At 35.8% G+C, this 228,300-nt stretch overlaps 3 protein-coding genes and 22 non-coding genes across 27 annotated transcripts in view; 3 read left to right on the forward strand and 22 right to left on the reverse strand.

Moving 5' to 3' along the window:
• The first annotated feature begins 28,351 nt into the window (after positions 1-28,351).
• On the forward strand, positions 28,352-141,282 carry LOC142355543 (uncharacterized). Of its 3 annotated transcripts, XM_075407682.1 has the most exons (12): positions 28,352-28,665; positions 118,759-118,871; positions 120,251-120,459; positions 130,364-130,520; positions 132,541-132,678; positions 133,004-133,171; positions 134,017-134,157; positions 136,237-136,414; positions 136,970-137,054; positions 137,870-138,034; positions 139,618-139,727; positions 140,542-140,789. In XM_075407682.1, exons 1-12 carry the CDS (start codon positions 28,419-28,421, stop codon positions 140,643-140,645), a joined length of 1,815 nt encoding a protein of 604 aa, XP_075263797.1. In that variant the 5' UTR covers positions 28,352-28,418; the 3' UTR covers positions 140,646-140,789. The 3 variants fall into 3 exon arrangements, with proteins under 3 accessions (XP_075263797.1, XP_075263787.1, XP_075263793.1); XM_075407672.1 differs by lacking the exon at positions 136,970-137,054 and having other exon boundaries at positions 140,542-141,282; XM_075407678.1 differs by lacking the exon at positions 136,970-137,054 and having other exon boundaries at positions 28,352-28,527; positions 140,542-141,282.
• Positions 35,269-35,342, reverse strand: Trnai-aau (transfer RNA isoleucine (anticodon AAU)). The gene has a single exon. It is a non-coding gene; the product is annotated as a tRNA-Ile (tRNA).
• Positions 36,642-36,717, reverse strand: Trnah-aug (transfer RNA histidin (anticodon AUG)). The gene has a single exon. It is a non-coding gene; the product is annotated as a tRNA-His (tRNA).
• Positions 41,463-41,536, reverse strand: Trnai-aau (transfer RNA isoleucine (anticodon AAU)). The gene has a single exon. It is a non-coding gene; the product is annotated as a tRNA-Ile (tRNA).
• On the reverse strand, positions 42,149-42,222 carry Trnai-aau (transfer RNA isoleucine (anticodon AAU)). The gene has a single exon. It is a non-coding gene; the product is annotated as a tRNA-Ile (tRNA).
• Positions 53,505-53,578, reverse strand: Trnai-aau (transfer RNA isoleucine (anticodon AAU)). The gene has a single exon. It is a non-coding gene; the product is annotated as a tRNA-Ile (tRNA).
• On the reverse strand, positions 70,056-70,129 carry Trnai-aau (transfer RNA isoleucine (anticodon AAU)). Its single transcript has one exon. It is a non-coding gene; the product is annotated as a tRNA-Ile (tRNA).
• Trnai-aau (transfer RNA isoleucine (anticodon AAU)) lies at positions 70,762-70,835 on the reverse strand. Its single transcript has one exon. It is a non-coding gene; the product is annotated as a tRNA-Ile (tRNA).
• On the reverse strand, positions 71,468-71,541 carry Trnai-aau (transfer RNA isoleucine (anticodon AAU)). The gene has a single exon. It is a non-coding gene; the product is annotated as a tRNA-Ile (tRNA).
• On the reverse strand, positions 72,879-72,952 carry Trnai-aau (transfer RNA isoleucine (anticodon AAU)). Its single transcript has one exon. It is a non-coding gene; the product is annotated as a tRNA-Ile (tRNA).
• Trnai-aau (transfer RNA isoleucine (anticodon AAU)) lies at positions 73,568-73,641 on the reverse strand. The gene has a single exon. It is a non-coding gene; the product is annotated as a tRNA-Ile (tRNA).
• Positions 73,809-73,882, reverse strand: Trnai-aau (transfer RNA isoleucine (anticodon AAU)). The gene has a single exon. It is a non-coding gene; the product is annotated as a tRNA-Ile (tRNA).
• Trnai-aau (transfer RNA isoleucine (anticodon AAU)) lies at positions 74,515-74,588 on the reverse strand. Its single transcript has one exon. It is a non-coding gene; the product is annotated as a tRNA-Ile (tRNA).
• Trnai-aau (transfer RNA isoleucine (anticodon AAU)) lies at positions 75,220-75,293 on the reverse strand. Its single transcript has one exon. It is a non-coding gene; the product is annotated as a tRNA-Ile (tRNA).
• Trnai-aau (transfer RNA isoleucine (anticodon AAU)) lies at positions 76,164-76,237 on the reverse strand. Its single transcript has one exon. It is a non-coding gene; the product is annotated as a tRNA-Ile (tRNA).
• Positions 77,101-77,174, reverse strand: Trnai-aau (transfer RNA isoleucine (anticodon AAU)). Its single transcript has one exon. It is a non-coding gene; the product is annotated as a tRNA-Ile (tRNA).
• Trnai-aau (transfer RNA isoleucine (anticodon AAU)) lies at positions 77,802-77,875 on the reverse strand. The gene has a single exon. It is a non-coding gene; the product is annotated as a tRNA-Ile (tRNA).
• Positions 79,210-79,283, reverse strand: Trnai-aau (transfer RNA isoleucine (anticodon AAU)). Its single transcript has one exon. It is a non-coding gene; the product is annotated as a tRNA-Ile (tRNA).
• On the reverse strand, positions 80,609-80,682 carry Trnai-aau (transfer RNA isoleucine (anticodon AAU)). Its single transcript has one exon. It is a non-coding gene; the product is annotated as a tRNA-Ile (tRNA).
• Trnai-aau (transfer RNA isoleucine (anticodon AAU)) lies at positions 81,545-81,618 on the reverse strand. The gene has a single exon. It is a non-coding gene; the product is annotated as a tRNA-Ile (tRNA).
• Trnai-aau (transfer RNA isoleucine (anticodon AAU)) lies at positions 102,355-102,428 on the reverse strand. The gene has a single exon. It is a non-coding gene; the product is annotated as a tRNA-Ile (tRNA).
• On the reverse strand, positions 103,636-103,709 carry Trnai-aau (transfer RNA isoleucine (anticodon AAU)). The gene has a single exon. It is a non-coding gene; the product is annotated as a tRNA-Ile (tRNA).
• On the reverse strand, positions 112,673-112,746 carry Trnai-aau (transfer RNA isoleucine (anticodon AAU)). Its single transcript has one exon. It is a non-coding gene; the product is annotated as a tRNA-Ile (tRNA).
• A 57,890-nt stretch (positions 141,283-199,172) lies between the features above and the next one.
• On the forward strand, positions 199,173-206,481 carry LOC142335047 (ADP-dependent glucokinase-like). The gene is made up of 4 exons (XM_075383375.1): positions 199,173-199,683; positions 199,749-199,868; positions 202,828-202,999; positions 205,471-206,481. Exons 1-4 carry the CDS (start codon positions 199,299-199,301, stop codon positions 206,324-206,326), a joined length of 1,533 nt encoding a protein of 510 aa, XP_075239490.1. The 5' UTR covers positions 199,173-199,298; the 3' UTR covers positions 206,327-206,481.
• A 7,325-nt stretch (positions 206,482-213,806) lies between these two features.
• LOC142335553 (uncharacterized) overlaps positions 213,807-228,300 on the forward strand; it is a 33,172-nt gene continuing 18,678 nt past the window's right edge. The window contains exons 1-8 of the mRNA XM_075384090.1: positions 213,807-213,947; positions 214,193-214,419; positions 215,786-216,033; positions 217,390-217,653; positions 220,523-220,576; positions 221,373-221,396; positions 222,250-222,317; positions 227,461-227,653. Coding sequence (XP_075240205.1) covers positions 213,807-213,947; positions 214,193-214,419; positions 215,786-216,033; positions 217,390-217,653; positions 220,523-220,576; positions 221,373-221,396; positions 222,250-222,317; positions 227,461-227,653 — 1,219 coding nt within the window. The remainder of the gene's footprint in view (positions 213,948-214,192; positions 214,420-215,785; positions 216,034-217,389; positions 217,654-220,522; positions 220,577-221,372; positions 221,397-222,249; positions 222,318-227,460; positions 227,654-228,300) is intronic.

Genomic DNA, 228,300 nt, shown 5'->3' on the forward strand with positions numbered 1-228,300 from the left:
AATACTTTTTTTGTAATCAATAAAGCATGCGTAAAACTTTCCACATTGTGTCATGTTCGTTTTGATTTATTACTTCTTTGAGATGGGAGGCTGCGTGCATTGTCAGGAGGGCACGTTGAAACCCGGATTAGCTTGGCGGTATTATTCTGAATTTTCTTACCAATTTTTTAAACGTTGACGAACAATTCCAGTGAAAATTTTGTAAAAACAACATAGCAAACTAATTCCTCTTTAAGAACTTGGTTCTGTTTGGTTGTATATATGGGTTTCCAGAAATTTGGAAGTGAACTCCTTGTAAAACAGACACTGAAAAAATGAAAAATATGGTTGTCCTTTACGACGAATTTTTTCGTGATGCACTCGTTTGTTATGCCATCTGGTCCTCCAGTTTTACTGCTTTTTTAGTTTTGAGAATTCTTTGTTGATTTCCATTTCTTTATGGGTAATTTAGGCCTGATTAACACTCCCAGATAAAGAAAAAATAATCGTGTTTCCCAAAACTTCGGAAACGTTTTTTCTTCTGGGATTGTTGTTTTAGCTTCACATAGTCCTTTGAAATACGCTTCCTTAGCCCTAATTGTGATTTGTGTTTCTATAGAAACCATCTTTCATGATTTTAGTATGTCCTAGATTTATTTTTTTGTCCAGATTCTGCTTTAAGATTACATAGTTTTCTTAACTGATTCGATACATTTTTCTCTCTAATTTACTGTTTTTGAAGATTGTCTTCATTCTAAGAAAACTTAATCCTTCCTAAAACCTGTTTCTGTATTCAGCTTTCAGTTGTTTGTGCAGCAAGTACAATTCTTTATTAAAGCACTTTTGTGATTTTTTTAGCAGAGGCGGCTGCTGATTCATAGATGGCCTTGGGGAAATGTGAGTACGAATTTCAGATTGAACTCAGTTTTGTAGGTTTTTGTTCTTCTTCTATCGCTTTTGACAGTTTACAGATATCTTTTTTGCTTATTTGGTTTTGTCAACGTTCTGCTGTTTCAAGTTTGCTTTCAAGGTCAAACTTCCATATCACCTGTTTGTATTTCGTTAAGAACGTGTCTCGTATTTTTCTTGGTGTGACTTGACTCAATAATCTGCTGCTTGCTAAGATTAAGTTGCTTAAGCTTTTACCGTTTACCGGAGATTCGTACGTTGATTCGTTTTTTTTCTATTCATGCAATTGATTTCCCAGTCATTCAGAAACTCACAAAGAGTCACCGTGAGTCTTGGGGTCGAGTCTACAATTGAAGTCACCTCCGAGTATTTTTTGTCCACTACCATGGCTTTACTGCATAATTTTGATTATTTCCTGATAAGTGAATTCCGAATACGTTTTATGTGCAAAATAGGCGGCGATATCTAGGTAGTTAATTTCTTCTATCGCTACGGCTATGTAATTTTCCTTCCGTTATAAAATTTTTGGTGTTTTCTGATTGCTTTTGACATATCACTTTATGGTCTGCCTATCGCTAGTGATTTTTTACAAAGTCAACAAGGATACTTTCGGCAAGATTCTCAAATGAAGAGAAGAAGATTGATTTAAACATCACACCACACCGAAAATTTGTCGGAAATTATTTAAAGTTATCAAAAGCAAACTTTAATTTTAATCCTTCAAGAGTTTATAGAATTTTTGTACAGGCGTCAAGTTTAAAAAATGACAAACCAGAATATGATTGGTTGATAAAAGAGTTCTTTCGCAAAATCTACTCACACATAGGTTTTCCTCCCACTAGTAACAACTTTTCCTTCAACACAAATTGTTGTGCAGCCCATTGGCATAGAATTTGGCAATTATTTTTGTGTTTCGGCGGGCGGTATTTTAATTTGTGTATATCTTTGTAGTAAACCATAGACTTTAAAGTATGACATAATCATAAAATAAATAATGAACGCACTATTCAAAATTTTCTCATTAAATGGGAGAACAAAAAGAGATGGTTACCAAGAGTAAACCTTATTTTAACAATATAAAGAAAGCATCATGTATAATGATGGGAATTATCACTGAAATTCATCTTGAAGGGAGACGTCAAAAAATGTTTGTTCTTGACGGGATTCGTCGAGATGGTAGATTTGTTATCTGTTAATTAACTATCAAGGACCCGTGCGGTAGAAAATACTTATGAGAAAACCGCAAAGATATTATAGAAAACGGTTAAAAATTATCTAAGATTAATCAACCACTGCTAGGACTGAACACAAAGACCTTATTCGAAAATCAAACCTCATATAATTGAGCTGCCTTTCTCTAAATCGCTTTACATTCTCTCATCTTTTGAAACTTCCTGTATTTCCAATCAATATTTCTAACTCCGTATCAAACCATTTGAATATTTTCGTCTCTGCAAATAAATCAAAGTAATCCCGAGGTTTAAAGTGCTTACGAAAAAACCCCAACCATTACCGTAACCGCAGAGTGCACGGATATTACACTGGTGACCAAGATTTTTGAAAAGTTAACATTTTGAAAATTTTAACAAATTTGCTGTTAGGAAGACGCAAATAAAATGCACTTTACCCCGAGTACTCGAGAATTGAATTAACCTCGAGATATATTCATAAAACACAAGATTTGGGATTACAAATCACCAGTTTTTACCAATTTCTACCAAATTTTGTGGGAGTTATTTGTAGGAGTCACGGCAGAATCAGTCGCAGGAAATCATTTTTCACAAGTGAGATTTTGCTCGCGTGGGGCTAACTTTTACTCCTTAGTGAAGAGAGAGAAAATTCCTTGTGTGGAAAGAGCACATCATACCAATTGAGTAGAAATAAAGAAGTTTCTCTAGTTGTTTGCGTTGATAATTGAAACTGATTGCCCCTGCGTTCATCTTGTTAGTCTAGGAAAAAATTTTTTATTTCGATCTTAGTTGCTAAATTGACTTGTAAATAAAGCGCGGCACAACCATCGGAAAAGAAGCAATATATTTGCGTTGTAAAATCAAATAATACAATTGCGTTGTTTTATACTCTCAAGGTTGTTTATTGACTTATTCTAAAACTTTCATTAATTAAAAAAATAAAAATAAACGAAAAAATTTGATCAGGTAACAATAAGCAGGAGAAAGTAAAATAAAATTAAAGCACCTAATATCATCCTTGTCGTAATTAGAAAAAAATAATTTATAAAAATCAACAAAACAGGACAAATTGGAAACCAGCTAGAATCATATTGAAATAATAAGAAGAAATTAGGTGGGACAGTCATCTTTAGGGCTGTAAATGAAAATTTCTTTAAAATTTAGGAAAAAACATAAGTAAACAGGGAAAACCATATTGAAACAAGCGTTAGGTTTTATAACAAAAAATATTTAAACAGTAAATAAACAGAGTGTTATTGGAAATCAAAGATCAAAAGAGAAAACACCTTCCAGTGAAAACCTACTTGGTAATTATTTTATAGGAACTATTTTTTTCAACAACTAAACAAAGTTTTAAAAGGGCACAAAACAAGGAGGGGAACAAAAAATGGCAACGGTCTCGACCTCTAGAATGCTATTACCAGAAGCTATTACCAGTTCAAACAACTTGGAAAGCTACGTTGCGCATTTTGAGCTATTAACGGAACTACAAAAGTGGAAAACAATTGAATGACATCCGGCCCGCGAAATTGTTGAACGACCGCATTACTTTGCCCTTAGGCTACAAAAATCTGCCATAGAGTTCTATCGTACTCTACCTCAAACTACAAAAGAACATTATAATTAATGCGGTAAAACATTTTGAGAAGACTATAGCAAAAAACCGGTCGTTTTCTGGGCACGACTAGCTTTCGGCGTACAGGAACCAGGAGAAAAACTGGGATATATGAAGAAGTTGGCATTGAAAGCTTACCCAACGGGTTGGCAGGAAAAAAGAGACCATCTGCTTTAGAGAAGATTCCTAGAAAGAATCAGCCATAGTCAAGTAAGGTTAGATCTCATAAAGCAAATCGGCGACAAAAATATGAAAATTGAAAGAGTTTTGGAACGAGCACTGCATCTGGAGGCCATAACAAGAATAGAAGAGGAAGAGCACACACCAACCGAAAGTTGCGGTTCATAGACGGGATGAAACGAAAGACTTAGTGGTGGCCGTGACCAAGCTTGTTAACCAATTGTCAGTAGTTGACAAACAGCGAGATATCCGTCGAAAACAATCTAGGGAGCGAAGTAGTTCCTGAGGACGGTGGGGTGACAACAGACGTGATAAAAGACAGCAACAGGATCGTGGTTTCAACAATCGGCGGCGGTTTGCAAGTCACCGAGACAGATCTTTCAGAAGAGATAAACCTATCAGGAGGAACGGCAGGCAAGGTTTCAAGTGCAGAGCCTGTGGTCAGGAAGAACACACTTCGAGGAATTGTCGAAATTTTTTCCTATGTGGACAGTTCCCAACAGTTGAAAAAAAACTGCCATTTCAAAGAAAAAACCACCGAGAACGCGATGTCATTAGAATTCTTTCGTCAAACACAATTAAATGTCTAAACGAAGAAATTATACTTCATGGGAACAGATGCGTTGGACTAATAGACAATGGAATTAGTATATCGCTTTTGAGCTGGTTCACATGCAAAAAACTAGGCAAACCGGGAATTGTGCAAACATACACAAAGCGACTGCTAACAGCCAATAGCTCAATTGTCAAAATCATAGGAAGAGTAACGCTGTTGGTACAGTTGCAACCAAGACTTTCGGAGGTTGAACACAAATCTGTTATCACGGCAGACGAATGTATAATTTGTCTGCTGGGAATTGATTTGCTGAAAACCCAGAAACTTGTATTGAACTTACACGAAGCGAAACTATATAGCAATCATTTTAAAATTTAAATACCGCTTACAACAGAGAAAACGCAAGGTGTTCAGTTTTTCGCAATTGCGGGACAAAACAACCATATACAGATTGAAAACAAAAATGTGAAGAAACTTAGATTAACTGATAAAAACGGAAAAGAAAATCCGCGAATGGAACGATTAGAGCAAGCAATTGTAGATTTTGAACAAAAGACTGGTTTTCTTTTAGCCGCCTGTATGATATCAATGAAAGATTGTTCTAGTTTGCTAATTGTCATAAATCTAACGGACGCACCAGTGACTGTGTATGAAACCACTAAAGTAAGAACTTATTTTGACAGCAAACAAAACTTAGTTGTGAATGGAATTTGCACACATCGAAAACAGCCAAAAACATTGGAAATTTTTCAAATGGGAAAACACGCAAATTTGGAAGGTTCTAATCTAAATAAATAGCAGAAAGAAAAAATACATGAATTGTTCATGAGACATCAACACGTTTTCTCCCGAAACCCGAATGACTTAGGATGTTGTGACAAAATTAAACACCAAATTAAACTCAACAAAGACGCACAGCTGTTCAGAAGAAGTTATTGTAGTATGATTTTTGATAAGAGAAAACCAAAAAAAATGGTTGAAGATCTAGAGGATGCTCAACTAATTGAACTCACCCATTTGTATTGGGTAGCACCATCAAAATTGGTGAAAAAGAAAGACTTCAGCTACAGATTAGTTGTAGATTACAGAGGTCTGAAAAAAAATTGAGAAAACCAGTTGGCCGCTACCAAGAATAATTGTTACTTTTTCAATATAGTTTTGACATCGGGATATTTTCAAATGGCTCTGGATGAAGAGCCGAGAACGTTACAGCTTTTCTAACTCCAATGGGACTTTACAAGTGGAAGAGACTACCCATGGATTTGGCTTCAGCGCCAGGAGTTTTCCAAAATTTAATGGAATTGATCATGGCGGGACTATGAAAAGGCTTTAGTATACCTGGATGATTTAATGATCTTCGGTAGATACTTTGATGAGCATCGGAACCGTCTAGATCTTGTGCTTGGACAATTTAATGACGCTGGATTGATATCAAAAGGCTCACATGTAGGTTTTTTTAGGAAAAAATATCCTGGGACACATTGTATCAAATCAAAGCGTAGAAGTGGATCCGGAAAAAGTAGCGGCAGTCAGTAAAATGAAATGCCCACGAACAATTAAAGAACTGAGAGCTATATTACGACTAGTTGATTTTTACAGAAAATTCATACAAGATTTTGAAAAAATTGCAGAGCCGCTTTATAAACTATTAAACAAAACAGAACGTTTTTCCTGGAGCAAAGAGTGTGAATCAGCAGTTGAACAACTAAAAAAAGCACCACAGAAAACACAAATTTTGGATTTTTTTGGATGACACGGATCCCTTTACGTTAACCCCCGACGCCTCTTTGTTTGGCATTGGCGCGGTTATTTCCCAAAGGCAACAATGGGGTAAAAGAGTTATTGCATACGCAAATAAAACAATCGGCAAAAGTCAATGAAACTTTTCTGCGACAATATGAGAAGTTTTTGCAATAGTTTATTTCACTCAACACTTCAGAAATTATCTTCTGGGACAAAAGTTTTTAATTGTTACAACCATAGGACCCTCACGTGGATATAGTTTTAATGAACCAGACGGATTATGCGCCAGATGGATAGAAAACCTCGGAAAGTTTGATTTTGAAAAGAAGATCCCACACGCAGATAGTTTGTTGAGAGTTCCTCAGACCGAAGACCAAGTTAAAGACAGCAATCATAAGAACCAGGTAAATACGGAAGACAAAATTATCTAGTCCATGGGAAATCTGTTGAACAACTAGTTGAACATCAGAAAAATGAAGCGGACCTAATTATACTAAGAAACTGGATTGAGAACGGGAAACGCAATCAAATAAAGAACATAAAAGGGCAGTGTGGAAACTTTGGACAGATACAGGACGAATTGAAAATGATCTAATTAAGATACAGAAACGTATTGACGAATTTAACATTTTAACACAAATAGTCATAAAGAGATCGCTTTTAAAAGAAAGTCTACGTTTCCCATAAGAAAATTACGGAAATTTTGGTAGAACCAAGACATTTGATCGGGTGCGAGAACGATTCTACTAGCCCGGGATGAGAAATGATGTTTACGAGTGGGTAAGTTCTTGCGAAGTATGCTTTCAAAAGCAGTCTCCACACCAGAAACACATACACAGCCTGACAACCAAGTCATCAATTTTGCAAGTCCTGAATATTATGGGACCTTTACCCGAGTCAAGTGGAAACAAATACATTCTGTTAATTGGAGATCAGTCTAAAATATGGTATGAAGCAATTCTCATGAGCAACCAAGAAGTTTCAACGGTAGCTAAGGCCCTTGTAAACGTATGGGTTTCAAGGTTTGTTTGTCAGGCAAATCTTCATAGCGACAAGGGCAGTAACTTTATGTCGAATGTCTTCAAGATAATATGTAAAGAGCTCCGAATTAACAGGACATCATCAACAGCTTATCATCATCAAGGGAACGCAATGAAAGAGCGCACCAGTTGCACAATCGAAGAGAGTCTTGCAAATTTTTTGGGCAAACATCACAACACCAGGTGCGAATACCTTCTGCTAGTAATGATGGCGTACAAATCATCAATTCACTCTTTTACCAAGTACAGCCCTTTTACCTTCCTTTTGGAAAACTATGCGCGCTGGCGATTGATTGCATGTATCAAACAATACAAACCAAAATCTAACTGACCTTGAGTGATTGGGTTAGTTGCTTGATTGATCAACTACAAACGTGCCATGAACTGGTACGGGAAAGTATGGATGTAGAGCAAGAAAGACAAAAAAACCTACTATGACCGTGGCAAATTTGGACCACAATATGAATTAGGTGATTTAGTAATGGTGTTCAACCCCACAATGAAAACTGGCCAGAGCAAGAAATTTAAATACTTTTACAGTGGACCGCAGGTAATACGTGAAAAATCAACAATCTAAACTTTTTTGTTGATGATGTGAAAACAAAAAAAACAACAAAAGGTCCACTACGATCGACTCAAACGTTTTAACAGTAGAATTGCTACCACTAATAAAAAAAATCTAAGAAGGCAAACAGTGAACTGAGAATATCACAAAATGACCCTATGGAGGACAACGATTTTATGGGAAATGAATTAGTCACTCAAATATTGATCGAAACAGGAAGAAGAGAAGTTAACCTTCAAGGGAAAAATAGTCAAATTAACTATAGTACTGAAACTCACAATGGGACAGTCAAGGAGGAATTGTTTGAAACACCAATGGGTGGGAGTACAAAACGATCAATAAATACTAACACAAACAAAAAAAACAGAAGCAAAAAGATATCTGCGACGAAAGTAGCCACACAGCAGAAGCGAGATAGCTTGGTGGCAACATCCGAAAAGTGTGAAGGCGAAGAATTTCCAAATAGAAGCACGGTTTCTACTTCGCAAAATGTTACCAATCGACGATATCAAACCAGAAGTGCGTCGGGAAAAACAACGGAAACTGAAAGACTGTTTTCTATTCAAAGAGAACGATTCAGATGAAAAATTTGATAATGATATATTAAAGTTTATCCGACAAAATGCAGAGGTCGTGGAACCCATATTGGAACCTGCAGCCGAACTGGAAACTTCTCTTATTGGTTAGAATAGTAGGTTTTCTACAATCCTTAGAGATTGTGGGGTATGATTTCGAGAAAAATTTGCAGACGTGAAAATTTGGGATGGCGGATCGGACGAAATGCGAAACTTTACATATAAATGAGGAGCATGTAAACAAAGGAGGTCTCATCTACGCCAAGAGTAGCATGATTTAAAACAATACTGCATGTAGACGGCTGCATATACAGTAAATGTGCTGAAAAAAATGGTTGGTATGACGAAGCAACTTACTTAGCGAAAAATCACAAATAATTCTAACGTTTTACTCAATGAAAGAATCAGTCTGCCAAAAGCTATGGCAGGAACACAAAGCGCGGTTGTCGGATCTTGGTGATTTTGAATTCAATTCTCCTAAGGACGTCCTTAATGAGATGAATGTTGTCCGAACCGACGCAGAGTTTTTTCAAAAGTTATCAAAAACATTCATGAAAGGCGGAGATGAAAAAGCGGTGAATTATCTCTATTCCGTGGATTGGATCAATCCAAAAGGTGAAACACAAAAAAGTGACATCACGATAAATTCTGAATTTTTCATGGGGACTTTGTTCATTGAAACTAGGGAAGCAAATGAAGGAGCATGGTTATATTTTGAAGACCCTCTGAAACAGGAGCAGACCTTGTTATATCAAGTAGACACATTTGAAAAAGGTTCGGTACAATATTTGTTCGACCACAACAAAAAATCAAATATCTTAACGATAGTTAAATTTTCAGACTCGATGGCAGCAAAAATAGTCCGCGCTTGAATTGAAAAGTACTGGATGAGCACATTAGACAGAAAAAGTAATTTAGTTGTTCAGTTGAAAAACAGAACAAAACAGATGGACAAAACTCAGCTTTTTGAAACAAACCACAGAAATCTGTTTGACACAAACGAAAAGATGACTGCCACGGAACACAATTATTCACCAACAGATATATCTGAGACAGATCTCAGGGACATAAAACTTGACCAACTTTTTGTGTGGGATTTTTGTTGCATGTTTGAAAATCTGAAACAAAAACAGTTATTAAATTGTCACATATAAAAAATGCACAGAGCTATAACTTTAACGACACCAATTAACGGAAACTCACATCAAATTTTCCTGAAGCAACAAAACGCTCGGGGTACACACGCAGAGGAATAATTTATGTCCATAGGTGTGCTAAAAATATTGTATATGTTGTCAAAAACGAGTTTTTACCAAGGAAGTAATATTTAGTGTGTCTTCTGACAACAGTTCAGAAGGAATTAGAAACATGGAACCTTTTTCTAGAGTACTTTAGAAAAATTTCACACTAATTAATTGCAACCCCAAGTAGCCGAACGCTCTCGAATTGCCGAATGGGTCATGGATAACAAATGGACAACAAATACTACTAATTGATAAACCCAGTGATATGCTTAAATACAGAGTTAACGTCAATTGGTAAACTTCCGCGCAAATGGAAGGGTTTTTCAATGACAAACATCTGGAACTCAGCCAGAGGACCCAAAGATTAAGGCATTTGTGAAAAACGAAAACAGGAAGAGAGGTTTTCCTGGGACAAGGTTTATATGAGCATGAGATTTTAGAGTATCTCAACACGGACTTGAAATACAATCACCAGTGGCATGAATTTCTGATTTCTGAGTACTTGGGTAGTAAAGTGAAACAATTCAAGTCTGATGACTATTTTTCTTGGATCTAAAATCATATTTTGCTGGATATGTGTGTTTTTTCAATCAATAGGCTACGCAGTGGCATCAATCCTGTAATTGCACAGCAACTCATTAACCCAAAGGGGGAACTAGGTTATTTTCATCATCTTAAACAACTTACTAAGGAGCAAAAATTGAAAAGAAAAAGGACAATTGAACAATGTGATGGTAATACAAACATTATTTTCAATCAATAAGCTACGCAGTGGCATCAATCCTATAATTGCACTGCAACTCATTAACCCAAAGGGGTAAAAGGTTATTTTTATTATCTAAAACAACGTACTAAGGACCAAAAATTGAAAAGAAAAAGGACAAATGAACAATGTGATGGTAATACAAACATTGTAGTTATCAAAGCAAAAAAAAACTAAATTTGTACTAGATGTGACAAAAATTGAGATTGACACATTAGATTAATTTAACCGTATTATATGTAGGAATGGCTGAACCAAAAATTGGCGCTTTTTGCTACTATCTACCCGAGTTGTTCAAGATCAGGTCGGTATTCAGGCATCAAGTGTATTGGATTATTGGAGATACCTCAAAGAAAAGATACGTGGTACCCTTGACACAGCTGCAACCGCTCAATATAGTGAATAGAGCCGAAATTAGTGTTCAAAATTTAAATGAGATGCATCAGAGAATCGGGGATCAGCGAAACAAAATTGACAACAGCGAAATGCTGGAAACTGCCGGGGTTTGCCTCGAAGAGGAGCTCTGGCAATTAAAACTTGCAAGTCAAAAGTTAAGTGATCAATTGATAGCCAAATTACTGCTTGAATACGCTGGGAATCAGCGGTAATCCTGCAGGAGGCAGGTTGGAGTTTTGAAGAAAGAGTTGGAGGAGGTTACGAATGAGACCGAAACAAAGACAAGAGAATGTATCACTCTGGTGGATGAGCGCGAGTGTTTAGCTCGGGAGATGGAGAATGCCGAGATAGATATCACAAAACTAAGGAGTAGGGTAAGAAGAGAGCAGACCTCAAAGAAAGTCATACAGAGGACCCTGGAGGCGATCAACGCGCAGAGCCCGTTCAGTCGACCTCCAAACTTTTATGAGCTTCTATTCTTGCCACAGAGGGCCACAACCAGTACTATCAAGAAACATTTCAAATGTTGACAATGCTCTCTCATCCTGACAAGGTTGGTCGGGAGGATCTTTTCAAAATTATTCTTCAGGCGAAAAAAATTATGGAATGTGAGGAGGCCCGTAATATTTATGACAAGTACGGGATTAAAAAGCAGACGAAATTATGAACCCAAAAATGGGCCTTTGAAACTCTTGCTTGTGAGTGAGTAGAACGCTCAAACTTGCTAGAAGAGAGGCATTGGAGTAAACTATAGAACTTACTGAATAACATGCATAAAATACATATTGAACGCACTATTCGAAATCTTCACAATAAATGGGAGAACAAAAGGAGATGATTACTAGGGGTAAAGCGTATTTTAACAATATAAAGAAAGCATCATAAATAATGATGGGAATTATCACTGAATTTAATCTTGATGGGAGACGTCAATAAATGTTTGTTCTTGACGGGATTTGTCAGGATGGTAAATTTGTTATCTGTTAGTTCGAAATCTTCACAATAAATGGGAGAACAAAAGGAGATGATTACTAGGGGTAAAGCGTATTTTAACAATATAAAGAAAGCATCATAAATAATGATGGGAATTATCACTGAATTTAATCTTGATGGGAGACGTCAATAAATGTTTGTTCTTGACGGGATTTGTCAGGATGGTAAATTTGTTATCTGTTAGTTAACTATCAGGGACCCGTGCGGTGGAAAATAGTTATGAGAACACCCCAAAGATATTAAAGAAAACGGGTAAAAATTACCTAAGGTTAATCAACCACTGCTAGGACCGAACACAAAGACCGTATTCGAAAATCAAACCTCATATAATTGAGCTGCCTTTCTCTAAATCGCTATACATTCTCTCATCTTTTGAAACTTCATGTATTTCCAATCAATATTTCTAACTCCGTATCAAACCATTTGAATATTTACATCTTCAGATATAAATCAATGTAATTCCGAGGTTTAAAGCGCTTAAAAAAAACCCCAACCCATACCGTAACCGTACACAGTGCACGAATATTACATCTTGAAACATCAAATTCTTTGATAACGTTGTGGTTGAGGTGTACTTGCTCACTCCGCACCAACTTTTCCAAAAAAATGGCTTCTATTTTTCGATTATGCTGTTTTATTTCGATTTCAAAAAAATCATCGAAGTACGTCTCTTGTCCGTAGGTTGAGGCAAAACTGTTGAATTGAAATGCTGTTGAGAGGAGCTGAAGTTGATTTTTTGTAGGTTTAGTGCTGGGTTTTTTGAATCTACTGACTGGTAAGCTTTATTTACTGAAGAAGAAGAGAAAGAAGATTGAATTAAGCATCAGATCACACTGACAAATTGTCCAAATTATTTACAGATTCAGAAATAAACATTAAGTTTAATTGTTTAAGAGTTTATAGAACTTTTGTAAGGGTGTCAATTTTAAAAAAAGGATTACAAAAAAGAATATGGTCGGTTGAAGAAAGAGTTCTTTCGCAAAATCTGCACAAACATAGTTTTTTGTCCCATTGGTAACAACCTTCTATACAATAAAATATTTTGTGCAGTCCATTGGCATAGAACTTGGCAATTACTTTCCTGTGTTTTCGCCAGCAGTCTTTTAGTCCTTGTATAACTTTGTAATAAACCATAGAATTTAATGTATGAAAGAACCATAAAATACATATTGAACGCACTATTCGAAATTTTCACAACAAATGGGAGAACAAAAAGAGATGGTTACTAAGAGTAAACCTTATTTTAATCATTTTGTTTAAAAGCGTTTTGGTTGAGGTGTACTTGTTCACTCCGCACCAACTTTTCCAAAGAACTGCTTCTATTTTCCGGTAATGTTGTTTTAATTCGATTTCAAAAACTTCATCGACGTACGTCTCTAATCCGTAAGTTGAGGCTGGAAAAAAAATTGAATTGAAGATTTGTTATGCTGAGTTGAAGTTGACTTTTTGTAGATTTAGTTTTGGGTTTTTGAAGCTACTGGATGATAGGCTTTGTTCATCGGATGCTTTAGATGATGACTGGGAGATAACATGCTTGAAAAAAATACACCTATCAAGATTGTGTCAGTCATTAATCAAGTAATAAATTAAAAATTAAACTATATTTTTGACCTTGAAACCCAAGGTCTTTAGTAAACCCTTTTTTTACATACGTGTGACACTCACACTGCCCCCCTCTCAAAAAGAATAGAGTGTGCCACGCACTCACATAAAATCAAACAAATTTTACAACTCTTGAAGCATGAACGTTTTAAAATACAAAAAGTTTGTACTTTTCATATAAAAACTTTAGGTATCAGTTTCCGTCTTTCATGACTTTCTCTGCCTCGTCCATCCCAAAATTGTTGTACGCTTCTCGCGCCCCATCGTTCATCAGTATTTGGTATGCTCGATTAATGGTCTTGAAAAACTCCTCATCTCCACCAGCATCAATGTGCGTCAACAAGCTCATTTTGTGGTAGTGCTTTTTGATCTGATCTTTTGAAGCAGAACTTTTTAGCAACAAAATTTCGTACAATGTCGCAGGCCGATTCAATACATTTTTATTCCGGATCTCGAATAAACACTTTTCTGTCGCCTTCGTTTTGGCTTTCTCGTTCTTCAAAAAATGCTGTTGTCTATCAATTATAGTGTCTTTCCTTCGGCACTCACTCGCCAAGTACTGGTTATAGTTTTCCAACTGCTGAAGCTCTGACCTCAATTGGTCATTCTCTCCTCCACTTTCTCCATGGCTTCGCTCTTTGTATCAGTATTGACTTTTAGATCGGCCAACTACTGCTTAAGTAAGCCGATTGACTGCTCTTATTCGGCATTTCTAGCTGCCGCCGCCTTTAGGTTATCTCTTAGCGCCTCACACTCGGCGCTCAGTCTTCGCAATGCTTCTCTTGTTGCCTCTTTGGCTTTGTCGCAATGTTTGTCTAGTTTTTGTCGCAGCTCGACAAGAACCTTTTGGAGTAAAGAGTTTGTACTCTTCAATTTCTCTAACTGCGCGCACTGGTTTTTGCAGTTCCACTTCAGTCTGCAGAGCTCGGGACCGAATATTGGCGGGTGCCAGAAGTTCTAGTGTAGACACCTTCCGAGTCCGTAACAGACAAGATTCCACTCGGTACACTCCCGGGGAAATCTCCGAAATAAATTTCCACAACTCTGGCATATAGTACACATATTCACCAATTTGTGGCGTCTCACTGCCTGCTATGTTTATTAGAAACCATTTTTGCTTCTAAAGTTTCGCAATATTTTCAGTCTTGATCACAAGACTTTTCCCTTATTTTTAATGGTCTTGACCTCAAGACAATTCTTTTTCATTTTTTTTGGTCTTGAACTCAAGACAAGTCATTTTCATTTTTTTTTTCGTCCTGAACTCAAGACAAGTCATTTTCACTCATTTTTTGGTCCTGAACTCAAAACAACTCATTTTCTTTTTTTGGGTCTTGAACTCAAGACAACTCATTTTCATTTTTTTTGGTCTTGAACTCAAGACAAGTCATTTTCATTTTTTTTCGTCCTGAACTCAAGAAAAGTCATTTTCATTCATTTTTTTTGTCCTGATTTCAAGACGAATCATTTTCATTTTTTTTGGGTCTTGAACTCAAGACAACTCATTTTCAATTTTTTTGGGTCTTGAACTCAAGACAACTAATTTTAATTTTTTTTTTGGTCTTGAACTCAAGACAAGTCATTTTCATTTTTTTTTCGTCCTGAACTCAAGACAAGTCATTTTCATTCATTTTTTTGGTCCTGAACTCAAGACAAATCATTTTAATTTTTTTTACACAACGGACTCTTTCAAGGACTCTTTCTCTTTAATCATTTTCTTTTGTTCTCGGCGCTCATTAATTAATTTGAGTAGTTGATTATACATACGTGTTCCCGTTACAGGGTCGAGATTCGGCAACAGTTGTTGCCAGGAGGCTGCAAAAATGACTAATCCTAAATAGATGAACAATTTAGGAAGATTTTTTACAACTTGGAATATGAGGTAGACTGTTAAGACTGACACAGCAATGTCTTTAGCTTTTAACCAAGCGTGAAAGCTTTCAGTTTTTAAGTTACGAAAAATTGTTATTTCATTTGTTAGAAAAAATTGTTTTTTGGAATGGAGCGTTCCAATGAATAAAACTTGCATGACTGTATATTCCATCCGAATCTCGGAATGCTTCCCGACTGATAATTCCTTTATCATTATGGCGAATTGTTCGTGCAATTTGACTCTGTTTTACGTCTGATATGGAGAAAAGGCTGCGATGCAGATTTTCATCACTTACCTTTAAGTTATTACTCATCGACCACTGATATATCTCACGATTGAATTTCTTCAGCGTTTCTCCATATTGTTGAAAACTGCCGTCTTCTAATTTCACAACATTTGGGTACAGCGGTTTGCATGCAGCGATTGTATAATTATGATACAAAATTTTTGTAATAGGGTCCATATATCTAATAGAAGAAAATTTCTGATCCTCTACTAACAAAGGAACTTCTTCTGTGCAAAAAGGAAGTTTAGTTATTGTTGCTACCATCTTTGCACATTTATGAATATATAACACAGATCCTGATCTTTCGACGTGAGTTCCTTTCTCGAAGAGCGTTACCGATGGACTAACAATGTTTTTTGATATTTCAATCATAGTTTGAGTTTTTAGTCGTTGAATCTCGCATTGGAGCGTTCTAATTTTCATTAAAAAATTTCTCTCTCCTTGAGAAGTTCGAAATTCAAGGTGTCAACAACGCTTGAAAGAAACATTTCCATAGTTATTTTAAGATTACCAGTTTTCAGTTCTGAACTTTCCTCGGAGTAAAAAACACCTGGAACTCCGGTTGTTTTCACCTGCTGTCCACACAAACTAATTGCTTTTTCCTCTAAGATTTCTAATGCAAAATCTTCATATTTGTTTCTGTGTAAAATTTTTCCGCTGATAAAAGTGGTCTTGTTGTTACCAAAAATTTTTACAGGGTCCTCCTTATTAAAGTGTTTGATCGTTTGACATGTTTGCTCACCTTGATTTTTAAAGAAATAGTTTAATAGGACGTCTTCAAAATATGTGGTTTTAATAAAAACAGTTTTCGAGAAACCAAGGGGATCCTTAAAGCTTGAGAGGTTTCTTTGTATAAACTTTCCCCAAATTGTTCCGATGTGAAGTTTTGCATTGATCATCACATTTTCAATAAGTTGTACTCATATAGGTGAAACCCACTCTACAGGCTCAGCATACATAGCACCTTCACAATTATTTTTTTTTCATGAAGCTCTGGCTATGCTCCTCGGCATAAGTAGTTTCACTTGCTTGTTGTAAAAACTTTTCCGTTACTGAATTGTTGACTTTAAAGGTTTTATCTCCAAAACCTGGTAAAGCAAAGTTTTTGTTTTGCCAAATGCTCCTACAGGTTCCTTCGTTCCAACCGACTCTTTCAAGAACTCTTTCTCTTTAATCATTTTCTTTTGTTCTCGGCGCTCATTAATTAATTTGAGTAGTTGATTATACATACATGTTCCCGTTACAGGGTCGAGATTCGGCAACAGTTGTTGCCAGGAGGTTCCAAAAATGACTAATCCTAAATAGATGATCAATTTAGGAAAATTTTTCACAACTTGGAATATGAGGTAGACTGTTAAGACTGACAGAGCAATGTCCTTAGCTTTTAACCAAACGTGAAAGCTTTCAGTTTTTAAGTTACGAAAAATTGTTATTTCATTTGTTAGAAAAAATTTTTTTTTGGAACTGAGCGTTCCAATGAATAAAATTTGCATGACTGTATTTTCCATCCTAATCTCGGAATGCTTCCCGACTGATAATTCTTTTACCATTATGGCGAATTGTTCGTGCAATTTGACTCTGTTTTACGTCTGATATGGAGAAAAGGCTGCGATGCAGATTTTCATCACTTACATTTAAGTTATTATTCATCGACCACTGATATATCTCACGATTGAATTTCTTCAGCGTTTCTCCATATTGTTGAAAACTGCCGTCTTCTGATTTCACAAAATTTGGGTACAGCGGTTTGCATGCAGCGATTGTATAATTATGATACAAAACTTTTGTAATAGGGTCCATATATCTAATAGAAGAAAAATTTTGACCCTCTACTAACACAGGAACTTCTTCTGTGCAAAAAGGAAGTTTAGTTATTGTTGCTACCATCTTTGCACATTTATGAATATATAACACAGATCCTGATCTTTCGACGTGAGTTCCTTTCTCGAAGAGCGTTACCGATGGACTAGCAATGTTTTTTGATACTTCAATCATAGTTTGAGTTTTTAGTCGTTGAATCTCGCATTGGAGCGTTCTAATTTTCATAAAAAAATTTCTCTCTCCTTGAGAAGTTCGAAATTCAAGGTGTCAACAACGCTTGAAAGAAAAATTTCCATGGTTATTTTAAGATTACCAGTTTTCAGTTCTGAACTTGCCTCGGAGTAAAAAACACCTGGAACTCCGGTTGTTTTCACCTGCTGTCTACACAAACTAATTGCTTTTTCCTCTAAGATTTCTAATGCAAAATCTTCATATTTGTTTCTGTGTAATATTTTTCCGCTGATAAAAGTGGTCTTGTTGTTACCAAAAAATTTTACAGGGTCCTCCTTATTAAAGTGTTTGATCGTTTGACATGTTTGCTCACCTTGATTTTCAAAGAAATAGTTTACAAAGACGTCTTCAAAATATGTGGTTTTGATAAAAACAGTTTTCGAGAAACCAAGGGGATCCTTAAAGCTTAAGAGGTTTCTTTGTATAAGCTTTCCCCAAATTGTTCCGATGTAAGGTTTTGCATTGATCATCACATTTTCAATAAGTTTTACTCATGTAGGTAAAACCCACTCTACAGGCTCAGCATACATAGCACCTTCACGATTATTTTTTTTTCATGAAGCTATGGCTATGCTCCTCGGCATAAGTAGTTTCACTTGCTCGTTGTAAAATCTTTTCCGTTATTGAATTGTTGACTTTAAAGGTTTTATCTCCAAAACCTGGTAAAGCAAAGTTTTGGTTTTGCCAAATGCTCCTACAAGTTCCTTCGTTTAATGGATATATGGATTTTAGGAGTCTTGAGTTTTTGGTAATAAAGACAACATCGTCATATACATTGCTCTTTTTAAGTGCAGACACAGTATATGCCGCTTCATACATGCGAAATCTTATTTTTATCTCGGGCTGAACCTCAGCATATATCAAACTACCTTCTTCTATTGTTTTCGATACTCGAATTTTGTTATCACAGTTTGTACTGTGATCCAAAGATTATTTTTTTGTTGATGCGATATTGTCAAAATCATAGCCGTATAATTTAATACAAAGTGAAGGAGAAGCGAAAATGGCTAGCAATGCCAGATACAAACATAGTGATATTCCATCACACGATGCTCCAGACGAACTCGTCTTTATTTTCGATTCCATTGTTTCTTTCTGGATTTTCCTGAAACAAAAACATCATCAGTTTCCTGGCTGCTAAAGTACTCCTCATCTTGCTCAGTAAAGTAACTTTTTAATCTCTCAGACACCGATTTTAATCGACTGCTAGAGCTTGTAGCCATTTTTGGTGCCTTGGGATTACTATTAATCTTTTTTTCAGTACTTCAGTGTACTCGGTAGCTTTTGATGAAGTTGCACCTCCTCCCTCGGGAACATTTTGTGCCTTCCTTTGCCCTTTAGAGGTTTCTTGCTCTGATTCTTTAGCTTCATTCTCAGACGTTTCATTTGTAACATTTAGTGAGTCGTTAGCATCCTCAGCTTAGGATTGATTGTCTGTGTTTAGATTGCTTTCACTGTCTGTTGATGATTCTATTTCAATTATATCGCCATCGTCTGAGCTGTTCAAATCGCTATTCTTCTGCTACTTACTGGTTGTTTTTCGTTTTGCCTGAAGCTCAGGCGTGAATGGTTTTTCTCGTGTTTTATATTTCTTCAGTCGGTAATAATGGACCTTGATAGCTTTCCTCGTCTTTTTATCTTCTACCATGAAATTCAAATCGTTTATAAGTTCAACGATTATGTATGGTCCTCTATAGAAAGAAGTAAATTTTCTCGTTTCTCCTTTTTTAATCGTTGGGTTGAAAACTAACACTTCTTTGCCAATTTTATAGCTCGACCCATACTTTCTGCGATCATAATACAACTTCTGGCGTTCTTGTTCGAAATCCATATACTCTCGCATCAACTGGTGCGTTTCCTGTAGTTTCTGTTTCATCGTGAAAACATAGTCACTTGGTGTTGCATATATTGTGGTCTGTGGTGTGCTGTAGATGCAGTCTATAGGTAGCGACAGTGGAAAACCCAGTACCACAAACGCTGGGCTGTATCTTGTTACACTATGAATTGATGATCGATATGCCATCATCGCTAAAGGTAGAAAATTAGTCCACACGTGTTGGTATTGTCCTAAATATTTAGAGAGGCATTCTTCTATTGTTCGATTTGTTTGTTCAATCATCGCGTTCCCTTGTGGGTGGTAGGATGTGGTTGATGTCCTCTGAATTCCTAGTTCACTGCAAAGACTACTAAACAATTTAGACATAAAGTTTGACCCTTGGTCACTGTGTAGATTGACTGGACAGCCAAATCTTGCTATCCATTGTTCAACAAACGCTTTGGCCACAGTTTTTGCCTCTTGATTGTGCAACGCTACGGCTTCGTACCACTTACTGAATTGATCACCGATAAGCAAAATGTACTTGTTTCCCTGAGACTCGGGAAGTGGACCCATGATATCAAGAGATACTTGCCAAAATGGATGACTAGGTTTCCATTTTTTGAGTGAATGCCGATGTTTCTGCTTAGTGCCTTTCCTTTTTAGGCAAACGTCACAGCTTTCTATCCAGTTTCTTACGTCCCTTCTCATGCACGGCCAATAAAAACTTTCGCACGCTCTTTTGTACGTTTTCTCTATACCAAAGTGTCCTGCACTAGTCGAATAATGCAACAGCTCAGGAACGTTGGACACTCTACCCCAGGTTACCAGCATTTGGTAAACAGTTTCAAAGCTAGGTTCTGTTTGGTGTTTTTGATACAAAATCCCTTCTATGAGAAAAAGACTTTTATACTAATCCCAGTATTTCCATAACTCCTTGGAAGCTCCGTTTCTCGTTTGCCGTGGTTCGGGTTTTTTTTTGTTTATGACCCATGAATTTACTTCTTTGAGTATATTGTCACTTTGCTGCGAATCTCGCAGTTTTACTCTCTGCAGATTGTGTAACTGCCAACCTCGACTACTATAGTCCGTATCGTCTTGATCTACGTCTAGCGCAATAGCGTTAACGAAAGCTGTTTGTTCCTCATCTTCTGTGTTTATGCGCGAAAGACAGTGTGGGATTTTCTTTCCTGCTCTATGCTTGATGTCAAAATTAAATTACCCAAGTTTCTCTATCCATCTTGTGACCATACCGTCTGGGTCTTTAAAACTCTAGATCCACACGAGAGCCCTGTGGTCCGTTATAATTGAAAAATGCTGACCAAGTAAATAGTTTTTAAAATAATGGGTAAAATGAACTATTGCGAATAATTCCCGCTTAGTTGCTGAGTAGTTTCGTTGACTTTTACTCAAAGTTTTGCTAGCATATGCAATAACTCTATCCTCAGTTCCTTGTTTTTGTGTAAGAATTGCTCCGATGCCTGTCAACGATGCATCGGTAGTTAAAGTATATTGATCCCTATCATTTGGATATCCTAAAACTGGGGCTTCTTAAAACTTTTTCTTCAACTCTGCTACCGCATTTGTGCACTCTGTACTCCATTCAAATTTATTTGATTTATTCAGTGACCTGTAAAGAGGTTCTGCTGTTTTTCCGAAACTCGGAATGAATTTTCGATAATAGCCCACATGGCCCAGAAAAGCCCTGACGTCTTTTAGGGATGATGGTTCTTTCATTTTTTCTACAGCTCTTACTTTCTCTGGGTCGACCTCGACACCACTCTCAGGTATAATATGTCCTAAAAAGCTGACGCGCTTTTGAAAGAAATTGCATTTTGATCCTTTAATCTTTATTTCATTCTCTGATAAACGTTGGAAAACCAGCCCTAACCGTTTAAGATGTTCTTTGAAATTTCTTCCGAAAACGACAACGTCGTCTAGATAAAATAAAGCTACTTCGTAAGAGAGACCAGCAAAAATTAATTCCATTAAGTTTTGAAAAGCTCCTGGTGCAGAAGCTAGTCCCATAGGGAGCCTCTTCTACTTATATAGGCCCAAAGGTGTAATAAAAGCTGTTACATTTTGACTCTCTTCTTCCAGCGCCATTTGAATGTATCCCGACAGAAGATCAATGTTTGAGAAGTACATGTTTCCCTCCAGTGAATCAATAACCTCATTAATTCGTGGTAAAGGCCAGCTTGTTTTCCTTTTTTTGTTTAGACCACTGTAGTCTACAACTAAGCCGTAGGTTCCGTCTTTTTTGGTACCAGTAATTATTGTGCTGCCCAATCAGAGTGTGTTGGTTCGACTAAGTCATCTCGTTCCAAGTCTTCGACAATTTTCTTCATGGCTTTTCTTTTCTCAAAGCTCATGATGCCGTATGTACGTCTGAATGGCACAGCATCCTTTTTTAATTTTATTTTATGATAAATTCGGTCGCAAAATCCCATATCATTTGAGTTTCGCGAAAATATCACTTCATATTTTGTGCAAAGTGACCTCACTTTTGTCATTTCCTCACAAGACAAGCTCATTGCACTTGAGTTCAAGTGTTTCTCGAAATCAAATTCGTCCCTACGCTTTTTATTATTGTTAGGGTTATTTTGTTGTACTCTTGAAATTTTTTCAATGTTTTCTGCACATGCGATTCTCGCATTTTTGTAAACTTTCTTTGATTCTAATGTAGGGTTCAGAGCTCGAACCCATACGACATCATCAACCATGTCATTCAGTGATCTCGCTATTAATAAGTGTGATTTGTCTTCAAACCCTTTCATGGTTTCGACTATAAATTCTGTTTGCTGTGTTATGTTACCTTCTTAATCGATAATTTTGCATTTAATGAAACCCTCGCAGCGACGAGGTAATTCGTGATCCTCAGCAGCGATTAAAAACAGATTCTTATTTCTTCGTTGGGATGGGGCCAATGGTAATGTTTTCCCAATCGCCCCGCAAAAAAGTTCGTTCTTTCTGAGATTTAAAATACAGTCAAAATTGTACAAAAATTCCATGCCTAATAAACAAGGCGTTATCTCAATTCTGGTCACTAGAAATTTAACTGTTATTTCATATGTAAATTTCTGAGGTTAAATTTGAATATCTGTTGACCCATTTTAGGCATTTTCCCGTTATTGGCAGCTATTATAAGGCACATTCTGATCTGGCTCGGTTTCCCCAGTTGCTTGTAGAGTGTGTCGCTTATAATATTAACACTACTTCCACTATCAATTAAGGCCATTATCAATTTGTCTTTTATCACTATTTTTGCAAACAACGCCTCCACTGGGCTGTTTCCGCCACGCAAGGTTTTTACGTAGCCGGCTGAAAATGAAGCACTGCCATTTCCAGCTAATTCTCGTTTAAATACGGACAATTTCGTTTGAAGTGAATTGGGCTCCCACATTCGAAACAATTTTGCATTCCCTAGATGCATGGTTTCGTTGACCGCAACGGCGACATTTTTCTTTCTCGAAACTCACCGCTGACTTCGACTGCTCGGCACGACTCTCGTGCGATCGATCTCGGCTTCTGTTCTCCCCTCCCGGTGTTAGCGAACGCGCTCCATTTTTGTAATTGTTTCGTCTATGCTCAGCGCTGCTTCTGTTATAGCTATTAGTACTTCTATTTCTATCTCCGTTCTCTCTTGAACTTTGCTCACTACCGCGCAGAAACTCTTTTGGCCGCGCTCTTTGCAATGAAAACTTTTGATTCTCTTGCCTATTGGGTTGATTAGTCTGCAGTGTTTGCACTAAATCGTTAATAGAATTAACCAATTGTGTGTTTTCATTCGACTGGATGGCAGAAACCCGCGGCTCATTATCCTCCTCCTCAATTCTCGTGACTGCTTCAATGTGTAGTGCTCTTTCTAAAGTTTTGTCTAAAGTCATATCCGTGTCACCCAAGTTCTTTCTCAGGTCGAGTCGCACCTGACTATTTTCTATGCCTTCGAGGAATCCCCTCAAAATGAGATGTTCTCTTATCTCATTAGACTCCTGAGGGTATGCTTTCAAGGCTAAAGTTTGCAAATCACCGAGAAAATCTGTTAATTTTTCACCAGGCTGCTGGACTCTCCTAGCTAGCCTGCCCCGGAACACTACTGGTTTCTCATTATAATGTTGTCTGAAAGCCTTTACGGTCTCGTCATAACTCTTTCTAGTGTCCTCCAAAAGTGTACGATAGAAATCAATAGCCGACTTTTGCAACCTTAACGCGAAATAATGCGGCCGTTCATCAATTTCGGTCTCGGCGCCGTTTACTGTTTCTTTTCTTTGCAACTTTTGAAGTTGTGGCAACAGCTCAAAGTGTGTAATATAAATTTCAAAATCATTTGGTCCAGTAAACGGTTCCGGTAACAGCGTTTTTGAGGAGTGCCGCGCCATCCTTATTTTATTTAAAAGCTGTTGTTATTCAAAATATTTCACTAATTCTGTTCGAAACTCGAAATATTTTTCCGACTTTCTAGTTAACAGCTTTTAAATATGATTGAAACTCTAATTCCTTCTACAATAAAGGCAACAAAAACTCGAGTTTTAATGCTTGAGTTTAAGTCAAATTAAGTCAAATTAAAATACTGATGTTTCTGAACGCTATTTTATTATAAAAAAAAAACATGTACGCCCTGATTTATGCTATTCGAATTTTTAGGTAGTACTCACTTGAAAGTTCCAAGATGGCTTTTGTTGTTGTCGAATCCCGACAGCAGTCCACAATTCCTCTGCGGGTCGTGATGTTAAGACGTCGAACTCGAGTTTTAAAATTGGTTTTCAAACAAAAAGAATAGATTTCTCTTGGAAAATAGTACAACGCTCAATATTATTGGGTGGTGGTTTTCTATTTACTTTTAATATCTGTCACCACTATAGCAGCCGCCCGTGCGCAATATGTATTAACTTTTGTAATTGAGCGTGAAACTTGTTTAAAATATAAGGATTGAAGTTTAATTAATAAGTAGATAAAAACAGAAGAGATTGGTTTCAAATAAATGAAGATCTAATTGAGTGAGTAACTCTGAAGGTAGGTTTTTTATTCAAGGAATGAGTTTCATCCTCAGTTTTGCCCGTACCCAATATCGGTTCTATCACCGTGTTAAATTAACCAAGTAATTACTGATATGTCACAATTGTTAGTATTGCTCGAAGCCCGAGCTTTGTCTATTTCAATCTGTCGACACCTATCAAGATTGTTTCAGTCATTAATCAAGTAATAAATTAAAATTTGAACTAAATCTTTGACCTTGAAATCCAAGGTTTTTAGTACACCCTTTTTTTACATACGTGTGACACTAACACTTTGTGTTTAGAATGTTCCCGTGGAGCCCCATTTTTATCATTTTTGTAAGCAGCAGGTTCCTATTCACGAAGTCGAAAGCTTTTTCGTAGTCAATGAAGCAGGCATTGTATTTGCCACTGCAGCTGATGTTATGCTTGATTGCTCTTTTCAAGTGCGAAACTGCGTCGATTGTTGACAGTTTGCGTCCGAAACCATTTTGTCTTTGTGGTTTAATTTGATTTCGCTCGACCCATGTTCGCAAACTCTGATAAATGATACCCGTGAACAACTTGTACATGCGACATTACAATGCTAATGCCTCTGCATGAACTTGGTTCTGTTTTGCTCCCTTTGCCTTTGTACAGTGGTTTAATATATGATCACTTCCAAATTCGGGGTACATTAGGCTCCGCAAAGCAGAGGTTAAATAAATGGAATAAGTATCTTTGCTTTTGCTGAAAACCTAATTTAATACTAGTGCTGGTTATTCCATCTGGTCCCGCTGCTTTACCAGCTTTTAACTTTGAAGCTTCCTCAGGAACTTTGAAGCTTTATATATTAGAAGAAGAAGAAGAAGAAGATTGAATTAAACATCAGATCACACTGACAAATTGTCCAAATTATTTACAGATTCAGAAATGAGCATTAAATTGAACTGTTTAAGAGTTTATAGAATTTCTGTAAAGGTGTTAAATTTAAAAAGTGACTACAATAAAGAATATGGTCTGTTGATAAAAGAGTTCTTTCGCAAAATCTGCACACACATAAGTTTTCCTCCCATTGATAACAACCTTTCATACAACAAAAATTATTGTGCAGTCCATTGGCATAGAACTTTGCAATTATTCTCCTGTGTTTTGGCGGGCAGTCCTTCAGTCCGTGTATATCATGAAACATCAATTTGTTTAAAAGCGTTGTGGTTGAGGTGTACTTGCTTACTCCGCACCAACTTTTCCAAAAAAGGGCTTCTGTTTTCCGGTAATGTTGTTTTATATCTATTTCAAAAAGTTCATCGATGTACGTCTCTAATCCGTAAGTTGAGGCTGGAAAAACAATTGAATTTAAGAGTTGTTGTGCTGAGTTGAAGTTGACTTTCTGCAGATTTAGTTTCTGGTTTATTGAAGCTACTGATTGATAGGCTTTGTTCATTAGATGGCTTAGATGGTGACTTGGAGATAACGTGCTCGAAAAAATTACACCTAGATAACAGAAGGTGTTAGCAAATTCAACTTCTTTTTTCGATATATAAAATTTGTCATCGACAGCTAAACGGCCACCTCTTCTAAATTTCATGCATTTTGTCTTGTTCACATTAATTTTCAAATAATTCCTGCTACAATACGTGTTCAGATTATTCAAACTTTTTTGTAGTTGGCCTTGGCTATGGCTCCCAAGTACTAAGTCATCAGCGTAAAATATAACATCTAGACCCTTGCATTTCAGCTCAAAATATAAATCAGCTATGAATAAACTAAACAAGAGTGGTGAGAGTTTGTCTCCTTGTGCTACTCCTGTTTTCTGTTCAATCTCGTTTGACAGGAATTCTCCATCAAGGATCTGCTGAAAGTTGCATTTTAGCACTGATTGTATTGTGTGTAGAATGTTCCCATGGAACCCCATTTTGATCAGTTTTGTAAGCAGCAGGTTCCTATTCACGAAGTCGAAAGCTTTTTCGTATTCAATGAAGCAGGCATTGTATTTGCCACTGCAGCTGATGTTATGCTTGATTGCTCTTTTCAAGTGCGAAACTGCGTCGATTGTTGACAGTTTGCGTCCGAAACCATTTTGTCTTTGTGGTTTAATTTGATTTCGCTCGACCCATGTTCGCAAACGCTGATAAATGATTCCCGTGAACAACTTGAACATGCAACATTACAATGCTAATGCCTCTGTAGGAACTTGGTTCTGCTTTGCTCCCTTTGCCTTTGTACAGTGGTTTAATATATGATAACTTCCAAATTCGGGGTACATTATGCTCCGCAAAGCAGAGGTTAATTTAGATGCTTTAAATAATGACTGGGTTTTCGAAATATTATAAGTCAAATTTTCGATTGAATACAGTTGCTGTTGGAATGAGCATGACAAAGATAAAAACGTTCAAGATAAAAACGTTAAATTGACTAGAACGGTCCAACGTCTCACATTGGCAGAGATGACGAAACTAAAACATCAGGAAAAATAACGAAACATTTACTAATTATGCGAGAACAAAGCCCTCGGGCGATTTGTTAACATTTGATGTGATGATTAAAATGGACCGTGTCTCCACAAGCACCAAGCCCACATGGAAATATTGAATCACTGCTCGACAGCTGGGGCTTCGCCCTGAGGAATGGGAGCAGGACTACGATTCGCTTCTGGGGGGGGGGGGGGGGACACTCCTGTCATTACGCCTGATGGAGCGTGCGAGAAATGAAGACCTCTATAGAAAGCTCAACACACAATTCTTCATACAATTCTTCGGGCACCCAGCTAGACTACCTCCAGAAACGCGCGTGCCCAGATCACTCCTACAAACCTCGACAAATGGAGTAGAACCACCGGCGGCAATCGAATAACCTGGAGAAACTTGAACTTCGAACTTGAACTTAGAAATATGAACTTCGAAGTTGTCATCACATAATTTCAGCTAAGCCAAATGGAGTAAATAAGATGCGAAAAGGAGATTTTGTGCAGAGTTGCCAAAGTTTTGAAACCCTTCAATTACTTTCAGCTTGTAGAAAGAAAACACGAGTCTTTCCCATTATAGCCCCCAGCTTAGTGGTCATACAACGTATATTAATTATATCATCTTACCCAGGATCCTGCTTCCTCAAGGCAGCGTGCGTGAACTAGACGAAGCGAAATTTTTTAGCTATCAGTTTTGAGAAATTTTGCGGTCGCGCGAAAAATATCACTTCCGTTTCTTCATAAAACGTCGTCTAGAATCAGACGAAGCCAGACCCAATTAAGTCATATTAAAGTCGAGGCTATCATTTGAAACAAAAAATTATATGGATCTTTTCCGTTTCGCCCCAGGACGTGCGTCCAGGAGTGCAAATAATATGTTTTGGGGACAAACGGAAAAGATCCGATTATATTAACACTAAGAGATGTTATAGTGTTGACTGAGCTTTGCGAACCTAATTGAAACTAAAATCATACCAGAGAGTAGCTTTTGAAAGTTTTTGAATGAATATTTTTTTATTTTGAAAACTGCGTTTCTCAAATGAAATTTCAGTTCCATTTGGCGACTAAAGAAAAAAATATTCTTAAAGAACAGTTTGCAGGTAAATGACTGTTTTTTCATTAAAACGCGCACGTTTATATTTTAATATACCGACATCTGCAGTGCCGGAAGTTCCTATGTGTATAACTGGAAGCTGACTTCCGTGAAGTTGTTTCGGTATGTTCAAACTTGGCAGTTAGTTAGGTGTTTTTAGCAAGATTACGTGACTCTAAAAGAGTCACTTCAAAATTCTGGCTCAACATTTTGAACCACTACGCGGTTCCTATAAACGCCAGAAGTTTTCAGTGGCTTCAAATAGAGTCACGTAACCTGTACTTAAAAGCTATCTAGCTGTTTCAATTAATTTTTTTCTTTTTTATGAGAACCAACATTCTATTTTTCCATCTTTAAAGGAAAGTTAGTTCTTCGGTCCCTATTTTAGTTCTTCTTTCTTCGGCGTATTGACGATCAATTCTACGAGGCCGCTGTTGTACTATGCTCAGTGTTATATTTATCATTGTATGTGTTTACTTCAGAAGTTTGTAAATGTGAAGTGCAAATTAGCTCAATGCCTGCTCAGAGAAACAACGGGACAAAAACAGATCACGTTTATTCAGATGACTCTTTTGATGAAGACTCATATCAATCTGACAATGAGGCGCGCAATGCGGGACGAGGTTCAGTTATTCAAAGTCGTTTAATTTCTGCTTCTACTAACATGTGCCCTAGTGTACAGTCAACCACTAACAGCCCTCATACTAACCCTACTAATTCAAGAAACCTTCAGTTCAAATCACAATTGCTCAGAAATAAAGGTATATTCCGCTCAACATACAATTAAACATTGAACATAGTATACAATTTTAACACTATAAATAGTCCAAATTGCAGTAAAAAACACTTGTTAATCATAACTGACGCAGTTATTTCAATAAGATCAGGACACTCCCTCCTTAAGTGGGTACTTGAATATGATAAATAGGTATAAAAGTGTCTTACTGCAGGCATTTGGTAGATATTGGGTTTGCAACGATGAGACTCAAAATTGTCCTCGTGTTTTTTGATGAAATTTGATATTTTTGTGTTACTGTTGAGTGAATTCAAGCTTGCAGGGGATGCCATTGCGTCATGTAGGTGAGTCTTATCAGCATCTTTTAATTTTCAGCACTTTGATCAGGTACCGAGCTTTATCTTTGGTATTTGCTGTACTTGAAGTTATCGAGTTTTTGATTATTTTTATTTCTAGCATAATCGAGTTTTTGGTTTTTAGCAGCTGCTTCCAAAACTAATATCTCCCACAGGGGCTAAAACTCTCGATATGTGTGTTATTAGCATGCTGCGCTAACCAACTAAGCTATTGAACCGGTGAGCATTTATTACTTTTTTAGCATTTCCTGCAGGTACAACTCTGCATCTTAAAAATTGCTGTATTTGAAATTCTCAGAGTTTTTCATCTTCTTAAGTTTCTGTTTTAATCAAGATTTTAGTTCTAGCAGTTGCTTGCAAAATTTATTGGTCCCAGAGAGGGTTGAGCACTCGACCCTCGTGGTAAAAACAATACGCGCTAACCGATTCAGCTTTCGTAATTATCTGATTTTAGTTTTTTCACCATTCTTTAAAAAAAAAACAACCCGCTCTTAACCGCAGCAGAGCAGTCGTAATAAAAGAGTTAAACAATTGTTACTATTGCCTTCAGTGTAGTTATTTAGTTAAGTGAATAAGTGTCATTTAATAACTTAATTCTTAGATCGACCAAATACTGTTGATGTCATCCGAAACTATGGTTTGGCAGGTTTGGAAAAATCTGATAGATTTCCAGCTAACAGACCCAAAAGATGTATAATGTTTATTAGTGGAAATTATAGAAATTAGTTAAAAAATTAGTTATTATTAGTTAAAAAATTTTAGAAATGCGTAGAATTTCAATTCTCACGGGAATGTTTTTTTCCTCCAAGCCATTTAGTTCTTTTTTAAGTGAATTGCAATCCTTTGACGCAGTGTTTATAATTGAACCTTCTAGCTTTTGATTTTGATATGTGAATTTAAAAAACATATCACGGCTTTCAATGTTCTGTTTGATGCACCAAGTGGGCAAGATTAGGTCATCTAGAGGATTAAACGCTGATAAAAGACAGTTTCGCAGTTTCAACTCATAGTTAGTTCTCTCCTACTTATTTAGCTATTCAACAGGAATAATAGAATACTTTATTTCTCGGTCGCTTGTTCGGTCCATCCTATTTCTAGAGTAGCATGCATGGATGGCTCAATTTAGTTGCTTCCTATGCGATATATGCTTACTTTGGTCAACTGATTGAATTAAGTGTGAGGAATAATGTAAGTGGCTCATAACAAATGCGTTCAGAACTGTTTTCATTATAAACGTTTGTATTCGATTATGGAGTGTATGAATTGTTTTAATGCCACACGCCATTTTCTCCAAAAAGATGTTTCAACTCGTCTGGAAAACTGATATTTTTGTCAATATGTACCCCTAGATAATTGGCACTTTTTGACTCACTAATATTTTTTCCCATTCTTAATTTATTCAGATACATTGAAATTTCTGTTACGACTGAACAGAATGAATTAAGTTTTGATGTATTCAATCGTAGTTTTAAAACTTAGAATTTTGTCATCAGCCATAGTCCATTGTTTTTCTATTACTCTTTTGCACTCTTGTTGTATAAGAGAAGAAGTTCGGAGTAATGTGTCATCTGCAAAACGTACAACCTCGCTGTTGTTATCATTTTTTACCTGCTACAATTTTAATTTTGTCTGAGTTTGCCTTATAATTTCAGTAGTATAATGGAGAACGTCTGTTGTGAAATATTTTTTCCTAAATTCGTGATGAAAGTGAGTATATTGTTTTATAGGTGCTATGTCAATTGCTCTTTGATTAAATTTTCAATAAATTTTGAAATGCACGGTGTTTTTGATAGAGGTCTTTTTTATCTGGTTCCTCGGGGTTTTTCTTCTTATAAATTGGTGTTGCATCAGCGGTTTTTAGGATCTCAGGAAAAATAGAGTAATTTATGCAAACATTAATAGTGAAACATCAATGTTTTTGTACTACAGACACTGCCACTCTTAAAGCCCAGTGGTATTGCTGAGAGTCCCTCTTGTTTAATTTTACTCCGCTTTTTAATGCACTGTAAGCATTCAAATTCTGATAGACATCTAACCGAATATGTTTTGGATGATGTCTCCGTGATATCTTCAATATATTCGCAAGGTCCGTGGTCGCGCGCCCTTGCGTACCATAGCCACATTGAGTCTGTGGGGTAGGGGCCCTGCGGGCTTAGTAATTTAATCTGACTCTTACCCCAATTCTCGGGGTGAGCGATTTCTTGGATTGCGCCCGTACGATTCCTTTGAAACTTTGGCTCCTTCCCTAATATGAGGATCCATGGCCACATGCAATTTTTGGGTCAATTGATTGTTTTCCTTCATGGGGTTTGGTCAAATGTTTCCACAAAAATTGTTTTTTTTATCTTTGTTCAATTGTGAAATTTTTGACGACTTTTGTCATAAGTTGTATGCCTAACTTTTAATTGTTGTTCAGTTGTCGGGATCAGTTTTTTGCGTTTCATATAAAATTTTTGAGAAAAGTGATAATTTTCAAACCATTTCGAAATTTTGAATTTTTTCTCTGCCTTCAGTGTACTTATTTATTTAAGTGAATAAGTGTTATTTAATAACTTAATTCTTAGCTCGACCAAATACTGTTGATGTCATCCTAAACCTTGGTTTGGTAAGTTTTTAAAAATTTGATAGATTTCCAGCTAACAGACCCAAAAGATGTATTATGCTTATTATTGGAAAAAATTTTAGAAATTCATAGAATGTTTTTATTTCTCTCGGGACTGTTTTTTACTCCAAGCCATCCTGTTCTTGTTTAAGTGAATTGCAATCCTTTGATGCAGTGTTTATAATCGAATGTTCTAGCTTCTGATTGTGATATATGAATTTAAAAAACCTATCACCGCTTTCAATGTACTGTTTGATGCACCAAGTGGGCATGGTTAGGTCATCCAGAGGAATAAACGCTGGTAAAGGACAGTTTCTCAGTTTCAACATATAGGTAGTTATCTTCAACTCTTTTAGATATTCAACAGGAATAATAGAATACTTTATTTCTCGGTCGCTTGTTCGGTCCATCCTATTTCTAGAGTAGCATGCATGGATGGCTCAATTTAGTTGCTTCCTATGCGATATATGCATACTTTGGTCAACTGATTGAATTAAGTGTGAGGAATAATGTAAATGGCTCATAACAAATGCGTTCAGAACTGTTTTCATTATAAACGTTTGTATTCGATTGTGGAGTGTATAAATTGTTTTAATGCCACACGCCATTTTCTCCAAAAAGATGTTTCAACTCGTCTGGAAAACTGATATTTTTGTCAATATGTACCCCTAGATAATTGGCACTTTTTGACTCACTAATATTTTTTCCCATTCTTAATTTATTCAGATACATTGAAATTTCTGTTACGACTGAACAGAATGAATTAAGTTTTGATGTATTCAATCGTAGTTTTAAAACTTAGAATTTTGTCATCAGCCATAGTCCATTGTTTTTCTATTACTCTTTTGCACTCTTGTTGTATAAGAGAAGAAGTTCGGAGTAATGTGTCATCTGCAAAACGTACAACCTCGCTGTTGTTATCATTTTTTACCTGCTACAATTTTAATTTTGTCTGAGTTTGCCTTATAATTTCAGTAGTATAATGGAGAACGTCTGTTGTGAAATATTTTTTCCTAAATTCGTGATGAAAGTGAGTATATTGTTTTATAGGTGCTATGTCAATTGCTCTTTGATTAAATTTTCAATAAATTTTGAAATGCACGGTGTTTTTGATAGAGGTCTTTTTTATCTGGTTCCTCGGGGTTTTTCTTCTTATAAATTGGTGTTGCATCAGCGGTTTTTAGGATCTCAGGAAAAATAGAGTAATTTATGCAAACATTAATAGTGAAACATCAATGTTTTTGTACTACAGACACTGCCACTCTTAAAGCCCAGTGGTATTGCTGAGAGTCCCTCTTGTTTAATTTTACTCCGCTTTTTAATGCACTGTAAGCATTCAAATTCTGATAGACATCTAACCGAATATGTTTTGGATGATGTCTCCGTGATATCTTCAATATATTCGCAAGGTCCGTGGTCGCGCGCCCTTGCGTACCATAGCCACATTGAGTCTGTGGGGTAGGGGCCCTGCGGGCTTAGTAATTTAATCTGACTCTTACCCCAATTCTCGGGGTGAGCGATTTCTTGGATTGCGCCCGTACGATTCCTTTGAAACTTTGGCTCCTTCCCTAATATGAGGATCCATGGCCACATGCAATTTTTGGGTCAATTGATTGTTTTCCTTCATGGGGTTTGGTCAAATGTTTCCACAAAAATTGTTTTTTTTTATCTTTGTTTAATTGTGAAATTTTTGACGACTTTTGTCATAAGTTGTATGCCTAACTTTTAATTGTTGTTCAGTTGTCGGGATCAGTTTTTTGCTTTTCATATAAAATTTTTGAGAAAAGTGATAATTTTGAAACCATTTCGAAATTTTGAATTTTTTCTCTGCCTTCAGTGTACTTATTTATTTAAGTGAATAAGTGTTATTTAATAACTTAATTCTTAGCTCGACCAAATACTGTTGATGTCATCCTAAACCTTGGTTTGGCAAGTTTTTAAAAATTTGATAGATTTCCAGCTAACAGACCCAAAAGATGTATGATGCTTATTATTGGAAAAAATTTTAGAAATTCATAGAATTTTTTTATTTCTCTCGGGACTGTTTTTTACTCCAAGCCATCCTGTTCTTGTTTAAGTGAATTGCAATCCTTTGATGCAGTGTTTATAATCGAATGTTCTAGCTTCTGATTGTGATATATGAATTTAAAAAACCTATCACCGCTTTCAATGTACTGTTTGATGCACCAAGTGGGCATGGTTAGGTCATCCAGAGGAATAAACGCTGGTAAAGGACAGTTTCTCAGTTTCAACATATAGGTAGTTATCTTCAACTCTTTTAGATATTCAACAGGAATAATAGAATACTTTATCTCTTGGTCGCTTGTTCAGTCCATCCTACTTCTAGAGTAGCATGCATGAATGGCTCAATTTAGTTGCTTCCTATGCGATATATGCATACTTTGGTCAACTGATTGAATTAAGTGTGAGCAATAACATAAATGGCTCATAACAAATGCGTTCAGAACTGTTTTCATTATAAACGTTTTTTTTTCGATTGCGGATTGTATGAATTGTTTTTTGCCACACGCCATTTTCTTCAAAAAGATGTTTCAACTCGCGTTATTAGCACGATGCTCTAATCGACTGAGCTATGGAACCGCTGGTTTTTTTGCTTTTTAGTTTCTAGTGTTTTGACTTTTAGCTAACTTCTTATTTAGTTTTTGCTGAATTTGAAGGTAACGAATTGTTCTTCATTGTTTTTGTTCCTGACAAGATCTAAATGGTAGTTTTTAGCAATTACCTGCAAAATCTTGTGGTCACAGCGAGGCTCAAACTCTCGACCCCCGCGTTATTATTACGATGCTCTAACCGACTGAGCTTTGGAACCCCTCCTTTTTGTACATTTGTAGTTTCTAGTGTTTTGGTTGGTACCTAGCTTTGTATTTAGTTTTTTGCTGTATTTAAAGTTGTTCAATGTTGTTCAATGTTTTCGTTCCTGACAAGATCCAAATGATAGTTTTTAGCAATCGCTTGCAAAATGTTGTGGTCCAAGAGAGGATCGAACTTTCTACCCTTGCGTTATTATCACGATGATCTAACCGACTTAGCTTTTGCACCGTTGGTTTTTGAAAATTTTTAGTTTCTAGTTTTTTGGCTGGTATATAGCTTTATACTTAGTAATTACTGTTTTTAAAAATAACAAATTCTTCCTTGTTTTCGTTTCTAGCAAGATCTAAATGGGAGTTTTTAGCAATTGTTTGCAAAACTTTGTGGTTACAGCGAGGATCGAATTCTCGACCCTCGCGTTACTACCACGGTGCTCTAACCGTCTGAGATAGGGAAACGCTGGTTATTGCACATTTCTAGTATCTAGTGTTTTGTGATACATATTTTTATAATTAGTTTTTACCGTATTTAATTGTAATGAGTGGTTCTTCAATGTTTTTGTTCCTGACAAGATCTAAAAGATAGTTTTTAGCAATTGCTTGAAAAATATTGTGCTCCCAGAGAGGCTAGAAGTCTCGAACCTCGCGTTGTTAGCGCGATGCTCTAACCGACTGAGCTATAGAACCGCTGGTGTTTTGCCATTTTTAGTTTCTAGTGTTTTGGCTGGTACCTAGCTTTTATTTAGTTTATGCTGTATTTAAAAGTAACGAATTGATGTTCATTGTTTTTGTTCCTGACAAGATCTAATTGGTAGTTTTTAGCAATTGCTTGCAAAATACAGTGGTCCCAGAGAGGCTCGAACTCTCGACCCTCGCGTTATTAGCACGATGCTCTAACCGACTGAGCTATAGAACCGTTGACTGTTTTGCCATTTTTAGTTTCTAGTGTTTCGGCTGGTATCTAGCTTTATATTTAGTTTTTGTGTATATAAAGGTAACGAATTGTTTTTCATTGTTTTTGTTCCTGACAAGATCTAATTTGTAGTTTTTAGCAATTGCTTGCAAAATATTGTGGTCACAGCGAGGCTCGAACTCTCGACCCTCGCGTTATTATCATGACACTCTAACCAACAGCTTTGGAACCGCTGCTTTTTGCCATTTTTAATTTCTATTGTTGTGGCTGGTAGCTAGCTTTTTTAAGTTTTGCTGTATTTAAAGGTAACGAATTGTTCTTCATTGTTTTTGTACCAGACAAGATCTAATTGATAGTTTTTAGCAATTGCTTGAGAAAAATTGTGGTCCCAGAGAGGCTCGAACTCTCGACCCTAGCGTTCTTATCACGCTGCTCTAACCGACTGAGCTATGGATTCCCTCGTTGTTGACCCTTTTTTGTTTCAAGTGTTTTGGTTGGTACATAGCTTCATATTTAGTTTTTACTGTATTTAAAGGTAACGAATTGTTCTTCATTGTTTTTGTTCCTGACAAGATTTAATTGATAGTTTTTAGCAATTGCTTGCAAAATCGTGTGGTCCTAGAGAGGATCGAACTTTCGACCCTCGCGTTATTATCACAATGCTCTAACCCACTGAGCTATGGATTCCCTCGTTATTGACCCTTTTTAGTTTCAAGTGTTTTGGTTGGTACATAGCTTCATATTTAGGTATTACTGTATTTAAAGGTAACGAATTGTTCTTCATTGTTCTTGTTCCTGACAAGATCTAAATGGTAGTTTTTAGCAATTGCTTGCAAAATCGTGTGGTCATAGAGAGGATCGAACTTTCGACCCTCGCGTTATTATCACAATGCTCGAAATCACTTAGCTATTTAACCGATGGTTATTGAAAATTTTTGGTTTCTAGTTTTTCGGCTGGTACCTAGCTTTATATTTAGTTTTTGTTGTATTTAAAGGTGAAGAATATTTCTTCAATGTTTTTGCTCCTGACGAGATCTAAATGATAGTTTTTAGCAATTGCTTGAAAAATTTTGTGGTCACAGGGAGGCTCGAACTCTCGACCCTCGCGTTATTAGCATGACACTCTAACCAACTGAGCTTTGGAACCGCTGCTTTTTTGCCATTTTTAATTTCTATTGTTGTGGCTGGTAGCTAGCTTTATTTTAAGTTTTGCTGTGTTTAAAGGTAACAAATTTTTCTCCGTTGTTTTTGTACCAGACAAGATCTAATTGATAGTTTTTAGCAATTGCTTTAGAAAAATTGTGGTCCCAGAGAGGCTCGAACTCTCGTCCCTAGCGTTCATAGCACGATGCTCTAACCGACTGAGCTATGGATTCCCTCGTTATTGACCCTTTTTAGTTTCAAGTGTTTTGGTTAGAACATAGCTTCATATTTAGTTTTTACTGTATTTAAAGGTAGCGAATTGTTCTTCATTGTTTTTGTTCCTGACAAGTTCTAAATGGTAATTTTTGGCAATTGCTTGCAAAATCGTGTGCTCCTAGAGAGGATAGAACTTTCGACCCTCGCGTTATTATCACAATGCTCTAACCGACTGAGCTATGGATTCCCTCGTTATTGACCCTTTTTAGTTTCAAGTGTTTTGGTTGGTACATTGCTTCATATTTAGTTTTTACTGTATTTAAAGGTAACGAATTGTTCTTCATTGTTTTTGTTCCTGACAAGATCTAATTGGTAGTTTTTAGCAATTGCTCGAAAAACTTTGTGGTCCCAGAGAGACTCGAACTCTCGACCCTTGCGTTATGATCATGATGCTCTAACCGACTCACCTATGCAACCGTTCGTTATCTTTGAGTAAATTTAGTTTCTAGTGTTTTGGCTGGTAGCTAGCTTTAATTTTAGTTTTGGCTGTATTTAAAAGTAACGAATTGTTCTTCATTGTTTTTGTTCGTGACAAGATCTAAATGGTAGTTTTTAGCAATTGCTTGCAAAATCTTGTGGTCCTAGAGAGGATAGAACTTTCGACCCTCGCGTTATTATCACGATGCTCTAACTCAATTAGCTATTCAACCGATGGTTTTTGAAAAGTTTTGGTTTCTAGTTTTTCGGCTGGTACCTAGCTTTATATTTAGTTTTTGTTGTTTTTAAAGGTGAAGAATATTTCTTCAATGTTTTTGCTCCTGACAAGATCTAAATGATAGTTTTTAGCAATTGCTTGAAAAATTTGTAGTCCCAGGGAGGCTCGAACTCTCTACCCTGGCGTTATTAGCACGAGGCTCTAACCGCGAGCTATGGAACCGTTGACTTTTTTGCCATTTTTAGTTTCTAGTGTTTGGGCTGGTATCTGGCTTTATATTTAGTTTTTGCTGTATTTAAATGTAACGAATTGTTCTTCATTGTTTTTGTTCCTGACAAGATCTAAATGGTAGTTTTTAGCAATTGCTTGCAAAATCTTGTGGTCCTAGAGAGGCTCGAACTTTCGACCCTCGCGTTATTATCACGATGCTCTAACTCACTTAGCTATTCAACCGATGGTTTTTGAAAATTTTTGGTTTCTAGTTTTTCGGCTGGTACCTAGCTTTATATATAGTTTTTGTTGTTTTTAAAGGTGAAAAATATTTCTTCGATGTTTTTGTTCCTGACATGATCGAAATGATAGTTTTTAGCAATTGCTTGAAAAATTTGTAGTCCCAGGGAGGCTCGAACTCTCTACCCTGGCGTTATTAGCACGAGGCTCTAACCGCGAGCTATGGAACCGTTGACTTTTTTGCCATTTTTAGTTTCTAGTGTTTGGGCTGGTATCTGGCTTTATATTTAGTTTTTGCTGTATTTAAATGTAACGAATTGTTCTTCATTGTTTTTGTTCCTGACAAGATCTAAATGGTAGTTTTTAGCAATTGCTTGCAAAATCTTGTGGTCCTAGAGAGGCTCGAACTTTCGACCCTCGCGTTATTATCACGATGCTCTAACTCACTTAGCTATTCAACCGATGGTTTTTGAAAATTTTTGGTTTCTAGTTTTTCGGCTGGTACCTAGCTTTATATATAGTTTTTGTTGTTTTTAAAGGTGAAAAATATTTCTTCGATGTTTTTGTTCCTGACATGATCGAAATGATAGTTTTTAGCAATTGCTTGAAAAATTTGTAGTCCCAGGGAGGCTCGAACTCTCTACCCTGGCGTTATTAGCACGAGGCTCTAACCGCGAGCTATGGAACCGTTGACTTTTTTGCCATTTTTAGTTTCTAGTGTTTGGGCTGGTATCTGGCTTTATATTTAGTTTTTGCTGTATTTAAATGTAACGAATTGTTCTTCATTGTTTTTGTTCCTGACAAGATCTAAATGGTAGTTTTTAGCAATTCCTTGCAAAATCATGTGGTCCTAGAGAGGATCGAACTTTCAACCCTCGCGTTATTATCACAATGCTCTAACTCACTTAGCTATTTAACCGATGGTTGTTGAAAATTTTTGGTTTCTAGTTTTTCGGCTGGCACCTAGCTTTATATTTAGTTTTTGTTGTATTTAAAGGTGAAGAATATTTCTTCAATGTTTTTGCTCCTGACAAGATCTAAATGATAGTTTTTAGCAATTGCTTGAATAATTTGTAGTCCCAGGGAGGCTCGAACTCTCTACCCTGGCGTTATTAGCACGAGGCTCTAACCGCGAGCTATGGAACCGTTGACTTTTTGCCATTTTTAGTTTCTAGTGTTTGGGCTGGTATCTGGCTCTATATTTAGTTTTTGCTGTATTTAAATGTAACGAATTGTTCTTCATTGTTTTTGTTCCTGACAAGATCTACATGGTAGTTTTTAGCAATTGCTTGCAAAATCTTGTGGTCCTAAAGAAGATCGAACTTTCGACCCTCGCGTTATTATCACGATGCTCTAACTCACTTAGCTATTCAACCGATGGTTTTTGAAAATTTTTGGTTTCTAGTTTTTCGGCTGGTACCTAGCTTTATATATAGTTTTTGTTGTTTTTAAAGGTGAAAAATATTTCTTCGATGTTTTTGTTCCTGACATGATCGAAATGATAGTTTTTAGCAATTGCTTGAAAAATTTGTAGTCCCAGGGAGGCTCGAACTCTCTACCCTGGCGTTATTAGCACGAGGCTCTAACCGCGAGCTATGGAACCGTTGACTTTTTTGCCATTTTTAGTTTCTAGTGTTTGGGCTGGTATCTGGCTTTATATTTAGTTTTTGCTGTATTTAAATGTAACGAATTGTTCTTCATTGTTTTTGTTCCTGACAAGATCTAAATGGTAGTTTTTAGCAATTCCTTGCAAAATCATGTGGTCCTAGAGAGGATCGAACTTTCAACCCTCGCGTTATTATCACAATGCTCTAACTCACTTAGCTATTTAACCGATGGTTGTTGAAAATTTTTGGTTTCTAGTTTTTCGGCTGGCACCTAGCTTTATATTTAGTTTTTGTTGTATTTAAAGGTGAAGAATATTTCTTCAATGTTTTTGCTCCTGACCAGATCTAAATGATAGTTTTTAGCAATTGCTTGAAAAATTTGTAGTCCCAGGAAGGCTCGAACTCTCTACCCTGGCGTTATTAGCACGAGGCTCTAACCGCGAGCTATGGAACCGTTGACTTTTTTTGCCATTTTTATTTTCTAGTGTTTGGGCTGGTATCTGGCTTTATATTTAGTTTTTGCTTTATTTAAATGTAACGAATTGTTCTTCATTGTTTTTGTTCCTGACAAGATCTACATGGTAGTTTTTAGCAATTGCTTGCAAAATCTTGTGGTCCTAAAGAAGATCGAACTTTCGACCCTCGCGTTATTATCACGATGCTCTAACTCACTTAGCTATTCAACCGATGGTTTTTGAAAAGTTTTGGTTTCTAGTTTTTCGGCTGGTACCTAGCTTTATATTTAGTTTTTGTTGTTTTTAAAGGTGAAAAATTTTTCTTCGATGTTTTTGTTCCTGACAAGATCTAAATGATAGTTTTTAGTTATTGCTTGAAAAATTTTGTGGTCCCAGGGAGGCTCGAACTCTCGACCCTCGCGCTATTAGCACGCTGCTCTAACCGACAGCCATTGAACCGCTGGTTTTTTTCGCCTTTTTTAGTTTCTAGTGTTTTGACTGGTACCTAGCTTTTTATTGAGTTTTCGCTGTATTTGAAGGTAACGAATTGTCCTTCAGTGTTTTTGTTCCTGACAAGATCTAAATGGTAGTTTTTAGCAATTGCTTGCGAAATCTTGTGGTCACAGCGAGCCTCAAACTCCCGACCCCCACGTGATTATCACGATGCTCTAACCGACTGAGCTTTGGAACCTCTCGTTATTGAACATTTGTAGTTTCTAGTGCTTTGGCTGGTTTCTAGCTTTATAGTTACTTTTTGCTGTATTTAAAGCTAACGAATTTTTCTCCATTGTTATTGTTCCTGACAAGATCTAAATGATAGTTTTTAGCAATTGCTTGCAAAATCTTGTGGTCCTAAAGAAGATCGAACTTTCGACCCTCGCGTTATTATCACGATGCTCTAACTCACTTAGCTATTCAACCGATGGTTTTTGAAAAGTTTTGGTTTCTAGTTTTTCGGCTGGTACCTAGCTTTATATTTAGTTTTTGTTGTTTTTAAAGGTGAAAAATTTTTCTTCGATGTTTTTGTTCCTGACAAGATCTAAATGATAGTTTTTAGTTATTGCTTGAAAAATTTTGTGGTCCCAGGGAGGCTCGAACTCTCGACCCTTGCGCTATTAGCACGCTGCTCTAACCGACAGCCATTAAACCGCTGGTTTTTTTCGCCTTTTTTAGTTTCTAGTGTTTTGACTGGTACCTAGCTTTTTATTGAGTTTTCGCTGTATTTGAAGGTAACGAATTGTCCTTCAGTGTTTTTGTTCCTGACAAGATCTAAATGGTAGTTTTTAGCAATTGCTTGCGAAATCTTGTGGTCACAGCGAGCTTCAAACTCTCGACCCCCGCGTGATTATCACGATGCTCTAACCGACTGAGCTTTGGAACCTCTCGTTATTGAACATTTGTAGTTTCTAGTGCTTTGGCTGGTTTCTAGCTTTATAGTTACTTTTTGCTGTATTTAAAGCTAACGAATTTTTCTCCATTGTTATTGTTCCTGACAAGATCTAAATGATAGTTTTTAGCAATTGCTTGAGAAATATTGTGGTCCCAGAGAGGCTCGAACTCTCGACCCTCGCGTTATTAGCACGAGGCTCTAAACAACTGAGATATGGAACCGTTGACTTTTTTGCCATTTTAAGTTTCTAGTGTTTCGGCTGGTATCTAGCTTTATTTTTAGTTTTTGCTGTATTTAAAGGTAACGAATTGTTCTTCATTGTGTTTGTTGGTGACAAGATCTAAATCGTAGTTTTTAGCAATTGCTTGCGAAATTTTGTGGTCCACAAAAGGATCGAACTTTCTATCCTTGCGTTATTATCACGATGCTCTAACCGACTTAGCTATTGGACCGTTGGTTTTTGATAATTTTTAGTTTCTAGTTTTTTGGCTGGTATATAGCTTTATATTTAGTAATAACTGTTTTTAAAAATAACAAATTCTTCCTTGTTTTCGTTTCTAGCAAGATCTAAATGGGAGTTTTTAGCCATTGTTTGCAAAATATTGTGGTCACAGCGCGGCTCGAACTCTCGACCCTCGCGTTATTACCACGGTGCTCTAAACGACTGAGCTAGGGAAGCCCTGGTTATTGAACATTTTTAGTATCTAGTGTTTTGTGATACGTAGTTTTATTTTTAGTTTTTACTGTATTTAAAGGTTACGAATTGTTCTTCAATGTTTTTGTTCCTGACACGATCTAAAAGATAGTTTTTAGCAATTGCTTGAAAAATATTATGCTCCCAGACAGCTTCGAACTTTCGACCCTCGCGTTATTAGCACGATACTCTAACCAACTGAGCTATGGAACCGCTGGTTTTTTGGCGTTTTTAATATTTTATCTTTTGGCTGGTACCTAGCTTTATTTTAAGTTTTGCTGTTTTCAACAAATTTTTCTCCATTTTTTTTTTCCTGGCAAGATCTAAATGATTGTTTTTAGCCATTGCTTTAAAAATATTTTGGTCCCAGAGAGGCTAGCACTCTCGGACCTCGCGTTATTAGCACGTGGTTCTAACCGACTCAGCTATCGAACCGTTGCTTTTGTTGCCCTTTTTGGTTTCTAGTGTTTCGGCTGGTATCCAGTTTTATATTTAGTTTCTGCTGTATTTAAAGTTAACGAATTGTTTTTCAATATTTTTGTTCCTGACAAGAATTAATTGGTAGTTGTTTTAGCAATTGCTTGCTAAATGTTGTGGTCCAAGAGAGGATCGAACTTTCGACCCTTGCGTTATTATCACGATGCTCTAACCAACGTAGCTATTGGACCGTTGGTTTTTGAAAGTTTTTAGTTTTCAGTTTTTTGGCTGGTACATAGCTTCTTATTTAGTTTTTGCTGTATTTAAAGGTAACGAATTGTTCTTCATTGTTTTTGTTCCTGACATCTAAATAGTAGTTTTTAGCAATTGCTTGCAAAATCTTGTGGTCCTAGAGAGGATCGAACTGTCGACTCTCGCGTTATTATCACAATGCGCTAAATCGTTTAGCTATTTAACCGATGGTTTTTGAAAAGTTTTGGTTTTTAGTTTTTCGGCTGGTACCTAGCTTTATTTTCAGTTTTTTTGTATTTAAAGGTGAAGAATATTTCTTCATTGTTTTTGTTCCTGAAAAGATCTAAATGGTAGTTTTTAACCAATTGCTTGCAATATCTTGTCGTCACAGCGAGGCTCAAACTCTTGACCCTCGCGATATTATTATTATGCTCTAACCGATTGAGCTATGGAACCCCTCGTTATTGAAAATTTTTAGTTTCTAGTGTTTTGGCTGGTACATAGCTTTATATTTAGTTTTTGCTGTCTTTAAAGATAAAGATTTGTTCTTCAATGTTTTTGTTCCTGACAAGATCTAAATGACAGTTTTTAGAAATTGTTTGAGAAATATTGTGGTCCCAGAGAGCGTCGAACTCTCGACCCTCGCGTTATTAGAACGAGGCTCTAACCGACTAAGCTATTGATTCGCTGCTTTTTTCGCCTTTTTTAGTCTCTAGTTTTTTGGCTGGTATCCAGCTTTTTATTAATTTTTGCTGTACTTAAAGGTAACGAATTGTTCTTCATTGTTTTTGTTCCTGAAAAGATCTAAATGGTAGTTTTTAACCAATTGCTTGCAATATCTTGTCGTCACAGCGAGGCTCAAACTCTTGACCCTCGCGATATTATTATTATGCTCTAACCGATTGAGCTATGGAACCCCTCGTTATTGAAAATTTTTAGTTTCTAGTGTTTTGGCTGGTACATAGCTTTATATTTAGTTTTTGCTGTCTTTAAAGATAAAGATTTGTTCTTCAATGTTTTTGTTCCTGACAAGATCTAAATGACAGTTTTTAGAAATTGTTTGAGAAATATTGTGGTCCCAGAGAGCGTCGAACTCTCGACCCTCGCGTTATTAGCACGAGGCTCTAACCGACTAAGCTATTGATTCGCTGCTTTTTTCGCCTTTTTTAGTCTCTAGTTTTTTGGCTGGTATCCAGCTTTTTATTAATTTTTGCTGTACTTAAAGGTAACGAATTGTTCTTCATTGTTTTTGTTCCTGAAAAGATCTAAATGGTAGCTTTTACCAACTGCTTGCAATATCTTCTGGTCTCAGCGAGGCTCAAACTCTTGTCCCTCGCGATATTATCACTCTGCTCTAACCGACTGAGCCATGGAACCCCTCGTTATTGAAAATTTTCAGTTTCTAGTGTTTTGGCTGGTACATAGCTTTATATTTAGTTTTTACTGTCTTTAAAGATAAAGAATGGTTCTTCACTGTTTTTTCCTGACAAGATCTAAATGATAGTTTTTAGCAATTGCTTGAAAAATTTTGTCCCAGAGAGGCTCGAACTCTCGACCCTCGCGTTATTTGCTCTATGCTCTAACCGACTGAGCTATTGAACCGCTGGATTTCTTGCCTTTTTTAGTTTTTCTTGTGTATTTGATTGGTACCTAGATTTTTATTAAGGTTTTTCTGTATTTAAAGGTAACGAATTGTTCTTTATTGTTTTTGTTCCTGACAAAATCTAAATGGTAGTTTCTAGCAATTGCTTGAGAAATATTGTGGTCCCAGAGAGGCTCGAAACCTCGACCCTCGGGTTTTTAGCACGAGGCTCTAACCAACTGAGCTATTGAATCGTTGCTGTTTTGCCATTTTTGGTTTCTAGTGTTTCGGCTGGTATCCAGTTTTATATTTAGTTTCTGCTGTATTTAAAGTTAACGAATTGTTTTTCAATATTTTTGTTCCTGACAAGAATTAATTGGTAGTTGTTTTAGCAATTGCTTGCTAAATGTTGTGGTCCAAGAGAGGATCGAACTTTCTACCCTTGCGTTATTATCACGCTGCTCTAACCGACTTAGCTATTGGACCATTGGATTTTTGAAAATTGTTAGTTTCTACTTTTTTGGCTGGTACTTAGCTTTATATTTAGGTTTTGCTGTATTTAAAGTTAACGAATTGTTGTTCTATGTTTTTGTTCGTGACAAGATCTAAATGATAGTTTTTAGCAATTGCTTTTAAAATCTTGTGGTCCAAGAGAGGATCGAACTTTCGACCCTTGCGTTATTATCACGATGCTCCAACCGACGTAGCTATTGGACCGTTGGTTTTTGAAAGTTTTTAGTTTTCAGTTTTTTGGCTGGTACATAGCTTTAGATTTAGTTTTTGCTGTATTTAAAGGTAACGAATTGTTCTTCATTTTTTTGTTCCTGACAAGATCTAAATAATAGTTTTTAGCAATTGCTTGAGAACTATTGTGGTCCCAGAGAGGCTCGAAACCTCGACCCTCGGGTTTTTAGCACGAGGCTCTAACCAACTGAGCTATTGAATCGTTGCTGTTTTGCCATTTTTAGTTTCTAGTGTTTCGGCTGGTATCCTGTTTTATATCTAGTTTCTGCTGTATTTAAAGTTAACGATTTGTTGTTGAATATTTTTGTTCCTGACAAGAATTAAATGGTAGTTTTTTTTAGCAATTGTTTGCTAAATCTTGTGGTCCAAGAGAGGCTCGAACTCTCGACGCTTGCGTTATTATCACGATGCTCAAACCGACTTAGCTATTCGACCGTTGGTTTTTGAAAGTTTTTGGTTTCTAGTTCTTTGGCTGGTACAATGCTTTATATTTAGTTTTTGCTGTATTTAAAGGTAACGAATTGTTCTTCATTTTTTTGTTTCTAACAAGATCTAAATGGTAGTTTTTAGCAATTGCTTGAGAAATATTGTGGTCCCAGAGAGGCTCGAAACCTTGACCCTCGCGTTTTTAGCACGAGGCTCTAACCAACTGAGCTATTGAATCGTTGCTGTTTAGCCATTTTTAGTTTCTAGTGTTTCGGCTGGTATCCCGTTTTATATTTAGTTTCTGCTGTATTTAAAGTTAACGAATTGTTGTTCAATATTTTTGTTCCTGACAAGAATTAAATGGTAGTTTTTTTAGCAATTGCTTGCTAAATCTTGTGGTCCAAGAGAGGCTCGAACTCTCGACGTTTGCGTTATTATCACGATGCTCAAACCGACTTAGCTATTCGACCGTTGGTTTTTGAAAATTTTTAGTTTCTAGTTCTTTGGCTGGTACATAGCTTTATATTTAGTATTTGCTGTATTTAAAGGTAACGAATTGTTCTTCATTTTTTTGTTCCTGACAAGATCTAAATGGTAGTTTTTAGCAATTGCTTGAGAAATATTGTGGTCCCAGAGGGGCTCGAAACCTCGACCCTCGCGTTTTTAGCACGAGGCTCTAACTAACTGAGCTATTGAATCGTTGCTGTTTTGCCATTTTTAGTTTCTAGTGTTTCAGCTGGTATCCAGTTTTATATTTAGTTTCTGCTGTATTTAAAGTTAACGAATTGTTGTTCAATATTTTTGTTCCTGACAAGAATTAAATGGTAGTTTTTTTAGCAATTGCTTGCTAAATCTTGTGGTCCAAGAGAGGCTCGAACTGTCGACGCTTGCGTTATTATCACGATGCTCAAACCGACTTAGCCATTCGACCGTTAGTTTTTGAAAATTTTTGGTTTCTAGTTCTTTGGCTGGTACATAGCTTTATATTTAGTATTTGCTGTATTTAAAGGTAACGAATTGTTTTCATTTTTTTGTTCCTGACAAGATCTAAATGGTAGTTTTTAGCAATTGCTTGAGAAATATTGTGGTCCCAGAGGGGCTCGAAACCTCGACCCTCGCGTTTTTAGCACGAGGCTCTAACCAACTGAGCTATTGAATCGTTGCTGTTTTGCCATTTTTAGTTTCTAGTTTTTCAGCTGGTATCCAGTTTTATATTTAGTTTCTGCTGTATTTAAAGTTAACGAATTGTTGTTCAATATTTTTGTTCCTGGCAAGAATTAAATGGTAGTTTTTTTTAGCAATTGCTTGCTAAATCTTGTGGTCCAAGAGAGGCTCGAACTCTCGACGTTTGCGTTATTATCACGATGCTCAAACCAACTTAGCTATTCGACCGTTGCTTTTTGAAAACTTTTAGTTTCTAGTTCTTTGGCTGGTACATAGCTTTATATTTAGTTTTTGCTGTATTTAAAGATAACGAATTGTTCTTCATTTTTTTTGTTCCTGACAAGATCTAAGTGGTAGTATTTAGCAATTGCTTGAGAAATATTGTGGTCCCAGAGAGGCTCGAAACCTCGACCCTCGGGTTTTTAGCACGAGGCTCTAACCAACTGAGCTATTGAATCGTTGCTGTTTTGCCATTTTTGGTTTCTAGTGTTTCGGCTGGTATCCAGTTTTATATTTAGTTTCTGCTGTATTTAAAGTTAACGAATTGTTTTTCAATATTTTTGTTCCTGACAAGAATTAATTGGTAGTTTTTTTAGCAATTTCTTGCTAAATCTTGTGGTCCAAGAGAGGCTCGAACTCTCGACGCTTGCGTTATTATCACGATGCTCAAACCGACTTAGCTATTCGACCGTTGGTTTTTGAAAATTTTTAGTTTGTAGTTCTTTGGCTGGTACATAGCTTTATATTTAGTTTTTGCTGTATTTAAAGGTAACGAATTGTTCTTCATTTTTTTTTGTTCCTGACAAGATCTAAGTGGTAGTATTTAGCAATTGCTTGAGAAATATTGTGGTCCCAGAGAGGCTCGAAACCTCGACCCTCGGGTTTTTAGCACGAGGCGCTAACCAACTGAGCTATTGAATCGTTGCTGTTTTGCCATTTTTAGTTTCTAGTGTTTCGGCTGGTATCCAGTTTTATATTTAGTTTCTGCTGTATTTAAAGTTAACGAATTGTTGTTCAATATTTTTGTTCCTGACAAGAATTAAATTGAAGTTTTTTAGCAATTGTTTGCTAAATCTTGTGGTCCAAGAGAGGATTGAACTTTCGACCCTTGCGTTATTATCACGATGCTCTAACCGACTTAGCTATTCGACCGTTGGTTTTTGAAAATTTTTAGTTTCTAGTTCTTTGGCTGGTACATAGCTTTATATTTAGTTTTTGCTGTATTTAAAGGTAACGAATTGTTCTTCATTTTTTTTTGTTCCTGACAAGATCTAAGTGGTAGTATTTAGCAATTGCTTGAGAAATATTGTGGTCCCAGAGAGGCTCGAAACCTCGACCCTCGGGTTTTTAGCACGAGGCGCTAACCAACTGAGCTATTGAATCGTTGCTGTTTTGCCATTTTTAGTTTCTAGTGTTTCGGCTGGTATCCAGTTTTATATTTAGTTTCTGCTGTATTTAAAGTTAACGAATTGTTGTTCAATATTTTTGTTCCTGACAAGAATTAAATTGAAGTTTTTTAGCAATTGTTTGCTAAATCTTGTGGTCCAAGAGAGGATTGAACTTTCGACCCTTGCGTTATTATCACGATGCTCTAACCGACTTAGCTATTCGACCGTTGGTTTTTGAAAATTTTTAGTTTCTAGTTCTTTGGCTGGTACATAGCTTTATATTTAGTTTTTGCTGTATATAAAGGTAACTAACTGTTCTTCATTGTTTTGGTTCCTGACAAGATCTAAATGGTAGTTTTTAGCAATTGCTTGAGAAATATTGTGGTCCCAGAGAGGCTCGAAACCTCGACCCTCGCGTTTTTAGCACGAGGCTCTAACCAACTGAGCTATTGAATTGTTGATGTTTTGCCATTTTTAGTTTTTAGTGTTTCGGCTGGTATCCAGTTTTATATTTAGTTTCTGCTGTATTTAAAGTTAATGAATTGTTGTTCAATATTTTTGTTCCTGACAAGAATTAAATGGTAGTTTTTTTAGCAATTGTTTGCTAAATCTTGTGGTCCAAGAGAGGCTCGAACTCTCGACGCGTGCGTTATTATCACGATGCTCAAATCGACTTAGTTATTCGAACGTTGGTTTTTGATAATGTTTAGTTTCTAGTTCTTTGGCTGGTACATAGCTTTATATTTAGTTTTTGCTGTATTTAAAGCTAACGAATTGTTCTTCATTTTTTTGTTTCTGACAAGATCTAAATGGTAGTTTTTAGCAATTGCTTGAGAAATATTGTGGTCCCAGAGAGGCTCGGAACCTCGACCCTCGCGTTTTTAGCACGAGGCTCTAACCAACTGAGCTATTGAATCGTTGCTGTTTTGCCATTTTTAGTTTCTAGTGTTTCGGCTGGTATCCAGTTTTATATTTAGTTTCTGCTGTATTTAAAGTTAACGAATTTTTGTTCAATATTTTTGTTCCTGACAAGAATTAAATTGTAGTTTTATTTAGCAATTGCTTGAGAAATATTGTGGTCCCAGAGATGCTCGAAACCTCGACCCTCGCGTTTTTAGCACGAGGCTCTAACCAACTGAGCTATTGAATCATTGCTGTTTTGCCATTTTTAGTTTCTAGTGTTTCGGCTGGTATCCAGTTTTATATTTAGTTTCTGCTGTTTTTAAAGTTAACGAATTGTTGTTCAATATTTTTGTTCCTGACAAGAATTAAATGGTAGTTTTTTTTAGCAATTTCTTGCTAAATCTTTTGGTCCAAGAGAGGCTCGAACTCTCGACGATTGCGTTATTATCACGATGCTCAAACCGACTTAGCTATTCGACCGTTGGTTTTTGAAAATTTTTAGTTTCTAGTTCTTTGGCTGGTACATAGCTTTATATTTAGTTTTTGCTGTATTTAATGGCAACGAAACGTTCTGCATTTTTTTGTTCCTGACAAGATCTAAGTGGTAGTTTTTAGCCATTGCTTGAGAAATATTGTGGTCCCAGAGAGGTTGGAAACCTCGACCCTCGCTTTTTTAGCACGAGGCTCTAACCAACTGAGCTATTGAATCGTTGCTGTTTTGCCATTTTTAGTTTCTAGTGTTTCGGCTGGTATCCAGTTTTATATTTAGTTTCTGCTGTATTTAAAGTTAACGAATTGTTGTTCAATATTTTTGTTCCTGACAAGAATTAAATGGTAGTTTTTTTTAGCAATTGCTTGCTAAATCTTGTGGTCCAAGAGAGTCTCGAACTCTCGACGCTTGCGTTATTATCACGATGCTCAAACCGACTTAGCTATTCAACCGTTGGTTTTTGAAAATTTTTAGTTTCTAGTTCTTTGGCTGGTACATAGCTTTATATTTAGTTTTTGCTGTATTTAAAGGTAACGAATTGTTCTTCATTTTTTTTGTTCCTGACAAGATCTAAGTGGTAGTATTTAGCAATTGCTTGAGAAATATTGTGGTCCCAGAGAGGCTCGAAACCTCGACCCTCGCGTTTTTAGCACGAGGCTCTAACGGACTGAGCTATTGAATCGTTGCTTTTTTGCAATTTTTAGTTTCTAGTGTTTTGGCTGGTATCTAGCTGTATATTTAGTTTCTGCTGTATTTAAAGTTAAGGAATTGTTGTCCAAAATTTTTGTTCCTGACAAGAGTTAAATGGTAGTTTTTTTTAGCAATTTCTTGCAAAAGCTTGTGGTCCAAGAGATGATCGAACTTTCGACCCTTGCGTTATTATCACGATGCTCAAACCGACTTAGCTATTCGACCGCTGGTTTTTGAAAATTTTTAGTTTCTAGTTCTTTGGCTGGTACATAGCTTTATATTTAGTTTTTGCTGTATTTAAAGGTAACGAATTGTTCTTCATTTTTTTTGTTCCTGACAAGATCTAAGTGGTAGTATTTAGCAATTGCTTGAGAAATATTGTGCTCCCAGAGAGGCTCGAAACCTCGACCCTCGCGTTTTTAGCACGAGGCTCTAAACGACTGAGCTATTGAATCGCTGCGTTTTTGCCGTTTTTAGTTTCTAGTGTTTCGGCTGGTATCGAGCTTTATATTTAGTTTTTGCTTTATTTAAAGTTAACGAATTGTTGTTCAATGTTTTTTTCCCTGACAAGAATTGAATGGTAATTTTTTTAGCATTTGCTTGCAAAATCTTGTGGTCCAAGAGAGGATCGATTTTTCGACCCTTGCGTTATTATCACAAGGCTCTAACCGACTTAGCTATTGGCCGTGTGTTTTTGAGAATTTTTCGTTTTTAGTTTTTTGGCTGGTACATAGCTTTATATTTAGTTTTTGCTGTATTTAAAGGTAACGAACGGTTCTTCATTGTTTTTGTTCCTGACAAGTTCTAAATGGTATTTTTTAGCAATTGCTTGAGAAATATTGTGGTCCCAGAGCGGCTCGAAATCTCGACCCTCGCGATTTTTGCACGATGCACTAACTGAATGAGCTATTGAATCGCTGCGTTTTTGCCATTTTTAGTCTCTAGTGTTTCGGCTGGTATCTAGCTTTATATTTAGTTTTTGCTTTATTTAAAGTTAACGAATTGTTGTTCAATATTTTTGTTCCTGACAAGAATTGAATGGTAATTTTTTTTAGCATTGCTTGCAAAATCTTATGGTCCAAGAGAGGATTGAACTTTCGACCCTTGCGTTATTATCACGATGCTCTAACCGACTTAGCTATTGGACCGTTGGTTTTTGAAAATTTTTAGTTTCTACTTTTTTGGCTGGTACATAGCTTTATATTTAGTAATTGCTGTATTTAAAAATGACAAATTCTTCCTTGTTTTTGTTTCTAGCAAGATCTAAATGGGAGTTTTTAGCAATTGTTTGCAAAATATTGTGGTCACAGCGAGGCGCGAACTCGCGACCCTCGCGTTATTATCACGATGGTCTAACCGACTGAGCTATGGATTCCCTCGTTACTGACCCTTTTTAGTTTCAAGTGTTTGGCTGGTGCATAGCTTTATATTTAGTTTTTACTGTCTTTAAAGATAAAGAATTCTCAATGTTTTTTCCTGACAAGATCTAAATGAAAGTTTTTAGCAATTGCTTGAGAAATTTTGTGGTCACAGAGAGGCTCGAACACTCGACCCTCGCGTTTTTAGCACGAGGCTCTAAACGACTGAGCTATTGAATCGCTGCGTTTTTGCCGTTTTTAGTTTCTAGTGTTTCGGCTGGTATCGAGCTTTATATTTAGTTTTCGCTTTATTTAAAGTTAACGAATTGTTGTTCAATATTTTTTTTCCCTGACAAGAATTAAATGGTAATTTTTTTAGCATTTGCTTGCAAAATCTTGTGGTCCAAGAGAGGATCGATTTTTCGACCCTTGCGTTATTATCACAAGGCTCTAACAGACTTAGCTATTGGCCGTGTGTTTTTGAGAATTTTTCGTTTTTAGTTTTTTGGCTGGTACATAGCTTTATATTTAGTTTTTGCTGTATTTAAAGGTAACGAACTGTTCTTCATTGTTTTTGTTCCTGACAAGTTCTAAATGGTATTTTTTAGCAATTGCTTGAGAAATATTGTGGTCCCAGAGCGGCTCGAAATCTCGACCCTCGCGATTTTTGCACGATGCACTAACTGAATGAGCTATTGAATCGCTGCGTTTTTGCCATTTTTAGTTTCTAGTGTTTCGGCTGGTATCTAGCTTTATATTTAGTTTTTGCTTTATTTAAAGTTAACGAATTGTTGTTCAATATTTTTGTTCCTGACAAGAATTGAATGGTAATTTTTTTAGCATTGCTTGCAAAATCTTGTGGTCCAAGAGAGGATTGAACTTTCGACCCTTGCGTTATTATCACGATGCTCTAACCGACTTAGCTATTGGACCGTTGGTTTTTGAAAATTTTTAGTTTCTACTTTTTTGGCTGGTACATAGCTTTATATTTAGTAATTGCTGTATTTAAAAATGACAAATTCTTCCTTGTTTTTGTTTCTAGCAAGATCTAAATGGGAGTTTTTAGCAATTGTTTGCAAAATATTGTGGTCACAGCGAGGCGCGAACTCGGGACCCTCGCGTTATTATCACGATGGTCTAACCGACTGAACTATGGATTCCCTCGTTACTGACCCTTTTTAGTTTCAAGTGTTTGGCTGGTGCATAGCTTTATATTTAGTTTTTACTGTCTTTAAAGATAAAGAATTCTCAATGTTTTTTCCTGACAAGATCTAAATGAAAGTTTTTAGCAATTGCTTGAGAAATTTTGTGGTCACAGAGAGGCTCGAACACTCGACCCTCTCGTTAGCACGAGGCTCTAACTGACTGAGCTATGCAACCGTTGGTTTTTTGTCTTTTTTGTTTTCTAGTGTTTCGGCTGGTATCTAGCTTTATTTTTAGTTTTTGCTGAATTTAAAGGTAACGAATTGTTCTTCATTTTTTTTGCTTCTGACAAGATCTAAATGGTAGTTTTTAGCAATTGCTTGCAAAATTTTGTGGTCCCAGAGAGGCTCGAACTCTCGCCCCTCTCGTTGTTAGAAGGATGTTCTAACCGACTCCGCTATTGAACCGTTGGGTACGTAACATTCTTAGTTTCTAGTTTTTGCTGTATTAAAAGGTAACAATTTTGTCTTCCTTGTTTTTGTTTCTGGCAAGATCTAATTTTCAGTTTTTAGCAATTGCTTGCAAAATAGGTTGGTCGCCGAGAGACTCAAAACCTCGTTTTTTTTTCTCACCCACTAAACTATAATTTCTTTGTTGTCTGTTGCAAATTTATATTCTTCTGGTAAAGAGCTTTATAATTAGTTTTTACTGTATTTAAAGGTAAAGGATTGTTCTTCAATGTTTTTTTTCCGGACAAGATCTAAATGGTAGTTTTTTGAAATTGATTGCAAAATCATGTGCTCAAAGCGAAGCTCGAACTCTTGACATAGCTTTGTATTTAGTGTTTACTGTATTTAAAGGTAACGAATTGTTCTTCAATGTTTTTGTTCCTGACAAGATCTAAATGATAGTTTTAAGCAATTGCTTGAAAAAGATTGTGGTCCCAGAGAGGCTTGAACTCTCGGCCCTGGAGTTATTAGCACGATGCTCTAACCAACTGAGCTATGGAACCGTTGGTTTACATTGCCTTTTTTAGTTTCTAGTGTTTTGGCTGATTCCTAGCTTTAAATTTAGTGTTTGCTTTATTTAAAGGTAAAGAATTGTTATTCAATGTTTTTGTTCCTGACAAGACCTAAATGCTAGTTCTTAGCAATTATTCGCAAAACTTTGTGGTCCCAGAGAGACTCGAACTATCGACCCTTGCGTTATTATCACGATGCTCTAACCGACGTATCTATTGGACCGTTGTTTTTGGAAAGTTTTTAGTTTTCAGTTTTTTGGCTGGTATAGAGCTTTTAATTTAGTAACTACTGTATTTAAAAATAACAAGTCCTTCCTTGTTTTCGTTTCTAGCAAGATCTAAGTGGGAGTTTTTAGCAATTGCTTGCGAAATATTGTGGTCCCAGAGAGGCTCGAACTTTCGACCCTCGCGTTATTATCACGATGCTCTAATCGACGTATCTATTGAACCGTTGTTTTTGGAAAGTTTTTAGTTTTCAGTTTTTTGGCTGGTATACAGCTTTTAATATAGTAATTAAATTACTGTATTTAAAAATAATAAGTTCTTCCTTGTTTTCGTTTCTAGCAAGATCTAAATGGTAGTTTTTAGCAATTGCTTGCGAAATATTGTGGTGCCAGAGAGGCTCGAAATCTCGACCCTCGCGTTTTAAGCACGAGGCTCTAACCGACTGAGCTATTGAATCGTTGCTTCTTTGACATTTTTAGTTTCTAGTGTTTCGGCTGGTATCCAGTTTTATATTTAGTTTGTGCTGGGTTTAAAGTTAACGAATTGTTGTTCAAATTTTTTGTTCCTGACAAGAATTAAATGGTGGTTTTCTAAGCAATTGCTTGCTAAATCGTGTCCAAGAAAGGATCGAACTTTTGGCCCTTGCGTTATTATCACGATGCTCTAACCGACTTAGCTATTCGACCGTTGGTTTTTGAAAATTTCTTAGTTTCTAGTTTTTTGGCTGGTACATAGCTTTATATTTAGTTTTTGCTGTGTTTAAAAGTAACGAATTGTTCTTCATTGTTTTTGTTCCCGACAAGATCTAAATGGTAGTTTCTAGCAATTGCTTGTGAAATATTGTGGTCCCAGAGCGGCTCGAATTCTCGACCCTCGCGTTTTTAACACGAGGCTCCAACCGACTGAGCTATTGAATTGCTGCGTGTTTGCCATTTTTAGTTTCTATTGTTTCGGCTGGTATCTAGCTTTATATTTAGTTTCTGCTGTATTTAAAGTTAACGAATTGTTCAATATTTCTGTTCCTGATGAGAATTGAATGGTAGTTTTTTTATTAATTGCTTGCAAAATTTTGTGGTCCAAGAGAGGATTGAACTTTCGACCCTTGCGTTGGTATCACGCTGCTCTAACCGACTTAGCTATTGGACCATTGGTTTTTGAAAGTTTTTAGTTTTCAGTTTTTGGCTGGTATATAGCTTTTAATTTAGTAATTACTGTATTCAAAAGTAACAAATTCTTCCTTGTTTTCGTTTCTAGCAAGATCTAAATGGGAGTTTTTAGCAATTGCTTGCGAAATATTGTGGTCCCAGAGAGGCTCGAAATCGCGACCCTCGCGTTTTAAGCACGAGGCTCTAACCTACTGAGCTATTGAATCGTTGCTTCTTTGAAATTTTTAGTTTCTAGTGTTTCGGCTGGTATCCAGTTTTATATTTAGTTTGTGCTGGATTTAAAGCTAACGAATTGTTGTTCAAAATTTCTGTTCCTGACAAGAATTAAAAGGTAGTTTTCTAAGCAATTGCTCGCTAAATCTTGTCCAAGAGCGGATCGAACTTTTGGCCCTTGCGTTATTATCACGATGCTCTAACCGACTTAGCTATTCGATCGTTGGTTTTTGAAAATTTTTTAGTTTCTAGTTTTTTGGCTGGTACATAGCTTTATATTTAGTTTTTGCTGTGTTTAAAGGTAACGAATTGTTCTTCATTGTTTTTGTTCCTGACAAGATCTTAATGGTAGTTTCTAGCAATTGCTTGAGAAATATTGTGGTCCCAAAGCGGCTCGAATTCTCTACCCTCGCGTTTTTAGCACGAGGCTCTAAACGACTGAGCTATTGAATCACTGCGTTTTTGCGGTTTTTAGTTTCTAGTGTTTCGGCTGGTATCTAGCTTTATATTTAGTTTCTGCTGTATTTAAAGTTAACGAATTGTTGTTCAATATTTCTGTTCATGATAAGAATTGAATGGTAGTTTTTTTAACAATTGCTTGCAAAATCTTGTGGTCCAAGAGAGGATTGCACTTTCGACCGTTGCGTTGTTATCACGCTGCTCTAACCGACTTAGCTATTGGACCATTGGTTTTTGAAAATATTTAGTTTTTACTTTTTTGTCTGGTACTTTGGTTTATATTTAGTTTTTGCTGTTTTCAAATGTAACGAATGGTTCTTCATTGTTTTTGTTCCTGACAAGATCTTAATGGTAGTTTCTAGCAATTGCTTGAGAAATATTGTGGTCCCAAAGCGGCTCGAATTCTCTACCCTCGCGTTTTTAGCACGAGGCTCTAAACGACTGAGCTATTGAATCACTGCGTTTTTGCGGTTTTTAGTTTCTAGTGTTTCGGCTGGTATCTAGCTTTATATTTAGTTTCTGCTGTATTTAAAGTTAACGAATTGTTGTTCAATATTTCTGTTCATGATAAGAATTGAATGGTAGTTTTTTTAACAATTGCTTGCAATATCTTGTGGTACATGAGAGGATCGAACTTTCGACCCTTGCGTTATTATCACGATGCTCTAACCGACGTAGCTATTGGACCGTTGGTTTTTGAAAGTTTTTAGTTTTCAGTTTTTTGGCTGGTATAAAGCTTTTAATTTAGTAATTACTGTATTTAAAAGTAACAAGTTTTTCCTTGTTTTCGTTTCTAGCAAGATCTAAATGGGAGTTTTTAGCAATTGCTTGCGAAATATTGTGGTCCCAGAGAGGCTCGAAATCTCAACCCTCGCGTTTTAAGCACGAGGCTCTAACCAACTACGCTATTGAATCGTTGCTTTTTTGCCATTTTTAATTTCTAGTGTTTCGGCTGGTATCCAGTTTTATATTTAGTTTCTGCTGTATTTAAAGTTAACGAATTGTTGTTCAATATTTTTGTTCCTGACAACAATTAAATGATAGTTTTTTAGCAATTGCTTGCTAAATCTTGTGGTCCAAGAGAGGCTCGAACTTTCGGCCCTTGCGTTATTATCACGATGCTCTAACCGACTTAGCTTTTCGACCGTTGGTTTTTGAAAATTTTTCAGTTTGTAGTTTTTTTTGGCTGGTACATAGCTTTATATTTAGTTTTTGCTGTATTTAAAGGTAACGAATTGTTCTTTATTTTTTTTGTTCCTGACAAAATTTAAATGGTAGTTTTTAGCAATTGCTTGAGAAATATTGTGGTCCCAGAGATGCTCGAAAGCTCGACCCTCGCGTTTTTAGCGCGAGGCTCTAACGGACTGAGCTATTGAATCGTTTTTTTCCCATGTTTAGTTTCTAGTGTTTCGGCTGGTTTTTAGCTTTGTATTTAGTGTCTGCTGTATTTAAAGTTAACGAATTGTTCAATATTTTTGTTCCTGACAAGAATTAAATGGTAGTTTTCTTAACAATTGCTTGCTAAATCTTGTGGTCCAAGAGAGGATCGAACTTTCGGCCCTTGCGTTATTATCACGATGCTCTAACCGACTTAGCTATTGGACCGTTGGTTTTTGAAAATTTTTAGTTTTTTAGCTGGTACATAGCTTTATATTTAGATTTTGCTGTATTTAAAGGTAAGGAACTGTTCTTCCTTGTTTTTGTTCCTGGCAAGATCTAAATGGTAGTTTTTAGCAATTGCTTGAGAAATATTGTGGTCCAAGAGCGGCTCGAACTCTCGACCCTTGCGTTATTATCACGATGCTCAAACCGACTTAGCTTTTCGACCGTTGATTTTTTGAAAGTTTTTAGTTTTCAGTTGTTTGGCTGGTATATAGATTTTAGTTTAGTAATTACTGTATTTAAAAATAACAAGTTCTTCCTTTTTTTTCGTTTCTAGCAAGATCTAAATGTGAGTTTTTAGCAATTGCTTGCGAAATATTGTGGTCCCAGAGAGCCTCGAAATCTCGACCCTCGCGTTTTAAGCACGAGGCTCTAACCAACTGAGCTATTGAATCGTTGCTGTTTTGCCATTTTTAGTTTTTAGTGTTTTGGCTGGTATCCAGTTTTATATTTAGTTTCTGCTGTATTTAAAGTTAACGAATTGTTGTTCAATATTTTTGTTCCTGACAAGAATTAAATGGTAGTTATTTTAGCAATTGTTTGCTAAATATTGTGGTCCAAGAGAGGCTCGAACTCTCGACGCTTGCGTTATTATCACGATGCTCAAACCGACTTAGCTATTCGACCGTTGGTTTTTGAAAATTTTTTAGTTTTTAGTTTTTTGGCTGGTACATAGCTTTATATTTAGTTTTTGCTGTATTTAAAGGTAACGAATTGTTCTTTATTTTTTTGTTCCTGACAAGATCTAAATGGTAGTTTTTAGCAATTACTTGAGAAATATTGTGGTCCCAGAGAGGCTCGAAAGCTCGACTCTCGCGTTTTTAGCGCGAGGCTCTAACGACTGAGCTATTGAATCGTTGCTTTTTTTCCATTTTTAGTTTCTAGTGTTTCGGCTGGTATCTAGCTTTATGTTTAGTTTCTGCTGTATTTAAAGTTAACGAATTATTGTTCAAGAATTAAATGGTAGTATTTTTTAGCAATTTCTTGCAAAATCTTGTGGTCCAAGAGAGGATTGAACTTTCGACCCTTGCGTTATTATCACGAGGCTCTAACCGACTTAGCTATTGGACCGTTTGTTTTTGAAAGTTTTTAGTTTTTAGTTTTTTGGCTGGTACATAGCTGTATATTTAGTTTTTGCTGTACTTAAAGGTAACGAACTGATCTTCATTGTTTTTTTCCTGACAAGATCTAAATGGTAGTTTCTAGCATTTGCTTGAGAAATATTGTGTTCCCAGAGCTGCTCGAATTCTCGACCCTCGCGTTGTTATCACGCTGCTCTAACCTACTTAGCTATTGGACCATTGGTTTTTGAAAATTTTCAGTTTCTACTTTTTTGGCTGGTACATAGCTTTATATTTAGTAATCGCTGTATTTAAAAATGACAAATTCTTCCTTGTTTTCGTTTCAAGCAAGATCTAAATGGGAGTTTTTAGCAATTGTTTGCAAAATATTTTGGTCACAGCGAGGCGCGAACTCTCGAACCTCGCATTATTATCACGATGCTCTAACCGACTGAGCTATGGATTCCCTCGTTATTGACCATTTTTAGTTTCAAGTGTTTTGGCTGGTACATAGCTTTGTATTTAGTTTTCACTGTATTTAAAGGTAACGAATTGTTCTTCATTGTTTTTGTTCCTGACCAGATCTAAATGACAGTTTTTAGCAATTGCTTGAGAAATATGGTGGTCACAGAGAGGCTAGAAATCTCGACCCTCGCGTTTTAAGCACGAGGCTCTAACCGACTGAGCTATTGAATCGTTGCTTTTTGCCATTTTTAGTTTCTAGTGTTTCGGCTGGTATCCAGTTTTGTATTTAGTTTTTGCTGTATTTAAGTTAATGAATTGTTGTTCAATATTTTTGTTCCTGACAAGAATTAAATGGTAGTTTTTTCAGCAACTGCTTGCTAAATCTTGTGGTCCAAGAGAGGATCGAACTTTTGACCCTTGCGTTATTATCACGATGCTCTAACCGACTTAGCTGTTGGACCGTTGGTTTTTGAAATTTTTTAGTTTTTAGTTTTTTGGCTGGTACATAGCTTTTTATTTAGTTTTTGCTGTATTTAAAGGTAACGAACTGTTCTTCATTGTTTTGGTTCCTGACAAGATCTAAATGACAGTTTTTAGCAATTGCTTGAGAAATATGGTTGTCACAGAGAGGCTAGAAATCTCGACCCTCTCGTTTTAAGCACGATGCTCTAACCGACTTAGCTGTTGGACCGTTGGTTTTTGAAATTTTTTAGTTTTTAGTTTTTTTGCTGGTACATAGCTTTTTATTTAGTTTTTGCTGTATTTAAAGGTAACGAACTGTTCTTCATTGTTTTGGTTCCTGACAAGATCTAAATGGTAGTTTTTAGCAATTGCTTGAGAAATATTGTGGTCCCAGAGCGGCTCGAAATCTCTACCCTCGCGTTTTTAGCACGAGGCTCTAACCGACTGCGCTATTGAATTGCTGCGTTTTTGCAATTTTTAGTTTCTAATGTTTCGGCTGGTATCTAGCTTTATATTTAGTTTCTGGTGTATTTAAAGTTAACGAATTGTTGTTCAATATTTTTGTTCCTGACAAGAATTGAATGGTAGTTTTTTCAGCAATTGGTTGAAAAATCTTGTGGTCAAAGAGAGGATCGAACTTTTGACCCTTGCGTTATTATCACGATGCTCGAACCGACTTAGCTTTGGTCCGTTGGTTTTTGAATTTTTTTAGTTTTTAGTTTTTTGGCTGGTACATAGCTTTTTATTTAGTTTTTGCTGTGTTTAAAGGTAACGAACTGTTCTTCATTGTTTTGGTTCCTGACAAGATCTAAATGGTAGTTTTTAGCAATTGCTTGAGAAATATTGTGGTCCCAGAGAGGCTCGAAAGCTCGACCCTCGGGTTTTTAGCACGAGGCTCTAACCGACTGCGCTATTGAATTGCTGCGTTTTTGCAATTTTTAGTTTCTAGTGTTTCGGCTGGTATCTAGCTTTATATTTAGTTTCTGGTGTATTTAAAGTTAACGAATTGTTGTTCAATATTTTTGTTCCTGACAAGAATTGAATGGTAGTTTTTTCAGCAATTGCTTGAAAAATCTTGTGGTCCAAGAGAGGATTGAACTTTCGACCCTTGCGTTATTATCACGAGGCTCTAACCGACTTAGCTATTGGACCGTTTGTTTTTGAAAGTTTTTAGTTTTTAGTTTTTTGGCTGGTACATAGCTGTATATTTAGTTTTTGCTGTACTTAAAGGTAACGAACTGATCTTCATTGTTTTTTTTCCTGACAAGATCTAAATGGTAGTTTCTAGCATTTGCTTGAGAAATATTGTGTTCCCAGAGCTGCTCGAATTCGACCCTCGCGTTGTTATCACGCTGCTCTAACCTACTTAGCTATTGGACCATTGGTTTTTGAAAATTTTCAGTTTCTACTTTTTTGGCTGGTACATAGCTTTATATTTAGTAATCGCTGTATTTAAAAATGACAAATTCTTCCTTGTTTTCGTTTCAAGCAAGATCTAAATGGGAGTTTTTAGCAATTGTTTGCAAAATATTTTGTTCACAGCGAGGCGCGAACTCTCGAACCTCGCATTATTATCACGATGCTCTAACCGACTGAGCTATGGATTCCCTCGTTATTGACCATTTTTAGTTTCAAGTGTTTTGGCTGGTACATAGCTTTGTATTTAGTTTTCACTGTATTTAAAGGTAACGAATTGTTCTTCATTGTTTTTGTTCCTGACCAGATCTAAATGACAGTTTTTAGCAATTGCTTGAGAAATATGGTGGTCACAGAGAGGCTAGAAATCTCGACCCTCGCGTTTTAAGCACGAGGCTCTAACCGACTGAGCTATTGAATCGTTGCTTTTTGCCATTTTTAGTTTCTAGTGTTTCGGCTGGTATCCAGTTTTGTATTTAGTTTTTGCTGTATTTAAGTTAATGAATTGTTGTTCAATATTTTTGTTCCTGACAAGAATTAAATGGTAGTTTTTTCAGCAACTGCTTGCTAAATCTTGTGGTCCAAGAGAGGATCGAACTTTTGACCCTTGCGTTATTATCACGATGCTCTAACCGACTTAGCTGTTGGACCGTTGGTTTTTGAATTTTTTTAGTTTTTAGTTTTTTGGCTGGTACATAGCTTTTTATTTAGTTTTTGCTGTATTTAAAGGTAACGAACTGTTCTTCATTGTTTTGGTTCCTGACAAGATCTAAATGACAGTTTTTAGCAATTGCTTGAGAAATATGGTGGTCACAGAGAGGCTCGAAATCTCTACCCTCGCGTTTTTAGCACGAGGCTCTAACCGACTGAGCTATTGAATCGTTGCTTTTTTGCCATTTTTAGTTTCTAGTGTTTCGGCTGGTATCCAGTTTTGTATTTAGTTTTTGCTGTATTTAAGTTAATGAATTGTTGTTCAATATTTTTGTTCCTGACAACAATTAAATGATAGTTTTTTAGCAATTGCTTGCTAAATCTTGTGGTCCAAGAGAGGCTCGAACTTTCGGCCCTTGCGTTATTATCACGATGCTCTAACCGACTTAGCTGTTGGGCCGTTGGTTTTTGAATTTTTTTAGTTTTTAGTTTTTTGGCTGGTACATAGCTTTTTATTTAGTTTTTGTTGTGTTTAAAGGTAACGAACTGTTCTTCATTGTTTTGGTTCCTGACAAGATCTAAATGGTAGTTTTTAGCAATTGCTTGAGAAATATTGTGGTCCCAGAGCGGCTCGAAATCTCGACCCTCGCGTTTTTAGCACGAGGCTCTAACCGACTGAGCTATTGAATCGTTGCTTTTTTGCCATTTTTAGTTTCTAGTGTTTCGGCTGGTATCCAGTTTTGTATTTAGTTTTTGCTGTATTTAAGTTAATGAATTGTTGTTCAATATTTTTGTTCCTGACAACAATTAAATGATAGTTTTTTAGCAATTGCTTGCTAAATCTTGTGGTCCAAGAGAGGCTCGAACTTTCGGCCCTTGCGTTATTATCACGATGCTCTAACCGACTTAGCTGTTGGGCCGTTGGTTTTTGAAATTTTTTAGTTTTTAGTTTTTTGGCTGGTACCTAGCTTTTTATTTAGTTTTTGCTGTATTTAAAGGTAACGAACTGTTCTTCATTGTTTTGGTTCCTGACAAGATCTAAATGGTAGTTTTTAGCAATTGCTTGAGAAATATTGTGGTCCCAGAGCGGCTCGAAATCTCTACCCTCGCGTTTTTAGCACGAGGCTCTAACCGACTGCGCTATTGAATTGCTGCGTTTTTGCCATTTTTAGTTTCTAGTGTTTCGGCTGGTATCTAGCTTTATATTTAGTTTCTGGTGTATTTAAAGTTAACGAATTGTTGTTCAATATTTTTGTTCCTGACAAGAATTGAATGGTAGTTTTTTCAGCAATTGCTTGAAAAATCTTGTGGTCTGAGAGAGGATCGAACTTTTGACCCTTGCGTTATTATCACGATGCTCGAACCGACTTAGCTGTTGGTCCGTTGGTTTTTGAAATTTTTTAGTTTTTAGTTTTTTGGCTGGTACATAGCTTTTTATTTAGTTTTTGCTGTGTTTAAAGGTAACGAACTGTTCTTCATTGTTTTGGTTCCTGACAAGATCTAAATGGTAGTTTTTAGCAATTGCTTGAGAAATATTGTGGTCCCAGAGCGGCTCGAAATCTCGACCCTCGCGTTTTTAGCACGAGGCTCGAACCGACTGCGCTATTGAATTGCTGCGTTTTTGCCATTTTTAGTTTCTAGTGTTTCGGCTGGTATCTAGCTTTATATTTAGTTTCTGCTGTATTTAAAGTTAACGAATTGTTGTTCAATATTTTTGTTCCTGACAAGAATTGAATGGTAGTTTTTTCAGCAATTGCTTGCAAAATCTTGTGGTTCAAGAGAGGATCGAACTTTCGACCCTTGCTTTATCACGATGCTCTAACCGACTTAGCTATTGGACCGTTGGTTTTTGAAAATTTTTAGTTTCTACTTTTTTGGCTGGTACATAGCTTTATATTTAGTTTTTGCTGTATTTAAAGGTAACGAACTGTTCTTCATTGTTTTGGTTCCTGACAAGATCTAAATGGTAGTTTTTAGCAATTGCTTGAGAAATATTGTGGTCCCAGAGCGGCTCGAAATCTTGACCCTCGCGTTTTTAGCACGAGGCTCTAACCGACTGCGCTATTGAATTGCTGCGTTTTTGCCATTTTTAGTTTCTAGTGTTTCGGCTGGTATCTAGCTTTATATTTAGTTTCTGCTGTATTTAAAGTTAACGAATTGTTGTTCAATATTTCTGTTCCTGATAAGAATTGAATGGTAGTTTTTTTAACAATTGCTTGCAAAATTTTGTGGTCCAAGAGAGGATTGAACTTTCGACCCTTGCGTTGTTATCACGCTGCTCTAACCGACTTAGCTATTGGACCATTGCTTTTTGAAAATTTTTAGTTTTTAGTTTTTTGGCTGGTACATAGCTTTTTATTTAGTTTTTGCTGTATTTAAAGGTAACTAACTGTTCTTCATTGTTTTGGTTCCTGACAAGATCTAAATGGTAGTTTTTAGCAATTGCTTGAGAAATATTGTGGTCCCAGAGTGGCTCGAAATCTCGACCCTCGCGTTTTTAGCACGAGGCTCTAACCGACTGCGCTCTTGAATTGCTGCGTTTTTGCCATTTTTAGTTTCTAGTGTTTCGGCTGGTATCTAGCTTTATATTTAGTTTCTGCTGTATTTAAAGTTAACGAATTGTTGTTCAATATTTCTGTTCCTGATAAGAATTGAATGGTAGTTTTTTTAACAATTGCTTGCAAAATTTTGTGGTCCAAGAGAGGATTGAACTTTCGACCCTTGCGTTGTTATCACGCTGCTCTAACCGACTTAGCTATTGGACCATTGGTTTTTGAAAGTTTTTAAGTTTTTAGTTTCTAGTTTTTTGGCTGGTATATAGCTTTTTATTTAGTTTTTGCTGTTTTTTAAGGTAACTAACTGTTCTTCATTGTTTTTGTTCCTGACAAGATCTAAATGGTAGTTTTTAGCAATTGCTTGAGAAATATTGTGGTCCTAGAGCGGCTCGAAATCTCGACCCTCGCGTTTTTAGCACGAGGCTCTAACCGACTGCGCTATTGAATTGCTGCGTTTTTGCCATTTTTAGTTTCTAGTGTTTCCGCTGGTATCTAGCTTTATATTTAGTTTCTGCTGTATTTAAAGTTAACGAATTGTTGTTCAATATTTTTGTTCCTGACAAGAATTGAATGGTAGTTTTTTCAGCAATTGCTTGCAAAATCTTGTGGTTCAAGAGAGGATCGAACTTTCGACCCTTGCGTTATCACGATGCTCTAACCGACTTAGCTATTGGACCGTTGGTTTTTGAAAATTTTTAGTTTCTACTTTTTTGGCTGGTACATAGCTTTATATTTAGTTTTTGCTGTATTTAAAGGTAACGATCTGTTCTTCATTGTTTTTGTTCCTGACAAGATCTAAATGGTAGTTTTTAGCAATTGCTTGAGAAATATTGTGGTCCCAGAGCGGCTCGAAATCTCGACCCTCGCGTTTTTAGAGCGAGGCTCTAACCGACTGCGCTTTTGAATTGCTGCGTTTTTTCCATTTTTAGTTTCTAGTGTTTTGGCTGGTACATAGCTTTATATTTAGTAATTGCTTTATTTAAAAATAACAAATTTTTTCTTGTTTTCGTTTTTAGCAAGTTTTAAATGGGATTTTTTAGCAATTGTTTGCAAAATATTGTGGTCAAAGCGAGGCTCGATCGCTCGACCCTCGCGTTATTATCACGATGCTCTTACCGACTGGGCTATGGACCCCCTCATTTTTTAACATTTTTAGTTTCAAGTGTTTTGGTTGGTACATAGCTTTATATTTAGTTTTTACTGTATTTAAAGTGAAAGAATTATTCTTCAGTGTTTTTGTTCCTGACAAGATCTAAATGGTAGTTTTTAGCAATTGCTTGAGAAATATTGTGGTCCCAGAGCGGCTCGAAATCTGGAGCCTCGCGTTTTTAGCACGAGGCTCTAACCGACTGAGCTATTGAATTGCTGCGATTTTGCCATTTTTAGTTTCTAGTGTTTCGGCTGGTATCTAGCTTTATATTTAGTTTCTGCTGTATTTAAAGTTAACGAATTGTTGTTTAATATTTTTGTTCCTGACAAGAATTGAATGGTAGTTTTTTTAGCAATTGCTTGCAAAAGCTTGTGGTCCAAGAGAGGATCGGACTTTCGACCCTTGCGTTATTATCACGATGCTCTAACCGACTTAGCTATTGGACCGTTGGTTTTTGAAAATGTTTAGTTTCTACTTTTTTGGCTGGTACATAGCTTTATATTTAGTAAATGCTGTATTTAAAAATGACAAATTCTTCCTTGTTTTCGTTTCTAGCAAGATCTAAATGGGAGTTTTTAGCAATTGTTTGCAAAATATTGTGGTCACATCGAGGCGCGAACTTTCGACCCTCGCGTTCTTAGCACGATGCTCTAACCGACTGAGCGATGGATTCCCTCGTTGTTGACCCTGTTAAGTTTCAAGTGTTTTGGTTGGTACATAGCTTCATATTTAGTTTTTACTGTATTTAAAGGAAACGAATTGTTCTTCATTGTTTTTGTTCCTGACAAGATCTAAATGACAGTTTTTAGCAATTGCTTGAGAAATATTGTGGTCAGAGAGGCTCGAGCACTCGACCCTCGCGATATCAGCACGATGTTCTAACCAACTGAGCTATGGATCCGTTGGTTTGCATTGCTTTTTTTAGTTTCTAGTGTTTTGGCTGGTACCTAGCTTTAAATTTAGTGTTTGCTTTTTTTAAAGGTAAAGAATTGTTCCTCAATGTTTTTGTTTCTGGCAAGACCTAAATGCTAGTTTGTAGCAATTATTCGCAAAACTTTGTGGTCACAGAGAGACTCGAACTATCGACCCTTGCGTTATTATAACGATGCTCTAACGGACTGACCTATGCAACCGTTTGTTATCTTTGATTAAGTTTAGTTTGCGTTTTGGCTGGTACCTTGCTTTATATTTAGTTTTTGCTGTATTTAAAGGTAACTAACTGTTCTTCATTGTTTTGGTTCCTGACAAGATCTAAATGGTAGTTTTTAGCAATTGCTTGAGAAATATTGTGGTCCCAGAGTGGCTCGAAATCTCGACCCTCGCGTTTTTAGCACGAGGCTCTAACCGACTGCGCTCTTGAATTGCTGCGTTTTTGCCATTTTTAGTTTCTAGTGTTTCGGCTGGTATCTAGCTTTATATTTAGTTTCTGCTGTATTTAAAGTTAACGAATTGTTGTTCAATATTTCTGTTCCTGATAAGAATTGAATGGTAGTTTTTTTAACAATTGCTTGCAAAATTTTGTGGTCCAAGAGAGGATTGAACTTTCGACCCTTGCGTTGTTATCACGCTGCTCTAACCGACTTAGCTATTGGACCATTGGTTTTTGAAAGTTTTTAAGTTTTTAGTTTCTAGTTTTTTGGCTGGTATATAGCTTTTTATTTAGTTTTTGCTGTTTTTTAAGGTAACTAACTGTTCTTCATTGTTTTTGTTCCTGACAAGATCTAAATGGTAGTTTTTAGCAATTGCTTGAGAAATATTGTGGTCCTAGAGCGGCTCGAAATCTCGACCCTCGCGTTTTTAGCACGAGGCTCTAACCGACTGCGCTATTGAATTGCTGCGTTTTTGCCATTTTTAGTTTCTAGTGTTTCCGCTGGTATCTAGCTTTATATTTAGTTTCTGCTGTATTTAAAGTTAACGAATTGTTGTTCAATATTTTTGTTCCTGACAAGAATTGAATGGTAGTTTTTTCAGCAATTGCTTGCAAAATCTTGTGGTTCAAGAGAGGATCGAACTTTCGACCCTTGCGTTATCACGATGCTCTAACCGACTTAGCTATTGGACCGTTGGTTTTTGAAAATTTTTAGTTTCTACTTTTTTGGCTGGTACATAGCTTTATATTTAGTTTTTGCTGTATTTAAGGTAACGATCTGTTCTTCATTGTTTTTGTTCCTGACAAGATCTAAATGGTAGTTTTTAGCAATTGCTTGAGAAATATTGTGGTCCCAGAGCGGCTCGAAATCTCGACCCTCGCGTTTTTAGAGCGAGGCTCTAACCGACTGCGCTTTTGAATTGCTGCGTTTTTTCCATTTTTAGTTTCTAGTGTTTTGGCTGGTACATAGCTTTATATTTAGTAATTGCTTTATTTAAAAATAACAAATTTTTTCTTGTTTTCGTTTTTAGCAAGTTTTAAATGGGATTTTTTAGCAATTGTTTGCAAAATATTGTGGTCAAAGCGAGGCTCGATCGCTCGACCCTCGCGTTATTATCACGATGCTCTTACCGACTGGGCTATGGACCCCCTCATTTTTTAACATTTTTAGTTTCAAGTGTTTTGGTTGGTACATAGCTTTATATTTAGTTTTTACTGTATTTAAAGTGAAAGAATTATTCTTCAGTGTTTTTGTTCCTGACAAGATCTAAATGGTAGTTTTTAGCAATTGCTTGAGAAATATTGTGGTCCCAGAGCGGCTCGAAATCTGGAGCCTCGCGTTTTTAGCACGAGGCTCTAACCGACTGAGCTATTGAATTGCTGCGATTTTGCCATTTTTAGTTTCTAGTGTTTCGGCTGGTATCTAGCTTTATATTTAGTTTCTGCTGTATTTAAAGTTAACGAATTGTTGTTTAATATTTTTGTTCCTGACAAGAATTGAATGGTAGTTTTTTTAGCAATTGCTTGCAAAAGCTTGTGGTCCAAGAGAGGATCGGACTTTCGACCCTTGCGTTATTATCACGATGCTCTAACCGACTTAGCTATTGGACCGTTGGTTTTTGAAAATGTTTAGTTTCTACTTTTTTGGCTGGTACATAGCTTTATATTTAGTAAATGCTGTATTTAAAAATGACAAATTCTTCCTTGTTTTCGTTTCTAGCAAGATCTAAATGGGAGTTTTTAGCAATTGTTTGCAAAATATTGTGGTCACATCGAGGCGCGAACTTTCGACCCTCGCGTTCTTAGCACGATGCTCTAACCGACTGAGCGATGGATTCCCTCGTTGTTGACCCTGTTAAGTTTCAAGTGTTTTGGTTGGTACATAGCTTCATATTTAGTTTTTACTGTATTTAAAGGAAACGAATTGTTCTTCATTGTTTTTGTTCCTGACAAGATCTAAATGACAGTTTTTAGCAATTGCTTGAGAAATATTGTGGTCAGAGAGGCTCGAGCACTCGACCCTCGCGATATCAGCACGATGTTCTAACCAACTGAGCTATGGATCCGTTGGTTTGCATTGCTTTTTTTAGTTTCTAGTGTTTTGGCTGGTACCTAGCTTTAAATTTAGTGTTTGCTTTTTTTAAAGGTAAAGAATTGTTCCTCAATGTTGTTTCTGGCAAGACCTAAATGCTAGTTTGTAGCAATTATTCGCAAAACTTTGTGGTCACAGAGAGACTCGAACTATCGACCCTTGCGTTATTATAACGATGCTCTAACGGACTGACCTATGCAACCGTTTGTTATCTTTGATTAAGTTTAGTTTGCGTTTTGGCTGGTACCTTGCTTTATATTTAGTTTTTGCTGTATTCAAAGTTAACGAATTGTTCTTCAAAGTTTTTGTTACTGACAATAATTAAATAGTAGTTTTTAGCAATTGCTGGAAATATATTGTGGTCCCAGAGAGGCTAGAACTCTCGAACCTCGCGTTGTTAGCACGATGCTCTAACCGACTGATCTATAGAACCCCTGGTGTTTTGCCATTTTTAGTTTCTAGTGTTTGGACTGGTACCTAGCTTTTATTTAGTTTATGCTCTATTTAAAAGTAGCGAATTGATCGTCATTGTTTTTGTTCCTGACAAGATCTAATTGGTAGTTTTTAGCAATTGCTTGCAAAATATTGTGGTCAAAGCGAGGCTCGAACTCTTGACCCCCGCTTAATTATCACGATGCTCTAACCCACTAAGCTATGGTACCGTTGTTTTTCGAACTTTTTTGGTTTCGAGTGCTTTGGCTGGCACATAGCTTTATATTTAGTGTTTGTTGTATTTAAAGGTAACAAAATTTTCTTCCTTGTTATTGTTTCTGGCAAGGTCTAAATAGTAGATTTTGGCAATTGTTTGCAAAATATAGTGGTTACAAAGAGGCTCGAACTCTCTGCCCTCGCCTTATTATCATGATGCTCTAACCGACTGACCTATGGAACCGTTAGTCATCTATGAATAATTTTAGGTTCTGGCGTTTTGGTGGTACCTAGTTTTATATTTAGTTGTTGCTGTATTTAAAAGTAACGAATTGTTCTTCATTATTTCTATTCCTGGCACAATCTCAATGGTAGTTTCTATCAATTGTTTGCAAAATACAGTGGTCCAAGAGAGGCTCAAACTCTCTACCCTCGCGTTATTAGCACGATGCTCTAACCGACTCAGCTATGGAACCGTTGGTTATCTCAGAAAATTTGTTTTTCTACTGTTCTATTGTTTGAGCTGGTACATAGTTTTATATTAAGTGTTTGCTGTATTTAAAAGTAACAAAATTTTCTTCCTTGTTTTTGTTTCTGGCAAGGTCTTAATAGTAGATTTTAGCAATTGTTTGCAAAATATAGTGGTTACAAAGAGGCTCGAACTCTCTACCCTCGCCTTATTATCATGATGCTCTAACCGACTGACCTATGGAACCGTTAGTCATCTATGAATAGTTTTAGGTTCTGGCGTTTTGGGTGGTACCTAGCTTTATATTTAGTTTTTGCTGTATTTAAAAGTAACGGATTGTTCTTCATTATTTCTATTCCTGGCAAGATCTCAATGGTAATTTTTAGCAATTTTTTGCAAAAAGTTTGGTCCCAGAGAGGCTCGAACTCTCGACCCTCGCGTTATTAGCACGATGCTCTAACCGACTGAGCTATGGAACCGTCGGTTTTCTTCGAACATTTTTTTTCTAGTGTTTTATTGTTTTGACTGGCACCTAGCTTTATGTTTAGTGTTTGCTGTAATTAAAAGCAACAAAAATTTTTCTTCTTTGATTTTGTTTCTGGCAAGGTCAAAATAGTAGATTTTAGCAATTGTTTGCAAGATAAAGTGGTCACAAAGAGGCTCGAACTCTCGATCCTCGCGATTTTATCACGATTTGCTAACCGACTGATCTATGGAACCGCTAGTTATTTATGAATAGTTTTAGTTTCTGGCATTTTGTGTGGTACCTAGCTTTATATTTAGTTTTTGCTGTATTTAAAAGTGACAAGTTTTTCTTCCTTGTTTTGGTTTCCGGCAAGGTCTAAATAGTAGATTTTAGCAATTGTTTTTAAATTAGAGTGGTTACAAAGAGGCTCGAACTCTCTACCCTCGCCTTATTATCATGATGCTCTAACCGACTGACCTATGGAACCGTTAGTCATCTATGAATAGTTTTAGGTTCTGGCGTTTTGGGTGGTACCTAGCTTTATATTTAGTTTTTGCTGTATTTAAAAGTAACGGATTGTTCTTCATTATTTCTATTCCTGGCAAGATCTCAATGGTAATTTTTAGCAATTTTTTGCAAAAAGTTTGGTCCCAGAGAGGCTCGAACTCTCGACCCTCGCGTTATTAGCACGATGCTCTAACCGACTGAGCTATGGAACCGTCGGTTTTCTTCGAACATTTTTTTTCTAGTGTTTTATTGTTTTGACTGGCACCTAGCTTTATGTTTAGTGTTTGCTGTAATTAAAAGCAACAAAAATTTTTCTTCTTTGATTTTGTTTCTGGCAAGGTCAAAATAGTAGATTTTAGCAATTGTTTGCAAGATAAAGTGGTCACAAAGAGGCTCGAACTCTCGATCCTCGCGATTTTATCACGATTTGCTAACCGACTGATCTATGGAACCGCTAGTTATTTATGAATAGTTTTAGTTTCTGGCATTTTGTGTGGTACCTAGCTTTATATTTAGTTTTTGCTGTATTTAAAAGTGACAAGTTTTTCTTCCTTGTTTTGGTTTCCGGCAAGGTCTAAATAGTAGATTTTAGCAATTGTTTTTAAATTAGAGTGGTTACAAAGAGGCTCGAACTCTCTACCCTCGCCTTATTATCATGATGCTCTAACCGACTGACCTATGGAACCGTTAGTCATCTATGAATAGTTTTAGGTTCTGGCGTTTTGGGTGGTACCTAGCTTTATATTTAGTTTTTGCTGTATTTAAAAGTAACGGATTGTTCTTCATTATTTCTATTCCTGGCAAGATCTCAATGGTAATTTTTAGCAATTTTTTGCAAAAAGTTTGGTCCCAGAGAGGCTCGAACTCTCGACCCTCGCGTTATTAGCATGATGCTCTTACCGACTGAGCTATGGAACCGTCGGTTTTGTTCGAACATTTTTTTTCTAGTGTTTTATTGTTTTGACTGGTACCTAGCTTTATGTTTAGTGTTTGCTGTAATTAAAAGCAACAAAAATTTTTCTTCTTTGATTTTGTTTCTGGCAAGGTCAAAATAGTAGATTTTAGCAATTGTTTGCAAGATAAAGTGGTCACAAAGAGGCTCGAACTCTCGATCCTCGCGGTTTTATCACGATTTGCTAACCGACTGATCTATGGAACCGCTAGTTATTTATGAATAGTTTTAGTTTCTGGCGTTTTGTGTGGTACCTAGCTTTATATTTAGTTTTTGCTGTATTTAAAAGTGACAAGTTTTTCTTCCTTGTTTTGGTTTCCGGCAAGGTCTAAATAGTAGATTTTAGCAATTGTTTTTAAATTAGAGTGGTCACAAAGAGGCTCGAACTCTCGACCCTCGCGTTTTTATCATGATGCTCTAACCGACTGACCTATGGAACCGTTAGTCATCTATGAATAATTTTAGGTTCTGGCGTTTTGGGTGGTACCTAGCTTTATATTTGGTTTTTGCTGTATTTAAAAGTATCAAAATTTTCTTCCTTCTTTTTGTTTCCGGCAAGGTCTAAATATTAGATTTTAGGAATTGTTTTTAAATTAGAGTGGTCATAAAGAGGCTCGAACTCTCGACCCTCGTGTTTTTATCACGATGTTCTAACCCACTGACCTATGGAACCGTTGGTCATCCATGAATTGTTTTAGGTTCTGGCGTTTTGGGTGTTACCTAGCTTTATATTTAGTTTTTGCTGTGTTTAAAAGTAACGAATTGTTCTTGATTATTTCTATTCCTGGCAAGATCTCAATGGTAGTTTTTAGCAATTGTTTGCAAAAAAAAGTGATCCCAGAGAGGTTCGAACTCTCGACCCTCGCGTTATTAGCCAGATGCTCTAAACGACTGAGCTATTGAACCGTTCGTTGTCTTCGAATATTTTTTTTCCAGTGTTCTATTGTTTTGGCTGGTACATAGCTTTATATTTAGTGTTTGCTGTATTTGAAAGTAACAAAATTTTCTTCCTTGTTTTTGTTTCTGGCAAGGTCTAAATAGTAGATTTTAGCAATTGTTTGCAAAATATAGTGTTTTCAAAGAGGCTCGAACTCTCTACCCTCGCCTTATTATCCTGATGCTCTAACCGACTGACCTATGGAACTGTTGGTCATCTATGAATATTTTTAGGTTCTGGCTTTTTGGGTGGTACCTAGCTTTATATTTAGTTTTTGCTGTATTTAAAAGTAACGAATTGTTCTTCATTATTTCTATTCCTGGCACAATCTCTCTGGTAGTTTTAGCAATTGTTTGCACAATACAGTGGTCCCAGAGAGGCTCAAACTCTCGACTCTCGCGTTATTAGCACGATGCTCTAACCGACTGAGCTATGGAAACGTTGGTTATCTCAGAGAACTTATTTTTCTACTGTTCTATTGATTGAGCTGGTACATAGCTTTACATTAAGTGTTTGCTGTATTTAAAAGTAACAAAATTTTCTTCTTTGTTTTTGTTTTTGGCAAGGTCTTAATAGTAGATTTTAGCAATTGTTTTCAAAATATAGTGGTTACAAAGAGGCTCCAACTCTCTACCTTCGCCTTGTTATCACGATGTTCTAACCGACTGATCTATGGAACCGTTGGTCATCTATGAATAATTTTAGGTTTTGGCGTTTTGTGTGGTACCTAGCTTTTGCTGTATTTAAAAGTGACAAATTCTTTGTCCTTGTTTTTGTTTCTGCCAAGTTCTAAATAGTAGATTTTGGCCATTGTTTGCAAATTATAGTGGTTACAAAGAGGCTCGAACTCTCTACCCTCGCCTTATTATGATGCTCTAACCGACTGACCTATGGAACCGTTAGTCATCTATGAATAGTTTTAGGTTCTGGCATTTTGGGTGGTACCCAGCTTTATATTTAGTTTTTGTTGTATTTAAAAGTAACGAATTGTTCTTCATTATTTCTATTCCTGGCAAGATCTCAACGGTAGTTTTTAGCAATTGTTTGCAAAAAAGTGGTCCCAGAGAGGCTTGAACTCTCGACCCTCGCGTTATTAGCACGATGCTCTAACCGACTGAGCTATGAAACCGTCGGTTATCTTCGAACATTTTTTTATTGTAGTGTTCTATTGTTTTGACTGGTACCTAGCTTTATATTTAGTTTTTGCTGTATTTAAAAGTAACGAATTGTTCTTCATTATTTCTATTCCTGGCACAATCTCAATGGTAGTCTTTAGCAATTGTTTGCAAAATACAGTGGTCCCAGAGAGGCTCAAACTCTCGACCCTCGCGTTATTAGCACGATGCTCTAACCGACTGAGCTTTGGAAACGTTGGTTATCTCAGTAAACTTAATTTTTCTAGTGTTCTATTGATTGAGCTGGTACATAGCTTTATATTAAGTGTTCGCTGTATTTACAAGTAACAAAATTTTATTCCTTGTTTTTGTTTCTGGCAAGGTCTTAATAGTAGATTTTAGCAGTTGTTTTCAAAATATAGTGGTTACAAAGAGGCTCCAACTCTCTACCTTCGCCTTGTTATCACGATGTTCTAACCGGCTTATCTATGGAACCGTTGGTCATCTATGAATAATTTTAGGTTTTGGCGTTTTGTGTGGTACCTAGCTTTATATCTAGTTTTTGCTGTATTTAAAAGTGACAATTTTTTCTTCCTTGTTTTTGTTTCTGCCAAGGTCTAAATAGTAGATTTTGGCCATTGTTTGCAAATTATAGTGGTTACAAAGAGGCTCGAACTCTCTACCCGCGACTTGTTATCATGATGCTCTAACCGACTGACCTATGTAACCGTTAGTCATCTATGAATAGTTTTAGGTTCTGGCGTTTTGGGTGGTACCTAGCTTTATATTTAGTTTTTGTTGTATTTAATAGTAACGAATTGTTCTTCATTATTTCTATTCCTGGCAAGATCTCAACGGTAGTTTTTAGCAATTGTCTGCAAAAAAAGTGGTCCCAGAGAGGCTCGAACTCTCGACCCTCGCGTTATTAGCACGATGCTCTAACCGACTGAGCTATGGAACCGTCGGTTATCTTCGAACATTTTTTTTTCTATTGTTCTATTGTTTTGGCTGGTACCTAGTTTTATATTTAGTGTTTGCTGTATTTAAAATCAACAAAATTTTCTTCCTTGCTTTTGTTTCTGGGAAGGTCTAAATAGTAGATTTTAGCAATTGTTTGCAAAATATAGTGGCCACAAAGAGGCTCGAACTCGCGACCCTCGCGTTTTTATCACGATTTTCTAACCGACTGATCTATGGAACCGCTAGTCATTTATAAATAGTTTTATGTTCTGGCGTTTTGTGTGGTACCTAGCTTTATATTTAGTTTTTGCTGTATTTGAAAGTGACAAATTTTTCTTCCTTGTTTTTGTTTCTGGCAAGGTCTAAATAGTAGATTTTGGCCATTGTTTGCAAAATATAGTGGTTACAAAGAGGCTCGAAATCTCTACCCTCGCCTTATTATCATGATGCTCTAACCGACTGACCTATGGAACCGTTAGTCATCAATGAATAGTTTTAGGTTCTGGCGTTTTGTGTGCTACCTAGCTTTATATTTAGTTCTTGCTGTATTTAAAAGTAACGAATTATTCTTCATTATTTCCATTCCTGGCAAGATCTCAATGGTAGTTTTTAGCAATTGTTTGCAAAAAAAGTGGTCCCAGAGAGGCTTGAACTCTCGACCCTCGCCTTATTAGCACGATGCTCTAACCGACTGAGCTATGGAACCGTCGGTTATCTTCGAACATTTTTTTTTCTAGTGTTCTATTGTTTTGGCTGGTCCCTAGTTTTATATTTTGTGTTTGCTGTATTTAAAATCAACAAAATTTTCTTCCTTGTTTTTGTTTCTGGGAAGGTCTAAATAGTAGATTTTAGCAATTGTTTGCAAAATATAGTGGTCACAAAGAGGCTGGAACTCGCGACCCTCGCGTTATTAGCACGATGCTCTAACCGACTGAGCTATGGAACCGTCGGTTATCTTCGAACATTTTTTTTCTAGTGTTCTATTGTTTTGGCTGGTACCTAGTTTTATATTTAGTGTTTGCTGTATTTAAAATCAACAAAATTTTCATCCTTGTTTTTGTTTCTGGGAAGGTCTAAATAGTAGATTTTAGCAATTGTTTGCAAAATATAGTGGTCACAAAGAGGCTCGAACTCGCGACCCTCGCGTTTTTATCACGATTTTCTAACCGACTGATCTATGGAACCGCTAGTCATTTATAAATAGTTTTAGGTTCTGGCGTTTTGTGTGGTACCTAGCTTTATATTTAGTTTTTGCTGTATTTGAAAGTGACAAATTTTTCTTCCTTGTTTTTGTTTCTGGCAAGGTCTAAATAGTAGATTTTGGCCATTGTTTGCAAAATATAGTTGTTACCAAGAGGCTCGAACTCTCTACCCTCGCCTTATTATCATGATGCTCTAACCGACTGACCTATGGAACCGTTAGTCATCAATGAATAATTTTAGGTTCTGGCGTTTTGTGTGCTACCTAGCTTTATATTTAGTTTTTGCTGTATTTAAAAGTGACGAATTATTCTTCATTATTTCCATTCCTGGCAAGATCTCAATGGTAGTTTTTAGCAATTGTTTGCAAAAAAAGTGGTCCCAGAGAGGCTTGAACTCTCGACCCTCGCGTTATTAGCACGATGCTCTAACCGACTGAGCTATGGAACCGTCGGTTATCTTCGAACATTTTTTTTTCTAGTGTTCTATTGTTTTGGCTGGTACCTAGTTTTATATTTAGTGTTTGCTGTAATTAAGATCAACAAAATTTTCTTCCTTGTTTTTGTTTCTGGGAAGGTCTAAATAGTAGATTTTAGCAATTGTTTGCAAAATATAGTGGTCACAAAGAGGCTCGAACTCGCGACCCTCGCGTTTTTATCACGATTTTCTAACCGACTGATCTATGGAACCGCTAGTCATTTATAAATAGTTTTAGGTTCTGGCGTTTTGTGTGGTACCTAGCTTTATATTTAGTTTTTGCTGTATTTGAAAGTGACAAATTTTTCTTCCTTGTTTGTGTTTCTGGCAAGGTCTAAATAGTAGATTTTGGCCATTGTTTGCAAAATATAGTTGTTACCAAAAGGCTCGAACTCTCTACCCTCGCCTTATTATCATGATGCTCTAACCGACTGACCTATGGAACCGTTAGTCATCTATGAATAGTTTTAGGTTCTGGCGTTTTGGGTGGTACCTAGCTTTATATTTAGTTTTTGCTGTATTTAAAAGTAACGGATTGTTCTTCATTATTTCTATTCCTGGCAAGATCTCAACGGTAGTTTTTAGCAATTGTTTGCAAAAAAAGTGGTCCCAGAGAGGCTCGAACTCTCTACCCGCGACTTGTTATCATGATGCTCTAACCGACTGACCTATGTAACCGTTAGTCATCTATGAATAGTTTTAGGTTCTGGCGTTTTGGGTGGTACCTAGCTTTATATTTAGTTTTTGTTGTATTTAATAGTAACGAATTGTTCTTCATTATTTCTATTCCTGGCAAGATCTCAACGGTAGTTTTTAGCAATTGTTTGCAAAAAAAGTGGTCCCAGAGAGGCTCGAACTCTCGACCCTCGCGTTATTAGCACGATGCTCTAACCGACTGAGCTATGGAACCGTCGGTTATCTTCGAACATTTTTTGTCTAGTGTTCTATTGTTTTGGCTGGTACCTAGTTTTATATTTAGTGTTTGCTGTAATTAAGATCAACAAAATTTTCTTCCTTGTTTTTGTTTCTGGGAAGGTCTAAATAGTAGATTTTAGCAATTGTTTGCAAAATATAGTGCTCACAAAGAGGCTTGAACTCGCGACCCTCGCGTTTTTATCACGATTTTCTAACCGACTGATCTATGGAACCGCTAGTCATTTATAAATGGTTTTAGGTTCTGGCGTTTTGTGTGGTACCTAGCTTTATATTTAGTTTTGCTGTATTTGAAAGTGACAAATTTTTCTTCCTTGTTTTTGTTTCTGGCAAGGTCTAAATAGTAGATTTTGGCCATTGTTTGCAAAATATAGTGGTTACAAAGAGGCTCGAACTCTCTACCCTCGACTTGTTATCATGATGCTCTAACCGACTGACCTATGTACCCGTTAGTCATCTATGAATAGTTTTAGGTTCTGGCGTTTTGGGTGGTACCTAGCTTTATATTTAGTTTTTGTTGTATTTAACAGCAGCGAATTGTTCTTCATTATTCTATTCCTGGCAAGATCTCAACGGTAGTTTTTAGCAATTGTTTGCAAAAAAGTGGTCCCAGAGAGGCTCGAACTCTCGACCCTCGCGTTATTAGCACGATGCTCTAACCGACTGAGCTATGGAACCGTCGGTTATCTTCGAACATTTTTTTTTCTAGTGTTCTATTGTTTTGGCTGGTACCTAGTTTTATATTTACTGTTTGCTGTATTTAAAATAACAAAATTTTCTTCCTTGTTTTTGTTTCTGGGAAGGTCTAAATAGTAGATTTTAGCAATTGTTTGCAAAATATACTGGTCACAAAGAGGCTCGAACTCGCGACCCTCGCGTTTTTATCACGATTTTCTAACCGACTGATCTATGTAACCGCTAGTCATTTATAAATAGTTTTAGGTTCTGGCGTTTTGTGTGGTACCTAGCTTTATACTTAGTTTTTGCTGTATTTGAAAGTGAAAAATTTTTCTTCCTTGTTTTTGTTTCTGGCAAGGTCTAAATAGTAGATTTTGGCCATTGTTTGCAAAATATAGTGGTTACAAAGAGGCTCGAACTCTCTACCCTCGCCTTATTATCATGATGCTCTAACCGACTGACCTATGGAACCGTTAGTCATCAATGAATAATTTTAGGTTCTGGCGTTTTGTGTGCTACCTAGCTTTATATTTAGTTTTTGCTGTATTTAAAAGTAACGAATTATTCTTCATTATTTCCATTCCTGGCAAGATCTCAATGGTAGTTTTTAGCAATTGTTTGCAAAAAATGTGGTCTCAGATAAGCTCGAACTCTCGACCCTTGCGTTATTAGCACGATGCTCTAACCGACTGAGCTATGGAACCGTCGGTTATCTTCGAACTTTTTTATTCTAGTGTTCTATTGTTTTGGCTGGTACCTAGTTTTATATTTAGTGTTTGCTGTATTTAAAATCAACAAAATTTTCTTCCTTGTTTTTGTTTCTGGGAAGGTCTAAATAGTAGATTTTAGCAATTGTTTGCAAAATATAGTGGTCACAAAGAGGCTCGAACTCGCGACCCTCGCGTTTTTATCACGATTTTCTAACCGACTGATCTATGGAACCCCTAGTCATTTATAAATAGTTTTAGGTTCTGGCGTTTTGTGTGGTACCTAGCATTATATTTAGTTTTTGCTGCATTTGAAAGTGACAAATTTTTCTTCCTTGTTTTTGTTTCTGGCAAGGTCTAAATAGTAGATTTTGGCCATTGTTTGCAAAATATAGTGGTTACAAAGAGGCTCGAAATTTCTACCCTCGCCTTATTATCATGATGCTCTAACCGACTGACCTATGGAACCGTTAGTCATCAATGAATAATTTTAGGTTCTGGCGTTTTGTGTGCTACCTAGCTTTATATTTAGTTTTTGCTGTATTTAAAAGTAACGAATTATTCTTCATTATTTCCATTCCTGGCAAGTTCTCAACGGTAGTTTTTAGCAATTGTTTGCAAAAAAAGTGGTCCCAGAGAGGCTCGAACTCTCGACCCTCGCGTTATTAGCACGATGCTCTAACCGACTGAGCTATGAAACCGTCGGTTATCTTCGAACATTTTTTTATTGTAGTGTTCTATTGTTTTGGCTGGTACCTAGTTTTATATTTAGTGTTTGCTGTATTTAAAATCAACAAAATTTTCTTCCTTGTTTTTGTTTCTGGGAAGGTCTAAATAGTAGATTTTAGCAATTGTTTGCAAAATATAGTGGTCACAAAGAGGCTCGAACTCGCGACCCTCGCGTTTTTATCACGGTTTTCTAACCGACTGATCTATGGAACCGCTAGTCATTTATAAATAGTTTTAGGTTCTGGCGTTTTGTGTGGTACCTAGCATTATATTTAGTTTTTGCTGTATTTGAAAGTGACAAATTTTTCTTCCTTGTTTTTGTTTCTGGCAAGGTCTAAATAGTAGATTTTGGCCATTGTTTGCAAAATATAGTGGTTACAAAGAGGCTCGAAATCTCTACCCTCGCCTTATTATCATGATGCTCTAACCGACTGACCTATGGAACCGTTAGTCATCAATGAATAATTTTAGGTTCTGGCGTTTTGTGTGCTACCTAGCTTTATATTTAGTTCTTGCTGTATTTAAAAGTAACGAATTATTCTTCATTGTTTTTGTTCCTGACAAGATCTAAATGGTAGTTTTTAGCAATTGCTTGCAAAATCTTGTGGTCCTAGAGAGGCTCGAACTTTCGACCCTCGCGTTATTATCACGATGCTCTAACCGACAGCCATTAAACCGCTGGTTTTTTTCGCCTTTTTTAGTTTCTAGTGTTTTGACTGGTACCTAGCTTTTTATTGAGTTTTCGCTGTATTTGAAGGTAACGAATTGTCCTTCAGTGTTTTTGTTCCTGACAAGATCTAAATGGTAGTTTTTAGCAATTGCTTGCAAAATCTTGTGGTCCTAGAGAGGCTCGAACTTTCGACCCTCGCGTTATTATCACGATGCTCTAACCGACAGCCATTAAACCGCTGGTTTTTTTCGCCTTTTTTAGTTTCTAGTGTTTTGACTGGTACCTAGCTTTTTATTGAGTTTTCGCTGTATTTGAAGGTAACGAATTGTCCTTCAGTGTTTTTGTTTCTGGCAAGGTCTAAATAGTAGATTTTGGCCATTGTTTGCAAAATATAGTTGTTACCAAGAGGCTCGAACTCTCTACCCTCGCCTTATTATCATGATGCTCTAACCGACTGACCTATTGAACCGTTAGTCATCAATGAATAATTTTAGGTTCTGGCGTTTTGTGTGCTACCTAGCTTTATATTTAGTTTTTGCTGTATTTAAAAGTAACGAATTGTTCTTCATTATTTCCATTCCTGGCAAGATCTCAATGGCAGTTTTTAGCAATTGTTTGCAAAAAAAGTGGTCCCAGAGAGGCTCGAACTCTCGACCCTCGCGTTATTAGCACGATGCTCTAACCGACTGAGCTATTGAACCGTCGGTTATCTTCGAACATTTTTTTTCTAGTGTTCTATTGTTTTGGCTGGTACCTAGTTTTATATTTAGTGTTTGCTGTATTTAAAATCAACAAAATTTTCTTCCTTGTTTTTGTTTCTGGGAAGGTCTAAATAGTAGATTTTGGCCATTGGTTGCAAAATATAGTGGTTACAAAGAGGCTCGAACTCTCTACCCTCGCCTTATTATCATGATGCTCTAACCGACTGACCTATTGAACCGTTAGTCATCAATGAATAATTTTAGGTTATGGCGTTTTGTGTGCTACCTAGCTTTATATTTAGTTTTTGCTGTATTTAAAAGTAACGAATTGTTCTTCATTATTTCCATTCCTGGCAAGATCGCAATGGTAGTTTTTAGCAATTGTTTGCAAAAAAAGTGGTCCCAGAGAGGCTCGAACTCTCGACCCTCGCGCTATTATCATGATGCTCTAACCGACTGACCTATGCAACCGTTAGTCATCTATGAATAGTTTTAGATTCTGGCGTTTTGGGTGGTACCTAGCTTTATATTTGGTTTTTGCTGTATTTAAAAGTATCAAAATTTTCTTCCTTCTTTTTGTTTCCGGCAAGGTCTAAATATTAGATTTTAGGAATTGTTTTTAAATTAGAGTGGTCACAAAGAGGCTCGAACTCTCGACCCTCGTGTTTTTATCACGATGTTCTAACCCACTGACCTATGGAACCGTTGGTCATCCATGAATTGTTTTAGGTTCTGGCGTTTTGGGTGGTACCTAGCTTTATATTTAGTTTTTTCTGTGTTTAAAAGTAACGAATTGTTCTTGATTATTTCTATTCCTGGCAAGATCTCAACGGTAGTTTTTAGCAATTGTTTGCAAAAAAAGTGGTCCCAGAGAGGCTCGAACTCTCGACCCTCGCGTTATTAGCACGATGCTCTAACCGACTGAGCTATGAAACCGTCGGTTATCTTCGAACTATTTTTTTTCTAGTGTTCTATTGTTTTGGCTGGTACCTAGTTTTATATTTAGTGTTTGCTGTATTTAAAATCAACAAAATTTTCTTCCTTGTTTTTGTTTCTGGGAAGGTCGAAATAGTAGATTTTAGCAATTGTTTGCAAAATATAGTGGTCACAAAGAGGCTCGAACTCGCGACCCTCGCGTTTTTATCACGATTTTCTAACCGACTGATCTATGGAACCGCTAGTCATTTATAAATAGTTTTAGGTTGTGGCGTTTTCTGTGGTACCTAGCTTTATATTTAGTTTTTGCTGTATTTAAAAGTGACAAATTTTTGTTCCTTGTTTTTGTTTCTGGCAAGGTCTAAATAGTAGATTTTGGCCATTGGTTGCAAAATTTAGTGGTTACAAAGAGGCTCGAACTCTCTACCCTCGCCTTATTATCATGATGCTCTAACCGACTGACCTATTGAACCGTTAGTCATCAATGAATAATTTTAGGTTCTGGCGTTTTGTGTGCTACCTAGCTTTGTATTTAGTTTTTGCTGTATTTAAAAGTAACGAATTGTTCTTCATTATTTCCATTCCTGGCAAGATCTCAATGGTAGTTTTTAGCAATTGTTTGCAAAAAAAGTGGTCCCAGAGAGGCTCGACTCTCGACCCTGGCGTTATTAGCACGATGCTCTAACCGACGGAGCTATGGAACCGTCGGTTATCTTCGAACATTTTTTTTAGTGTTCTATTGTTTTGGCTGGTACCTAGTTTTATATTTAGTGTTTGCTGTATTTAAAATCAACAAAACTAGGAGAAATACGTGGTAATTATATTATTTAAATAGTACTTAAAGGTAATCTGTAGCATATCCGAAAACCTTCCTAGCTACTTTTAGTTTGACTAGCAGGCCCGCAAAAGCATCGCAAAAAAATCAATTAAAAGAATAGGTTTAAAATTGAGATTTTTTCGTACCAGCTCGGGCTGTAAGCCATGCCCATCCTTCAACAGCCAGAGGTATTACGTTACGTTACCGATGTGTTTGGTTTAAAATATTACCCCAAGTAACACCATTTTTTTTTATTAAAGACTTAATTGGCTGAGATATCTTGCAAATTTAAGTACCGCTAAGACTTGTACAGATAACGAACTTCGACATGTTAGCAGAGCGCAACTCATATAAAACATTAATCTATTGTTTAAGGTGCGGTAAAACAGGCAAAGAGCGGATGAGAATTAAATCCTAATTTTTCGAAAAAAAATCGCATCTTTCGAGATCACATTTTATACTCCCAAATTACCTATAAATTCCAAGTCCAACACCCAAACACGAATAAACGATCATCTCCCCCATACTCAAAAGAGCTGCGGCACTTACAGCTGAAAGCCCCGAGTGGATGACATGTGCTGCAAGTGCCGACCAACTGGGAGCGCGAAAGCTGGAGATGAAAAGTCCAAACGTGTCCAAGTGAAGGACTTGGCCAATCTATCTCCATCATAATTGGAGGTGAACAATAACAATCTATTACAGTAGATGAGGTTGTCACATACGACGTAATCTTAAATTCGTGCTTAAAGAAAGTGAGAAAAGAAAGTGAGAAAAGAAAATGAGAGAAAGTGAGAAAAAGTGAGAAAAGAAAGTGGGAAAAGAAAGTGAAGAAAAAAGTGAGAAAAGAAAGTGAGAACAGAAAGTGAGAAAAAAACTGAGAAGAGGAAGTGAGAAAAGAAAGTGAGAAAAAAAAGTGAGAAAAGAAAGTGGGAAAAGAAATTGAGGAAAGTGAGAAAAGAAAATGAGAAAAGAAAAAGAGAAAATAAAGTGAGAAAAGAACGGGAGAAAAGAAAGTGAGAAAAGAAAAAGAGAAAAGAAAGTGAGAAAAGAAAGTGAGAAAACAAAGTGAGCAAAGAAAGTGGGAAAAAGAAAGTGAAAAAAAAATGAGAAAAGAAAGTGAGAAAAGAAGTTTGGAAAAGAAAGTCAGAAAAGAAAGTGAGAATAGAAAGAGAGATAAGAAAGTGAGATAAGAAAGTGAGATAAGAAAGTGAGATAAGAAAGTGAGATAAGAAAGTGAGATAAGAAATTGAGATAAGAAAGTGAGAAAAGAAAGTGAGAAAAGAAAGTGAGAAAAGATAGTGAAAAAAGAGTGAGAAAAGAAAGTGAGAAAAGAAAGTGAGAAAAGAAAGTGAGAAAAGAAAGTGAGAAAAGAAAGTGAGAAAAGAAAGCGAGAAAAGAAAGCGAGATAAGAAAGCGAGATAAGAAAGTGAGATAAGAAAGTGAGATAAGAAAGTGAGATAAGAAAGTGAGATAAGAAAGTGAGAAAAGAAAGTGAGAAACGAATGTGAGAAACGAAAGTGAGAAAAGAAAGTGAGAAAAGAAAGTGAGAAAAGAAAGTGAGAAAAGAAAGTGAGAAAAGAAAGTGAGAAAAGTAAGTGAGAAAAGAAAGTGAGAAAAGAAAGAGAGAAAAGAAAGTGAGAAAAGAAAGTGAGAAAAAGGGAGGAAAAAATGAGAAAAGAAAGCGAGAAAAGGAAGTGAGAAAGAAAGTGAGAAAAGAAAGTGAGACAAGAAAGTGAGAAATGAAAGTGAGAAAAGAAAGCTAGAAAAAAGGGAGGAAAAATGAGAAAAGAAAGCGAGAAAAGGAAGTGAGAAAGAAAGTGAGAAAAAAAGTGAGAAAATAAAGTGAGATATGAAAGTGAGAAAAAAAACGAGAAAAGAAATATAAAGAAAGTGAGAAAAGAAAAAGAGAAAAGAAAAAGAGAAAAGAAAAAGAGAAAAGAAAGTGGGAAAGAAAGTGAGACAAGAAAAGGAGAAAAGAAAGTGAGAAAAAGAAAGTGAGAAAAGAAAGTGATAAAAGAAAGTGAGAAAAGAAAGTGAGAAAAGGTGAGAAAATAAAGATAGAAAAAAGGGAGGAAAAAATGAGAAAAGAAAGCGAGAAAAGGAAGTGAGAAAGAAAGTGAGAAAAGAAAGTGAGACAAGAGAGTGGAAATGAAAGTGAGAAAAAAAGAAAAAAGAAAGTGAGAAAAGAAAGTGAGAAAAGAAAGTGATAAAAGAAAGTGAGAAAAGAAAGTGAGAAAAGGTGAGAAAATAAAGATAGAAAAAAGGGAGGAAAAAATGAGAAAAGAAAGCGAGAAAAGGAAGTGAGAAAGAAAGTGAGAAAAGAAAGTGAGACAAGAAAGTGAGAAATGAAAGTGAGAAAAGAAAGCTAAAAAAAGGGAGGAAAAATGAGAAAAGAAAGCGAGAAAAGGAAGTGAGAAAGAAAGTGAGAAAAAAAGTGAGAAAATAAAGTGAGATATGAAAGTGAGAAAAGAAAAAGAGAAAAGAAAAAGAGAAAAGAAAAAGAGAAAAGAAAAAGGGAAAGAAAGTGAGACAAGAAAAGGAGAAAAGAAAGTGAGAAAAAGAAAGTGAGAAAAGAAAGTGAGAAAAGAAAGTGAGAAAAGAAAGTGGGAAAAGAAAGTGAGAAAAGAAAGTGAGAAAAGAAAGTGAGAAAAGAAAGTGAAAAAAGAAAAGGAGAAAAGAAAACGAGAAAAGAAAACGAGAAAAGAAAACGAGAAAAGAAAGTGAGCAAAGAAAGTGAGAAAAGAAAGTGAGAAAAGAAAGTGAGAAAAGAAAGTTAGAAAAGAAAGTGAGAAAAGAAAGCTAGAAAAAAGGGAGGAAAAATGAGAAAAGAAAGCGAGAAAAGGAAGTGAGAAAGAAAGTGAGAAAAAAAGTGAGAAAATAAAGTGAGATATGAAAGTGAGAAAAAAAACGAGAAAAGAAAGTGAGAAAAGAAAAAGAGAAAAGAAAAAGAGAAAAGAAAGTGGGAAAGAAAGTGAGACAAGAAAAGGAGAAAAGAAAGTGAGAAAAGAAAGTGAGAAAAAGAAAGTGAGAAAAGAAAGTGAGAAAAGAAAGTGAGAAAAGAAAGTGAGAAAAGAAAGTGGGAAAAGAAAGTGAGAAAAGAAAGTGAGAAAAGAAATTGAGAAAAGAAAGTGAAAAACGAGAAAAGAAAGTGAGAAAAGAAATGAAGAAAAGAAAGTGAGAAAAGAAAGTGAGAAAAGAAAGTGAGAAAAGAAAGTGAGAAAAGAAAGTGAGAAAAGAAAGTGAGAAAAGAAAGTAAGAAAAGAAATTGAGAAAAGAAAGTGAAAAGAAAGTGAGAAAAGTATGTGAGAAAAGAAAATTAGAAAAGAAAGTGAGAAAAGAAAGTGAGAAAAGAAAGTGAGAAAAGAAAGTGAGACAAGAAAGTGAGAAAAAAAAGTGAGAAAAGAAAAAGAGAAAAGAAGGTGAGAAAAGAAAGTGAGCAAAGAAAGTGAGAAAAGAAAGTGAGAAAAGAAAGTGAGAAAAGAAAGTGAGAAAAGAAAGCTAGAAAAAAGGGAGGAAAAATGAGAAAAGAAAGCGAGAAAAGGAAGTGAGAAAGAAAGTGAGAAAAAAAGTGAGAAAATAAAGTGAGATATGAAAGTGAGAAAAAAAACGAGAAAAGAAAGTGAGAAAAGAAAAAGAGGAAAGAAAAAGAGAAAAGAAAAAGAGAAAAGAAAGTGGGAAAGAAAGTGAGACAAGAAAAGGAGAAAAGAAAGTGAGAAAAGAAAGTGAGAAAAAGAAAGTGAGAAAAGAAAGTGAGAAAAGAAAGTGAGAAAAGAAAGTGAGAAAAGAAAGTGGGAAAAGAAAGTGAGAAAAGAACGTGAGAAAAAAAATTGAGAAAAGAAAGTGAAAAAACGAGAAAAGAAAGTGAGAAAAGAAATAAAGAAAAGAAAGTGAGAAAAGAAAGTGAGAAAAGAAAGTGAGAAAAGAAAGTGAGAAAAAGAAAGTGAGAAAAGAAAGTGAGAAAAGAAAGTGAGAAAAGAAAGTGAGAAAAGAAAGTGGGAAAAGAAAGTGAGAAAAGAACGTGAGAAAAAAAATTGAGAAAAGAAAGTGAAAAAACGAGAAAAGAAAGTGAGAAAAGAAATAAAGAAAAGAAAGTGAGAAAAGAAAGTGAGAAAAGAAAGTGAGAAAAGAAAGTGAGAAAAGAAAGTGAGAAAAGAAAGTGAGAAAAGAAAGTGAGAAAAAAAAGTGAGAAAAGAAAAAGAGAAAAGAAGGTGAGAAAAGAAAGTGAGAAAAGAAAGTGAGAAAAGAAAGTGAGAAAAGAAAGAGAGAAAAGAAAAGGAGAAAAGAAAGTGAGAAAAAAGGGAGGAAAAAATGAGAAAAGAAAGTGAGAAAAGAAAATGAGAAAAGAAGGTGAGAAAAGAAAGTGAGAAAAGAAAGTGAGAAAAGAAAGTGAGAAAAGAAAGAGAGAAAAGAAAAGGAGAAAAGAAAGCTAGAAAAAAGGGAGGAAAAATGAGAAAAGAAAGCGAGAAAAGGAAGTGAGAAAGAAAGTGAGAAAAAAAGTGAGAAAATAAAGTGAGATATGAAAGTGAGAAAAAAAAACGAGAAAAGAAAGTGAGAAAAGAAAAAGAGGAAAGAAAAAGAGAAAAGAAAAAGAGAAAAGAAAGTGGGAAAGAAAGTGAGACAAGAAAAGGAGAAAAGAAAGTGAGAAAAGAAAGTGAGAAAAAGAAAGTGAGAAAAGAAAGTGAGAAAAGAAAATGAGAAAAGAAAGTGAGAAAAGAAAGTGGGAAAAGAAAGTGAGAAAAGAACGTGAGAAAAAAAATTGAGAAAAGAAAGTGAAAAAACGAGAAAAGAAAGTGAGAAAAGAAATAAAGAAAAGAAAGTGAGAAAAGAAAGTGAGAAAAGAAAGTGAGAAAAGAAAGTGAGAAAAGAAAGTGAGAAAAGAAAGTGAGAAAAGAAAGTGAGAAAAGAAATTGAGAAAAGAAAGTGAAAAGAAAGTGAGAAAAGTATGTGAGAAAAGAAAATGAGAAAAGAAAGTGAGAAAAGAAAGTGAGAAAAGAAAGTGAGAAAAGAAAGTGAGACAAGAAAGTGAGAAAAAAAAGTGAGAAAAGAAAAAGAGAAAAGAAGGTGAGAAAAGAAAGTGAGAAAAGAAAGTGAGAAAAGAAAGTGAGAAAAGAAAGAGAGAAAAGAAAAGGAGAAAAGAAAGTGAGAAAAAAGGGAGGAAAAAATGAGAAAAGAAAGTGAGAAAAGAAAATGAGAAAAGAAAGTGAGAAAAGAAAGTGAGAAAAGAAAGTGAGAAAAGAAAGTGAGAAAAGACAGTGAGAAAAGACAGTGAAAAAAGAAAGTGAGAAAAGAAAGTGAAGAAAGTGAGAAAAGAAAGTGAGAAAAGAAAGTGATAAAAGTGAGTGAGAAAAGAAAGTGAGAAAAGAAAGTGAGAAAAGAAAGTGGGAAAAGAAAGTGAGAAAAGAACGTGAGAAAAAAAATTGAGAAAAGAAAGTGAAAAAACGAGAAAAGAAAGTGAGAAAAGAAATAAAGAAAAGAAAGTGAGAAAAGAAAGTGAGAAAAGAAAGTGAGAAAAGAAAGTGAGAAAAGAAAGTGAGAAAAGAAAGTGAGAAAAGAAAGTGAGAAAAGAAATTGAGAAAAGAAAGTGAAAAGAAAGTGAGAAAAGTATGTGAGAAAAGAAAATGAGAAAAGAAAGTGAGAAAAGAAAATGAGAAAAGAAAGTGAGAAAAGAAAGTGAGACAAGAAAGTGAGAAAAAAAAGTGAGAAAAGAAAAAGAGAAAAGAAGGTGAGAAAAGAAAGTGAGAAAAGAAAGTGAGAAAAGAAAGTGAGAAAAGAAAGAGAGAAAAGAAAAGGAGAAAAGAAAGTGAGAAAAAAGGGAGGAAAAAATGAGAAAAGAAAGTGAGAAAAGAAAATGAGAAAAGAAAGTGAGAAAAGAAAGTGAGAAAAGAAAGTGAGAAAAGAAAGTGAGAAAAGACAGTGAGAAAAGACAGTGAAAAAAGAAAGTGAGAAAAGAAAGTGAAGAAAGTGAGAAAAGAAAGTGAGAAAAGAAAGTGATAAAAGTGAGTGAGAAAAGAAAGTGAGAAAAGAAAGTGAGAAAAGGGAGAAAAGAAAGATTGAAAAGAAGGTGAGAAAAGAAAGTGAGAAAAAAAAGTGAGAAAAGAAAGTGAGAAAAGAAAGAGAGAAAAGAAAGTAAGAAAAGAAAGTGAGAAAAGAAAGTGAGAAAAAAGGGAGGAAAAAATGAGAAACGAAAGTGAGGAAAGTGAAAAAAGACAGTGAGAAAAGACAGCGAAAAAAGAAAGTGAGAAAAGAAAGTGAAAAAAGAAAGTGAGAAAAGAAAGTGATAAAAGTGAGTGAGAAAAGGGAGAAAAAAGGGAGAAAAGAAAGATTGAAAAGAAAGTGAGAAAAGAAAGATTGAAAAAAAAGTGAGAAAAGAAACTGAGAAAAGAAAGTTAGAAAAAAACGAGAAAAAAAAAGTGAGAAAAGAAAGTGAGAAAAGAAAAAGAGAAAAAAAAGAGAAAAGAAAGTGAGAAAAGAAAGTGAGAAAAGAAAGTGAGAAAAGAAAGTGAGAAAAGAAAGTGAGAAAAAGAAAGTGAGAAAAGAAAGTGAGAAAAAAAGGAGGAAAAAATGAGAAAAGAAAATGAGAAACGAAAGTGAGAAAAGAGAGAAAAGGAAGTGAGGAAAGAGAGAAAAGAAAGTGAGAAAAGAAAGTGAGAAAGGAAAGTGAGAAAAGAAAGTAAAAAAATAAAGTAAGAAAAGAAAGTCAGAAAAGAAAGTCAGAAAAGAAAGTGAGAAAAGAAAATGAGAAAAGAAAGTGAGAATAGAAAGTGAGAAAAGAAAGAAAGAAAGTGAGTGAAGAAAGTGAGAAAAGAGAGAAAAGAAAGTGAGAAAAGAGAGAAAAGAAAGTGAGAAAAGAAAGTGAGAAAGGAAAGTGAGAAAAGAAAGTAAGAAAATAAAGTAAGAAAAGAAAGTCAGAAAAGAAAGTCAGAAAAGAAAATGAGAAAAGTGAGTTAGAAAAGAAAGTGAGAAAAGAAAGTGAGAATAGAAAGTGAGAAAAGAAAGAAAGAAAGTGAGAGAAGAAAGTGAGAAAAGAAAGTGAGAAAAGAAAGTGAGAAAAGAAAGTGAGAAAAGAAAGTGAGAATAGAAAGTGAGAAAAGTGAGAAAAAAAGTGAGAAAAGAAAGTGAGAAAAGAAAGTGAGAAAAGAAAGTGACAAAAGAAAGTGGGAAAAAAAGTGAGAAAAGAAAATGAGAAACGAAAGTGAGAAAAGAGAGAAAAGAAAGTGAGAAAAGATAGTGAGAAAAGAAAGTGAGAAAAGAAAGTGAGAAAAGAAAGTGAGAAAAGAAAGTGAGAAAAGAAAGTGAGAAAAGAAAATTAGAAAAATAAGTGTGAAAAGAAAGTGAGAAAAAAATGAGAAAAGAAAGTGAGAAAAGAAAGAGAGAAAAGAAAGAAATTGAGAGAAGAAAGTGAGAGAAGAAAGTGAGAAAAGAAAGTGAGAAAAGAAAGTGAGAAAAGAAAGTGAGAAAAGAAAGTGAGAAAAGTGAGAAGAGTGAGAAAAAAAGAGAAAAAAAAGAAAAAAAATGAGAAAAGAAAGTGAGAAAAAAAGTGAGAAAAGAAAATGAGAAACGAAAGTGAGAAAAGAGAGAAAAGAAAGTGAGAAAAGATAGTGAGAAAAGAAAGTGAGAAAAGAACGTGAGAAAAGAAAGTGAGAAAAGAAAGTGAGAAAAGAAAGTTAGAAAAATAAGTGTGAAAAGAAAGTGAGAAAAGAAAGTGAGAAAAGAAAGTGAGAAAAGAAGGTGAGAAAAGAAAGAGAGAAAAGAAAGAGAGAAAGTGAGAGAAGAAAGTGAGAAAAGAAAGTGAGAAAAGAAAGTGAGAAAAGAAAGTGAGAAAAGAAAGTGAGAAAAGAAAGTGAGAAAAGAAAGTGAGAAAAGAAAGTGAGAAAAGTGCGAAAAAAGTGAGAAAAAAACTGAGAAAGAAGAGAAAAAAAAGAGAAAAAAAATGAGAAAAGAAAGTGAGAAAAGAAAGTGAGAAAAGAAAGTGAGAAAAGAAAGTGAGAAAAGAATGTGAGAAAAGAAAGTGAGAAACGAAAGTGAGAAAAGAAAGTGAGAAAAGAAAGTGAGAAAAGAAAGTGAGAATAGAAAGTGAGAAAAGAAAGTGAGAAAAGAAAAAGAAAGTGAGAAAAGAAAGTGGGGAAAGCGAGCAAAAGAAGGTGTTTTTGATAGTTGCTCTCAATTTATCAATTCGGGGCACTTTCTGAAGGCCCTGCTCAACTTTTTGAGTTTCTTTCTGTCAGACTCTTGGCTTTTCGTTTTATAGACAGAATAATTTAATGCCGTCTGCAACCGCTCAACAGCAACCGTTGGCCATCTGGGATATGCAAAAAGGAATGATAATATGTAAAAAGAACAATCAGTATTGCATTAAAGCAATTCAATGTAACGGTTAACCTCAGTTAAATGTCAACAGTTCAAGGTTTCACACGCGTGCACGCAAACACACATACATACACACACACACGCGCGCGCGCGCGCGAACAGGTTCACACACAAACGTACAAGGATAAAAATCAGTGGTTGTACTCCAAGCCATGGTTAACGTCAGTTAAATTTTATCAGTTGAAGGTCACAAACACAAACACACACACACAAACACAGTCACATACACGTAAGCGGTCAAGTTAAAAGAACGTTCGAAAACAAATCGAACGTTTGAAGAGCAAGCAAACGTTCGAAAACGAATTGAACGTCCCAAAACCGAAAAGAGCAAAAATGGTCATTTGAATGCCTATGTGCACACACACACACGCACACACACACACACACACACACACACGCGCGCACACACATACGCATGCATGCTCACGGACACACGCACGCACACACATAAAACCAAGTCACAGAACACGCTGCATGTTTAAGGACCGTTATAACATGTGAAGATTGGCGCTTAAACATGGTGGTATAGGATACATGCATTACGCTAGGCTGCATGTTTAAGGGACGCTAAAACATGTGAAGATAGGCGCTTAAGCATGGTGGTATAGCATTCGAGTTAGAATTAATATATAGATATGTAGATTGAGACAAGTTGATAGTGACAGGAGAAAGGCATGGAGCACAAAAAATTGTGAAAAAAGGAAGGAATTGGAGAAAGTAGAAACGGATGCGACGTTAATGGACGAAAATCCCGATAAATACGCGGCTCATCTGTTTCTTAGCTCAACTCATTGCGCTTTTGCCTCTTAACTCACGGACCCCGGTTCGAATCTGACTGTTGCCATTCGCTTTTTGCCGAAAAGCATGTTTAGGGGCTGTTAAAACATGTAAAGATTAGGAGCTTAAACATGGTGCCTTTTATGTCGACACTGAATTAATATATAGATTTTCTTCCTTGTTTTTGTTTCTGGGAAGGTCTAATTAGTAGATTTTAGCAATTGTTTGCAAAATATAGTGGTCACAAAGAGGCTCGAACTCGCGACCCTCGCGTTTTTATCACGATTTTCTAACCGACTGATCTATGGAACCGCTAGTCATTTATGAATAGTTTTAGGTTCTGGCGTTTTGTGTGGTACCTAGATTTATATTAAGTTTTTGCTGTATTTAAATGTAACAAAATTTTCTTTCTAGTTTTTGTTTCCGGCAAGGTCTAAATAGTAGATTTTTGCAATTGCTTTTAAATTAGAGTGGTCACAAAGAGGCTCGAACTCTCGACCCTCGCGTTTTTATCACGATGCTCTAACCGACTGATCTATGGAACCGCTAGTCATTTATAAATAGTTTTAGGTTCTGGCGTTTTGTGTGGTACCTAGCTTTATATTTAGTTTTTGCTGTATTATAAAGTAACAAAATTTTCTTCCTTGTTTTTGTTTCTGGCAAGGTCTAAACAGTAGATTTTAGCAACTGTTTGCAAAATATAGTGGTTACAAAGAGGCTCGAACTCTCTACCCTCGCCTTGTTTTCATGATGCTCTAACCGACTGACCTAGGGAACCGTTGGTCATATATGAATAATTTTAGGTTTTGGCGTTTTGTGTGGTACCTAGCTTTATAATTAGTTTTCGCTGTATTTAAAAGTAACAAAATTTTCTTCCTTGTTCTTGTTTCTGGCAAGGTCTAAATAGTAGATTTTAGCAATTGTTTGCAAAATATAGTGGTCACAAAGAGGCTCGAACTCTCGACCCTCGCGTTTTTATCACGATGCTCTAACCGACTGACCTATGGAACCGTTGGTCATCTATGAAAAATTTTAGGTTATGGCGTTTTGTGTGGTACCTAGCTTTATATTTAGTTTTTGCTGTATTTAAAAGTAACGAATTGTTCTTCATTATTTCTATTCTCGGCAAGATCTCAGTGGTAGTTTTTAAAAATACAGTGCTCCCAGAGGTGCTCGAACTCTCGACCCTAGCGTTCTTAGCTCGATTCTCTAACCGACTGAGCTATGGAACCGTCGGCTATCTTTGATTATTTTTTTTCTACTGTTCTATTGTTTTGGCTGGTACATAGCTTTATATTTAGTGTTTGCTGCATTTAAAATTAACAAAATTTTCTCCCTTGTTTTTGTTTCTGGCAAAGTCTAAATAGTAGATTTTAGCAATTGTTTGCAAAATATTGTGGTTACAAAGAGGCTCGAACTCTACCCTCGCCTTATTATCACAATGTTCTAACCGTCTGACCTTTGGAACCGTTGGTCTTCTATGAAAAATTTTAGGTTCTGGCGATTTTGAGTGGTACCTAGCTTTATATTTAGTTTTTGCTGTATTTAAAGGTAACGAATTGTTCTTCATTATTTCTATTCCTGGCAAGATCTCAATGGTAGTTTTTAACAATTGTTTGCAAAAAACAGTGGTCACAGAGAGGCTCGAACGCTCGACCCTCGCGTTATTATCACGTTGCTCTAACCGACTGATCTATGGAACTGTTGGTTATCTATGATTAATTTTAGGTTCTGGCGTTTTGTGTGGTACCAGCTCTATATTTAGTGTTTGCTGTATTTGAAAGTAGCAAAAATTTCTTCCTTGTTTTTGTTTCTGTCAAGGTCTAAATAGTAGATTTTAGCAAATTTGCAAAATATTGTGATCACAGCGAGGCTCGACCCTCCCGTTATTATCACGGTGCTCTAACCGACTGCCCTATGGAACCGCTGTTCATCTATGAATAATTTTAGTTTCTGGCGTTTTGGATGGTCCCTATCTTTATATTTAGTTTTTGCTGTATTTAAAAGTGACGAATTGTTTTTCATTGTTTCTATTACTGGCAAGATCTAATTGGTATTTTTTAGCAATTGCTTGAAAAATATTTTGGTCCCAGAGAGGCTGGAACTCTCGACCCTCTCGTTATTAGCACGATGCTCTAACCGACTGAGCTATGTAACCGTTGGTTTGCTTTGCCGTTTTTAGTTTTTGCTGTTTTGGCTGGTACCTATCTTTAAATTTAGTTTTTGCTGTATTTACAGGTAACGAATTGTTCTTTTTTGTTTTTGTTCCTGACAAGATTTAAGTGCTAGGTTTTAGCAATTGCTCGCAATTGCGTTCACAGGGAGACTCGAACTCTCGACCCTCGCGTTATTGTCACGATGCTCTAACCGACTGACCTATGCAACTGTTCGTTATGTTTGAGTAAAATTATTTTCTAGTGTTTTGGCTGGTACCTATTTTCAAAATTAGTTTTTGCTGTATTTAAAGTTAATGATTTTTTGTTCAATGTTTTGGTTCCTGACAAATTTAATTGGTAGTTTTTTTAGCAGTTGCTTGCAAAATCTTGTGCTCCAAGAGAGGATCGAACGTTCGACCCTTGCCTTATTATCACGCTGCTCTAACCGACTTAGCTCTTGGACCATTGGTTTTTGAAAATGTTTAGTTTCTACTTTTTTGGCTGGTACATAGCTTTATATTTAGTAATTGCTGTATTTAAAAATGACAAATTCTTCCTTGTTTTCGTTTCTAGCAAGATCTAAATGGGAGTTTTTAGCAATTGTTTGCAAAATATTGTGGTCACATCGAGGCTCGATCGCTCAACCCTCGCGTATTTATCACGATGCTCTTACCGACTGGGCTTTCGACCCTCGCGTTATTTAACATTTATAGTTTCAAGTGTTTTGGCTGCTACATAGCTTTATTTCTATTTTTTTACTGTATTTAAAGTGAAAGAATTGTTCTTCAATGTTTTTGTTCCTGGCATGATCTAAATGCTAGTTTTTAGCAATTGCTCGCTAAACTTTGTGGTCCAGGAGAGACTCGAACTCTCGCCCCTTGCGTTATTTGCATGATGCTCTAACCGACTTAGCTATTGGACCGTTGCGTTTTAAAAATTTTAAATTCTAGTTTTTGGCTGGTACATAGCTTTATATTTAGTAGTTGCTGTAATTAAAAATAACAAGTTATTCCTTGTTTCCGTTTTTAGCAAGATCTAAATGGGCGTTTTTAGCAATTGTTTGCAAAATATTGTGGTCAGAGCGAGGCTCGAACTCTCGACCCTCGCGTTTTTATCACGATGCTCTCACCGACTGGGCTACGGAACCCCTCGTTATTTAACATTTTCAGGTTCAAGTGTTTTGGCTGGTACATCGCTTTATATTTAGTTTTTACTGTATTTAAAGGTAAAGAATTGTTCTTTAATGGTTTTGTTCCTGACAAGATCTAAATGATAGTCTTCAGCAATTGCTTGAGAAATATTGTGGTCTCAGAGAGGCTCGAACTCTCGACCCTCGCGTTATCACGTTGCTCTAACCGACTGACCTATGCAACCGTTTGTTATCTTTGAAAAATTTAGTTTCTAGTGTTTTGGCTGGTTTTTGCTGTATTTAAATTTAGATTTTGCTGTATTTAAAGTTAACGAATTGTTGTTCAATGTTCTTGTTCCTGACAAGAATTAAATGGTAGTTTTTTTAGAAATTGCTTGCAAAATCTTGTGGTCCAAGAGAGGACCGGATTTTCGACCCGTGCGTTATTATCACGATGCTCTAACCGACTTAGCTATTGGACCGTGGGGTTTTAAAAATTTTAGTTTCTAGTTTTTTGGCTGCTACATAGATTTGTATTCAGTAATTCCTGTAATTAAAAACAACAAATTATTCCTTGTTTTCGTTTTTAGCAAGATCTAAATGGGAGATTTTTAGCAATTGTTTTTTTAAAATTTTGTGGTCTCAGAGAGGCTCGATTTCTCGACCCTCGCGTTATTATCACGTTGCTCTAACCGACTGACCTATGCAACCGTTTGTTATCTTTGAGTAAATTTAGTTTCTAGTGTTTTGGCTGGTACCTAGCTTTAAGTTTAGTTTTTGCTGTATTTAAAGTTAACGAATTGTTGTTCAATGTTCTTGTTCCTGACAAGAATGAAATGGTAGTTTTTTTAGAAATTGCTCGCAAAATCTTGTGGTCCAAGACAGGACCGAATTTTCGACCCGTGCGTTATTATCACGATGCTCTAACCGACTGAGCTAATGGACCGTTGGGTTTTAAAAATTTTATTTTCTAGTTTTTTGACTGCTACATAGCTTTGTATTTAGTAACTCCTGTAATTAAAAATAACAAATTACGTTTGCGTTTTCGATTTTAGCAAGATCTAAATGGTAGATTTTAGCAATTGTTTGCAAAATATTGTGGTCACAGCGAGGCTCGAACGCTCGACCCTCGCCTTATTATCACGATGCTCTTACCGACTGGGCTATGGAACCCCTCGTTATTTAAAATTTTCAGGTTCAAGTGTTTTCGCTGGTACCTAGCTTTAAATTTAGTTTTTGCTGTATTTAAAGTTAACGAATTGTTGTTCAATGTTCTTTTTCCTGACAAGAATTAAATGGTAGTTTTTTTAGAAATTGCTTGCAAAATCTTGTGGTCCAAGAGAGGACCGGATTTTCGACCCGTGCGTTATTATCACGATGCTCTAACCGACTTAGCTATTGGACCGTGGGGTTTTAAAAATTTTAGTTTCTAGTTTTTTGGCTGCTACATAGATTTGTATTCAGTAATTCCTGTAATTAAAAACAACAAATTATTCCTTGTTTTCGTTTTTAGCAAGATCTAAATGGGAGATTTTTAGCAATTGTTTGCAAAATATTGTGGTCTCAGAGAGGCTCGATTTCTCGACCCTCGCGTTATTATCACGTTGCTCTAACCGACTGACCTATGCAACCGTTTGTTATCTTTGAGTAAATTTAGTTTCTAGTGTTTTGGCTGGTACCTAGCTTTAAGTTTAGTTTTTGCTGTATTTAAAATTAACGAATTGTTGTTCAATGTTCTTCTTCCTGACAAGAATGAAATGGTAGTTTTTTTAGAAATTGCTTGCAAAATCTTGTGGTCCAAGACAGGACCGAGTTTTCGACCCGTGCGTTATTATCACGATGCTCTAACCGACTTAGCTAATGGACCGTTGGGTTTTAAAAATTTTATTTTCTAGTTTTTTGACTGCTACATAGCTTTGTATTTAGTAACTCCTGTAATTAAAAATAACAAATTACGTTTGCGTTTTCGATTTTAGCAAGATCTAAATGGTAGATTTTAGCAATTGTTTGCAAAATATTGTGGTCACAGCGAGGCTCGAACGCTCGACCCTCGCCTTATTATCACGATGCTCTTACCGACTGGGCTATGGAACCCCTCGTTATTTAAAATTTTCAGGTTCAAGTGTTTCCGCTGGTACATAGCTTTATATCTAGTTTTTACTGTATTTAAAGGTAAAGAATTGTTCCTCAATGTTTTTGTTCCTGACAAGATCTAAGTGATAGTTTTTAGCAAATCCTTGAGAAATATTGTGGTCTCAGAGAGGCTCGAACTCTCGACCCTCGCGTTATTATCACGTTTCTCTAACCGACTGACCTATGCAACCGTTTGTTATCTTTGAGTAAATTTAGTTTCTAGTGTTTTGGCTGGTACCTAGCTTTGAATTTAGTTTTTGATGTATTTAAAGTTAACGAATTGTTTTTCAATGTTCTTGTTCCTGACAAGAATTAAAAGGTCATTTTTTTTTAGAAATTGCTTGCAGAGTCTTTTGGTCCAAGAGAGGACCGAATTTTCGACCCGTGCGTTATTATCACGATGCTCTAACCGACTTAGCTAATGGACCGTTGGGTTTTAAAAATTTTAGGTTCTAGTTTTTTGACTGCTACATAGCTTTGTATTTTGTAATTCCTGTAATTAAAAATAACAAATTATTCCTTGTTTTCGTTTTTAGCAAGATCTAAATGGGAGATTTTAGCAATTGTTTGCAAAGTATTGTGGTCACAGCGAGGCTCGAACGCTCGACCTTCGCGTTATTATCACGATGCTCTTACCGACTGACCTATGCAACCGTTTGTTATCTTTGAGTAAATTTAGTTTCTAGTGTTTTGGCTGGTACCTAGCTTTAAATTTAGTTTTTGCTGTATTTTAAGTTAACGAATTGTTTTTCAATGTTCTTGTTCCTGACAAGAATTAAATGGTAGTTTTTTTAGAAATTGCTTGCAGAATTTTTTGGTCAAAGAGAGGACCGAATTTTCGACCAGTGCGTTATTATCACGATGCTCTAACCGACTTAGCTAATGGACCGTTGGGTTTTAAAAATTTTAGGTTCTAGTTTTTTGACTGCTACATAGCTTTGTATTTAGTAATTCCTGTAATTAAAAATAACAAATTATTCCTTGTTTTCGTTTTTAGCAAGATCTAAATGGGAGATTTTAGCAATTGTTCGCAAAATATTGTGGTCACAGCGAGGCTCGAACGCTCGACCCTCGCGTTATTATCACGATGCTCTTACCGACTGACCTATGCAACCGTTTTTTATCTTTGAGTAAATTTAGTTTCTAGTGTTTTGGCTGGTACCTAGCTTTAAATTTAGTTTTTGCTGTATTTAAAGTTAACGAATTGTTTTTCAATGTTCTTGTTCCTGACAAGAATTAAATGGTAGTTTTTTTTAGAAATTGCTTGCAGAATCTTTTGGTCCAAGAGAGGACCGAATTTTTGACCCGTGCGTTATTATCACGATGCTCTAACCGACTTAGCTAATGGACCGTTGGGTTTTAAAAATTTTAGGTTCTAGTTTTTTGACTGCTTCATAGATTTGTATTTGGTAATTCCTGTAATTAAAAATAACAAATTATTCCCTGTTTTCGTTTTTAGCAAGATCTAAATGGGAGATTTTAGCAATTGTTTGCAAAATATTGTGGTCTCAGAGAGGCTCGAACTCTCGACCCTAGCGTTATTATCGCGTTGCTCTAACCGACTTAGCTATTGGACCATTGGTTTTTGACCATTTTTAGTTTCTAGTTTTTTGGCTGGTACTTAGCTTTATTTTTAGTTTTTGCTGTATTCAAAGGCAACGAATGGTTCTTCATTGTTTTTGTTCCTGGCAAGATCAAAATGATAATTTTCAGCAATTGCTTGAAAACTACTGTGCTACCAGAGAGCCTCGAACTCTCGACCCTCGCGTTATTATCACGATGCTCTAACCCACTGACCTATGCAACCGTTTGTTATCTTTGAGTAAATTTAGTTTCTAGTGTTTTGGCAGGTACCTAGCTTTAAATTTAAATTTTGCTGTATTTAAAGTTAACGAATTGTTGTTCAATGTTCTTGTTCCTGACAAGAATGAAATGGTAGGTTTTTTAGAAACTGATTGCAAAATCTTGTGGTCCAAGAGCGGACCGAATTTTAGACCCGTGCGTTATTATCACGATGCTCTAACTGACTTATCTAATGGACCGTTGAGTTTTAAAAATTTTAGTTTCTAGTTTTTTGGCTGCTACATAGCTTTGTATGTAGTAATTCCTGTAATTAAAAATAACAAATTATTCCTTGTTTTCGTTTTTAGCAAGATCTAAATGGGAGATTTTAGCAATTGTTTGCAAAATATTGTGTTATCAGAGAGGCTCGAACTCTCGACCCTCGCGTTATTGTCACGTTGCTCTAACCGACTGACCTATGCAACCGTTTGATATCTTTGAGTAATTTTAGTTTCTAGTGTCTTGGCTGGTACCTTACTTTAAATTTAGTTTTTGCTGTATTTAAAGTTAACGAATTGTTGTTCAATGTTCTTGTTCCTGACAAGAATTGAATGGTAGTCTTTTTTTAGAAATTGCTTGCAAAATCTTGTGGTGCAAGAGAGGACCGAATTTTCGACCCGTGCGTTATTATCACGATGCTCTAACCGACTTAGCTAATGGACCTTGGGGTTTTAAAAGTTTTAGTTTCTAGTTTTTTGGCTGCTACATAGATTTGTATTTAGTAATTCCTGTAATTAAAAATAACAAATTATTTCTTGTTTTCGTTTTTAGCAAGATCCAAATGGGAGATTTTAGCAATTGTTTGCAAAATATTGTGGTCACAGCGAGGCTCGAACGCTCGACCCTCGCGTTATTATCACGTTGCTCTAACCGACTGACCTATGGAACCGTTGCTCATCTATGAATAATTTTAGGTTCTGGCGTTTTGTGTGGTACCTGGCTTTATATTTAGTTTTTGCTGTTTTTAAAAGTAACGAATGGTTCTTCATTATTTCTATTCCTGGCAAGATCCCAATGGTAGTTTTTAGCAATTGTTTGCAAAATTTAATGGTCCCAGAGAGGCTCGAACTCTCGACCCTCGCGTTATTTTCACGTTGCTCTAACCGAATGACCTATGGAACCGTTGCTCATCTATGAATAATTTTAGGTTCTGGCGTTTTGAGTGGTACCTAGTTTTATATTTAGTTTTTGAGGTATTTAAAAGTAACGAATTGTTCTTCATTATTTCTATTCCTGGCAAGATCCCAATGGTAGATTTTAGCAATTGTTTGCAAAATATTGTGGTCACAGCGAGGCTCGAACGCTCGACCCTCGCGTTATTATCACGTTGCTCTAACCGACTGACCTATGGAACCGTTGCTCATCTATGAATAATTTTAGGTTCTGGCGTTTTGTGTGGTACCTGGCTTTATATTTAGTTTTTGCTGTTTTTAAAAGTAACGAATGGTTCTTCATTATTTCTATTCCTGGCAAGATCCCAATGGTAGTTTTTAGCAATTGTTTGCAAAATTTAGTGGTCTCAGAGAGGCTCGAACTCTCGACCCTCGCGTTATTATCACGATGCTCTAACCGACTTAGCTATTGGACCATTGGTTTTTGACCATTTTTAGTTTCTAGTTTTTTGGCTGGTACTTAGCTTTATTTTTAGTTTTTGCTGTATTCAAAGGTAACGAATGGTTCTTCATTGTTTTTGTTCCTGGCAAGATCAAAATGATAATTTTCAGCAATTGCTTGAAAACTACTGTGCTACCAGAGAGCCTCGAACTCTCGACCCTCGCGTTATTATCACGATGCTCTAACCCACTGACCTATGCAACCGTTTGTTATCTTTGAGTAAATTTAGTTTCTAGTGTTTTGGCAGGTACCTAGCTTTAAATTTAAATTTTGCTGTATTTAAAGTTAACGAATTGTTGTTCAATGTTCTTGTTCCTGACAAGAATGAAATGGTAGGTTTTTTAGAAACTGATTGCAAAGTCTTGTGGTCCAAGAGCGGACCGAATTTTAGACCCGTGCGTTATTATCACGATGCTCTAACTGACTTATCTAATGGACCGTTGAGTTTTAAAAATTTTAGTTTCTAGTTTTTTGGCTGCTACATAGCTTTGTATGTAGTAATTCCTGTAATTAAAAATAACAAATTGTTCCCTGTTTTCGTTTTTAGCAAGATCTAAATGAGAGATTTTTAGCAATTGTTTGCAAAATATTGTGGTCTCAGAGAGGCTCGAACTCTCGACCCTAGCGTTATTACCACGATGCTCTAACCCACTGACCTATGCAACCGTTTGCTATCTTTGAGTAAATTTAGTTTCTAGTGTTTTGGCAGGTACCTAGCTTTAAATTTAAATTTTGCTGTATTTAAAGTTAACGAATTGTTGTTCAATGTTCTTGTTCCTGACAAGAATGAAATGGTAGGTTTTTTAGAAACTGATTGCAAAATCTTGTGGTCCAAGAGCGGACCGAATTTTAGACCCGTGCGTTATTATCACGATGCTCTAACTGACTTATCTAATGGACCGTTGAGTTTTAAAAATTTTAGTTTCTAGTTTTTTGGCTGCTACATAGCTTTGTATGTAGTAATTCCTGTAATTAAAAATAACAAATTATTCCCTGTTTTCGTTTTTAGCAAGATCTAAATGAGAGATTTTTAGCAATTGTTTGCAAAATGTTGTGGTCTCAGAGAGGCTCGAACTCTCGACCCTAGCGTTATTATCGCGTTGCTCTAACCGACTTAGCTATTGGACCATTGGTTTTTGACCATTTGTAGTTTCTAGTTTTTTGGCTGGTACTTAGCTTTATTTTTAGTTTTTGCTGTATTCAAAGGTAACGAATGGTTCTTCATTGCTTTTGTTCCTGGCAAGATCAAAATGACAATTTTCAGCAATTGCTTGAAAACTACTGTGCTACCAGAGAGCCTCGAACTCTCGACCCTCGCGTTATTATCACGATGCTCTAACCCACTGACCTATGCAATCGTTTGTTATCTTTGAGTAAATTTAGTTTCTAGTGTTTTGGCAGGTACCTAGCTTTAATTTTAAATTTTGCTGTATTTAAAGTTAACGAATTGTTGTTCAATGTTCTTGTTCCTGACAAGAATGAAATGGTAGGTTTTTTAGAAACTGATTGCAAAATCTTGTGGTCCAAGAGCGGACCGAATTTTAGACCCGTGCGTTATTATCACGATGCTCTAACTGACTTATCTAATTAGTAACAAAATTTTCTTCCTTGTTTTTGTTTCTGGCAAGGTCTAAATAGTAGATTTTAGCAATTGTTTGCAAAATATAGTGGTCACAAAGAGGCTCGAACTCTCGACCCTCGCGTTTTTATCACGATGCTCTAACCGACTGCCCTATTGAACCGTTGGTCATCTATTAAAAATTTTAGGTTATGGCATTTTGTGTGGTACCTAGCTTTACATTTAGTTTTTGCTGTATTTAAAAGTAACGAATTGTTCTTCATTATCTCTATTCCTGGCAAGATCCCAATGGTAATTTTTAGCAAATTTTTGAAAAATACAGTGGTCCCACAGAGGTTCTAACTCTCGACCCTTGCGTTATTAGCACTATGCTCTAACCGACTGAGCTATGGAACCGTTGGTGTGCTTTGCCTTTTTAGTTTCTGCTGTTTTTGCTGGTACCTATCTTTAAATTTAGTTTTTGCTGTATTATGTTTTATTCTGGCAAGGTCTAAATAGTAGATTTTTTGCAATTGTTTGCAAAATAAAGTGGTCACAAAGAGCCGCGAACTCTCGCCCCTCGCGTTATTATCACGATGCCCCTAACGACTGAGCTATGGAACCGTTGATTTTTGATCATTTTTAGTTTGGTGTTTTGACTGGTACATAGCTTTATATTTAGTTTCGACTGGATTTAAAGGTAACGAATTGTTCTTCCTTGTTTTGTCTCTGGCAAGTCCTAAATAGTAGTTTTTAGCAATTGTTTGCAAATTACATTGGATACAGAGAGGCGCGCACTCTCGACCCTCGAGTTATTAGGACTATGCTCTAACCGACTTAGCTATTGGACCATTGGTTTTTGACCATTTGTAGTTTCTAGTTTTTTGGCTGGTACTTAGCTTTATTTTTAGTTTTTGCTGTATTCAAAGGTAACGAATGGTTCTTCATTGCTTTTGTTCCTGGCAAGATCAAAATGACAATTTTCAGCAATTGCTTGAAAACTACTGTGCTACCAGAGAGCCTCGAACTCTCGACCCTCGCGTTATTATCACGATGCTCTAACCCACTGACCTATGCAATCGTTTGTTATCTTTGAGTAAATTTAGTTTCTAGTGTTTTGGCAGGTACCTAGCTTTAATTTTAAATTTTGCTGTATTTAAAGTTAACGAATTGTTGTTCAATGTTCTTGTTCCTGACAAGAATGAAATGGTAGGTTTTTTAGAAACTGATTGCAAAATCTTGTGGTCCAAGAGCGGACCGAATTTTAGACCCGTGCGTTATTATCACGATGCTCTAACTGACTTATCTAATTAGTAACAAAATTTTCTTCCTTGTTTTTGTTTCTGGCAAGGTCTAAATAGTAGATTTTAGCAATTGTTTGCAAAATATAGTGGTCACAAAGAGGCTCGAACTCTCGACCCTCGCGTTTTTATCACGATGCTCTAACCGACTGCCCTATTGAACCGTTGGTCATCTATTAAAAATTTTAGGTTATGGCATTTTGTGTGGTACCTAGCTTTACATTTAGTTTTTGCTGTATTTAAAAGTAACGAATTGTTCTTCATTATCTCTATTCCTGGCAAGATCCCAATGGTAATTTTTAGCAAATTTTTGAAAAATACAGTGGTCCCACAGAGGTTCTAACTCTCGACCCTTGCGTTATTAGCACTATGCTCTAACCGACTGAGCTATGGAACCGTTGGTGTGCTTTGCCTTTTTAGTTTCTGCTGTTTTTGCTGGTACCTATCTTTAAATTTAGTTTTTGCTGTATTATGTTTTATTCTGGCAAGGTCTAAATAGTAGATTTTTTGCAATTGTTTGCAAAATAAAGTGGTCACAAAGAGCCGCGAACTCTCGCCCCTCGCGTTATTATCACGATGCCCCTAACGACTGAGCTATGGAACCGTTGATTTTTGATCATTTTTAGTTTGGTGTTTTGACTGGTACATAGCTTTATATTTAGTTTCGACTGGATTTAAAGGTAACGAATTGTTCTTCCTTGTTTTGTCTCTGGCAAGTCCTAAATAGTAGTTTTTAGCAATTGTTTGCAAATTACATTGGATACAGAGAGGCGCGCACTCTCGACCCTCGAGTTATTAGGACTATGCTCTAACCCACTAAGCTATGGTACCGTTGGTTATTGATTTTTTTTTTGGTTTTGAGTGTTTTGACTGGTACATAGCTTTATATTTAGTTTTTGCTGTATTTAAAGGGAACGAATTGTTTTCTAATGTTTTTGTTCTGGGCAAGATCAAAATGATAGTTTTTAGCAATTGCTTGAAAACTACTGTGCTCCCAGAGAGCCTCGATGTCTCGCCCCTTGCGTTTTTATCCTGCTGCTTTAACCGACTGAACTATGGAAGCGCTGCATTTTTGCCATTCTCAACATCTAGCGTTTTGGCTGGTACCTACCTTTATTTTTAGTTTTGCTGTATTTAAAGGTAACGAATTGTTCTGCAGTGTTTTTGTTCCTGACAAGTTTTAAATGCTGGTTTTTAGCAATTGCTCGCAAAACTTTGTGGTCCCAGAGAGAATTGAACTCTCGTCCCTCGCGTTATTATGACGATGCTCTAACCCACTAAGCTATGGTACTGTTAGTTATTGAATTTTTGAGTTCCAAGTAATTTGGCTGGTACCTAGCTTTATTTTTAGTTTTTACTGTATTTAAAGGTAAAGAATTGTTCTTCAATGTTTTTGTTCCTGACAAGATCTAAATGCTAGTTTTTAGCAATTGCTCGCAAAACTTTGTGGTCCCAGTGAGGCTCGAACTCTCGCCCCTCGCGTTATTAGGACGATTCTCTAACCCACTAAGCTTTTGCACCGTTGCTTATTTAAATTTTTAATTTCTAGTATTTTGTCTGGTAACTAGCTTTATATTTAGTTTTTACTGTATTTTAAGTTAACAAATTGTTCTTCAATGTTTTTGTTCATGACAAGGTTTAATTGGTAGTTGTTTTTAGCAATTGCTTGAAAAATATTATGTTCCCAGAAACGCTCGAACTCTCGACCCTCGCGTTATTTGCACGCTGCTTCAACCGGCTGAGCTATGTGACCGTTGGTTAGCTTTGAATGTTTTTTTCTATTGTTCTATTTTTTTGGCTGGTACATATAGCTTTATATTTAGTGTTTGCTGCATTTGAAAGTAACAAATTTTTTTCCTTGTTTTTGTTTCTAGCAAGGTCTAAATAGTAGATTTTTGCAATTGGTTGCAAAATATAGTGCTCACATAGAGGCGCGAACTCTCGACCCTCGCGTTATTATCACGCTGCTCTAACCGACTGAGCTATGGAACCGTTAGTTATTGATCATTTTTAGTTTAGTGTTTTTGCTTGGTACATAGCTTTATTTTTAGTTTTGACTGTTTTCAAAAGTAACGATTTGTTCTTCATTGTTTTTGCTCCTGGCAAGATCTTAATGGTAGTTTTTAGCAATTGCATGCAAAACATTGTGGTCACAGCGAGGCTGAAACTCTCGACCCTTTGCGTTATTATCTCGATTTTCTAACCGACTTACCGATGCAACCGTTGGTTTTCATTGAATTGATTCATCTCGATATCTCGCCCCTTGCGTTTTTATCCTGCTGCTTTAACCGACTGAGCTATCGAAGCGCTGCATTTTTGCCATTCTCAACATCTAGCGTTTTGGCTGGTACCTACCTTTATTTTTAGTTTTGCTGTATTTAAAGGTAACGAATTGTTCTGCAGTGTTTTTGTTCCTGACAAGATTTAAATGCTAGTTTTTAGCAATTGCTCGCAAAACTTTGTGGTCCCAGAGAGAATCGAACTCTCGTCCCTCGCGTTATTATGACGATGCTCTAACCCACTAAGCTATGGTACTGTTAGTTGTTGAATTTTTAGTTCCAAGTAATGTGGCTGGTACCTAGCTTTATATTTAGTTTTTACTGTATTTAAAGGTAAAGAATTGTTCTTCAATGTTTTTGTTCCTGACAAGATCTAAATGCTAGTTTTTAGCAATTGCTCGCAAAACTTTGTGGTCCCAGAGAGACTCGAACTCTCGCCCCTCGCGTCATTAGGACGATTCTCTAACCCACTAAGCTTTGGCACCGTTGCTTATTTAAATTTTTAGTTTCTAGTATTTTGTCGGGTAACTAGCTTTATATTTAGTTTTTGCTGTTTTTTAAGTTAACGAATTGTTGTTCAATGTTTTTGTTCATGACAAGGTTTAATTGGTAGTTGTTTTTAGCAATTGCTTGAAAAATATTATGTTCCCAGAAACGCTCGAACTCTCGACCCTCGCCTTATTAGAAGGCTGCTTCAACCGGCTGAGCTATATGACCGTTGGTTAGCTTTGAATGTTTTTTCTATTGTTCTATTTTTTTGGCTGTTACATATAGCTTTATATTTAGTGTTTGCTGCATTTGAAAGTAACAAATTTTTTTTCCTTGTTTTTGTTTCTAGCAAGGTCTAAATAGTAGATTTTCGCAATTGGTTGCAAAAAATAGTGGTCACAGAGAGGCGCGAACTCTCGCCCTCGCGTTATTAGGACGATGCTCTAACCCACTAAGCTATGGTACCGTTGTTTACTAAAATTTTTAGTTTCAAGTAATTTGGCTGGTACCTAGCTTTATATTTAGTTTTTAATGTATTTAAAGGTAAAGAATTGTTCTTCAATGTTTTTGTTCCTGACAAGATCTAAATGCTAGTTTAGTTCTTCATTGTTCTTCATTGTTTTTGCTTCTGGCAAGATCTGAATGGTAGTTTTTAGCAGTTGCTTGCAAAAAATTTTGGTCACATAGAGGCTCACATTTTGGTCAAAGAGAGGCTCGAACTCTCGACCCTTTGCGTTATTATCTCGATTTTCTAACCGACTGACCTATGCAACCGTTGGTTATCTTTGAATAATTTTAGTTTTTAGTGTTTTGGCTGTTACATAGCTTTATATTTAGTTTTTGCTGTTTTGAAAAGTAATAATTCATTTCCGTTGTTTTTGTTTCCGGCAAGATCTAAAGGGTAGTTTTTATCAATTGCATGCAAAATATTGCGGTCACAGGTCGGCTGGAAATCTCGATTCTTGCGTTATTAAAAATGATGCTCTAACCGACTGAACTATGGAACCGTTGGTTATTTAACCTATTTTGTTTCTAGTGTTTGGCTGTTACATAGCTTTCTCTTTAATTTTTGCTGTATTCAAAAATAACGATTTGTTCTTCATTGTTTTTGCTTCTGGCAAGATCTGAATGGTAGTTTTTAGCAGTTGCTTGCAAAACATTTTAGTCACAGAGAGGCTCGAACTCTCGACCCTTTGCGTTATTATCTCGATTTTCTAACCGACTGACCTATGCAACCGTTGGTTATCTTTGAATAATTTTATTTTCTAGTGTTTTGGCTGTTACATAGCTTTATATTTAACTTTTGCTGTTTTGAAAAATAATAATTCATTTCCGTTGTTTTTGTTTCCGGCAAGATCTAAATGGTAGTTTTCATCAATTGCTTGCGAAATATTGTGGTCACAGGTCGGCTGGGAATCTCGATTTTTGCGTTATTAAAAATGAGGCTCTAACCGACTCAACTATGGAACCGTTAGTTAGAGTATTTACCTTTTTTTGTTTTCTAGTGATTTAGCTGTTACATAGCTTTCTATTTAATTTTTGCTGTATTCATAAGTAACGATTTGTTCTTCATTGTTTTTGCTTCTGGCAAGATCTGAATGGTAGTTTTTAGCAGTTGCTTGCAAAACATTTTGGTCACAGAGAGGCTCACATTTTGGTCACAGAGAGGCTCGAACTCTCGACCCTTTGCTTTATTATCTCGATTTTCTAACCGACTGACCTATGCAACCGTTGCTTATCTTTGAATAATTTTAGTTTCTAGTATTTTTCCTGTTACATAGCTTTATATTTAGTTATTGCTGTTTTGAAAATTAATAATTCATTTCCGTTGTTTTTGCTTCCGGCAAGATCTAAATGGTAATTTTTATCAATTGCTTGCAAAACATTGTGGTCACAGATCGGCTGGAAATCTCGATTCTTGCGTTATTAAAAATGATGCTCTAACCGACTGAACTATGGTACCGTTGGTTATTTAACTTTTTTTCTCTAGTGTTTTGGCTGTTACATAGCTTTCTATTTAGTTTTTGCTGTATTCAAAAGTAACGATTTTTTCTTCATTGTTTTTGCTCCTGGCAAGATCTTAATTGTAGTTTTTAGCGATTGCTTGCAAAACATTTTGGTCACAGAGAGGCTCGAACTCTCGATCGTCACGTTATTATCACGCTGCTCTAACCGACTGACTTATGCCACCGTTGGTTATCCTAAAATAATTTTAGTTTGCGGTGTTGTGGTTGGTAAATCTATTTATATTTAGTTTTTGCTGTATTTAAAAGTTACAAATTTTTCTTCCTTGTTTTTGTTTCTGGCAAGATCTAAATAAAAGCTTTTAGCAATTGTTTGCAAAGTATAGTGGACACAATGAGGCTCGAATTCTCGACCTCTGCGTTATTATCACGATGCTCTAACCGACTGACCTATCGAACCGTTGGTTATCTATGATTAATTTTAGTTTCTAGTGTTTTGTTTGGTACATAGCTCTACATTTAGTTTCTGCTGTATTTAAAAGTAACTAACTTTTCTTCATTGTTTCTATTCTTGGCAAGATCCCAACGGTAATTTTTATTAATTGATTTTAAAATATAGTGGTCACAGAGAGAATCGAACTCTGGACCCTTTGCCTTATTATCTCGATTTTCTAACCGACTGACCTATGCAACCGTTGGTTATCTTTGAGTAATTTTAGTTTTTAGTGTTTTGGCTGTTACGTAGCTTTATATTTAGTTTTTGCTGTTTTGAAAATTAATAATTCATTTCCGTTGTTTTTTTTTCCGGCAAGATCTAAATGGTAGTTTTTATCAATTGCTTACAAAATATTGCGGTCACAGGTCGGCTGGAAATCTCGATTCTTGCGTTATTAAAAATGATGCTCTAACCGACTGAACTATGGAGCCGTTGGTGATTTAACTTTTTTTTGTTTCTAGTGTTTTGGCTGTTACATAGTTTTCTATTTAATTTTCGCTGTATTCAAAAGTAACGATTTGATCTTCATTGTTTTTGCTCCTGGCATGATCTTAATGGTAGTTTTTAGCAATTGCTTGCAAAACTTTTTGGTCACCGAGAGGCTCGAACTCTCGATCCTCGCGGTATTATCACGTTGCTCTAACCGACTGGCTTATGTCATGCCACCGTTAGTTATCTTTCAATAATTTTAGTTTGCAGTGTTGTGGTTGATGCATCTATTTATATTTAGTTTTTGCTGTATTTAAAAGTAACGAATTGTTCTTCATTATCTCTATTCCTGGCAAGATCTCAATGATAGTTTTTAGCAACTGTTTGCAAAAAAGTGGTCCCAGAGAGGCGCAAACTGATGACCCTCGCGTTATTAGCACGTTAGTCTAACCGACTGACCTATCGAACCGTTGGTCATCTATGTATAATTTTAGATTTTAGTTTTTTTGTGTGGTACATAGCTTTATATTTAGTTTCTGCTGTATTTAAAAGTAACTAACTGTTCTTCATTGTTTCTATTCCTGGCAAGATCCCAATGGTAGTTTTTAGCAATTGGTTGCAAAAAATAGTGGTCACAAAGAGGCTCGAATTCTCGACCCTTGCGTTTTTAGCACGATGCTCTAACCGACTGACCTATCGAACCGTTGGTCATCTATGAATAATTTTATATTCTAGTGTTTTGTGTGGTACATAATTTCTGCTGTATTTAAAAGTAACTATCTGTTCCTCATTGTTTCTATTCCTGGCAAGATCTAAATACTAGTTTTTAGCAATTGTGGTACATAATTTCTGCTGTATTTAAAAGTAACTAACTGTTCTTCATTGTTTCTATTCCTGGCAAGATCTAAATACTAGTTTTTAGCAATTATTTGCAATTTATAGTGGTCACAAAAAGGCTCGAATTCTCGACCCTTGCGTTTTTATCTCGATGCTCTAACCGACTGACCTATCGAACCGTTGGTCATCTATGAATAATTTTAGATTTTAGTTTTTTGTGTGGTACATAGCTTTATTTTCAGGTTTTGCTATATTTAGGAGTAACGAATTTTTCTTCATTGTTTCTATTCCTGGCAAGGTCCAAATGGTAGGTTTTAGCAATTGTTTGCAATTTTTAGTGCTCACAAAAAGGCTCAAATTCTCAACCCCTGCGTTTTTATCACGATGCTCTAACCGACTGACCTATCGAACCGTTGGTCATCTATGAATAATTTTATATTCTAGTGTTTTGTGTGGTACATAATTTCTGCTGTATTTAAAAGTAACTAACTGTTCTTCATTGTTTCTATTCCTGGCAAGATCTAAATACTAGTTTTTAGCAATTGTTTGCAATTTATAGTGGTCACAAAAAGGCTCGAATTCTCGACCCTTGCGTTTTTATCACGATGCTCTAACCGACTGACCTATCGAACCGTTGGTCATCTATGAATAATTTTATATTCTAATGTTTTGTGTGGTACATAATTTCTGCTGTATTTAAAAGTAACTAACTGTTCTTCATTGTTTCTATTCCTGGCAAGATCCCAATGGTAGTTTTTAGCAATTGGCTGCAAAATATAGTGCTCCCAGAGAGTCTCGAACTCTCGAGCCTTGAGTTATTAGCACGATGCTCTAACCGACAGAGCTATGGACCCGTTGGTTTTTGAACATTTTCAGTTTCTAGTGTTGGCTGGTACATAGCTTTTGATTTAGTTTTTGTGTATTTACAGGTAAGGAATTGTTTTTGTCCCTGACAAGATCTAAAAGGTAGTTTTTAGGATTTCCTTGCTAAAATTTGTTGTTCCAGAGATGCTCCAACTCTAGACCCTCGCGTTATTGGCCGATGCTCTAACCGACTTAGCTACGCAACCTTTGGTAAGCGTATAACGTTTTTAGTTTCTATTGTTTTGGCTGGTACATAGCTTTATCTTTAGTTTTTGCTGTATTCAATAGTAATAATTCATTTCCATTGTTTTTGTTTCCGGCAGGATCTATATGGTAGTTTTTATCAATTTTTTGCAAAATATTTTTGTCACAGGTCGGTGGGAATCTCGATTTTTGCGTTATTAAAAATGATGCTCTAACCGACTGAACTATGGAACCGTTGGTTATTTAACTTTTTTTGTTTCTAGTGTTTTAGCTGTTACATAGCTTTCTATTTAATTTTTGCTGTTTTCAAAAATAACGATTTGTTCTTCATTGTTTTTGCTCCTGGCAAGATCTTAATGGTAGTTATTAGCAATTGCTTGCAAAACATTTTGGTCAAAGAGGGGCCCGAACTCTCAATCCCCACGTTATTATCTTACTGCTCTAACCGACTGACTTATGGAACTGCTGGTTGTCTTTGAATAATTTTTTTGCATTGTTTTGGCTGGTATATCGATATCGATATATTTTTAGTTTTTGCTGTATTTAAAAGTCACAAATTTTTCTTCCTTCTTTTTGTTTCTGGCAAGGTCTAAATAGTAGTTTTTAGCAATTGTTTGCAAAATGTATTCGTCACAAAGAGAATCGAATTCTCGACCCTTGCGTTTTTATCACGATGCTCTAACCGACTGACCTATCGAACCGTTGGTCATCTATGAATAATTTTATATTCTAGTGTTTTGTGTGGTACATAATTTCTGCTGTATTTAAAAGTAACTAACTGTTCTTCATTGTTTCTATTCCTGACAAGATCCCAATGGTAGTTTTTAGCAATTGGCTGCAAAATATAGTGCTCCCAGAGAGTCTCGAACTCTCGAGCCTTGAGTTATTAGCACGATGCTCTAACCGACAGAGCTATGGACCCGTTGGTTTTTGAACATTTTCAGTTTCTAGTGTTGGCTGGTACATAGCTTTTGATTTAGTTTTTGTGTATTTACAGGTAAGGAATTGTTTTTGTTCCTGACAAGATCTAAAAGGTAGTTTTTAGGATTTCCTTGCTAAAATTTGTTGTTCCAGAGATGCTCCAACTCTAGACCCTCGCGTTATTGGCCGATGCTCTAACCGACTTAGCTACGCAACCTTTGGTAAGCGTATAACATTTTTAGTTTCTTCTATTGTTTTGGCTGGTACATAGCTTTATCTTTAGTTTTTGCTGTATTCAAAAGTAATAATTCATTTCCATTGTTTTTGTTTCCGGCAGGATCTATATGGTAGTTTTTATCAATTTTTTGCAAAATATTTTTGTCACAGGTCGGTGGGAATCTCGATTTTTGCGTTATTAAAAATGATGCTCTAACCGACTGAACTATGTAACCGTTGGTTATTTAACTTTTTTTGTTTCTAGTGTTTTAGCTGTTACATAGCTTTCTATTATGGTTATGGCGTTTTGTGTGCTACCTAGCTTTATATTTAGTTTTTGCTGTATTTAAAAGTAACGAATTGTTCTTCATTATTTCCATTCCTGGCAAGATCTCAATGATAGTTTTTAGCAACTGTTTGCAAAAAAGTGGTCCCAGAGAGGCGCAAACTGATGACCCTCGCGTTATTAGCACGTTAGTCTAACCGACTGACCTATCGCACCGTTGGTCATCTATGAATAATTTTAGGTTCTGGCGTTTTGTGTGCTACCTAGCTTTATATTTTGTTTTTGCTGTGTTTAAAATCAACGAATTGTTCTTTATTATTTCTATTCCTGGCAAGATCCGAATGCTATTTTTTAGCAATTGTTTGCAAAATACAGTGCTCCCAGAGAGGCTCTAACTCTCGACCTTTGCGTTATTAGCCTAATGCTCTAACCGACTGAGCTATGGAAGCGCCGCATTTTTTTCCATTTTTAATATCTAGCGTTTCGTTTGGTACATAGCTTTATATTTAGTTTTTTTCTGTATTTAAAAGTATCGAATTGTTCTTCATTGTTTCTATTCCTGGCAAGATCCCAATGGTAAATTTTAGCAATTGGTTGCAATTTATTGTGGTCACAGATAGGCTCGAACTCTCGACCCTTTGCGTTATTATCTCGATTTTCTAACCGACTGACATATAAAACCGTTGATTTTCTTTGAATAATTTAAGGTTCTAGTGTTTTGGCTGCTACACAGCTTTATATTTAGTTTTTGCTGCTTTTAAAATTAGCAAATTGTTCCTCCTTGTTTTTGTTTCTGGCAAGATCTAAATAATAGTTTTTTAGCAATTGTTTGCAAATTATGGAGGTCACGAAGAGGGCCGAAATCTCGACACCTTGCCATATTATCTCGATGCTCTAACCGACTGACCTATCGAACCGTTAGTAATCTATGAATAATTTTAGTTTCTGGGGTTTTGTTTGGTACATAGCTTTATATTTAGTTTTTTGCTGTATTTAAGAGTAACGAATTGTTCTTCATTGTGTCTATTCCAGGCAAGATCCCAATGGTAGTTCTTAGCAATTGGCTGCAAAATTTAGTGGTCCCAGAAAGTCTCGAACTCTCGACCCTCGAGTTATCAGCACGATGCTCTAACCGACAGAGCTATTCAACCGTTGGTTCTTGAACATTTTTAATTTCTAATGTTGGCTGGTACGTAGCTTTATATTTAGTTTTTGCTGCATTTAAAGGTAACGGATTGTTTTTGTTCCTGACAAGATCTAAAAGGTAGTTTTTAGCAATTCCTTGCTAAAAAGTGTTGTCCCAGGGAGGCTCGAGCTCTGGACCTTCGCGTTCTTGGCCGATGCTCTAACCAACTAAGCTACGCATCCGTTGGTAATTATATAACATTTTTAGTTTCTATTGTTTTGGCTGGTACATAGCTGTATCTCTTGTATTTGTTGTATTCAAAAGTAATAATTCATTTCCGTTGTTTTTGTTTCCGCCAAGATCTAAATGGTAGTTTTTATCAATTTTTTGCAAATTATTTTGGTCACAGGTCGGCTGGGAATCTCGATTTTTGCGTTATTCAAAATGAGAACAAGATGATCTAACCGACTGAACTATGGAACCGTTGGTTATTTAACTTTTTTTGTTTCTAGTGTTTTAGCTGTTACATAGCTTTCTATTTAATTTCTGCTCTATTCAAAAATAACGATTTGTTCTTCATTGTTTTTCCTCCTGGCAAGATCTTAATGGTAGTTTTTAGCAATTACTTGCAAAATTTTTTGGTCACAGAGGGGCTCGAACTCTCAATCCTCACGTTAATATCACACAGCTCTAACCGACTGACTTATGCAACTGTTGGTTGTCTTTTGCTATTTTCAGCTTCTAGTGTTTCGGCTGTCACCTAGCTTTATATTTAATTTTTGCTGTATTTCAAGGTAACGAATTGTTCTTTATTGTTTCTGTTCCTGGCAAGATCCAATTTCTTCAATTCGCACATCCATTTTATATTAAAATTTTTGATCAAATCGGACTTTCTGTTTATGGAGACGATGACAATCAATTTTCTACTACGAATGCAGTAACATTATGCACTATATGTTGATAAATATGAATGGGAGAATTTTCTGCGCCCCGAACAGAATCATGAGATCTGTCTTGTTGTTAATTTATAATTGTTTTTATCTCAAGCAAAATTAAGGATATAGTTTCTATCAACTGTTTCTGAAAATGTTTTGACTCTCCTTTTTGAGCCCTACGCGGTAATACAGTCATCTCTGTCGACTGCGCTCTTTTTTATTCACAAGATTGCTTAGTATTTATTATTTAGTTTTTTTGGGTTTTTTTGGTTCAGTCAATTTTGGCCGATCGATATATTCATCGTAGAGAAAGTTGAGTGGTATCATTAAAAAGTTCGTCCAGCGTAGAATTCGAAATCAAAAAGATTTTTTTGATTTTTTTTTTCGAGGAGTTATTGAGGTTTAAAGTTTTGTGTGAACATGTGGTATTTTTTTCTTTTTAGCATGATTTTGTTCAATTTAGCGTAAATTCTGCGTTACCAGTAGACCGATAAAAGGGCTAGTTCTGGTTTCGTCAGGAAATTTACCATAAAAAAACTCAAACTCAATTTGAGCGCTGTTTTTTTTAGAAAACTTTTCCTATTTATTTTTGTTTTTTAGTTACTCAGAGACTTGTCATTTTCAAATTGAGGTTGCATTAACGACAGACCTCATTTACCATCAAATGAGACCCAATGAACAAAAAATCCGTTTTCAAGGCATCGCTCATGAGTTTTTTGTCTTCGACTCTGAATTTTGGAAATTTTTAATGACATTTTGATTTTCTTTTTGAGATTTTACTAATTTTTGGGAGTCCTATTGCATAAAGTTCCCAAATAAAAGTTCCATCGGCTTTCTTATGTGCATTAGGTAAACCTATAAAGCGCTTTGAGTGGATAGCTAAGGGCTGTCAAAAATTTAGAAAATAATTTTTCGATTGACCGTTTTTAAACTAATTTTCATGGATAGTAATTCAGTCTGAGTAATTACAGAGCCCCCTTCTTTTTTACTGCAACAAAAATAATCTGGTAAGCGGTTTTGTCTGCTAACTATTGGTTCTATGACTTCGATAACACGAGTTTTCGTAGTTTAATAATTAATTAAATTTTTTCTTTTTGTAATTTTGTTTCCTTTTGAAATTTTATCTCATTATCGTCGTTTTGGCAGTTACCGTTGGCTTAAAAAAGATGTCCGAAGGATCATAGACAAAGTTCTCAGAGAAAAGATTATGGTTTAAATGCTTTCGACACTTTTTTCTCAAATTTCTGCGGCATTACTTTGGTTTTTGCCTGTGCTTTTCGTTGTTTTCATAATCATAGGACTTATTGTGATGTCCTATTGATGACATAGTGATGAAAAACATCCTTTGTTCCCATCCAGGCATATGGAAGTGTTTTTTTTACTTCTGTTGACAGCTCTCGATTTTAATGTCTAAATGCATCTGCAACTAAATTGAATCTAGCAATTTGTTTTATCTTCTATCTAGTGGTTTTATGACTTCGATGTGACAATCTTTTGTAATTTTTTAAAAATTTTTTGATATTTTTTTTGTAATTTTGGTTCACTTTGAAATTTTATCACCCTATCCTATTATTGAGAGTTCTCAGTGGCCTAGTGAAGGCGTTCAATTGGCCATAGATAAAATTTTTTGAGAAAATTTTATGGTTTAAATGGCTTCTTCACTTTCTTGCACTTTTCTACTGAATTTTTGGTTTTTGCCTGCTTTTGTTGTTTTCATAATCATAAGACCTATTGTGATGTCCTATTGATGACATAAAAATGACAAACATCCTTATCTCCTTGTTGAGGTCTAATTTCGCGTCTCTGTTGACCTCCGGTGAGAGGTATTGAGTTAAATGGCTGTTAAGACATTTAAAAAATCTTTTTTGGACACTAACCATCATCAAACCTATTTTCATGATTTGTAATTCTCAGTGATGAGCCGACCACCTTCCTTTTAAGTGCATTTAATATGATCTGGTAAGTTGTTTTATCTGCTAGCTAATGGTTTTATGACTTCGATGCCAGAGTTTTCGTAATTTCAGTAAAACTTCGATGCCACGAGTTTTCATCAATGAAAACTCGATGCCACGAATTTTCATAATTTTACTTAGATGCCACGAGTGTTCCTAATTTCAATTTCTAGAAAACGTCATTGTCTTAATATTGATAGTTTTCATTGGCTGATAGAACACGTCCAATGGATCATTGATAAATTTTTCGGAAAAACGCTTATGTTTTAAATGGCTTCGACACTTTCTTTTCACACTTTTCTTCTGAATTTTGGGTTTTCGCATGTATTTGTTGTTGTTTTCATAATCATAAGACTTATTGTGATGTTCTTCTGATTACTTATGATTGACAAAGATCCTTGCCCTCTCATTGAGGCATAACTTAGCTTATTCTTTGTCTTCCGTTGAAAGCTAATGAGTTTAACGTTGTTGATATAACAGGTTTTCTCAAAAATTTCGTGGTTTTATTATATTTGTTCATACTTTTTGAGTTTTTGAAGTCATATTGTTGAAAAAGAAGAAAACCATTGCTGCTTAACATTTATATCAGATTCGAATTTTTTTACCAAAAAGCTTTTTTATTGTCTTCGACACTTTTCTCGCTCAAATTTTTTTGAATTTGCTATTTTTTGCCTTTTTAACTCTTCTTGTAGTAGTAAAATGCTGACTGGTCTCATAGGCTTCTAATTGAGGATTGAATGAATGATGTTAATATTAGTGGTTACGATATTGTTCGTTCTCAAACTTGTTTTATACTTTTCAGTTTTTGTTCTGTTCGTCAGCTTGTAATTTGTTCACATCATTGAGAGAATCCATCCAATTTCCTGTAATTCAAAAAGTATTTTTCCATTGATGTCATGTCGTAACTCATGTTTTGTTTGTTGGATAACATCCGTTTTCATAAAATTTTGTGAGTGGTCAATATTTGTGTTTCTTTTTTTCTTCTTTTAGCACAATCGCTAAAAAATTTTTGTTTTTGCTTAATTTGGCGTTGTTTTTTTTCTCGTAATCTTTTTATTGGCAGATTTTGTGAGCGCTGTAATGAGGCATGGTATTATGCAATTCAATTAGTAGTTCAGTTTTGTAACGATTTTTTTAAAACTCAAACATCTTTTTTTAATTATCTCATCATTAGGCTGATAATTAGGTCAAAAATGTAGATGAGCTCGGGTCGGAACATCATGTGCAAACGCACATTAACGAGCATCCTTGTTTTTTAGCTGTTGATTATATAGCTTCCTCTTGATAGCAATAATTGTAAGTGGAAGACCAACATTGAATTGTTTAAAATGAGGGCTTCGAAAGCGAGTTGATTTTGTTAGCTGGGTCATTCTTCTTTATTGATCCTACTTCATATTTCATATTTGTTTTTGCAGGTTATGCATTACACTTTTGGAGTCGAGTCTTTTTTTTGACTGACATACAAAAACACATTATCATGTGTTTAAACTAATTTGAGTCATCTTAATCTCTCATTTACTTGCGAAGAATTAATTGTTCTACTTAAAAAAGAATAGAAATACGTAATTGGGTGATATTTGAGACAGAATATTGAAAGGTCAATTCACATCAATTTGCGAAACTAACACAGTGGAAACTACTAAACACTACCATCCTTTGCGCCTATCTCTTGAATTTTTCCGCTTTCATTTGCCTTTTGTCTAATTTGATTGCTCAATTCAATCGAAATTATCGAACCGTATCAGTCTATGATCGGCTGACGTTTTAACCGCCTCATAAGCAAAAAAAACTTGATCTTTTTTATCTTTTTTATGCATTTTTATAGCGCCGTGTTTGTGCAGCAATACAATTTCACATGTAGATTTAGTTCCTCATTGCATTTTATAGTCCATGAATCAGTGAATGAGGAATTGGGAATTCAATTACAGTGTAAAAGACAGTAATTGTTATCGTTGGTGTTTTCCCAGTGCAGTCCTTCGAAAAGTAACACCCCCCCCCCCCCCCCCCCCCCCTGTATCAAGGCATGTTTGTTTTGAGTTATGGTGGAGGGGCCAGGTTCTAGGTTGTCAGTAACCTAGGGGCCAGTGAAACGAAATTTAAACATCTTGCCAAAAAAGAAAGTTCTTGATTTTGACGACAAATCATATGATACCTGATTTGATTAATAGTCTCGGTAAAGGCTGGTAATATTAATATCCTGCCAAGAGATTTTGTCTTTTCTTTTGAAATAAATGCCAGTAAATAGCCAAGGTTGGCGATTGTATCAAGTTTTCTTACCAAGAATTTCCTGCCGGTTACACTAAGAGCGTGTCTCTACCAAATAACATGGACCATTTGGACCCTTTAACCTCTTTATTCCCTACAAGTGTCATTATAATTGCCCAATCTTTAGTAGTGTTAGATGTTGCAGATTTTTTGCTTTTTTTAATAGTGGTTCGTTTTTTTCAGGGAAGAAAAGGAAAAATTCGCAATTGAGTTTTCTGCCGTCTCAGTTCAAAGACGAGGCCTTGCAGCAGTGGTGTCATGAGCAGATTACGAAGCGAAAGAGCTTACAGAATAAGGTAAGCTGTTTCACACTCTCTCCGCTCAGGTTGCAGAAGGCTCACATAGCCGAAACTAATGACACTTTATCGAAGCAGTTTAATGGGCTGATTTTAGTTCTCAATTCTTTTTTTATATAGTTCTGATTGGTCAGCCAAAGTAGAATGTGAAAAGTGACGCTTTTGTTACTAAGTTGTTCCAAAAATTTGACGGCAAAACTAACTGCATTGAACCCTGAATCGCGTTTTGTGATGTTAGTTCATTTGGCCATGCATAGCCATCGTCTTGCTTCAGCAGCCCGTGGGACTTGTCATGGATCTCTATCAGTAACGAACAAAATATAAGATGTTTTAATTTCTGCTTCGGCAGTATGGACCTTCTGCTATGTGACACTCCACCTTTGACACGACTCAATGTCATTGAAGCTGTTGTTATTACGCGGCGAACACTAACCAGTTTGATCAGACAATTGAATTCATCAGACCAATATTGGGCTCCAATGCGCTTTTCTGATGTATTAAAGAAGGCGTTATAAAATGTGTGTAAGGAGATATTTGTACGCAGATTTGTCATACATCAAAAACAAAATGAAAAAGAAACCAAACATGACTGAAACATTCGACAGTGTTTGCTTATAAATATTTTGCTGCAATAATATGATTTTTTTGAATTGCAGAAATATTGTGGCATTCATACTGTAACTATGTTTTCGTTAGACATTTTCAGAAAAAGTTTTTTATGTGCATTGTAATAAACCAACTTGTGGTATATTAAGCTAACAAAGTTGCAACTTCATCCGAGTTTTGATGAAACGGCAGGAGGCCTTGACCCGGGTACTAGATACAGTGGGTTCGAGTCCTCTCCGCTTAAATTCTTGAGGACTAAATGGCCATAGCTAAAGCCACAGTTTGATTGTTAAACGTGGTAGCCCTTAAATAAGTTGCCGTGACCTTGCAGTTGGGTTGTTACAGAAGAAACAATTTTTCCTACTCCTTCCTAAATTATTTAGATTTTTTGTTTCGGCCTCCCGGTTTAGTGGGCAGATAATTTCAATGCTCCCCGGGCGCACGTGCTATGGTTTCCATAGTGACGTGTTATAATAATAATTGGATCTTTTCCGATTGTGCCCCTCCAGCTTAGTGGATGCATATTATTTGCACCCCCAGACGGACGTGCCATATTTTTACATAATGATTTACTATGTTATCATACGTGCTCTATGACCGAGGGTGCATAACATACTGAGGTGGTGAGCACAAACTGAAAAGATCCTAAAAATTGATTATTTTATATCTTTACAAAATTATACCTGGTATAACTATAAACCTATAACTATAAACAGGTTGGTAAAGTGGAAGAGAACCTTCTAATCCCAATATATAACTTAATTGTATTTAAGCTGGGAGAATCAACAAAGCGATGCGAAGAACTGTTAGAAGAGAATCGAGATTTGAGGAAACAAGTTCGACTAAGTGAGAAATCTCTGCAAAAGATAGAAAAAGATCAGAAGAATGTGCCATTTATGCTAAGAGAACATTCGGCTGATGTGCGACGGCTGAAGAGGAATGTGGATGAAGAACAGAAGAGCAAAGAAGATCTAGAGAGAAGGTAAATAGACGAAAGCTCACTGGGCCGATATTTATCCAAATTTGAAAGGTTCGAAAAAATTAAAAAAGAATGGTTTTTAATTGAATGTTTCAAAGTCAAACGTTTAAAAGGTACACTTTTTGAAGTCAAACATTTTAAGGTCAAACGTTTTAGAGGTATACTGTTTTAAAGTCAAAGGTTTAAGAGGTACACTTTTTGAAGTCAAACGTTTTAGAGATACACTGTTTTCGAGTCGACTTTTATAAGGTCAAACTTTTTGGAGGTATACTGTTTTAAAGTCAAAGGTTTAAGGGGTAAATTTTTTGAAGTCAAACGTTTTAGAGATTCACTGTTTTCGAGTCGACTTTTATAAGGTCAAACTTTTTGGAGGTATACTGTTTTAAAGTCAAAGGTTTAAGAAGTACACTTTTTGAAGTCAAACGTTTTAAGGTCAAACGTTTTAGAGGTACAGTGTTTTAAAGTCAAAGGTTTAAGAGGTACACTTTTTGAAGTCAAACGTTTTAGAGATACACTGTCTTCGAGTCGACTTTTATAAGGTCAAACGTTTTGTAGGTATACTGTTTTAAAGTCAAAGGTTTAAGAGGTAAATTTTTTGAAGTCAAACGTTTTAGAGATTCACTGTTTTCGAGTCGACTTTTATAAGGTCAAACTTTTTGGAGGTATACTGTTTTAAAGTCAAAGGTTTAAGAAGTACACTTTTGGAAGTCAAACGTTTTAAGGTCAAACGTTTTAGAGGTACAGTGTTTTAAAGTCAAAGGTTTAAGAGGTACACTTTTTGAAGTCAAACGTTTTAGAGATACACTGTCTTCGAGTCGACTTTTATAAGGTCAAACGTTTTGTAGGTATACTGTTTTAAAGTCAAAGGTTTAAGAGGTAAATTTTTTGAAGTCAAACGTTTTAGAGATACACTGTTTTCGAGTAGACTTTTATCAGGTCAAACTTTTTGTAGGTATACTGTTTTAAAGTCAAAGGTTTAAGGGGTACATTTTTTGAAGTCAAACGTTTTAGAGGTACACTGTTTCAAAGTCAAACATTTAAAAGGTACACTTTTTGAAGTCAAACATTTTAAGGTCAAACGTTTTAGAGGTATACTGTTTTAAAGTCAAAGGTTTAAGAGGTACACTTTTTGAAGTCAAACCTTTTAGAGATACACTGTTTTCGAGTCGACTTTTATAAGGTCAAACTTTTTGGAGGTATACTGTTTTAAAGTCAAAGGTTTAAGAAGTACACTTTTTGAAGTCAAACGTTTTAAGGTCAAACGTTTTAGAGGTACAGTGTTTTAAAGTCAAAGGTTTAAGAGGTACACTTTTTGAAGTCAAACGTTTTAGAGATACACTGTCTTCGAGTCGACTTTTATAAGGTCAAACGTTTTGTAGGTATACTGTTTTAAAGTCAAAGGTTTAAGAGGTAAATTTTTTGAAGTCAAACGTTTTAGAGATACACTGTTTTCGAGTAGACTTTTATCAGGTCAAACTTTTTGTAGGTATACTGTTTTAAAGTCAAAGGTTTAAGGGGTACATTTTTTGAAGTCAAACGTTTTAGAGGTACACTGTTTCAAAGTCAAACGTTTAAAAGGTACACTTTTTGAAGTCAAACATTTTAAGGTCAAACGTTTTAGAGGTATACTGTTTTAAAGTCAAAGGTTTAAGAGGTACACTTTTTGAAGTCAAACGTTTTAGAGATACACTGTTTTCGAGTCGACTTTTATAAGGTCAAACTTTTTGGAGGTATACTGTTTTAAAGTCAAAGGTTTAAGAAGTACACTTTTTGACGTCAAACGTTTTAAGGTCAAACGTTTTAGAGGTACAGTGTTTGAAAATCGAACGTTTTTCTCGGTCAAACATTTTTAAATCAAAACTCTTATAGGCACAACGCTTCAAAGTCAGACATTTCAAGGTCAAACAACTTAGTAGTACGCTGTTTTTTAGGCGATCGTTTTAAGGACAATTGATAAACGTTTTCGAATCGACTTTTTTAAGGTCAAAGCTACAAGGTCATCAAGGTCGAACGTTTTCAGATCAAAAGCTTTAGAAGTACAGTATTTAAAAGTAAAACGTTTTAAAGTCAGATGTTTTCAGATCAAACATTATAGATGGACTGTTTTTGAGTCGCAAGTTCTAAGTTCGAGTGCTTTAAGGTAAAAAGTTTTTGAGGTTCCCTGGTTTATAAAGTCCAATGTTTTAAGGTCAGTTGTTTCAGAGGGACACTGTTTTAACGTCAGGCGTTTCAAGTTCAAACGTTTTAAGACCAAACGTCTTTGAGTTGCGCTGTTTTAAAGACAATCGTTTTGAGGTCAATTGTTTCAGGTCAAACATTTAAAGGTATAATGTTTTGCGGTTGACTTTTTAAGGTCAAAAGTTTGAAATGTAAGCGTTTTAGAGGTACACTGTTTTAAAGTCAAACGTTCCAAAGTCAGAAGCTTGAAGGTCACACGTTTTAGAGGTCAAATGTTTCTTGGTCAAACGTTTTAGAGGTGTACTGTTTTAAAGTCCAACGTTTTTTAGGTCAAACGTTTTAGAAGTGCACTATTTTAAAGTCAAACGTTTGAATGCCCGTTGTTGGAAGCTTAGACATTATAGAGGTACACTGCTTTTAAAGTCAAAGTTCAAGTGTTTTAATGTCAAACGTTTATACGATGCTCTGCTTTCTCAAGTCGAATATTTTTAGGTGAAGTGTTCCAGAGGGACACTGTTTTTAATTCAAACGTTTCAAGTTCAATTGTTTTGAGATCAAAGGTTTTAGGGGTACACTTTTTGAAAGTAAAACGTTTTCTGGTCAAACGTTTTAGAAATACACTGTTTTAAAGTCAAACGTTTTATTGTCAGACTTTCGGAGGTCGAAAATTATAAAGGTACACTGTTTTAAATTCAAAGGTTCTAAGTTCAAGTGTTATAAGATGAGATGTTTTTGAGATATTCTGCTATTTAAATGGGAATATTTTCAGGTCAAACGTTTTAAATTCAAGTGTTCCAGAGGTACACTGTTTCAAAGTCAAACGTTCCGAGGTCTGAAGCTTGGAGGTCACAAGTTGTAGAGGTCAAATGTTTCATGGTCAGACGTTTTACTGGTGTACTGTTTTAAAGTCCGTTTTAATTTCAGACTTCCAAAGGTCGAAAATTATTGAGGTACACTGTTTTAAATTCAAAGGTTCTAAGTTCAAGTGTTATAAGATGAGACGTTTTTGAGATATTCTGCTATATAAATTGCAATAATTTTAGGTCAAACGTTTTAAGTTCAAGTGTTCCAGAGGTACACTGTTTTAAATTCAAAGGTTCTAAGTTCAAGTGTTTTAAGATGATACGTTTTTGAGATATTCTGCTAAATAATTTGGAATATTTTTAGGTCAAGCGTTTTAAGGTCAAGTGTTCCAGAGGGACACTATTTTAACGTCAAGCGTTTCAAGTTCAAACGTTTTAAGATCAAACGTTTTAGGGGTACACCTTTAGAAAGTGAAATGTTTAAAAGGTACAATTTTAACTTCAAACGTATTAGAAGTACAGTGTTTGAAAATCGCACGTTTTTGTGGTCAAATTTTGTAAAACCAAAAGTTTTAAGGTCAAACTTTATAGATGGACTGTTTTTGAGTCGCAGGTTCTGAGTTCGAGTGCTTTAAGGTCAAAAGTTTTTGAGGTACCCTGGTTTATAAAGTCCAATGTTTTAAGGTCAGTTGTTTCAGAGGGACACTGTTTTAACGTCAGGCGTTTCAAGTTCAAGCGTTTTAAGACCAAATGTCTTTGAGTTGCGCTGTTTTAAAGACAATTATTTTGAATTCAATTGTTTCAGGTCAAACATTTAAGAGGTACAATGTTTTGCAGTCGACTTTTTTAAGGTCAAACGTTTGAAGTTCAAGCGTTTTAGAGGTGCACTAATTTAAAGTCAAACGTTTTTAGGTCAAACGTTTTAGAAGTGCACTGTTTTAAAGTCAAACGTTTTAATGCCTGTTGTGGGAAGCTTAGACATTATAGAGGTACACTGCTTTTAAAGTCCAAGTTCAAGTGTTTTAAGGTCCAACGTTTTTGAGATGCTCTGCTTTATAAAATCGAATATTTTTAGGTCAAGTGCTTCAGAGGGACAATCTTTTAAATTCAAACGTTTCAAGTTCAAATATTTTGAGATCAAAGGTTTTAGGGGTACACTTTTTGAAAATAAAACGTTTTCTGGTCAAACGTTTTAGATGTACACTCTTTTAAAGTCAAAGGTTCTAAGTTCAAGGGTTATAGGATGAGACTTTTTTGAGATATTCTGCTATATAAATTGGAATATTTTTATGTCAACCATTTTAAGGTCAAGTGTTCTAGAGGGACACTGTTTTGAAGTCAAGCGTTTCAAGTTCAAACGTTTTAAGATCAAACGTTTTAGGGGTACACTTTTAGAAAGTGAAATGTTTAAAAGGTACACTTTTTGAAGTCAAACATTTTAACTTCAAACGTATTAGAAGTACAGTGTTTGAAAATCGCACGTTTTTTTGGTCAAATTTTGTAAAATCAAAAGTTTTAAGGTCAAACATTATAGATGGACTGTTTTTGAATCGCAGGTTCTGAGTTTGAGTGCTTTAAGGTCAAAAGTTTTTGAGGTACCTGCTTTACAAAGTCCAATGTTTTAAGGTCAATTGTTTCAGAGGGACACTGTTTTAACGTCAGGCGTTTCAAGTTCAAACGTTTTAAGACCAAACGTCTTTGAGTTGCGCTGTTTTAAAGACAATCGTTTTGAGGTCAATTGTTTCAGGTCAAACATTTAAAGGTATAATGTTTTGCGGTTGACTTTTTAAGGTCAAAAGTTTGAAATGTAAGCGTTTAAGAGGTACACTGTTTTAAAGTTAAACGTTCCAAGGGCAGAAGTTTGAAGGTCACACGTTCTAGAGGTCAGATGTTTCATGGTCAAACGTTTTAGAGGTGTACTGTTTTAAAGTCCAACGTTTTTATGTCAAAGGTTTTAGAAGTGCACTGTTTTAAAGCAAACGTTTTAATGCCTGTTGTGGGAAGCTTAGACATTATAGAGGTACACTGCTTTTAAAGTCAAAGTTCAAGTGTTTTAAGGTCAAACGTCTATACGATGCTCTGCTTTCTCAAGTCGAATATTTTTAGGTCAAGTGTTTCAGAGGGACACTGTTTTTAATTCAAACGTTTCAAGTTCAATTGTTTTGAGGTCAAAGGTTTTAGGGGTACACTTTTTGAAAGTAAAAAGTTTTCTGGTCAAACGTTTTAGAAATACACTGTTTTAAAGTCAAACGTTTTATTGTCAGACTTTCGAAGGTCAAAGTTTATAGAGGTACACTGTTTTAAATTCAAAGATTCTAAGTTCAAGTGTTATAAGATGAGACGTTTTTGAGATATTCTGCTATTTAAATGGGAATATTTTCAGGTCAAACGTTTTAAAGTCAAGTGTTCCAGAGGTACACTGCTTTTAAAGTCAAAGTTCAAGTGTTTTAAGGTCAAACGTCTATACGATGCTCTGCTTTCTCAAGTCGAATTTTTTTAGGTCAAGTGTTTCAGAGGGAGACTGTTTTAAATTCAAACGTTTCAAGTTCAATTGTTTCGAGATCAAAGGTTTTAGGTGTAAACTTTTTGAAAGTAAAACGTTTTCTGGTCGAATGTTTTAGAAGAACACTGTTTTAAAGTCAAACGTTTTGATGTCAGACTTTCGAAGGCCGAAAATTATAGAGGTACACTGTTTTAAATTCAAGATTCTGAGTTCAAGTGTTATGAGATGAGACGTTTTCAATATATTCTGCTTTATGAATTGGAATATTTTTATGTCAATTGTTTTAAGATCAAGCGTTTTAGAGGTACACTGTTTAAAAGTCGAACGTTTTAGGGTCAAACGTTTGAGAGGTGCACTGTTTTAATGTTGAATGTTTTCTGGTCAAACGTTTCATAAGAGCAATTTTTTAAAGTCAAACTTTTTAATGTCAGACTTTTGAAGGTCAAAAATTATAGAGGTAAACTGTTTTAAATTCAAGGTTCTAAGTTCAAATGTTATAAGATGAGACGTTTTTGAGATATTCTGCTATATAAATTGGAATATTTTTAGGTCAAACGTTTTACAGTCAAAGGATCCAGAGGGACATTGTTTTAAAGTCAAACGTTCCAAGGTCAGAAGCTTAAAGATCACACGTTTCAGAGGTCAAGTCTTTCATGGTCAAACTTTTTAGAGGTGTACTGTTTTAAAGTCCAACATTTTTAGGTCAAAAGTTTTAGAAGTGCACTGTTTTAAAGTCAACCGTTTTAATGCTCGTTTTTGGAAGCTTAGACATTATAGAAGTACACTGCTTTTAAAGTCAAAGTTCAAGTGTTTTAAGGCCAAACGTCTATACGATGCTCTGCTTTCTCAAGTCGAATATTTTTAGGTCAAGTGTTTCAGAGGGACCCTGTTTTTAATTCAAACGTTTCAAGTTCAACTGTTTTGAGATCAAAGGTTTTAGGGGTACAATTTTTCAAAGTAAAACGTTTTCTGGTCAAACGTTTTAGAAATACACTGTTTTAAAGTCAAACGTTTTATTGTCAGACTTTCGAAGGTCAAAGTTTATAGAGGTACACTGTTTTAAATTCAAAGATTCTAAGTTCAAGTGTTATAAGATGAGACGTTTTTGAGATATTCTGCTATTTAAATGGGAATATTTTCAGGTCAAACGTTTTAAAGTCAAGTGTTCCAGAGGTACACTGCTTTTAAAGTCAAAGTTCAAGTGTTTTAAGGTCAAACGTCTATACGATGCTCTGCTTTCTCAAGTCGAATTTTTTTAGGTCAAGTGTTTCAGAGGGAGACTGTTTTAAATTCAAACGTTTCAAGTTCAATTGTTTCGAGATCAAAGGTTTTAGGTGTAAACTTTTTGAAAGTAAAACGTTTTCTGGTCGAATGTTTTAGAAGAACACTGTTTTAAAGTCAAACGTTTTGATGTCAGACTTTCGAAGGCCGAAAATTATAGAGGTACACTGTTTTAAATTCAAGATTCTGAGTTCAAGTGTTATGAGATGAGACGTTTTCAATATATTCTGCTTTATGAATTGGAATATTTTTATGTCAATTGTTTTAAGATCAAGCGTTTTAGAGGTACACTGTTTAAAAGTCGAACGTTTTAGGGTCAAACGTTTGAGAGGTGCACTGTTTTAATGTTGAATGTTTTCTGGTCAAACGTTTCATAAGAGCAATTTTTTAAAGTCAAACTTTTTAATGTCAGACTTTTGAAGGTCAAAAATTATAGAGGTAAACTGTTTTAAATTCAAGGTTCTAAGTTCAAATGTTATAAGATGAGACGTTTTTGAGATATTCTGCTATATAAATTGGAATATTTTTAGGTCAAACGTTTTACAGTCAAAGGATCCAGAGGGACATTGTTTTAAAGTCAAACGTTCCAAGGTCAGAAGCTTAAAGATCACACGTTTCAGAGGTCAAGTCTTTCATGGTCAAACTTTTTAGAGGTGTACTGTTTTAAAGTCCAACATTTTTAGGTCAAAAGTTTTAGAAGTGCACTGTTTTAAAGTCAACCGTTTTAATGCTCGTTTTTGGAAGCTTAGACATTATAGAAGTACACTGCTTTTAAAGTCAAAGTTCAAGTGTTTTAAGGCCAAACGTCTATACGATGCTCTGCTTTCTCAAGTCGAATATTTTTAGGTCAAGTGTTTCAGAGGGACCCTGTTTTTAATTCAAACGTTTCAAGTTCAACTGTTTTGAGATCAAAGGTTTTAGGGGTACAATTTTTCAAAGTAAAACGTTTTCTGGTCAAACGTTTTAGAAATACACTGTTTTAAAGTCAAACGTTTTATTGTCAGACTTTCGAAGGTCGAAAATTATAAAGGTACACTGTTTTAAATTCAAAGGTTCTAAGTTCAAGTGTTATAAGATGAGACGTTTTTGAGATATTCTGCTATATAAATGGGAATATTTTTAGGTCAAACGTTTTAAAGTCAAGTGTTCCAGAGGGACACTGTTTTAAAGTCAAACGTTTCAAGTTCAAACGTTTCAGGATCAAAAGTTTTAGAAGTACACTTTTTTTTAAAATCAGACGTTTTAAAGTCGAACGTCTTAGAGTTACGCTATTGTAAAGGCTATCGTTTTAAGGTTGATTGTGTAAGTTGAAACCTTTTGGAGGCACACTGTTTTGGAGTCGACTTTTTGAAGTGCAAACGTTTTAAGATCAAGCGTTTTAGAGGTACACTGTTTTAAAGTCGAACGTTTTAGGGTCAAACGTTTGAGACGTGCACTGTTTTAATGTTGAATGTTTTCTGGTCAAACGTTTTATAAGAACAATTTTTTAAAGTCAAACCTTTTAATGTCAGACTTTCGAAGGTCGAAAATTATAAAGGTACACTGTTTTAAATTCGAAGGTTCTAAGTTCAAGTGTTATAAGATGAGACGTTTTTGAGATATTCTGGTATATAAATGGGAATATTTTTAGGTCAAACGTTTTAAAGTCAAGTGTTCCAGAGGGACACTGTTTTAAAGTCAAACGTTTCAAGTTCAAACGTTTTAGGATCAAAAGTTTTAGAAGTACAATTTTTTTAAAAATCAGACGTTTTAAAGTCGAACGTCTTAGAGTTACGCTGTTGTAAAGGCTATCGTTTTAAGGTTGATTGTGTAAGTTCAAACCTTTCTGAGGCACACTGTTTTGGAGTCGACTTTTTGAAGTGCAAACGTTTTAAGATCAAGCGTTTTAGAGGTACACTGTTTTTAAGTCGAACGTTTTAGGGTCAAATGTTTGAGAGGTGCACTGTTTTAATGTCGAATGTTTTCTGCTCAAACGTTTTAGAAGTACAATTCTTTAAAGTCAAGGGTTTTAAGATCAGACCTTCGAAGGTCAAACATTATAGAGAACACTGTTTTAAGGTCGAAGGTCATAGGTTCAAGTATTTAAAAGACAAACGTTTTTGAGAAACACTGCTTTTTAAAGTCGAATGTTTTAAGGTCAAATATTTTTTGGTCAGGTGTTTCAGTGGGACACTTTTTTAACGTGAAGCGTTTGAAGTTCAAACGTTTTAAGATCGAACGTTTTAAGGGTACACTTTTTGAAAGTGAAACGTTTTAAGGTCAAAAGTTTTAGAGGCACTTTGTTTCAAAGACAATCGTTTTAAGGTCAATTGTTCAGGGTCAGACGTTTTAGAGGTTCTCTGTTTTGGAGTCAAACGTGTCAAGGTCAAAATTTTTAACGTCGAACGTTTTAAAGTTACAGTATTTTGAAGTAAAACGCTTTCAGTCAAACGGTTTAAAGCCAAATCTTCGAAGGTCAAACGTGTTAGAGGTACATTGCTTTAAAGTCGAACGTTTTAATGAAAAACGTTTTTAGGTACACTGCTTTCTTAAGTCGAATGTTTAAAGGTCAAACGTTTTAAGGTCAAATGTTTTAAGGTCAAACGTTTTAAGGTCAAATGTTTTAAGGTCACACATTTCAAGGTCAATTGTTTTAAGGTCAAACAAATGGTTCAGAGGTATACTGTTTTAAATTCAAGCGTTTCAAGTTCAAATCTTTTAAAACCAAACGTTTTAGAGGTACACTTTTTGAAAGTGAAACGTTTCATGGTCAAACGTCTTAGAAGAACACTGTTGTAAATTCAAAAGTTTTCAGAGGTCAAGCGTTTTTTTTGTGAAACGAAAATGACGGAATACATTTTCTTAAATGCGTTATTATACTTACAGATCTTTGTGACTTAAATACTTTCGATTCCCGAAAAAGTTTAAAAAAAGTGAAGTCAGATCTTTAAATTTGAAGATCTTTTTATTATTAGGACGAAAACAACACATTTATTAATTTGATGCCTTGTTCTCATTTTGAAACCTGATATTAATAAGCGCTTGCATGATATATGGCTGCCCTACCCTTTATCGAGTGAAAGATACGCTATATTATATTTATGCTGTAGGTACTATATAAACATTACTCTTGTTTCAAATAAACATTCTGGTTAATTTTCAGGAACAAGAAGATGTCGGATGAGTTGCTGAGAATGCGAGATGAGAATCGAGAGCTGAAGAAGGTCATCAACGACAGAGATCTGCAGAAGAAACAACTGGACGTCAGGATGTTTGAAGAGTCGCAGTCTAAGTTGGCAGATGCTGAGAAACGCAATGAGGTGTGTCTTTGCTCAACCCCCCCCCCCCCCCCCAATTACTTACATCGTAATTAACGTGCTATGTGACAAAACAAAAGTTGTAATTGGGAGTCATAAACGGACGGTGTTGGGCATAAAATATGGTTGGGATGGCGAGCGGTGACCAAAGAGTTGGGACGGCAATGGGGAATAGAATAGTTAATTGGACAACATATCATATTCAAATACCAAATATCCAATTGGGACACAAAATGAGCACAATTGCTCTTCAAGTCTGTGCCCGCTTATGCAAAAAATAGTAACAAACTCAAAATATATATATATATATGTCATCTTGCTCAAACTCACTTAAAAATTTAAGTTATACAGAGTAAGAACATCATTATTATCTTCAATGTAAAGATCACTTTTTTGATTCGTGGATTAAGAAGGATTCATATTCTTTCCTGAAAAAATTGTTAGAATGATGTTTCGTTGGACATTATCATTTTTTCGCAGTTCTTTTTGGTTGGGTTTCCATAGACTTATAGACCGTAAGTTATGATCGATTTAGCAAAAGAACTATAAAACATCAGAAGATATTTCCTTGGATAAAAATTTTGTACCCGATACATTAGTCCACAAAATTCCTTAAATTTTTAACAGCCAAATCAGCGTGATCACGGAATGTTAAATTTTTATTAATGCAGATTCCGAAGTACTTACATGAAGTTCTGTAATCGGGAGCATTTTCCTTGAGGTTTGCTTTTTCTTTGAGGGTTTTGCATTATATATAGCTTCACATTTGTCATAATTAATTGTTCATTTGTTAGCATTGAACCAGTCAGAAACTTATGTAACGTCCATATGTTAGAGGCAAATTATTTTTACTTCTGGTATTTGTAACAATAGTATCATCTGCAAACATTAAGAAAGCGTTTTGCATACAAACTATTAAGAGATTATTGATATATAAAATGAACAAAAAGGGACAGATCCCTGTGGTATGCAACAATTTTTTTGATTTTGTGTTGTTTTTTTTTGTATGATGCACTTACAAACTGTGTGCGCCCATTTAAAGGCGAGGATAAAATAGATCCCAAGAAATGAAACAGATCATCTTGTTTATTTTGCTGTTAGTGGAATTTATGTGCTGGAACAATTGATGATGTTCAATTTTTCGTTTTCCTTTGTCTTTTGTGTCCAGACTCACCAATTTAACACTTTCAAAACCAAAAAAAAATTGCAAAAAGAAATCATTAATTTCATCAAGCTCGTTCGGGTTTCCTTGTCTCTCTTATCCTGTTCGCTATAAGTCAGTATACACATAACAATGAAGCAATTTTGAAGTGACTTTCGTAACGAGAGAAATTTATTGAAAATGATTTTGGTTAACATATCATAACTATGCTCATCAACATCTCAACGAATCATGTAATAGCCATGGATCTCATTTTTCAACCGAGGGACCTTTATTGCAATTTGCTTTTGTTCTGCCCACTCTCGCCATATAAGAAAAACTCATGAGTGTTAGAAATAAATTAGGCAATCAACTGCTCTCGAACGAAGTTTGAAGCAATTTTTGTAAACGTGTGTGTTTTTAACTTTTCCGCTTGATCATTTTTGCGCTTTTGTTCTAGAACATTCTTTGACGTCTTAAGTGTCTTTTTTCTGCTTTTCTTCTTCATTTTGAGTGATCTCTATTGCTCTCTCTCTCTCTCTCTCTCTCTCTCTCTCTCTCTCTCTCTCTCTCCGAATTAAAATTTGTTGCAAAAATATAAGCGACTGTAAAATAGGAAAGCACAAGGGCATGGTGGGTTTGTTGCTAAAATAAATAAAAATAACATAATGTCCGAAAGGTTAATGTCGATAGGTTAACGCCGCAGGTTACTGAGAGGTTAACGATGGAGGTTGGGGGAGCAAATCCTGGAGTTGGATTTTTTTCGCGCCTTTAAAGAAACATTTATCTAGGCTAGAGCCACTAAATTGAATTGCCCCGCCTGTCGTTTGAGAGCAATTTGTGCGATGTTAGTTAGTTTACATTTGTAACTATGTTTTTAAGGAGAACGAGAGAATGGTGGATTTGTTGCAAAAGAATCACAAGTCAGAATCTCATCGACTTAATCAGAAGATGAGAGGTCTTCAGTTAGAGAAAGACGATCTTGAAAAGGCAATACAAGATCTTGACCTCAAATTACAGGTATCTTTCCTACTTCTCTATTCATTCTGCGACCTGAAATTACCTACTGACGTCTTAATAATGCAATTATTGTTATTTAATATCTTAATAATTTAATAATACATTTATTATTATTCAATATCAAAATTTGATATCTTCATGTTTTGGTGTACATAATGAGCTTTAGATCAAACGAATTTAATTTCACCTCATTGAATTTTTGCCCTCATTTCTCAGACTTGATAATTGAAAAAACTTACAAATACTTGAAAGATATGCCTGCAACTATAAAAAATACTATTTTTAAGTCTTGTTTGTCCAAAACTGAAGAGCCCAATTTATTCAGGAAAAAGACAAAGAGTTAGCCATCCACTACATCTATGCCCAGAGACTGACTAAGCCCCCCTCTAGACTAGTGAACACTCCCCCCAAAGGGATACTTGTGAACAAACACACGATGACAGATGCTGACACGGTGCTGCAGAAATTGACAGATGAGAATCTATTATTACAGGTTTGACAACCTTCAATTGTGGGCCATAAAAAGTAGCATTAAGTTTTGATTGACCAAAATGGATTTGTCCTTTAAGACTGCTCAATCAAATTACTGCAAACGTGTTTCAGTTGAAGTGGCATAATTGCCTTTGAAATTCATAGTCTGCTTCTCATTTTTAATAATAATTCTCATACAATTTATCATATTTGACCGGACCTCTACAGATGACACAATACGAGATCTCTTTATGTATGCCAGTCTAACTTGATAAAGGTTATAACAAATTGAGAATCGAAGGGAAACATATATGCGAAAGACTTGTTGTGTGCTGTAAGTCTCAATTTGAAGTTTGGGGGCTGAAAGTGTGAACTAACAAAAGGATGAATATAAAGATACACGCTTACTAATTACCAGAGGAATTGAAGTGAGCTGTTGTTGAGAGGGAATGGCAAACTGAAATGAAGGAATATATGCTAGGCTAGCTTTTTTCTTCCGTCCAGTTTTCACTTTTTGTTAATGCATCGCAAAGAAAAAAATGAGAATAGCATTATTTTGTAGCGCCTAAAGGCTACTTTTATCTACAAATTTTCTCAGAAACAACAAATGTTACTCCAATTTGAACAAAGCGATCTCTTTAAAAATTGAAAAGAACTTTAAAATTTTTGAGAGGTTTTTATTAAATGATTATAGTATAATATATGCTGTAATAGTTCGTTTAAATATGTTTAAACAATTGTCGTTCAGTTTGAGATAACGCATTGCTAATAGCATAGTTTGTTGTCGATCAGTGATCTTATGATATTTTCAACTTAAAATTGACAAAACAGAGTTTTAACGATAGCTGATTTGAAAAAGTGTTACAGCAAGAAGTGAATCATTTGAGAAATCAACTGCACACTTATGGAGCCAGTGCAGAGTACCTGGATCAGGAGAGGGAAAAGTTGGAGAGAGACCAGAGAGAGAGGGCGGAGAAGGAGAGACAGTTCAAAGAGGAAATGGAACAGGTATTTAACAAAAAAAACCCTCCAAACACGCAGGTGCCTGATTTGAAATGCCAAATCTCTCCAGTGGCAGAACCTAAAATTTCAGATTTTTCTATCTACATTGCCAGATTTTAAAGCTGTCGGCATTTCATATAACTATCAAAGTGCGTGTTTCAAGCAAGGTTACGTGACTGTGCTAATGTAAATTCTAAATTGTGGCTTGACTTGTATATTAATCAGCTACGTTCTTCTCAATTATTGCCAGATTGTCTCCATATGCTACCAAGGAAACTTGTATCCATTCTGTATCGCCCCCCCCCACGTATTTTTTATGCCCGAAGTTACAAAGTATGTATCGTTATATAGCACGTTACTATGCCCAATAAGCTGGTGGGATTCAGAAATTTAAAGCTTTGCCAGTTCGATTCCAGAGCTGAAGTTCATCTCAAACGTTTTGTCAATTAACAATGCAAATCATTTTGTGTATCTTGTCAACATTCCAAAAAAATAAGGGATTATGTTTATTCTGTCTCCAGCTGACATTGAAACGCTTTTTTAAATGAAAGTTAGATTTGAAATCTAACAAGGAAACCTCGAAAATCTATAATTTTGTTTCATTCTAAACCCCCCCCCCCCCCCCACTCCACTTCTCCAAAGCAGATGAATGCATGGAAACGATCAGAATTATGGTTGAGAAAATTAAAGCCTACATTTGAACGTTTACCCTTCGCTCATCACCTCAAGTTCAACCTTTTAAAAAATGCTAAGAACAATGATGTGTTCTGATTAACATTGGAGATCATACGAATTTTTTTTTAATGACATGTATACAATGCTAATCCATTCCTGTTTATCTACCTGTTCTGTGATCAAATTCATTCACCTGCCTAGTTCATTGCAGAGAATCTATTCGTGTTAAATTTGTCGCCCAATGAGGGAGGAAGGCATTTCAACTTGTTATCTTTTGTCTCACCCAACGGGCTGGGAGATCAATGTCAAACTCACGTTCATAGCAAGTTACCAGGAAATTAGAAAAAAGAAAAAAAAACAAACAATAGAGGAGCTAAAGAAAGAGCATTGATGACTGCAATTCCAATCAAGATCTTTAATCAAGAATGAACTGTAAACTGGTGACTGTGATTCATCTATGATTTTTTTTTTGAAAAAAAGCCAAGTCCGTGAATTTAACTTTATTGTGTTGAGAGAAGGAGTTAGGCCAATTCGTTTTTCTCCGTTGAGCTATCTTGGAAATTCTTGTGCCACACAAGAACTTGCGGAATTTGTCTTGTTTCTTGTTGACTGAACACGCGCACCTGCTATAAAAAAAAATGATCAATGTAGTTAGTCGTCTCATAAAGATGGAACGCAAGCCACTGTTCAAAAACTCAAGACATGCAACTGAGCATAAATAGGCTGTCATCTACATGCTTTCAAATTTGAATTCTGAAATAATAATTAGAGTTGCAACTTAGTTGAACTAAATACCTTGAGTTGAACTGAGCCAGTATCTCTCAAGCCTGTTTCGCCTCCATTGTACCAACTGGTATTACACCTGCAATTTGGGCTTCCAAGTTCAATCACTCGTTCGGTGTCGCTCCTCCACTTCTCACCCCCCCCCCACCCCCCAGCCAACTTTACGCTAAACAAGTAGAGCTTCTATACTAAATAAACTGTGTCCAACTTATTTCATCATGTATTCACAACAGATTTTTTTAACGCTCTATGATAACTCCGTATTTTTATTTCAATTAATCAACGCTCTATGGTATCTCAATCAAGTGTATTTGTTCAATTCAGTTATTAATTGTTTTAATATATCTAAGTAAGATACTTGTTCGAGTTACAGTTATCAGGTGTTATTTTAAACAAAACGTTTTAATTGGCTGTGGGTACAATAAAAACGTTTCTTTTTATGCTCTAAGATTCAAATCAAATAACCAACTGTTTTCAACCGAACATCATCCAGAAAATAACAATCTTTACAAAGTAATTGGGATATATTTATACTTTCATAACACAAATTCTAACCAATCGGATTGTCTCATGAATGGATTAATGATACCCTCTATATCGTGAAAAGAAAATGTGTCTCTTGTTCAGGCCCGCAAGGAGGCAGAGGAAGAGTCAAAGAGACGCCGGGAGGAATTGGAAGCAGAGGTGGAAAAGGAGAGGAGGGAAAAGGAGGAAGCGGATGAGAATAGGAGACAGGAAGAGAGGGCACAGTTAGAAAAGGAGAGGGCGGAATGGGAGAGCACCCAACGGAAGAAGATTGAAGAAGGTTTCAAATATTTCTCACCCCTCATAAATATGTTTGTTCATTTTCCTTTCAAAAAATTGACAATATTAACATTTGGTACATGGTGGTAACCCAGAAAAACAGGATTTATTTTATGTGAAGAACAAGTGAATTAATTTTCATTCAATCGGAATTGAGTGACGAAAAAAGTTTCACATTTGTTTGTCTCTACTACACGAAAGCCGTTCTCAGAGCAATAATACGCATAAGTTTGTTCACACAAGGAAATTAAAATACTGTTTAAGTTAGGATAAAGGAACAAGTCCGGATTTTGTCTCATAAGGTGGGGTAGAGCAGTGTTTAAAGAAATAGAAGGCTGCCGCTGCATTAAAAGGACGTGTTACTGTTCTTTGTGATTTTATATAGCGGCTGCTCTGTGAACTTTCAAAATAAATACAGTTCCAACTCTCGATTGTATAAGTTTTACCCACAGCATATTGGGTATAACACTCATATTGGCATAAAATTAAGAATAAAATTTGATGCCTCAGTGGTCGGGTTTCCTCAGCTCAATCAACTTTGTGGTCGTGCTTTCAGAAGTGATTCGTGAAATGAAAACTCACTACCAGACTCGACTGCAACAAGTCGACGTTCAGATTCTAAATCAGCTCAAAGAGAAGAAGTAAACATAGACTTAAAAAAAACATAAAAAACTAACGAAACATACCCTAGTCCAAAACTAATGCCAAATTTGCGATTATTTACCCGAATTTTGTAAATATTTGCAAATCATCTCTTCGCACTGCCAAATTTGCAAAATTTGCAAATTAATATTTATAATCAGACCTTTAAATTCTCAAATGTTTGCAAAGATTTATCAAATTAATGCATCTTTTTACAACGTTTGCAAATTTGTTTATAAATAATTGCAAATTTTACATTAAGTTTAAACTAGGGATACCAAACAAAAGGCTTGTTTCATACTAACACATATCATTTTCTTTACCATGTAACCTTAAGTTCATCAAGATATCTAGCCGCATTCCGGTGTATTCCATTAGTTAACACTCAACTGTTTGAAATTAATCTAACACCAAAAGAATGACACTGAAAAATTTTATCAATTCTAGAAGCTCTCTACTGTTGGCAACTTTTTAACTTTGGAGGTTTTTGTTTAACAGCTAACGATACCCAGCTTTAATTTTTTGGAAATTTAGATTCAAATTTTATATCAAAATTTAATGAAAGTTATAACCAGTTTCAGCTCGTTAAATAAATTTACACCCAGCAGTAATTACTTTTGCTGTGATTACAATTATCCTAAATTTAAAGTTTGAGGCAACCGACTTCAATTTTTAAAAAAATTAATGATAAAAAATGTTTTTAAAACCGCTAACTTATTTGTTTAATAGTATTAACCAGTGAAGGCTGTTTGATAGCTTATTTGAGCCACTTTAACTAATTTGTATTGTGTGATTTGTATTATGTGTGATGTAGGAAAGAGGAGGCGGCAAGAGCGACGGGAGGCGGAGGAGGAACAAATTCCACCTCAACACAAAGCGGAGGAGGAGGATTGGTTCTTGCAGCTAATAGCAAAGAAAGGACCCCCTCCACCCACAACCACCACCACAACAACAAACACTCTTCTGTCACATGTAACAGGTAAACTTTTAACTAATAATTATAACACTAACCACTAATTATAGAGCGATACCAGATCTCTTTTGCGACTTCTACACAGAACTATATAAAGAATAGGTAGAAAGTTTCCAGCAGTTACAGCAGCAACAATTAAACTTTTACGAAATCAACAACTTTAATTGTGAATTAAATCATCAAATGAGAAATGCACTTGTTTACAGGATTAGTAATTTGATAATTAATTTCAAATCCAGACCATGCCCAGCGAAAAAACCTTGATATACGTTGCCAAGAGATGAAAGATCTTGAATCTAATGGCAAAACCTGCAATGCCTTATAAAGAATTTCTTGTCCTGATCTTGTTATGTTCCTAGCAAGTATATCAATTAATTTTCTTGGCCTCGATAAAATCTTGATTTTTGCAAGCGCATTTTGCACATGAAGTATTTGAACAAACTATATCATAACCTATTTGGGGTGACTTGGTTAAGTGCCCAATACCAAGAGCGACAAGGCAAGCGTCAGAATGCAGTGGTAGGGGGCTCGAAGCACTTCGGGAAACCATTTTTTATATAAATTCATGAAATGAAAATTCAAAATTTTGCAACTATAGCAAAAAAAGTTTGGTTAAGCATTTAGTTTTTAAGAATCTCCGGATAAACATATGAATATTTTGGCCCTTAAACTACTAGTAGCAATATGTTCGAAAATGTTGTACTTGTCTGTCTATTGGAACACGTTCATGTAATTTGATCATTTCGCTATTTAATTTTACAGGTTTTAACTGCTTTATTTCTTGATATCCGTGCCAAGATCTTGAAATTTATTACATATCTTGATGTTTTGAAAGGAAGTGCCATGGCAAAATATTTGATTGATATGAGTTCTCCTTTTATTATGTTTCTTATTAAGACTATCTAGTATTGTTTCACTGGGTGCCTTATTGCAAACAAAACTTGATATGCTTCCCTTAGTGCATGATAGCCAATTTTTTTCATTGAACGGCATAATTTTTCATTAATACCGTTATAATATTGTAATCTATGACTTTGTTTCCTCTTCTTGGATCATTATCTCATCATTCCGCCAAAGAAACTAAATATCCATTGTTTTGTATCCTTCTGACTATCTTTAGTACCTCTAGAAATAAATGCTTTTCTGTGAATTAAATGGAGCTTTTAATTGCTCTTGAACGAAGTTCATAGTTATTATTGTAAACGTTTTGGTCTTTTTAAGCACATTTTTTGCTTGACCATTTTGCGCCTTTCTTCCAGAATATTCATTCACTTCTCAAGTGACTTTTCCACGCTTTCGTTCTTCATTTTTGAGTGATCTCTATTGTTCTCACTCTGAAGTAAAGCTTGTTGCGAATATAAAATCGGCTGCAACAATGGAACAATAAGGGCATGATAGACGAGTTGGCAGTGATTGTGGTAAGGGATCGGGAGGTCAATGGTTCGAATCCGGCGTGGTCAAATGTTTTTCCACCCGGCTGTCGATCGAGAGCAATTCTTCAGACATAAGTCGGTTTGTTTTAATTTGAGCCTTACAGTTTTCAAAGGCAATCAAAAACCCGCAAAAATATTTCTTGATATGTTATTTAGGTGCCAGCGACGGGAAGCAGCAGCTGCGTCACTCACAGGAACAACTGCCAAAAACATCAGCTCTGGAACAAACAACCCAAAACAACCACAGCCACCGGAGACAATCCGAAGTATATATATTATAGGATCTTTTCTGCTAGCCCCCCTCCACCCCCATCCCTATATAGCCGTTAATTTAGCATCCCCCAAAATCTAAGTTTTCGAGAATTGTAAGAGCGATATTTGCATTTCATTGAAGCAAGAGTGTCTAGGTAGATTGAAGGCATTTTTAGAACAGTTTCTTTAAAACATTTAAAAATCAATTCTTTACTGTAGCCGATAACACCAAAAATAACATAATGCAAAAATTGTTATTGATGCTTACGTTATATGCAAAAAATTTTGGTTGAAATACGTAATACTTTCAAACCATAGCTGTGCTAGCTTTTAATAAATGCTTATTGTTCATATACCTTTATGTATAAACTTACGTAGCTTTAACAGTATCTTTGAGCATGTGTAAATGGGGATGGGGGTGCCAAACTAAGCGCGGGGGGGGGGGCGCTAGCAGAAAAGATCCATATTATAAGTTAAGCTAGGGTTATTAAAGTTAACATAATTATATTTCATAGGCTCTATTATCGGCAGGGTTATAAGTTGAAATGCAGTTTAAAAGACACACAAATAGGTAGGAACATTGCACCAACCTCACATGTTGAAATCCAATAGTTGGATTTTTTAGTTTTTATTTAAAGCTGTTGCCCGTTTTTTCATTTTGTTATGGTTTATAAAACCGCTGCTGTCTGAAAAAAAACCGAAAGTTTTGTTGACGTTTTTCTTGAAGAAAACTTTGTGTTGAATTAGACCAATTGTCTCTAAACGATTATTTGGGTTGAATTTTGATGACTTTTTTTCTTTAACGCTGGGTCTACCTTTTCCTTTGAGGTCAACCAGGGTCAGGAGGAGGCTCTGAGACTTCGTCAAAAAGAACTGGAAAGGGAGGAAGAGGAGAAGAAAGTGCAGCTGCTACAGCGATTGAAGAGCATTGAGAACCAAAACAGAACCATCTCACCTTTTGCAACATCATCAATTGGACCCAATAGACCCTCGAATCCCTTCAACAATCAGGAACACCCCTCTTTAGCAGGAGTAGGTGCATACTCCCGTCAGAACTCAAAAAGTGCTGTTTCTAATTACAAATTTTTATATTCCGATGATAGTAATGTACAAAGCACCTCAAAAAGCAATAGTGACACACAATCTCAAAGACCTGAATTTTCTCGAGACGACACAGAAGCCCAACTGAATCGGATCCTCGGCGGGGGATCTCGCGAACGTCGGAGGATGACAAAACAAGGAAACGTGAATAGCAATTTCGATTTCCAGAAAGACTTGATTTCATCGACTGGTCGGTCCAGTAACAATAAACACTACAGGAAAACTCCGGCCTCGTTCGATAGAGAACGAAGTGACAGGTCTCTGAAGTCTGTTCCCGATTTGACCTCTAAGCTAGGCAATGCTCGCACAACTGCTAGATATGATGACATTGAAGAACTGTTGTTGTGAACTGTTCTACTGCTGTGATTTTAGTTATGATATCTGAAGTACTAAGCTGCCTTGCCTCTTGGTTGATTTTCAGTTCTATCTTTCTACCTCAATTATCCTAGGAGTTCGATCTTGCGTTAAGATACTTTTTTGTTGTTTTGAAGGTCTTTTTTTGTCACTCGGCATTGCAAACTTTAAACTCTCTCGATTTTTCGAAAACTACTTCAATATATGATCTGTTTAATGGGAAACATACCGTTAATCGACAGTACAAGAGAACGGAAATGATAAAATGTCTTTAACTTCTGACATTAAGTAGAAAGTTAATAGAAAACGTATGCTCTAAACAAAGTGAACAAACATTACCGGTTTTTAAGCAAGATTGTTACATTTAGCCCCTCTACCTCTCTACTGACCATGGTCATGCCTTAGCACAGCTTGTTTCCTGATGACTTTAAAGGAGAATGTGTGCAATCGAGAGCCGATAAGCAATCACAATTATTGACATTACGGAGAATTTAATTCATTAAGTTGGATTTGTGCGTGTCAACATTGCACCTTAGTGCTTCGATTAAATGTTGCAGGAGGCTTCAGAAACTTCATCAAAAACATCGGCTTTTTTCAAATTTTTCAGTTCTCTGTTGCCTTTGTAATCAATGAATCTTATCGAAGTCTTTGAATCCCATTTTTAGAACAAGTTTTACAAAATATACGAAGACCCTTGCAACATTCGATGCAGTTTTCGTTATGTATCATAAAATTCGAATTAAAATTTAGTTTTCAAATTTTTAATATATATCTGCTATTTTATTTTACTAAATACTGCTTTGAATAATTCAAATTTTGGCACCACGCTCAGTAAGTTTTACTGGCATGGCAGTTTATATAGCAAATCGGTAGAATAAATAGAATGCATTGAAAAATGATTTGAGATGAATTAAGGAAACGATAAAAGCTGTGCCTGCCCTACTCGCGACAAGATTCTTGCGAGCAATGGTTATATTGCAAGATTCCTGTACATTCATTTCGGTCGAGCTCAGCTCTCATTGATTGTTATTGACGCGTTCTTTCATTTTGCTCAGAATTTTTCCGAGATACATTTGCGTGTGTTCTAAAAAGACATTCTGAAAGAAAGTTACATAAGTTATCTTTCTTTTTAGTACAGAACAACAATAGTTCTGACAGCTAACCATAATTTTTTTGTTCCGTTCAGCAATATAAATTGGAAGGAAGCACAATTTGAGATTTTCTCAAAAGACGTGTAACCGTAAAAAAACTTCGGGATCAAACAAAATATGTTTTATTAGTTCTAAAGATTTACCTCGCGTTGAAAATGATCAGGAAGAAAGAATTTCATTTTATGCTGATCGTGCTCGAATCTGTCCCACTTATATGCATATGTGCAAGATGAATGACTACATGCAAGATCATTGCGGGAAGATGTATCGTCTTGCAACATTCTGCAACAATCTTGCAAGATGTTGCAAAGTAACCATTCGGAGCCGACTGGGATGTCAAAAAAACCCGAAAATACATAGCTTTTCCGAATTTTTTGAGTTGTTTTGAAAACATTACCTGATACCAAAACCAGTGAAAATTATGAATTGAAAATATTTGTTTACAATCGCCTATACGGTTATGATGCTCACTTTGGCCCCATGTGAGTTAAAATTTGCAAAATTTTCTATTGTGATTTAATGTACATGAAATTTATCATTTGAAGCAGTATCAAAAAATTCTAGACAACTTATTTACGGTGTCAGGACAAAATACCCAATGCCAAAATACCCAATGTGACAAAATACCCAAAATATACCCAATATTTTATTCTAACGTTGAAACTATCAGAACGATTATTTAGCATAATATTTAATTAGTGCATTTGGCCATGCCTCGCGGGCCATGGCCATGCCTTAGCGGACCGTGGGACTTGATATGAAACTATCACAACCGAACATGGGATTACACTATCAACTTAATTGCGAGAAAACATGCTTGTAATTTTGAGTGCTAATTTGTAATCGGATTATTGAACGAAAAGATCAAAAGGAATAAATCGGGTATAATGGCATTGGGTATTTTGGCACATTGGGTATTTTGTCATGTAACCAAATATACGTCTGTAATAAATCCTTCTCAGAGCAATCACAGCGTAGCTAATTGTTTTCTATCTGCACAGGATAACCACGACTTTTTCTTCATTTATGATGGCCAAGTGCCGTTTGAATTTTCAATAATGCATAACATGGTAACAATCAGGCCAAGGTACGGGCAGCATTTTTTTGAAACACAATTTGTCAGTTTAATATCTTAAGCGTTTTTGTTGATTCTGCTGCCTAATTCAACATCACAACAGTTTTTTGTGTGGGGAGAAACTTCTGAAATTTTAGTTAGTTTTAAGGTTTTGTAGTTTTTATGAAGTTTTGAGCTGCAGTGCATTATAAGTGTCTCCGAATGGAAATTTCGTGCCTAAAAATTTGACCTTATGTATAAAGTAGCGGTGTCTCAGGAAAAATATATCTTATTACCTCGTCAATTGCTTTTCTCAACAGTAAACAATTCGGTTTTTTTGCGAATTTTTTTAGAAATCTTCCGCTAACTTTGACCAAAATTTTGATCCGTTTTTCGCCCATTTTAACTTAACTTATCATCCAACGTTTCTTCAATTGGGGAATATGTAATAGTTCTGAAAATCAGGAAACAATTTATATGACATCTGCCTATACTTGGTTAATTATTAATATAAATTTTTCAAAAACAAAAAAACATTGTTTTATTTTATATCGAACGTGAAAAGATTTATGAAAAGCAATGTTTTAGCAAAATTATGCTCTCTATTTTGATGCACCCTCGAGTGAAACACAACTGACTGGCGATGACTGACTTCGCATTGCTTTTTTTTGGGGGGGGGAGTTTACTTAGATTTTAATAAGAAATACACTCGCTTAGTTTGTTTCAATGCGTAATGAAAACAGTTAAAATTTACCAATATATGCTCCGTGCATAATATAACACCGCAAAGTATCCTCCTGAAGTGCTTTGACTTTTCGATTAATTAATCGAACTATTTGAAAAAGAAATGGTTCAAAATTGGAAGAAATGAGTTCAAAAAACTGAGTTGAGGAAAAAGGAAGAAATTTGAAAAAATGAGCTTATTATTAGAAAATGGTAACACTCCCCCACAAACCAATAAATTTCCGAAGCACTTGTTCAAACCACAAAAACATTCAATTCACCGCTCATTGTAATACTCATTCTGCGGATTAAGTCAATATTTAATGAAAGATCTGCAGGCCACGTTTATTGTCTTACCTACACATAGTGAAGATTTAAGGACGTGTGACTTGAATGGCACCGATTATAATCAGCGTCCACGCATGTGCATGTGGTGTACCATAGGTTGGCGATAGGAGAACAAACGTCTGCAATATCGGGAAACGATACCACTTAATCTAACATCACTGTAATAATAATAAATTGTTTATGGTTGGTACAGAACCATTATCATTAATTTCACAATGATTGCAAAAAAAGAACTCTATTGGGTAAATCATTAGCAATCCATCAACCAAGAGCACACTATTAGGTCTCACTGACCTGTTTTCAAATGCCTCTAGCGGAAAATAACTCACTATCAATACCTATTCACTAAGGGTAAAACAAATTGTTTATTTCTAAAAAATTGAAAGCAAAAGAGAGAAAAAAACAAATACCATAATCACTAGTGTTTTATTAACTAAAAATTGCTTCCGTTAGTTTTTCAATTTGCAGTATGAAGTTGTCTAAAAAGTTGTGTGCAAGTTTTCGTATTTCGTTTTCTGTAATGTTCTTTACTTTGTCTACAAACATTGGTTCGATTATTAAAACTAGGTTTAATAACCGTCTTTACCTTGTATATAAATGATGTTAGAAACTCCGTTTGTAGAAAATATTTCTAATTAATCGTTTTGTAAGTTTTTTCAGAATTTTTAGCATATTTTTAGAAGTTGAGCCATAGATGAGTACTCCATATTGCAAAATTGGCTTGATGTACGTTCTAAAATTTTGGATCATTTGACGAGATGTTAAGACTTTTCTGAGCCTGTAGAAAAGGCCACAAAACTTGAAAGGCGTTTTTCGATATACGATAAATGATGTTGGAAAATTAATTGACAATCAATAATCACACCTTAATATTTGTACTGCTTTACTGACTGAATCGTTTCTATACCCAAAGAAAATTCCTTTGCAAAATGAATATTCCGTCGACAATTAAAGTTTTTTGTTTTCTTAGCCTTCAGGACGTTTTTTGTTTTCTTTGCGTTGAGGACTAGCTTGTTTTCTTTTATCCAATCATTCGTGTCTTTTATTGCTAACTGAAAATTGTTCAGTAATTCTATGTCTCTACTTCCGGTTATAATTGCTGTGTCATCAGCATACAGTATTAGATCTGTTTCTTTCTGCATTGATTTGATGTCATTATTATAGATAAGGAACAGAATTGGTCCCAGTATAGACCCTTGGGGGACACCTGTTTCTACAAGTTGCAAAGAAGATTTCTTTGTTCCAATTTGAGTGTATTGCTTTTGGATCATCAGGAACGATTCAATAAGCTTACATGTTTCCCTACAAAAACCGTAACAATAACAATTTAGAAATAAAATTTTGTGATCAACACTGCCGAACGCCTTTTTAGGTTAAGAAATGTGCAGCAATACACATTGGTTCTGTTTGTACATAATTGACGAACTATATCCACCAATGTAGCAACGACGTGAACTGTGCTCCGTTTGTTGCGAAAACCGAACTATTTTTCCTTCAGAATGTAATAGCGATCAAGGAACTGTACCAACCTATTCTAGATCAATTTATCAAAAATCTTCTCGATTGTCGGTAGCAAGGAGATTGGCCTCTAGTATGTTGGCTCATGTTTGTCCCCCTCCTTGTGTAAAGGTACAACTTTTGGCAATCTTTAAAGCATCAGGAAAATAGCTTTTGATAATGCATCTATTGTTCCAAACAATTGTTACAAACAGGGAGGATAAGACATTTTCTTTAAAAATATGTAGTTTAGGCCATAGCAGTCTAAGCAGTACTTAGGTCGATTTTTATGCAGTTGCTCTTCTATTTCCTTCTTGGTAAGTTTGATGAAAAAGAAAGAGTTTTTGGACGTAATTTGATTTTATTGTTGGGTTCAATTTCAGACGAAAGTTTTTTTCCAGTACTCGTGAAAAAATTATTGAAGTTTTTAACGTGGATTTGGGTGAAAATATCTTGTTCTTGTTTTTGTGTTTTTCCCATTAATTCGTTGTTGGTGTTGAAAGATTGTCTCGTATTTTGCCTACTTTCTAAGCGTAATTCTTCTTGATAGAAAGTCCATCTTTTTTTCTGACCAAGTTCTTAACAAAAGTACATTGCTTTTTGTATGCAAGTTTATTTTGTTCTGAATTTATTTGATTCATTTTTCTTCTTAGTTGTTTCATTTTAGTAACTTCTTTTTTTATTTCATTGTCTATCCAGTTTTTTCTATTGCAAGGTTTCACTTTCTCCATGAGACAAAAATTGTCTTGCGTCATCATGAGATTGGGCCGCTTTGAGCACATTTTCATTCTCTAATGCTTTCCAATTTCTAGAAAGGGTATTTGGCTCTTTGCAGCTAGCTATATATTTTTTGTTAAAACTTCCTATTACAGTGTGATGATCTGAGACATCCAACTAGACCAATAATGTTTTCAAAGGAATGTTTGAGCGGCAAGATTAATGAGTTTATTTTAACGCTAGCGTCCTTTGTTTGTCTGTTGGTCATCAAGTTTTACTCATAAAAGGCGAATAGACAGGCCAAATCAATCCCTCGCACACATAAACAATAGCCTCAATTATATTTGGTGTCTGCGGATTTTGTAATATGAGGAAGAGAGGAAAAAATAAAAGATAAGTGTTTATTTCAAATCACAGAGTGTCACAGAGTGCCAGTTCAAAAAGCCAAGAGAAGGTAGAGGAAAATTAGTCAAACTAAAACACCCCAGTCTGGAATGCGAAAATCACAAAAAACAGGTTCAAGTTTCCCGCTGAAATCACAAGTTGAAATCGAAAACGCAAACATCGGACAATAATTTTAAAAGTGACTACGGTACAATATTAGATACGTTTAATTGTGATCAAAAGAGTTGTTTGATAGGGGTGGTGTTCTTAGAGTGTAAGGAAAAATTAATCTGTTAACAATGTTCAAACTAATAAATATCCAAACTATCAAAATTGCAAAATAGAGCCCTCGTTTTTGCGAACAGTGTGTTATATGAAGAAAAAATTTTAATCAATGGAAAAGGAGGCAATTCGAATCAGCTCTTCTCTCTTCCGATCAATTGCTAGTTGAAAGTGGTAAATGCAATTGAGCTGTTTCTATGAGTTTTTTTATTTATGATAAATACTTTGGAGCAATAACAGTTAAATCTTTCACAAAATCAAAATTTTTTATTTTGATTTAAGTATATGAAAATTATCTCTCGAAGCAGAATTTTCAGACATATTTATGTTTTTAAAAAAATCATGCTCCGAGCATTCACAGCTGTAAGTTTGATGTTTTCTTTCTTTAGAGGATGACCCACAATTTTCTCTTCATTTATGATGCCTGTTTGAATTCTCGTTCATTGTTTCAGAACTTGATAACTATGATATCAAGGTAGGATTACATTTTTTAAAACAAACACGTTGGTTTAATATCTTAAGCGTTTTTTGTTCAACTCGTTGCTTAGTTTTACAGTATCACAGTCTTTTTTCGTATGGGGAAAGTTTTTAATTTTGAGCTCTTTTTAATATGTGTTGTAGTTTTTGCGATCACTTGACCTGCTGTGCATCATAGGTAACTCCGAATGGAAATTTCCTATTTAAATTTTAGACCCTAAGCAAAAATTGTCAGTGTCTCTGGAAAAACATATCATATGTAATTCCTCAATCTCTGGCTATTTTCGCAACGAACAATTGCAGATGTTTGTAATTTTTTTGAGAATCATCCTGCCGATGACTGACAAGGCATTGTTTTTTGTGGAGTTAACTTAGATTTGAATAAGAAATACCAAACCCTTTTTTGAAAATTAATTTTTAAAATCTTAGTCACATTTAACCTCTTTGGAGATTATTTTTTTCTTATTTTTGTTAATCATTAATATCTGTAGTTAGTGGAAGCTACTTGCACTGAGCTTTTAATGGTATCCTTTTTCATAAAATTTATATTGTACTCGGGTCCAAACCTTTTAAACAATTTTTCGCACATTTTGATTACTTTAGGGTTAATTGACAGTATCATTTAGGGCGTGATCTTAGTCGATTCTGCTGATTTTCAACAGGTAGCAAAAACAAACTCTTATGGTGAGAATGACCATTTTGTAACACAAGAGAAAACATTTATCTGCAAGTTTCTGTTGTTTTACGTTGCCATGGCTGCTGCTTTAACTGTTATCTTAAATTTGTTCATAATTTAATTCAATCCCATATTAAATAGAAATTTCAGTCAGTAAGTATTTTTTGTTTCGTCAAAAAAACTGAATGGCAGGTATTTTTTGCTGTTAACATGTACCTGATTTTGATTTTAGTGCTTCTTGTGTTTAGTTTGTCATTCACTCAATGGTCATAGTTTTTGGATTCTCTTTATATATGGTAATGATGAAGTTTTTCAGGGTGTATCAAGACCAATATTCATCAGCGAACTACTCCAGTCTTTTTAATTTGTCATTAAAACTTTCTGATGTTTAATTTCAGAGGTATATGAACTACACAATCGTATTAACAAACTCATTGTGTTAACACCAACAGGAGTCAAAGAAAACGCGTAACATCATCACATCAACTTCATTGATCCCTCCATGGGGTTAGAGCTTCCAGTTGAAGAGTTACTAAGGACCCAGATAAAATGTTTACCTTCCTAGTTGACTCAATAACTGACACAGCCCATTTCTTTAGAGAAGTGCAGCAAGCAAAACCAAGGAAATACAATCCTTGGTTCACTGAAGGTGTTCGTAAAAGAGCTGTAATAGTCAGGAAGTCTTTGAAGAGGTGCTGACAAGCAGCAAGTTAAGTTAAGTCCAGATATTAAAACCCGCAAAATGACTACCCAGGTCAAATAAAATCTTAAAAAGAGATTTTTACACCGAGAAATTTGAAGAAAACATTTCTAACCAAAGATATTTTACTCATATCTCAGCGAAATCACGGGCCGCTGGAACAAGAAAGATAATATAATTTTGAAAGATGACAAGGGTGATATCATAACAGATGAAAAGTCCATTGTAGACTTGTTTAATAGCAAATTTTTTTCACTGGGAGTAGACATTTCCAAGTCCATGAAATGCACCCGATTCCAAAAAGTTCTCCATTAAAACAGGAATAATCATTTTATGTTCCTGTTCTTTGCTACTGTTTTTGGAGTGTCCGACGAGATAAAACTTTTGAATGAAAATAATGCAAAGGGCATAAATAAAATTTCAGGGAAGATTTTAAACTAATTTATTGTGCAGTCCTCCAACCTCTGTGACAGATGTGACCAATGTTTCAACGCAAATTTGAAAATTTCCACAACTCCTTAAAACTTCAATTGTTTACTCGCTATCTAAAAAGATAAAATCTTCGATTGCTAATTGCAGGTGGTCAATCTCAGTTTTACCCTGCCTGAGTAAAATCTTTGTTCATTGAGGAAAATATTTTGTTCTGGTTTTGTGTTTTTTCCATTAATTTGTTGGAGGTGTTGAAAAATTCTCTCGTATTTTGCCTATTTTCTACGTGTAATTTATCTTGATAGAAAGTCCATCTGTTTTTTTGACCAAGTTCTTAACAACAGTACTTTGCTATTTGTATGCAAGTTTATTTTGTTCGGAATTTATTTTAATCATTTTTCTCCTTGGTTGTTTCATTTTAGTAGCTGCTTTTTTCTATTGCTAGATTTCACTTTTTCCATGTGACAAAACTTGTCTAGCGTTATCATGAGACTATTGTGAAGCTCAGAGATCTGTTCATCAAAAGTTTTCTTGGGGCTGGAGAGATTTTTCAGTCCTTCTACAAAAAAATTGGGCCTGTTTGAGCACATTCTCATTCTTTAATGCTTTCCAGTTTCTCGAAAAAGTATTTGACTCTTTGCAGATAGCAATAAAATTTTTGTTAAAACTTGCTTTTACAGTGTGATGATCTGAGACATCCAACAAGTCCAATGTTATTTCCAATGGAATGTTGAAAAAAAGGCATCCAGGCATTATTTTGAGTAAGCAGTTTCCCTAGTTGGTGTTAAAAGTTTTTTCTAGGTTGTTTCCATTCATTAGGTTTCTCAAACGCTTTTGTTTAATTCCATTTTGAATTGAATTAACATTAAAATCATCAAAAATAATCTGGTGAATATCTGGTGGAACAATAAGTTCATCGAGGTATTGATCTAGTGTCTCGAAAGTCTCAAATTTTGTAGCGTTAGGTGGATTGTATACACATAAAATTAACAGTTTAGACTTTTTCAGTTGCACTGCAACACTAATGATCTGCAGATTGTTTCTTCTTAGTTTCTACATCACTCGGTAACAAAAGTTTTCTTTCACATAAAAACCCACGCCTCTTCTTCATTTTTTTCTCGAAGCTACTAAGAGGGGATGGTAACCATCCAAATTAAAAGTTTCACACGAATTTTGTTCAGAAAGCCTAGCTTCTGTAATGTAAACAAAGTCAGGTTTCAATTCCACGGTATTCAGGTAAACATTATACTCGTCAAAGTTTCGCGGCTTCGATTTCATGTTTTGCGGCAAGATTAATGAGTTTATTGTAACGCTAGCGTCCTTTGTTTGTCTGTTGATTATCAGTTTTTACTCATAAAAGGCGAATAGACAGGCCAAATCAATCCCTCGCTCACATATACAATAGCCTCAATTATATTTGGTTTTTGCGGCTCTTCATATATGAAGAAGAGAGGAAAAAATATAAGATAAGAGTTTATTTCAATTCACAGAGTGTCACAGAGTGTCAGTTCAAAAAACCAAGAGAAGATAGAGGAAAATTAGTCAATATCAAACACCCAAATCTGGAATGCGAAAATCACCAAAAGAAGTTCAGGTTTCTTGCTGAAATCACAGATTGAAGCCAAAAACGCAAACATAGGACAATATTTTAAAAGTAACTACGGTACAACATTAGATACGTATAATTGTGATCAAATGAGTTGTTTGATAGGGGTGGTGTTCTTAGAGTGTCGGAAAAAATTAATCTGTCAACAATACTCAAACTAAAAATATCCAAACTATCAATATTGCAAAACAGAGCCTTCGTTTTCGCGAACAGTGTGTTATTTGAAGAAAAAATTTTTAATCAATAGAAAAGGAGACAATTCGAATCAGCTCTTCTCTCTTCCGATCAATTGCTAGTTAAAAGTGGTAAATGCAATTGAGCTGTTTCTATGAATTTTTTTATTTATGATGCATACTTTGGACCAATAAAATTTAAATCTTTCGCAAAATCAAAATTTTTTATTTTGATTTAAGTATATGAAATTTTTCTCTCGAAGCAGAACATATTTAAAGTTTTTAAAAATTTATGCTCCGAGCATTCACAGCTGTAAGTTTGATGTTTTCTTTTTTCAGAGGATGACCCACATTTCTCTCTTCATTTATGATGCCCGTTTGAATTCTCGTTCAATGTTTCAGAACCTGATAACTATGATGTTAAGGTACGGTTACATTTTTTAAAACAAACATGTCGGTTCAATGTCTTATGCGTTTTTTGTTCAACTCGTTGCTTAGTTTTACAGTATCACAGTCTTTATTTGTATGGAGAAAGCTTTTGATTTTGAGCTTTTTTTAAAATGATTTGTAGTTTTTGCGATCTTTTGACCTGCTGTGCTTTATAGGTATCTCCGAATGGAGATTTCCTATTGAAATTTTAGACCCTAATCAGAAGCTGGCAGTGTCTCTGAAAAAAACATATCATAGGTAATTCCTCAGTCTCTGGCTATTTTTTCAATGAACAATTGCAGATATTTGTAATTTTTTTGAGAATCATACTGGTGATGACTGACAAGGCATTGTTTTTTGTGGAGTTAACTTAGATTTGAATAAGAAATACGAAACACTTTTATGAAAATTAATTTTTAAAATCTTAGTCACATTTAGGCTCTTTGGAGATTACTTTTTTCTTATTTTTGTTAATCATTAATATCTGTAGTTAGTGGAAGCTACTTGCACTGAGCTTTTAATGGTATCCTTTTTCATAAAATTTATATTTTACTCGGGTCCAAACCTTTTAGACAATTTTTCGCACAATTTGATTACTTTAGATTTAATTGACAGTAGCTTTTAGGGCGTGATTTTAGTCGATTCTGCTGATTTTCAACAGGTAGCAAAAAACAAACTCTTATGGTGAGAATGACCATTTTGTAACACAACAGAAAACATTTATCTTTATGCAAGTTTTTTTTGTTTAACGTTGCCATGGCTGCTGCTTTTACTGTTATCCAAAATTTGTTCATAATTTACTTTAATCCCATATTAATTAGCAATTTCAGTCGTTGAGTATTTTTTGTTTTGTCAAAAAAACTGAATGGCATGTATTTTTTGCTGTTAACATGTACCTGATTTTGTTTTTAGTGCTTCTTGTGTTTAGTTTGTCATTCACTCAATGGTCATATTTTTTGGATTCTCTAGATATATGGTAATGATGAAGGTTTTCAGGGTTTATTAAGACGAAAATTCATCAGCGAACTACTCCAGTCTTTTTAATTTGTCATAAAAACTTTCTGATGTTTAATTTCAGAGTTATATGAACTACACAATCGTATTAACAAACTCATTGTATTAACACCAACAGGAGTCAAAGAAAACGCGTAACATCATCACATCAACTTCATTGATCCCTCCATGGGGTTAGATTTTCCCGTTGAAGAGTTACTAAGGACCCAGACAAAATGTTAATCTTCCTAGTCGACTCAATAACTGACACAGTCCATTTATTTAGAGAAGTGCAGCAAGCAAAACCAAGGAAACACAATCCTTGGTTCACGGAAGGTGTTCGTAAAAGTGCTGTAATAGTCAGGAAGTCTTTGAAGAGGTGATGACAAGCACCAAGTTAAGTTAAGTCTAGATAATAAAACGCTCGAAATGACTACCAAAGTCAAATAAAATCTTTAAAAAAGATTTTTACACCAAGAAATTTGAAGAAAACTTTTCTAACCCAAAGATATTTCACTCATATCTCAGCGAAATCACGGGCCGCTGGAACAAGAAAGATAATATAATTTTGGAAGATGACAAGGGTGATATGATAACAGATGAAAAGTCCATTGTAGACTTGTTTAATAGCAAACTCATTTCACTGGGAGTAGACCTTTCCAAGTCCATGAAATGCACATGATTCCAAAAAGTTCTCCATTAAAACAGGAATAATCATTTTATGTTCCTGTTCTTTGCTACTGTTTTTGGAGTGTCCGACGAGATAAAACTTTTGATTGAAAATAATGCAAAGGGCATAAATAAAATTTCAGGGAAGATTTTAAATTAATTTATTGTGCAGTCCTCCAACCTCTGTGACAGATGTGACCAATGTTTCAATGCGAATTTGAAAATTTCCACAACTCCTTAAAACTTCAATTGTTTACTCGCTATCTGAAAAGATAAAATCTTCGATTGCTAATTATAGGTGGTCAATCTCAGTTTTACTCTGCCTGAGTAAAATCTTTGTTTGTTGAGGAAAATATCTTGTTCTGGTTTTTGTGTTTTTTCCATTAATTCGTTGGAGGTGTTGAAAAATTCTCTCGTATTTTGCCTACTTTCTATGTGTAATTTATCTTGATAGAAAGTCCATCTGTTTTTCTGACCAAGATCTTGACAACAGTACTTTGCTTTTTGTACGCAAGTTTATTTTGTTCGGAATTTATTTTATTCATTTTTCTCCTTGGTTGTTTCATTTTAGTAGCTGCTTTTTTTTCATTGTCTATCCAGTTTTTTCTATTGCTAGATTTCACTTTTTCGATGTGACAAAACTTGTCTAGCGTCATCATGAGACTATTGTGAAGCTCAGAGATCTGTTTATCAATAGTTTTCTTGGGGCTGGAGAAATTTTTCAGTTCTTTTACAAAAAAATTGGGCCTGTTTGAGCACATTCTCATTCTTTAATGCTTTCCAGTTTCTCGAAAAAGCATTTGACTCTTTTCAGCTAGCAATAAAATTTTTGTTAAAACTTGCTATTACAGTGTGATGATCTGAGAAATCCAACTAGTCCAATGTTGTTTCCAATGGAATGTTGGAAAAAAGGCATCCAGGCGTTATTTTGAGTAAGCAGTTTCCCTAGTTGGTGTTAAAAGTTTTATCTAGGTTGTTTCAATTCATTAGGTTTCTCAAACGCTTTTGTTTAATTCCATTTTGAATTGAATTAACATTAAAATCATCAAAAATAATCTGATGAATATCTGGTGGAACAATAAGTTCATCGAGGTATTGATCTAGTGTCTCAAAAGTCTCAAATTTTGTAGCGTTAGGTGGATTGTATACACATAAAATTAACAGTTTAGACGTTTTCAGTTGCACTGCAACACTAATGATCTGCAGATTGTTTCTTCTTAGTTTCTACTCCACTCGGTAACAAAATTTTTTTTTTCACATAAAAACCCACGCCTCTTCTTCATTTTTTTCTCGAAGCTACTAAGAGGGGATGGTAACCATCCAAATTAAAAGTTTCACACGAATTTTGTTCAGAAAGCCTAGCTTCTGTAATGTAAATAAAGTCAGGTTTCAATTCCACGGTATTCAGGTAAACATTATACTCGTCAAAGTTTCGCGGCTTTGATTTCATGTTTTGCGGCAAGATTAATGAGTTTATTGTAACGCTAGCGTCCTTTGTTTGTCTGTTGATTATCAGTTTTTACTCATAAAAGGCGAATAGACAGGCCAAATCAATCCCTCGCTCACATATACAATAGCCTCAATTTTATTTGGTTTTTGCGGCTCTTCATATATGAAGAAGAGGGGAAAAAATATAAGATAAGAGTTTATTTCAATTCACAGGGTGTCACAGAGTGTCAGTTCAAAAAACCAAGAGAAGATAGAGGAAAATTAGTCAATATCAAACACCCAAAACTGGAAAGCAAAAATCACAATAGAAGTTCAGGTTTCTTGCTGAAATCACAGATTGAAGCCAAAAACGCAAACATAGGACAATTTTTAAAAAGTAACTACGGTACAACATTAGATACGTATAATTGTGATCAAATGAGTTGTTTGATAGGGGTGGTGTTCTTAGAGTGTCGGAAAAAATTAATCTGTCAACAATACTCAAACTAAAAATATCCAAACTATCAATATTGCAAAACAGAGCCTTCGTTTTCGCGAACAATGTGTTATTTGCAGAAAAAATTTCAATCAATAGAAAAGGAGACAATTCGAATCAGCTCTTCTCTCTTCCGATCAATTGCTAGTTAAAAGTGGTAAATGCAATTGAGCTGTTTCTATGAATTTTTTTTATTTATGATGCATACTTTGGACCAGTAAAATTCAAATCTTTCGCAAAATCAAAATTTTTTATTTTGATTTAAGTATATGAAATTTTTCTCTCGAAGCAGAACATATTTAAGTTTTTTAAAAATTTATGCTCCGAGCATTCACAGCTGTAAGTTCGATGTTTTCTTTTTTCAGAGGATGATCCACATTTTTCTCTTCATTTATGATGCCTGTTTGAATTCTCGTTCAATGTTTCAGAACTTGATAACTATGATGTTAAGGTACGGTTACATTTTTTAAAACAAACGTTTCAGTTTAATATTTTTTGCCTTTTTTTCAACTCGTTGCTTAGTTTTACAGTATCACAGTCTTTATTCGTATGGAGAAAGCTTTTGATTTTGAGCTCTTTTTAAAATGAGTTGTAGTTTTTGCGATCTTTTGACCTGCTGTGCTTTATAGGTATCTCCGAATGGAGATTTCCTATTTAAATTTTAGACCCTAATAAGAAGCTGGAAGTTTCTCTGAAAAAACATATCATATGTAATTCCTCAGTCTCTGGCTATTTTTTCAACGAACAATTGCAGATATTTGTAATTTTTTTGAGAATCAAACTGGTGATGACTGACAAGGCATTGTTTTTTGTGGAGTTAACTTTGATTTGAATAAGAAATACCAAACACTTCTATGAAAATTAATTTTTAAAATCTTAGTCACATTTAGGCTCTTTGGAGATTACTTTTTTCTTATTTTTGTTAATCATTAATATCTGTAGTTAGTGGAAGCTACTTCCACTGAGCTTTTAATGGTATCCTTTTTCATAAAATTTATATTGTACTCGGGTCCAAACCTTTTAAACAATTTTTCGCACATTTTGATTACTTTAGGGTTAATTGACAGTATCATTTAGGGCATGATTTTAGTCGATTCTGCTGATTTTCAACAGATAGCAAAAAACAAACTCTTATGGTGAGAATGACCATTTTGTAACACAAGAGAAAACATTTATCTTTATGCAATTTTCTTTTGTTTTACGTTGCCATTGCTGCTGCTTTTACTGTTATCCAAAATTTGTTCATAATTTACTTCAATCCCATATTAATTAGCAATTTCAGTCGTTGAGTATTTTTTGTTTTGTCGAAAAAACTGAATGGCATGTATTTTTTGCTGTTAACATGTACCTGATTTTGTTTTTAGTGCTTCTTGTGTTTAGTTTGTCATTCACTCAATGGTTATATTTTTTGGATTCTCTAGATATATGGTAATGATGAAGTTTTTCAGGGTTTATTAAGACGAAAATTCTCCAGCGAACTACTCCAGTCTTTTTAATTTGTCATAAAAATTTTCTGATGTTTAATTTCAGAGTTATATGAACTACACAATCGTATTAACAAACTCATTGTATTAACACCAACAGGAGTCAAAGAAAACGCGTAACATCATCACATCACTTAATTGATCCCTCCATGGGGTTAGATTTTCCAGTTGAAGAATTACTAAGGACCCAGATAAAATGTTTACCTTCCTAGTCGACTCAATAACTGACACAGTCCGTTTATTTAGAGAAGTGCAGCAAGCAAAACCAAGAAAATACAATCCTTAGTTCACGGAGGGTGTTCGTAAAAGTGCTGTAATGGTCAGGAAGTCTTTGAAGAGGTGCTGACAAGCACCAAATTAAGTTAAGTCCAGATAAAAAACGCTCCAAATGACTACCAAAGTCAAATAAAATCATTAGAAAAGATTTTTACACCAATAAATTTGAAGACAACTTTTCTAACCCAAAGATATTTTACTCATATCTCAGCCAAATCACGGATCGCTCGAACAGGAAAGATAATATTTTTTTGAAGGATGACATGAAAGATATGATAACGGTTGAAAAGTCCATTGTATACTTGTTCAATAGCAAATACATTTCACTGGGAGCAGACTTTGCCAAGTCCATGAAATCCACCCGAATCGAAAAGGTTCTCCATTCAAACATGAATAATCATTTTATGTTCCTGTTCTTTGCTAATGTTTTCCAAGTATCCGACGAGATAAAACTTTTGAATGAAAATAATGCAAAGGGCATACATAAAATTTCAGCGAAGATTTTAAACTATGTCATGGTACAGTACTCCTACCTGTGATAGATGTGACCAATGTTTCAATGCGAAGTTATAAATTTCTACAATTCCTCAAAATTTCAATTGTTTAATCACTATCTAAAAAAGCAATAAATCTTCGATTGATAATTATAGGTGGTCAATCTCAGTTTTACCCTGCCTGAGTAAAATCTTTGAGTGAACTGTTCTGCAAAATTTTTCCGCAAAATGACACTTTATACCCTAAACGACTAGAATTTTGACATAACTACATCACTATAATGGCACATGCATAGTTAAAAGAAAAAATCAGGCATGATTAAGATGACTATTTTAGTTGCATGTTGATTGATCTCTGAAAAGCGTTTGATATCATCAACCATATTTTCCTATTACGGATTTTGGAAAGATGTGGAGTGTGTGGCTCCTGTCCTTGTTGAAATTATACTTCTCCGGAACGAAATAAGCAGACTTATTGGCTGGAACAATCTTGTCTTCTCAAGCAGCTAAACTGTGTTGTACCTCTACACTCTATCTTAGGAGCATTGCTGTTCATCACATATATAAGCGACTTATTTAATTTTAGGGGGAAGTTGATTCCTTCTTTGTTCGCTTATGACCCGATTTTTTTGTAGAGGCAGGATAAAGAAAGCAAGCATTTTTTTAACACAGAAGGCGGAGACATGATTTACAGGTTAGAACAAATTAAGCTATACCTGAATATTGAAAAATCCAACTGCTCCACTTTTTGGGCTCCAAAACATTGTTGTAACCCTTAATGGAAGTTTAATAGTTCCATCACCGTTAGTAGAATACATTGACATTGTTCTGAATGAGATATCGAGTTTAAGAGATTATATCAAAAAGGTTAGGAACGAAATGATAAAGGGCTCATCATTTGTAGTAAGACTTAGAAATATTGTAGAGAAAAATTTACTAAGGAGATACTGCAGGAGGAACATTCAACTCATCATTCAGTATGACATATTTGTTTATGGGTTTAACAGAGAACTGAATCCCAAGATTGATTAACTTCATGTCGCTCAGAGAATCCAACGAAGAACTCTTTACCAGTCATCAATATCCAAATATTTGCAAAATTTATACAGAGAAAATTATCAAATTCTCTTAAAGTATCTAGGAAAGAGTTTACGGTAATTTCTCTAAATGAGTTATTTCTGGGAAACAACAATGGTAACCTAGGTTAGAGACTAGATTTTTTCCTTAAAAGAAACCCAGTCCAGAAAAAATTGCTGACCTTCAAAGGAACTTTTCTACTCAATGAATTGAAAAATAATGGAGCCCTCCCAGTGGATTTCAATCTTTTCGGCGCCAGCGAGCACAAATAGTTTTTCTTTCGATTAGTCAAAATTGGATTATAAAGAAGTAATCAACTTAATATTTACGTGATTGGGTCTCTCATAAATTTTCTGGGTACTCCAAGCATAGGTTGACACCTAACGGGGGTCTTTTCTGATGGCTAAATAATGCTTGCTGCTTTTTTACAGTGTGTCACCATCAAAGAAAAATAATTTCCTCTTCATTGGTAGGATAATAATCTTTCCCACCAGTTGAGTAAAAACGCTGTTTACTGGGGCCTTCGGACATTATAAAAAAAATGCAGCTGAAGTAATTAAATTTCAATCAAGCCAATTAGTAAAAGAACCCATTTGAAGAGGAGAACATCAACCAAATCAAAGAAACCTAGAAAACAAAAAAAGGGACAAAAAGTTATTTTGGAGGCAGAGACCCAAGGAATTCATTTTAAGGCTCTATTGTTTTACTTTTGCCTCTTTTCGTTGCTCGTGAGACCTCCGGTTGGCACCTGTCTTCAATTAACGTAGAATGTTGTATATACGTAGAATGTTGTATAAGCAGGATAAGGAAAGCAAACACTTTTTTAACGCAGAAGGTGGAGACATGATTTACAGGCTAGAATGAATTAAGCTATACCTGAATATTGAAAAATCCAACTGCTCCAATTCTGGTCTCCAAAAACATTGTTGTAACCCTTAATGGAAGTTTAATAGTTCCATCACCGTCAGTAGAATACTTTGACATTGTTCTGAATGAGATATCGTTTTTAAGAGATTATATCAAAAAGGTTAGGAACGAAATGATAAAGAGCTCATCATTTGTAGTAAGACTTAGAAATATTGTAGAGAACCATTTACTATGGAGCTACTGCAGGACAAACATTCAACTCATCATTCAGTGTTACATATTTATTTATGGATTTAACAGAGAAGTGAATCCCAAGATTGATTAACTTCATGTCGCTCAGAGAATCCAACGAAGAATTCTTTACCAGTCATCAATATCCAAATATTTACAAAATTTATACAGAAAAAATTATCAAATTCTCTGAAAGTAGCTAGGAAAGAGTTTACGGTAAGTTCTCTAAATGAATTAATTCTGGGAAATAACCATGGTAAACTAGGTTAGACACTAGATTTTTTCCTTGTTAGAAACGCAGTCCAGAAAAATTGCTGACCTTCAAAGGAACTACTCTACTCAATGATTTGAAAAATAATGGAGCCATCCCAGTGGATTTCAAGCTTTTCGGCGCCAGCGTGCACAAAAAAATGTTTCGTTCGATTAGTCAAAATTAGATTATAAAAAAGTAATCAACTTAATATTCACGTGATATTCACGTAATATTCACTGTGTCTCTCATAAATTTTCTGTGTCGTCCAAGCATAGGTTGACACCTAACGAGGGTCTTCTTTGATGGTTTAAATAATGGTTGCTTATTGTTTACAGTGTGTAACCATCAAAGAAATTATTTTTCTCTTCATTGGTAGGATAATAATCTTTCCCACCAGTTGAGTAAAAACGCTGTTTACTGGGGCCTTCGGACATTATAAAAAAGAAAATGTAGCTGAAGTAATTAAGTTTTAAGCCAGTTACTAAAAGAACCTGTTTGAAGAGGAGAACATCAACCAAATCAAATGAAACCAGGAAAACAAAAAAGGGGTACAAAAAGTTAGTTCGGAGGCAGAGACTCAAGAAATTCATCTTAAGGCTCTACTGTTTTACTTTTGCCTCTCTTCGTTGCTCGAGAGACCCTCGGTTGGCACCTCTTGTCTTCAATATACGTAGAATGTTTGATGAATGGTGCCGGATAATTGAAAGAGATCTGAGCTCAAGGATGTTGGACTGATCAAGAATTCGATATCGTTCGAAAATCGGCTCTTCAGATTTTTTGCTGTGTTCATGTGTTCAAAACGTGTCTCGTCACTTTAAAAACAAAAATATCAAGTGATTGCAGTCATTGAAAAATATTAATTACAGCACACAATTTAATAAGGATTCAGAATGGTCAATAGAATTTCAAGCAAATGGTGAATTTTCAAAGATTCCCAATTGTTGAAGGAGTGAGGTTTAAATCTACTGTTTTTAGGATCATGCCACTGTAATATATTGCAACTTTCTAGGGGTTTTAGATTCAGATAACTCTTTTCAGACTTGCTAACAGAGATGGATTTAAAATGAGTCCCGGTACAACATAAACGATCAATATAAGATCATCTACGGACAATGATGCAAGAGAATGCGAGAGGGATCTAACGGCAATAAATTTGATCATTTGTAATAAATCAAAAAAAGAATGTAAATGCAATTCTTCCCAGTCCACCTTAATTTTGGTCAAAGTTTGAAAAAGATTACCCACGGTGGCCTCAGAAACATTTGACCTATTAAAACTATTTAATAAGTTTATGGCAACAATTAGGGTTAGGAGGCTATATCACAACATTTAGCCTGAGATGAGGGGAGCTAGAGAAGGAAAGACCCGTCAATTGAAACGAGAGGTGACTTCTCATATTGATAGTTTTACATGAATTGTTTTTTCAATGAAGGGGTTTCGCCAAAAGTCTATTGACGTCGAGCCAAGTAAGGATTTGCCTTTCCTTTCAAATCAACCAAAGGCAGTGACAAGCGGCAAAATAATTTTTAATGAGAGCGCTTCGATGTTGCATTGGATGTCAAGGGACTTGCTCCTATTAAAAATACATTAAAAGTACGTTTACAAAACATCTCCATACGTTCGAAAGTACAGTTTTACTGTGGCACGTGCCCTCCATAAATCCAAAACAGTATACACCCACATGGGACATAAAGACCTTACAAATTCCCCAAGTGAATCTGTTTGACGTTAATCTGTCACGATGTTGAGATCAAACATCATATTCAATCGTTGGAAGGGGAAAAATTTCGTCTTGAGTCAACGAGAACTGATGACAGATTTTGTGGTCCAGGTTCCAAAAAAATGTTTTGATATAGAATTTTTAATCCGCTAGCAGAATGTTGTTCCGAAAACACAAGCGAAGCCTACAAAAGCAAGAATCTGTTTGAAAGAACAATTTTGCATGACAAAGAATTGAAGTTGAGCAATTCAGTTTACAGAAAAATCATTTCGTATACATCATATTTATTGGTCTTTGTAGCCTTTACTCCACAATCAAGGGACTGTACATAAGATTTTCAATGCAACCAGTGATCCTGTGATACCTGTTCATAGTCATTTTATTTAATTGCAGTAAATCTTATATGGTGCTATAATGTAATTAGTATGTATTTTCCTTTATTCTTTTATTTTATTTGGACCATTTTCATGTCTGCCGCTTGTAACTTATTTCTTGTTCATATATTTTTTTATAATTTCCCGCTGCGTGATCAGATATGTCTGTTCATACCATGTTGACTTGTTGATAGCCACTTCAATTCATTATCTTGTCTTGTTAATTCAAATTAAGTTCTATTAACTTTTTTTGATTTCGCTCTGCAAATCAAGCTCTAAAATAAGTAAGCTTTTTGTCTGGCGAAATCCAACAATAATTTCAAAAGTGTGTCTACGCGCAGCGAAGTCTACATCGAAACAGTAAAATACGACATTGCACAATCAGCAAACAAATGTACTCCCCTGGGAATCGATGTTTTTCGGGATTAACCTACAACCCGCCCACCTCTCTGATCGAAAACTGGACTGGGGGGTACAAAACAAATTAGCCTTGCTAGCCTAAGAGAAAATATTCATGAATAAAATTCTTGGCCCTAAACCAGAAATGGTAGAACTTCACCTGAAGCCTATATACGAAGAAACGATCATTTGTTCTTAAGCTCGATCGGAACGGGAATTTAATTCGCGAAAGACCCATAAGAAGATGCCTTGGCGAAAAATTGCCAAAGACTTATTGAAGTAGGCATCATTTGTGGAGATAAAACGTGGCCATTTGCAGATCCAAAAAGCGGTCATATTGCTCTATCTTAGCATCGGTGTGGAGGGGCGCAAATTTCTTAACAGCAAGAATCCTCACATCCTGACAGTAGAGACTGTCACAACCGCAGGGTTTTGGAAGATTTTGCAGGACGCACTCATTAGAACCTAAAACATAACGTTAGATAGGCACAACTTTCTCATCACAAAACAACTCCGAAGAGAAACAGTTGCGCTTTCTCTTGGAGAATTAAAGGAACTATTGGAAAACTGTGAATTTGAAAATAAAGAAGAAAAACTAATCAGAGATGTTTTCATCGCTGATTTAATTGATCATTAAATTCGAAAAGAGCTAGCGTTTTTAATTATATCTGTGACCAGATTTTGTATATTTCTAAGAAGAATCTAAAAATTAACATCAATTTTATACTTATACAAAATTTAGTTCATTTACTTTTCCCTATTTATTTTTTTACCAATTTTCCCAAAACATTCCTATCTCACGTTTCTTATTTTTAGTTTTTTTGAGTTCTAACGTTATTTAGAACTCTAAGAAATCTTACTCTAAGCATTCCTTTTATAGCGGATTTTTAATCCGTTTTGCCTGCCCTTTTAATTCAGTCATATTCTTTTTGAAGTAAAATTTTAGCGTCTGTGTCCGCTCCCAATATGCATCATGTGCGTTAAGCCCCGCCTTAATCTTGCAAATCTATCTGAATTCGATGATCATGAGTTTCCCAGTCAATTATGGAACCGGAACAATTAACAAGATGTTGACCCAACATTGAATCTTTTTTCTTCTGTCCTGCTATTCCAGTGGTATGTTGCCGACTCATCTGCCCAATATGGAAAAATGCGCATCCATTGCAATCTAGTTCATATACCACGTAAGATACCAAAAAATTTTGTCTTTCACATCTACGAAAATAATCCGCTGCTTTTTGCGCATTCTGGGCTCCAAAAGAAATTTTGGAGCCTTTAATGAAAGTTTAATGGTTTCATCAGCGTCAACAAAATACCTTGGCATTGTTCTGGATGATACTTTGTATTTCAAAGATCATATCAAAAAGGTTATAATCAAATTGATAAAGCACTCATTAGTTGTAGTAAGACTTAGAAATATTGTAGAGAAAATTTTACTATGGAGATACTGCAGATTATACATTCAGCCCATCATTTAATATGGCATACTTATATATGGATCTACGTCAAGACGATCAGTGGACACTATTCATTTACCACAGAAGCGAATTCTTAGATTGATTAACTCTACATTGGAAAACTGTGAATTTGAAAATAAAGAAGAAAAATTAATCAGAGATGTTTTCATCGCTGATTTAATTGATCATTAAATTCGAAAAGAGCTAGCGTTTTTAATTATATCAGTGACCAGATTTTGTATATTTCTAAGAAGAACCTAAAAATTAACATCAATTTTATACTTATACAAAATTTAGTTCATTTACTTTTCCCTATTTATTTTTTTACCAATTTTCCCAAAACATTCCTATCTCACGTTTCTTATTTTTAGTTTTTTTTTAGTTCTAACATTATTTAGAACTCTAAACAAATCTTACTCTAAGCATTCCTTTTATAGCGGTTTTTTAATCCGTTTTGCCTGCCCTTTTAATTCAGTCATATTCTTTTTGAAGTAAAATTTTAGCGTCTGTGTCCGCTCCCAATATGCATCATGTGCGTTAAGCCCCGCCTTAATCTTGCAAATCTATCTGAATTCGATGATCATGAGTTTCCCAGTCAATTATGGAACCGGAACAATCAACAAGATGTTGACCCAACATTGAATCTTTTTTCTTCTGTCCTGCTATTCCAGTGGTATGTTGCCGACTCATCTGCCCAATATGGAAAAATGCGCATCCATTGCAATCTAGTTTATATACAACGTAAGATACCAAAAAATTTTGTCGTCTTTCACATCTACGAAAATAATCCGCTGCTTTTTGCGCATTCTGGGCTCCAAAAGAAATTTTGGAGCCTTTAATGAAAGTTTAATGGTTTCATCAGCGTCAACAAAATACCTTGGCATTGTTCTGGATGATAATTTGTATTTCAAAGATCATATCAAAAAGGTTATAATCAAATTGATAAAGCACTCATTAGTTGTAGTAAGACTTAGAAATATTGTAGAGAAATTTTTACTATGGAGATACTGCAGATTATACATTCAGCCCATCATTTAATATGGCATACTTATATATGGATCTACGTCAAGACGATCACTGGAAACTATTCATTTACCACAGAAGCGAATTCTTAGATTGATTAACTTTATGTTGCGCTGAGAATCAAACGAGGAACTCTTTACCAGTCATCGAATTCCAAAATTCCAAGTATGTACAAAAAGTATTTGGACGAGCTCATCAAATTCTCTGAAAATTGCGAGGACAAACCTTACGGTGATTTCCTTGAATGAATTACTCGTGGGATATAACAATGGTACCCGAGGTTCGAGTCTACGTTTTTTCCTTGTGTTAGCCATAAGAAACCCAGTCCAGACGAAAATGCTGGCTTTCAAAGCACTACTCTACTCAATAACTTGATAAGTATTGGAGCCCTCCCAGTGGATTTCAAGTTTTCATTGCCAGCGAGCACAAAAAAATTCTTCGTTCGATAAATCAAAAATAGATTAAAAAGATTTAATCAACTAAAAATTCAACCGTGATTGGGTCTCTCATAAATTCTCTGTGTCCTCCAAGCATAGGTTGACACCTAACGAGGGTCCTCTCTGGTGGTTTAAATAAAGGTTGCTTTTTTACAGTGTTTCAACATCAAAGAAATTAACCTCTTCTTCGATGGTAGGATATTAATCTTTCCCACCAGTTGAGTTAAAATGCTCTTTACTGGGGCCTTCGGACATTATAGTTTAGAAAATTTAGCTGAAGTAATAAAATTCGGAACCAGGTACTAAACGGACCTGTTTGAAGAGGAGAACATCAACCAAAACAAATGAAATCTAGAAAAAAGGGGGCCAAAAAAGTAGTTCGGACACAGAGACTCAAAGAATTCACCTTAAAGTTCTATTGCTTTATTTTGCCTCTCTTCGTTGCTCTTCGTTGGCACGTCTTGTCTTCAATATACGTAGAATGCTCGATGAATAGTGGAGGATATATAAAACAGATCTGAGCTCAAGGTTGTTGGACTGATGCAGAGTGTGATACTGTTCAAAAATTGGCTCTCGAGATTTTTCGCTCTGGTCGTGTGTCTAAAACGTGTGTCGTCACGTTAAAATTAAAAATGTCAGGTGATCGCTGTCTTTGAAAAATATCTGTTTTACAGTTTGCTCACAGTACCCAATTTAGAAAAGATTCAGAATGCTTACCCAGGTCGAGGTGGCCAGACCGAAGTGACCCCTGATCAGACGAGTTTTGACCGCACACATGTTCCCGGTGCGCTCGAATTACATGGTCCGGAAAAGGCTTCGAGCGCACTTTTGTCTGGACAATGGTCTGGAACTTGCCTGATCAGAGGCCACTTTGTTCTGGGACGGTCTGATCAGAGGTCACTTTGGTCTGGGACGGTCTGATCAGAGGCAGTTTCAAGCGCACACTAGTCTGATCAGAGGCCGATTCGAGCGCACACTAGTCTGACCAGAGACCAATTCGAGCGACATTTTTTTCAATTTTTTTTTGTTTTCTTACTGACTTTGGTTGTCTCGGGTAAGAGACAACAATAAAACAGCATTCTGATCGGAACTTCATCTGATGGGTTTGATCAGAACCAAGGGGTCCAGCTGATAACAAATGCCGGTACCCTCAAGAAAAGATTTTGAATCAAAGTAGATCAAGACGTTTTTATGCAGAGCTGTCTAAGTTCAATTTTTCAGTTAAAAGCATAAAAAATGGCATACTCAGTAATTTTTGATCATTTTTTGTTCGATTTAGTTTCATTAACAATACTTTCAGGATTGTTTTTTTTGTTAGTTGAATATAAGATTGATAAAATGATATATGAAATGAATGTATTATAACGATATTGAGAGATTTGTTCATGATCAAAATCATTCTCTGATCAGAGGTGATTTCGAGCGCACTTTAGTCTGGGACAATATTTCGAGCGCACTTTAGTCTGGACAATGGTCTGGAACTCGTCTGGACAATGGTCTGGAACTTGTCTGATCAGGGGTCACTTCAGTCTGGAACTCGTCTGGTCAGAGGCGGCTTCGAGCGCACTTCGAGCGCACAATGATCTTCGAGCGCATACTCGTCTGATCAGAGGTCACTTCGGTCTTGGACGGTCTGATCAGAGGTCCCACTTGTCTGGGACGGTCTGATCAGAGGTGATTTCGAGCGCGACCTCAACCTGGGTTAATAGAAGTCAAAACAAATTGTCAATTTTTAATGGTTCCCAATTTTTAAGGAGTGAGGTTTAAATCTACTGTTTTCAGGATCATGTCACTGTCTTAAATTGCAATTTTCTATGGATTTTGGATTCAGATAACTCTTTTAAGACTTGCTAACAGAGTTGGATTCAACATGAGTCCTGGTACAACATAAATGATCAAAGTAAGGTCATCTAAATACAATGATGCAGGAGAATGCGAGAGGGATCTAACGGCAATAAATTTGATCATTTGTAACAAATCAAAAAAACTATGTAAATACAATTTTTCCCAGTCCACTTTAACTTTTGTCAAAGGTTGAAAAATGTCACCCACGGTGGCCTCAAAAACAATTAACTTAATAAAAACTATTTATTAAGTTTATGGCAACAATTAGGGTTAGGAGGCTATATCACTACATTTAGCCAGAAATGAGGGGGGCTAGAAAAGGAAGAACCCGTCGATTGAAAGGAGAGGTGACTTCTCATTTTGATAGTTTTACTTGAATTGTTTTGTCATTGATGGGGTTTCGCCAAAAGTCTATTGACGTCGAGCCAAGTAAGGATTTGTCTTTCGTTTCAAATCAACCAAAGGCAGTGACAAGCGGCAAAATAAATTTTTGTGAGAGCACTTTGATGTTGCATTGGATGACAAGGCCTTTGCTCCTATTAAAAATACAATAATAGTACCTTTACAAACCATCCTCATACGCTTGAAGGTACAGTATTGCAGTGGCGCGTGCCCTCCATAATTCCAAAACAGTACACCCCCACATGGGACATATTGAGCTTAACAATTCCCCAGTGAATTTTTTTGACGTTAATCTGTTATGATGTTGAGATCAACACATCAAAGCCAACGGAATTTGGGAGTCCAGGTTTACTAAGCATTTTGCCTGACGACATCAAACATTAATTTTAGAAGTGTGTCTTCGCGCAGCGAAGTTTACAGCAAAACAGTAAAGTACGACATGGTGCAATCAGCAAACAAATCAACTCGCCTGGGAATCGGTGTCTTTTTGGGAGAATCATACACCCGGCCCACCTCTCCGATAGAAAAACTGGACTGGTGGGAACAAAATAAAATTAGTCTTGCCGGCCTAGGAGAAAATATTATTGAATACACTTCTCGGCCCTAAACCAAAAATGTTAGAATTGCCCCTGGAGCTTGCATACAAAGAAATGATCATCGGTTCTCTAGCACGATTGGGACGGGAATTTAATGCCCAAAACATACAACTGAAGATGAATTAGCAAAATAAATGCCACAGACTTATTGAAGTAGGCATAATGTGTGCAGACAAACGGTTGCCACTTGCAGGTCGAAAACCAATTGCTTTACCTTAGCATCGGTGTTGAGTGGTTCAGACTTGTTAACAGCAAGAATACTCACATCATGGCAGACACTCTCACAACCACAAAAATTGGGAGTATTGAGGAGGACGCATTCATTAGGCCCCGAAACATAACGTTCGATAGGCACGTCTTTCTCATCACAAAACAACTTTGAAGAAGTTGAGCTTTTTGGAGCAATTGAAGTACTAGTGGAAAACTGTGACTTGAGAAATAAAGAAGAAAAACTAATCAGTGATGTTTTCATCTCTATTTTAGTCGATCATGAAATTCGAAAAGAGCCAGCGTTTTTTCTTATATCTGTGATCAGCTTTTTGTATAATTCTAAGAAGAATCTAAAAATTAACATCAGGTTTACACTTATACAAAATTTAGTTTATTTACTATTCCATATTTAATTTTTATAATTTTTCCCAAAACTTTCCTATATCACGTTTTTTTGATTTTTGCATTGTTTTTGAGGTCTAGCGTTATTCAGAAGTTTAAGCAAAGGGTCCTCCAAGCATAGGTCGACACCTGACAAAGACCCTCTGTTATGGTTTAAATAAAAGTTTTTTTCTTGTTTACCTTGTGTCACCATCAAAGAAATCAACTTCTTCTTCGATGGTAGGATAATAATCTTTCCCACCAGTTGAGTTAAAACGCTGTTTACTGGGGCCTTCGGACATAATAGTTGAGAAAATTTAGCTGAAGTAATAAAATTCGGAACCAGGTACTAAACGGACCTGTTTGAAGAGGAGAACATCAACCAAAACAAATGAAATCTAGAAAAAAGGGGGCCAAAAAAGTAGTTCGGACACAGAGACTCAAAGAATTCACCTTAAAGTTCTATTGCTTTATTTTGCCTCTCTTCGTTGCTCTTCGTTGGCACCTCTTGTCTTCAATATACGTAGAATGCTCGATGAATAGTTGAGGATATTTAAAACAGATCTGAGCTCAAGGTTGTTGGATTGATGCAGAGTTCGATACTGTTCAAAAATTGGCTCTCGAGGTTTTTTGCTGTGGTCGTGTGTCCAAAACGTGTGTCGTCACGTTAAAATCAAAAATGTCAAGTGATCGCTGTCTTTGAAATTTATCTGTTACACAGTTTGCTCCCAGTACCCAATTTAGAAAAGATTCAGAATGCTTAATAGAAGTTCAAACAAATTGTCAATTTTTAAAAGTTCCCAATTTTTGAAGGAGTGAGGTTTAAATCTACTGTTTTTAGGATCATGCCACTGTCTTAAATTGCAGCAATTTTCTATGGATTTTGGATTCAGGTAACTCTTTTGAGACTTGCTAACAGAGTTGGATTCAACATGTGTCCTGGTACAACATAAATGATCAAAATAAGGTCATCTAAATACAATGATGCAGGAGAATGCGAGAGGGATCTAACAACAATAAATTCGATCATTTGTAACAAATCAAAAGAACGATGTAAATACGATTTTTCCCAGTCCACCTTAACTTTGGTCAAAGGTTGAAAAAGGTCACCCACGGTGGCCTCAAAAACACTTAACTTAATAAAAACTATTTATTAAGTTTATGGCAACAATTAGGGTTAGGAGGCTATATCACAACATTAAGCCAGAGATGAGGGGGTCTAGAGAAGTAAAAACCCGTCAATTGAAAGGAGAGGTGACTTCTCATATTGATATTTATACATGAATTGTTTTGTCAATGATGGGCTTCGCCAAAGTTCTATTAACGTCGAGCCAAGTAAGGATTTGCCTTTCCTTTCAAATGCAGTGACAAGCGACAAAATAAATTTTTGTGAGAGCACTTCGATGTTGCATTGGATGTCAAGGCACTTGCTCCTATTAAAATTACAATAACAGTACCTTTACAAACCATCCTCATACGCTTGAAGTAACAGTTTTGCAGTGGCGCGTGCCCTCCATAATTCCAAAACAGTACACCCCCACATGGGACATAATGAGCTCAACAATTCCCCAGTGAATATTTTTGACGTTAATCTGTTATGATGTTGAGATCAACACATCAATGCCAACGGAATTTGGGAGTCAAGGTTCCAAAGACTAATTTTTAATAAAAATTTTCAATTCGCTGGCAAAACGCTGCTCCGAAAACACAAGCGAAGCCTACAAAAGCATGAATCTGTTTGAAAGAACAAATTTGCATGACGAAGAATTGAAGTTGAGCAATTCAATTTACAGAAAAATCAACGCGTATACATGATTTTTATTGATCTTTTTAGCCTTTACTCCACAATCAAGGGACTGTACATAAGATTTTCAATGCAAACAGTGATCCTGTGATACCTGTTCATAGTCATTTTATATAAGTGCAGTAAATCTTATATGGTGCTATAATGTTATTAGTATGTATTTTCCTTCATTCTTTTATTTTATTTAGACCATTTTCATGTTTGCCGCTTGTAACTTTTTTCTTGTTCATATATTTTTTTATCATTTCCCGCTGCGTGATCAGACATGTCTGTTCATATCATTTGGACTTGTTGATAGCCACTTCATTTCATTATCTTGCCTCGTTAATTCAAATTCAGTTCTATTAACTTTTTTTGATTTCGCTCTGCAAGTCAAGCTCAAAAATAAGTAAGCTTTTTGTCTGGCGAAATCCAACATTAATTTCAAAAGTGTGTCTACGCGCAGCGAAGTCTACATCAAAACAGTAAAATACGACATTGCACAATCTGCAAACAAATGTATTCCCCTGGGAATCGTGTTCTCCATAATTCCAAAAAAGTACATCCCCACATGGGACCTAATGAGCTTAACAATTCCCCAGTGAATCTTTTTTGACGTTAATCTGTCATGATGTTGAGATCAAACATCATCTTCAGTGAACGCAATTTTGTAGTCCAGGTTCCAAATCTAATTTTTAATATAAAGTTTTCAATTTTCTAGCAAAACGCTGTTCTGAAAATACAAGCGAAGCCTATAAATATCATGAATCTGTTTGAAAGAACATATTTGCACATCGAATAAATGATGTTAAGCAATTCAGGTTACAGAAAACGCGTATACAGGATATTTAGTGACCGTAGTATCCTTTACTCCGCAATCTTGTGATCCGACCAAAAGCTACAAGACGATGATTGACAACGTTAAGAAACGAAAGAGAAAACGAACTCTTGTTTCAGCATCGAGCTACAAATAGCACCTTCTGAAACCAGATCTTTTCCCGCTACCCATGTACATTGAAAAGCACCATATCCTAATACTACTAGCTTTAATCCGCAACCAATTTTACCTAGACCTAGCTCATCAGTTTTATTGTGATATAATCAAACAATCTAATAGAAGCGACATTTTGATGCAGAAATTTAGTTGTAATTTGTTTTCTTCATTCTTTTATTTTTTTCAGACAGTTTTCATATTTCCCGCTAGTAGCTTTTTTTTTGTTCATTTATGTTTTATTTCCCTCTGTGTGGTCAGACATGTCTGCTCATATCATTTAATTTTGTTGATGACCACTTCAGCTCATGAACTTGTCTTATTAATTCAAATACAGTTGTCAGAATCTCTTTCGTTTTCAGTCCGCAAATCAAGCTCAAACATTAAAAAGCATTTTGCCTGGCGACATCAAACCTTAATTTTAAAAGTGTGTCTTCGCGCAGCGAAGTTTACAGAAAAACAGTTAGGTACGACATGGCGCAATCAGCAAACAAATGAACTCGCCTGGGAATCGGTGTCTTTTTGGGAGAATCATACACCCGGCCCACCTCTCCGATAGAAAAACTGGACTGGTGGGAACAAAATAAAATTAGTCTTGCCGGCCTAGGAGAAAATATTATTGAATACACTTCTCGGCACTAAACCAAAAATGTTAGAATTGCACCTGGAGGTTGCATACAAAGAAATGATCATCGGTTCTTTAGCACCCTTTGGACGGGAATTTAATGCCCAATACATACAACTGAAGATGAATTAGCAAAGTAAATGCCACAGACTTATTGAAGTAGGCATAATGTGTGCAGACAAACGGTGGCCACTTGCAGATCGAAAACCAATTGCTTTACCTTAGCATCAGTGTTGAGGAGTGCACACATGTTAATAGCAAGAATACTCCCATCATGACAGACACTCTCATAACCTTAAAAATTGGGAATATTCAGGAGGACGCATTAATTAGACCCCGAAACATGACGTTCGATAGGCACGTCTTTCTCATCAGAAATCAATTCCAAAGAGAAACAGTTGGGCCGTCCACGGAAAATTTGGCGAACTAGTGGAACATTGTGACCTTGAAAATATAGGCGAAAAACTTTTCATCACTAAATTAATCTATCATGAAAATCAAAAAGAGTTTTTGAAAGAAACAGTGGAACCGAGAAAAACTCCGGAACTGGCTATCAACACGGAAATCGGTATGCAAAATCAAAAGCAAATTCAAACTCACAACAAGACTCTCCTTCTGGCAAGTGTTAATGCAAAACAATACCCACCCAGTACTCGCTCTTCAAATTGTTCTCTCACAAACAATTTCCATAGACAAGACATTTGACCAACACCATTACACAGCTCCCAATGTGGGGCACAATGGCTTCCTGGACATTGAGACAGAAGCATTAACAAAGATAAAACTTGTAACAACTGTGATTTGTTAAACCATTTCGCCATGGTATGCAAATAATAAAAAATCCGTCATCACAGCAGGGATGAACCTCATCCCAAGGATTTCGTGAACTTCATACAATAGTCATCAGGATTGTATTGAATCAGACTACAACTGCGGAGAAGACAACCTGGTTGACAAAATAAACGATGTTTTTGAGAAAATCAAACATCTCAACATGTTAATTAAAATTGGAAACATATCAACTTCTCTACGGAATCCATAAGCAATATAGGTTAGCAAAAACAACAAACTGTGGACCTTTTCAAATGAACCAATTCACATCGAGGGTAAAATTTGAAAACCAGTAACAAGCAATGGCTGGCATATATCAGCTGCCTTTTTCACAGTCCTTGCTGATAGCCTCAAAACTGCTCATCGGTCGCAATCACTGTGACCATTTAGGACTTGCATTCAGACAATCCTCATCTCAAAAAAATAAACAAGTAAATGAAATGTCACCACATTACACGTTCAAAGAAAAGATAGCTCTACAATTTAGAAATCTGACATCTTGAATCGGAAGATCAAAAAACGATGTAGAAACATCAAAATTTCCCAAACAATCTCAAATAAGACACCGAAAAAAGAGACGTGTACCTGTTAATTTTCAACATAAAGTAAAATTGATCTTAGAACATTACGCGATGAACAACACATAACAAAAATTACAATTTATTCAGACAAAATTTTTATTTCACCAATCTTAGTCAATGTTAAAAAGGATCAATCTATGAAACTTGCTTTTGGTTCAAAAAAAATTAATCAAGCATTTCAGAAAAGTAAAAACCAAATGACCCTTGTAGATGCCTTAATCGAGTCTATCTTTTACTAAATTAGTGATCCCTCGTCGAAAAGCACTACATATTTTTCAACATTAGATTCCAAGTTTGCATATAATCAACTAAATCTAAACGCTGAAACTTCAAATAACTGCAATTTCAACATAAAGAGTGGCGATATAATTGGCACATACCCATTTAAAACTAGGGTCTCACAGATATGCCTGCGGAATTTCAAAAAAACAATGGATTACACATCAATAGGATTGACAAATAAGTATAGTTTTTTATTAACAACATTGATTGTTAGCCGAGGATTAGAAGAAAAACATAGAAAGTATGTGTTCAGTTGTCTTCGCAGACTTGATGAAGAAGACCTTAACATTCCCAAATGCCACTTTGCAAAACTAGAGAACAATTGGCTTGGATATCACATTTCACAAGCAGGAATTTTGCTAATCGAAAGTAAAACTTCCGCAATCTTATCTCTAGAAGCATTGAAAACCGTGAAGAAACTTTGTTCCTTTCTTGGGTCAGTACATTATATAAGTAAATATATTTCAAACCCTGTACAAATTAGTCGTCCATTACGCCCTTTATCACGAAAATCTACTACTGTTATTTGGACTGATACTCATGAAAATGGTTTTCCTGAAATCAAGAAGCGAGTCAAAAATGAAACTGAAAATTGTCTTCATAAACCTCAAATCGAAAAACGGGCCAAATTTAACGCTTCACGTACCAGGCATGGTGCTGCTATAGAACAACAAATAGTAGAAGGTTGCAAACCCATTGCATTTACATCTATATTTCTAATTTCTTGCGAAGAAAAACACAGCGTTGGGTAGATATATCATTACCCTATCAACTCACAATTGAGCACATGCCAGGCGCAAAAAAAGGGTCTCCTTGATTTTGTTGCTCAAAACGCAGAGAAAAAGCTAAAAAAAGTCTCTGTCTATGATGAGAAATTCAGCGACGCCAAACCAGAATTAATTTCCAGCTCGGAAAGTTCATTAAAACTAAACTCAAATCCATCCGCTCTTCATTTACACAATTTACTTAAAACACATGATCCCGTATCTTTAATCAATACACAAAGTGAACACAAATTCATTAAATACTATTGGCACATTTGATATTCGCTTACACCTACATTTCACTTGTCACATTTCGCTTAGCAAAATCAGTTAGAAAATACCATTTAGAATACAAATTGTTCCAAGTACACATACCCCGCGGCGCAAATACTAGTTCAAAATACACTCACTATGCGAATTCCACCTCATTTCATTCATACTTTTCTAATCAGGAATGCAAATAATACCGCAGAGCGAGGAACGTGATTATGTAAGACTAATTTTCTGCAAATAATAGACGCTGCTATCATAGTTGCACAAGTCAAAAAACAAGCAAAAAAATAACGTTTTTTGCCCAAACTTTTTCTCAAAACCAGTTGCATCATTTCAGCTTCAAAACAAACTTTGTTTGTAATCGGAATTTTTCTACAAATAAAAGAATTTCAATAAATAAAGTGACTATGCCATCAAGGAAACTCATAACTAGAGTGTTAGATTCGGTATTTCATCCCGCGCTGCGGACCCACCAGCTACACCCAATACCTGCTTCGCTGGTCGCATACTCCAATAGTAGCAATCCCTTCACAGATAGCCCACATATAACCACATTTGACAACATCATATGAAAAGTTTTCAAAAAAACTTTAAAAACCTCCCTCATCAGTAATGATGCTGCACTCAAAGAGGTACACAATTGCATCCCCAACAACAACGAGGAAAGATTCAAACGAATCAATCCGTACATACATGCATACTGGCGGGATCTCCATGTACGATCTGGATGTGTATGTATTGATGAAAAGATAGCAATTCCAATCGTCCTGTGAAAAACCTTACTGAAGACTTACATGCTGGTCACTCGGGTATGATATGTATGGCCACTCATTAATGGTGGCCATTCATGAATAGGGAATTGATAGTCGGAGCAACAGTGTGTAAACCCTGCACTGCAATTGTTAGGAATCTTAAATCAGTAATTCCCGCCAAGCAATTCCAACCCCATATACCTTACGCTGAACTGAACAAAGAAAAACAAATAGATTTCGGAGGACCTATCTATGACAAAAAAAGCAAAGAAATAAATTTTTTCGCCGCAAGAGATTGTTTTTCTAATTAACCCACTGCATGTATATTTGACAAAGCAAATGGCCCAAAAGTTTTTGGACATGTTTATAGAAAATTAGGGATTCCCCCGTTCTACTCGATTGTATCAAGCATGATGTCTTTTGGGATATCAAAATAAGCATTTTTGTAACAAGAATAACAAAGATATTTTTGAAGCTCCAGTTAATGGACATCGAGCAATTGTATTGGTAGAATGATTAAAACAGAAAATTATGAATATGCATGTATTAAAGAAGAAAAGTCGACTAACAACTCGTTGCACATTAAAAACTATTATGCATCAACTGAGAATATTTAAACAGAAAACAACAAACACCCGCCTTTTGATGCACGCTTTGGTAGAAAACCTAATACCCCAATGAGCGTAATCTGTACCACACCTAAGTTGTCCAATCTCGCAGACGGGATCATTATAAAATACAATTTAGATAAAAACCAGTTCCTTCCGAGACCATATTTTCCAAAAACAAACGAAAATATGGCTATCGAAGCGACATCAAGGTCGAAAAAGGAATGACGAAAGCTACGAAAAAGGCCAACGAAAGAGAGAAAAAAGTATAGATGGCGAATCCAGATTCCACAGCTCAACCCTCTGTCGTCCCAGCGCTCTCTCAGAGCGCACAATACAAATTAAATTGCGCCAAAATTTACACGGAAAGCGACGACGATCAAAGAAGAACCTCGAATATTTATACGAAGTGATTGCCCCAAGATTGTAGGCCCAACGACCTCGACCATCAAGGAACCGGGAAAGTCAACAGTGTCGGTACGCGATAGTGACATTGCAAAGTCTGGCACGCAACTTGAACAAAAAAGCCCACTGACAGTGTATGCTGACCGCCGCGGGCTTGGAACAAGCAAAAAACGGTTGAGGAAAAGATCAAAATCCAATTGAAAGAGTTTACCCGCAAAATCAAATGAGACGAGGTGAAGCACAAAAGCCGCGATATGGGCAGTAAAGTCTCGTCGTCAAAATCAAATATTGGCCGAGCGATGCGGTGTTGCATCCCTAAAGTACCCAACCTCTCGGCCATTAGGAACTAACTTTTAGAAATAAATATCCACCCGCCAGGCGAATTGATCATCCCCAAGACGAATGCACCGTCAACAGCGTTACAAAAGTTCTCTCTACTACAACTAACACAAATACGGATAAGAGATCTCGTGGCAGAATTAGACGAAGCTCAACCTTTTACGGTTTGAAGAAATATCCTAACACCCTTTGATCACCGCTCCACCAAAACGTCAACGAAGAGCTGATGATGTCGAAAATTTCATTTCAAATCTCCCAACTTTTTTTGCTGTTGGAACCGTTCAATCAACAGCCGAACAGGCTCTAGAACAGATGAAATTTTTTCTCAAAATTGTAATTTTATTTCTTCTCGCGATATTTGGCTGACTACAGAAGCCCGAACCTCGAAGACGACACAATTTTTAGGACCGTAACTGAATGCAATTTCCAATTAGATCTTACAAAACTCAAAAACTCAACATTCTCCTTTATTAGATATTACCAGCTATGATAACCAGTGCATATACTGTCATTACATTTTTAACCGGGGGCCAAGTATGAAAATTGTAAATATGTTACTTTTTTTTGAAAACTGTCCTTATTGTACAATTGTACAATTTTGCACGAGGTACGTGATGCCTTTCAACGTTATTTTGTTTTGATGCAGTAATTCTCATGCAATGCAATAAATTAGTTGTTTTTTACTTGTGCATCATTCTTTTATTTTATTCAAAACAATTTCATTTTCCAACTTTCAACTTATTTCTTGTTCATATTTATTTCATTACCAGCTGCGTCATCAGACATGTCTGTTCATCTCATTTTAGTTTGTTGATAACCACTTCAGTTCATGAAATTGTCTTATTAAATCAAATTCAGTTATCAGAAACTTTTTTGATTTTATTCCTCAAATCATGCTCAAAAATGAGTAAGCATTTTGCCTGGCGAGATCCAACACCAATTTTAAAAGTGTGTCTTCGCGACGCGAAGCTTACAGCAAAACGGTAAAGTACGACAGATCCTTGATGAAGTTTGTTAAAAAAGTTAGGAGATTTCGACTGAAAATCAATATCCAACTGTGTTGTCTCCCACTGTTGTTATTGAGCCGTTGGATAAAATAGTCTTGAAGGCAAAGTCCACAACAAGCCTCCCTCCCCAAAAAAAGAAACTTCCCAAAATAATTAAAAGTACCACAAATAATATGAACTTAAACCGATGTTCTTTGTTCAATACAGAGGCAAAATTATTCAAATTTTTTACTGGTAGACTGAAACAATCCTGAAATCCTGAAATCAGCTTTGGATAAAAATTTGAACTCACATATGGTAAATAATGAAATAAAGTTACATGTAATGGACCTAGTTCCATCAATGTCCGTCAAACCAGCCGACATGTCCACTGGAATTTTGGAGCTTCAAAAGAAGGATTCCCCATTGGGACAACACCTCGTTGAATGTTGTGGTAGGGCATATAATTTTGAATAGGAAATTTTGAATGCATGTAATGGGGTTGAAAAACTAATGACAATAGAAGCGACCTATCAAAAAGCTGAAACCGCAACTAAATACGCGCGACAAGTACCGTGACGGGAATTAACATTGAAGTATTAGTTCAACTGCAAAAAATTTGACTTTTCAAATTCAGAAATTGTTCTGGAACAGTTTAATTCGAAGTTTTGTCAGCCTCAACAAGTAAAGAATAACAACAGATTGAAAGGAAAATAAAAACTTTTTTCCAGGAATAGAGAACAAAATACCCTAGAATTTCAAAAAACTGCAAATTAAAGATCGAAATAAATTTGGCAAAACAAATGAAAATAAAAGTGTGAGTGTCTAACGTATATTAATGTACTAAAAACCTCGGGTTTTAAGATTAAAGATTTAGTTTAAAACCTGATTTTTTATCTGATTTATTTTATGGCTGACACAAGGTTTACAGAGCAAAACCCTTTGATTAGACAAAACCCGGGCTGCGAGCGAAATCAACGAAACTGACATATCTTTATTGACTTGGCTAATTTACCACGTTGATAGAGCTGATATTGGGTACCAACAAAAGCGAAGATTAATTTCGCTCATTTAAAACAAAACCTATCATCAGAGCTAACCACTCTATTAAATCTTAATTTATATAAACCAATTTTTCTATAGATTGGTCTACTTAATAATTCAACATTTAATTTTGCATTTTAAACAAGTACCACGCTCAATTAAACAAAGACATAGAAAATCACCACCCAATAATATCGAGCGTTATCCTGATTTCACAAATCTATTTTGTTTTGTTTGAAAATAAACTTTCGACACAAGTCTGACGTCTTAACATCACGACCTGAAAGCGGAACCTTGAACTGGTGTCGGGATTTGACAAGGAACACTGCCCTCCTCGAACTTTCAAGTGAGTACTCCCTAAATTTTCTGATAGTGTAAATCGGTTTGTATATGTTTTTTTGATAATAAAATAGCGTACAAAATCAAGCGCATTTGAATTTGACATAATTTGACTTAAAAACCACAATTGAACCTCGAGGCTTTAATTTTTTTCAAGAAAAAACTACAGTGTCAATTAGATTTAAGAGCTGCTGAGTTAGAGTGTCAAAGTAGCTCGGGTTTTGAACATAATTATTGAAATAATTTGAAAAACAGCAATTTTTAAAAGAAACACGGATGGCGCGGCACTCCTCAAAACCGCTGTTACCCGAATGTGTTACGGGTTCAAATGATTTTAAAAATTATGTTACACACCTTGATCTCTTGTCACAACTTCAGAAATGACAGAGAAAAGAAACAGTGAACAGCACCGAAACAGAAATTGATGAACGGCCGCATTATTTTGCGTTAAGACTACAGAATTCGGCTATTGATTTCTATCGTACACTTTCTTAGGACAATAGGAAGAGCTATGATTAGACCGTTAATGCTTTCAGACAAAATGACAAAGCTGTAGTTTTCCGTGGGGAGGCTAGCTAGGAGAGTCCAGCAGCCGTCTGAAAAATTAACAGATTTTCTCGGTGATTTGCAAACTTTAGCCTTGAAAGCGTACCCTCAAGAGTCTCTTGAGATAATAGAACATCTCATTTTGAGGGGATTCCTCGAAGGCATAAAAAAAGTGAGGTGCGACTCGACTCGCGGAAGAACTTTGGTGACGCGCATATGATTTTAGACAAAGCTTTGGAAAGAGCTTTGCATATTGAAGCAGTCACGAGAATTTAGGAGAAGTATAATGAGCCCCGGGTTTTTGCCATCCAGTTGAATGAAAACACTCAACTAGTTACTTTGATTAATAATTGAGTACGAAAAGGCTAACCAATCTAACAGGCAAGATAATCAAGAGTTTCCATCCTAAGAAGCGAGGCCAAAAAGGTTTCTACTCGGAAGTGAGCGAAGTTCAAGAGAAGTCGGAGATAGAAATAGAAACTACAATAGCTATAACAGAAGCAGCGCTGATAATAGACGAACAAATTACGACGGTAGAATTTGATCCCCAACACCAAGAGGCGAAAACAGAAGCCGCGATCGGTCGAACGAGAGTCGTGCCAAGCAATCAAAGACAGCGGTGAGATTTGAGAGAGAGAAATGACGCCGTTGGGGTCAGCGAAATCATGCATCTAAGAATCGCAAGAATTGTTTTGAATCTTGGAGTCCAAATAATTTCAAACGCAAATGTTCGTAATTAAAGGAGAACTAGCTGAAAGCGGCAGGGCTTCATTTTCAGCTAGGTACGTAAAAACTTGGTGTGGCGGCAACATCCAAGTGGAGGCCTGGTTTGCCAAAATGATGATAAAACACAAATTTATTTTGGCCTTAACTGATCGTGGAAGTAGTGTTAATCTTCTAAGCGACACACTTTACCACCAACTGGGAGAACCGAACCAGATCAGAGTGTGCAATAATAATAAAATAGCTGCGAACAATGGAAAAATGCTAGCAAAAAGGTCAACAGCCATTCAAGTCAACATTTTCAAAAATTCACATCTGAGATAACAGTTGAGTTTCTACTGACCAAAATTGAGATAACGCCTTGTTTATTGGGCATGGAATTCTTATATAGTTTTGACTGTATTATAAACCCCAGAAGAAATGAACTCTTTTGCAGGAAAATTGCGAAAAGATTACAATTGTCTGTCCCCATCACAAGGAAACAATAAGAATCTGTTTTACTTGATGCAGATGATCACAATTTATCTTGTTGTTGTGAAAGTTTTATTAAATGCAAAGTTGTCGATGAAGAAGGTGAAATACACAAATAGAAATTATAGTTGAGCCCATGAGAGAGTTTGAAGACAAATTACATTTAATAATAGCGAGATCGCTGAGTGACATGGTTGATGATGTCGTATGGGTTTGAGTTCTGAACCGTACATTAGAATGAAAGAAATTTACAAAAAAGCGAGAATCGCATGTTTGGAAAACATCGAAAAAATTTCAAGAATACAACAAAATAACCCTGACAATAATAATAATGTAGGGATGAATTTGATTTTGAGAAGCATGTGAACGCAAGTTCAATGACTTTGTCTTGTGAGGTGATGATAAAATTCAGGTCACTTTGCACAAAAAACAAAGTAAAATTATCGCAAAATTCATATAATATGGGATTTTGCGGTTTAAAAATTAAAAAGGATGCTGTGCCATTCAAATGTACATACGGCAGCATGAGCGTTGAGAAAAGAAAAGCCATGAAACAAACTGTTGAAGAGTTGGAAGGAGACAACTTAGTCGAACCAAAACATTCTGACTGGGCATCACCATCATTACTTGTACCAAAAATGGATGGAACCTATCGCTTGGTTGCAGTTTACCGTGGTCTGAACAATCAAATAGAGATAACATGCTGGCCTTTATCACGAATTAGTGAGATTATTATTTCACTGGAGGGAAACACGAACTTCCCGAACATAGATCTCTTGTCAGGATACTTTCAGATGAGGCCTGTGGAAGAGAGTCAGAATTTAATAGCTTTTATAACGCCTCTGGGCCTGTTCAAGTGAAAAAGACTTTCTATGGGAGTAGCCTCTTCACCGGGATCTTTTCAAAACCTAATGGAATTAATTTTTGCTGGCCTCTCTTACATTACAAAATGGCTCTAGTGCATCTAAAAGACGTCATCGTTTTCGGAAGAAACTTTGACGAACATCTGAAACGAATAAAAATGGTTTTCCGTCGTTTAGCGGACAATGGATTAAAGATTAAGGGATCAAAATGCATTTTTTTCAAAAACGTGGCAGCTTCTTGGAGCACATTTTATCTGAAGGCGGAGCTGATGTCGACCCAGATAAAATAAGAGCGGTAGAACGAATGAAAGAACCATCCTCCCTGAAGGATATCCAAACAATAGCGATCCGTATACATTAACTACGGATGCTTCGCTGACAGGAATTGGAGCAATTGTTACTCAAAAACAAGGAACGGAGGAGAGAGTTATTGCATATGCTTCCAAAACTCTGAGTAAAATTCAGCGAAATTGTTCAGCAACTAAGAAGGAATTATTTGTAATTGTTCATTTTACGCAACATTTTAAAAACTTTTTACTTGGTCAGCACTTTTGAATTATAACGGACCACCGATGTCTTGTTTGGATCTATAGTTTTAACGAATCAGACGGCATAGTTGCAAGATGGATAGAGAAATTTGGGCAATTTAATTTTGACATAATGCATAGAGCAGGCAAAAAATCCTACACGCTGACTGTGTCTCGAGCATAAATACGGAAAATGATGAACAAATAGTTTTTGTTAACGCTATTGCGATGGACGCAGAGCAAGACAATATTGATTATGGTACTAGTGGTTGGCAGTTAGACAAACAGCGAGATAGTCTAAATGCGAGATTCGCAGCAAAATGACAAATTACTCAAAAAAGTATACTCCTTGGTACTAGCCAAAAAAACGGAACCTCAGCAAATGAAAAATGGAGCTTCAAAGGAGTTATGGAAATGCTGGGTTCAGATTTTTGTCTCATAGAAGGGATTTTGTTTCGGAAACACCAAACAGAACCCCACTTGGAGACTGTTTACCAAATGCTTGTACCATGGGAGAGAGTGTCCAATGTGTTTGAGCTGTTGCATGACTCTCATAGCGCAGGTCACTTTGGGATTTTGAAATCAAACCTAAGGGCTTGTGAAAAGTTTTGTCGGCCGTGCATGAGAAGGGACGTACGAAACTACGTACGGACCTAAGAAATAATGGCAATAAGCAGCAACGTTGGCATTCACTCACAAAATGGAAACCTAGTCATCTGTTTTGGCATGTATCTCTTGATATCATGGGTCGACTTCCCACCCGAGCCTCAGGAAAACAGGTATATTTTGCTTATCAGTGATCAATTCAGTAAGTGGTACGAAATCGCGGCTTTACCCAATCAAGAGGAAAAAACCGTGTAAAGAGCGATTGTTGAACACTGGATAACGAGACTCGGCTGTCCTGTTAACCTACACAGTGACCAATTTCGGAATTTTTGTCAAAAATATTTCGTAGTCTTTGCAGTGAACTATGAAATCAGAGGACAAAAACAATGTCCTACCATCCACAAGGGAACGCGACAATTGAAAGAACAAATCGGACAATAGAAAAATGTCACTCCAAATACATAGGCCAATACCTTCACCTTGTATCAAGTTGTACGGTTATGATTTCGACAATATCGTGTCAACAAGGATCTGTTCTCTAGATCACAGTACAAACTGTGAAAACAGATTTCGAGTATCGGAAAAAAAAGAAAAATGTAGTTTGATATATGCTGAGGTTCAACCTGAGATAAAACTAAAATTTTGCATGTTTGAAGCGGCATATAAAGTGTCTGTAGTTTAAAAAAGCAACGTATATGACGATGTCCTTTTCATCACAGAAAACTCTAGACTATTAAAATCAACATACCGTTTAAGAAAATGATTTTGTAGGAGCATTTGGCATAACAAAAATTTTGCCATACCAGGTTTTGCATATAGAACCTTTAAAGTCAACACGTCGGTAACTCAAAAATTTTGTGACAGGCCAGCAAAACCACTTATGTTTTACAGCATAGTCAAAGCTTCATGGCAAAAAATGGGCGCTAAGGCATTATGTGTGAGGAGCCTATAGAGTGAGCTTCACCTACAGAAAAAATTTTGTTGAAAACGTGGTAAATAATTCAAAATTTTACTTAAGTACAATTTGGGAAAAGTTGCTACAAAGAATCGTATTAAATCTAAGGATCCCCTAGGTTTCTGGAAAACTGTTTTCACCAACACTATTTTTTTTGAAGAGCACTTAGTGAACTATTTTTTGAAAATGAAGGTGAGCAAAAAAAAGTCAAACGATAAAACACTTTAATAAGGAGGACCCTGCAAAACTCTTTGTGCCAGCAAGACCACGTTTATCAGCGGAAAATTTTTACATAAAAAGAAATATGAAGATTTTGTTTTCGAAATCTTAGAGGAAAAAGCAGTTAGCCTTTGTGGACAGCAGGTTAAAATAACCGGAGTCTCAGATGATTTTTAATCCGAGGAGTTTTCAGAACTGAAAACTGGTTATCCTAAAATAAACATGGAATTGTTTCCTTCAAGCGTTATTTACACCTTTATTTTCAAACTTTTCAAAAAGAGGGATTTTTTTAAAGAAAAGTAGAACGCTCTAATGCGACACACTCTACCACCAGCTAGGCGAGCCGAGCCAGATCATAGTGTGCAATGGAATATATTTGCTGCCAACAATGGAAAAATTCCAGCAAAAAGGTCAACAGCTATTCATGTCAAAAATTTCAAAAATTTACATGTGAGATAACAGCTGAGTTTCTAGTGACAAAAATTGAGATCAAGCCTAGTTTATTGGGCATGGAATTCTTATATAATTTTGATTGTATTATAAACCCCAGAAGAAATGAACTCTTATGCAGGAAAATTGGGAAATCATTACAATTGTCCCGATCACAACGAAACAACAAAAATCTGTTTTAATTGCTGCAGAGGATCATATGTTACCTTGTCGCTGCAAAGGTTTCATTAAATGCAAAGTTGTGGATGCAGAAGGTAAGATACACAACAAACAGAAAATATAGTCGAAACCATGAAAGAGTTAGAAGAGAAATCACTTTCAATAATAGCGAGATCGCTGAGTGTTATGGTTGATGATGTCGTATGGGTTCGAGTTCTGAACCCTACGTAAGAATAGAAGAAAGTTTACAAATAAGCAAGAAACGCATGTGCGGAAAACATTGAAAAACTTTCAAGAATACAAAAAAAAATCCTGACAATAATACAAAATGCAGAGATGAATTCGATTTTGAGAAGCATGAGAACGCAAGTTCAAGGACTTTTTCTTGTGAGGTAATGACAAAAATGAGGTCACTTCGCACAAAATTCGAAGTATTATTATCGCAAAATTCATATAGTTTGGGATTTTTCGCACAAATTTATCATAAAATAAAATTAAAAACTGATGCTGTGCCATTCAGACGTACATACTTCAGCATGAGAATTGAGGAAAATAAAAGCCATGAAACAAATTGTTGAAGACTTGGAACAAGACGACTTAGTCGAATCAACACATTGCGAGTGGGCAGCACCATAATTACTTGTATCAAAAAGAATTGAACCTATCGCTTGGTTGTGGACTATCGTGGTCTGAACTTACAAATAGAGAAAACATGCCGGCCTTTATCAGGAACTAATGAGGTTATTGATTCACTGGAGGGAAACATGTACTTCTCGAACATAGATCTCTTGTCGGGATACTTTCAGATGAGGCTCGAGGAAGAGAGTCAGAATTTAACAGCTTTTATAACGCCTCCAGGCCTGTATATGTAGAAAAGACTTTCTATGGGACTAGCGTCTGCACCGAGAGCTTTTCAAAACCTAATGGAATTAATTTTTGCTGGCCTCTCTTACATTACAAAATGGCTCTAGTGCATCTAAAAAACATCATCGTTTTTGGAAGAAACTTTGACGAAAATCTGAAACGATTAAAAATGAATTTCCGTCGTTTAGCGGACAATGGATTAAAGATTAAGGAATCAAAATGCAATTTTTTCAAAAACGTGGCAGCTTCTTGGAGCACATTATATCCGAAGGCGGAGCTGAAGTCGACCCAGGTAAAATAAGAGCGGTAGAAAGAATGAAAGAACCATCCTCCCTGAAGGACGTCAGGGCCTTGTTAGGCCTTGTGGGCTATAATCAAAAATTTATTCTGGATTTCGGAAAAACAGCAGAATCTCTTTACAACTTAAGTCGAACAAATTTGAACGGAGTACAGAGTGCAAAAGTGCGGTAACCGATTTGAAGAGGAAGCATTTGGAAGCCCCAGTTTAAGGATACTCAAACAATAGCGATCCGTATACATTAACTACGGATGCTTCGCTGACAGGAATTGGAGCAATTGTTACCCAAAAACAAGTAACGGAGGAGAGAATTATTGCATATGCTTCCAAAACTCTGAGTAAAATTCAGCGAAATTGTTCAGCAACTAAGAAGGAATTAATTGTAATCGTTCGTTTTACGCAACATTTTAAAAACTTTTTACTTGGTCAGCACTTTTGAATTATAACGGCCCACCGGTGTCTTGTCTGGATCTATAGTGGGGGAAGCCGTAGCTTTACCCAACCAAGAGGCAAAAACCGTGTCAAGAGCGTTTTTTGAACACTGGAGAGTGAGATTCGTCTGTCCAGTTAACCAACACAATTACCCAGAATAAAAAATTTTTGTCAAAATAATTTCGTAGTCTTTGCAGTGAACTACGAATTCAGAGGATAAAAGAAACGTCCTGCCATCCACAAAAGAACGCGACAATTGAAAGAACAAATCGGACAAAAGAAGAATGCCTCTCCAAATACATAGGCCAATACCTTCACCTTGTATCAAGTTATACGGTTATGATTTCGACAATATCGTGTCAACAAAGATCTGTTCTCTAGATCACAGTACAAACTGTGAAAACAGATTTCGAGTATCGGAAAAAAAAGAAAAATGTAGTTTGATATATGCTGAGGTTCAACCTGAGATAAAACTAAAATTTTGCATGTTTGAAGCGGCATATAAAGTGTCTGTAGTTTAAAAAAGCAACGTATATGACGATGTCCTTTTCATCACAGAAAACTCTAGACTATTAAAATCAACATACCGTTTAAGAAAATGATTTTGTAGGAGCATTTGGCATAACAAAAATTTTGCCATACCAGGTTTTTCATATAGAACCTTTAAAGTCAACACGTCGGTAACTGAAAAAATTTTGTGACAGGCCAGCGAAACCACTTATGTTGAACAGCATAGTCAAAGCTTCAATGCAAAAAAATGGGCGCTAAGGCACTATGTGTGAAGAGCCTATAGAGTGAGCTTCACCTACAGAAAAAATTTTGTTGAAAACGTGGTAATTAAATCAAAATTTTACATAAGTACAATTTGGGAAAAGTTGCTACAAAGAATCGTATTAAATCTAAGGATCCCCTAGGTTTCTCGAAAACTGTTTTCACCAACACTACTTTTTTTGAAGAGCACTTAGTGAACTATTTTTTGAAAATGAAGGTGAGCAAAAAAAAGTCAAACGATAAAACACTTTAATAAGGAGGACCCTGCAAAATTCTTTGGTGCCAGCAAGACGACGTTTATCAGCGGAAAAATTTTACATAGAAAGAAATATGAAAATTTTGTTTTCGAAATCTTAGAGGAAAAAGCAATTAGCCTTTGTGGACAGCAGGTTAAAATAATCGGAGTCTCAGGTGATTTTTACTCCGAGGAGTTTTGAGAATTGAAAACTGGTTTTCCTAAAATAAACATGGAATTCTTTCCTTCAAGCGTTATTGACACCTTTATTTTCAAACTTTTCAAAAAGAGGGATTTTTTTAAAGAGAAGTAGAACACTCTAATGCGACACACTCTACCACCAACTAGGAGAGCCGAGCCAGATCAGAGTGTGCAATAGAATATATTAGCTGCCAACAATGGAAAAATTCTTGCAGAAAGGTCAACAGTTATTCATGTCAACAATTTCAAAAAATTACATGTGATATAACAGCTGAGTTTCTAGTGAGATAAAGCCTAGTTTATTGGGCAGGGAATTCTTATATAATTTTGACTCTATTATAAACCCCAGAAGAAATGAACTCTTTTGCAGTAATGCAGTAAAATTGGGAAATCATTATAATTGTCCCGATCACAACGAAACTATAAGAATCTGTTTTAATTGCTGCAGAGGATCATATTTTACCTTGTCGCTGCAAAGGTTTCATTAAATGCAAAGTTGTGGATGCAGAAGGTAAGATACACAACAAACAGAAAATATAGTCGAAACCATGAAAGAGTTAGAAGAGAAATCACTTTCAATAATAGCGAGATCGCTGAGTGTTATGGTTGATGATGTCGTATGGGTTCGAGTTCTGAACCCTACGTAAGAATAGAAGAAAGTTTACAAATAAGCAATAATCGCATGTACGGAAAATATTGAAAAAATTTCAAGAGTACAAAAAAATAAACCTGACAATAATACCAAATGCAGAGATGAATTTGATTTTGAGAAGCATGTGAACGCAAGTTCAACGACTTTGTCCTGTGAGGTAATGACAAAAATGAAGTCTCTTTGCACAAAATTCGAAGTAATATTATCGCAAAAATCAAATAATATGGGATTTTGCGCTCAAATTTATCATAAAATAAAATTAAAAACTGATGCTGTGCCATTCAGACGTACATACTTCAGCATGAGAATTGAGGAAAATAAAAGCCATGAAACAAATTGTTGAAGACTTGGAACGAGACGATTTAGTCGAATCAACACATTCCGACTGGGCAGCACCATAATTACTTGTATCAAAAAGAATTGAACCTATCGCTTGGTTGTGGACTATCGTGGTCTGAACTTACAAATAGAGAAAACATGCCGGCCTTTATCAGGAACTAATGAGGTTATTGATTCACTGGAGAAAAACTTGTATTTCTCGAACATAGATCTCTTGTCAGGATACTTTCAGATGAGGCTCGAGGAAGAGAGTCAGAATTTAACAGCTTTTATAACGCCTCCAGGCCTGTATATGTAGAAAAGACTTTCTATGGGACTAGCGTCTGCACCGGGAGCTTTTCAAAACCTAATGGAATTAATTTTTGCTGGCCTCTCTTACATTACAAAATGGCTCTAGTGCATCTAAAAGACGTCATCGTTTTCGGAAGAAACTTTGACGAACATCTGAAACGATTAAAAATGGTTTTCCGTCGTTTAGCGGACAATGGATTAAAGATTAAGGGATCAAAATGCAATTTTTTCAAAAACGTGGCAGCTTCTTGGAGCACATTTTATCTGAAGGCGGAGCTGATGTCGACCCAGATAAAATAAGAGCGGTAGAACGAATGAAAGAACCATCCTCCCTGAAGGATATCCAAACAATGCGATCCGTATACATTAACTACGGATGCTTCGCTGACTGGAATTGGAGCAATTGTTACTCAAAAACAAGGAACGGAGGAGAGAGTTATTGCATATGCTTCCAGAACTCTGAGTAAAATTCAGCGAAATTGTTCAGCAACTAAGAAGGAATTATTTGTAATTGTTCATTTTACGCAACATTTTAAAAACTTTTTACTTGGTCAGCACTTTTGAATTATAACGGACCACCGATGTCTTGTTTGGACCTATAGTTTTAACGAATCAGACGGCATAGTTGCAAGATGGATAGAGAAATTTGGGCAATTTAATTTCGACATCATGCATAGAGCAGGCTAAAAATCCCACACGCTGACTGTGTCTCGAGCATAAACACGGAAAATGATGAACAAATAATTTTTGTTAACGCTATTGCGATGGACGCAGAGCAAGACAATATTGATTATGGTACTAGTGGTTGGCAGTTAGACAAACAGCGAGATAGTCTAAATGCGAGATTCGCAGCAAAATGAAAAACTACTCAAAGAAGTATACTCCTTGGTTCTAGACAAAAAAGACCGGAACCACAGCAAATGAAAAAAGGAGCTTCAGAGGAGTTATGGAAATACTGGGTTCAGTATACAAATTTTCGTCTCATAGAAGGGATTTTGTATAGGAAACACCAAACAGAACCCCACTTGGAGAATGTTTACCAAATGCTTGTACCATGGGAGAGAGTGTCCATTGTATTTGAGCTGTTGCATGACTCTGCTAGCGCAGGTCACTTTGGGATTGAGAAAACATACCTAAGGGCTTGTGAAAAGTTTTGTCGGCCGTGCATGAGAATGGACGTACGAAACTGGATAGAAAGCTGTGACGTGTGTCTAAGAAAGAAAAGCATTAAGCATCAACATTGGCATTCACTCACAAAATGGAAACCTAGTCATCCATTTTGGCAAGATATCATGGCTCGACTTCCAACCCGAACCTCAGGGAAACCAGTACATGTTTTTTATCGGAGACCAATTCAGTAAGTGGTAGCAAGCCGTAGCTTTACCCAACCAAGAGGCAAAAACCGTGTCAAGAGCGTTTTTTGAACACTGGATAGTGAGATTCGTCTGTCCAGTTAACTAACACAATGACCCAGAATCCAACTTTTTGTCAAAATTGTTTTGTAGTCTTTGCAGTGAACTATGAATTCAGAGGACATAAGCAATCTCTTATCACCCACAAGGGAACGCAATGATTGAAAGAACAAATCAAACAATAGAAGAAGGTCTCTCCGAATATATAGGCCAATAGCTTCACCTTGCATCAAGTTATACGGTTATAATTTTGACAATATCTTGTCAAAAAAGATCTGTTCTCTAGATCACAGTCTGAGTTGAGATAAAACTTAAATTTTTCATGTATGAAGCAGCATATACAGTGTCTGTACTTTAAAAAAGCTACGTATATGACGATGTAGTTCTTCCCACAGAATATTCAAGACTACTAAAATCAACATTTCCTTTAAGAAAAAGAATTTGTAAGAAAATTTGGGGGAATAAAAGTTTTGCCATATCAGGTTTCAGATATAGGACCTTTAAAGGCAACAAGTCGGTAACTTAAAATATTTATGACAGGCCATCGAACCCATTCATGTTGAACAGCATAGTCAAAGCCTCATGGCAAAAAATTGGGCGCAAAGGCGCTATGTATGCAGAGTCTGTAGAGTGGGCTTTAGATACAAACTTATTGGAAATGTGGTAATTAATGCATAAATTTACATCAGTACAGTTTAGGAAAAATTGCTACAAAGAAACGTAAAAAATTTTAGGGGACCCCTAAGTTTCTCGAAAACTGTTTTCATCAACACTACTTCTTTTGGAGACGTCATAGTAAACTAATATTTTGAAAATCAAGGTGAGCAACAAAATCAAACGATAAAACACTTCAATAAGGAGGACCCTGCAAAAATTTTTGGTAGGAACAAGACGACATTTATCAGCGACAAAATTTTACAAAAAAAACAAAAGTAAAGATTTTGCATTAGAAACCTTAGAGGAAAAAGCAATTAGCCTTTGTGGACAAGAGGTGAAAATAACCGGAGTCCCAGGTTTTTCTTACTCAGAGAAAAGTTCAGAACTGAAAACTGTTAATCTCAAAAAAAACCATGGTGTTGTTTCTTTCAAGCGTTATTGACATCTTTATTTTCAAACTTCTCAAAGAAAAAAAATTTTTATGGAAATTAGAACGCTCTAATGCGACACACTCTACCACCAACTAGGAGAAACGAGCCAGATCAGAGTGTGAAATGAAAAGATAATAGCTGCCAACAATGGAAAAATGCCTGCAAAAGAGACAACAGCTATTCAAGTCAACCATTTCTAAATTTTACATCTGAGATAACAGCTGAGATTTTAGCGACAAAAATTGAGATAACGCCTTGTTTATTGGGCATGGAATTCTCATATAATTTTAAATGTATTTTAGGCTTCAGAAGAATGGAACTCTTTTGCAGGAAAATTGCGAAAACATTACAATTGTCACGATCACAACGAAACAATAAGGAACTGTTTTAATTGCTATAGAGAATCACATTTTACCCTATCGCAGCGAGCAGGAAGTTACCTTGTCGCATGAACAGGAAATTTTTGTAGCAAAAAAATGAAAGTTTTTCTGAACTTGGAAACCGAAAAATTTATAAATTTGGTTAAAGGCGAAGGGCATTGCTGTGTCAGTCTTAACAGTCTACCTCATTTTCCAAATAAAAAAATCCTAAGTTGTTTATCTATTTAAGATTAGTTGTCAATGGAGCTTCGTGGCATCAACTATTGCGAAATTTTGACTCCGCAGCAGGAACACGTGTGTATAATCAATCAATGAAACTTATAAATGAACGCCGCGAACAAAAGCAAATGATTGAATAAAAAGAATCCTTGAGGGAGTCAGTTGTTTAAAAAACAGAAAAAAAATCTTCCTTGAGCTTAAGACCAAAAAATTAGTGAACGGCTCAAATTCGGGACCAAAAAATTTGCCTTGAGTTCAAGATCAAAAAAAAAGAAGAAAGAACAACGTCTCGAGTTCGAGACCGAAAAAGAAAGAAAAAAGAGAAAAACTCTTGAGTTCAAGATTGAAATTATCGAGAAACTTTGGAAACAAAAAACGTTTTTATTCAATATAGTGGGCAACGAGATTCCACTCCACAGATTGGTGGCTATCTGAACTACATGCCAGAATTGAGGAAAGCTATTTTCGAGATTTCCCCGGGAGAGTACCGATTGGAACATTGTCTGTGACGGACTTGGAAATTATCTACGCTAGAACTTCTGGCACCCGCCATTATTTGGTCGCGTGCTCTGCAGACTGAAGTGGAACAGCAAAACTAGTGCTCGTAGTTAGAGAACTTGAAGAGTACTAACTCTTCACTCTAGAAAGATCTTGTCGAGCTTCGACAGGAACTGGATAACCATTGCAAATAGACCAAAGAGGCAACAATAGAAATATCGGGCAAATGGAGCTCCAAGTGCGAGGCGTTAAGAGATATTTGAAAGGAAGAAGCAGTCAGAAAATCTGAACAGGAGAAATCCATTGAAATATTGAAGAAAGAGGTGGCCGATTTGAAGGTCAAAGCTGTTGGAAAGGGCAAATTCATCGAATAAATAGAGGAAATGAATGACCAAATGAGGTCAGAGCTTAAGCAGCTGGAACACCACAACCAGTATTTCTCCAAAAAATGCCGAAAAAAAATTCTGTCATTGATCGACAAAAGATTACTCTTAGATACGAAAAGGCCAAAACAAAGACCACGGAGAACTGTTTTTTCGAGTTTCAAAACAAAAACAAAAGGAACCATCCTGCTACGCTATATGAGATTTTGTTGGTAAAAAGTGCTGCTGCAGAAGACCAGATAAAAAACACTACCACAAAATGAGACTATTGACGCACCCGGATGCTGGTGGAGACGAAGAGTTCTTCAAGACCATCAACCAGGCATATCAAGTTCTGATAAATGATGGGGCGCGAGAAGTGTACAACATATTTGGACTTGACTTTTCAGAAAAATTATGAACAACGAAAACTGATGAATAATTTTCCCTCAGAAACTACAAACTTTTCTAATAGTAAAACGTTCATATAGCAAGATCTGTGAATAAAAATATTGTTTGATTTTGAATGAGTAGTGAAATCTATTCTTGTTAAGAGGGGGAAAGGTGAGTGTCACGCATATATTAAAAAGTGTAGTAAAAACCTTAAGTTTCACGGTTGAAAATTTAGTTTCAAACTCGATTTATTCTCTGATTTATGGCTGACAGAAAGTTAATGGGTATCAGAAAAGAAAGTAGACCTTTGATAAGACAAAGCTCGGTCTTCGAGCGAAATCAACGAAACTGATATATCTTTATTGAATTGGTTATTTTACCACGACGATGGAATTGATCTTGGGTACCGACCAAAAGCGAGGATTAAATTCGTTCATTGAAATCAAAACGTACCATCAGAGCTAACGACTCTATTAAATTCTAATTTATTCAAACCAACTTTTCTGTACATTGATTTACTTAATAAATTATCTATTTTTGCATTTTAAACAAGTACCACGATCAATTAGCCAAAGACAAAGGGTATTGCGCACGGGCGGCTACTATAAAATGAAGTTTTGATACATTGTAAATATTTTTTGTCAATTGCAAGACCTGACAATGAAATCAATATTCGAAAACTTACGTTTCTTTAAATCAATTTATATTTAAATAAAAATTCTAAGTTTGAAAACTAGGTTACAGAAAAGAGACAAGTTTCTGAAGTGCGAAACAACTTATAACCTTATAATCCTTTCATAATACTATCCTTATAACCTCCACAATTCAAATCTTTAGGAATCAAAACAACAACTCGCACAGCGGCGAACAATTTTTTAAAATCCACTTTTCTGAATCCAAGAAGTGCACATGGAGAATATATTGCAAATGAGGAAGGTGCAATGTAATTAACAAGCTCAGAAACTCTTAATTTGGACCATCAAGAGGATTAACTTCCGTGTGCTAACGAGATCAGATGCAGAAACTACTGCAACGTTGTGTCTGCTTGTCTTAGCATGCACGGATGGAGCTGGCCCATCAGCTTTTCAAATGCTGAAACAACTGCCATCAAAACTCTCTGCGCGAAAAAAGGAAAACTACGCTGACATCATGTCATAGCTGAGAGATAATTTAAAGGAAGAAGCGGTCAGAATTTCTGAACAGGAGAAATCCATTGACATATTGAAGAAAGAGGTGGCCGATTTGAAGGTCAAAGCTGTTGGAAAGGGCAAATTCATCGAATAAATAGAGGAAATGAATGACCAATTGAGGTCAGAGCTTAAGCAGCTGGAACACCACAACCAGTATTTCTCCAAAAAATGCCGAAAAAAAATTCTGTCATTGATCGACAAAAGATTACTCTTAGATACGAAAAGGCCAAAACAAAGACCACGGAGAAATGTTTTTTCGAGTTTCAAAACAAAAACAAAAGGAACCAGCCTGCTACGCTATATGAGACTTTGTTGGTAAAAAGTGCTGCTGCAGAAGACCAGATAAAAAACACTACCACAAAATGAGACTATTGACGCACCCGGATGCTGGTGGAGACGAAGAGTTCTTCAAGACCATCAACCAGGCATATCAAGTTCTGATAAATGATGGGGCGCGAGAAGTGTACAACATATTTGGACTTGATTTTTCAGAAAAATTATGAACAACGAAAACTGATGAATAATTTTCCCTCAGAAACTACAAACTTTTCTAATAGTAAAACGTTCATATAGCAAGATCTGAGAATAAAAATATTGTTTGATTTTGAATGAGTAGTGAAATCTATTCTTGTTAAGAGGGGGAAAGGTGAGTGTCACGCATATATTAAAAAGTGTAATAAAAACCTTAAGTTTCACGGTTGAAAATTTAGTTTCAACTCGATTTATTATCTGATTTATGGCTGACAGAAGGTAGATGGTTGTCTGAAAAGAAAGTAGACCTTTGATAAGACAAAGCTCGGTCTTCGAGCGAAATCAACAAAACTGATATATCTTTATTGACTTGGTTAATTTACCACGACGATGGAACTCATCTTGGGTACCGACAAAAGCGGGAATTAAATTCGTTCATTGAAAACAAAACCTACCATCAGAGCTAACGACTCTATTAAATTCTAATTTATTCAAACCAAATTTTCCCTACATTGATTTACTTAATAAATTATCTAACTTTGCATTTTAAACAAGTACCACGATCAATTAGCCAGAGACAAAGGGTATTGCGCACGGGCGGCTACTATAAAATAGAAGTTTTGATACATTGTAATTATTTTTTGTCGATTGTTAGACCTGACGATGAAATCAATTAGCCAGAGACAAAGGGTATTGCGCACGGGCGGCTACTATAAAATAGAAGTTTTGATACATTGTAATTATTTTTTGTCGATTGTTAGACCTGACGATGAAATCAATATTCGAAAACTTACGTTTCTTTAAATCAATTTATATATAAATAAAAATTCTCAGTTTGAAAACTAGGTTACAGAAAACAGACAAGCTTCTGAAGTGCGAAACAACTGCAATATCCTTATAACCTTCACGCTTCAAATCTTTAAGAATCAAAACAACAACTCGCACAGCGGCGAACAATTTTTTAAAAACCACTTTTCTGAATCCAAGAAGTGCACATGGAGGATATATTGCAAATGCGGAAGGTGCAATGTATTTACAGCTTTCAGCAAATCACTGATTTCCCCACTGCAGTCTCAGGTATCCTTGATCTCGTCTTAGTAAACCCAAAAACAGAAGTCATTTCCTGCAAGAAAATTAATCGGGACATTAGTTTGTTATCGAGTCATGATGCAATTACCCTTAAACTTAGAGTCCGAAACCTAAGCTCCTCATATCTAAGGGAAACAAAGTCAAAGATATCTTACAGCTTCTGTAAGGCTAGATTTGATGAAATGAATAAACAGATAACTGACTTACCTTTTCATGGATTCTGTTGGAGTAATATTAATGTTCTGCTTGAACAGTGGTACGATTGGATTCGACCCATAATATTTGAAAACGTTCCAAAAAGGACAATGCATCGATCTCAATTATCACCGTGGATTAAACCGCCTACGTCAAACGCCATTAAGCGCCTTGAAACAGCTAGAAGGAACAATGCAAACAATAAAAAGAAAATAGCAATGCTAGAGGGCATTGCTGAAACGATGATTGAAGAAGGTAAAGCAGATTTTGAATCAAATTTAGTAGCATCCCGATCCACTGAGAAACTTTTCAAATACTACAGAAACTTCAAGTCGACCGCGATTCCAAGCTACGTCTCCTTTAGAAACGAAATAGCTAATGATCCTGTTCGTCAATGCTCTCTTTTCTCACAATATTTTGCTTCAATTTTCAAAAATTCTTCCTGCTTCGTGCCAAACAATTCGCCTCCGTTGCTACCTTTATTCACAAATTTTGACATTTCCCAACAAACGATTGAAAGGATATGCGAAAATTTAGATTTTAGATGTTCACAAAGCAAAAGGTCCGGACGAAATTCCTGCAATTGTATACAAAAGATGTTCGAGGGCAGTCAGTAAAACCCTAAACCAAGTTTTCTACAAAATAAAACAAAATAGTGTTTTTCCAGGTAGCTTGAAAACTCAATAGTCGTTCCCACCTACAAAATGTTGTAAGTCTAATGTAGAGAATTATAGGCAGGTTTCTCTTCTTAAAATTGCATCTAAAATTTTTGAAGCTCAATATGGATTTCGAATAGGTCGCTCTTGCGTCGTTCAACACTCGGTTTACCTAGAATCTTTCTATAAATCAATTGATTCAAAAGAAAATATTGACATAATTTATACTGACTATGAGAAAGCGTTTGATAATGTCAATCACGGTATTCTCTTAACAAAACTATTCAATCTTGGTGTTCGCGGGAAAATTATCAAATTATTGCAATCTTATCTAATCGGAAGGACGCAAAGAGTTAGAATCAAGTCATTTTTCTGAAAGCGTTAAGGTTACAAGTGGAGTTCCACAAGGATCTCTTCTGGCATCTCTCTTCTTTGTAATCTACGTCAACGATTTACCAGAAACTTGCAGAGCTGTTGTTCCTCTCCTCTGTGCCGACGACGCTAAATTCATATCAGTTAACAAGTCCAGTCTTATCTGTCAAATGGATCTTACTAGAGTGATGAAATGGAGTGAACAACACAAACTTCCCTTAAACGTTGAAAAATGCTCTCATATCTCAATGTCTAATTCCATGCATCACTTCCGTTTCTCCGGAACCTTGATAGAAAAAGTACACATACAGAAAGATTTAGGAGTTTATGTAACAAAGGATCTCAAGTGGGACATCCACATAAAAAAGTCCGCGAGCAAAGCGCTCGGAGTTCTGTTCATGTTAAAAAGAAGCTCACCACGCCTAACTCCGTCAGTTAAATTAAACTTGTACAAATCTATGGTATTGCCCGTTTTGTTATACGGAAGTGTTTGTTGGTTTGCTAATGTAACAAACACAAAAGTACTCGAAAGTGTTCAGAAAAAGAGTTTGAAATGGATCAACAACACGAGCAATAACAATTATAAAGAACTACTTTGTTTTAGTCGTATCTTACCGCTTTCTTTATATCTACAATTACAGGATTTACTTTTTCTTTCAAAATCTCTTACGGGTCACTTCAACTTTAACATTGACCAATTTGTCTGCATGAGGAGCACCACACGCTCATTACGTAGTGACAACGATCTGATATTCGACCATTCCAAACCACGTCTTGAAATTTGCCAGCAAAGCTTCTTCTATAGAACTTGTGCTCTTGTGATTAGACTTCCACAGAGTTTACAATTTGGAAATGCAGCGGGTTTGAAAAGTCGACTGCTCAATTTTCTGTGGCACCATTTCGAAACGAGTTACAATGAACTAGTCAGCGATACGTGGAAAATTTAACAGCAACCATGGACAAAGAAAGGGGACACGGTCCCCGCGCCCGACGACATCGAAGGGCCAAATCCCTACTACTACTACTACTACTACTAACAAGCTCAGAAACTCATAATTTGGACCATCCAAGAGAATTAACTTCCGTGTGCTAACAAGATCAGATGCAGAAACTACTGCAACGTTGTGTCTGCTTGTCTTAGCTGAGGACAAAAATTGCTTCACTCCTAAGGAGCTTGCTCCACATTCGAGGTTCTAAAACAGCACAAGAGACACCAATGTTACACGGGTGTTCGTATTTACTGAATATATTTAATAAAATCATTTTTTCGGCAAATGGGACGCTTTTCTTAGAGACAGTGTTATTTCTCAATTGCCTTTCGTTGCTTGCACCTACAGAAAAAATGCGTTTTTTACTTGCAGTGGAGTTTAGGTTTGTAATCAGTGGATCTATAAACAGGGATTTGCGAAGTTCATTTCAATTAATTGGCTAGAAAAAAAGAGAAACTAGACGAAATTAAGATTAAGTTGGCAAAACATAAAAAATCAATTAATGCAATTATTGATAAATTACATTTGGCTTTCTTTTAATAATTTTTTGGCGTTTTAAAACAATTTTATGTCTTCAATTTTGCCCTGATTTACTCAAAAACTTACGCAAATGGTTAAATTATCTGAGGCATTCAATTTTTGTTGCAAAAAGTTTCAACTCCAAAGTATGGCAAAACACATATGATCTGTGACAGAAATTCAAATTTTGCGAGATTTGTTTGCTTAATTCTCAATTTTTTTTCAAATCCCTGCCTATAAGTGCAATGGTTGTCTGTTATGGCAACGTTATGCTTTTCAGATTCTGAATGGTACCGGTTTCAGAGTTCATTACGATTCTCGGATTGATTCGCTGATGGAGAACAAAGATATAAAATCGGTTAAGAAAAAAGATCTAAAATCGATTTTGTCGTTTCTGTTACTAATTCTATCCGTTATTTTTGCCCATTTCTATGGTATAGTTGATCTCGACTATTTCTCCACCCAGGAGTACAAATTGTTCAACGCTTTATCGCGTCTTGCTGGAGCAGTCCCCTCCAAAGATAATGGACATACAATTCTCGTTGGCTTCGATATAGCTTCGCAATTGTCGCTAAATTGCGTTTCACAAAATATCACGTTTGTGGACTCGAGAACTGTAAAGCAGGACGATGAGAAGTCACAGAGTGTTGCAGAAACACTGAAGTCCAAAGTTCGTGTTTACTTCGAACGCGATTCGTTTGGTGTCATTAGTGTTACAGGTTAAGTGAAAGCCTAGTAAACTGCATCTGAAATGGAAATATAGAATAACGATGTTCTCTTTTAGAATCTGAATTCAACGAAATTTACAATTATGTGAAAACGAAAGTTTTCACTCGGTCAGTTGGTGGTGTAGCAGCGGAATATGCACTCGCATGGCAAAGCTTCAAACCTGTTATCACTATTGGTAATTACAATTTGTATGTCTCCTTCGTCCCCTCCGCATACTTTGGGCATACATATCGTTTTGATTCAACACAAACGGGTTACAGGAAAACTTTTAGCTAATAACGGGGCTGAAGTCACTGGGATGCCGAACAGATTATATTAGTTGAGTATAATCTGCTTAGCAAAAATTTTACCATGGTTTGGTTTTTTCTTACTCCTCAATTTGTTTGAATTATATAGATTTGCGCACAAATTTTAATGATGGTTGAGCCCAGACACAATTGGTGGCTTTTTTTTCATTCAAGTTCTAACAATCAAGTTCAGCTATCTATAATGTCATCATACTAGTCAAGTGTTTAACATTTGATTTGAAACAAGGAGGCTCGGTAATATGCGTTCGCACATAATGTTCCGACAACGCTCATCCACATTTTTGGCATAATTGTCTACCATATGAGGAACAGATAGAAAACCCCCGAAAATTCAAGTATTTTTCAGAAAAAAACGGTGCATGAACAAAAAGATCGCCTCGTACCCAATTAAATCAGTAGAGTAAAAAATGCCGCATTAGATTAATGAGATCTGCCATTATTAAATTAGAAATTATATAGAAATAGAAAAAATATAAAAATAGAGTAGAGTTTTGAGACCTGTGAGTATCAGTTTTAGTGGGACAGTGACCCTGGGGGTGGGTTTGTGCCCATCAACGAAACTGAACTCAAAGTCCGGGGCCCGATTGTCAGGATCTCGGAAGAACTCGAGGAAATCTTTGTCTCTTGCGATACAAGCAGCGATAGCCCGCAGTGTGGTTGCATTGCCAACAAGTGATTCAGTGACTGTTGTTGCTCCGCTGACGGCTCTCTATTTGCCAGCTTGTCCGCAATCCAGACTCTGTAGAGGAGAAGGTGTGTCCATACATGCAGTTCGTAGCTCCTCCTTGTACGCACTGGAGATACTCGATCGGGACGAGAATAGGGCGAATTTTCCTGGCGTAAAGGGGGTGAAAAGCAATTACTTTTTTATAGGATCGAAGTTACTCAACGTCCTTTTGCAATAGCTAGGATCAATTATATAGCTATAATGGAGGTAGTACTGGGAAGTGATTTTCGCGTTGACGTTCTGAAGTCTCGAATTGATTTGCATTAGGGGTTAGTACGGTGGAAATATTGATGAGCAAACAGGTATTTGTGAATCGTTTGCAACATCGTTGTACTAATCACTTTGTGTGTCTGATTGTTTACATCCGTTTGTGTAGAGTGCGAAAATCCGAACTGCAAATCCGTACTTTTGATACACGATAGGGGGTCGTGTCTCGTGTAAACATGGTGTTCGGGTAATCGTTTTGGTGGTCTGCCAAATCGAAGAATTATTTCGAGGTGTACCAGAAGCATTCTGTGAAACGCGGGTTGATGGGAAAACAAGCACACTCGAGGGGAAGGTTTTTATCGCGTCACTCATCTATATTCGTTCTCGAGCTGACCAAGAGAACACGGGCTTGACGTGGGTTTGAGCGTGTGCTCTGCGGGGTGGATATATAATTAATCCGCCCTGGAACATGAATGCCGTGCTCGGTGTTGATGCCCAGTGGATTAGGGAATTGATGGAATTTGAAGCCTGGGCCGGGTGGTCTCTGGAATGTGCTCTGTGTTGGCATGAAAGGATTTGGCTTGACTTTTGACGATGAGGGCTCTGAGCCTCGTGGTGGGCTGGCTGTATATCTTGAGGCAGCGGGCGACTGTGGTGCTCTAGCTGGGGAAACCCGAACTGGATAGATCTCGTACGTGATCAGTCGAGGGCGTCTTCTGGGTGAAGGATCCGTACACGGGTAGTTATCCGTGGAGGTGGGTCTTTCATATGGAGGGGGTTGCGGGATGTGTTGTTGTGGCCTTGGGGGGCACCGAATCTCGATATCGGCATCCGAGTTGTTGATGGTTGTGATGCCGGTGTAGGCATCTGTGTTGGGGGATAGACGAGAGGTTGTGATGTGAGGCGAGGCACGCTTTCGTCCAGAGTAGGCCCAATTGGGGAACACTGTTTCCGGTGTCGAGCGGTTAGATTGTTCTGCCACGAATTCATCTGCCCCTGATGAACATTGTTATGGGGGTTGTGGTGGCTGCTGTCCTTGGAGCAGTAGCTCTTGAGACGAGCTCAGGGTCCCGGCTATTGCTGTCGGGAAGTTTGCGTCACTCCCGATAAACAGCGGTAGCTCTCCTGAAGAGGAAGAAGTTGCGGGTGAAGGCAGAGGTTTCACCCTTGCGTAAATGAGCACGATGTTTTGGTAGTATCATCAGCATACAAAACTACTTCGGAGTGCAAGCAGCCTTGAGGCATATCTTTAATATTTATTAGAATAAAAGTTGGCCCTGAGATGGAATCCTGTGGTACTCCGTAATTTATATCAATTGAATTTGACGTCGTATTATTTGTATAAACGTTTTGTGTGCGATCTGTCTGAGAGTTTTTTTAATTAATTCGCCAGCTTTTCGTCTGATTTTCTCGTGCTCAATTTAACCGCCACAGGGCAGCAAAGACATCAGCGAGTGAATATATGGGATAACTTCACTGGCTTCCTGCAAGAAAAATTGTTCCTCGAAACTACGTTTTCACCAATGAATCTATATTCAAAAACTTTTCATAATTTGTTTTGCAATGATTTAATTTTCCTACGGCATAAGTTTTCCTTGCTAAATTCAATCAAGTGGGAACTTGAGTTTTAAAAAACCAAAGCATTTTTGATGTCTTGTGTTGATTTGATGATGCCTCAACAATCTTAGCTTAGGATAAATTTTTATTTATTTTGTATAATTGTTCTGGCCAATTGACCGCAAATATGAATATATGACGCTCTTCAATGTCATCATAGGAACATAACATGAACATTAAAAATTAACCTTTCCCTTTAACATGAAATATAGTTTTTTTCAATTAATGGATTTTTTTCTCTAATTAGTTTTTTTTTATAAATTGAACAATTTTAGGTGGTAATTACCAAACTGAGCACAGTCAACTACTTAATGGGAAGAGAGAGATTACACACCTGAAAGAGTGCAATAAGGGGAGAGAGGCAGACTTGCAGATATCACTTGAATGGAGTCCCAGAGACGAAATGTTCACTATTCACAGATCAGAAATGCCCAGAAGAGGCAACAGGTTCGAACTTCTATTGTATCTACACATAAATTAAAATCTGTTTTTCTAGGGTTAAGTTTTACCAACCAAAATAGATATAAATAAGAAATTAATGATTGCTTTAGAACAAAGTTTCAAAAATTATTGAAGTCGTGTGTGTATTTTTACGACTCCAAGAGGATTATTGCTACTATGAAGGTTTTTAAGCTGAAGCATATCTTTTTATGACTTGAACTTCTTCCTTCTCGAGAGATATTGAAACAATTAGAGATATTCCATGAGAGATATTGAAACAATTAGAGATATTCCATGAGAGATATTGAAACCAAGTTTCAAAATTGTTCCGTGGATGAGTGGGGGGTGTGAATTATATTGTTGGCGAGAATTCGAAGACTGTAGTGACACCGAAAACAATGCACGAACGTCGAATGGGGCACTTTTATTATAGCTGCGAAGCTGTAAGCTGAGCGGAGCTATATTGCGGTGATCTTGGTTTTTTGTTTCGTCGTCTGACGCACTTTTTTCGTTTTACATTTGTTCACACAGCAAAGCTGAAAAAGTCAAATTTTGTGAATGACTTCTTCCTCTTAGTAAAGGCACTTGCGCGCGTGACGTCATTTCTCACTCGCTTTGCAAAAAGTTTTTGCGTGATAAGATTTTGATCATACGTGACTTACCTCACTCAATAAAATGACTTTTGCACTTTAAAACTTAAGTTTAATTTGAATTTGTTTAAGGTCAAAGGAACTCATATGTGCAGTAAAGGTCCCTAATCAGAGGCTTCTTTGGAATGAAGTTGAACAAGCTTTATTGATTTATCGCTGAATGTTTTTTGAGCGGCGTCGATTTTTTTTCAATTTAGATCTATATCTGTTTCTATCTCTATTATATGGCACGCAGGTCTATTCTTTCGCAGCTATTCCGGCAATCTGCCGGCTATGTTACTGTTTGTTGATCTTGCATCAAATTCGAAAAGCTGACCGTAAATTCAACGAATACTCACAAGTCTTACTATCCAACAGCAATCAATGCTAACGCTAGCGCAACGAGTTTGCTTTCAAAAATAACTCTTATATACTTGGCTCGCTGTTAGTAACATAACACACAACTATTGTTTCAGACTTGGGATGGGTGGGGTGGGGGGATGGCGTGGGTGGGGTAAGATGGGGGAATGGTTTGAGAGTAGTTGTGTAGGAGTAGATTCGACAGGAATGCGGAACTATTATAGAATCCAAATTTTTTACCTTGAATAATACCACAGGTTACAACCTATTCAACATACGAAATACACTGAATATTCTAAATGCTAATGCCTTTCGGCCGAACGGCATTAGAGTAACAACATTGTGTAATTCACATCCCATACTCGTCTTTTAGAACAATTTTGAAACTTTGTTTCAATATCTCTCATGGTGTGACAGTTGATATAAACGTACAAGTACCTGAAGTGCTTATCGTGTGAGATTTTAGCGCTTCTTTTTCATATTTTATCGATAGCTGGGATAGCGGTAGCTGAGTGTGATATTATTGGCCGTCTATTGCTTTTTTCGTCTATTGATTTTTTTAACCATACAACGTCACGCTGACAGCCTTTTTTCATTCCTTCATGCGGCTCTTTGACAGCATGGCGCACTTCACGCCATTTTGAGGGAGTTCTTCGTTCACTCTCGTGAATTTTTTTCACTTTTGACTTATCTCGCTCTCAAATTGACTTTTGCTCTGACACATTGACTTCTGCTTAATTTAATAGGAAGATTTAAATAAAAATACTCTGATTCAAGTTTTTCTGAGATCAGCTTTTGAGTACTGAACTCTCTAAACCAATCAAAAACATGACTTTTGGAAGAAAAATCGATTTTTCTCTTTCCTTAATGTTTGATTTGTATTTGTCGGTGAAACTATCTCAGCTATTTACTTTCTATATGTTGGCAAATTATTATATTGTATACATAATAATTTTTATGCTCCATTAAACCGATCAAATATAGAGAACTTCAGCCTTTGGGGTTTTGGTGTATGCATAATACCATCAAATGACATAAGTGAAGTTTTAATTGCTTTCGAACTAAGTTTGAAGCTATTATTGTAGCCGTGTGTGTGTAATAGAAAATGTTTGCTAGACCGTTTTTGTTCTAGAATGTTCTTTTTGAAAAACTGCAATTAACCGGAAAAGTCGCAGGGCATTCAGTTGATGAGTGTGTCTCTTAGAACCGTAGTATTCGCTTTTGGAAAGTTTAGAAGAACATCCACTCTCCCCCTCCCTCCCCCCCCCCCAACATCGCGAACTGCGTTGAGCTTCCTAAGATTAAGCTAACTACAAACCAAAGTCAAACCCTCGTCTGTTGTCGTTCGAGAGGAATTTGTCCGACTGTGGTTATATATTAGATGTATTTTTGAGATTTTAGTTCAATAGTTCTATACAAATAATTCTACAATCATTTCTGAAATTGACCAAAGTGACAAGTGAAATATATAAGCTGATATATTTTTAGAGTGCTAGTACTTCCCAAAGTGTCCGAACCTGACCAGAAATGCTGGGATGCTTTTTTCCAACACCTCAAAAGCAAGTCAGTGGACCTTGTTGTCATCGGTGGACTGTCATTTTTGCAGTACTTTGAAGAATCCGATCAGAAAAAGTTTTTACTAAAAATCGAGCAACACTTGCGTGCTGTCGAAGATACGACTCCGGTCCATCTCGAAATTGGCGATGCCAACTCTGAGGTTTTCCTGAAAAATCTGGCTGAACACGTATTTCCCCACGTCAATTCAATCGGGGTTGGAGAAAGAACAATCTTAGCTTTGTACAAAGCAGTTTTAGAGCCTGGATTTGATCTTAGCGCTGATTCTGGAATCGCTGTAGCTGGAGGCGTTGCCATTATCAATGATATCCTGTATGGAGTTTTATCCAAGTTTGGCGAAAGTCGAAGTCCTTACAGACTGAGTCGGATGTTCTTTCATAGCTACGCTTTCCATGTTACAGCCATCAGGAAGTTAAAATGGGAAACGATAGAAGCATCAATGGCTGCTGCGTCTTTACACGTGAGCAAAGGAGCTTGTAACGTGAAAACTAGTCTTGACCTTGTGAACAAACGGCTAGCAATGCCCAGTTACTTCACATTATCGAAGAGCGAATCAGAAATCGTTGCTGCCCTTGACGTGAACTTTCCTGTTACAAAATGGGCTAAAAAGGATGTTCAGTTTTATATCACACCTGTGTCAGTTTGTGATGATCCCACTTTAGTCCGAGATCACGGAGTGTCGGCTTCAGCTATGGCTCTGATATCGACACAGTTTGTAGAAGAAAAATTTACGAATGAAGAAAGTGATGTAAACTCAGATGATTTGTAGAGTTTTTGTATACATTTTGAGTTTTGTGTCATCAAAGTTTATGCATACAAAAAGTTTTGTACATTATTTAGGTATAGGTTTTAGATTCATTTTGTGTCTATTTATGATGTTCTATCAGTGATTTGAGATTAAAGTCCATTAAAGTTTTGAGCCAATTTTTTGAAGTTGGAAGGCAAGCTGAACTTTTATGCCTTAACCAAGTAATAGCAAGTAAGCATTAAAAGACGGCGGAAAATTATGATCGACAGATAGAAAATTAAATTGTCAACGGTAGAATTGGCGCCCTCGTAAAGAATTTAAATTTGTTCCCGTCAATATCTTTCTGTACAGCTTTGCTTAACAAATCAAAAAGTTACAGAACGGAAAAGCAGTAAAACGCGTTTGCGAATAGCGTCCGGACGCGTCAAATGCTCGTCTTTTTTGTTGAATCTCTATTTTATATTTTGCTCTCTCTGTTATGGTCTTAGTATGATCTAGAGTTCAATTTGCACGTGTCTTCGAATAATTTTGAAAATCAAAACTTCGAGAGAGTTGCGGAGAGAGGTTCATGTATTATTAATAGCCGCCCACATCTTCTCAGCCGGCTATTATAGCGCTACTATTTTTTTACAATTCAAAGAATTTGAATTGTATTGGGGCGCTGTCTTTTTTTTACGACTCGAAGAGGAGTATTGGAGAAGTCCTTTTTTTAAATCAATTTTATTGGAGTGAATTTTGAAGCGGGAAATGAAACACGTGAAAAAAATTGGAGTGATTTTGTTGCTGAACAATATGAAGAGTGGAGCGAAAAGAGAGTGGTTTTTTGTTCATATCGCTGTTTTCCAGAGAGCGAGAAATTGAGGTGTGAAAAAAATTCTGTAAGCGAGCGAAATTTTTTGTTCACGTGCGGCATTTTAAAGCAGTTTTTTTCTCATTTTTTGGTTAAGAAGTTTGGTTATGATTTGCTTTTAATTTTAGGCTGGGTTTGGTAGTGGTTTGAAGGTTTTTGAAAATTTATATGAACTTTATGCTAATTCGGATGTTTTTCATGTATTTTGCTGATTTTTGGGCTAATTTTCAACGATTTTTTTTATTATTGTTTTGTTTTACTGCCTCAAATGGTTATTAAAGATATCCCTATTAATTGAGCAATTTTTAGTTGACACGTGGTTACAGTTTTGTGAATATGAAGCATTTTTTTTGCTGAGAATTATGACGAAAAATGTCGAAAATTGGAACTAATTTGCTTAATTACAGTTTTTCGGTTTTTTCTGTTCTTTAGACAAGTTTCTTAACCTATTTTGACTTGCCTATTGTTATGCGCGTCAAATGCTCGTCTTTTTTGTTGAATCTCTTTTATATTTTGCTCTCTCTGTTATGGTTTTAGTATGATCTAGAGTTCAATTTGCATGTGTCTTCGAATAATTTTGAAAATCAAAACTTCGAGAGAGTTGCGGAGAGAGGTTCATGTATTATTAATAGCCGCCCACATCTTCTCAGCCGGCTATTATAGCGCTACTATTTTTTTTACAATTCAAAGAATTTGAATTGTATTGGGGCGCTGTCTTTTTTTTACGACTCGAAGAGGAGTATTGGAGAAGTCCTTTTTTTAAATCAATTTTATTGGAGTGAATTTTGAAGCGGGAAATGAAACACGTGAAAAAAATTGGAGTGATTTTGTTGCTGAACAATATGAAGAGTGGAGCGAAAAGAGAGTGGTTTTTTGTTCATATCGCTGTTTTCCAGAGAGCGAGAAATTGAGGTGTGAAAAAAATTCTGTAAGCGAGCGAAATTTTTTGTTCACGTGCGGCATTTTAAAGCAGTTTTTTTCTCATTTTTTGGTTAAGAAGTTTGGTTATGATTTGCTTTTAATTTTAGGCTGGGTTTGGTAGTGGTTTGAAGGTTTTTGAAAATTTATATGAACTTTATGCTAATTCGGATGTTTTTCATGCATTTTGCTGATTTTTGGGCTAATTTTCAACGATTTTTTTTATTATTGTTTTGTTTTACTGCCTCAAATGGTTATTAAAGATATCCCTATTAATTGAGCAATTTTTAGTTGACACGTGGTTACAGTTTTGTGAATATGAAGCATTTTTTTGCTGAGAATTATGACGAAAAATGTCGAAAATTGGAACTAATTTGCTTAATTACAGTTTTTCGGTTTTTTCTGTTCTTTAGACAAGTTTCTTAACCTATTTTGACTTGCCTATTGTTATGCGCGTCAAATGCTCGTCTTTTTTGTTGAATCTCTTTTATATTTTGCTCTCTCTGTTATGGTTTTAGTATGATCTAGAGTTCAATTTGCATGTGTCTTCGAATAATTTTGAAAATCAAATTTTCGAGAGAGTTGCGGAGAGAGGTTCATGTATTATTAATAGCCGCCCACATCTTCTCAGCCGGCTATTATAGCGCTACTATTTTTTTACAATTCAAAAAAATTGAATTGTATTGGGGCGCTGTCTTTTTCTTACGACTCGAAGAGGAGTATTGGAGAAGTCCTTTTTTTAAATCAATTTTATTGGAGTGAATTTTGAAGCGAGAAATGAAACACGTGAAAAAAATTGGAGTGATTTTGTTGCTGAACACTATGAAGAGTGGAGCGAAAAGAGAGTGGTTTTTTGTTCATATCGCTGTTTTCTAGAGAGCGAGAAATTGAGGTGTGAAAAAATTTTGTAAGCGAGCGAAATTTTTTGTTCACTTGCGGCATTTTAAAGCAGTTTTTTTCTCATTTTTTGGTTAAGAAGTTTGGTTATGATTTGCTTTTAATTTTAGGCTGGGTTTGGTAGTGGTTTGAAGGTTTTTGAAAATTTATATGAACTTTATGCTAATTCGGATGTTTTTCATGCATTTTGCTGATTTTTGGGCTAATTTTCAACGATTTTTTTTATTATTGTTTTGTTTTACTGCCTCAAATGGTTATTAAAGATATCCCTATTAATTGAGCAATTTTTAGTTGACACGTGGTTACAGTTTTGTGAATATGAAGCATTTTTTTGCTGAGAATTATGACGAAAAATGTCGAAAATTGGAACTAATTTGCTTAATTACAGTTTTTCGGTTTTTTCTGTTCTTTAGACAAGTTTCTTAACCTATTTTGACTTGCCTATTGTTATGCGCGTCAAATGCTCGTCTTTTTTGTTGAATCTCTTTTATATTTTGCTCTCTCTGTTATGGTTTTAGTATGATCTAGAGTTCAATTTGCATGTGTCTTCGAATAATTTTGAAAATCAAATTTTCGAGAGAGTTGCGGAGAGAGGTTCATGTATTATTAATAGCCGCCCACATCTTCTCAGCCGGCTATTATAGCGCTACTATTTTTTTACAATTCAAAAAAATTGAATTGTATTGGGGCGCTGTCTTTTTCTTACGACTCGAAGAGGAGTATTGGAGAAGTCCTTTTTTTAAATCAATTTTATTGGAGTGAATTTTGAAGCGAGAAATGAAACACGTGAAAAAAATTGGAGTGATTTTGTTGCTGAACAATATGAAGAGTGGAGCGAAAAGAGAGTGGTTTTTTTGTTCATATCGCTGTTTTCTAGAGAGCGAGAAATTGAGGTGTGAAAAAATTTTGTAAGCGAGCGAAATTTTTTGTTCACGTGCGGCATTTTAAAGCAGTTTTTTTTCTCATTTTTTGGTTAAGAGGTTTGGTTATGATTTGTTTTATATTTCAGGCTGGGTTTGGTAGTGATTTGAAGGTTTTTGAAAATTTATATGAACTTTATGCTAATTCGGATGTTTTTCATGCATTTTGCTGATTTTTGGGCTTATTTTTAACGATTTTTTTTACTATTGTTTTGTTTTACTGCCTCAAGTGGGTATTAAAGATATCCCTATTAATTGAGCAGTTTTTAGTTGACACGTGATTACAGTTTTGTGAATATGAAGCATTTTTTTGCTGAGAATTATGATATGACGAAAAATGTCGAAAATTGGAACTAATTTGCTTAATTTCAATTTTTTCGGTTTTTTCTGTTCTTTAGACAGATTTCTTAACCTATTTTGACTTGCCTATTGTTATGCGAGCATCTGGGTACCCTATTGGCTCAAAAGAATTTTATTTTAGATTTATATGCTTTTGTAATTTTAAAAATTAAGTTTTTCCAGTTTTTTAATCAAATTTGTTTGTCAAGGTTGTTTTAATCAAAGAGCTTATTTTTCATGATTTGGCTTCAAGTATTTTTAAAAAATCTCATAAGTGGTTTTAGTAGTTACTAGTTGTATTGATGATGTAATTGTGGCAGAGAAAGGTTTTTCGGGTATCAATTTATGACAGAATTTGATCAGATTTTTTATGTTTTAATAGATTTGATTTTTTTAATTTTTGTTTTCTGGTTTTTTCCAAGAGAATCGTAAATTATTGGACGCACGTTTTTTTTCTGATGAGGATTGGATGGCATCTAAGTGGATTTCCACATCGAGTCGTTTCCGGAATTCTTCCGGCTGTTTTTTAAGATCGGTTCACACATTTTCATGATTTTTGTAGTCAAATTGGAGTAGTGATTTTGTTCACGCCGAAACGGGAAATGGAGCGAAGCGAGTGGTTTTGCGGCGTGAATTTTATTTGCTCTAAATTTAAAGTATACTGAGAAAACGGTGTTTGAACAAAAATTCGCTTTCTTGCTAGTGGTTTTTTGTTCACATGCGGCAATTTCACTTTGATTTTACTGTTTTTTCGATTTTTTGGATCGGATTTTTTTCTAAATGGTTTTTCCAATTCATTCATAGTCCGTTTAAGGTCTAGTTTTCTTTAGTCAATGAAAGTTTTTTTTTGAATTATACGTCAGGACTTGTCCTGCTATGTTTTTTTTACTTCGTCGAACAAAAAAATGTTTCGCTTTACCTCATTTTGCCGCTTTTTCAACATTTTGAGTGAAATCTTTTTGACTTCTCTAGGCTATTTTCTCTCTTCTCTCATTCTGCTAAAAGTGATTTTGAACATCAGTTGCTCAGCAAAACAATTCAAAATGAACAGAGTCAGTATTAAAAATTGAAGTCAGAAATAGAAACGGGATAAACCCATAAAGCCCAATTTTAGATTCCCGCTATTTGAACGTCGTTCCTATAAGTATTAGTTACCTCTCTCTAATGCTTATTGGTATTGATAGTAGACCCTGTAGCCTCTCTCTAGGAATCAGAATTGTGTTCAGGTACGAAATGCCATCAAAATTAATCGGACTTAAAAAATGTTTTTACGAAAATCTTTTTTCTTTCAATATCTATTCTTTCAATCCCAGTCATGTTTATTGGAATCAAGGGAGGGTATTTTCCGGCAATCTGCTGGGTATGTTTCTGAGATTTAGCAAGATAAGTAGGTGTGAAGTAATTTTATGATCACTTGCGGCTTTTTGAAACCATTTTTTAAAGTCTTAACTCAACTGTGTCGGATACAGGTTTGTCTGGAGTAACTAAACTAGAATTAGTGCGTCCTGAAGCCTTTTTGATCATCTGACAAAAATATAAGACGTTTAGGCGCAATGTTAAACAATTTTTTTATTTTGCTGTCGGACGCTTTTTTAGCAGTTCTTACAATTTTTTATAGTATCTGTGGAGATTTCTCGTTGAACGTCGTTTTTTAGTAGCTTAAGTGATCTGTCGATTTGATAGATTTTAATTTTGAGTTGCCTATTATTTCTGAATTAAGTTTGACAATCGCTTTTGTTCACTATTGAATATAGCTGTTATATAGGTGTGGCTACTGGGGCTTGACAGTTCAAGGCTATACTTCGCAATTTTTACTGAAATAATGTATGTAAATTGGTAATTTCTCTCCAAATTTTTCTTTACCTTTTATCGTTGTTTAGCGTCTCTAATTAGAATTGGGCAGTCAATCTTTAGAAACTCCAAAAAATGTAATAATTTGAAATAGTGTGACCTCTTAGTGTGTTGTCACAATGTTTTGTTGATTTAACATTGTTCGAAATTTGTTTTAGTTTTGGGCTTTCTGGGAGATCGGAAACAGGAATGTCTTAAATTATCACAATTAAAAATGTTCAGTTCTTAAACATTGTTGTAGTTATAGAATTACACTAACGTTTTTGTAGATTTGGTAATATTCTTTTCAATTTGTAACAGTTAATTTCGAATATAGCTGCAAACTGATTTTTTTTTCAATTCAATTAAATATTTGAAAATGGTTCTAAGGATTTCATCATTTCGGTCTTGTAATGAATTTCATGTTCGCCGGCAATCAATTAATAAATTTGCACTTCAATTTGGTTTGTAAACAAACCATTTGAAAATAATTCTTGCTCTATTTGTTGTGTTTCGGTACAAATGACCAACCACTAATTTTTTGTCATTTGAGTTAGCTTCTAGTTAGCTGCAATGATATGAACTCCATGGTTTGTTCAACATTGTGTAATTGAATATAAAGTTCAATGCATCCAAAGTGCAGACGCATTTTTTTTATTTCAAGCTTATCAATTGTTAATCGATAAATTAGAAGTTTCAAAAAGCCCCTCCAATGATTGACCGAGGGCACTATTTTTGGCTCTGTTTTTTTAACTGTTTCTTGTATAACATTTTCCGGTGGGCGCAAATTGAATAACTTTACTTTAAAATTTAGCTGTACTTTTTTCCTTAAACTGTATTACTATCGAAAAGCCAGAGGCTTCAAAGTCTTTCCTTGAGGATTATCGCGGGTAATTTCTGTTCACTGAAAAAAATTCCTCAAGTTGTTCTCAGTTTTTTTGTCCGCATAAAAAGGAACTTTTGGAGCGTTGTTGGCCAAATCCAGAAGCACTTAGTTTTCTGAAAAAAATTTGATGTGATATTGAATTAAAGGCTTTTGTATTATCGGTTCAAATAGCAGTAGATTTTTCGAACGTTTCATAGTTAAACTCTAAGGCTTTAATTAAATTTAATGTAGTATCTGTGGACGATCTATGTCTTGAAGTTCAAGCTAATTATCATTTTTTTCACACGATCAAACTTTCAAAACAATTATCAAGTATGGATGTGTTGAAAACGAATTTATGATTTCTTAGAAATTTTGGAGTTTCAAAAGCGCAAGCATTGAAAGCTTCTGGGCATGGCAGGGCATTGTCTATTCAATAATTTTTGAATAGAAAGTTCCCAAAATTTGAGGATCAACAATCTTTGCGAAATCTGAAATCATCTTTGTATAGTAATTTAGCGGCCATCATCCGTCGTCAAAGGTTGAAACAGGTACCATGCGTTTTTGCTAATGTCTTAAGTCATTGATGATGAGAGAGGACATCAAATCTAAATGTTGGTTCAGATTCGGTAATTTCTTTACAAGAATTGTGACCTGTGATTGAATGTCTTTCGTTACGAAGTTGAACAACCTGATTAAATTCACTTGGAAGTCTTAACAATTCAATGAACAGAATTGTGCCAAATAAATTTCTTACATTCCTGTACTACTGAAACCTGTTTTCAGATTAGGACATGAAAAGTGGCCGACCATGTGCATTGTTATGTAACCTGCATATAGTAGTAGATTTCACTCCTAAGCCTCTCCCAGTGCAATACTAACATGTCGACCTCAAGTCAGAACAGCAGCAGCTGTGACAGCAGTAGTGGCACCAACAGCATCCACACAACCAACAGTCGCATAATATCAACTAGGAATCCCTCCTTTTTCCCCGTGACAGGAAAATTTACAGAAGTTTTGGTGGTAAAAAAGTGGAATTGGCAAACAAGACTGTATTTTTATGGGACATATGAGGAGACGTATGCCAGCGATTAAGAGCTCCAAACTTTCGTGTTCTTTTTTCAAAATTTATTTCCAAACATTAGAATTCATTACATAACGTTATTAGTTTGTGTAAATATCAATTTAGACGTTAATTTTGTACCGGGGAATAAGGAGTTTGTCGCGGAATTAGACTGAACTTCCCGTTCTCACTGAGACCCATTCAGAGCACAGCTGTTACTGCATCTGAGAACCACAGCGCAGGAGGAGGGGGTCGGGGCTCGGGTGAGAAGGGCGCTGGTGGTGGTAGCCTGAACAGTTCCCTTGAGGACCAGATGAATAACTCGACGGTGTCGAACACAAGTGCCATTTGCAACTCTACAGATAGTCAGACTACTCCTCATAATGGACCAATTTCCTCATTTTCTTCACATAACAAATGTAAGCGTATCAGGTCCAAAACTGTTTTTTTAACTGTTTCTTGTATAACATTTTCCGGTGGGCGCAAATTGAATAACTTTACTTTAAAATTTAGCTGTACTTTTTTCCTTAAACTGTATTACTATCGAAAAGCCAGAGGCTTCAAAGTCTTTCCTTGAGGATTATCGCGGGTAATTTCTGTTCACTGAAAAAAATTCCTCAAGTTGTTCTCAGTTTTTTTGTCCGCATAAAAAGGAACTTTTGGAGCGTTGTTGGCCAAATCCAGAAGCACTTAGTTTTCTGAAAAAAATTTGATGTGATATTGAATTAAAGGCTTTTGTATTATCGGTTCAAATAGCAGTAGATTTTTCGAACGTTTCATAGTTAAACTCTAAGGCTTTAATTAAATTTAATGTAGTATCTGTGGACGATCTATGTCTTGAAGTTCAAGCTAATTATCATTTTTTTCACACGATCAAACTTTCAAAACAATTATCAAGTATGGATGTGTTGAAAACGAATTTATGATTTCTTAGAAATTTTGGAGTTTCAAAAGCGCAAGCATTGAAAGCTTCTGGGCATGGCAGGGCATTGTCTATTCAATAATTTTTGAATAGAAAGTTCCGAAAATTTGAGGATCAACAATCTTTGCGAAATCTGAAATCATCTTTGTATAGTAATTTAGCGGCCATCATCCGTCGTCAAAGGTTGAAACAGGTACCATGCGTTTTTGCTAATGTCTTAAGTCATTGATGATGAGAGAGGACATCAAATCTAAATGTTGGTTCAGATTCGGTAATTTCTTTACAAGAATTGTGACCTGTGATTGAATGTCTTTCGTTACGAAGTTGAACAACCTGATTAAATTCACTTGGAAGTCTTAACAATTCAATGAACAGAATTGTGCCAAATAAATTTCTTACATTCCTGTACTACTGAAACCTGTTTTCAGATTAGGACATGAAAAGTGGCCGACCATGTGCATTGTTATGTAACCTGCATATAGTAGTAGATTTCACTCCTAAGCCTCTCCCAGTGCAATACTAACATGTCGACCTCAAGTCAGAACAGCAGCAGCTGTGACAGCAGTAGTGGCACCAACAGCATCCACACAACCAACAGTCGCATAATATCAACTAGGAATCCCTCCTTTTTCCCCGTGACAGGAAAATTTACAGAAGTTTTGGTGGTAAAAAAGTGGAATTGGCAAACAAGACTGTATTTTTATGGGACATATGAGGAGACGTATGCCAGCGATTAAGAGCTCCAAACTTTCGTGTTCTTTTTTCAAAATTTATTTCCAAACATTAGAATTCATTACATAACGTTATTAGTTTGTGTAAATATCAATTTAGACGTTAATTTTGTACCGGGGAATAAGGAGTTTGTCGCGGAATTAGACTGAACTTCCCGTTCTCACTGAGACCCATTCAGAGCACAGCTGTTACTGCATCTGAGAACCACAGCGCAGGAGGAGGGGGTCGGGGCTCGGGTGAGAAGGGCGCTGGTGGTGGTAGCCTGAACAGTTCCCTTGAGGACCAGATGAATAACTCGACGGTGTCGAACACAAGTGCCATTTGCAACTCTACAGATAGTCAGACTACTCATCATAATGGACCAATTTCCTCATTTTCTTCACATAACAAATGTAAGCGTATCAGGTCCAAAACTGTTTTTTTAACTGTTTCTTGTATAACATTTTCCGGTGGGCGCAAATTGAATAACTTTACTTTAAAATTTAGCTGTACTTTTTTCCTTAAACTGTATTACTATCGAAAAGCCAGAGGCTTCAAAGTCTTTCCTTGAGGATTATCGCGGGTAATTTCTGTTCACTGAAAAAAATTCCTCAAGTTGTTCTCAGTTTTTTTGTCCGCATAAAAAGGAACTTTTGGAGCGTTGTTGGCCAAATCCAGAAGCACTTAGTTTTCTGAAAAAAATTTGATGTGATATTGAATTAAAGGCTTTTGTATTATCGGTTCAAATAGCAGTAGATTTTTCGAACGTTTCATAGTTAAACTCTAAGGCTTTAATTAAATTTAATGTAGTATCTGTGGACGATCTATGTCTTGAAGTTCAAGCTAATTATCATTTTTTTCACACGATCAAACTTTCAAAACAATTATCAAGTATGGATGTGTTGAAAACGAATTTATGGTTTCTTAGAAATTTTGGAGTTTCAAAAGCGCAAGCACTGAAAGCTTCTGGGCATGGCAGGGCATTGTCTATTCAATAATTTTTGAATAGAAAGTTCCGAAAATTTGAGGATCAACAATCTTTGCGAAATCATCTTTGTATAGTAATTTAGCGGCCATCATCCGTCGTCAAAGGTTGAAACAGGTACCATGCGTTTTTGCTAATGTCTTAAGTCATTGATGATGAGAGAGGACATCAAATCTAAATGTTGGTTCAGATTCGGTAATTTCTTTACACGAATTGTGACCTGTGATTGAATGTCTTTCGTTACGAAGTTGAACAACCTGATTAAATTCACTTGGAAGTCTTAACAATTCAATGAACAGAATTGTGCCAAATAAATTTCTTACATTCCTGTACTACTAAAACCTGTTTTCAGATTAGGACATGAAAAGTGGCCGACCATGTGCATTGTTATGTAACCTGCATATAGTAGTAGATTTCACTCCTAAGCCTCTCCCAGTGCAATACTAACATGTCGACCTCAAGTCAGAACAGCAGCAGCTGTGACAGCAGTAGTGGCACCAACAGCATCCACACAACCAACAGTCGCATAATATCAACTAGGAATCCCTCCTTTTTCCCCGTGACAGGAAAATTTACAGAAGTTTTGGTGGTAAAAAAGTGGAATTGGCAAACAAGACTGTATTTTTATGGGACATATGAGGAGACGTATGCCAGCGATTAAGAGCTCCAAACTTTCGTGTTCTTTTTTCAAAATTTATTTCCAAACATTAGAATTCATTACATAACGTTATTAGTTTGTGTAAATATCAATTTAGACGTTAATTTTGTACCGGGGAATAAGGAGTTTATCGCGGAATTAGACTGAACTTCCCGTTCTCACTGAGACCCATTCAGAGCACAGCTGTTACTGCATCTGAGAACCACAGCGCAGGAGGAGGGGGTCGGGGCTCGGGTGAGAAGGGCGCTGGTGGTGGTAGCCTGAACAGTTCCCTCGAGGACCAGATGAATAACTCGACGGTGTCGAACACAAGTGCCATTTGCAACTCTACAGATAGTCAGACTACTCATCATAATGGACCAACTTCCTCATTTTCTTCACATAACAAATGTAAGCGTATCAGGTCCAAAACATTTTAAAATCTGGCCACAGAATCGTAGTTTAGTGCAACCGTGGCTCCCTAAAAATGTTAAATCTCCATCTGATGCGCAGATTAACAGAAATTTGGACGAGGTTTTATCTTTGGCCTTTTAATGGAAAGTGAAATTTGCTCAATTTGATAAAATTTGAGTCCATCAAGTAATTAAGGGTCATTGTTTTATTTTTTTTCGGATCGTAAACATGTAAATTCAGGAAATATAACGAGATGGTTAAATATGTACATGTTCTGTAACAAATTGATTGTATTTAGATTAAATAAAAATTTAAATATGACAGCACATTTGAGGAAAAATTATTCTCATTTTTGACGATGAATTTAAAAATGCTAGATTTGTTATTAATCGCAACAAAAGTTAAGCAATTATTTAAGTCCGTTCGGTCTTTTCAGTTGCTCTCAAAGTTTGTAGCAATTATGTTAGTCCTGTGGTCTTTTTTTTACGTTCGCTTGACGTTTTTTCGTCTGATCTTTTTGTTTTTTTTTGTCCTGAAAAACGGGATAAACACGCGCGAAGGGCATTAAGTTCTCTTAGAGCTTTTGGGCTTACTAGACTCTAAGTATGACACCCCCTCAACCCCCCCCCCCCCGCGTTCTTCATCCCTCTCTCGTGCCCTCCGCCCTTGCCCCCGCTCCCACGCGCTCACCCTATGCCCCCAAAGATTGCCTCCTTAAACCGTAGCTAGCTACTGACAAAGTCAACCCCTCGCCAGTCATTTGAAATCAATTCTCCCGACATTTGTTGGTTATGTTTTGCTTGATGATTTCTCCGCCCGTTTTTCGTCCAGAAACGGGATAAACAAAAGGCCTGAAAGCATTATATTGATTTACAGGTCTCTGAGAACTTAAATAATCCCTTTTGTACAGTTCAATAGAACTGCCGCGGAGGACAATTAAGTCGGTTCACAGAATCGTAGTTTAGTGCAATCGTGGCTCCATACATATATTAAACCTCAATCAGATGACCAGATTAGCAGCGATTTGGATGAGATTTCTTCTTTGGCCTTTTAAAAGAAAGTGAAATTTGATCAATTTGATTAAAAAAATTTAAGCACAAGTAATTAAGGTCCATCTTTGTTCGTTTTTCGGATCGCAAACATGTAATTAAAGGAAATATAACCAGATGGTTAAATATTTAAATGTTCTCCATTGAACTGAGTTTTGTTTAATTTTAATAAATTTGTAAATATAATGGCTCCTTTGAGGAAAACTTAGTCCGTCATTTTTGATCATCAATTTTTGAAGATTAGTTTTTAAATAGATTTGTTACTAATTGCACAATTTTTAAATCCCCTCTCCCGTGCCCCCCCCCCCCCCTCCTCTTCCCACCCAGCGCGCCATGCCCCTAAAGCTAAAGCTACCCTCCCTAAACCTTAGCTAGCTACTGACGAAGTCAACCTCGCCAGTCGTCTGAGAGCAATTCGCCCGACGTTATTCGGTTATGTTTTAATTGATTATTCTTTCGGAAATTTTTCGTCCAGAAACGAGATAAACATAAAAAGTGTGAAAGCATTAAGTTCATTTACATGTCTCTTTGAACTTAAATAGTTCCCATTTGTACGGTTTGATAGAACTGCTGCGGAGGGATAAATTCATGCTCTGGAGGACAATTTTGTTAGAATTGCACTACCCCTTTTTACCCGCCCCACCAGTGGTCTTGTCACTGCTCACTTTCAGTGATGCTAGCTTCCGCAAGCTTACATTAGCTACAACCAAATGCAACTCCTCACCAGTCGTTTGAGATCAAATCGCCCAATGGTAGTCGATTTCTTGTGCCAAATGTTATGTTGGTATTCTGCTGAGATATTTTGCAATTGCATTTTCCGGGGCAGTTAAAGTTACAAATGTAAAACGAAAAAACTGAAATGGTCGATTGTTTTCATTTGGCCATTTTCCGTCTCCGGAAAGACAGCGCCACGATAGCAACAATCTCTTGAAGATCATTTGCCAATATTAACTACTTTGCTATAAAAAAACGGACTAGTAGCCTGTTTTGACTGTGCTTGCATGACGGTGTTGCTTGTTTCTGCAGATTGTGTGCAGTGAACATGTTTATGCTAATCTTGTGACTTTAAAACTGATGCGAGTTAAACTGTTTTATTATACTATGTATACGTTCATTGCCTTTGAACGAAAATACTTGTGATGCAATGAATGTTGGTTGTGGTGATTTGTGCATTGCTGGCCGATTAGCAGATTGACCGATTAGACGATTGAACTATGATATCTTACTCGTGTAGTTCCAAATAATAATAATAAATTGTTTTCTGGAGTCTCCGTTCATTTTTCAAACATAGATCAAGAAACAGTTTATTAAAAAAGGCACAAATGAGAGATGGCTATTAGACCCCAAAGAGTTTCATCCCTTTTCAAGCGTGTCTTTGAAGAAGAGGATCGTTTAATTTCCTAATTTGGTTCGGAGTAAAAATAAATAAATAAATAACAATTGTAGAATCTCGTTGATAGGATTATCTAGTTCCAACTTTCCAATGATAAAAATAATTAGCTTCACGGTCCCGCTATGGCGTAATTATCTGTAGTACTATTCGGCTCATTTGCCTGTGAAGTTTTGAACCAATCCGAAATTCAAATTTTGAAATAATTAATTATGAGTAGTTTAGTTTGATGAACATTTAAATTTAACCCAAAATGAAGAGACTCCAACTATGAAACATGTATATAAGTAAGGTTAAAGCTCTTATATCTGTATAATTATTCATCGATCTCTCTTTAGCGAGATATATAAATTTGAATTTGGTAAAGTTTTACCTGAAAAGTAGAATTTAAAAGTAGAAATCGGGGATGATGGTGTTTTTGTTTCAGCAATGAAGAAAGATGAGAAAAAGAAGTTCTCGCTCTTTCGGTTGAAAGCCCCAAGTGAGTATACCTTTTATATTACTAACAGTATTAGTTAACTTAACTTGTATCATGTAAATCTTTTGCTAGCTAGCTGATCAAATATACCAACGAGCACCACAAAAGTTGAGTTAGAGTGAAAGAGAATAATCAACAAATATAGCTCATAGTTGAATCACAAACGACAGACAAAACATTATTCTATTCTTAATTGCAATGCCGAAAATTTTTAAGAAGTCCGGCGGAAAAGGGGGTAAGTTTATTCTGGTTTCAATTTTGTCGCCTGTTTTCTTTTCCTGGTTAAATTTTTCCAGGGATTTCTTTGCAAAAAATTGGGCACAATGCTCCTATGATAATTTATTTCTTTTACTTCCTTTTACGAGAAGCCTGTTTCACACCAGTTGTCTTGGGAATAGTGACCCCATCCAGGAAAAACGTGTATAAGTTGGCTGTGGAAGCTGCATTGTGTGATGAGGGTTAAAGTAACGCAGCAACGGGAAATTTGCATCGGCAGAAATTTTACGCAAACATAATCTTAGGTGGGCGAGGGCACATATTGACTCATGAACAAACTATGATGTCATTTGGCCCCTGAAAGTTGCCTGCCTATTTTTATTTATATTTCAGCCAATTTTATCATTAGTAACACCTACCGTGTAATGAGACATTCTGAAGGAAAGAAATCATATCGAAAAAATTGAATTTCTATCCAGGAATGAACTAAGTGAATTCTGCATCACAAGTTACAAAGTTTCTTAATTCACGATTAGTTAATTTTGTTTCTAAATAAATGAAAAAGGCTGATTTGTTTTTGTAGAAACAAGATCTAGAGCGAGAAAAGGTAAGGTTGTGGGGATTTTCGTCTACCAAACCCTGTTGTTGTTCGGTATTTGCAACGTTTATTGACCTTATTAGGTGAAGGGGTAATAATACAAAACGAATCCAATCATTGGTCTTAACGCTTTCTAGTCATTTGTGGAAGATTGAGTAACTATTGCTTTGAATAACATGATAATAATCATCAGTAGCGTTTGTGGGTTTTGGTTCACACCTGAATTGATTACACTTGTTACAGTCGAACGGATCTATTCTGTTTCGCCCTGTGTTTTTACGCCCCCCCCCGCCCTCACTTGCAAATTATTTATTACAGCACGTTACTGTATAAAAAGTAGCAGGCGCGCCTAGTGGCCCACGAAGCTGGGGGGCCGAAACAGAATAGATCTTCGAACTAATCGTGATACATCACTCGTTAGGCTAACTGAAGCGTGGCAAAGTCACAAAAGTGGACCAAGTAACCGTCTTTAATGCTTTAATGCTTGAGATTTTAAATTAAGGGTAAATGATGTGTTTTTTTTTTAACAAACGGACTAGACAATAAACGGACTAGTTTTGCAATCAAGTTTTTTACGTAGAGAGTAGTATAGCAAAATGCCGCTAATTTTAGTGAACGGCAATTATTTTTATACACATTATTAAAACAGCTCTCACATACCCAAACAGCTCATTGATAAAATAGACTCACTGGAATTTTTGCTATCTCTGTAGTAGCTACTGATTAACATGCTTTCACGACTACTTCAGTGAAAGAGTGCAAAGTTTTAAATGACAACAGTGGATCTGTCGGATAGTTGACATGTAGGACTGGAACTATACTGGTCTCGCTTTTAAAATATGATAGATATTTCATGTTTCAGAGAGCGAGGCTCATGCGCCCGAGGAGGGCATGCAGATTGGGGCACCAGAGAACATAGTGCATGTCGGGGTGAGTGTCCCTCATTCAGCTGTCCCTGTAATTTAACTGAATATGCATTCTTGAGGTTGTAGTTTTAGCTTTTCATTAGTTTAGCTATAAAAAGTACTTAGTTCTCAACGTTTTCAAAGTTGTATCTTTATTGTTTTTTCTATTTTTCTTTTGCTTTTTTAATTGATCTCAAATTAAATTTGAGCCAATCATTAATTTGAGCTCCAGGTTGACCATAGCCTGACCAATGTTGGCTACAATGATGGTGCCACGTGAAAGTTTCAGACGCAAAAAAGTGGCCATAGTCACCAAAAAAGAGCATTCATGCTCACTAAACGAACAGTCTAAGATGTGGGGAATAATAGAATCCAGGCCTCCCTTGAAAAGCATTGCGCTTCTGGATGGTCTGATTTGGTTTGAATGTATGTTCACCAAATAAATACAATTATTATTATAATTGCTTTCAAACGAAGTTTATAGCAATTATATTAGTCATGTGGTCTTTTTAGTGCAATTTTTCGCTTGGAATTTTGTCTAGCCCTTTTGACTTTTCGTCCTCAAAACGGGATAAACAGGTAATACCCGGAGTGCATTAAGGGCTCTTAGAGCCTTTCGACTTACTAGACTCTAAGTAAGCAATTGACCTAAACTGTTTTGGACAATTTCATGGTATGAAGGGGGGTTCTTCGAGTTTGAACCCCCACGGTCTTTCAAATAAGCTAAAGCTACCAACCCTAAACCGTAGCTAGCTACTGACGATGCCAACCGCTCGCCAGTCATTTGAGAGCAATTCGTCGGAAGTTAGCCGGTTACCTGTTTTTGCAGAAAATGAAGTCTGGAACTCAATTTCAGTCTTGAAAACGGTTTTTCAAAACGATAGCCCCTCTATCTCCATAACGTCACTTATGCTTCGCTTGACCGCTATTTTGACTGCTTTTGTAATAAAAAAGACTCTAGAAAGTTGTTTATTTGCAAAATTTAGCGTGACCGTTTTGTTGAATATTCTTTCTATTTCACTTCTAGGGTGACGTTTTCACGCTTGACGTCTTGCTTTTTGCTTGGTTTAAAGTGCTCTTATTCTAGTTGGTTGACAAAACAAAATTTTTTGTAAGATAGTTTTTTACAAGGGCCGAGTGGTTAATGCTTCAGTTTAGTACTCAGGAGGTTGGGGTTTTGAACCTCTCGTTCGTCGGAATTTATTGCTTCCATATAGTTTTACCTAGGCTGAAGCCCTCTCTGAATTGAATTTTGCCGCCTGCCATTCGAGAGCAGTTTGTCCGACGTTAGTCGGCTTATTTGAAGAAAAAAGTTATGCTCTTATTGTTTTAGGATAATATGGCTGTTGGGTTTCTCTATTGACGTAAAAGAGTAAAAAACGTTTTCGAACTTTGCGTTCATCGTCAGGTTAAAACTGTTTTACAAATTATTAAAAGATGAAATAAATATGTATTTACATTTGTCTGAGACCACACTTAAAACAATTCTAGGAACTATTCTAAAAAATTTAATCGAAAATTTTTCCATATGTACAATATTTAGCCTATTTACAACTCATATTTACATCCGTTGTCAATTTATTCAAAAACATTCCTATTCCGGATTTTTCAATTTTGGCCATGTTCTTATATTTTTAGGGTTATTCCGAATTTAAGTATCCCTCTTGTGGAGGTTTTGCAAATTTCGTTTTGTCATGCACAAAATGTTTTTTGCCCTATGTATCCTCATCTAGTCAAAATTATAATTTGAACTAATATTTTAACGTGAGTTCCCGCCCCCTATTTTCATCGCGTGTGTTTAGTGCCGGCTTCAGCTTGGTGATGTATATAGCTTCGATAATCATTAGTTTTTTCTACCATCTGACAGGCGTCCAGAATTTTCCATTCAATGTCATTCGTGGCGCCACGACATTCAACCAGATGTTGACCCACCTGTGAATCCTTTTGATGTTCTGTTATCCTTGTGGTAACATGCCGGCTTGTTTGCCCAACATAGATGGATCCGCATCCATTACATTTAATCTCATATACCACGTGAGATTTCAGGTCTCTATCGAAAGATGATTTCAGGGTGGGGAGTCATGATCTTAATTTCCGCGTCGTAAAAACCACTCGCAGTTCGCATAGTTTCTTCAATTTGCTTGCAATGTTTTGAGTAAGGTTGCCTCTGTATTGTAGAAAAATAGTTATCAAGGCTTATCATAAGATCTAGTCTTGCTTTTTTGACGCTCTTTTGGTGTTGTTCTCAATTGGTCTTTACCGCCACTTATTATCTTTTCCAGAGTCTGGTTCACTATTTTCGAAGACCAATCTTCTGGATATTGATTTTTGGTCCAGCAAGTTTTGTTCTTTTCAAGAGCCTGATCGAAGGCCAACCATTTAGAGGTTGCATTGAAAACCCTAGGAACTGTCCCTTGAATCACATTTTTCTTATGCTGAAGCGGTGCACAGCTGCAAAAATTCAGTATTATTCCAGTGTCAGTTGGTTTTTGATACCAATGACAGGTGATATTACTTTTGCTGCTCACATTTACGTTAATGTCAAATTCCCTTCCATGTTAACTTTTTCTAAGGTAAATTGCAGGTTTTTGTGTAAAGAATTTGCAAAATTTAAATACTCGTCCGGGTCACCACGAACCGTGCAGATAATATCATCCACATACCTTTTAAACAATTTCATCTCCTCATAACGCCCCTTATATCTGTTGGTTGTTGCAATAAGTACAAATCCAAACAACATCCTGCATATTGGCGTATTCCTCATTCGATATCTTTTGGCATCTTGCATGAAACCAGTTTTTGCATGACTCACATTCTACTCCTCTTCCTCGGAAACTCTCCGTTTACAGTCTTTGCACTTCCCGTTTTGGTCGGATCTGGAAATATTTTCCTTGAGCTCTGGTTTTTGCAGTGATGCCTCAAACGATTTCATTCACACGTTTGCTAGTATTACAGCCAGTGATGCACCCATAGCCAGACCATCTGATTGTACATACCAAATTCCATTACATTTGAAATGAACATTCGTCACTGCAAGCTTTAGCAAACTTTTCATGGCGGATCTTGGGATATCTGGAGCTAGGTTGCTTGAATAGAGTTCTCTTAGAGCAATTTCTATAGCCTCTCCAACCGGAACGTTGGTGTACAAACTTTTTACGTCAAGAGACAAAACGCCTACTATTAACGCCTAATAAATTGTTCCGCTCACGCTATGCAAAACAGAAAATGAGTTTTGTTCTGTCAATTTTGCTTTTTAACCGAAATTTGTGTCCATAACGTCATTAATTGCTCTCAAATGAAGTTTGTCTCAAATGAAGTTTATATTAGTCCTGTCGGTCTTTTTTATGCGATTTTTCGCATGATCGATTTTTTTGTCGGACGCTGTTGACTTTGGTCCTCAAAAGCTCTTTCAGCTCAAACTGTTTTGACTTATACTTATGTTGTGAAGGGCGGTTCTTAGAGGTTGAAGACAACCCCACTGTTGCCCAAACCCCTCCCTTCCTCCCCCACCACCACCCCTCGTCTCCTCCCCATTCCCTGCCTCTGGGGTTTTGTGATGATTTACTGCATAGTTTCTAGTGGTAATGGAATTGTTTCAAAGATTTTAACATCACGAAATTTAATATTTTTCTTTTACAAAACGTGCAAATTTTCAATTTTTTTGACGTTTGTTTGTCATAATTCACGTCTTTTCAGACGCAGGGGAAAACGTCCTTAAGAGCGAGAATAAGTTACTCTCAAAAATTTTAGTTGCCATGGAGTAGCTTTCAATTTTTTAGTATGTCAAATTTTAGCGATAAAACTTGCGCTTTTTTCAAGTTTTTTTAAATTTTTTTGTCCGTGTTTAGGTTTTTCCAGCCTCAATGCCACAAATTCCTCTGGGTTTGAAAATAGGTTACTGTATAGTTTCAAAATGTAATGGAATGCTTTTTCAAGATTTAAACATCACGAATTTTAGCATCTTTTTCACAAAATGTTACGAGCTATTCGCCCGACTTTACCACGTTAGGCAGTTATTTTCATTTTCAGATTTCGTGTTTTTTTTTGCCTAAAGATTTGCCTTAATATCTTAACTGTTGCTTTTTTTATAAAACAATTGCTGTAACCGGGTCAACATTATTCTCTTAATGTTGGCTATTTTTAACGTTTTCTTCTGATAAAAGATTTGTTTTTTTTTTATTAATTTCATGGTGAATACAGACTCGTCGGAAGATGTAGTTCTGTTTGTCTTTTTTGTCTGCCTTCTGAATGACATCTTAGTTCTGTTTTTTTTTTAACTTGCTTCAGTGATATCAGTAATGAAAAGTTCTTCCCGTTATGGGAGATGTTAACGTTATTATTATTTAAGGTATCTTTGTTGAGAAAAAGAACAGTATTCAGACGAAAAATAATAATTTCCGAGGTAATAGAGATTTTTTCAAGTGCACCATTTTTGGAGATGGGATTTTCCTTTGATTTTTTTTTGCTTCATTTGCTTTTTGCGAATCCCGATTCTACGCGACTGAGATGGCTCAACGAATGAATTTATATTCCTTAATTGAAGTTTTATTGAGGAATTCAACCCTAAATTTCAGTGAAAAAATTTAGATAATGCGAGACGTGAAGTTCCACAGTATACGGTGGTCTGTCACTTTTGTTTGGTTTTTTAATGGCTCTCAAACGAAGTTTGTTGCAATTATATTGATCCTGGGGTCTTTTTATGCAATTTTTTTTGCGTTACCGATTTTTCGTTACCTTTCGGCTAAATAGTCTCTAAGTATGCGATTCACGAAACTCTTTTTGAGAGTTTCGTGCATGGTGTTAAGGGCGGTTGTTGGAATTTTGCCTCCATTGAGAGCAATTCACCCGATATTGGTCGGTTGTTTGATTTTTTTTGTTATTTTTTACGGATTCAACCCCCTCTCGTATAGTGCCTCTCGCGGGCGAAAGGATATACCCGGCTAGCTCAGTCGGTAGAGCATGGCCGTGAGTTCGAGCCCCGCGTTGGACCCACCTTTGAGAATTTTAAATTCAATCCACAAAACGATGTGAGTGCTGTTGAAAGTTGTTTCCTTCCCTCGTGGACAAAATTTTGAATTTAATGCGGCTCGGGTGAACTATTAGCTCCGCGTTTCGTTTTTGAGTATTGCGATTTTAACCAAAAATGAATGTTGTCGAATGATTTTTAGACCCGGGACCCTGAGCAGGCTGCGGCTCTGATTCTGAAGATGCTGTACAAGGAGAAGTTTATGCACCACACTGAAGTGAAGCATCCGAGTGGGGATCTGTTGACAGACGATGAACTGGATGACAACCAGAGGGGCAGTACCAGTCAGGGATCCAGCTCTGCACCCGGAAGAGACAGCTCTGGCAGTGATGTAAGTAATGGTTAAGTGACTCTGCTTGAAGTCAGTGAGAGCTTCTGGCGTTTATCGAGAACCGCGAAGTGGTTCGAGATATTAAGTCAGAATTTCGGAGTGACTTCTGCAGAGTCACTTAACCATGCTTAAAACACGAAATGCGCACGTTTTAAAATGACGAAAGTCAACAAAATTCAATTTCTGGCTAATTAGGAACTTCTGGCATTTTGACTTCTGGCACTGCAGACTTTCAGCATTTTAAAATGTGCACGTGAGTGTTTTAAGATCACTGAACTATAAAAAAAATAAGTTTTCAAATATGATATGAGTAGTACTGTGATTAACCGAGCTACAGCACAAACAACCCACTTGCTATGTCCTGCTGATGTCAAGTAGCAGCACTAAGCATTATAGGCTATTGATTCGCGTTTATTTTTGTGATCAGTGTTTTTTTTTCATTGGTTGGTGGACATTCTGAAAGGGAAATTTTCGTAAAATCAAATAGCTGTTGGTGATTAAGGGTTAATTCATATCCATATCACGCCCCTCTCCCACTAAATTTGACTGTGATTCTGTTATGAAGAGTGTAACATGTATCACTATTTATTAGTATAACATACAAAGGTTTACACTTAAGAATGAGAATAGGGAAAATCTAGATAGTACACA

This window comes from Convolutriloba macropyga, chromosome 2 (genome assembly GCF_964194025.1).
Source record: "Convolutriloba macropyga chromosome 2, txConMacr16.3, whole genome shotgun sequence".
NCBI classification, from domain to species: Eukaryota; Metazoa; Xenacoelomorpha; order Acoela; family Convolutidae; genus Convolutriloba; species Convolutriloba macropyga.

Bases quoted from the DNA above. Each gene is read 5' to 3' on its own strand.
- LOC142335047 (XM_075383375.1), top strand. From the start codon at position 199,299: ATGGAGAACAAAGATATAAAATCGGTTAAGAAAAAAGATCTAAAATCG. The intron at 199,684-199,748 runs GTTAAGTGAAAG...GTTCTCTTTTAG, and splicing joins TGGTGTCATTAGTGTTACAG to AATCTGAATTCAACGAAATT. The intron at 203,000-205,470 runs GTTCGAACTTCT...ATATATTTTTAG, and splicing joins ATGCCCAGAAGAGGCAACAG to AGTGCTAGTACTTCCCAAAG.
- LOC142355543 (XM_075407672.1), top strand. From the start codon at position 28,419: ATGCCTGCTCAGAGAAACAACGGGACAAAAACAGATCACGTTTATTCA. The intron at 132,679-133,003 runs GTATCTTTCCTA...CAATTTATTCAG, and splicing joins ATCTTGACCTCAAATTACAG to GAAAAAGACAAAGAGTTAGC. The intron at 133,172-134,016 runs GTTTGACAACCT...AAAGTGTTACAG, and splicing joins ATGAGAATCTATTATTACAG to CAAGAAGTGAATCATTTGAG.